We start from the raw sequence: 216,677 nt of genomic DNA, 5'->3' as shown, positions 1-216,677 counted from the left end.
ACTAGAGATGAAAAACTGATCAACGAGGTTGGAAAGCGGGAGTTATTTTGAGGCCCAGCCTCCCAACAGCTCCGTTCCACCTTAAGAAGCTTTAGCCCCTCCCCCAGCCGGGTACTCAGCTCCTCCCACTCCCGTGTCAGCTCCGACCCGGGAACGTGGGGAAGGGAGGAGAGACGCACTGAATGGAAAGATTGGCGCCCGAGGCCGCAGGGTCAGTCCTTCCCCTATTCTACCCGCACGAGAGGAACGTGTAAAGCACCGGCTATTGGGTTTGGTTCTTTTCCGGAGGATTCAGGATGGCGGCGTGCCCGTCTGAAATTGGAGGGCGGGGGGGATATATGTGAGGGGTGGGGCTCATCTTGGGGTGGGGTCGAAGAGAACAGAACTGGGGCATTTCAGATACACAGTATGCAGTGATTGTCGGTCGAAAACTGTAAGTTAACGAAATCTGGACGCGCCTCTTCAAACCATTTCCAAAAGAGGGGGCAAGTTTTCCATTCTCCGCCCCAATTCCCCGTCTTCGTTTTAATTGATTGGGTTTAAGGTAGGCTGGGCCCAAGGTTGCTTGTTGATTGGCTACATCAGTAATCCATCAGGATGACGCAGGCGAGGGGGTGGCTATTTGGGGGAGGAAGTGAAGATTATTTTGGTACCTCCTACCGCAACTGCTGATTGGTTGAGGTTTGCAGTGAGGTAAAACAAGGCATAAAAATGTCCACTAAAGGGAAGGGCCTATTGGCCATTCTCTCAGGGACGATGTCTAGGGTGGGACTGGGAAGAGCCAGCTGGACTCTGTTATTGTACTGAAGGACCAAATTGATTAAAACCCGGAAATGAGTTTAGAAGGGAACTGAAGGAAAGAGGGAAATCCGCGGCACCTTCGTTGCCCTCAAACAAGGTCATTTCCTGCATAGGATCGATAATTTCCTGTTTACTCAACGAAGTCAGAGCGTACCCTGGCTTTCTGGAATACACATGGTAATTAAATTCTTGTGAGCCTTTGGTCCCAGGCTTCCCATTTACTTAACATTACCTAAAAGAATGAGACAGAGGAAAGGAAAAACATGGGGTTTAACGCGCCCTAGGGAAGGATAGGGAAACTGAGGCTCTAATAGAGAAAGCTAAGGATGGACCCTGGACCATAGTGTCCAAGCAGGTGGGTTCCTAAAGAAATCATTCATAAAATAATTGAAGAGAGTGGGCGGAGGTGTACGATTTGGTGAAACGATTTGTCTGAAGTAAAAGCATTAATCGTATACAGAAACCTTAGGTAGGGAATATATCTTGTTCATCGTTGTACCTCTGATGCCTGGTAGTGTCAGATACATGGTCCGAGATCTGAACCAAACAAGAATAGAAGACTTTTTTATAGTATAAAGGACAAATTCTAAAGATGCCAGACCTTTAGAATATGTTTTTTAAAGTATCTATATCAAAATAGTGGCTCAGTCCGTTGAGTCTGCATTTGGCTCCTTGAGCCTGTTTGCCTCAGGTCATGATCCGCAGTCTTGGGATGGAGCCCTGTGGGGTGCCCCCTGCTCAGGGGAGCCTGCTTCTCCCTCTCCCTCTGCCCCACCCCTACCCCCGTTGTGCTCTCTCGCAAATAAATAAATAAAATCTTTTTTAAAAAATAAAGTATCTATAAATAAATATTTTAAAAATAAAGTATCTATGTCAACTTCATAATCCTGGAAAATGTTTCACACCTACTTACCACCTGGGTTAATCCAGCCATAAAATGAGAGGTAGATCTTCTTCCCAAACCTACCATTTTCCCCTTAACACCCTGAGGCCTTTAAAATTTGCAAGCAGATTTCCCCTTAACCTATATTCCTAGAAAAAAATGAAAAGTTAGATGGAATTAGTAAAAAAGATGGCCTCTACATCCAATGAATGGAAAATAAGTTGTTTAACCTACAATCTGAGAGTCAAGGGTAGGAAGAACTTAACTATTTGAGAGTATTGAGAGATAATCAGCTATACCAGAAATTACTGAATCACTTGCCTTCCAGCAAGATTTCACCAATGCTTTAACATGGTCTAAAAACTGCTCTGAAATTGAGGAAACAGTGCAAAAACTTCCCAGAAGTGTTGTAACTATTCCCACTGCAGGACACTGCACGGGCTGTTGGTCAAGATTCAAGTACCTTTTATTTATCCAGAATGATTCCCCCTTTATAATTTTCTAGAATCTTCTAGGCCAGATAGTTTATGAGAGAGTATATCATACTGGCTCTTCAGTATAATTATGACAATAGTTTGAAATAAGGGGAGGAGCAGGGGGCAGCTATATATGCAATAATAAAAGTACCATAGGAAAGTTATTTCTAAGCTACAAATAATTCTAGCATAATAAGGTATACATTGTCAGGCACCTGGGTGGCTCAGTCGCAAGCGTCTGCCTTCAGCTCAGGTCATGATCCCAGGGTCCTGGGATCGAGCCCTGCATCGGGCTCCCTGCTCTGCGGGGAGCCTGCTTCTCCCTCTCCCACTCCCCCTACTTGTGTTCCCTCTCTCGCTGTGTCTCTCTCTGTCAAATAAATTTTAAAAATCTTAAAAAAAAAAAAAAAAAAAACACAAGACTGCTAAACTCACCCACCAGGGGAAGCTGCAGAAAGGGGAGGAATAAAGACTGTTGCTGAAACTGTTGAGTTCACGAACATAGTGCCTTCCTTAAGATCCGGGTATCAGGAAGCTACTGTTGCTAACACTGCCTCAGCAGCCTTCAGTGGCCATGAAGCTTGTAAATGGTTGCTGGGACAAGGCTGCTGAAAACCCCGACATCCCATGACCATGCCGGCCAGCAGCAGCTACCAAAGCAGCCAGGAGAGGGCTCCTGCCTCACTTCCACTTCTCAGGTCTCTTGGATGTGCAAATTATTGATAAATCGAAACTCACAACTAGAATCCTAGCTACAAGAAAATCTAGGAAATTGAGGTTTTGGTTTTCCAGCCTCTCTAAGGAGAGGAAAGTATATAAAAAGGAGGGAGGGGTACCTGGGTGGCTCAGTGGGTTAAGTGGCTGCCTTTGGCTGAGGGCATGACCCTGGGGTCTTGGGATGGAGCCCTATGTCAGGCTCCCTGCTCAGAGGGGAGCCTGCTTCTCCCTCTCCCTCTGCCCTTCCCCTGCCTCATGCTCTGCCCACTCCCCACCCCCCCAGGGATCAGTCAGTGGAGCAGTGACTCTGGATCACAGAGTTGTGAGTTCAAGCCCCACATTGGGTATAGAGATTACTTAAAAATAAAATCTTCATTTTTATTTTTTTTAAGATTTTATTTATTTGAGAGAGAGAAAGCATGAGTGGGGGGAACAGCAGAGGGAGGGGGAGAAGCAGACCCCCCGCTGGGCAGGGAGCCTGGCTGGGGGCTCCATCCCAGGACCCTAGGATCACAACCTGAGTGGAAGGCAGACGCTTAACCAGCTGAGCCACCCAGGAGCTCCAAAAATAAAATCTTTAAAAGTAATAATAAAAAGGGGCCCCTGGGTGGCTCAGTTGGTTAAGCATCTGTCTTCAGCTCAGAGCATGATCTTGGGGTCCTGGGATCAAGTCCTGCATTGGGCTACACTCATCAAGGAGTCTGCTTGTCTCTCTGCCCTTCTCCCTGCTCATGTGTGTGCACTCTCTCTGTCTCAAATAAATTAAAAATCTTAAAAAAAAAAAAAAAATAGGGGCGCCTGGGTGGCTCAGTCAGTCGTTAAGCATCTGCCTTCGGCTCAGGTCATGATCCCAGGGTCCTGGGATGGAGGCCCGCATCGGGCTCCCTGCTCCTCGGGAAGCCTGCTTCTCCCTCTCCCACTCCCCCCTGCTTGTGTTCCCTCTCTCGCTGTGTCTCTCTCCGTCAAATAAATAAAAATCTTAAAAAAAAATCTTAAAGAAAAAATAATAAAAAATAAGGGCGCTTGGATGGCTCAGTCGTTAGGCATCTGCCTTTGGCTCAGGTCATGATCCCAGGGTCCTGGGATTGAGCCCCGCATCGGGCTCCCCGCTCAGCGGGAAGCCTGCTTCTCCCTCTCCCACTCCCCTTTCTATATTCCCTCTCTCGCTGTGTCTCTCTTTGTCAAATAAATAAATAAATCTTTTTTAAAAATAATAAAAATAAAATAAAATGTCCTTGGTAATAAGTAGAATGAAAGGATTCTGAGCCAGAAGCAGCACAAGAATGAAGCAAAAGTCTGTTTCACACTTTTTAATTTTATAAACCAATAGAGATATAGTGGGGAGCAGAGAATTTTTTATATAGTCACATAAAGACATTACCAACTACCATCTACCATAACCATCATTTCATTAGAGAATTAACATTTTTTAAAGGAATTTTTTTTAAAGATTTTACTTATTTATTTGACAGAGAGAGAGCATGAGCAGGGGGAGCGGCAGGCAGAGAGAAGCAGGCTCCCAGCTGAGCGGAGAGCCTACGTAGGACTTGATCCCAGGACCCTGGGATCATGACCTAAGCCGAAGGCAGACGCTTAACTGACTGAGCCGCCCAAGCGCCCCGAGAACTAACATTTTTAATACCAAAACGATGGGAAGGTTATACTCTCAGAATTTAAGAACTGGATACATTTCACCTCAAAAAAAAAAAAAAAAAACAGGGCGCCTGGGTGGCTCAGTTGGTTAAGCGACTGCCTTCGGCTCAGGTCATGATCCTGGAGTCCCCGGATCGAGTCCCACATCGGGCTCCCTGCTCAGCGGGGAGTCTGCTTCTCCCTCTGGCCCTCCCCCTCTCATTCTCTCTCTCTCTCTCTCAAATAAATAAATAAAATCTTTAAAAAAAAAAAAACAAAAAACTACCTTGTTCTTTCCTTTCCCGAGGAAACACTGTTCCAGTGTGGCATCACTATGAAACCACGGAAGTAGTATGAGGTCACAGCCGTAGCAGGGAAGAAACTCAGCTTCTTGTCTAGTCTGTTTCAGACTTGCCAAATAGCCTTGAACAGGTCACTTTACCACTGGGCCTTCATCTACTGCTAACTAAAATTAATATTACAAACAAATATTAACATTTAAGAAAGGAGAAGAGAAGGTGTGGAAGAAACAGTTTCTAAAAGGAACATAGACTAGAAAAAAAAACTTATTTAAAAAGGCATTAGACTAATGGAACTCTTAGTTCTCTTACAGTTCTAAAAGTCTATTATTCAACTTTTTTTCTGGACTCCTAATAACCCTCGACCTGGACTTTGGCTTGTAGAGTCTACTTATGTCAACTCATCCCCTTCAGTGGCCCAGATTTAATAAAGCACAGATTTTTTTTTCATGTCACTCTTTTTGTTCAAAAGCATTCCATGACTACCAATTGTCAATAAAATATAATCCAAACTATTCAGCGTGGCATTCAAGGTCCTCCTCAGTCCTAATCCCTACCTGACCTGCAATTTCTTGCCATTCAAAAAACAACTGGTATCACCTGACCTATCAGGTTTTATTTGTTACCATTTCCCCTCCATTTTATTTCAACAAATATTCATTGAGCTTATTGAGCATCTTCTACGTGCCAGACTCTGTGTTAGAAACTTCAGGTTCAAAGATGAATCAGGGGGCTACTGGGTGGTTCAGTCAGTTAAACATTCAACTCTTGACTTTGGATCAGGTCATGATCTCAGGGTAATGAAATCAAGCCCTGGTGGGGCTCCAAGCTCAGTGGGGAGTTTTCTTGAAGATTCTCTCTCTCCCTCTCCTTCTGCTCCTCCTCCCTTCTCAAGAAACAAAACAAAATAGGGGCATCTGGGTGGCTCAGTCTGTTGAGTGTCTGCCTTCAGCTCAGGTCATGATCCTGGGATCCTGAGATGGAGCCCTACGTCGGGCTCCCTGCTCATCAGGGAGTCTGCTTCTCCCTCTCCCTCTGCCTGCCACTTACCCTGCTTGTGCTCTCTCTCTCTCTAATAAATGGATAAAATCTTTAAAAAAAAAAAAAAGAAGAAGAAGAAGAAACAAAATAAAACAAAAAAACAAAGATGAATCAGGCTCAGCCCCTGTTAGAGTGACTACCCATCCCAGGTTGCCCAGGACTATCCCAGGGAAACCCCTTAGTCCTGGGATAACTGAGATAGTTGATCACCCTAGCACCTGTTGACAAGAAATTATAAGGATCTTAAGATCCCTTCTAACTCAGAAACTCTGCCTAGATGCATATTCTTTTCCCCAACTTTCTTCCAGAGTAATTATTTTGGATTTCCCTAACAATTAGCATAGTATCAAAGACTATTCCCCAGCAATGACTTTTATGTTTGTACCACTGCCTAGATTATAAAATCCTGAAAGGCAGATACATCTTTTCAGGACATCACAGTGACTACTAGAGCCTTATAATGATAGTAAAAGGGATGCAGGTTGAATTGAGCAGAGAAGTTGGACAAACTAATATGTCAGGCTTTTTTGTTCTTTTCTTTTTTTTTTTTTAAAGATTTTATTTATTTATTTGAGACAGAGAGAATGAGAGAGACAGAGAGCACATGAGAGGGGGGAGGGTCAGAGGGAGAAGTAGGCTCCCTGCCAAGCAGGGAGCCTGATGCGGGACTCGATCCCGGGACTCCAGGATCATGACCTGAGCCGAAGGCAGTCGCTTAACCAACTGAGCCACCCAGGCGCCCCAGGCTTTTTTGTTCTTAATTGAAAACTTTTTAAAGTAAAACGCATCAGGAAAAATGTTTTATTGGGTGGTTGTTTTTATAAAGTTAACAGCACCCAGACCAAGTGACAGAACAGACCCCAGAAGCCCTGCTGTCCCTTCCAGTCACAATCCCCCAACGGGTAACCACAATCTGGATTTATGACACCATAGATTAGTTTTGCTGTTTTTGACCTTTACATAAATAGAATCTTTCAATACATTCTCTTTTGCACCCTGGTTTCTTTCACTAAACTTTGCGAGATTCATCCATATCATTGCATATCACCTTAATACATCTGCTCTCATTGCTGTATCCTATTTCTTTGAGTGAATATACCACCATGTATTCATCCATTCTTCTTTCAATGAACATTGGATTATTTCCAGTTTTGGAGCTATTATGACTACTGCTGAGATGAACATTCTAGTACCTATGTTTTGGCGAACATGTATATGCATTTCTGTTGAAATACCTTGAAATAAAATTGTTGGGTCACAGAGTAGGCCTATGTTCTGTTTTAATAAATATTGCTAGTTTTCCTAAGTGATTGCACCAATTTATCAATGTATACCCCCAATTAACAGTGTATGAGAGTTCTGGATGCCTCATATCCCCTCCCACGTTTGGCATTCCTTCTTTCTTTCCTTTTCCTCCTCCATTTTAACCACTCTGGTGGGCCTGCTGTGGAATCCCATGTGGTTTTAATTTGGAGTTCCCTGATGACCAATTCAATTGCATACCTTTTCATGTGTTTATAGTTCACTGGGACGATCTCTTTTGAGAAGTTCAGTGTAGACCTTTAAAAAAAAAAACCAAACAACAACAACAACAAAAAACTGTCACTATTGCCTATAAGCCATCATGGTGAGGTTCCAAATAATTCCAAGTTAGGTTCGGAGAAGAGCAATCTCTCCAAAACATTTTTGTGTTCTCTTAGGCCCTCCCCTCCCCTGGAGAGCACCAACAGGGCAGCAGGGGATGACTTTTTTTTTTTTCTTTAAAGATTTTATTTATTTATTTGACAGAGAGAGACACAGCGAGGGAGGGAACACAAGCAGGGGGAGTGGGAGAGGGAGAAGCAGGCCTCCCGCCGAGCAGGGAGCCCGACGCGGGGCTCGATCCCAGGACCCCGGGACCATGACCCGAGCCGAAGGCAGACGCCCAACGACTGAGCCACCCAGGCGCCCCAAGGGGGCGACTTTTATTAGAAACCCGAAAGAGTCCTTCCTGGGGGGTGGAAAGACAGACAGTTGCGTTTTTCATCAGAAAACAGCCACAGGGGCCAAAAGAACTACCAGGAATTGCCCCCGCCCCCGCACCCCCGTCCGCCTTCTCGGCACCCACTCCCGCCCGCCCCGCGGGGCTATCTGGGGGCACCATCTCGGGGGCGAGGGGGCGGTGAGGGGGACGGGTATCTCTTAAAGCAGAAATGTTAACACCCTCCTAACGGCGACTTTGAGGATGGTGGGGCCCAGCACTGTTTCCCCGTAAAGGGTTCCCAGCCCCCCGGGTCCGGAGACGCCGGAGGGGTAGTGCGGCGGCCGCCCGCGCGGGTCAGTTTGGGGCGAAGGTGAGACGTGGGGCTGGGGCCGCCGCGGTCGCGACTCGCGAGCCGGACCCCCGCGCAGCCCGCGGGTGGGAGCGCGCGTCCTCCTCCCGGAGGGAGCCTGATAAACGAGTCACGGTTTACTACCACATCAACGGATCCGTGCCCAAAGAATCCTTGGCATTTGGCAGCAGCGCGGGGGTCCTAACGGCTGCTCGGCGAGCCCCGCGTAAGCGCAGCGGCGCCGTCACTGCCGCCCCCGGACGCAGCGGCCTGGGACGGCGGAGAAGCCTGGGGGGCCCCGGAGATGGGCTGTTGAGCGGAGCCGCAGGGCCCAGCTGCAGTTGCCGGTCCGGGTGGTGGGCGCGCCGCGCTGTCCAGTGGCCGGCAGGTGGGAGGACCAGCCCGCGAGCTGGGATCGGGTCAAGGTGGGTGGAGGCCCAGAGCTGGGCTGGGCGGAGGGGAGCGGGTCCTGCGGCTCTGGAGAAACCAGCACGTCGCCTCCGAGTATTGGAGAGAATATTGGTTATTTCCCGAGCACCTACTGTGTCTCAGTCCCTGCTCTAAATGCTGGGGGTCGCACTGTGTACCAGACAATGGCCCTGCCCTCCCGGAGCTTATATTCTAGCGAAGGGACAGACAAGAAAAACACACAGATGTATACTAAAATGCCAGACGGTGATAAATCTTATGAAGAAAATACACAATAAGATGGGGAGGGGACTGGTGTATTAACCTGGGCGAGGGAGAAGGGACGGTATATTAAATCGGGGGAGGGGGGCGGGGGGGATAGGGTGGGTCTGAGAAGTCCTTTCCCAGGAAGTGTCTTTTGACAAGAGACCTGAAGGAAGTGAGGAAGCCGTGAAGAATGGTCCAGGCAGAGGGAACTTGAAAGATGTCTACCAGGGGTTTAACTGTTAAGCGGATGAGATTAGTTTTGTAGGTTTTTGCGAGATGAAAACTGGAATTTTCTTAGAAAATTATGGATCATCCATTCATTTAATGCTATATTCCTGAAGTGTAAGAGAAGGGGAGTAAGGCCATGTGTCCTTGACAAAATACTGTTATTAATTTTGTCCCAGTTTAATACATAGACTAAATTTAGAATTTCCGTTTGTTTTCAAGAAGAACTTATCTGAATCAATTTCATAAATAACCAAGTAGCATCTCCCTTTTTAACAAAAGTATATTTACTCGAGTTTAAAGAGTTATGGGCTGTTTTTGTTTGTTTCTGGATTTGTCCCCTCCCCCCACCTCCCTAAATGAGGATGACCTAGAAGACAAGAAGTAGCAGACAGGAAAGGAGAGAGATGAGACTGGGGTGAGAAGTTTGAAGAGAGAAATGGAAAGGAGAAGTCACAAGGAGGCTGTGGAATAGTCAGAGGAATGGTCTGTCCTAATTCTCTAATTGCTCCTGATAACCTCAGGAAATAATACTGGTGCTTCAACATACAACATCTCAACTGATCCCCACAACTGTGCATCCACTTCAGGAGAGGAGGGAACAGATTCAAGACTTGATAACTGGTTAAGCAGAACCATGATTTCTGACTCCACTACAGCTCGCTGAAGCACTTTAGGCCAAAGGTGGCTTATTTCCAATATTTTAAATTTTATATGGCAAAATAAGCCACATTAAGTCCCAGAATTTTGTAACAGCAAGATTACCTAACCCCTGCTTATTTTGCTAATGGGGAAACTACTAGTTGATGACAGACCAATGACTCAAAATATAAGGGTTCCCTTTTCACCATATCCAGCTCTGTCCCTTTTCTCTCCCCAGAACCCTTAACTTGATAAAATTCTTCCTACTGGCCACTGAACAAGTGGAAAGAGCTTTGTTGAAGACCCCAGAATTGAGTTAATCTAAGACATCATTAGAATTCTGTGAAGGTTTCACGTTCTTCCACAAGTATTTATTGGTGTGCCCACTAGTGGGCTAAGTCATACTTAATAAGCTCTCAAGGAGTTTAAGTAGATAGAGCGAATAAATAACTAGCCAATTACAATTTACAGGAAGCAGTACCTTGAAGAGGAGTTGGAGGGAGAGTCAATTCTTAGTATAGCAGAGAGATGGAGCGCAACAAACGGGATGTGAGTATTAAGAATTTATGTCAGATTGCTATCAAACTGTTTGTCATGGTTGTGTTAATAACCATAATACCTATCATCTTCCTAAACTTTCGTTGTCTTGATCATGTATGACATACATAAGTGGTGGTGGGAGAGACTGTTGCAGCCAATGGACTTGGTACATTCTCACATTCTCTTTTCACAATTAACCAGTATTTGCCCCTTGTGGTGTTTTGTGCTTTCATATTATCAAGAGTAATAAGAATGGTAAAATATCCATGTTCAGCATTGCAATTGCAAACAGGTCTTGGTAAAATTATACATAACTGGTCTTGGGGGAACATCCTCAAAAAGACTCATGGCTGTGTAGGTGTAAAGAGTAATACAGAGTAATATATGAATGCACGATAGAACTCTTCTTATAGAGCAGACTCTAGAGTGTAATTGAGTCCCTATTACCTTCGAAGTATTGTGATAAGAATCTCCAAAAAGGCATTAACACTTTGGAATGAGATGGGGTAGGGTAGACATCATTGGGTGGCTAAAATCACATATTGCATCAAGTCAGTGGTTTACCACATGTGATCACATCTAGAAAGACTTTAAATAAGGTTGTTTCTGGGAAATCATTGGTATCTTGAATGGCCGCCATCCTTTCCTGTCTGCTACTTCTTGTCTTCTAGGTCATCCTCATTTAGGGAGGGGGGGGGAGGGGACAAATCCAGAAACAAACAAAAACAGCCCATAACTCTTTAAACTCGAGTAAATATACTTTTGTTAAAAAGGGAGATGCTACTTGGTTATTTATGAAATTGATTCAGATAAGTTCTTCTTGAAAACAAACGGAAATTCTAAATTTAGTCTATGTATTAAACTGGGACTGCCTGATTTTTTTCCTGAACTTTTTAATAGTCATACTAAGGGAAGAAAAGCTGGGGGAGCAATTGCTCTTCCTTAACATATTTTCCAAAAGATGTACGTTTTGGAAAAATTTAAAAGCCAACACATTTTAAAAGATGATACATTTACATGACAGTTGTTAAGACTATTTTGGAAAGATGTTAGAGGAAGCACTATAAGAGCAAGATATGAAACACAAAGCCACTGTGCCCCTGCCATCCCAGACCCCTATCTAGTCCCGCCTGCTGTATACTTATTTAATAATTAGATTAGACCCTTTACTTTGTTTTCCATTTCAAAAATCACAGAATTGTCTATCTCTGTTGTTTGTGAGCTTCTAATTATGCCAACCTTATCGTTATTAAGATATCATATATTATTGTTGTTTTTATTTTAAAAGAAGTCTGTATCTATGAAACATCCCAATAATACAGAAATTACAGGACAAAGTCTCCTGAATCTTGGTAGTAATTAAGGATAAATAAAGGTTTAAGATGGTTGTTGCTGTTGTTACTTTGGACAAGGTCGTTTTGACATAGCCAGATACAAATGGCTATGAAAGTTTGTCCTATTTCATATCTATTAGCCACACTATAATTAGCTTTTTGCATGACATCTCTCTTTGCCTATTATTGTAACAACTAAATTAGATCATATATTCTAAGCACTTGGCAGAGTCTTTGGCTATGTAGGGAAAAATCCAGTTCTTCCCTACTGTGATTCTTTCCTTTGGGTCTTGTTACTACTCACACAAAACACTTCAGTTCTAGTCACCAAATGTGTGGAGGTTTTTCCTCACACCAAGCAATTTTCTGTAACACCACTTAGTTGTCCTACAATTTTGTTCAATTAGGACACTATCTACCTGGAGATAGTACCAGATTCCACAGGTTAGGGGCCCAGTCCTACTAGACTGACCCTCCCCCCAACACACTCACACACTTCAGATACCAGTTGCAAGCCCTGATTATACCCATACTTCTGACCAACTGGCCCTAGATCAGGGGTTCCAACAACCCCTCCTTTGGGTTTGACTAATTTGCTGGAGCGACTCACAGAACTCAGGAACACTTACTTATATTTACCAGTTTATTAAAGACTATGATAAAGGGTACAGATGAACAGTCAGATGAAGAGATACATAGGGCAAGTCTAGGGGGTTCCCAAGTTCAGGAGCTTCTATCCTCCTGGACTTGGGGTGAGTCACCCTGCCAGTATGCATGTGTTCACCAGCCTGAAAGCTCTCTGAAACCCCTACTATTGGGATTTTATGGAGCTTCCTCATGTAGGTATGATCAATTTCTAGCCCCCCTCCCTGCTCTGGAGGATGAGGAGGTGGGGCTGAAACTTCAAGCTTCTGACCATGGCTTGGTCTTTCTGGTGACCAGCCCCCATCCAGGAGTCCTCTCATTAATGTAATGAGTCACCTCATTACAACAAAAGATGCTCCTAGTGCTCTCATCACTTAGGAATTTATAAGGGTCTTAGGATCTCTGTGTCAGGGATGGGGTCAAAGACAAATAATAGAACAAGAGATGCTCCTAGTATTCTTATCACTTAGAAAATCACAAGGGTTTTAAGAGCTTTGTGCCAGAAGCTAGGCATATAGAAAATATTAAATAATTGGGAACTTCCAATTATTTACATACATTGATTTGTGAGGCAGATGTTATTATCTGAATTCAAGGTTTAAGATCTTGAGATAAATTTTCAAGGTCACACAGCTAGAGCATGCTAGAGCTGGCCTGTGATCAATGTCTTTATACCAAAGCCCTCTTTCTTTTCTTTTGTTTTTCATTTTTCTTCTAGTAGACAGATCAAGAGGTTCAGAATTCAAAAACAATTGGGAGAAAGCAATCACAGTGTGAAGAAGGTAACCTACATTAGTATTCACCTGTTAGATTTTAGTTTAGGTTCAAGAGGAGATCAGGAAGGAATATAGAGTTAGAAGACTAAATCTAGGGGCACCTGAGTGGCTCAGTGGGATCATGACCTTAGGCTCAGGTCATGATCCCAGGGTCTTGAGATTGAGCCCAGCATCAGGCTCTCTGCTCAGTGGGGAGCCTGCTTCTACCTCTGTCTGCCGCTCCCCCTGCTCATGCTCTCTTTCTCTCTCTGACAAATAAATAAATAAAATCTTAAAAAAGAAAAAGAAAACTAAATCTAAAGACATCCAAACATCCTTGCCCTCTAGCCCTCCGTAACTCCTTAGCTTGCTATGTTAGGGAATACCACAGAGGTAAAATGACACATAAACATCATTTATACAAATTATGATGGGAATCAGATATATAGTTCTTTGATTCAAGTATTGCTCCCCTAATAAAATAATTTATGGAGTAACAGGATTGTTTTTCTCAAAAATGGGTAGTTCTCTGTGATTCGGTTGTTCATTCAAATATTTCAAATAGTACCTATGGTAGGTACTGTTGGTGCCAAGGACTAACCTCAAGTAGCTTATATTCTGGCAAAGGAAGTGATACATTCTATTAAGAAAAATAGGGCGCCTGGGTGGCTCAGTTGGTTAAGCGACTGCCTTCGGCTCAGGTCATGATCCTGGAGTCCCTGGATCAAGTCCCGCATCGGGCTCCCTGCTTGGCGGGGAGTGTGCTTCTCCCTCTGACCCTCCCCCCTCTCATGTACTCGCTCTCTCTCATTCTCTCTCTCTCAAATAAATAAATAAAATCTTAAAAAAAAAAAAAAAGAAAAATAAAGCAAGGTAAAGGCATAGATGTTGGGATGGGAAGGTAGAATTGCATAAATAATGTGGTCAGAGAAGGCCTGTCCAACATGAATTTGAGCAGGAACCTGAGTGACAATAAAGAGCCAGCCATGAGAAGATCTGAAGGAAGTGTTTCAGATAGAGGGAAGAGTAGATGTAAAGGTGCTAGGGTAGAAAGGCTTAGCAGATTAGAGCAAAGAGTCCACAAAGTTTTCTGTGAAGAACCAGGTAGTATTTTAGGCTTTGTAGGCCCTATGTCTCTGTTAACAACTATTCAACTCTGCTGTCATATGTTAAAGCAGGCACAGACATTATGTAAACAAATGAGCATGGGTGTGTTATAATGAAACTTTATTTATAAACACAGGAAGAGGCCTGACATCAAAAGCATAAACCATAAAAAAAAAAAAAAAAGGATAATTTTGGCCTCACCAAAATTAAAAGCTTTTGTTCTACAAAACACCCAGTGAAGACGGTAAAGAGACAGGCTACAGAGAAAATATTTGCAAACCACATATTGACAAAAAGCCCTCTCAAAACTCAACAGTAACTATAGTCAAAACAGGGTGGTATTAGCATAACATTAGACATAGATCAATAAAATAGAATTGAGAGTCCTGAAACAAACTCCCATATGCCTATGTTCAACTTTCAACAAGGATGCCAGGACCATTCAGTGAGGAGAGAATAGCCTTTTCAACAAATGGTGCAGGGACAACTGGATAGGCACATGCAAAAGAGTGAAGTTAGACCCTTACCTCACACCATTTACAAAAATTAACTTAAAAATCTTTAAAATAAAAAAAAGAAAAGAAAATACAGATACTGAAAAGTGTTGGCAAGGATATGAAGAAATTGAAACCCTTTATACATTGCTGGTAGGAATATAAAATGGTATAGCTGCTTTGGAAAATAGGCTAGCAGTTCCTCAAAACATTAAACATAGAATCACCATATGACCCAGCAATGCTGCTCCTAGATATATACCCAAGAGAAATGAAAATGTATGTTTACACAAAAACTTAAACTTGAGTGTTCATAGTAGCATTATTCATGATAGTGGAAACAACCCAAATGTCCATCAACTGATGATTGGATAAATAAAATGTGGTATATCCATACAATGGAATATTATTTAATAATAAAAGGAAACCGTGCTGATACATGCTACAATATGGATAAAACTTGAAAACACCGTACTGAGTTTATGAAGCCAGTGACAAAAGTCCACATATTATATAATTCCATTTATATGAAATGTCTAGAATATACAAATCTATGAAGGCAAAAACAACTCTATGAATATACTAGAAACCACTGAATTGTACACTTTGATGGTGAATTGTATAGTATGTGAGTTTTATGTCAATAAAACTGTTATTTAAAAAACCTCAACAGTTTTTTATTTTTTTTTTAATTTTTTTTTTTTATTTATTTATTCATGAGAGACAGAGAGAGAGAGAGAGGCAGAGGGAGAAGCAGGCTCCCAAGGAGCAGGGAGCCCGATGCGGGACTCGATCCCAGGACGCTGGGACCATGACCTGAGCTGAAGGCAGACGCTTAACCATCTGAGCCACCCAGGCGCCCAAAACCTCAACAGTTTTTTAAAGAATGAGCAAAAGGGGTACCTGGCTGGCTCTGTTGATAGAGCATGAAACTCTTGATCTCGGGATTGTGAGTTCGAGCCCCATGTTGGGCGTATAGAGATTACTTTAAAAAAAAAAAAAAGGAATAAACTATTGCTACATACAACAACTTGGATGGATCTCAAGGGAATTATACTGAGTGAAAAGAGGCAATTTTAAAAGGTTATATATGATATGATCTTGTTGTGGACTGAATATTTGTATTCCTCCCCACCCCAAATTCATTATGTTGAAATCTAATCCCCAGTGTGATGGTACTTGGAGGTGGGGCCTATGAGAGGCTATATCCCTCATGAATGGGATTTGTGCCTTTGTAAGAAGAGGCCAGAGAGCTACTTATGTGCTTTCTCTCTGCCATGTGAGGATACAACAAGAAGGCGACTATCTGTAAACGAGGAAGAAGACCTTCACCAGAACCCAACCATGCTGGCACCCTAATCTTAGACTTCCAGCATTCAGAACTGAGAAATAAATTGTTGTTTAAGGCACCCGGTCTATGGTACTCTGTTATAGCAGTCCAAACTAAAATAGGTCCCATTTATATAACATTTTTTTAAATGATAAAAATATAGGGCGCCTGGTTGGCTCAGATGGTTAAGCGTCTGCCTTCGGCTCAGGTCATGATCCCAGGGTCCTGGGATCAAGTCCCGCAACAGGCTCCCTGCTCCTTGGGGAGCCTGCTTCTCCCTCTGCCTCTCTCTCTCTCTGCCTCTCTCTGTCTCTCATGAATAAATAAATAAAATCTTTAAAAAAAATAAATGATTAAAAATATAGAGGTGGAGGACAGACTAATAATGGTTGCTACTGGTTGGGATCAGGAGAGTGATAACTGGCCATAGGGTGAGTAGATTTATCAATATCAATTCCCTGGTCGTGATACTGCACTATGTTATGCAAGATGTTGCCATTAGGGGAAACTGGGTAAAGAATATATGGGATCTGTGTATTATTTCTTACAACTAGATGTGAATCTATAATTACCTCAAAAAGTTAAGAAAACAAACTACAAAAACAAAACACAAAAAACAGGTGGTAGGCTGCGTTTGGCCCAAAGACCATTGTAAGAACAGCAAGGAAGGAGGGTAGTGCCTCAAGGAGAAGAGTAGGAAATAAGATTGGGGAGGCAGCCCAGGGCCGGATCACCTAGGGCCTAGCAGACCATGGTGAGATGTTTTATTTATTTATTTATTTTTTAATATGATAAAAGGCCACTGGTAGGGTTTTGACCAGGGGAGAAATAAGAGCAGATTTATGTTTCTTTGTTTTTTTAAAGATTTTATTTATTTATTTGAGAGAGAGAGAATGAGAGACAGAGAGCATAAGAGGGAGGAGGGTCAGAGGCAGAAGCAGACTCCCCGCTGAGCAGGGAGCCTGATGCGGGACTCGATCCCGGGACTCCAGGATCATGACCTGGGCCGAAGGCAGTCGCTTAACCAACTGAGCCACCCAGGCGCCCCAGATTTATGTTTTTAAGAGGTCACTAAAACCTGTTGGTTGGAGAATAAACTGTATAGAAGCAGACAGATCTGTTATTGACATATTGGTAGAGATCACGTTGGCTTGAGTAAAGGTGGTAGTAACGGGTAGTAAAAGCAGTCAGTTCAGCAGGCAGGACTTGCTGATGAATTGGGCAGAGGGTGAGAATGTAATACAGAACTCAGTACTAGTTCCTTTGTTTTTTAACTTAAGCGATTGAGGTAGGAAAACTGGAGGAAGCACAAGTTAGTGGAGGAGTGAGCAGGAGCCTGGAGCACTTCTGGGTTTGAGATTCCCATTAGCCCTTCTTGTGGAGACATCCAATTCTGTAGCTTAGAGACGGGGTCCAAACTGGAGATTGAGATTTGATATAAATGGTATTTAAAGCCATGGGTCTGGAGGTGACAAGCCAGGGCATGAGTGTATGTAGAAAAGAGTTTTAAGGATTGGACACTGGGGACAGTCCAGCATTTAGAAATGGTGAGAAAAGGCAGGAACTAGAAACCAGGACAGACTGATGTATCAAAAGTCAAGGGAAGAAACTTATTTGAGTGATTAGGGTTTTGTCAGAGGTTTTTGAGTAGTTGGGTAGGAAAGAGAGAATTGGCCGTTGGATTTGATAAGATTGAGTTTGTTGATGACCTTGACAGAAGTTGTTCAGATAGAGCAGGAGGGACAAAAGCCTACTGGAGTAGGTTTAATAGAGATGACTTAAGGAATGGGAGGACTTTTACTTTAAAGGGAGCCCAGATATGGGGCGCTCATCTTGAGAGGGACTTCCTTCCTATAGAGACAGAAGAATTATTTCCTTTCTATAAAGGAGTATATGTGTTTTAAGAATTTTTTATGGTAGGGGCGCCTGGATGTCTCAGTCGTTGGGTGTCTGCTTTCAGCTGCGATCATGATCTCAGGGTCCTGGGATGGAGCCCCACATCAGGCTCCCTGCTCCGCGGGAGGCCTGCTTCTCCCTCTCCCACTCCCCCTGCTTGTGTTCCCTCTCTCGCTGTGTCTCACTCTGTCAAATAAATAAATAAAATCTTTTAAAATAATAATAATAATAAAATGGGATGCTTGGGTGTCTCAGTCGGTTAAGCTTCTGCCTTCGGCTCAGGTCATGATCCCAGGGTCCTGGGATCGAGTCCCGCATCGGGCTCCCTGCTCGGCGGGAAGCCTGCTTCTCCCTCTCCCGCTCCCCCTGCTTGTGTTCCCTCTCTCACTTTGTCTCTCTCTGTCAAATAAATAAATGAAAATCTTAAAAAAAAAAAAAATTATGGTTAAAAAAATATATTTAGAATTAGCCAGCTGGACTCAGTTTAGATGATCCCATTTTCTTTGGCAACATCCAAAGCATCACAGTCAAGAGGCAGGTGAACATGTACCTTCTCTCCATCAGGCCTGATCAAGGCATTGGCTTTGGCTGTGTCAGTGTCACAGAGCTTCCTCACAGCCCATTTGGTCTGGTGCTTGGTGGCTTTGACATACACAGTGAATGCAAGAACACTGTGGTCTTCTTTCTTCATGGCTGAGTCAGTGGTCGGGGAGAATTGATGATGGCATAGTGGTCAAGCTTGTTTCTCCTGGGGATGCTCTTCTGAGGATGTTTGGGCTGCCTTTGGAGCCGTGGTGTGTGGCACCTTTTAGCACTGCTTTTTGGCCTTTAAAATATTTGCTTTTGGCTTCAGCTTTGGGAGGATCAGGGGCTTCCTTCTTTACTTTCAGCATCATCATTGTGAAAAAGGCAAGAATTTTTTTTTTTTTTTAATTTGACAGAGAGAGGCCAGCGAGAGAGGGAACACAGTGGGGAGAGAGGGGAGAGGGAGAAGCAGGCTTCCCATGGAGCAGGGAGCCCAATGCGGGGCTCGATCCCAGGACCCTGGGATCATGACCTGAGCTGAAGGCAGACACTTAACGACTGAGCCACCCAGGTGCCCCAAAAAAGCAAGAATTTTTTAAATGAACATCTAACCCCCATTTCCCTGCTTAAGAAATAGAGTCTTATAGGTAGTATAAGATTCTCCTCTAGCTTCTCACCATGTCTGAAGTCTCCACTTTTCTGAAATTTGTCTTTATCTAAGGAAAGTCTTGGTATGGGGGCGCCTGGGTGGCTCAGTCAGTTAAGCATCTGCCTTTGGCTCAGGTCATAATTCCTGGAATCCTGGAATCAAGCCCTGCATCATCAGGCTCCCTGTTTAGTGGGGAGTCTGCTTCTCCCTCTCCCTCTGACCCTTACCCCCCCCCCCGTTTGTGCCTCCCTTGTATGCTCTCTCTCTTTCAAATGAGTAAGTAAAAAATCTTTAAAAAAAAAAATTCTTGAGACAAGAAGGAAAGGAATCCAGTTTTCTAGTGGAGGGGCTGGCCTTAACAGATGGGAACAAGAGGCACATCATTCATTTTAACAGGAGGGAAGCTGAGTGTGTGGATACTGACAATAGTCAAACTAGTAGATTTTGTAGTGAAGTAAGAAAATGAGGAATTTGTCTTCTCTAGGTTTCCAATAAAGTTATAAATGAGATTATCAATTGAGACTGAAAAAGGAAGAAGAGATCTTAGAAATTTCAAGAGTGAGGAAAAGGTGTGAAATTGTTTTCTTGGAGAATAGAGAGTTAATTAATTTTGGAAAATAAAGCTTTGCAGAGCAGTGCTGAGAGCCCACTTGAGATTATCATCTAAATTTAATGTGAGACCAGTTAACACGGTAGTGGATTTTTCCCCACCTGTGTTTGCTTATTGAGTGCAAGCAAGCAGAGTAAGTAGAGTTGGAATTCACCAAGGGTTGGGATTTCACCAAGGAATACAAGAGGAGGGGAGGAAGTGCCAGGGAATTGCAAATTTGTGCAGAGGAGTGTGTAGAGTGATGAGTGAAATAATTTAAGTTGGGTGATGTGGGAAGTTAAAATAGAAGAAGAGTGATCAGCAGTGAAAACTTGATAGGGTTGATGGCTTAGAGATCCAACATGTATTAAGAAATTGTTGCAGGGTGCCTGGGTGGCTCAGTTGGTTAAGCGACTGCCTCCGGCTCAGGTCATGATCCTGGAGTCCCGGGATCGAGTCCCGCATCGGGCTCCCTGCTCGGCAGGGAGTCTGCTTTTCCCTCTGACCCTCCTCCCTCTCATGCTCTCTGTCTCTCATTCTCTCTCTCACAAATAAATAAAACCTTAAAAAAAAAAAAAAAGAAATTGTTGCAGAGGAGGTGATGGTCAGCGTGAGATGCAAGAAACAGAGGTTTTAGAAGGAATGCATTTATTAATGACCCAGACTGGGGTGGTTCCCATGGGATTAAGTGACTGAGGTGGGCTGAAAACAAGATGACTGGAAATGAGTGGACAAGGGGAGTTGAGAGGCCAGCACACTGTTTCCATGGATGACAAAGTCACTAGGAATGATGATGATAGGAGTGGCGTAACCAAGAGAATGAATCAGGTCCTAAAATTTCCAAGGAAAGAGGGGAAGTAACCCAGGATATCAGCAGATGATTACAGTATCCTGATGGCATGTACCTCAAAGGATCTGAGTTTTTGAGAAATCGTTTGGAATAGGCAATGTGGAGCTCGGTAAGAATTACAAATGAGATGCCAAATCAGTCGGTAGTACTTCAACAGCAGTGAGATACTCTAACTTGAAGTTCAGAAGGGGGATCATGGAAAAAGTGGCATTTACGCTGGACTTTGAAAGGTGAGAGAATTTTGAGAGAAATTTTTGGAAAGATCTTTCCAGGCAGAGAAAATGTTATGACGGAAGAAGAGGGAGTTTTCGCTGTCTATTCTGCTGTCTATTCGGCCCACGACTGGTGCTTCTGCGCATCCGCCTTCAGCCCCGTTGCCCGGTTGTTAACGGCGCCCTGGCGTCGCCCGAGCTCTTTCATAGTAGGCCACCAGGTGGCAGTGTATATCCGTGAGCACCCTCCCATAGCTGAGGTGAGGCAAAGGAGGTGTGGATTGGTGTATTTAGTAAGGCTCGAGATGTTGTCATGGTCCTAGCAATGAAGTGGCAAAGCCCTCAAGAGAAGAGAATAAACCTGAGAACGTTTAGGCAACAGATCAGGAAGAAGATGAAAGGAAGCTGTCTCAACATAAGGGTACGATGTGTAAAAAGTAAGGGCCACGCTTTCTTATATCTCACACAAAAATAAACTCAATGGATTTAAAGCCCTAAATGTGAGACTTGAAGCCATAAAACTCCTGGAGGACGACATAGGCAATAATCTTTTAGCCACATTTTCCTAGGCCAGGGAAACAAAAGCAAAAATAAACTATTGGGACTACACCAAAATAACAAGATTCACACAGAGAAGAAAATCATCAACAAAACAAGAAGGCGACCTACTGAATGGGAGAAGATATTTGCAAATGAAGATGTGGTGTGTGTATATATAATGAAATGTTAGCCATAAAAAAGAATAAAATCTTGCCATGTGTGACAACATGGAGGGACCGAGAGGGTATTATACTAAGTGAAATAAGTCAGGACAAACACCGTATGATTTCACTTATATATGGAATCTAACATACAAATGAACAAACACATGAGCCAAAAAAAAGCAGAAACGGACCCATAAATATACAGAACACACTTTTGGTTGTCAGAAGGGAGGAGAGTATGAGAATGGGCAAAATGGGTGAAGGAGAGTGGGAGATACAGGCTTCCCAGCATGGAATGAATAAGTCATGGGGATGCAAGGCACAGCATAGGGAATATAGTTGATGGTATTATAATAGTGTTGTACTGGGGCACCTGGGTGGCTCAGTCGGTTAAGCGACTGCCTTCGGCTCGGGTCATGATCCTGGAGTCCCGGGATCGAGTCCCGCATCGGGCTCCCTGCTCGGCGGGGAGTCTGCTTCTCCCTCTGACCCTCCCAACCCTCCCCCCTCTCATGCTCTCTCTCTCAGTCTCTCTCTCTCAAATAAATAAATAAATAAAAATCTAAAAAAAAAAAAATAGTGTTGTATGGTGACAGATGGTAACTACACTTACTGTGAGTGTAGCATGCCATCCAGACTTGTGGAATCACTGTGTTGTACACCCTGAAGCTAATGTCAAATTGTGTGTCAAGTATACATAAGAAGAAGAAGTAAAGGCCAAAAGAAGGAACCGCAGAGAAAGGAAGAGCCTTGCAGACCTGCGGTATTACAGTGGGAAGTGGGCACCAGAGCAATACTGAAAGAAAGACAGAAGCAGTGATCTTCTCCTTCTTCTTCTTTTCTTTCGTTCTTTTTTTGTTGTTGTTGTTTTTTTACTTATTTACTCACAATTTTGAATAATTTTGAAAAACTATATACCGTACCTCACGCATTTTTGAATTAACGTCTAAAATAAAAATTTTTCATGTTTAAATAGCTTCTAGGGATTAGTTTTCTGCAGTCTAATATGTTAAGTATGTGCTTTGAGGGCCTTTGCTAGACTTTCCAGTGCCTTTGTGCAAATTTGGAAAAGATGTCCCTCTGGGAAAAAGCAGAAAGAACAGGTTTTCTAGGTATGGTGCCCTTGTGCAAAGAAAAAGATGCCCCTCCTTTTGGCAGAAGATCAGGGCCTGGCCAGTGGACTGCAGACTATTGTTCAGCCTTTACTCACCCTAGGGAGCTGCACAGTCGGGTTTCGGCCTCCACTTCCCCCCTCAATAGCACAGCCATACACATAGGCTTTGTAAGTTTTTGTGTCTGGAAGCCTTTAGATATAGACATAGCTCACGAGTTTGTAGAAATACAAACCAAATGGCAAACCAGTAAGCTCATTCACACTTTCTGTAAAAAAAAGTCTGAGGTTTTTTTATTTCAAGTAAAAATGTTAATTTATATCCCTGTGTCAACCATCTTCCTTCTTAATTCTAAGACAGACAAGAGCTATGGAACTTTGCATAGGGTTTCTTTACTAGTTGATGCTCCTAAAACTTTAGCACACTGGGGCGCCTGGGTGGCTCAGTCAAGTTAAGTGTCTGCCTTTGGCTTGGGCCATGATCCCAGGGTCCTGGGATGGAGCTCCCTGCTCAGCGAAGAGTCTGCTTCTCCCTCTCCCTCTACTTCTCCACCCTGGTCACACACTCTCTCTCTCTCAAATAAATAAATAAAATCTTTAAAAAAATAACTAAATTGGGGGCGCCTGGGTGACTCAGTTGGTTGGGCGACTGCCTTCGGCTCAGGTCATGATCCTGGAGTCCCGGGATCGAGTCCCGCATCGGGCTCCAGTCCCGCATCGGGCTCCCTGCTCGGCAGGGAGTCTGCTTCTCCCTCTGACCCTCCCCTCTCTCATGCTTTCTCTCTCTCAAATAAATAAATAAAATCTTTATAAATAAATAAATAAATAAATAAATAAATAAATAAATAAATAAATTGTATTTATAAATAAATAAATAAAACTTTAGCACACGTAAGAGTCACTTGGAAGGCTTGTTAGTACAGATTTCTTGGTCCCACCCTGCAGGCGTTCTGACTCTGCAGGTCTAGGGTGGAGCTGAAAATTTGCTTGTCTTCCGAGCTCCCAGGAGATGCTGATCTTGTCCATCCATGGATGATCACACTCTGAGTAACACTGGATGAAATAAGGCATTGCCTGCTTTAATATTTCCCGTCAATGCCATAATGACTGCCACAGCTCTGTCCCTCAGGAGCTATGCACTCTCGGATTTTGCCTATTGCACCACAGTAACAATTTAAGATGGGTTAGAGATATGTTTTTCTTTTGCAAATGAGGAGAAAGCAGTGAAAAGTGGGAAAGAAAAAAGAGCATACCCGGCACATTCTTTTTTTTTTTTTTAAGATTTTATTTATTTATTTGAGAGAGAGAGGACAGAGGGAGAGTGAGAGGGAGAAGCAGACTCCCCACTGAGCAAGGAGCCAGAGAGATGCGGGACTTGACTTGATCCCAGGACCCTGAAATCATGACCCGAGCTGAAGGCAGACACTTAACCGACTGAGCCACCCAGGCGCCCAAACCCAGCACATTCTGAAGAAAAGCTGCTTCATGAAAGGAAACACACGAAAGTTGAAGATCTGGAAAATTATTTCATTAAAAGTGGGTTGGAGGGGAAGGAAGGGATGAGTAGGTGGAACATAGACGATTTTTAAGGCACTGAAACTACACTGCATGATACTGTAATGGGCGATACAAGTCATTATAGGTTTGTCCAGACACATAGAATGTATAACACCAAGAGTAAACCCTAACATACACTATGGATGTTGAGTGATAATGATGTGCCAGTGTAGGTTCATCAACTATAACAAATGTAACATTCTGGTGAGGGATGTTGACAATGGATCTTCAGATAAACAAACAAAACCCCAAAGCCCTGTCATCAGAAAATAGGAACTGCAATTGGCATGGAACTGCAATTGGCATGAAACTGCAGTTGACATACTATCTTAAGAGGAGGTAAAGATGGGTTGCCTAATGTCCAGAGTGGGAGTTAAGGAGATACCCCGGGAAGCGAAGAAGTCATTTTGCTGTGCAAATGACACTCTGATTTCCGAAGCTACATATGAAAAGAAATGCCTCGGAGGAATGACTGCCTGTGGGGTGAGCTATTTCCTGACCTCTGGTTCAAGGAATCCTCACTTTCAGTGCTTTATGGGACTCAGCGCCCACAGCTCAGAGCTTTACAATTTCCAAAGGACTTTAACATACTCAGTCCTCCCATAATTCAGTGCCTAGCACTGATGTTATGGATCTAAACCTCAAAGCAGAACTTAGCCAAGGTATACTGTTTGTAATAGGCTTTTGCACTTAATACCATATATTCTTTCTAACGCCTGAAGCTGCATAGTATAAAGCTGATCGTTTGTGCTATTGGAAGCTATTGTATCCTTAAACCACAGTATTTATGACCACTATCCAGTAGCAGATTTCCTTTTATTTATTTATTTTTAAAGATTTTATTTATTTATTTGGGGGGGGGAAGCACAGGCAGGGGGGAGGGGCAGAGGGAGAGGGAGAAGCAGACTCCCAGCAGGGAGCCCAATGGAGGGCCTGATCCCAGGACCTGAGCCTAAAGCAGACGCTTAACTGAGCCACCCAGGCGCCCCTCAGATTTCCTTTTATAATTGTGTTTCACTCAATATTAAGTATTTTTTCATATGTTTCATTTCTGTAGCTGAGATAAATGGATGGGGGGGGCAGAAATGAACCAGAAGTATGCTGGGTGACTGGACAATCTACACATGAATAATTGAAAATTATTAGTATCATATTCCTCAGCATAAGGAGAGGCAAGAAGAACTTTTATTTATTGACATTATATTAGGTACTTTGCCACTTTATCTGATTTAATCCTCCTGACAACCTATGAGATGGAACTTTAGCTACCTGGTTTGGGTTGCTAGATAAAATAGTTTTTTGGTATCAGTATGTCTCAAACATTGCATGGATGTATTAATAGTATAAAAAGTGTTCATCATTCATTTGAAATTCAATTTTAATGGCGTTCTGTTTGGTTTTTGCTAAATCTGGCAACTCACCTGTTTCTTTTTCATCCCTCAAGTTAAGAATGAATTCTCTTCAAAACCCATTTCACTTCTTAAACAAATTGCCTAGCTAATACAGACATATGTCAGAGATAGTGCAGGTTCAGTTCCAGACAAGCACAATAAAACATATCACAATAAAGCAAGTCAAATGAATTTTATGGCTTCCCAGTGCATACAAAAGTTATGTGTATACTATACCATAGTCTATTAAGTATGCACTGGCATCATGCTAAATTTAAGAACAATGTACATATCTTTTTTTTATATAAGATTTTATTTATTTGTCAGAGAGAGCGCACAAACGGGGAGCAACAGGCAGAGGCAGAGGGAGAAGCAGACTCCCTGCTGAGCAAGGAGCCCAATGCAGAACTTGATCCCAGGACCCCGAGATCATGACCTGAGCCAAAGGCAGGTGCTTAACCGACTGAGCCATCCAGGTGTCCACAATGTACATATCTTAATTTAAAAATACTTTATTGCTTAAAAATGCTAACCATCATCTGAGCTTTCAACCAGTGGTAATCTTTTTGCTAGTGGAGGGTCTTGCCTTGAGATTAATGACTGATGACTGATCAGGGTGGTGGTTGCTAAAGACTGGGGTGGTTGTGACAGTTTCTTTCTTTCTTTTTTTTTTAAGTAAGCTCTAGGCCCAACATGGGGCTTGAATCCAAGACCCCAGATCAAGAGTCCCATGCTCTACCAACTGTGCCAGCCAGGCACCCCAAGACAATTTCTTAAAATAAGAAAACAGTGAAGTCTGCCCCCCCCATTGATTGATTCTTCCTTTCACAAATGATTTCTCTGTAGTGCACGATGCTGTTCGATAGCATTTCACTCACAGTAGAACTTCTTTCAAAATTGGAGTCAATCCTCTCAAACCCTGCTGCTGTCTTATCAACTAAGATTATGTGATATTCTAAATCCTTTGTTGTCATTTCTACAATCTTCACAGCATCTTCAACAGGAGTAGATTCCATCTCAAGAAACCACTTTCTTTGCTCCTCCATAAGAAGCAAGTCCTCATCTGTTCAAGTTTGATCATGTGATTGGAGCAATTCAGTCACATCTTCAGGCTCCACTTCTGACTGCAATTCTCTTGCTGTTTCCATCCCATCTGCAGTTCCTTCTCCACAGAGATCATGAACTTCTCAAAGTCATCAGTGAGAGCTGAAATCACCTTCTTCCAAACTCCTGTTCATGTTGATACTGTGACCTCTTCCCATGAATCACAAATGTTCTTTTTTTTTTTTAAGATGTTATTTATTTGACAGAGAGAAAGCACAAGCAGGCGAAGTGGCAGGCAGAGGGAGAGGGCAGACGCTTAACCGACTGAGCCGCCCAGGCACCCTGAATCATGAATGTTCTTAATGGCATCTGAAATGGTGAATCCCTGGGACACCTGCGTGGTTCAGTTGGTTAAGCGTCCAACTCTTGATTTCGGCTCAAGTCATGATCTCAGGGTCGTGGGATCAAGCCCTGCATCAGGCTCTGTGCTCAGCAGGGAGTCTGCTTAAGGATTCTCTCCCTCTCCCTCTGCCCTTCCCCCTGCTCACACACACGCTCATGGTCTCTCTCTTTTCCCCCCACCAAAATAAATAAATAAATCTTAAAATGGTAAATCCCTTCCACAAAATTTTTTATTTGCTTTGCCCAGGTCCATCAGAGGAATCACTACCTGTGTTAGCTATAGCTATGTTAGCCTCACAAAATGTACTTCTTAAATAATAAGACTTGAGGAGTGCATGGGTGGCTCAGTTGGCTAAGCGTCCAACTCCTGATTTTGGCTTAGGTCATGATCTCAGGGTCCTGGAATTAAGCCCCACATTAGGCTCTGTGCTCAGCAAGGAGTCTGCTTGAGATTCTCTCTTTTGCTCTCCCTCTGCCCCTCCCCCTGTATGTGCATGCACTCTCTTTCTCAAATAAATAAATATTAAATAATAATAATAAGACTTGAAGTAGACTTATTCTTTGATCCACAGGCTACAGAATGGATGGTGTATTAGCAGTAATGAAAACAGTGTGAATCTCATTGGACATCTCCATCAGAGCTCTTGGGTGATCAGATGCACTCTCAATGAGCAGTCATATTTGAAAGGAATATTTTCTTCTGGGCAATAGGTCTCAACAGTGGGCTTAAAATACTCAGTAAACTGGGCGCCTGGGTGGCTCAGTTGGTTAAGCGACTGCCTTCGGCTCAGGTCATGATCCTGGAGTCCCTGGATCAAGTCCCGCATCGGGCTCCCTGCTCGGCGGGGAGCCTGCTTCTCCCTCTGACCCTCCCCCCTCTCATGTACTCGCTCTCTCTCATTCTCTCTCTCTCAAATAAAAAAAAAAAAAAAAAAACAACTCAGTAAACCATGTTGTAAACAGATGTGCTGTCATCCAGGCTGTGCAGTTCCATTTAGAGAGCACAGGCAGAGTAGACTTAGCAAAATTCTTGAGCATAGTTTGTTCAGATGGTGAATGAGCATTGGCTTCAGCTTACTCACCAGCTGCATTAGCCGTTACAAGAGAGTCAGCCTGTCCTCTGAAACTTTGAAGCCAGGCACTGACTTCTTTCTAGCTATGAAAGCTAGATGACATCTTCTTTCTTTCTCTTTCTTTCCTTGTTTCTCTCCTTCCTTCTTTCTTTCTAAGCTTGTTTGTATTTTTTTTTTTTTCAGATTTTATTTATTTGACAGAGAAAGCACAAGCAGAGGGAGAGAGAGGGAGAAGCAGGCTCCCTGCTGAGCAAGGAGCCCGATGCGGGACTCGATCCCAGGACCCTGGGATCACGACCCAGGCCGAAGGCAGCCGCTCAACCAACTGAGCCACCCAGGCGTCCCTTTATTTATTTATTTATTTATATTTATTTATTTGACAGAGAGAGAGAGAGCACAAGCAGGGGGAGCGGCAGGCAGAGGGAGAAGCAGGGTCCCTGCTGCGCAGGGAGCCTGATGTGGGACTCGATCCCAGGACCCCAGGATCATGACCTGAGCCAAAGGCAGACGCTTGGCAGACGCTTAGCCGACTGAGCCACCCAGGCGTCCCCATACCTTCTTTCAATAAAAGGCAGTCTGTCTACATTTAACATCTGTTGCTTAGTGTAGCCACCTTCATTAATGATCTGAGCTAGATCTTCTGGAGAACTTGCTGTAGCTTCTACATCAGCACTTGCTGCTTCACCTTCACTTGTATGTTACAGAGACGGCTTCTTTCCTTGAACCCCATGAACCAACCTCTGCTAGCTTCAAACTCTTCTTCTGCAGCTTCCTCATCTCTCTTAGTCTTCCTAGAATTGAAGAGACTTAGGGCGTTGCTCTGGATTAGGCTTTGGCTCAAGGGACTGTTGTGGCTGGTTTGATCTTCTATCCAGACCACTGAAACTTTTTCCATATCAGCAATGAGGCTGTTGCATTTCCTTATCTTTCCGTGTTCACTGGAATAACACTTTTTACTTCCTTCAAGAACTTTTCCTTTGTATTTACAACTTGGCTAACTGTTTGGTGCAAGAGGCCTGTCTCAGCTTTCAACATGCCTTCCTCACTAAGCTTAATCATTTCTAGCTTTGATTTAAAGTGAGAGATTTACAACTCTTCCTTTCACTTGAACACTTAGAGACTATCATAGGGTTATTAAGTGATCTAATTTCAATATTGTTGTGTCTCAGGAAATAGGGAGGCCTGAGGGGAGGGAGAGAGTCAGGGGAATGGCCAGTTAGTGGGGCACTTAGGACACACTAACATTTATCCATTAAGGTCATCATCTTATATGGGCACATTCGGGGGCACCCCAAAACAGTTACAGTAGTAACATCAAAGACCACTGATCATAGATTGCCATAACAAATATAATAATAATGAAAATGAAATATTGTGAGAATTACCAAATGTGACAGGGATACCAAGTGAGCAAATGCTGTTGGAAAAACGTTGCTGATAGACTTGCTCAACACAGGGTTGCCACAAACCTTAAATTTATAAAAAATGCGATATCTGCAAAGCACAGTAAAGCAAGCAAAGCAAAGTGCAGTAAAACAAGGTATGCCTGTAATTTTGTCTCACTGGTGATTGGATTCTAAGAGGGGCTGAAAGTTAGAGGCAAAAGGTTGTTAAATGTTTTGGATAACTTTTACAGGAATCTACTGAAGGAACTGTAGGAAATCCCAGAAATTTAATTAATATTATTCCCAGATTTTTCAGAGTCTCAAGTCCTCAATCCTAATTTCAGTGAAGAATGATTTTTTTCTCCTTACCTACCAGCCTTATGAATAGATATGTTGGTGAAATCTCACATTGAGAATTGTAAAATTTTTAAATGGGAAGAGACCTTAGAGATTGTCTAATTTTTTGAGTTTTCAGAACCTGACTCTGACCCATAAGCAAGAACCATTGTCTCCAGGCCTTTGCAGGTGGAGATTCCCCTACCTACTGCCAGGGGGTGTCAGCGTGCCTCACCTTTCCCCTTCTCTTGCCTAGGCTCCCTCCCACACACCTCTCCCTGAGTACCCAACATTCCAAATAGTTTTTGTTCTGAGGTTATAAAGTGTTATCTATGGCTCCAAAGTGGCAATGATAAAAGCCAAGCAGGAGAAAGAAAGTGATATGGAACAATTAGAGATGAAAATAAACATGCCCCAGACGTGGGGAAATCCCCGTGGTGAAAGTGTGGCGCGCCTGAGGGAGAATAGCTCTTTCCAACATGAGAGAGAGAGAGGGAGAGGTCAGTCCGCACAGGCTCTTTATAGTGCATAAATGAGAGGTTATTCTTCCCAAACCAATAGAACTCAAGGTCATGAATGCTAAAGGGGAGTAAATGCCAAGTTAGTCAGCACCTGATCTTCTAATGAATATGTAATCTTGTCTCTGTTCTGGAGAAACAAACTGAGATTAGCTGAAATATTTTCTAAAAGACTTTCTTCTGCAAGGAGGGCCACCAGCTCTCAGAAAGGCTCTCCTCCATGATCAGCTAGCACATATCTAGAAGCTTACCAGTGGCTTTAAGTCATAAGACTATCTGTCTATGGGTATACAGAGAACTGTGCCAAAGACTCAATATAAAATAGTTGATCAGTAAATGTTTGACTGAATACCCCCAGGTCAGGTTCTGTATTATTTTTCCTGCTTTGTCACAACTATTTCTATATCTTATTTTTGCCATCTGAAGTTTAAGAAAAACCAAATCAAACAAGAAATCATAAGATCTGCCTCTCAAGGAAATTTACTTGAAAACAGAGGTTTGCATGAGGTTTATATTTTGAGTCTTTTCGATACGTGGTATTCTGAGCCCGCCTGCCGGGACCTCAGTTCAAGTCATTGTCATCTTTTGTATAAAAGCCCCTAAAGAGTTTTAGTAAGCTTAGTCAGTAATCTTTCTAAAATTCATGCTCATGTTATTAGTGTGCTAATCTGTGGTACTCAGAATAAAGTCCAAACTCCTTAACCTAGCATATTAGGTTTTTTGTGTTATGAACCCTTCTTGCTTCCCAGCCTCTTCTCATCCCTTGGCCCTCTATACTTCCATGCAGAAATTTCTGCAGGATCACAAACATACCATACTCTATCCTTCAAGCTCCTTCTTACACTGTACCCTCAACCCAGAACACTATTTTCTCCTATCTCCCTCCCTCCTATATTGTCCGGGCAACTAGCAGCAAGCCTTCAGGTCTTTCTCAACTTACCTTCTCGAAGAGGAAGCCTTTCTGGACACTGCCACACCCTTCCTTCTGCCTCAATTTTGTATCTCTACCCCAAGTCCCTATGCGAGACGGGAAGCCATGCACGGCTGGGGTGTGGGGGAAGCATTCACATAAACTCCCATGCACATGGTAATCTGGGGGTGCACAGTCTTCTGTGGGGTCACCATGGGATTTATGAGTCTCATAGGTCTCTTATGCTTCTATCTCTCTTAAGACTGATAATTCTGTAGTGACTTGGGCTATTGCCATTCTGCCCCACATAACTGCTCCTTTATAATACTAGGCCCTTTACTCAGTGCTGGAAGAAAATGAAGGGAAACTAAAGAAATTACTGTGTGCATTCAAGTTCATACATATTATGGCTAGGCCTATAATAGAACTGTAAAAAAAAAAAAAAAGTACTGTGTAAGTCCTCAGAAGAGCATAATTAATTGTTTCTGAGCATTGAAAAGAGCACAAGCGGAGGGACATTTGAGCTGGGCTTTAAAGGTATGGCAACTGGCAGAAACAGTAAATAACTATATTACAGAGAGAGAAAATATGACACAAAGAGTACAGAGGTGGGACGCCTGGGTGGCTCAGTCAGTTAAGTGTCTGACTCTTCATTTTGGCTCAGGTCATGATCTTGGGGTCCTGGGATTGAGCCCCGCATGAGGCTCCTCACTCGACAGGGAGTCTGCTTGTCTCCCTCTCCCTCTGCCCCTCCCCCTACACCCTCTTTTTCTCTCTCTCAAACAAATAATTTTTTTTTAAAAAAAGAGTACAGAGGTAGTCTGTGTGATCAGATTAAGTAGGAGGGAATGAGGAGGATGGAAAGGTCAGTTGTGTAAGGTTTGGAGTGCTCCATTAATCACTATGAATTTTATACTGCAGAAAGCAGTCATTGAAGAATTTTGAACACAACAGTGATATAATTAGATCAGTGTTTAAAAATGTTTTTCACTATTATTTGTTACTCCCAAACAGAGCATGCTTAATTCTTTTTTTTTCCTTCTTCATTTATTCCAGAAAAATATATCTCAGATAAAGTGCTGAAAAGTTTTTATAATCCCACTCATTAGAGTTAACCATTTGGTATAATGCTCCATATTTTTTCCTGTGCACATGTACATGTGTGTAATGTGTTTATATATAACTCATTCATTTGTAAGAATGAGATCATTCTAACCATACTTTGCCCTTTTTGAAGTAATAGTATCTTCTTTTTTTTAAGATCTTAATTTATTTATTTGAGAGAGAGCGCATGCATGCACACGGGGTGGGGGGTTGGAGAGGGGAGAAGGAGCAGAGGGAGAGGGAAAAGCAGACTCCTGCTAAGCAGGGAGCCAGACGTAGGGCTGGACGTGGGGCTCAACATGGGGCTCAATCTGAGGACCCTGAGATCATTACCTGAGCTGAAGGTAGACGCTTAACCGACTGAGCCACCCAGGTGCCCCATAGTGAGTATCTCCTGTGAGGGGGCAGATCACATAAACATAATCAACTACAACAAAAACATGAGCATATTAAATATAGTCTACTTCATTAATAATAATCAGTATAGAGGGCGCCTGGGTGGCTCAGATGGTTAAGCGTCTGCCTTCGGCTCAGGTCATGATCCCAGGGTCCTGGGATCGAGTCCCGCATCCGGCTCCCTGCTCCTTGGGAGCCTGCTAAAAAAAAAAAAAAGAAAATAATAATCAGTATAGAAATGATATCCTATTTTTGCCTATGAGACTGGACAAGTTTAAAAGAATGATCAAGGGGCATATCTGGGTAGCTCAGTCAGTTAAGTGTCCAACTCTTGATTTTGGCTCAGGTCATGATCTCAGAGTCATGAGATTGAGCCTCATGTTGTATCGGGTTCTGTGGAGAACCTGTTTAAGATTCTCTCTCTCCCTCTGCTCCTCCCGCCTTTGTATGTGTGCTAGCTCTTGGGGGTGGGGGGGAGGGGGTGAAGAATGATCAATATTTAGTTTGGGTGGAAATATAATAAGATACTCTACACACTTGGTGGGAATAAAAATTAGTACTTTAGGAAAGGGAAATCTACCAATTCTTTTCAAAATTTAAAATATAACTACCTTTGAAGTAGCAGTTTTCTATCTATAAATTTTTCCTACAAAATTCTCTCAGAAGTTCACAAGGATAAATGCACAAAGATGTTTATTGCAGCATTATTTGCAATAGCAATGCATCCTAAATGGAAAATAAATTATGGTGTCCACTACCATATTATGGGCCACTGTGTAGCATATGGAAATGTACTGATATAAAAGAATGTTCATGATACATTGTTGAGTGAAAAAATATCAGAATGGTAAAATGATATATGTATTTATATAACACCATTTTTTAAATTATACATATAGGGGCGCCTGGGTGGCTCAGTCATTAAGCGTCTGCCTTTGGCTCAGGTCATGATCCCAGGGTCCTGGGATCGAGCCCCGCATCGGGCTCCCTGCTCCGCGGGAAGCCTGCTTCTTCCTCTCCCACTCCCCCTGCTTGTGTTCCCTCTCTCACTGTGTCTTTCTCTGTCAAATAAATTTTTAAAATCTTTAAAAAAAAATAAATAAATAAATTATACATATATACAGAGAGCATGTGTATGTATTCATCTATAATGTGTGTACATATATGTGTGTCATGTATTGTGTATACACACCCCCAGAGTTTAACCAGTTAATCTTGAAATTGAATAGGAATGCAGTGGATGTCTTTAACTTTTTACTTTTTATATTTGTGTACTTTTTACTTTTTTTTTTTACAATGAACATATATTATTTTAAATATATATTTTAGGGGCACCTGGGTGGTTCAGTCGTTAAGCGCCTGCTTCGGCTCAGGTCATGGTCCCAGGGTCCTGGGATCAAGCCCCGCATCGGGCTCCCTGCTCAGCGGGAAGCCTGCTTCTCCCTCTCCCACTCCCCTGCTTGTGTTCCCTCTCTCACTGTGTCTCTCTCTGTCAAATAAATAAATAAAATCTTAAAAATAAATAAATATATATATTTTAACATATATATATTTTTTACAATGAACATATATTCTATACAGTGAAGAGGGGCGCCTGGCTGGCTCAGCCAGTATAGCACGAGGCTCTTGATCGCAGGGTCTTAAGTTCGAGCCCCACGTTGGGTATAGCACTTACTTGAAAAAAAGGAGTAAAATAGACAGTGAAGAAACATATACCTAGACATGTTTTCAAGTCAATATATATAGTTTACATTTTATTCTTTTTAATAATGACATAGTATTTTATTGATAGCTGTACCATTTATTCATTCTATAGTTATTGAAAGCCCACTCTACAGGAGATACCAAGCGGGGCATTGAAGGAAGCAACAAGCACTTAAAACAGAAATTAATGGAGAAGGATCTTCTTTAAGGAAGAGTGAGCAGGGAAGGCCTTTCTTAGTAGTGACATTGAAGCTGGGACCTAAAAGAATATGCTAGCTGTGGAAGAAAAGAGCATTCTTGGCAGAGGGAACATATTTAGAGGGCCCTAAGCAACAGAGTATTTCCTGGGAAACTGAAAAAATATCAATGTTGTAACTGGTAAGTAAGGGGGAGTAATAGTGCAAGGTGAGATTATAGGCAACATTTTTAATTTTAATTTTTTTTTTTTAAGATTTTTATTTATTTATTTGGCAGAAAGGGAGAGCGCACAAGCAGGGGGAGGGGCAGAGGCAGAGGGAGTCCCAGGCCTCTGGGACCATGACCTGAGCAGAAGGCAGATGCTTAACCTACTGAGCCACCCAGGCGCCCGACATTTAAAAATAAATAAATAAATAAATAAATTTCCTACGTGCACCTGGGTGGCTCAGTCGTTAAGCGTCTGCCTTTGGCTCGGGTCATGATCCCAGGGTCCTGGCGGGGAGCCTGCTTCTCCCTCTCCCACTCCCCCTGCTTGTGTTCCCTCTTTTGCTATTGTCTCTGTCAAATAAATAAATAAAATCTTTAAAAAAAAAGTAAATTAAACCTATAGCAAGTTTCAAAACTAAAGGTCTGTGAATTGCACCTTATACTCCCAGGAAGCAGCCCATTGGCCATGAAGCTAATAAAGCTTCAGTTTCAAGGCCCTTCCTTTGCAGAGGCCCCTTTTAAGGCCCTGGGGGCGGGGGTAGAGGTGGGAGCTAACCTGTTCCCAGTTGTTAAGCATCTGCCTTCGGCTCAGGTCATGGTCCCAGGGTCCTGGGATCGAGCCCTACATCAGGGATCCCTGCTGTGCGGGAAGCCTGCTTCTCCCTCTCCCACTCCCCCTGCTTGTGTTCCCTCTCTCGCTGTCTCTCTCTCTGTCAAATAAATAAAATAAAATCTTAAAAAATAAATAAATAAAAATAAACTTCCTTAGACATTTGTCTTGTTTCCAGACTTTTCCTCCAACTCCATGCTACAGTGATCATCTTTATACTTTAATCTGCATATACTGTGGCAGTATCTTGTAGGATCCCTGCACGGTAAAAATCATGGCTCAAAAAGTATAAATATTCAAATTTTAGTAGATATTGTCAAGCTGTTATCTAAAAAGGTTTACAAATTTTACATTTACTTCCAAGTGTCTATTTTCTAAAACTTGAGCCAGGCCTTGGTATTGTCGGTCATCAACTTGTCATAATTTTTACCAATAGGCCCTGTAGGAGAAACAAAACAAAACAAAACAAAAACCCTTTTTATTTTTGTTTGTTTTGTTACTAAATTTGGATGTCTTTTTGTTTTGGCCATTACTGATTCTTCCCGTACGAATGCTTGTTCCTGTGCTTGGCCTATTATTGTCTTTTATTGTTCGCTTTTTTTTATTGCTCTGAAAGATTTCTTTGTATATTATGAAAATTAAGCCTTTGTCCTATGAGTTGCACGCTTCTTTGCCAATTTTTTTAATTTGATGGTGTTTTATTACAATAGAAAGTTTTAACTTTATGTGGTCATATTTATAAGGTTTATCCTTTATAATTTGCATGTTACATGTTTTGCTTAGAACAGATTTGTATTTTATTTTTATTTTTTCAAAGATTTTATTTATTTGACAGAGAGAGACACAGTGAGAGCAGGAACACAAGCAGGGGGAGTGGGAGAGGGAGAAGCAGGCTTCCCGCTGAGCAGGGAGCCCGATGTGGGGCTTGATCCCAGGACCCTGGGATCATGACCTGAGCTGAAGGCAGATGCTTAACAACTGAGCCACCCAGGTGCCCCAACAGATTTGTATTTTAAAAAGCAGCTATAGGGGCGCCTGGCTGGCTCAATGGGTTAAGTGTCTGACTCTTGATTTTGGCTCAGGTCATGATCTCGGGATCATGGGATCAAGCCCCGAGTCAGGCTCTGCGCTCAGCTCAGTCTGCTTGTCCCTCTCCCTCTGCTCCTCGCCAGCCCCCCGTCCCGCAAAGCTCTCTCTCTCTCAAATAAATAAATACATAAATAAAATATTTTTAAAAAGACAACTATAGTGTTGTGAAGTTTACGATTATACCTGGGGAAATTGAAGAAAATGAGACTAGTTAGTATTCACTGCAAATTAAGGCAGTGACTATGAGCATGGGGCATAGAACTCACCTAAAGTGTTACAATTCAAGGGTTTTTAATATACTCACAGAGATTTGCAACCATTAATCAATTTTAGAACATTTTATCACCCCAGAAGAAGCCCCATAATCATTAACAGTCTTTCTGCATTCCTCCTTAACCTCTCCCAGCCCTTGGCAACTGCTAAACTACTTTCTGTCCCTGTGGATTTGCCTATTCTGGACATTTCATGAAGGGAATCATAAAATACATGACCTTTTGTGACTGGCCTCTTTTACTTAGCATGATGTTTGAAGGTTCATCCATGTTGTAACATGTACTTCATCCCTTTCTATGAGTAATATTTAATTATGTGATGATTATACTGCATTTATTTATCCATTGATCACTTAATGAACATTTGGGTTTCTTCCTTTTTTTTTTTTTAAAGACTTTATTTATTTATTTGACACAGGGAGAGAGACAGCGAGAGAGGGAACACAAGCAGGGGGAGGGGGAGAGGGAGAAGCAGGCTCTTGGCCGAGCAGGGAGCCTAATGTGGGGCTTGATCCCAGGACCCTGGGATCATGACCTGAGCCGAAGGCAGATGCTTAACGATTGAGCCACTCAGGTGCCCAAGGTTTCTTCCATTTTTGACTATAATGAATAATGCCTCTCCCTCTGCCTGCCGCTCCCCCTGCTTGTGCTCTCTCTCTCTCTCTGCCAAATAAATGAACAAAATCTTTTTAAAAAATTAAAAAATAAAATTTGATCTTGTCAATAACTAGTCTAGTATTTTTTTCTTAAATATTTTATTTATTTATTTGACAGAGAGATAGAGAGCACAAATAGGCAGAGAGGCAGGCAGAGGGAGAGCGAGAAGGTGAGCGGAGAACCCGACGCGGGGCTTGATCCCAGGACCCCAGGACCATGACCTAAGCCGAAGGCAGACGCTTAACGACTGAGCCACCCAGGTGCCCCTAACTAGTCCAGTATTAAGGGACATTTTCTGAAAGCAGATTTGAAAGTACTTATGGCTTGAAAGTGAGGGAGATAGAAGTATCAGAAATTTTAGTTTAGGAACTAGATAATTAGTAATGTGATTAACCCAAGTGGAGAAATCAATTAGGGGAGGTAAAGCACAAGCAGATTTGGAAGATCAGTTTTGAGCATGTTGAGCTTGAGGTACTTATAGGATATCCAGATAGAGATTCATAGCAGGCAATTATAAATTTGGTCTGGAATTCAAAAGTTTGTTTAGGGTGCCTGAGTGGCTCAGTCCGTTAAACATCTGCCTTTGGCTCAGGTCATGATCCCAGAGTCCCAGGATCAAGCCCTGTGTCGGGCTCCCTGCACAGTGGGACAGTGGGGAGTCTGCTTCTCTCTCTGACCCTCCCCCGTCTTGTGCTCTCTTTCTCTCTCTCTCAAATAAATAAATAAATAAAATCTTAAAAAAAAAAAAAAAGAATGTTTGGAGTGAAAACCAAATTTAGAAGTCCCTTCTTCTCTGAGAGAGGTTGAGAACACAAGAAGCTGTTCAAAGATGAACCTGGTGTTTAAGAGTCATTGAGGAAGAAGAACCAAGGGAAAAAAAAGTAGAACTAAGAATTAGAAGAGTTGAAGACTACCTAGAAAATGGTGTGGGAACTGAGAGAGATTGGGGGGCTCATAACAGTTTAAATATGAAGAAAGTTTCCATTGGACAATAGCTAAGAAGGTCACTGGTTTTACAGTTAGGTTATTCATGTCTTTATTGAACCTGAAGCTTCAGCAGAGAGGTTGCAATGGAATGTGTGGAAGAATGCTTGCACCTTCAAGCAAAAACATTTTTTCTTCGGAAATTATTGCTAAAGACTGTACCTACCATCTTGGTAACCTCAAGGAAGGAGCACAAGGAGGGCAGGGTGCTTTTCTTTTCCTCTAGTTCTGTCTCTACCCTCCAATACTCAATACAACTGAGATAAGCCTGGAATGTTATAGCAAGACTTTCCAAAGACAACGAGATAGAAGAAGAAAAAAGAACATTACAAAACTGATGATTAATAGATACTTGATACTTCTCTTTCAGTGAACTGGTTCATGGAAGCCCTATCTTGCTGAGAAGCTCTTGGCCTAGTTCCATTTATCAGAGGCCAACCTTGTACCTCTTGGGAGGGTCCTCAACACATCAAAGTCTAAGGGAACGAGGTCCAGTTTCCTTATACATATGTGTAAGAGTTCTGGTTTCCTTTTCATGGACCTACCTCTTTTCTCCAGATGAAAGGAAGTCTGCTTTTTTTGAGGGAAACCATACCTTCTCACAAGCATGTAGCCATAGGTATAGGTGGTAGCCTTAGTTCATAAGATAAATAAAACTCTAGTCATACCAAAGGTAGTGCTGGTGAAAGGTATGTAATTTCATAGAGAGGTCTGAACTTCTATGCAGACCACTAGCTATTCTGAAATATGTTGGTGCTGAATAGGAGGGAAAGAAATAGAAACAGGGAGTATAAATCACTCTTTGGAGGAAGTCAACAGAGAGGAGTACCTTGACAGAGTACTTTAGAGAAGCTGAGGTATAGGAAGAATGAAAGTATTTCAGGATGGAGGTACTTTAGAATTTCATTGGCAGCAGGAAAAGACAAGCAGAAAGTGAGAAATTTGAGGCAGACCTGGGAATAAGAGATGGAACAGTGTCCTGGACCATAGATAGGATAAGATATGGAAGATAAAAATTTCTAAAATAAGCAGGATTTTAGAATGAATGGATTAAGGGTGAGGTGAGGGTAAGGAATGAAAATTAACAAAATCGTTTTCTAAAACAGCATGAGGTCTGGTCATCTGGGTAAATGGGGAAAACAGGGATGAGATTGGAGTTTGAAAAGGCTGGCAAAGGGGGGTGCCTGGTTGGCTCAGTCGTTCAGCGTCTGCCTTCGGCTCAGGTCATGATCCCAGGGTCCTGGGATCGAGCCCCGCATCAGGCTCCCTGCTCCGCAGGAGGCCTGCTTCTTCCTCTCCCACTCCCCCTGCCTGTGTTCCCTCTCTCGCTGTGTCTCTCTCTGTCAAATAAATAAATAAAATCTTTAAAAAAAAAAAAAAAGAAAAGGCTGGCAAAGGTTTGTTTCTCTGATGAAGTATTTTCTCCATACCTTAGAATCTTGAGCAATACTGTAGAGAGATGTCATTTCCTGTACGTTAACCCTCTGAAAATAACTGGTTGGTTGTCTGAATCTTTTTTCTGTCCCTCTATTATATAAATTTCATTTCTGCCGCAGGGCCAGCCTGGAGATGCCTTCAAATGCCAGATTCCTGAGCCTCTTGTCCAGTAGGACTGTTTCACCCACCTGATGAAAAACTCCCAGGATTGGTTTAGGCTTCTTTGCTACTACACCCTGCATGCGGAAAAAAGTGAACAAACTAGAAAGAGGATTGATACTGTTATAAATGCACAGTCATTGGGGCACCTGGGTGGCTCAGTTGGTTACGCGTCTGACTCCTGATTCCTGCTCAGGTTGTAATGGGGTCGTGGGATTGAGCCCCATGTCAGGCTCTGCGCTCCGTGCACAGTCTGCTTGAGTTCTCTTGCTCCCTCTCACTCCCCCATCAGTCGTGTTCTCAATCTCTCAAATAAATAAATAAATAAAATCTTAAAAAAAAATTTTTTTAAAGGGGCACCTGGGTGGCTCAGTCAGTTGGGCGTCTGCCTTCGGCTCAAGTCACGGTCCTGGAGTCCTGGAATTGAGCCCTGCATCGGGCTACTTGCTCAGCGGAGATCCTGCTCCTCCCCCTGCCCCTCACCCCCCTCATGCTCTCTCTCTCTCTCACTCTCTCTCTCACTGTCTCACTCAAATAAATAAAATCTTTTTTTAAAAAAATTTAAAAATAATAAATAAATAAATTCACAGTCCTCAGTCTCACTGAGTTATTAATAATGCTCAGCAATCTGTAATTATCCAATGCAATTTTCTACCAAATGTAAGAAATTAATTCAGTTCATCTATATTATTATTTGATTATCCATTTATTCAACAAATATTAATTGAGCATCAAGTATGTATCAAGTTCCTTCTAGACATTAAAAGTATGGGTCAAATAATGTTGATAGACAAGGTCCCTGTTGAAATGGGGACAGACAATAACCAAAGAAATAATTTCAGATAATGATAAGAGCTATGAGAGAAATTAAAACAGGAAGGTATGATAAATGATGGGTGGGGAGAAGGGCAACATAGACAGCCTGCTCGAAGGAAGCCTTTCTGAAGAACAGGCTTTGAGCTCAGACCTGAATGACAAGAAGGAATCTGGCATTTGAAGACATCTCCAGGCAGGCCCTGCAACAGAAATGAAACTAATATAATAGAGGGACAGAAAAATGACCTAATATGGCTGGAGCTTAGTGAACCAGGGGGATAGTGGTAGAAAGAAGGCAGGAAAGAGAGAGAGATAGGTGCCAGATATAGTTTTGATACCTCTGTGAAGAATGAATTGTAGAATAAGAATGAATCAGTAAGACCGATTAAAAGACAATAAGCTGGGGTACCAGGCTGACTCAGTCAGTAAAGCATGTGACCCTTGATCTTGGGGTTGTGAGTTTGAGCCCCATGTTGGGTGGAGAGATCACTTTAAAAAAGTAAATAAAATCTTTTATTATTATTATTATTTTTTAAGATTTTATTTATTATTGACAGAGAAAGACACAGCGAGAGAAGGAACACAAGCAGGGGGAGTGGGAGAGGGAGAAGCGGGCTCCTCACTCCAGAAGGAACACAAGCAGGGTAAGCAGGCTTCCCGCTGAGCAGGGAGCCCAATTCGGGGCTCGATCCCAGGACCCTGGGATCATGACCTGAGCCGAAGGCAGACGCTTAACGACTGAGCCACCCAGGTGCCCCTAAGATATTTTTTTAAAGATTTATTTATTTATTTATTTATTTATTTATTTGAGAGAGAGAGAGAGAGAGAGCATGAGAAGGGGGGAAGGTCAGAGGAAGAGGCAGGCTTCCCGCTGAGCAGGGAGCCGGACATGGGACTCGATCCCAGGACTCCAGGATCATGACCTGAGCCAAAGGCAGTCGCTTAACCGACTGAGCCACCCAGGCGCCCAAGTAAATAATTTTTAAAAAAGAGAGAGACATATTGCAATAGATGAAGTGACAAATTATGATGGTTTTGACAAGGGTGAGGCCGTAGAGAGCAGAAGAAATCTGGGTATATTTTGGAGGTAAACCTGACAATACTTCTGCTGTGTTAAATGTGGAAGGTAGGAGAAAGAAATCCTGAAGAGCTCCTAGCATTTTGGCTTTTGCAAAAGGGTGAATGGTGATAATGTTTACAAAGATGGAGAAGACTAAGGAAGGAAGGAATCGATCTGAGGCTTTGGAAGAGGAATCAGTGCTTCTCTTTTGGCTACACTTAGTTTGAGATGCCTTTTAGCCACTGAAGTAGAGCGAGCAGACAGGCAATAGATGGATGACTCTGGAAATCCGATCAGCAGTGAGAAATTCATTACCTTACAAGGCAGCCCGTTTTTGGATAGCTTTAATTACTAGGAACTTCTTTCTGTGACATTGAGATTATTAAAAATATAATATAGGGCGCCTGGGTGGCTCAGTTGGTTAAGCGACTGCCTTCGGCTCAGGTCATGATCCTAGAGTCCCGGGATCGAGTCCCGCATTGGGCTCCCTGCTCGGCGGGGAGTCTGCTTCTCCCTCTGACCCTCCCACCCTCATGCTCTCTCTCTCATTCTCTCTCTCTCTCTCAAATAAATAAATACAATCTTTAAAAAAATGTAATATAAATATGATATCTACTTCCCATTTGGGATGACTGAAAAATGCGTATTTTGGGAAGCACAACAAATATTTGAAGAAAGTTATCATGTCATCCGCTATACTCTGATTCTCTAAGCTAAATAACACTAGTTCCCTCAGCTGCTCTTCATTACCTTGTTTCAAGATACTTCATCATCCTAGTCATGTCTTTTGTAAAGTAGGATGCCAAGGACTAAAGTGATCTGGATAACATATCCCGAACATAGGACTAATATTCCTCTGATTTGTTATTCTTTCAAAAACATGTTTGTTCACTCTTTTTTAAAAGATGCTATTTATTTATTTGAGAGAGAGAGAGAAAACAAGCGTAAGGGGGAGGCGCAGAGGGAGAGGGAGAAGCAGACTCCCCGCTGAGCAGGGAGCCCAATGCGGGGCTCAATCCTAGGACCCTGAGATCATGACCTGAGCCAAAGGCAGACACTTAACCAACTGAGCCACCCAGGCGCCCCTATGTTTGTTCACTTTTTATAATTTGTCTGTTTCCTTTCTTGCTGTCATTAGTATGTTAGGGCCCCTGCATGTGGCATAAGACATCTCTTCTAATTTTCTATTAATATAGTGTTGCTGATTTGGAAATCAGATAACGAATTTATGCTCTGTATCAGTTATTAACATTTTATATTGTATGTTGTGAATATTTTATAGTAATTTAGAAAGAGAGAAAGAGTATGGTTTCTTAGAGGGGCCAACAGAGCCCTCCTATGAAGAAGGCTTTGCACTCTAGTGAAAAAAATCTTTTTTCTTTTGTTTTTCATAACTTACATTCAAAATAGGTTAGTTTGGGACGCCTGGGCGACTCAGATGGTTAAGTATCGGCCTCTGGCTCAGGTCATGATCCCAGGGTCCTGGGATGGAGTCCTACAGAGGCTTCTCCCTCTGCCTGCTCCTCCCCCTGTGCGTGCACTCCTGCGCGTGCAGGCGCACACTCTCTCTCTCTGATAAATCAAACCTTTAAAAACAAAAACAAAATAAGTTCATTTTCCAAATAGTTGAGTTGTAAATGGGTGAGGTATTGCAGTCTTTTACACAAGGATCTCATTAGAGATTTCCTAAGGGAATGGTTCTCACTCAGCAGTGATTTTGCTCCCCAGGGACACTTGGTATTTTTCTACAGACCTATTTGGTTGCTGTGGCTGTGGCCAAGAAAATGCTACTGGCATCTAGTGGGTAGAGACCAAGAATGCTGCTAAACATCTCACAAGGCACAGGACTAACCCCAATCACAGAGAATTATCTGGCCCAGAATAGTACCTAGATTTTTTTTTATTATTATGTTAATCCCCATACATTACATCATTAGTTTTTGATGTAGTGTTCCATGACTCATTATTTGCGTATAACACCCTAGATTTTAAAACCTTGGTCTGTGGTATTTCTCTGATTTTTTTTTTTGGCTAACCTTATTGGAAAAAAGGGTAGTAAAACCTTAGGTGAAAAATTGACACGATGTGAACTTAATGAGTTAATTCTGCGTCCAATTAATCACTCCTCTTTCCTTTTATTGCATGCCAACCATCTGTTAGTAATCTTTCTAGAATTCAGTGGGAAAATAATGAAGCACTACTTTTTCTCACTTTGAAAAATTTTCATAGCTCCCAGGTTTTTTTTGTTTGTTTTGCTTTTTAAGTTTATTTATTTGCCTTTTTAGTAATCTCTACAGCCAACATGGAGCTCAAACTCATGACCCCAAGACCAAGAGTCACATGCTCTTCCAAGTGAGCTAGCCACGTGCTCCAATAATCTTTTGTCTCCCAGTCTCCATAATTTTTAGAATATTAACAAATGTAAAAAAAAAAAAAAAACAATATTAAGTAGTGTTCAGTGATCAAATTTGGGCATTTTTTATGCTTTTTATTTTTAAAATTTTTATTGTTATGTTAATCCCCATACATTACATCATTAGTTTTAGATGTAGTGTTCCATGATTCATTGTTTGTGCATAACACCCAGTGCTCCATGCAGAATGTGCCCTCCTCAATACCCATCACCAGGCTAACCCATCCTCCCGCCCCCCAGAACCCTCAGTTTGTTTTTCAGAGTCCATCGTCGCTCATGGTTTGTCTACCCCTCCGATTTCCCCCCTTCATTCTTCCCCTCCTGCTATCTTCTTTTTTTTTCTTAACATATATTGCATTATTTGTTTCATAGGTAAAGATCTGAGATTCAACAGTCTTGTACAATTCACAGTGCTTACCAGAGCACATATCCTCCCCAGTGTCTATCACCCAGTCAGCCAATCCCTCCCACCCCACCCCCCCACTCCAGCAACCCTCAGTTTGTTTCCTGAGATTAAGAATTCCTCATATCAGTGAGGTCATATGATACATGTCTTTCTCTGATTGACTTATTTCGCTCAGCATAATACCCTCCAGTTCCATCCACGTCGTTGCAAATGGCAAGATCTCATTCCTTTTGATGGCTGCGTAATATTCCATTATATATAGACCACATCTTCTTTATCCATTCATCTGTTGATGGACATCTTGGCTCTTTCCACAGTTTGGCTATTGTGGACATTGCTGCTATAAACATCGGGGTGCATGTACCCCTTCGGATCCCTACTTTTGTATCTTTGGGGTAAATACCCAGTAGTGCAATCGTATGGTAGCTCTATTTTCAACTTTTTGAGGAACCTCCATACTGTTTTCCAGAGTGGCTGCACCAGCTTGCATTCCCACCAACAGTGTAGGAGGGTTCCCCTTTCTCCTCATCCCTGCCAACATCTGTCATTTCCTGACTTGTTAATTTTAGGCATTCTGACTGGTGTGAGGTGGTATCTCATTGAGGTTTGGATTTGGATTTCCCTGATGCCGAGCGATGTTGAGCACTTTCTCATGTGTCTGTTGGCCATTTGGATGTCTTCTTTGGAAAAATGTCTGTTCATGTCTTCTGCCCATTTCTTGATTGGATTCTTTGTTCTTTGGGTGTTGAGTTTGATAGGTTCTTTATAGATTTTGGATACTAGCCCTTTATCTGATATGTCATTTGCAAATATCTTCTCCCATTCTGTCGGTTTCTTTTGGTTTTGTTGACTGTTTCTTTTGCTGTGCAAAAGCTTTTTATCTTGATGAAGTCCCAATAGTTCATTTTTGCCCTTGCTTCCCTTGCCTTTGGCGATGTTTCTAGGAAGAAGTTGCTGCGGCTGAGGTCAAAGAGGTTGCTGCCTGTGTTCTCCTTTAGGATTTTGATGGACTCCTGTCTCAAATTGAGGTCTTTCAACCATTTGGAGTCTATTTTTGTGTGTGGTGTAAGGAAATGGTCCAGTTTCATTCTTCTGCATGTGGCTATCCAGTTTTCCCAACACCATTTGTCGAAGAGACTGTCTTTTTTCCATTGGACATTCTTTCCTGCTTTGTCGAAGATTAGTTGACCATAGAGTTGAGGGTCCATTTCTGGGCTCTCTATTCTGTTCCACTGATCTATGTGTCAGTTTTTGTGCCAGTACCATGCTGTCTTGATGATGACAGCTTTGTAATAGAGCTGTAAGTCCGGAATTGTGATGCCGCCAGCTTTGCTTTTCTTTTTCAACATTCCTCTGGCTATACGGGGTCTTTTCTGGTTCCATACAAATTTTAGGATTATTTGTTCCATTTCTTTGAAAAAAGTGGATGGTATTTTGATGGGGATTGCATTGAATGTGTAGATTGCTCTAGGTAGCATTGACATCTTCACAATATTTGTTCTTCCAATCCATGAGCATGGAACGTTTTTCCATTTCTTTGTGTCTTCCTCAATTTCTTTCATGAGTATTTTATAGTTTTCTGAGTACAGATCCTTTGCCTCTTTGGTTAGATTTATTCCTAGGTATCTTATGGTTTTGGGTGCCATTGTAAATGGGATTGACTCCTTAATTTCTCTTTCTTCTGTCTTGTTGTTGGTGTATAGGAATGCCACTGACTTCTGTGCATTGATTTTCTATCCTGCCACTTTACTGAATTCCTGTATGAGTTCTAGCAGTTTGGGGGTGGAGTCTTTGGGGTTTTCCACATAAAGTATCATATCATCTGCAAAGAGGGAGAGTTTGACTTCTTCTTTGCTGATTTGGATGCCTTTTATTTTTTGTTGTTGTTGTCTGATTGCTGTGGCTAGGACTTCCAATACTATGTTGAATAGCAGTGGTGAGAGTGGACATCCCTGCCGCGTTCCTGGCCTTAGGGGGAAAGCTCTCAGTTTTTCCCCATTGAGAATGATATTCGCTGTGGGTTTTTCATAGATGGCTTTTATGATATTGAGGTATGTACCCTCTATGCCTGTACGCTGAAGAGTTTTGATCAAGAAAGGATGCTGTACTTTGTCAAATGCTTTTTCTGCATCTATTGAGAGGATCATATGGTTCTTGTTCTTTCTTTTGTTAATGTATTGTATCACGTTGATTGATTTGCGGATGTTGAACCAACCCTGCAGCCCAGGGATAAATCCCACTTGGTCGTGGTGAATAATCCTTTTAATGTACTGTTGGATCCTATTGACTAGTATTTTGGTGAGAATTTTTGCATCCATGTTCATCAGGGATATTGGTCTGTAATTCTCCTTTTTGATGGGGTCTTTGTCTGGTTTTGGAATCAAGGTAATGGTGGCCTCATAAAATGAGTTTGGAAGTTTTCCTTCCATTTCTATTTTTTGGAACAGTTTCAGAAGAATAGGTATTAATTCTTCTTTAAATGTTTGGTAGAATTCCCCTGGGAAGCCATCTGGCCCTGGGCTTTTGTTATACTTTTTACTTAAAGGAAAATTATACTCTCACTTTTCTCATTGCCCTTCCTGGCCTTTAGTTTCTCTTCCCCATATTTCATTCATTTTTTCCAGTAGAAAGGTCATGTTTCTTGAGAAGAGGATAATCCTGCTTTTCTTCTGTCACCTCTCAATATTAGATAAATACAATACAACTTAAACTGGAAGCTTTGTTCGCCTTATCTTTCAGGGGCTCCAGTGAGGCATGCAGCTATTTTGGGATGTGGCTATGCTCATAAAGTTCACTAGTGTGTTACTGGTGAAACAGGCGGGGCAGAAGTCACCTTCCTGTCACTGTTTGTACTTCGAGGTAGAGGTGTGGGAGACAAAAGAATGCTCTTCACTGCACGTCCTCTACGGTGGGAACGTGCCAGTCTTTTCCTGGGAATGTTTCATTTCTTGGTATGGACTGCAGGTGTCAAGATCAAAGAGGAAATAATGAGACAGGCAGGAGTAAAGAGCTTCATTCTCTGCGTACCTGAAAGGAGTGGGGGCTAATGGAAACTAAAAAGTAAAAGGGAAGAAATAAATTCTTTCCTCAGCCATGCCCAAAAAGAACAACCAGGTAGCTCTCTTCAGATGCTTCTAATTTTTCAAATTACAACTGTGTTACCACTCAGAATCTGGTGGTAAAAATAATCCTTCCCCTTATACCTTTATGTTTAGAGCTGGAAATTCATTCATTCATTCTTTCATTCAGATATTCATTGAATGTATCTATATATACCAGGCACATAAATGAACCAGGGAAGCTTCTAAAAACCTGGAAATTTCAAGTGTATTTTTGAAAGAGGAATGATAAGTGAATACCTAATTAATAGTCAAAATATTTCTATAATTTATCACCTTTCTTCCTTGGGGTAACAAATCACTAAGTATTTCTATAGGTGGTATATTTGTGGAACTCTTGAGATTGCAGAGAATAAAACAGCTAGGTCCTTCTCCTTCAGCCTTAAGACCACCTTTTAGGGATGCGTGGGTGGCTCAGTTGGTTAAGTGTCTGCCTTGAGCTCAGGTCCTGATCACAGGGTTCTGGGATCGAGCCCCACATCGGGCTCCCTGCTCAGCATGGAGTCGGCTTCTCCCTCTCCCTGTGTCCATCTCCCCGCTCGTGCTCTCTCTCTCTCTGACAAGTAAATAAATAAAATCTTTAAAAATAAATTTAAAAAGACCACCTTTTAGAATGAGCGGACCGAGACTTAACTAATCACTAGCTAGTTTGTAGCAGAGCAGGTCGGGACCATAGTCTGAGCTTCAGTTACCTGGGTTTTCTAATTTTCAACCTTGTCTTTGTTCTAAAAATAGAAGTGAGAGAAGATGGATTGCAGAAAGTGCTTTCCACCACCACCGCACCAGGTTGGTTTCTATCCAGAAAGCCTTCTGACTGAAACAGTGGACAGGATAGTGAAATGAAACAACAGAGTTTGGGGTTCAGGGGTAGGGTTGAGAGAAGCAATGGAAGGAGGAGATTAGAAAAAGCTCAGAACGAAGAGAACATATTTTAGTTGGGACAAAGTGTATAAGATAAAAGTGACATGTCTGGTACCTCTGGAGGATAAATAGTCCTGTAAAAAAAGGAAAAAATGCATTAAGATTTTACTTCATTACCCACCTAAGGGCATAGAGTCAAAGTAGCATGTCTGGTATTTAAAGACTGCAGCAGCATCGCCTGAACTTGCTTTCCCAGCATTATCTCTCACTAGACTCCTATAGGCACCCTGCTCTTCAGCTAAATTGGTCAAAGCCCTATTTCCCGACCTTCTGCCCAAACTTCCTACCACCATACCTTTGCCAGGGCCATTCCATTTTCCTGAAATTCCCTTCTGTAATCTCTGCCTCTCTTCTCTCTTCTCTCAGTCATCTGTCAAGACCTATTCCAAATTCTAAACTTCATGAAGGCTCTCTGGATTCTTCCCACAGGAACAGAATCTCTTAACACTTTGGCTTCCTTCAGAACTTTTTTATCTTGTCCCCTCAATGGCCAGATTGTAACCAACTTGAGGGGAGGGACTTTGGGTCTTCTGCATTATTTAGTAGAATGCTGTGCATTTTGTAGGCTTTCTGAATACATATTTATGTATATATCTTCATTTTTCTCAACATTACCTTTTTAAAAACTCATTAAAATTTTTCTTTGTTCAGGGGCACCTGGGTGGCTCAGTTGTTAAGCATCTACCTTCGGCTCAGGTCATGATCCCAGGGTCCTGGAATCGAGCCCCTGACTTTAGGAAAAGGGAGATATTGGAAAAGAGAATGGGATAGACAAAAGGAGCATTAAGATGGTGGCTTGTAACCTGAGAGAAATGGAAAGAAAAGAAGAAAGAGCAAGAAAGACAAAGAACTGTAGAAATTTTGAGATACAAATATTGAAAAGAGGGAAGGAGGAATAGTGGAGAGACCAAAAGGGTTATGTCTAAGGGAAAGATCTGACTTAGCCTTTGTTGTCTTTGGGATGTGCCTCTCAGAAGACCACAAGCAAGAAAAGGAAGTGAAAAACAATACAGAAGTAAGGTTACCATCTGTATAACCTCCCACTGGACCCTTCCTTGGAATACTTCCTTAGACCTGCCGCTCTTCTCAGTGAGGTTCTGTGTGAGGCTGTTTTCACCAGGATCCGGTGTGATCTGGTTCAGCCCCTGACTCTGTGTGTCCCCTCCTGCGTCTCCACATGTATTTCAGGTCCCTGGCTTTGTTTATGGCTGTGCACCTCTAACTGTGGGCAGTATGTCCCCATCCATCTCTGTAAGTAAGTGGTTGATGGCATCTTATTACCTATGCCTCAAGTCTCATCTGTGTCTGTGTCTTTTTCTTTTGTCTTAATCTTGTATTTTTCTCTCTGCCCTCTCTCCCATTCTGCTTCTGTCACAGTTTTTCTTACCAGCTGGCTTACTATGATTTCATCTCCATAGCAACCCCTCCCTGGGGAAGAGTGAAGGGAAGGAAGAGAGAGCCTAGAATAGATGGACAATGAGAAACTGGATTGGAGTTGAGGACAACTGTCCTGGAACAGAGTAGAAACAAACTATGTGGGTGGATTCCAGCGAAGTCACACAAAAACCTAAGGGAACACAAATTGGGGGGCCAAACCCAGCCCTTGCTAGCATACTCATTCAGCAGATTCCTTCTATTTATGCTAACCTGTCATCTGTTTATCCCTCCCCAGTGATTCAAATTAACTAGTCTTTCTTTCTCTGTTTCTAGGCTTCGTAATTCTTTTTTTTTTTTTTAAGATTTTATTTATTTATTTGACACAGAGAGAGAGAGGAATCACAAGTAGGCAGAGTGGCAGGGAGCAGCAGAGGGAGAAGCTGGCTTCCTGCCGAGCAGGGAGCCCGATGTGGGGCTCGATCCCAGGACCCTGGGATCATGACCTGAGCCGAAGGCAGACGCTTAACGACTGAGCCACCCAGGCGCCCCTCTAGGCTTCATAATTCTTACACATGTATAGTTTCTGATAATGTTAAACTTGAAAAGTGATTTTCTTAAAGATTCATAAATATTCAAATTGGAACCACAGGTCTTTATTTATTTATTATTTTATTTTTATTTTTTAAAGATTTTATTTAGGAGCACCTGTGTGGTTCAGTCAGTTAAGCGTCTGCTTTCGGCTCAGATCATGATCAAACCCCGCATCAGGTTCCTGCTCAGCGGGGAGCCTGCTTCTCCCTCTCCCTCTGCCATTCCCCCTGCTTGTGCTCTTTCTCTCTCTGTCAAATAAATAAATAAAATCTTCTCAAACTTTTAAGCTCCCTTTTCCTACAGCTTCCCTTGACCCTAACCCGGAGAGCTTGTTAAACACAAATTCCTGAGCCCTACCCATAGAGACTGGGATAGTCCTGGGGTTGCGGGGAGGGCTGGGGAAGGTGTATGAATCTGTATTTCTAACAGGCTCCCTGGAGATGATGCTGCTGATCCATGGACCACATTTGAGTAGCACTAGTCTAGGTGATTTCCAAAGTCAAGGAATACAGTTGACATACGTAGGACATAAATGTGTGGAAATTGCATTACTCTTGGATTAAAAATATCTTTTCTTTGGGACTGGAAGAGGACACATGAGCTGACTCAGACAGGTTTTGTTTTTTCCTTTGCAAGCTGTGTGTGATATCCGTTTGACAACTTTCTTTGTTCTGTAGAGTGACCAACCATCCCCCATTTGCCCAGGCCCTTTTGGAGCTAAAATTGGGACAGTCCAGGGTAGAGTGGGCATTTGGGTGACCTCTCCATTCACATGAGGCCAGTGAAGTAAGAGGAATATAAAAAGAAAAATGAATTTGACTAGGAATCAGAAAATGTTGTTTCTTGTCCTAATTCAGAATGTGTTAATTTTATGACTTTAAATGGGACATTTAAATTGTCCTTGTTTCAGTTTCTACACCTGTAAAATGGAGATAATATTACCTATTCCACTTACTTCACAAAAATGTTTTGAAGATCAACTGAAACAATGTGTATAAAAATTGTTTATTAAAATACCGTACACATATTAAGACACAGATGTAGCTCACTTGTTTTTATTTAGAATTGATTACTTATTGACCAAAAATAGCAACCCAGCAATCCTGTTCCTAAGTATATAACCAAGAGAAAAGAATTCATACGTATGGCAAATGTCAAGAATGTTTGTGATAGCTCAAAACTAGAAACAGTAATGTGTTCATCAAAAGGTGAATGGATAGGGGCGCCTGAGTGGATCAGTCATTAAGCTTCTGCCTTTGGCTCAGGTCATGATCCCAGGGTCCTGGGATAGAGCCCCATGTCAGGCTCTCTGCTCAGCGGGAAGCCTGCTTCTCCCTCTCCCACTCCCCCTGCTTGTGTTCCCTCTCTCGCTGTGTCTCTCTCTGTCAAATAAATAAATAATTATCTTTAAAAAAAAAAAAAAGGAGAATGGATAAATAAATTCTGGCATATCCACAAATGTAATACTACTCAGCAGTAGCAAGGAATGAGCTACTAATACACTATATAATACAGACACTATGTTAAGTGAAAAAAAACTTCTAGCACAAAAGAGTACATACTATATGACATGACTCCATTTATATATACAAAATTAATCGATGATGACATAAGTATAGTGGTTACCTCTGGGAAGGGAGGCTATATACTGGAATAGACACGAGGAAACCTGGGGAGCAACAAGTGGTCTAGAATCTAGATCTTGATCTGGGCAGTGGTTATATAGGTGCATACAAATGTAGATCTTCACCTTTGTGCATTTTTACCTGCTTTATTATATATAAAAAAGGAAAAGAAGGCATAAAGAAAGAACTCACCCTCAATTCTGAGCCCACTAGAAAACACATTCTTTTTGTTGAAATGTTTCTAACAGCCTATCAAATAGGCTTGGTTTTGTGACTTGAATATCTCATATGTGGATCCAGAAGTCATCCCCTCATTCGGCTCTCTTGGTTTCTAGACTTGAGTAATATGTGCCTATAAAGGGAAGTGGAAACCCTGTGTCACTGGTGAGGAAGAGGGCCAGGTTTACATCAACGTTGCAACAAGTCTTTGCTTTTATTGTTCCTTTTCTTATTTTTTATCTTGGTGCCCCTAAGCGTGCTTTTCTTAGATTGATTTTTCACCCTCCCCCATACATCATACTTTTTTGGGGGGGTGGCCTTCACATTTTCTTTATGTCTTGTCAGTTCCCTACTTTTCCATCTTTTCTAATATGACTCATTAAACTCAGTTGTTCCTGCTGACTCTTCTTTCATGAGTCCATTCCAGAGATTCACTTCCCATCCCCCTGCCAAGGAGCCTTCCAGTAGCCTTTACTGCTGTATTTCCAGACTTGACTTGTTTTTGAAACAGTGCCTGGGATATTCCCACAAGGCTAGGGCAAGACCCCTCCTAGCCCCCTAGGGAATTCTCCCTAACGTGGTACCCTTCTCACCTTGCTTTCTACTCAGCAGCGATTCTGTGTCTGGTGTGTTGCATTCACCCTCGGCCTTCCTTAGGTAAAAAAGAAAATTGAGGGAAAAAAATCATTTATTTCTTAGGAAGGTTTAGTCAGGTGACCAAGTTGTCAGGGGGTCTAAAAAGGAGGGATTATTAGAAATATATACTAAGTGGAGGGAGAGCAGAAAGCATGAGTCACATTGTATGTGCTTCCCCTTTTAAAAGGTGCTGCTCTAGTTTCTTATTTATTTCTGTAACATCAGTGTTTGTTTCATAGAAGGTACTTAATAAATATAATGCTTAAAAATATATATATAATGCTTGGGAATAAATACAAGGTGCAACTGAAGAAAGAGTAACTGCAGCAAGGAACAGGGTGTTAAGGGAACTTTCTGAGATGCAAATCTACAGGGCTACAGTGTTTGCCTGGGAGTGCATATCTGTCAGAAGTCATGATTCCTGCACCTAAAACGTATTAATTGTATCTATTTTATACATGAAATTGACTTTAATAAAAAACAGAATCAAGGTGCTGCAGGGGCATGAAGAAGATTTTGTAAAGATCCGAGGCCAGGTGACATGTGAAATGTGGACCGTACATAGAAAAGAGAAGAGGGGGGATAAAAGGTGAGAAAATAAGAGACAAAGGAAGAAAAGACCAGATGGGACACGAGGGTAAACAGGCATGATTGTCGGGGCAAAATGGAGGAGTAGGGGCTTGCGACTGACACGAATGAGTGATGCTAAAAGGGATATTTGGGGGGATTAGTTGTGCAGAACAAGAACGTCTGCCCTTGAGGCAAAACCTTTGTATAACTTTTTGCATCTCTCTAGAGATGCCTCCGATTCCTGGAAATTGTAACTTTCTCTGGCCAATGAGGTGGGGGTTCCTGCAAGCCCTCGGCCGCTGAGCGGAAGGGCGGGCGCGGCGGGTGGGAGGGTGGCCGGGTGGCCAGCTCAGAGCTCAGCGTCACCTTCCCGTCACTGTCCGGGACGTGCGGGGTGGCATGGCGCCCGCGGCGCGCAGGCATCCGGCCCCCCCCGCCCCCCCCGGCCCCCCCCCCCCCGTCTCGGGAATCCGGGCGGAGGGGCTGGGTCCCACAGAGTCACCTGCGCGCAGTCTTTTCCTCCGTGCCTGCTCTTGGGCCAGTTTTGGCCAAGGAGGGTATGCAGTGAAAAGAATGAACGTGGAAAGGGGCATGGAGACCTTAGGAGAAAAAGACTGAGCAGAATGCAAGGCTGGGGAAAGAGGGGACATGGAAGCTGGGTAGCAGAATGTGTGTGAAAACGAAGGAGAACGCGCAATTAGGAGAAGAGACAGAAAAGCAATGATTTTGAATTAATCAAGACGCTGAGAAACGTGTGGCAAGGTTGGGAGTGGAAGAGTAGTAAGGATGGAGGCATCAAAGAAGAGAATAAACTTGTGTAGGGAAATGGAGAAAAAGCAGGTTGCAGGTGTAGGGGCCAAGGGCAGGCTGCCCCCAAATGTGCCACTTTGGGATATTGATTAATTTAAATAAAAGTTTGTGTTTTTTTTAAAGATTTTATTTATTCATTTGAGACTGAAAGAGAGCATGAGCAGGGGGAGAGGCAGAGGGAGAAGCCAACTCCCGCTAAGCCGGGAGCCCTATGTGGGGCTGGACCTTAGGACCCCAGGATCATGACCTGAGCAGAAGGCAGTCGCTTAACCATTGAGCCACCAGGCGCCCCCAAATAAAAGTTACTTAAGAGGGGCACCTGGGTGGCGCAGTCAGTTAAGCCTCTACGACTGGGTTTGGGTTCAGGTCCTGATCTCAGGATCCTAGGATATAGCCTCCCCTCCGCCCCCAGCATTGAGCTCTGCTCAGCAGGGAGTCTGCTTTTCTGCCTCTCACCCTCTCCCTCTGCCCTTCCCCTGCTTGTGTGTGCACGTGGGCTCTCTCTCTCTCAAATAAATAAATAAATCTTTTTAAAAAAATTTATTTAGGGGAGCCTGGGTGGCTCAGTCGTTAAGCATCTGCTTTCGGCTCAGGTCATGATCCCAGGGTCCTGGAATCGAGCCCCACATTGGGCTCCTTGTTCGGCGGAAAGCCTGCTTCTCCCTCTCCCTCACTTGTGTTCCCTCTCTCGCTGTGTCTCTTTCTGTCAAATAAATAAATAAAATCTTTAAAAAAAAATATTTACTTAAGAGACAGCCTATGCAAAAAGGACACTCAGACATTCCTCTGTCACCCTGCAAGCAGAAAATAAATCTCCTATGTGAAAGGTAGCCTCCCTGTACCAAGAGTGAGGAGACATCCTTATCACCAGAGATTGGAAATGTAAAGCCCAGAAGGCGGTAGAAGTAACAAAGGTAGAAACAACCTTTGTTACTTTGTACTAATTTACCACCCCAGCCCAAATTCTGTTTAGAATTTCTTACTGATTGAAGCTCCCAAAGCTAAGTTTTCTTTGTATTGTCAATTCCTCAGATTTATTGTCTCTGTCTAAACAGTATAAAAACTACCTACCTTGGTTATTTTTTTAATTCTCAATTTCATTATTGGGCCTCTCTGTGCACATAATAAAACATTGGGGTTTGTGGACACGTGGGTGGCTCAGTCGGTTAGGTGGCTGCCTTCGGCTCAGGTCATGATCCTGGGGTCCAGGGTCCTGGGCTCGAGCCCTGCATCGGGCTCTCTGCTCAGCTGGGAGTCAGCTTCTCTCTCTACCCTTCCCCCTGCTCATGATCTCTCTCTCTCTCAAATAAATAAATCTTAAAAAAATAAAAATAAAACTTTGGGGTTTGTGTGCTCCTGTTAATCTGTCTCATGTAAATTTGTTTTTAAGATTTTATCTTTTGGGGCGCCTGGGTGGCTCAGTCGTTAATCGTCTGCCTTCCACTCAGGTCATGATCCCAGGGTCCTGGGATTGAGCCCCACATCGGGCTCCCTGCTCCGCGGGAAGCCTGCTTCTCCCTCTCTCACTCTCCCTGCTTGTGTTTCCTCTCTCTCTGTGTCTCTCTGTCAAATAAATAAAATCTTAAAAAAAAAAAAAAAAGATTTTATCTATTTATTTGTCAAAGAGAGAGAGAGCACACAAGCAGGGGGAGCAGCAGACAGAGGGAGAAAAAGGCTCCCCGCTGAGCAAGGAGCCCCCCAGTGCGGGACTGGATCCCAAGATCCGGGGATCATAACCTGAGCCAAAGGTAGACACTTAACTGACTGAGCCCCCAGGTATCCCTGTCTCATGTAAATTTAATTCTTAGTCCAGCTGGAAGACCCTGAAGGATACAAGAAGAATCTTTCCTACCATTCACAGGCAAATGGGTTTGCACACTGCTTGCCATGGCTGAAGAGAGTGCCTGAGAGGAGAACTAGTAGAAACCAGGAAAGGGGGAAAAGTCTAAATCAAGAACTCCCCTTTTCCTGCCTCAGTTCCCTTACTGTTGAGGTGTAAATTCCTCTGTTGGTGTTTATCTTTCTTTCCCTTCTTGTGCTATGGAGAAAAACAAGCACCATGTTTAAAAAACAAGGTGACTTATGTATCATGACATTCTATTTGTATATTATATTTTAGTTATGCACTTGGTAGTATCCCTTCGTGCCAGTTAATGTAAATTTTTACGACTTTGGGTAGACATATTCAGCATATACGTGTCTTCAAAGCAGTATCTGTCATATTGCAGAAAGTCAATCATTAGAAAATTCAATTATGTTCTACTTTAAACACACCAACTGTGCCACATTAAAATCTGAATTTGCAGAGAAATTAGAAGAGTCATTTATATTACAGAATTATGCAGGGCTTCAAAAATTATTAGTTTTACTTTTTTTTTAATAACAGGTTCCATAGTATATTTAAAAATATGACTCAGTGGGGCACTTGGGTGGTTCAGTTGGTTAGGCATTTGCCTTCAGCTCAGGTCATGATCCTGGGGTCCCAGGATTGAGTCTTGCATCAGGCTCCCTGCTCTGCAGGGAGTCTGCTTCTCCTTCTGTCCCCCCCACCCACCCCCACCCTGCTTGTGCCCTCTCTTGCTCACTCTCCCAAATAAATAAATAAAATCTTTAAAAAATAAAAATAAAAATAGGGGCGCCTGGGTGGCTCAGTTGTTAAGCGTTTGCCTTTGGCTTAGGTCATGATCCCAGGGTCCTGAGATAGAGCCCCACATCAGGCTCCCTGCTCTGCGGGAAGCCTGCTTCTCCCTCTCTCTCTCCCCCTGCTTGTGTTCCCTCTCTCACCGTGTCTCTCTCTGTCAAATAAATTAATTAAATAAATAAAAATAAATAAAAAGGCTTTAAAAAAAGGTCAGATGCTATGAGTGCCTGGATGGCTCAGTCAGTTAAGCGTCTGCCTTCAGCTCAGGTCATGATCCCAGGGTCCTGGAATCGAGTCCTGTATTGGGCTCCTTGCTCAGCAAGGAGCCTGCTTCTCCCTCTGCCTGCCGCTCCCCTACTTGTGCACGCTCGCTCTCTCTCTGTATATAAATAAAGTCTTTAAAACAAAACAAAAGGTCAGATACTAAATATTTAGTCTTGGTAGGGCCCTATAGTCTCTTGACATAACTATTCACCTCTGACATTATAGCAGCCATTGACAAAAGCAGCCATTGACAATATATAAATGAATGAGTGTGGCTGTATACCAGCAAAATTTTACTTATGGACACTGAGATTTGAATTTCATATAATTTTTTTGAAGTAATCTCTGTGCCCAACACGGGGCTCGAACTCACGACCCTGAGATCAGGAGTCGCATGCTCCACTGACTGAGCCAGCCAGGTGCCCCAGAATTTAATATAATTTTTACAAGTCACAAAATACTATTCTTTTACATTTGTTTGCAACCACTTAAAAATGTAAAAACTATTCTTACTTTACGGGTGGTACAAAAACAGTCTCTCCAAATCCATTATTCCTGAAGTAAGTGCGGCCTTTTTCCCCTTTGGTATATTTGTAGGCAGAGACAGCACTGAGAAGAAGCAAGAGCTTTCTTTCCCTCACAGAGCCTCCCTCCCTGCTCTCCTCATCTCCCCTCCACCTATGAGGATCTTCTCGCCAAAGCCTGAAAATAAGGATCTTTACTGCAGCAGTAGGGGAGGTTGGCTCCCTTTCCCACAACTCTTGAACAGCCACCTATCATCAGCCTCCAGATTTATTGCACCCCAGCCATGCTTTCTGTTTATGAACAGGGGCTTCAAAAGGGAGCAAAAACAGGCTCCGTTTCTAGGAGGAAAGAGGTGGGGGGTTGGGATGGGGAAACACTGGCTATCCCAGATACTTCTTCCTAAACCGACATTGACTATATCTTTCTCAGAATATACAGCAACATAGTGTAAAAGTACATTCGGACAACTAGTTCTGCCCCAAACTGTGGTCTGTAAGCAAATTACTTACAGATTTCTCTTGGGAAATCAGAATGGTAATACTAAATTTAAAGTACTGTTGTGAATTGTAAATGAGGTAACATGATACGAACCTAGCACTTAATAAATACAGCTTCAGTTACTACAGAGAAGAATATTTATTTGAGTTTCTCACATGCAACTGGAGAATCTTTGGAAGGTCTTTAGGTTCTTATAAAGAATGAGAATCTAGGGGCGCCTGGGTGGCTCAGTTGGTTAAGCGTCTGCCTTCGGCTCAGGTCATGATCCTGGAGTCCCGGGATCGAGTCCCGCATCGGGCTCCCTGCTCAGCGGGGAGTCTGCTTCTCCCTCTGACTCTCCTCTCTCTCATGCTCTCTGTCTCTCATTCTCTCTCTCAAATAAATAAATAAAATCTTAAAAAAAAAAAAAGTTTAAAAAAAAAAAAGAATGAGAATCTAGACTTTTTTTTTTTTTTAAGTGATGACAGGGCACTTCAGTGGCACAGTTGGTTAAGCATCCAACTCTTTTTTTTTTTTTTTTTTAGATTTTATTTATTTATTTGACAGAGACACAGCGAGAGAGGGAACACAAACAGGGGGAGTGGGAGAGGGAGAAGCAGGCTTCCCGCGGAGCAGAGAGCCCGACATGGGGCTCGATCCCAGGACCCTGGGATCATGACCTGAGCCCAAGGCAGACGCTTAACGACTGAGCCACTCAGGCACCCCGAATCTAGACTTTTTAAAAAAAAAAAGATTTTATTTGTTTATGTGAGAAAGAGTGTGTGCAAACACAGCTGGCTAGAAGCGGCAGGGGGAAAAGCAGACTCCCTGCTGAGTGGGGACCTGGGGGGGCTCAGTGTGGAGACTCAGTCCCAGGACCCTGAGATCATAGCCCTAGCTGAAGTCAGACACTTAACCCACTCAGCCACCCAGGCACCCCAGGGATCTAGACTTTAACCCAAGACCTACAGTAATTTATCTCTGAGCATATATATTCAACTGTGAAATTAGGTAGATGTGTCTGTTTCTTTTTTCTTTTTAGACAGACATATGACAATACTGGGAACTGTTCTAAGTGCTTTACACATATTAACTGATTTAACTGAATCCTCATAACAAATCTTATGAGGTAGACTCTATTATTACCTTCATTTTATGTATAAGGAAATAGAAGCACAGTGACACTAAATGACTTTCCCAAGATCACACAGTGTAAGTAGCAAGCAGAGCGAGGATTCAAACCCAGGATGTGTGGGTCCAGGATCTGTGGTCTTAGCTATGCTTGCTTTAAAATAATTTTTTAGGGATGCCTGGCTGACTCAGTCTGTGGAGCATGTGACTCTTGATCTTGGGGTTATGGGTTGGAGCCCCATGTTGGATGTAGAGATTACTTAAGAATAAAGTATTAAAAAAGGAAAGAAAGAAGATAATATTTTAAAGCATAGACATAAAAAGTAAAAAATATGTGCATAACCCCAATACACTTGAATTTAAGCTCCTTGCAAGCAGAAAATGGAGTTCTCCTACCACCTTCACCACAGTATCCCCAAAACCGGGCCTGGCAACATAGTAGATCTGTATGAATGAATAAGTTAATTAATCCAGACCCATATCCCATTGTAGATTTTCCCGGCATTTGTCTTTCTTCTTCACTCTTGCTGTCAGTGTGTTTATCTGTTGTTGCTTATTAATAGTATTAGGGGGGAGAAAGCCAGAGAATATCAAGTTAAGGCCCAAAGCCCTTAAAGGGCCACAAGTCAAGAGGATGAGATTTAATGGACTACCTCTTTTCCTTTAATTTTGTAAAAAATGTGTGTAAAGTTGTTTATTTCCAATTATCTTAAAATAGCCATCTACATGTAATTGGAATTAAGTTGGGTTAAAAAGTCCCCTGGAACCTAATATTTAAAAACTTTAGATTGTGATTTTAATCAGAGTACCTCTCCCACATTTGAACATAAACAGTTACAGGATTATAGGGACAGACTATCAAAGTCAACATTCCTTCCACACATTTTTTAAATAGGTACAAATTCGTTCAGTAAATCTGCATCCAGCCATTCAAGAAGAACTCGGGGTCTTACACACCCATGAGATTGTACAGATTCACGTCAAATAGAGGAGAACCAAAAAGGAGGAAAAAACAGGACAGTAAGGGAGATACAGATATTGCCTGCATCCCTGGGTAGCATCAGCATGAAAATAAATTACGCAGGAGGAGGGGAGAAGCAGAAGAGTACAAAAGAGGAACCTTTGGTCAGCCTTGAGTGATGGAACTAGTCACTTAGGAGATTTGGCAGACGGTCTACAAAGCACGTCCTCACTCGCTGACGTAGCCTCCTAAAAACGCAGGCAGGCGGGGCTTAACCTACAGGGTAGCACAGAAGAGAGGAGATTCTTGGGTTTCTGGGCCCGCCTCATCCAAATATTCCAGTGACTTCCTGATTCAATTTGAGGCTGAAAACAAGAAGGCAATGGCCTCGACTATTGTAAAAAAAAAAAAACGTAAGTTAGAGAAGCTGATTTTTCACTACACAGAAAGATTACAATGCACTTGTAAATGAAGCATGTATAGGAGACATAAAATGATTATTAAGTACAGTAGCTAGAAGACTGTATAGCACATAATAGACACGGGATAAAATTTGTTGAGTGCGCATAGTACATGGACAGTTTTAATAAGGAGAATTACACGGTTCTGTTTAGCTCCAGAGAGTTTTACCTGCGCTGCTTCACATCTCTTCCCTTTTGAGTTGCTAAAGGCAAAAAGCTAAAATATCACAGTGGTCATTTGGATGAGTTAGGGTGAAGAATTTTAGTCTCTTCCAACTCTGTCCTGTGATGAGGGTTGGCTGTACTTCTCACTAAAGTCCCCTACTAATAAATGGCTCTGTGAATGCTGCCTCTTAACCTCCCCCCTGCTGGGAGGGAATTAGAGCCTCTGGCTTGAAAAGGGCTGGTTCTTTGTGATGCCACCTGGAGCTCAGACCCTCGCTAAGAGTGGGTGGAGAACTAACTTGAAAGCAGACCATTCCTGCAGTTTCCGTACTATAATTCCACTGATGACCCGGGAGAGGTCAGATTCTTTTTCCTCCCCCTTCCTACCACACCCAAGCTTTGGCAGCCCCTTTGGCTGTTTTCTGGGTCCTGTGCTCCTTTCTGAGACTGTGGTAAGAGCTTGTGGTCCCCCTGCCCCCGCAGAATAGCACACTGAAAGACAACATTTGCATTCACTTTCAGGGCATCTGCGTCCTGTCTAGTCCATTAGAACCCCATATTAGTAAACACCACCCTAGAGCTTCAACAGCCTTTTCCTAGAGAATTTGATGGGTTTTTTTTTCTGAGAACGTGGCTTGTTATGGGCGGGAGGGTCGCCAAAGTTGCGGAAGTGCCCGACTAAAAGAATGCAAACCTCTAAATATGAAACATTGTATTGAACGGTAGTGGCATTGCCCATTACGTCATCCAGAGATTGGCACTTGCTTATGGTTTTTTTAAAGGGTGGATATGAGTCAGTTCAGTTATCAGTATTCTGTAGCTGTCTTCCTGTAAATGAGCCAGGCAGGGGTATCCTGGTGATAGTGTCAAACTAATAGCCACAAAAACAGAACGAAGGACATTTATGGTCTTAGAGCACTGCCAGAGTAAACTTAAGGAACTTAAAGAAAACTCTGTGCTTCTTGCAAACAAAAGTCTATGTTCTCTATCAACAATTGATTAGAAGTTGGCATTTAAAAATACTTGTTTATGATCCAGCAGTCACACTCCTTGTTATTTACCCAAATGAATTGAAAGTTGACATCCACAGACACACCTGTGCATGAATGTTTATAGTGGCTTTATTCACAATTGTCCAGACTTGGAAGCAACCAAGATGTCCTTAAGTAGGTAAATAGATAACAAGATGTGGTACGTCCAATGGAGTATTATACAGTGCTAAAAAGAAATGAGCTATTGGGGCGCCTGGGTGGCTCAGTCGTTAAAGGTCTGCCTTCGGCTCGGGTCATGATCCCAGGGTCCTGGGATTGAGTCCTGCATCAGGCTCCCTGCTCGGCGGGGAGCCTGCTTCTCCCTTTTCTACTCCCCCTGCTTGTGTTCCCTCTCTCACTGTGTCTCTCTCTCTCTCTCTCTGTCAAATAAATAAATAAAATCTTAAAAAAAAAAAAAAAGAAAGAAAGAAGCTATTAAAAAGAAAAGAAAAGAAAAAGAAATGATGTATCAAGCCACGAAAAGACATGGAGGAACTTTAAATGCATATTACTAAGTAAAAGTAGCCAATCTGAAAAGGCTGCATACTCTATGACTCCAATGGCAGGCATACTTTATTTTCTTGATCTTCCCTTCATTGCTCTTCACAAATACTGCATTTTTTTTTACAAATTGTAGCAATCTTGGGTCAGTCAAGTCTATTGGCAGCCATTTGCTCATTTGGTGTCTCTATGTCACATTTCGGTAATTCTCACAGTACTTCAAACTTATTCATTGATGGTACATTTGTTATGGTGGTCTGTGATCAGTGATCTCTGCTGTTACTATTTTTTTTTTCTTTTTCTTTTTCTTATTATCATTATTATATTAGAGTCAGAGAGCACAAGTGGGAGTGAGGAGGGGCAGAGTGAGAGGGAGAGAGAATCTTAAGCAGGCTCCACACCTCCATGCCCAGCACAGAGCCCGACAGGGGGCCTGAGATCATGACCTGAGCCGAAATGAAGAGTTGGACGTTTAACCAACTGAGGCACCCAATTGCCCGCCCCTGATATTACTATCGTAATTGTTTTCAGGTGCCACAAACCACACCTACACCAGATGGCAAACTTGATAAATGTGTGTGTTCTGATTGCTCTACCAGCCGGCCATTCATTCGGCTTGCCCTCTCCGCAGACCTCCCTTTTCCAGGCGACCAACAATGTTGAAATTAGGCCACTTAATAACCTTGCAGTGACCTTTAAGTGTTCAAGTGAAAGGAAGAGTCATATGTCCCTCACTTCAGATTGAAAGCTGGAAATGAATACGTTTAGCTAGGAAGGCATGTTGAAAACCAAACTGGTCTGAAAGCCAGGTCTCTTGCACTGGTTACCCAAATTATGAGTACAAAGGAAAGGTTCTTGAAGGAAATACAAGTAGTATTCCAGTGAACACGGAAATGATAAGAAAGTGAAATAGGGGGCGCCTGGGTGGCTCAGTTGGTTAAGCGTCTGCCTTCGGCTCAGGTCATGATCCCAGGGTTCTGGGATTGAGGCCCGCATCGGGCTCCCTGCTCAGGGGGGAGTATGCTTCTCCCTCTCCCTCCACTGCTCTGCCTGCTTGTTCTCTCTCTCAAGTAAATAAAAATCTTAAAAAAAAAAAAAAAAAGGAAGAAGAAAGAAAGGATATAAATTACTGATTTATTATTACTTATTACTGATATAAAAAAGTTTCAGTGATCTGGATAGAAGATCAAACCAGCTACAACATTCCCTTGCGCCAAAGCCTAATCCAGAACGAGACCACAACTCTCCTTAATTCTATGGAGGCTGAGAGACGAGAAAGCTGCAGAAGAAAAGTTTGAAGCTAAATGGATGTTGGTTCATGGGGTTCAAGCAAAGAAGCTGTCTCTATAACATACAAGTGCAAGGTGAAGAGCAAGTGCTGATGTAGAAGCTACAGCAAGCCATGAAGGTCAAAAAAAGGCTGCAGCAAGTTCTCCAGATCGAGCTCAGATCATTAATGAAAGTGGCCACACTAAACAACAGATGTTCAATGTAGACAGACAGCTTTCTGTTGAAAGAAGGTGTCATCTAGGACTTTCATAGCTAGAAAGGAGAAGTCAGTGCCTGGCTTCAAAGTTTCGGAGGACAGGCTGACTCTCTTGTAAGGGATAATGCAGCTGGTGAGTAAGCTGAAGCCAATGCTCATTCACCATCTGAACAAACTATGCTCAAGAATTTTGCTAAGTCTACTCTGCCTGTGCTCTCTAAATGGAACAGCAAAGCCTGGATGACAGCACATCTGTTTACAACATGGTTTACTGAGGTTTTTAAGCCCACTGTTGAGACCTATTGCCCAGAAGAAAATATTCCTTTCAAATATGACTGCTCATTGAGAGTGCATCTGATCACCCAAGAGCTCTGATGGAGATGTCCAATGAGATTCACACTGTTTTCATTACTGCTAATACACCTTGCATTCTGTAGCCTGTGGATCAAAGAATAAGTCTACTTCAAGTCTTATTATTTAAAAAATATATTTTGTGAGTCTGTAGCTAACATAGATAGTGATTTCTCTGATGCATCTGGGCAAAGTAAATTGAAAACCTTCTGGAAGGGATTCACCATTTTAGTTATTTATTTATTTATTTATTTATTTAAGATTTTATTTATTTATTTATTTATTTATTTATTTATTTATTTATTTATTTATTTATTTGACAGAGAGAGACACAGCGAGAGAGCGAACACGAGCAGGGGGAGTGGGAGAGGGAGAAGCAGGCTTCCCGCTGAGCAGAGAGCCCGATGTGGGGCTTGATCCCAGGACCCTGGGCCCACGACCCGAGCCGAAGGCTGATGCTAACGACTGAGCCAGCCAGGCGCCCCGGGATTCACCATTTTAGATGCCATTAAGAACATTCATGATTTATGGGAAGAGGTCACAGTATCAACATGAACAGGAGTTTGGAAGAAGGTAATTTCAGCTCTCATTGATGACTTTGAGAAGTTCACGATCTCCGTGGAGAAGGAACTGCAGATGGGATGGAAACAGCAAGAGAATTGCAGTCGGAAGTGGAGCCTGAAGATGTGACTGAATTGCTCCAATCACATGATCAAACTTGAAAAGATGAGGACTTGCTTCTTATGGAGGAGCAAAGAAAGTGGTTTCTTGAAGTGGAATCTACTCCTGTTGAAGATGCTGTGAAGACTGTAGAAATGACAACAAAGGATTTCGAATATTACATAATCTTAGCTGATAAGACAGCAGCAGGGTTTGAGAGGATTGACTCCAATATTTTGTTTTTTAAAGATTTTATTTATTGGGGCGCCTGGGTGGCTCAGTCGTTAAGCGTCTGCCTTCGGCTCAGGTCGTGATCCCAGGGTCCTGGGATCGAGCCCCGCATCGGGCTCCCTGCTCTGCGGGAGGCCTGCTTCTCCCTCTCGCACTCCCCCTGTTTGTGTTCCCTCTCTCGCTGTGTATCTATCTGTCAAATAAATAAATAAAATCTTACAAAAAAAGATTTTATTTATTTATTTGACAGAGAGAGAGAGAGAGAGAACAAGTAGGCAGAGAGGCAGGCAGAGGGAGAGGGAGAAGCTGGTTCCCCGCCGAGCAGGGAGCCCGATGCGGAGCTTGATCCCGGGGACCCTGTGATCATGACCTGAGCCGAAGGCAGCTGCTTAACCAACTGAGCCACCCAGGTGCCCCGATTGACTCCCAATTTTGAAAGAAGTTCTACTGTGAGTGAAATGCTATCGAACAGCATCGCGCACTACAGAGAAATCATTTGTGAAAGGAAGAGTCAGTCAATGGGGGGCAGACTTCACTGTTTTCTTATTTTAAGAAATTGTCCTGGGGTGCCTGGCTGGCACAGTTGGTAGAGCATAGGACTCTTGATCTGAGGTCTTGGGTTCAAGCCCCCATGTTGGGCCTGGAGCTTACTGAAGAAAGAGAGAGAGAGAGGAAAGAAAGGAAGAAAGAAAGAGAGAGAGAGAGAGAGAAAGAAAGAAAGAAAGAAAGTTGCCACAACCACCCCAGTCTTTAGCAACCACCACCCTAATCAGTCATCAGCCATCAAAATCAAGGCAAGACCCTCCACCAGCAAAAAGAGTACCACTCACTGAAAGCTCAGATAATGGTTAGCATTTTTAAGCAATATTTTTTTAATTAAAGGATGTACATTATTTTTTAGGCATAGGGTTATTGCACATTTAAAGATTTATTTATTTATTTTAGAGAGAGAGTGTGAGCGGGAGGAGGGGCAGTGAGGGAGAAAGGAGAGGGAGAGAATCTCAAGTAGACAGACACCATGCTGAGTGTGGAACTGGACAGGGGACTTGATCCCAGGACCCTGAAATCATGACCTAAGCCAAAATCAAGAGTCCAATGCTTAACGGACTGAGCCACCCAAGGCACCCCTATTGAACATTTAATAGACTACAGTATAGTGTACACATAACTTTATGTGTACCAGGAAACCAAAAAAAATTCATTTGAGTTGATTTATTATGATAATTGCTTTATTGCAGTTGTCTGGAACCAAACCTGCAGTATCACTGAGATATGCCTATATATGGCATTCTGCAAAAGGCAAAACTATGGAAACAGTAAAAACACTGGTTGCCAGGGGTTGGGGTGTTGCAGGGAGGATGGATGAATAGGCAGAGCACAGAGGTTTTTTAGGACAGTGAAATTATTCATTATGCTACTGCAATGATGGACACATGTCATTATACCTTTGTCCAAACCCATAAAATTTACAATACCACGAGTGAACCTTAATGTAAAGTATGGACTTTGGGTAACTCTGAGGTGTCAGTGTAGGTTTATCAGTCGTACAAATGTACTACACTCATGCAAAATGTTAATAATAGTAAAGCTGCTATGGTATATGGGAACACTGAACTTTTTCTTCCCCCAAAGATTTTATTTATTTATTTATTTATTTGAGAGACAGAGACAGAGACAGAGAGCATGGGTGGGGGGGAGGGGCAGAGGGAGAGGGAGAATCAGGCTTCCCACTGAGCAGGGAGCCCAATGCAGTGCTCCATCCCAGGACCCTGGGATCATGACCTGAGCTGAAGGCAGACGCTTAACTGGCTGAGCCACCAGGTGCCCCTGTATGTACTTTCTTTTCTGTTTATCTGTAAATTTAAAATTGCTCTCCCTATAATAAAGTCTATAAATAATAACATTAATAATAAAAACCCAAAACACTGGTTTATATGTTCCTCTCCATCCCCTTCCATGGGACCTTAAAGACAGAAACCATGTCTTTTGTGTCCTCATAATCCCAGCATTTTAGGATGAGAGGAGAGTGCCCTATTGTTAGATATTTTTAACAATATCTCAGACTTCAGGGATGCCTGGGTGGCTCAGTAGATTAGGTGTCTACCTTTGTCTCGGGTCGTGATCCAGGGGTTCTGGGATCGAGCCCCACGTTGGGCTCCTTGCTCAGCAGGGAGCCTGCTTCTCCCTCTGCCTGCCGCTCCCCCTGCATGTGTGCTCTCTCTCTCTGACAAATAAATAAAATCTTTAAATATATATATATATATATATCTCGGACTTCACATGTCTAAAACAAACTCTTGATTTGACTCCTCAAACCTGCTCCTCTCTGTGCCTTCTTAATTGAGTAAATGGCAACCCCAGTTCCCCAGTTGATCAGGCCAAAACCCTGAAGATCATTTTTTACTCCTTTTTTTTTCTCTCATACCCAACATGTAGACTATCAGTTAACCCTGTTGGTTCTAGATTTTTTTTTTTTTTAAGATTTTATTTATTTATTTGACAGACAGAGACACAGCGAGAGAAGGAACACAAGCGGGGGGAGTGGGAGAGGGAGAAGCAGGCTTCTCGCGGAGCAGGGAGCCCGATGCGGGGCTCGATCCCAGGACCCTGGAATCACGACCTGAGCCGAACGCAGACACTTAACGACTGAGTCACCCCGGCGCTCCTCGATTTTTTTTTTTTTAAGATTTTTATTTATTTATTTGAGTGAGGGAGAAAGAAAGAGAGAGAGCATGAGTGGGGTGGGGGCAGAAAGGCAAGCAGACTCCCCGCTGAGCACAGAGCCCAATGCTGGGCTCTGATACCAGGCTCGATTCCAGGACCCTGAGATCATGACCTGAGCTGACATCATATGCTTAACCAACTGAACCACCCAGGCGCCCCCTTGTTGGCCCTATCTTGAAAATACCTTTCAAATCCAACAACTTACTGCTTCCACTACTACTACTACTACCCTCTTTCAAGTCCTACCAACTTCAAGTCCTCATCATTTCTCACCTGGCCCAGTAGCTTCCTAATGGGTTTCCCCTCTTGCTCTCCGCTGGCATCTCCTCTATTCAACGGCAAACACTTTTTTGAAAACATAAATACATTCATCCTAAGGCAGAATTTCTCTCCAGATATGAACCTGTGAAACCAAGCAAGTTATGTGCTTCCAAAATACAATAGTGGGACAGGTGTAAGACAGACATTCTCTTTCCAAGGGAGAAATTGGAAAGAAGAAAGGGATGACGAGTACCAAACACATCTAAAACATAGCAAGGTAAATCCCATTAGTTTTTTTCATTCTTTCTTATTGTGGTTTAAAGCACATGATATAAAATTTACCATCTTAACCATTTTTAAAAACATTCTGTTTATTTGAGAGAGAGCACGAGAGGTGGGGAGGATAGAGGGAGAAGCAGACTCCCTGCTGAGCAAGGAGCTCAGTGCAGGACTCGATGCTGGAACTCTGGGATCATGACCTGAGCTGAAGGCAGTCGCTTAACGACTGAGCCACCCAGGTGCCCCATCTTAACTACTTTTAAGTGTATAGTTCAGTAGTGTTAGGCATATTCATAGTTATGAAACAAATATCCAGAATTTTTTCATCTTGCAAAACTGAAACTTTATACCCATTAAAGAGCTACTCCCCTTTTCTCCTTCCCTCCAGCTCCAGATTACTAATCTAGTGTCTATTTCTATGAATGAGGCTACTTTAGATACCTTCTGTAAACGGAATCATATAGTATTTATCTCGTTATGATGGGCTTATTTCACTTAGCATAATGGCTTCAAGGTCAATCCATGTTGTAAGATGTGACAGGATTTCCTTCCTTTTTTAAGGCTGAATAATATTCCCATGGATATTTATTTATTCATCTCTTTATGGCCACCTGGATTGCATCGACCTTTGGCTATTGTGAAGAGTACTAGGTGTGCTACACGAGTGTGCATATATTTCTGTTTAAGACCTTGCTTTCAGGGTACCTGAGTGGCTTAGTCATTAAGTGTCTGCCTTTAGCTCAGGTCATGATCCTGGAGTCCTGGATCGAGTCCTGCATCGGGCTCCCTGCTCCTCGGGGAGTCTGCTTTTCCATCTGCCCCTCCCCCCATGTGGTTTCTCCCTCCCTCTCTCTCTGATGAATAAATAAAATCCTTAATAATAAAAAAAAAAGACCTTGCTTTCAGTTCTTTTGTATATATACCTAGAAGGGAGATTCCTGGATTATAGGGTAGTTCTATTTTTAATTTTTTGAGGAACGACCATACTGTTTTCCATGACAATTGCACTACTTTACAATCCCACCAACAATATACAAGAGTATCAATTTCTCCACATCTTCACCAACACTTGTTATTTTCTGTTGTTGTTTTTGATAGTGGCCATTATCATGGATGTGAAGAGATTTCTCATTGTAGTTTTGATTTGAATTTCTTAATGATCAATGATGTTGAGCGTCTTTTCATATGCTCATATGCTGTTGGCCATTTGTGTATCATATTTGGAGAAATATCTGTTCAAACCCTTTGCCCATTTTTCATCAGGTTATTTGAGTTATTTTGTTGTTGAGCTCTTTATATATTCCGGATATTAACCCCTCATCAGATATATGATTTGCAAAATTTTCTTCCATTTCACAGGTAGCCTTTTCACCTTGTTGATTGTATCCTTTGAAGAACAAAAGTTTGTAAGGTTAATGTAGTCTCATTTGTCTATTTTTGCTTTTGTTGCCTGTGCTTTTGGTGTCAAATCCAAAAAATCCATGTTTCATTAGATTGAAGTCTCAAGATAACCCTCAGTGGCTCACTGCTCTGTCCTCGAGCCCCACTGAGGTGACAGGGTTGTCCCTTCAGTTGTGGAGGCCAGCCTGGCCCACTGAAATGGAGGAGGAGATGGCCTCCTTGAGGGCCCTTGTGCTCTGGGCCTGTGGTGGGAGTAGCAACTCTGCTGATCTCTGAATCAGCTTCAGTGACATCCTTACCTCTTATTGAAAGATAGGAAATGTTGATAGCTCTATTGTCCCAGCCTGTAGAATCCTAGCAGACTTAGCCTTCCTTCATTTTGTCTTCTCTCTGTGCCCTTAGTCCAAGCTGGCCGTGTGTCTGGGGGCATAACACCATCTCCATCCCCAGGTTCTGCTAGGATGTCTGATGAAAGCCATGAGTTGTGTTCATGATCTCTTTATCAAATGATTTAACAATCACACACTTGGTGTCTTCTCCAGAGAAAGCATTCTTGTTTTTGTAATATAGATAGGCTAAGAATTTTCCAAATCTTCAGCTTCTGGTTCCTTTTTGCTTGACAATTCCTCTTTCAATTTATCTCACTCCTCTCATTTATTACTATAAGCAGCAAGGAGAGACCAAGTCATACCTTTAACACTGTGCTTTGAAATCTCAGCTAAATAGCCTATTTCATAGCAAACAAGTTCTAATTTCCACAGAACACTGGAACACAATTCCACCAAGTTCTTTATCACTTTATAAGATCAGCTTTCCTCCAGTTTCCAATTGAGACCTCACCAGAATCACCTCTTTTTTTTTTTAAGATTTTTATTTATTTATTTGAGAGAGAGAGAGCACAAGCAGGGGGAGGGGTAAAGGGAGAGGGAGAAGCAGACCCCCTGTCGAGCAAAGAGCCCAATGTGGGGCTCAATTCCAGGAGTCCAGGATCATGATCTGAGCCGAAGGCAGACGCTTAACCAACTGAGCCACCCAGGTGCCCCCAGAATCACCTTCCATATTCATATTCCCAACAACAATTTCTTCAAGGCAATCTAGGCTTTTTCTAGCATGTACCTCAAAATTCTCCCAGCCTCTACCCATTACTCAGTTCCAAAGGCACTTCCACATTTTTAGGTATCTGTTATAGCAGCACCTGATTTCTTGGTACCAAAATTTGCCAGGGTTCTCCAGAGAAACAGAACAAATAGGATGTGTATATATGGAGAAAGATTTTTGTTTTAAGGAATTTGCTTACATAATTACTGAGGCTGGCAAGTCCATGCAGGGTGGGCCAGCAGGCTAGAAACTCTCTAAAGGCCATCTCCTGCAGAATTCTTGCTTGCTTGAAGGTGGGGCAGTGGAGGTTAGTTTTTTGTTTTTTGTTTTTTTGTTTTTTTTGTTTTTCTTTTTTTTTTTAATTTTATTTATTTATTCATGAGAGACAGAGAGAGAGAGAGGCAGAGGGAGAAGCAGGCTCCCAAGGAGCAGGGAGCCCGATGCGGGACTCGATCCCAGGACCCTGAGATCATGACCTGAGCCGAAGGCAGACGCTTAACCATCTGAGCCATCCAGGCGCCCTAGTTTTTTGTTTTATTCAGGCCTTCAACAGATTGAATGAGGTCCACCAACATTATGGAGGGCAATCTGCTTTATTCAAATTCCCTCAATTTAAATGTAAATCTCACTTGAAAACACCCCCCACAGAAACATCTAGAATAATAATTGACCAACTATCTAGGCACTGTGGCCCAGCCAAGTTGACATATAAAATTAACCATCACAGGGCACCTGGCTGGCTCAGTTGGTAGAGCATAAAATTCTTGATCTCAGGGTTGTGAGTTTCAGCCCCATGTTGGGTGTAGAGATTACTTGAAAATAAAATCTTAAAAAAAAAAAAATCACATATGCTTTCCATATTAAAATTTAAGGTTAGGGTATGGACTATGAGCGTCACTTGTTTTTAGTGACATTTGTATTACCTGCACCTAGAGCTGTACCTAGCATATAATGGGTAACAAATTGACTGACTAAATGAACAAATGTATGTATTTGCCAGGCCTTTAGAGTTTATCAGTTTTTTTCTTTTTTCCCTTTTCTTTCTTTTTTTATATTATCTCATTTCTCCCAATAATTCCATGAACTGAATATTATAGCCTCCAACTAAAATACTGAAGTTGAGACATAGAAAAGTTAAGTGACCTGTTCAAATGTCTAAATTCTAGTTCATGTTCCAGAGCTGGAACTCAGATTCTGTTCTTTTGACTTCCAAGCCTCTGCTTAGTCAATTACACTAAACTGTAATTATTCTCTCTCTCCTACCTATTCTTCCTAGTGTTGATAATAAGAGGAAGTAGATAATGTAATAACCGCCAAGTCTCTGCTGGGTGTTGAGAAGGGTGTATAATGAGTGAGGAGAATATTTATGCCCCACCCAAGGCAGCTGTAATCAGTAAGGGGAGGTGTCAGAGAAGGAGCTTCAGCTTTAGTGGTAAATGATCATTTCAGGGGGGCACCTGGGGGGCTCAGTTGTTAAGCGGCTGCCTTTGGCTCAGGTCATGATCCCAGGGTCCTGGGATCGAGTCCCACATCGGGCTCCCTGCTCAGCGGGGCACCTGCTTCTCCCTCTCCCACTCCCCCTTCTTGTGATCCCTCTCTCGCTTTGTCTCTCTCTGTCAAATAAATAAAATCTTTAAAAAAAAAAAAAAAGATCATTTCAGGGAAGCACTAAGATGCTCTGCAAGGGAAGAGTGCTTCTCTAATCCTGAAAGACCAGTTAAGAAAACACTAGAGAGTGTCTGTAAATATAAACCCAGACATTTTTTTTCTGTGTTGCTTATCTTTCAGAATTAGGTTGGCATATGGGGGAGGGCAGAGTATGGGGCTACTTGTGGGCAGCTATTGTATAAGGTAGTGGTATTTTTTAGTTTGAATTGTGACATAGATACTCACTTCCTTCTGTTAGTAACCTGGTTCTTCCTTTTTCTTCAGATCTTACTTTGTCAACTATAGTGACCTACTTATCTATCTAGATATTGTTTTGAGCATATTCTATCAATATTATTATTGATTACGAACAATAAGCATAATACACATGATGTTTTGGCATGGTAAAATCAATTTAATCTCTGCCAAGTATTAAAAAATACTTGATTCAAAAATATAATAATTAGGGGCACCTGGGTGGCTTAGTTGTTAGCGTCTGCCTTCAGCTCAGGTCATGATCCCGGGGTTCTGGGATCGAGCCCTGCATTGGGCTCCCTGCTCAGCGGGAGGCCTGCTTCTCCCTCTCCCGCTCCCCCTGCTTGTGTTCCCTCTCTCATTGTCTCTCTCTGTCAAATAAATAAATAAAACTTTAAAAAAACAAAAAAACGGGGCCCCTGGGTGGCTCAGTCGTTAAGCATCTGCCTTCGGCTCAGGGCATGATCCTGGGGTCCTGGGATCGAGCCCTGCATTGGGCTTCCTGCTCAGCGGGAGGCCTGCTTCTCCCTCTCCCGCTTCCCCTGCTTGTGTTCCCTCTCTCGCTATCTCTCTCTGTCAAATAATTAAAATCCTAAAAACTAATAATAATAATAATTACTTGGTATTGGCAAACAGACTTAAAAGCATGAAGTGAAGTTTTTAAGGAAATGAGTACCAAGTAAAAGTTTATATTCGAAGAAGTTTAGAGTATTGGTGTTCACTGGTTTTTCATGGGACATTCTTATCAACTGATTAATTGTTCAATAGAAATTAATCATTTGAGGGGCGCCTGGGTAGCCGGTCAGTTGAGCCTCTGCCTCTTGGTTTCAGTTCAGGTCGTGATCTCAGGGTGGTGAGATCGAGCCCGGAGTCAGGCTCCATGCTCAGCATGCAGTCTGCTTAAGACTCTTTCTCCCTCCCCCCCCACCCCCACCGCCCTACCGTGATCTCTCTAAAATAAAATAAATAAATTTTTTTTAAAATCTTGAAAAAAAATTAATCACTTAATTTCATTCAAGATTTAACAAGGAACAAGCCTAGTTGACTGATTAGGCAGGGCTTAAAGGCAAGTTGTGCTAGTGAAACTGAAAAGAGATTATAAAATTTTAATTGGCATTCTCGTTTACCAATAAGAGTGAAGAGTTTATGTTCAGTCAATATATTCTCTCCCATAGAGAACTGTCTGCCTCCAAAATGAAACTATTTAATTCCCCCCCAATATTTATCAAATGTCTACTGTACCAAGTATTGAGAGGATGATGGAAAAGATGTTGGAGGAAGAGACACAGAAATGAAATGAGTACAGCCTCAGCTTTTAAGATTGGATAAGATTGGGGGCGCCTGGGTGGCTCAGTTGTTAGGCATCTGCCTTTGGCTTGGGTCATGATCCCAGGGTCCTGGGATCGAGCCCCGCATCGAGCCCCGCATCGGGCTCCCTGCTCCGTGGGAAGCCTGCTTCTCCCTCTCCCACTCCCCTGCTTGTGTTCCCTCTCTTGCTGTGTCTCTCTCTGTCAAATAAATAAATAAAAATCTTTTTTAAATAAATAAATAAATAAATAAAACAAAGACTTTAAAAAAAAGATTGGATAAGATTGTGTAGGAAATCGTTCATCTTTTCTTTTTTTTTTTTAGATTCTTTTTTTATTTAAAGATTTTATTTATTAATTTGACAGAGAGAGAGATAGCGAGAGCAGGAACACAAGCAGGGGGAGTGGGAGAGGGAGAAGCAGGCTTCCCGCAGAGCAGGGAGCCCGATGTGGGACTCGATCCCAGCACCCTGGGATCATGACCTGAGCCGAAGGCAGACGCTTAACGACTGAACCACCCAGGCGCCCTAGATTTTTTTTTTTTTTAGAACAGTTTTGGTTCACAGCAAAATTAATAAGAAGGTACAGAGATTTCCCATACACCTGTTACCCCCACACATGCATAGCATTCCCCATTATAAACATCTCCCACCAGAGTGGCACACTTGTTAAATTGATGAAGGTACGTTGACACATCATAATCACCCAAATCACATACTTTTACAGTAGGATTCACTCTTGACTTTGTACATTTTATGAATTTGGACACATGTATAAGGACATGTATCCATCATTTCAGCATTATATGGAATAGTTTCATTGCCCTAATAATCCTGTGTGCTCTACCTATTTATCTCTCCTCCCTCCCCCACCCCAAGTTCCTGGCAACCAGTGATCTTTGCACTATCTGCATAGTTTTGCCTTTTGCAGAATGTGACATAGTTGGAACCATACAGGATGTAGTCTTTTCAGATTGGTTTCTGTCACTTAGTAATATGCATTTAAGGGTCCTCTGTGTCTTTTCATAGCTCAACAGCTCATTTCTTTTTAGCACTGAATACTATTCCATTGTTTGATTGTACCACAGTTTGTTTATACATTCCCTTATTCAAAGATATCTTGGTTACTTCCAAGTTTTGGCAATTATGAATAAACTTATAAATATCTTTACGTAAGTTTTTGTGTGGGCATAAATTTTCAACTCCTTTGAGTAAATACCAAGGAGCGGGATTGCTGGATTGTATGGTAGGTGTATGTTTAGTTTCGTAAGAAACCACCAACCAGGGGCGCCTGGGTGGCTCAGTCGGTTAAGCGGCTGCCTTCGGCTCAGGTCATGATCCTGGGGTCTTGGGCTCGAACCCCACGTCCGGCTCCCTGCTCAGCGGAGAGCCTGCTTCTCCCTCTCCCTCTGCCTGCCACTCTGCCTACTTGTGCTCTCTCTCTCTCTGTCAAATAAATAAATAAAATCTTTAAAAAAAAAAAAAGAAAGAAAGAAACCACCAACTGTCTTCCAAAGTGGCTGTACCATTTTTGCAAAACCACTAGCAACGTATGAGATTTCTTGTTGCACCACATCCTCATCAGCATTTGGTATTGTCAGTGTTCCAGATTTTAGCCATTCTAATAGGTGTGAACTGGTATCTCGTTGTTTTTTGTTTTTTAAAGATTTTGAGAGAGAGTGAGAGTGAGTGTACAAGGGTGGGGGAGGGGCAGAGAGAGAAGGAGAAGCAGACTCCCTGCTGAGCAGGGAGCCAGATGTGGGGCTCAATATCAGGACCCCAAGATCATCACCTGAGCCAAAGGTAGATCCTCAACCAACTGAGCCACCCAGGTGCCCCTTGTTGTTGTTTTAATTTGCATTTCTCTTATGACATTTGATGTGGAGCACCTTTTCATATGCTTATTTGTCATCTGTAGATCTTATTTGGGGCAGTGTTTCTGCTGAGGTCCTTGGCCTATTTTTTAATCAGGTTCGTTTTTTTTTTATTGTTCAATTTTACCAGCTCTTTGTATATTTTGGATAATGGTCCTTTATCAGATATTTTCTTCCAGTCTGTGGTTTGTCATCTTATTCTCTTGAAAGTGTCTTTTGCAGAGCAGAAATTTTAATTTAATTTTATTTTTTTAGAAGATTTTATTTATTTGACAGAGAGAGAGTACAAGCAGGGGGAGGGGCAGAGGGAGAAGCAGGCTCCCCACTGAGCAGGGAGCCCGATGCGGGGCTTGATCCCAGGACCCTGAAATCATGACCTGAGCTGAAGGCAGACGCTTAACCGACTGAGCCACCCAGGCATTCCAGAAGTTTTAATAAAGTTCAACTTACCAAATATTGTTTTCATGGGTGGTGCCTTTGGTGTTCCATCTAAAAAAGTCATTGCCATACCCAAGGTAGTCTAGTTTTTCTTCTAGGAGTTTATTATCTTTGTGTTTTACATTTAGATCTATGATCCATTTTGAGTTAATTTTTATGAAAGATATAAGATCTGTTACTGGATTCTTTTTCCTTCTTTCTTTCTTTCATTTGTTCATTCATTCGTTCTTTTTTTTTCTGCATGCAGACATCCTGTTGTTCTGGCACCATTTGTTGAGAAGGAGACTATCTCTACTCCACTGTGTTGCCTTTGTTTCTTTGTAAAAACGCAGTCAGCTGTATTCATGTGGGTCTTTCTGGGCTCTCGATTCTGTCCCATTGATCTATTTGTCTATTGTTTTCATCAATACCACGTCTTGATTACTGAGACTTTATAGTAAGTCTCAAAGTCAGGTAGGTAATATCAGTTCTACAACTTTGTTGTTCTCCTTCAGTATTGTGTTGGCTATTCTGGGTCTTATGCCACTTCATATAAACTTTAGAATCAGTTTTTGGGTTTTTTTAAAGATTTTATTTATTTATTTGATAGAGAGAGCACAAGCAGGGGGAGCGGGAGAGGGAGAAGCAGGCTCCCCTCTGAGCAGGGAGCCCAACACAGGGCTCGATCCCAGGACCCTGGGATCATGACCTGAGCTGAAGGCAGATGCTCAACCGACTGAGCCACCCAGGTGCCCCGAGAATCAGTTTTTTGATATCCACAAAGTAACTTACTGGGACATTGATTGGGATTGCATTGAATCTATATTTCAAGTTGGAAAGACTAACATCTTAACAATATTGAGTCTTTCTATCCATAAGCATAGACTATCTCTCCATTTATTTAGTTCTACTGATTTTATTCATCAGAATTTTGTAATTTTCTATGATGCCTGGGTGGCTCAGTTGGTTAAATGGCTGTCTTCAGCTCAGGTCATGATCCCAGGGTCCTGGGATTGAGCCCCACATCGGGCTCCCTGCTCAGCAGGGAGCCTGCTTCTCCCTCTGCCTGCAGGTTTTTGGGGTTTTTTTTAAGATTTTATTTATTTATTTGACAGAGTTAGCAAGAGCAGGAACACAAGCGGGGGAGTGGGAGAGGGAGAAGCAGGCTTCCTGCAGAGCAGGGAGCCCGATGTGGGACTCAATACCAGGACCCTGGGATCATGACCTGAGCTGAAAGCAGACGCCCAACGACTGAGGCACCGAGGCGCCCCTACTAGAGGTTTTTTTGTTTTGTTTTGTTTTAACGTCAAACAGAGGGCTTAGCTGACCGATTAGACAGAGCTTCAGAGATGGCTGGTGCCAATGAAACAGACATAAGACTGATGGTACATTTCTTTAAATTGGCTTTATGTTTTACCAATGAAAAATAAAGCTTCAGGAATGCTAGTATACTTATAATCTTTGAATACATTAAAGAATGATTATTGGGAAATAAAAGAAACTGTATCACCTTCATCAAGTTATCAAGCCACATCCATGTATATCCCTAAAAGAAGTTCATTTTCTAAGGAACCTTTTTTCAGACCTGTACAAATCACTACCTTTATTAACAAATCATTTCTATCAACATGTTGTACAATTTACTAATTAGGAAGGTGCCTGGCTGACTCAGTCAGTGGAAAATTCGATTCTTGATCTCAGGGTTGTCAGTTTGAGCCCCATGTTGGGTGTAGAGATTATTAAAAAAAAAAAAAAAAAACTTACACAAATTACTAATTAGGTTATAGATTGTTTAGATATTCAACAGCCCCAAGGATATGCTTTGGACATGTTTTATTCTGCTAATTTTTTTTTTAAAAGATTTTATTTATTTATTTAATTGACAGAGAGAGAGACAGCGTGAGAGGGAACACAAGCAGGGGGAGTGGAGAGGGAGAAGCAGGCTTCCCGCAGAGCAGGGAGCCTGATGCGGGGCTCTATCCCAGGACCCTGGGATCATGGCCTGAGCTGAAGGCAGTCCCTTAACCATCTGAGCCACCCAGGTGCCCTTATTCAGCTAATTTAACCAACATTTTTTGTTCACCTATTTGTTGGGCACTGTGGATATGATAAAATCTCTGACCTCAGAGTACTCAGAATTTAGAAAGGTATGCATATATGTTAACAAATAATTGCTATTGGGGCGCCTGGGTGGCTCAGATGGTTAAGCGTCTGCCTTCGGCTCAGGTCATGATCCCAGGGTCCTGGAATCGAGCCCCACATCGGGCTCCCTGCTCAGCGAGAAGCCTGCTTCTCCCTCTCCCTCTGCCCACTGCTCTGCCCACTTGTCCGCTCTCTCTGTCAAATAAATAAATAAATAATCTTAAAAACAAAACAAGTAATTGCTATGGGATTTAGTAAGTACCTATAATATAGGTATGTTTGAGATAGATTGTGGCCCAAAGGAAACCATATCTTCTTATAGGTTTATCTGGGAATGTTTCACAAAGGGGAAGAGATACTGGTTATTGTATGTATGACTAGGAGTTAGTCAGTTGGGAAGGATATTCAAGATGAAAGAGTACAAAAGAGTGAGTCTTTAATAACATGGTATTATGGGCTGACTTGTGTTCCCCCAAAATTCATATGGGAGGCTTAATCCCCAGTTCCTCAAAATGTGATTGTATTAGGAGACAGGGCCTTTAAAGAAGTGATTAAGTTAAAATGAGGCCTTTAGGTGGGCCCTAATCCAATCCTACTGACGTCCTTATTCAAGAGACACAGGGATGCATGCACACAGAGAAAAGACCATCTACAAGTCAAGGAGAAAATCCTTAGGAGAAACCAAGCCTGACAACACCTTGATCTTTGACGCCCAGACTCCAGCATTGTTAAGAAAATAAATTTCTGTTGTTTAAGCCATCCAGTCTGTGGTGTATTGTTAATGGCAGCCTTCAGTGTGTGTTTTTTCACACCACCAAGCAATTCCTCAATTCTCAGCTGATGATAACGGAATACCCTCCCAATTCAACTCAATTCTATCTACCCTGAGATAGCATCAGGTGTCTCAGGTTAAGGGCCCAGCCCCACAAGACTGCCTCCCTCTCCCTCCACTTCAGAGTCCAGTGGCAAGCCCAGGTTATCAACTGCTGGAGATTAGAGGTTCCAACAACCCCCTCCTGGGGTTTGATTAATCTGCTAGAGCAGCTGACAGAACTCAAAGAAACACTACTCACATTTATGAGTTTATTATAAAGGATATAATAAAGGATACAGATGTAGAGGTACATAGGGCTGTTTGAGCACAGTGTTTGAACACTGACAATTGTTTTAGTTTGGCTTGGGCAAAGGAGAGAGATATACCTAAAATGTGACTAGTGTGACTGAGGAGTTTAGTTATTAATTGCACTCCATTTTAATTCATTTAGTTTGTTTTAATTCGTTCACTTTAAAAACTGAAGCAGTGTTGGGGCACCTGGCTGGCTCCGTCGGTAGAGCATGCGACTCTTGATCTTGGGGTGTTAAATTCGAGTCCCATGTTGGGCATAGAGATTACATAAAAAAGAAGAAAGGAAGGAAGGAAGAGAGGGAGAGAGAGGAAGGAAGGGAAAGAGGAAGGGAGGGAGGAAGTGGGGGAAGGAGGAAAGGAAAGAAAGAAAAGGAAGGAAGGAGGAAAGAGAAAATGACAGAAGCGATTAAAAAAATTGAAACAGTGTAAAAAAATTAGAAGTACTATAAAGTGTTTTTGTTAAACACAACTTCATTGTTTTAATCAGACTACATTTCACCTTAAATGCTGTGCTGTAAGTATAAAATACAGATTGGATTTTTAAGGTCTAGTACCAAAAAAAAAAGAGAGAGAGAGAAATCTCTCATTAATAACTTTTATATTATGTACAGGTTGAAAGGACAATATTTGGTATATATTAGTTCAAATAAAATATAATATTGAAATGAACTCATTTCTTTTCACTCTTTTTAAATGTGACTACTGGAAAATTTTAAATTTCTTATGTGGCTCACATTATGTTTCTGTTGGACAGCACTGATCTAGACTTTATTCAATAACCATGGAAGATATATGAGTAGGAGAATGATATGATAGTGATTTTGATGTGGTGTAATTCATCTAGCACTGGTACGTGATAGATTGATTTTTGAAGGAAATTGGAGGAGGGGAGAGCCCCTTAGAAAGTGATATGGGTCTGAGAGCTCGGATTAGGTGCTTCAGGATCAACTGGAGTGATGAATGGTTGAAACCCAGTTTAGACAGGAAAATCAACATTTCTCAAATTTTTTCTTTCTTTACCTTGGTGTTTTCACATTCAAGATGAATTTTGACTACACCTAACCCAGTAGAGGAAGATTAGTAAATAACATGCAACAAAAGTTGTTCTTTATGAGAAAAATTACAAATGCAAGCAAAGAGTAGAATTAACTCTGGCAATCTTTAAAGTAGGCATGAGCTTTTTTGTGTGTGTGCCTTGAAATGCCATTACAATGTTCTATGAAAGAGGCAGTTTTCTCTGTCTTTAACTCTCCGTGTTTAAAGTCCTGTATTCCTTGATTTGGGGATTTTTTGGTTTGTTTGTTTTCCTACTCAGTTACCACAGTAGCAAACATCCTCCCACAGAGCAGCAAGAAGCTAGGATTGAGATGTATGGTCTGCAGATATCTGTTTGGACCTAAGAGATTTCAGACCATTATTCATTCATTACTTTTCTTCTTAGCAAACCTACATTAAACTATTAGGTGGGAATTTCATAACATTTCTTCCCAATCTATTCCATTTTTAAATGTATCCACCACATTTCTTCTTTTGTTTTCAGTAAAGATGGAAGAACACCTCACAGGACTCAAATGATACAGGACCCTCATGTTGTAGGACCTTTACCTTGCTGGCCTTCCCTTAGCATAATCACCAGATTAATCACCAGAGTTGTAACTCCGGGCTGACTGGAGCTGGGATTCTAGTGAGACCTGCTCTCAAAGTGCATCGAAGACCCCAATCAACCAACTGATCTCCCTAAAACATCATTTGTATTGCACAACTGTTATCTATTGCCCAGGGTGAGGATTGCTTAACTTGGGCGTCTCTTACTCTGGGGATAAGCACAGCCCTGACTGGTTTCTGGTCAGCACTTTATCAGATCCCTCTTACTCAAGAAGCATTTACCGCAACACATTCAGCATGCTTTTAGATGCTTGAGATTCAGTTGAATTCCAGTTGTAACCTTTAAAAGTACATATATTGCTAGAAGTAGAATGCTGTCCCTATTAACTTGCTTAACTTTTTGAAAGGTAATTTTCTCAGGCTGAGTTGGCCAGACAAAATATATTTCAGATCTGTCTCCCTTTCACCCTCCCTCCTTTTTCACCAAGAAGAAAATATTCTACAGAATTCACACATCTAAAACTTAACCCTCAGTGTTGTCTTTCTCCATAGCTGTTTTACACAAATTAATTTGGGACACATAAATTCTGCGCCTTCACAATTACATTTATTCTTTCATTAACCATTGGGCAAATAATTACTGGGGCAGATACTGTGTTCTGAAATTATATTGGAGCCCGCTCTGAGTAAATGAAGGGGGTACTACAGACCAACTTTGTACTTTTACTCGTTTAATTTGCTCTTGCAAAACATAAAGACTAATTATACTAAACCTAGGAAGAGGGAGGAAGAAAAGATAAAGTGATTTAGAGCCAAGAGTGACACTGTGAGACAAGTAATAAAGAAAAGCAAAGATAAGAAAGGACCTAGAAAAGACCGGAGGCAAACAGAGCATCATGGTCTTCTTACTCTAAGCAAGGTCCAGCCACAAGCCTCATGTGGTTGCTGAGTACTTACATGTGGCTAGTACAACTGAGAAACTGAATTGTTGGTTTTTATTAATTTAAAATCAGAGCAATTTAAAATATGTTCCCATCAAACAACTTTGTTGTTTTGATAGATGCCATATTTAACTGTAGAAAACTTAGAGTCTAAAAATGGAGATGTGTTAATAAATGTGAAATATACACTGAATTTCAAAGACTTAGTGGGGCGGGGAATAAACTACCTTAGTAATAGTTGTTATATTGATGTCATACTGAAATGATATTATTTGGGCTATAGTGGGTCAAATAAAATAATTATTTAAATTAACCTCTGTTGTTTCTTTTAAAATTTTTAATGTGGCTACTAGCAAATTTTATATTACATAAAGAGCTTGGATTATATTTCTATTGGACTTCACAGCCATACAGGATATTCTTTGTCCTTTGGCAGCTAAATTCAGTTGCTGTGGTAACTAAGGGGCCTCTAGGCTCAGTGTTTCCTGGAAGGACAGGAATGAGGTGGGGGAGGGGAGGTGTGACCTCAGGGAAGGTTTTCTTGGATGTCACGTTTCACTCATACTTGGTTCTCTCAGCTAACAGATTTAGAAAATATCCTCTTTTTTTTTTTTTTAAAGATTTTATTTATTTATTTGACAGAGAGAGACACAGCGAGAGAGGGAACACAAGCAGGGGGAGTGCGAGAGGGAGAAGCAGGCTTCCTGCGGAGCAGGGAGCCCGATGCGGGGCTCGATCCCAGGACCCTGGGACCATGACCTGAGCCGAAGGCAGACGCTTAACGACTGAGCCACCCAGGCGCCCCGAAAATATCCTCATTTTTAAAAAAAAAAGAGAGACAACATAATCTGGTTTGTTTCAGGTCCAGTAGCATCAGTTTGAATTCTAGGCGTGCAACCAAAACCCAAAAGATGCACTTCCACCAGTTTACCAACTAGGAAAATTAGGTCCCATTACTGTGCTCCGTCGCTGCTCATCCTCTTCCCGCATAGTGAAGTTGTTGCTAGGCTACAAATTAACGGCGTTAGGAAATTGACCATTGATATTCCCGCCCTGCCTCCACTCCCCCAACCCTCCCCCCTCCGCCCCCCGCCAGCAAAGCCTTGATACGATCTCTCACTTCCAAATCTTTAATCAGAACTAAATTGTTTTCTTCATTTACTCTCTCACCCTGGGGCCTTCTCCCTCTCTCTCCTTTCATTATCCTTCATCTTCCTCAGTTCACATGTTTCTTACCTGTTTTTCCTACTCATCTTGCTCAATCTCCTTGTATGGCTGAGTAATCAAATACTTATCTCACACTTCTTTCAAGAAATTCACAGTCCGTAATTAATAGGCTATTGATCATTCTCTCCAGCTGTGTAAGAATCAGTTGGGCTTGTCCCTTTTTTATTTTGTAAGTAGTAGAAGTGTTACAGGATTTTTGTCCCCTTAGTGCCTGAGGTCCTAGGTCATGCAGCTTCGAAGACGAAGACTGGTGGGCAGCAAAGAAAAGTTTATTGAGTAAGAGAAACCTCCCGGGGTGGGAGGGGGATAGGCCCTGAATGGGTTGCCCCCAGAGTTTCTAAGTTTAGGGGTTTTTGTGAGCTCTTTTGAGGAATTATCTTAAGCAATCAGGGTGTGCTGAGTTGTGCCAGTTAGGGCTATGGTCAGGAAATCTGTCTATTAGGTCAATGTCTCTATGCTGATAGTCTTTTTTGATGTCTGGGGGCTTATGTCTTAACTATCCCTTGCCCGTGATAGGGACAAGTGCTTTGTGGTTAATTGTCTTATTTTAGGACGTTTTGCAGAAGTCATTTCTGCAAAGGCTGCAAAGCAAAATAGTGTAGTCCTGTCTAAGCTGCAGAACAGGATGTCAGTGCAATTTTATTTTAGCTGCCCTGACTCCCTATTTTCTTGTTGGGGACCCTGACCACCTAACTGTCCAACTAACTCCTAACAGAATAAGAAGGGAAATGCTATAAATTCCTTAAAAGCCAGGACATTTTTTGTCCTACATACTGATGAATCCCCAACTTCTTGGAGAGTAACTGACATGTAGTGTGCACGCAGCAAACACCTATTTAACTGAATTTGGTCATGGTTCCATCTCTAGATGCTATAAACCTGAGACTAGAGGCAAAACATTGCAGAATGGGTAGGATTCAGAATAGGTGGTAGGGTGAATGCCACATTAAGGAGTTTGAATTGTATCCCATAAGCAGTTGGTTGATTCTCTCCTTCCTGCAGCCCAGGAGAGTTGGTCTGGCTCCCAGATACTGAGGTTTTCTTCCTCCCAGGAGAGATTGTGCTAATCAGAGGAGAAGGAGAGCCAAAAACTGGCCCAATTCTTCCCTTGCTAGCTTTTCTTCTCCAGACTGCCCTTCCTTTCCCTTCAAGATTGTAGACCCAGCCTATAATCAAAAAGCAGCTGATAAATTCATAGCATTGTGAATCTTTCTGCTTACACTCCTTCAAACAACCTTAACTCTCAGAGAGTAGCACCCAGTCGACTTTATCTTATATAAATAGCATTTAGTCTCATCTCTTTATAGATTGGCTTAATTCCCAGCAGATGCGAGAGCAAAAACTGACGTGAATTTGCCCTCCCTCCAGGCTTTTCTGGTAGCATTTTGTCTGTGAAACTAAGAGGCTATTGCAGCTATTACAAGAGGGAAGGAGGACGAGCTTAAAAAAAAACAACAAAAAAAACCAGTGGGCAGGGTATAGGATGTGGTTTTAAAATGGGGGAGGGGGGAAGGGGAGGGAATTGTTGCCTAGGGCGGGGACAGAGTTTGAGGTCACAAAATTCCGAGAGGTCACGGGATCCTTCGAGCCGGTGTGGGGTGGGGCTGGGCCGGTGGGTGGCTAGTCTCCCTTGCAGGCTCCACCCTTTGCAGAGATTATAAATGCGTGGCTGGAACTCACTAACGGTGAGTGAGGGTGAGATGTGCATTGGTGCTGGGCGCCGGGAATAAAACTTGTTGCCGAGAAGGACATTTTGGAGACTTTGTTGACTGGAAGAGGTGTCTCTGGGATTCCCACTCCTAGATCTTTGTTGAAGATTGGAAAAGAATTGAATTAGGGCCATGGGGACACAGAAGGTAAGACTAATACAATTACAGTTATTTTTGCTTGTTTGGGGTACACTCAGAAAGGCCGACATTAATGGAGATTGCTGCGCTCTGTTTTATTCTAAGTCATCTAGCCACCTTCAGGCCTTTTCATTTCTTCTCCAGCCTGTGATGCCATGGTTCCTCCAGTTTTCTTTGGATGTCACAGCCTGTAAAGGACTTATCCTAGTCCCACTCACCTTGCTGTCACAGGGAGAGTCACCTGGAGAAGTTTTGTATGTTTCTCAGGGTTGGTGGTGGTTTTGTTTTGTTTTGTTTTTTAACATAATCACATGCTGCTGAGGATCTGGGGGTGAGATGGTTGAGTGTTCCAGGCTGCTTGGCTGTGTTGATTACAAGTGTGGGTCTCATGAGCCAGCAGGAAGATTCCTCTGGAAGCATTAAACCTTGAAAGGACCTGGGATTTGTTTGAGGGAATGGGCCAATGTCCAGCCATCTATTCTATAACGTATACAAGTCTGTGGATGCTAAGAATCCCAGTTGTACCAATTGTGGTTGTGATTGTGAATGCACGATACATTAATGTGTTACTGTATGTTACGTATGCAGTATATTTGCTGGGAGAAAATCATTGTCACCAAGGTAAACTGACTTGAAAACGAAGGAAGGTAAGAGAAGGGATGAAAAAACAGGGAGGAGAAAAAGGCCCTCAGGAATAGTAAATGATGAGGCGAGGCACAAAGGAAGAGGTCATTACTGATGAGAAATGGATTAAACAGAAAGAGCTGTGTGCAGGAGGGGGCCACTCGGGTACTTAACGCCAGGTTGTCTGGGGTGGGAGGTCAACTTGGAGAACTGAAACTTCTGGCTGGCCAGTCCGTCTAACCTAAAAGGGGACGGAGTTTAAGGTAGGGAAGGATGTCCTCAGCCATAAAAATTGAGCTTACCTTGAGCTGGAAATCTAAGATAAACACACGCTTGAATTACTCCCAGCAAGGTGAGAGATGACTCCCTCCTCCCCACCACATCTCTGGTCTGTTAGGTTGGGAGTGAGCTTGTGCTCTCCCCCTGCTGGGTGGGGGTGGTGGTACAAAACGAAGTAAACGGGGACCAGGATACCCTGGGTAGATGTTGTAGTTTCCATTATCCAGAGCGCTAAGAACAGCCCAGTGGTGAAGATACCACCACCACCACTCTGGGCTTCAGTGGGATCTGGGGTACAGGAGGAGACAGCACTGGATCTAGCTGTTTCCAAAAGAATCCATTTTTAGGAATCCCAAGGCTTTCTTGCCCTGCAGTTCTATGCTTGCTTTTTTTAATAGTTTGAAGCCAGTTAACCCAGTTCCTCTTAACTTTCTTCCCAAAATTTCTTGCCACTTTTCCCAAGTTTACGTGGTTGTCTGTATATCTCCGGAGAAGTTCTTCAGTATAACTTGTTCTTTTGTGTTCCCCCATTCGTTACCTAAATTTCGTTAAGTTTTTGTTCTTTTCATACCACTCATAGGCCGAGTGCTCCTAATATCTCTCCTTCATTAATAAGAGACAATCATCAGTCGAGAGCTTTAAGGACTGTTTCTTCCCTTCTCCCCCCTCAACCCCAGGTCACAGCGCCTCTGATCTTTGCCATCTCCATTGCTACAATAGGCTCTTTCCAGTTTGGCTACAACACCGGAGTCATCAATGCTCCTGAGATGGTGAGTGCCAGGTGACCAGAGTTAGAATTTGGAATAGGGAAATTATTCCTTTAAGTAGGGTTTCAAGAACGAAGAATTTCAGACAAACTTGGTATCTAGCTTGGTGAAGGCTGAAGAGGCAGAATAACATTGGTGGGGAAGTCTAACTGAATCATAAAAGCAAAAAGCTCAGTTGCGCCCCATACCCTTGACTGGACTGTATCCATTCTTCCCCTCACGCTATTGTGATACACTTCCTTTATTATGCCTCAGGGGTTAGTTACAAGGAGGGTGGGAGGGTCTTAGGGGAGGACTGGGGTAGGCACTGAACATCAGTGCCAACTACCTACTGGGATTTTCAGGACAAATCAAAATTGTTCTTTTCAGAGCTACCATGAACCTCCAATAGGTTCTCTATCTCTTCCATCCCCACCCATTCATTTACTTGATTCTCTACCAGTAATTGTAATGCTGTTTTCTTAGGGAGGGGAAGATCCCCGATATTTGCCCCTTCTCATTCAGCTGTAACAATCTGTCTGCCCACCAATCATTTTAATTGGCAGATCATAAAGGACTTTCTCAATTATACCCTGGAGGAGAGGTTGGAAGACCCTCCCAGTGAGGTGTTACTCACTTCGCTCTGGTCCTTGTCTGTGGCTATCTTCTCTGTTGGTGGTATGATCGGCTCCTTCTCCGTTGGACTCTTTGTCAACCGCTTTGGCAGGTATTGACCAGAAACTGGGCAAGGACGGGGGCTATACTGGTTGCACTGAGAACAGGTATTGAGAATTAGGATGGGGAGGTGATGATGCATTTGAATGAGAGCATCCCAAATTCCTGCAGAGGCAAATTTAGGCCAACTGGTACTGAATAGGGCTGCTTGGAGCTCGGCTGCCCATCAAGAGATTAGCCTTTGAGTCCAGCTGAAGCTAATTCGGTACTCTGTAAAAGTGCACCATGGAATTTCCCAGAAACCTACTTGATTTACAAGGTCAGAAGTTGTTTGCTTTTCTTGAAAATTTTGGGATTTCATGCTTGTGTTTACAAAGCAGGATTGGGAGGAAACATTTTATAATCCTTGGCCTGTGGCAAATGTGGATAATGGCCAAATAACTGACATTTTTGTCCCCCAAAAGAAAATTGAATCTTCTTATTCTTGCTGACTTAATAAAATGTCTTAGCAGAATACTCTCAGTAATGCCTGGTGAAGAAACCATTTCATTTGCTAATTTAGACGTTCTGGAAACACAAATGAAATTCAACTTCTAAATTTAAAAGCAACCCATGTTATTTGATAATGTTTGGTGTTTGTTGTGTTTGCATTTTTTTTTCTTAAGGATTTTATTTATTTATTTGAGAGAGAGAATGAGAGACAGAGAGCGAGCACATGAGAGAGAGCGAGCACGTGAGAGACAGAGAGCGAGCACATGAGAGGGGGGAGGGTCAGAGGGAGAAGCAGACCCCCTGCCGAGCAGGGAGCCCGACGCGGGACTCGATCCCGGGACTCCAGGATCATGACCTGAGCCGAAGGCAGTCGCTTAACCAACTGAGCCACCCAGGCGCCCTGAGTAACATGTTCTTTTTTTTTTTTTTTTTAAAGAATTTATTTATTTATTTGAGACAGAGAGAATGAGATACAGAGAGCATGAGAGGGAGAAGCAGACTCCCCGCCGAGCAGGGAGCCCGACGCGGGACTCGATCCCGGGACTCCAGGATCACGACCTGAGCCGAAGGCAGTGGCTTAACCGACTGAGCCACCCGGGCGCCCTGTTGTGTTTGCGTTTTTGAAGCCACCTTGTGTCTACTAAAGTCATTGAAATTTTAATGTGGCCCTCCCATAATTCAGTGACTTTCTTCCTATCGTTATTTTATTAGCAAAAGAACCTGATAGAGGAAGTAGGGAGACCGGGAAAGGAATGCAGAGAAAGGTAAAAGTGAGAATGAAGGGTGAAATTTTTCTCTTAACAGCAGGTTCTCTCCTTTGGCTGCGCATTTAGGATCTCCCAGGGAGCTTTTAAAAGCACCAGCGTTTCACAAATAATACATTATATGTTAAAAAAGAAGATAGGGCGCCTGGGTGGCTCAGTTGGTTAGGCGGCTGCCTTCGGCTCAGGTCATGATCCTGGAGTCCCTGGATCGAGTCCCGCATCGGGCTCCCTGCTCGGCAGGGAGTGTGCTTCTCCCTCTGACCCTCCCCCCTCTCATGTGCTCTCTCTCTCTCTCATTCTCTCTGTCTCAAAAAAAAAAAAAAAAAATCTTTAAAAAAAAAGAAGAAGATAAAAGGAGGGGAAGAATAAAGGGGGGGAATAGGAAGGGGAGATGAACCATGAGAGATGATGGACTCTTGAGAAACTGAGGGTTCTAGAGGGGGAGGGAGGTGGGAGGATGGGTTAGCCTGGGGATGGGTATTAAAGAGGGCACGTTCTGCATGGAGCACTGGGTGTTATATGCAAATAATGAATCATGGAATACCACATCAAAAACTAATGATATAATGTACGGTGATTAACATAACATAATTAAAAAAAAAAAAGTACCAGCGTTTCAGAACTCCCCGGGTAATTCCAGCAGGCCACCCAAGGGCAGAGTCCCAGAAGTATCTTCCAAACATCTGCAGTAATTTTTCACTGTTAATCTCTTACTTCCGTCTTCCTCTAGTTGTTTCCGTGGCTTTGCCTCCCACGTTTAACACATAGATGCGGTAATTTATTATTTTATACTGGCTATCAATACTTACTGTAAATGGCCTTCACCACAGGCTAGCTGAGAGCCGGAGAGCTGAAGCTGTCTACCTTTTTGGGCGTAGAAAACTTTTGTCTGAAATCTGTTCTCATTAGTATGTTGGTGCCATCTAAGCAACTATATTACAACAAAATGCAGTAAGAAGCATAAAAATTTCAGCACGGGTCCAGAAATTTCTCTTGAGTGTGTTCGTGGACCAGCTGTATGAGAATTGCCCAGGGCGGTGGTTCTCGGACCTTAGCTAGAATCAGATCACCCGGACGGCTTTTGGGAACAGATTGCTGGGCTCCATCCCAAAGTCAAACCTAATGATTTAGTAAATTGGGGTGGGGTGGGACAGTTTTAATTTCTTGCCGATTTCTAGCTGATGCTGTTAGTTTGTGGACAACTTTGAGAACCACTGGCCTTTGTGCTTGCTACAATCCTGGCTACTGCTGGGAATTAAAAGAATCTTAAACAAGTTCTCTAGGTGAGTTTTATGCCTACAGAGGTGTGAGAACCATTGATCTTACCCCAACTAGAAATGTTCTGATAACAGAAAGAGGAAAACTTAAAACCGGAAGAGTAGATAATATGAGCCTGGAGAAGGGTAGAGAGATAAGGAAAGAGAGAAGTCCCGGCCTGGCCTATTTTGCTAACTTCTCTTGTCTTTTAACCTTTTCAGGCGCAATTCAATGCTCATTGTCAACCTCTTGGCTGTCGCTGGTGGCTGCCTTATGGGGTTCTGCAAAATAGCCGAGTCAGTTGAAATGCTGATCCTGGGCCGGTTGGTTATTGGCCTCTTCTGCGGCCTCTGCACAGGTTTTGTGCCCATGTACATTGGAGAGGTCTCTCCCACTGACCTACGGGGGGCCTTTGGCACTCTCAACCAGCTGGGCATCGTCATCGGGATCCTGGTGGCTCAGGTACTCTAGAACTCATACTTAATGCTTGTTAGTTTCTTGGCTCATTAAATAAGTTAACAACATAGATAAAGCTCTCAGGAATATCTGACGTATGTTCAACTATATGTAAGTTTCAGGTATTATTATTACTATAGCGCACAGGTGGCTAAAGAAGCAGGCAGGGTAGAGAAAGGAGAAGAAACAGAATTTATCTTTTCCTGTGGTAAAAGAGTGGATGATTTTCTGAAATTTTTTTCTGATTTATTTTTGCAAGAGAGAGAGCGTGCGCATAAGGGGAGGAGGGCTGGGGCGGAGGGAGAAGCAGACTCCCTGCTGAGCAGAGAGCCCAGTGTGGACTGGATCCTAGGACCCTGGGATCATAACCTGAGCCAACGGCAGATGCATAACCGACTGAGCCACCCAGGCACCCTGAATTTTTTTTTAACTGACTTGTGGCTTATATAAAGTATGGGCTTTATAAAGTATCATCTTTATCTGGTTTCTAGATCTTTGGTTTGAAAGTCATCATGGGGACTGAAGAGCTTTGGCCCCTGCTTTTGGGCTTCACCATCATTCCAGCTGTCCTGCAAAGTGCAGCCCTTCCGTTTTGCCCCGAGAGTCCTAGATTTTTGCTCATCAACAGAAAGGAGGAGGAAAATGCTAGGGAGAGTGAGTATCCTTCACACCTTCGCTGTAGGAATTTTGGGATTGTGGCTTGTTTCAGGATGAGGGCTTTGGATCTGTGTTTTGTCCGTTCCTTTTCTGGCCCCTCTGGACCCAAGCTGGAGATTTTCCTGATTGCTCTGGAGTCAGAAACTTTCCACCCCTAAAGAGTGGAGTGAGAAGCAGGTTAAGGCACAGATGCTAATTGATGAGCCATATCCAGGGCTCATCTGCGTGTGGCTTCTTCCCAGCTGTGTTATAGGGAAAATGAAGTTGGGACAGCTCCTTATCTTTATCCTTTGTTTGTATGTCTGTTTGACCAGTCCTCCAGCGATTGTGGGGCACCCAGGACGTGACTCAGGACATCCAGGAGATGAAAGATGAGAGCACGAGGATGGCACAAGAGAAGCAAGCCACGGTAGTGGAGCTCTTCAGATCACGCAGCTACCAGCAGCCCATTATGATTTCCATCATGCTCCAGCTGTCCCAGCAGCTGTCTGGAATCAATGCTGTGAGTAGCTACTCTGTGTCCCAGGGGGTCCCGCACACACTTCACACACCTCCCCGAGGGTCTGAGTGAGGACGCCTGCTCACCTCCTTAAACCTGCAGAGTCCCCATGATGCTTGCCACGCAGCAGCCACTCCAGAAATACTGATTATCCAGGTTTTGACTTGGTTTTGTATTTTAAGTTTATTTACATAATCTCTACACTGCAATCTGGGGCTTGGACTCACAACCCCGAGATCAAAAGTCGCATGCTCTTCCTACTGAGCCAAGCGGGTACGCCTGTTTTTATTTATTTCTTTAAAATTTTGTCTGCAGTACGTGTTTCCCATGTGGGAAAATAAGAAAATAAATAATAAAACGAAAAATTCATCACCTTTTGTCTTGGAACTTAGGGTTAACATTGTCCTCTTTCAAACTTCTTTCAGTATGTAGGACATGACACATTTATCTACTTTTCATTAATCCTCTTTCTGACCACTCATTTTTTATTTCCAGTTGTCTTTTACAAATCTGATCAGTGTTATCTGATGTCATCAGTGATAAGGCAGGCCATACAACTAAAGTAGATCCAAGAATTTACATGCTGTGGCTTTTTTCCAGGACTTCACAGTCTAAAAAATATCATTGTAAAGCCCTGGGGAATAAGTAGGAAATGAATTCAAAAGGTCTGGGGGATACACTGGGAACTTCAGATAGACCGGGCCTTACTATTCTGTCTGTGTAGTTACAACCAGAATAGTGACTCTGATAGTTGAAAGTGGGGAGCAAAATGGAAGGTGACATTTGGCAGGTAGCTTGAATTCTATTATCTAAGGCAGATACTACCTTCCAGCTTTTGGATCCTAGTGGTAGTAAGAGAGGATATTTCTATACCTTCTGTCCATTTGAAGATAAAATTTTTGGATGTGAAGCACTCTTGTTCCGATTCATGCCCAGAGGGTCTCTCCTCAGTCTTGATCAATATGATTAGATCATTCTGTAGCAAAGCATTTGCCAAACACACTTACTTGATGCTCAAAATAGTAAGTTGGTCCTTGGCCATTTCTCTCTAACACACAAGAAGGTTATTTGTATTTGAAAATAGCAGTGCTTTTCATAAAGGGTTAGAAGCTGTGATATCAGAAATTGGGAGGAAAAATAACCGCTGAGATGATTTTGATGGATCCCAGTTTCAAATTTTGTCATTTTAAAAATCACTGTGGGGGACGCCTGGGTGGCTCAGTCTGTTAAGCGGCTGCCTTCGGCTCAGGTCATGATCCCAGAGTCCTGGGATCGAGCCCCACATTGGACTTCTGCTCAGCAGGGAGTCTGCTTCTCCCTCTCCCTCTGCCCCCCCCTTGTGTGCTCTCTCTCTGACAAATAAATAAAGTAAAATAAAAATTTATAAAAAAATAAAATTAAAAAAAAAAATCACTGGGGTGCCTAGCTGACTTAGTCAATAGAGCATGTGACTCTTGATCTTGAGGTTGTGAGTTCAATCCCCACATTGGGTGTAGGGATTACTTAAAAATAAAAAATCTTATTTATTCATTTGAGACAGAACATGAGCGGGGGTGGGGGCAGAAGGAGAGGGAGAAGCAGACTCCTCATTAAACAGGGAGCCCAATGTGGGGCTCTATCCCAGGACCCCGGGATCATGACCTGAGCCAAAGGCAGATGCTTAACCAACTGAGCAGCACAGGCACCCCAAAAATAATCTTTAAAAAAAAAAAGTACAGGGCGCCTGGGTGGCTCAGTTGGTTAAGCGACTGCCTTCGGCTCAGGTCATAATCCCAGTGTCCTGGGATCGAGTCCCACATCGGGCTCCCGGCTCAGCAGGAAGCCTGCTTCTCCCTCTCCCACTCCCCCTGCTTGTGTTCCTGCTCTCGCTGTCTCTGTCTCTGTCAAATAAATAAGTAAAATCTTAAAAAAAAAAAAAAAAATTTACAATAAAAAAATTAAAAAAAAAAAAAAAGTACAGCCTTATTAGTCCTATTTTAGAAAACACAAATATACATCGTTTCTGTCTGAGGTTGTAGGTATTTGGAGAGCTGTTTCTTGAGAACGTAACCCAGAGTAGACACGTATATTCATCAAAAAGTCTGATGAATACAACTCTAGAGGCAAACACTCTGGATGAAATAATAAACTCTTGACCCAAACCTGATCTAGGTTGGGTCATGATGATCTAGATCCTGTTCTCTTGTTACCTTGAGGTCTGAGTTCAGTATTTTGACATCTCTTTAACTGTGGTAGCTGTAGCAACCCTACATTTCAGCATGCTGACCAGCAAATAATAAAAAATAGTATAAACAGTAGCTTACTTAATAGTACATATTAAATTAAAATGATAGCCAGTGTCATTTCCTGAAACACTTGGAAAGGACCAAGGGCTAGGGATTCCAGCCCAAGTTCTGTTTCTAATAACGAGAGCAAGCTGAGGTTACTCCTCAGTTGGCTTCACTGTCAAATTAGGATATCAGTGTGTGCCTATCACTGTTTTAAGGGTTAGAGGAATTGTCCATTGAAGAAGCTTAATTGAGGAACCTACTACTGGCTGGCTTTGTTGGAAGATCATGTGACTCTTGATCTTGGGGTCTTGAGTTCCAGCCCCATGTTGGGTGTAGAGATTACTTAAAAAAAAAAACCACCACCAAACTTTAAAACAAACCAAAAAAGCTTAATCATTATATCTAAGTTAATAGAATAAATATAAGGAGGAGACTTCAATGAACAGGAGGAATAAACATTGAAGGAGAAATGGAAACAAGTAGCTAGAATTGAGAACTAAGAAAGAGATAAGATAGAGAAGATGATTTCTTTGCAGAAAAGACACTGATTGAACCAAAAAACCCCGAAAGGACTCCTTAACCTCCTGGGACTTTGAGTGTATTTTTCTGAGGGTTCTCTTTAACTGCGGTGCATAGCTGCTGTTTCAGAATTGCAACATCTTTTGTTTCCTATTAGGTGTTCTATTATTCAACAGGAATCTTCAAAGATGCAGGTGTTCAGGAGCCAATCTATGCCACCATCGGCGCGGGTGTTGTTAATACCATCTTCACTGTTGTCTCTGTAAGTTGGATGGTGTGATAGTTTGGGGGCAGGGGGAGGGGCATTCTTCCTACACATGTTCAAAGATCAGTTTTGTGTCCTTCCATCTCCCCCCCTACCATCATTTAAATCTTTGTGGTTGTTTCGTTCTTCTTTGGGGAAGAAGAGCTATTGAATGATGGGTATAAGTAGTCTTCACTCTCTCCAAGCAAATACGAAGTGGGTGAGAAAGAGGGAGGTATAAAAGATTTGTAGGATGCTTGAAACTCAACTAAAAGGGGATGTGTGACTATACCAAGTATCCTGCTATTGGTAAGGCAGATTCAGGTAGTTCATACAGTGTTTTCATGAAAGGGAAAGCAGAAATTTTATGTTATATTATTCTTCTTTTAGCTGTTTCTGGTGGAAAGGGTAGGGAGGAGGACTCTACATATGACTGGCCTTGGAGGGATGGCTGTTTGTTCCATCTTTATGACCATCTCATTGTTACTAAAGGTGAGTGCTCTTTAAGTGAAGGAAAGAGAGGGGAAGGAGAGAGAAGAGGTTACAGGTGACTCTGACATGGGTGGGAAAGGTGAGATGGAGATCCATAAAGTCACATGCCCAGAGTTTTAAGAAAAGTGAATCCTCAGAGATAAGTAATTAAACTGATGTAATTCTTACATCTATATAACATACAGCTTGTAAAATACCTTATGTAATTTAATTCTTCAAGTAATCTTGAGGTAATTATTCCCATTTTACGGGTGATGAAATGATCTTAGTGCAAAATGACACGTGTGAGCACAAGGCTAGAATTCAAAAACCCAGGGCTTTTGACTCTAAGTCAAAGAACTCCATTGTACCCCAGACAGGGAGCTTTTCATTATCAGTCAGTCCTCATAGCTGGGAGGCTAGATCTATCCAGGTCGAGATGTCTTGACTACTAACTTTCCTTTGTTCCTTCCTAATTTAGGATGACTATAAGTGGATGAGCTTTGTTTGTATCGGGGCTGTCTTGGTCTTTGTGGCCTTCTTTGAAATTGGCCCAGGCCCCATTCCCTGGTTTATTGTGGCCGAACTCTTCAGCCAAGGACCCCGCCCAGCTGCAATGGCAGTAGCTGGTTGTTCCAACTGGACCTCCAACTTCCTGGTTGGGCTCCTCTTCCCTTCAGCTGCAGTAAGTAAATTCAAACAAAACTCAACCGAGCCCATCTCGAAACCAGCTCACTTAAGCCGACAGGTTTAAAATTTGGTAACTAACACCACAGAGGATTAGATATCAAGTGGGGTTTGTTTTTGTGGGTTTTTTTTTTTTTAAGATTTTACTTATTTTAGAGAGATTGAATGTGGGAGGGGGAGGAGCAGAGGAAGAGGGAGAGAGGGAATCTCAAGCAGACATTGCGCTAAGCATGGAATCTGACCCAGGGCTTGATCTCCTGAGCCGAAACCAAGAGTTGGATGCTCAACCAACTAAGCCACTCAGGCGCCCCAGATATCAAGTGTTTTAAACCAGATTTTTTTTCTCATTTTCAATGGCATATAGAAAAAGAAGGAATGGTAGCAAAAAAAAGATTGAAGCAGGAGGGCAAAACTGGCAACTTTTATTTTTTTAAAGTAAACTCTACCCCCAACATGGGGCTCAAACTCAAGACCTGGAGGAGATCAGGAGTCACATGTTCTACTGACTGAGGCAGCCAGGTACCCCACAACTGGGAACTTTTAAAAGACCACTGGTCTGAGGTGATTACAGGCATAGTTTTGCCTAGATACAATGATCGAGATGAATCCCAAAGGATTCCAGACCAACATATAAAATCCACAATTTGAATTAGTGACTTCATGACCTTAAAGGCTCACGAATAATTATAGGATGTTAATGAATGAGTGAGGTGTAGGTCCTATTATAAAATGACCTGGAGCTGGTTCCTTAAATAAAGGTACTTGCAGTGAACTTCTAGAATGCATTTCCTATTTCTATGAGTCTTTCAGAAACCTGGATTTTAAAAATAATCATCAAAAGTCCTAGGGGCGCCCGGGTGGCTCAGTCGGTTAAGCGTCTGCCTTCAGCTCAAGTCTTGATCCCAGGGTCCTGGGATCAAGCCCCACGTGTGGCTCCTTGTTCAGCGGGGAGCCTGCTTCTCCCCCTGCTTGTGCTCTATCTCTGACAAATAAATAAAATAAAGGAAAAAAAAAAGTCCTAAAATACTCAATAGGTATTTGGAAGCAGGGATCTTTAATGAATAGGGAAAGGAATGACGCAGAATTGCAGGGAAATATAGTAAGTGAGCAATGGCATCATAAACATCCGAGGAAGAGGCGCCTGGGTGCTCAGTCGTTAGGTGTCTGCTTTTGGCTCAGGTCATGTCATGATCCAGGGTCCCGGGATCGAGCCCTACATCGGGCTCCCTGCTCCACAGGAGGCCTGTTTCTCCCTCTCCCGCTCCCCCTGCTTGTGTTCCCTCTCTCACTGTGTCTCTGTCAAATAAATAAATAAAATCTTTTAAAAAAAAATACCGAGGAAGACTACATGTTCTTGTTAAATGTGGAAGGGTTGTGTCCCGAAGCCTCCTAGAAATGGATGGGAAGGGAAGGGGTTTGGCAATGACCGGAATTTACACTGACACTCCTTTTTCTGTATCTTTTCACTAGTTCTATTTAGGAGCCTATGTTTTTATCATCTTCACCGGCTTCCTCATTGTCTTCTTGGTCTTCACCTTCTTCAAAGTCCCTGAGACTCGTGGCAGGACTTTTGAGGAAATCACACAAGCCTTCGAAGCACAGGCTCGGGAGGGTAACAGAGCTGAGAAAGGCCCCATCGTGGAGATGAACAGCATCCAGCCCGTGAAGGAAACCGCCACCGTCTAAGCCATGCCTCCTTCCCGCCTCCCTCCCAACACGGAAAAGCAACCTCTCCCCAGATGAGGGAGAGACCTCATCAGCTTATAACCCAGGACTGTTTCTGAATGCTGCTACTTGATTCCTTTCTCTTCCCACACACTCCATGAGCACTCAGAGGAACCCAGTGCAGGAGTTAGTTGTATCTTCAATGGCTTTCGAAACATTTCATTTCTTGGACATTCTCTTCTGTTTAGGAGAGACCAAGCCAACCTACCTTCATTTCAGGAGGAATTGGCCACTTGCCATCTGACAGCATTGTCGTCTCTTCCTCCCTTGGGTTCTAATAGGGCCTCATCAGGGCCAATAGGGGAGGGGAGTAAGAGTGAGGTGCAGTTTCCCCGACCCCAGACTTACCAGGAAGCAGATCTATATGAGTGTGGACGGCAGAGAGGGATTAAATAAGACCACCTTCCTCGCTTCCATACAGCTCTGCAGAGCAAATTAACTTGAGTTTTATTTATTTTATCTTCTGGTTTTATTGCATAAATATTTATTTTTTTAAGCGTAAAATAATTTTACCAAATGAAAACAGAAGGAAATTGAGGATAGAGGGAGGCGCTTGAAGAGAGGTTCTAGGGTAGAAGATTTGATACTGGAGAGGTCGAGGTGCAATAAGGGGAAGTTTCAGGGAGAAGTATAACGTGTTCTCAGAGGGTACGTGATGGGGTGTGTGAAGTTTGCACGTTGCCTCTTAACCTTCAGGTGGAAACTCTCAAGTTTAATTTCTCAGAAAAGTGATGTGCCTGTATTAAGAAGCTACTGGTTACTTTTAGAACTTTTTTCTTTGTTTAACATTATATGTAGTGTTACTTGAAATCTAGGGTTATTAGGATGGGCATTATAGCTAATGGTGGTTGATGGGTTCTAATTTTGGCTGGAGTCCAGAGAAGGGAAGGTTATTTCTAGATATTCTTTCTCCCCTCACTGGACAAAACAACTTCTTCCCCTTATGGTGGACTCATTGTGAGGGGTGGGGGTTAAAGTATTCCTAATACCTGCCTGGTGGGAGAACCTTCCAAATGAGCAAGCCAAAACAGTGGTTCTTGGTAGAGGTTCTGTATTTCTCCATTTGTTCTTTAGGAGATTTTAGTTGTTGATATTTTAAGCCATAGCTTTAAAAGAATTCAGAGAAGAATGTTCATAAACTAACTTGGAATTTGTAACCTCAGCTCTGGGAGAGGATTTTTCCTGAACGATTATCTAGTTGAAGTATGTTGTTGCTAAGGGTCATCGCATGCTTGTTCTGTTACCATATTTGCATAGTGTGACGTCAAGTGCCCTTAGGGGACCATACGTTTGGGATAATGAGTAAATGTGCAGTGTAGCCCACACTTGAGAGAGTATGAATGTATGTGCACTGTCACTTTGCTCTGGGTGGAAGTAGATGACTGGTAACTTGTGTCCTTTATGTACCTACAGCCCCTTTTTGAATAGAATGTGTTCCAACTCATCTCTATGTATATAAATAACACTGTATCCGCTGGGTGGAATTTGCATCTACGGTTTTATTCCAGACTTCAGAGTTCAGACGCATCTGGCTACCTTTCCTTGTTGGACAGTTGGGGGGAGAACTCCTTAAATCTTGAGATTGATGGTGAGGGTGGAGGACTCTGCCTCCCTCTAGACCCAGACAATGGCAGTATGAAAGGAAAATGTGAGATCAGAACATGTGGCCTCTTGGAGGGGAGTCGTAGGGGAGAAGGAGCCTTTCTTTTAAGGGGTAAGAAACAAACTGAAGACTTCTAATTCTGGAGCATTTGAGAGAGCCAGATGAGGTGGAGGGATGTACACTTGCCCCAGGTCTTGGACACCCGTACAATCATCTAGTTTCCCAGTATTTTTATAAATGGAGATTGGGCCCCATGACACCTACTCTGTCTTCCTTCTTCCATATGTTGCTTGATCACCCTTTCCTTGGTGCTTACATACTTCAGACCCTTTAGCCAAACCCTTGCCTATGACAGTATTTTAGTCACCAGTTCTCACTGTTCCCCCTGGTCACTGAGCGTTTTGGGGAAAAAAACAGCTTATATGAAATGGGGCTTGGTTCAACAGGTGACTTTAACTGCACCTCGACTTCTGGCTCCTCAAAACCAGTGGGTTGGCAGTAATGCTGTGTGGAAGTTTTCCCATTTCTCAGTGACCAGATTGTGAATATTTCCAAATGGATTTTCTATTAATGTTACTGTGGTTCTTTGTTTTGAAATAAAATTCTGAATGTACATATGACATCATGGGCTTGCTGTTTTTGGTTTGGGGTTTTTGGTTTTTTTTTTTTTTGTCCTTCCTGTAACAACAAAATCAGCTTTTAAATCCTGGTTTGGCCACTCTGTACCTGTTACCTGGAGTAAGCTTCCTAAGAGTCTAATGCATACAAAAACAGTGGTACTTGTTCATGATGCAGATGAGATGAACAGCCTTAGTGTGTTGCTTTCTTTCCCCAGTGAGAATTCTTTTCTCTTCCTTTCCCCTCTGGTCTTTGCTCTCTGAAATTCATCCTGTGCTGATGTCAGGATATCCATATTACATGTATTTAAGATTTTATTTTTGAGTAATCTCTACACCCAATGTAGGGCTGGAACCTACAACCCCAAGGTCGAGTTGCACGTCCCTCCAACTGAGCCAGCTAGGTGCCCCCATAATACATTTATATCACCATCCTACTTAAGATCCTTCAGTAGCTGGGTGCCTGGGTAGCTCAGATGGTTGAGCATCTGCCTTTGGCTCAGGTCATGATCCCAGCATCCTGGGATAGAGTCCCACATCGGGCTCCCTGCTCCTTGGGAGCCTGCTTCTCCCTCTGCCTCTCTCTCTCTGTCTCTCATGAATAAATAAATAAAATCTTTAAAAAAAAAAAAAAAAAAGATCCTTCAGTAGCTTCCAGTCAACTACAGAAAATAAAACTTAAGCCCCCTACCGATCACACAAACACCCCACCCCAGGACAAGGTCCCTGTTATCTTTTTAGTTTATCATTTCTTAGCTCCCATATAGACAAGAAAACACCCACACCCACTTCATCACTTGTTAACACCTTCATGCCTTCATTTATGGACTTTACATTTATGGACTTCTTTTATTCCCTCCCCTACGTTTCCCTATCCCTACTAAAGCTATTTGAATGGCTACTTTTTTTTTTTTTTTTGGTTGTCAAATGATCTTTTATTGAAACATTTTCCTTTGTAGTTAACTAGTGGGGCATTCCACCGCACCACCGTTGATGTCATCTATGATGTCATGAGGGTGGCGGCCATCAATATTGCAGCCCACAGACTGGGCAGGCCCCAGGATTTCTTTAATGGTTCCAGAGAGTTCTCTGGCTAAAGATCGGTGTCGCATCTGTCGGGCAATATTGACAATCTCATCAAAAGTGATATTTCCATTATGCTTAATGTTTTCTGCTTCTTTCTGTCTCTTGTGGTTCCTTGAGGGCTTTGATCATCAGGGCAGAGGCAGAAGGTACCACTTCTATCTGGGCCTGTCTGTTCTGAATGGTCAGTTTCACTGTAATCCTTAGACCCTTTCCAATCACCAGTTGCCATGGCGACGTCATCACCAACCTTTTTTGGAGACAGACCCAGGGGGCCGATCTTCGGGGCCAGGGCAGTCATGGCACCGACTTCGCCACCGGTGCACCTCAGGTACACGACTTTGATCTCGTTAGGGTCGAACTTAGGTGGCGTGGCGGAGGCGGCTGATGTCGGATGAACCTGGATTCGGGATGACCGAAGAAAGTTGCACCTTTTCCTCCCCGAGCTGAAAGCCAAAAGCGGCTACTTTTTATTTCTATTTAGCCCAGGCATGAGCTCCATAAAGCCTTCCTTACGGGCAAACAATCTTCACACTGGTACTCTTATGTTAGGAATGACAATGAAACCCTGAACGTCCTGAAAGAGCTTGGTGACTGCACCATATTCTCCACAATTCTGGGGATATTAGATCCCTTTTTCCATCTTTGCTTTCTTTTAATCCATTCTCCAATAACCAGAGTAGTCAAAAAGATCATGTCACTCCCCTGCTTAAAGCCTCCCGATTACATCTTGTCACACTTAAAATAGCATCCAGACTCCTTTACTGTGGCCTGTAAATTCGGTGACCATACATCCCAGCTGACATCCTATTACCCTGGTGTAACTTAGAGTACACTGCTTTCATTCATTATCAAAACCCCTCTAAAAATATCTTCTGGTTACTTTACCTAAAAGGTTTGCATCTTCAACTTCATCTTTCATTACTCTTTGCTCACAGAAGTCTAGCCCCAATGGGCCTTCTGTTTCTCAAATATATCAAGTTCATTATCAATAGGTTCTTTGCACTTGTCCCCTTGTGTTTAGAATATTCTGCCTCAAAATTTTGTATGGCTCAGTCTATCTTGTGAGTTAGGTCTTAAGTTAACAACCTCTGTAGAATATAAGCTCAAAAGCAAGTACCTTGGGGGCGCCTGGGTGGCTCAGTTGGTTAAGCGACTGCCTTCGGCTCAGGTCATGATCCTGGAGTCCCAGGATTGAGTCCCGCATCGGGCTCCCTGCACGGCGGGAAATCTGCTTCTCCCTCTGACCCTCCCCCTCTCATGCTCTCTCTCTCTCTCTCTCATTCTTGCTCTCAAATAAATAAATCTTAAAAAAAAAAAAAAAAGCAAGTACCTTGTCTGTCTCACTCCTGCCTCGAACACTGCTGGACATACAATTGATGTCTGTCCTGGTTCCTATCAGAAGACAGAAACTACACAATGGTTTAAACAGAGAAAGTGAAACATAAAGAATGTCAAGCTGGGGTGCTGGCTGGCTCAGTCAGAAGAGCTTGTGACTCTTGATCTTGGGGTTGTGAGTTTGAGCCCCACATTGGATGTAGAGATTACTTTAAAAAAAAAAAAAAAGATCAAGCTATAATAAGAGTAAGTAAAAAATAATAGGAGGGGCACCTGGCTGACCCAGTCAGTGGAACAAGCGATTCTTGATCTTGGGGTTATGGTTTCGAGCCCTACATTGGGCATGGAGCCTACTTTAAAAAAATTGTGTTTAATTTTTAAAAAAAGGAAAATAAATAATAGATAGGAGAACTCAATATGGTATCCTAGAGCTGAGGGAGATTATCCAAGGAGAGACACACTTGGAAGAGAGGCCATCTCCCCAAAGATGAGGCTCAGTTCTTTTTCTTCTCTTTTTTTTTTTTTTAAGATTTTATTTATTTGAGGGCGCCTGGGTGGCTCAGTTGGTTAAGTGACTGCCTTCGGCTCAGGTCATGATCCCGGAGTCCCGGGATCGAGTCCCACATCGGGCTCCCTGCTCGGCAGGGAGTCTGCTTCTCCCTCTAACCCTACCCCCTCTTGTGCTCTCTCTCTCACTCTCTCTCTCTCAAATAAATAAATAAAATCTTAAAAAAAAAGATTTTATTTATTTGAGAGGGAGAGAGAGTGAGAGAGAGTGCAAGCAGCAGAAGGAGAGGGAGAGGCAGGCTCCTCCTGAGCAGGGGGCCCAATGCAGGGCTTAATCCCAGGACCCCAAGATCATGACCCCAGCCGAAGGCAGACGCTTTACCGACTGAGCCACCCAGGTGCCCCTGAGGTTCAGATCTTATTGGAAAAGGCATAGTTGCAGTCTACCGGACAGCAGAGAAATTTGCTGGATTGCACAAGCCAGAGCTGGTGTGGCCTGAGGAGCAGGAGACAAGTGCAGGTGAGCCACAGCTGGTGGCCAGCTATGTGAGTGTACAGAGGCAGTCGGGGCACCAATATTGGGGGGAGAGGGGCACAGTACTTGGGGCCTTGTGGGAGGTGATTGCCAAACATGGGCTGGGGCTGTGAGGTGACTGATGGAGCATGCATTCTGGGTGCATGACCGGGGCAGGGTGCCACCAGATGCTTTGTCATCTATGGTGTGGCCGTTGGAAACAGCAGGACACGCCCCCTTCTTCCTACAGTATCCTGACAGCACCATCTACTGAGAAAACTTCACTGTGCTTAACACTCTTCAGAAGAAATGATTTAGGGGTGCCTGGGTGGCTCAGATGGTTGGGCGTCTGCCTTCGGCTCGGGTCATGATCCTGGGGTCCTGGGATCGAGCCCCACATCGGGCTCCTGGCTCAGCGGGAAGCCTGCTTCTCCCTCTCCCACTGCTCATGCTCTCTCTCTCTCTCTGTGTCGCAAATGAATAAATAAAATCTTAAAAAAAAAAAAAAGAAGAAGAAGAAGAAATGATTTAAAGGAATTCCATCCATTACCAAAAGGTACTGAAGGATGAATTTGGAGCCGAGAGGCAAAAAATCAGTAACTGGCACAATAAATGTTAGGTAGGTGGCTGGCTGGCTGAAGTGGTCCCGGGCTGGGAGAATTTACTCTTTCCACACCTCCCAAAGCCTACCTGTGCTTTCGATAAAATTCAAGTTGAAACGTACCACTTTTTTTTTTTTTTTTTTGGAGCGTAAAGTGTTTGTTGCCGAACCTTCGGCCAAGGTTCCAACTGGATGGCTGCAGCTTAAGTTGGGCTAGTGGCCGCCGCCCAGGGCTGGGAAAGGGAGGAGGAGAGAGGTAGAAGGAGTGCCCCTGGGCCTGGAGCCTGGCGCTGCGAGATGCTGAGGACCAGGCCGCAGGTGGGGACCAGGCCGCAGGTGAGCCCCAGTCCTCCAGCTCTGGCTCTCCGTTCCGGGGCTTCCCTACGCCATCCTATCACCATGGAGAACTCCTTGAGTGTCGACTACCAGAGTGACCCCAACGAATCACCTCGTATCAAGTCTGTGTCCTGGATCCGGGCCCTGGTTGTGGTGGCACAGCTGCGACCACGGTCGCGCCAAGCGCCCACCTTCCTCCTTCGTGTCGCCGCCCCGCTCCCTCCGTGACAGCTGCCCGCAGCGGGCACCGAGCACGCAGGTTTCCGGCCTGAGCCTCTCCAGCCCCAGGCGTGGCCCTACGGACGCCCCGCCCACTTCCTCCGCCCTTCCGCCCCGCCCTCCCCTGCGGCGCAGCTGGAGGCCCGCCTGGCGTCGGGGAAACCGCAGACCCGGCGGGAGGCGGGGCTTCGGCCGCGCGTTCACTGCGCAGGCGTGGACGGCCGCAAACCGGTCATCTGTGTTGCGTTTTGTTCAAGATCCTCAAAATGATTTCTGGTTCTAACCAGGTCATAACCCAGAACTGTAAACCTGGTTCTAGTCCAGGTCATAACCCAGCAAACCTTCCAATGCAGGTATTTCTCACCTGTCTTATTATGAAGTGAATTTAACTACCTTTCCTGGATTACTCTCGGCTTAGTGACTCAATTGATAAACCTGAGTCATGTGAGTTACATGAGATATATTTCAGAAATTAAATCCAAATCTCATTTTTTTTTAATGAGGAAATTGAGACCAATGAATGAATTGGCAAAACTGGAGCTGGCATGGTACCTCTGTCTCTTTATACTCAAGAACTGGAATAAAGTAGCCAATAAGGTGTAAGGGTGCCAGTTTCTACATATATTTACCAAAATATTTTATTAAAAGGTGTTTAATCTTTTTTTTAAAAAGATTTTATGTATTTATTAAGGAGAGGCAGAGAAAGCACAAACAGGGGGAGTGGCAGGCAGAGGGAGAAGCAGGCTTCCCGCCGAGCAGGGAGCCCGATGTGGGGCTCGATCCCAGGACCCCGGGATCCTGACCTGAGCTGAAGGCAGACGCTTAACCGGCTGAGCCACCCAGGCGTCCCAAAGGTGTTTAATTTTTTTTTTTTTTAAGATTTTATTTATTTGCGAGAGAGAGAATGAGAGACAGAGAGCATGAGAGGGAAGAGGGTCAGAGGGAGAAGCAGACTCCCTGCCGAGCAGGGAGCCCGATGCGGGACTCGATCCCAGGACTCCGGGATCATGACCTGAGCCGAAGGCAGTCGCTTAACCAACTGAGCCACCCAGGCGCCCTAATTTTTTTTTTTTTTAAGATTTTATTTATTTATTTGAGAAGAGAGAGCATGGGCGGGGAGAGAGGCAGAGGTAGAGGGAGAAGCAGGCTCCTGCTGGGGGGTGGGCGGCGGCAGGGCCACGGCTGCTCCATCCCCGGACCCTGAGATCATGACCTGGGCTGAAGGCAGACCCCTGACTCACTTAGCCACTCAGGCACCCCAACAAGTATTTAATCTTTATCAATCTGAAGTGAGAAAGGGATCCTATACTTTTTTTTTTTTTTAAGATTTTATTTATTTATTTGACAGAGAGAGAGATAGCTAGAGCAGGAACACAAGCAGGGGGAGTGGGAGAGGGAGAGGCAGGCTTCCTGCCGAGCAGGGAGCCCGATGCGGGACTCGATCCCAGGATCCCAGGATCATGACCTGAGCCGAAGGCAGACGCTTAACGACTGAGCCACCCAGGCGCCCCGGGATCCTATACTTCTAAGTTTACATTGTATTATGACATTGAGCATTTTTTTGCATGTTAGGAGCTCTTTGCATTTCCTTATCTGTGAACCGTTTGTATGTATCAGAGGAAAACTATTTTGAAAAGAACATGTTTTGATGAAGAAACAAGACAAAATAAATAAAAGTAGAGTTTATAAGTAAAATAGTTACCATATGTGGCGCCTGGATAGCTCAGTTGTTAAGGGTCTGCCTTCGGCTTGGGTCCTGGGATCGAGCCCGGTCTGGCTCCCTGCTCCGCGGGGAAGCCTGCTTCTCCCTCTCCCGCTCCCTCTGCTTGTGTTCCCTCTCTTGCTGTGTCTCTCTCTGTCAAATAAATAAATAAAGTTTAAAAAAAAAGAAAAGAAAGAAAAGAGTCAGATGCTTAACCCACTGAGCCGCCCAGGCACCCTGTATTCTATTACTTTAGATACCTCATACAAGTAGAATCATACAGTATTTGTCTTTTTGTGCCTGGCTTATGTCACTTAGCATAATGTCCTCACAGTTCATCCATGATGTAGGATATGATAGAATTCCCTTCCTTTTTAAGGCTGAATAATATTCTCTCGGATATATATACCACATTCTGTTTATCTATTGATCCATTGATGGATATTTGGGTTACTTCCACTTACTGGCTTTTGTGAATAGTGCTGCTAATGAACGTGGGTATGCAAAAATCTCTTCAAGAACCTGTTTTCAATTCTTTTGGATATATATCATAACTGGGGTTGCTGGATCATACACTGTTGTATTTTAAAACTTTGGGGGCACCTCCATACTATTTTCCATAGTGGTTATACTATTTTACAAGCCCACAAACAAAATTAAAAACTTTTGTGCTTCAAAGCACATTATCAAGAAAGGGAAAAAACAACCTACAGAATGGGTTTTGCAAATCATAAATCTGGTAAGAGATTCCTATCTGGACTGTTTAAAGAACTTTTATAATGCAATAAAAGTGATAAAAAATTAAAACTCAAGTGATCCAATTAAAACACAGGCAAAGACTTCAATAAACATTTCACTAAAGAAGGTATACAAATGGCCAATAAGCACATAAAAAGAAATTCAGCATCATTAATCCTTAGGGAAATACAAATAAAATATCTACCTATTGAATTATGTTGGATATCTGCCTAATAATCCATTAAGGATGTTTCAAATTTATTTAACTTTTTTAAAAGATTTATTTATTTTAGAGAGAGAGAATGTGCCTCTGAGGGTGGGATGGGGTAGGGAGAGGTAGAGGGAGATGGAGAGGGAGAAAAGCAGACACCCTACTGAGTGAAGAGCCCAACCTGGGGTTATATCTCATGACCCTGAGATCATGAACTGAGCCAAAGTCACGAGTCTGATTGAGCCACCCAGGTACCCCTCATTTTTGTTTTATTAAACAGTTTTTTAAGCCAGTTTCTTAAAACATAATTTATATATTATAAAGTTCACCCATTGAAAAGGTACAATTCGGGGCGCCAGGGTGGCTCAGTCGTTGAGCGTCTGCCTTCGGCTCAGGTCATGATCCCAGGGTCCTGGGATGGAGCACTGCATCAGGCTCCCTGCTCCGTGGGAGGCCTGCTTCTCCCTCTCCCACTCCCCCTGCTTGTGTTCCTTCTCTCACCGTCTCTTTCTCTGTCAAATAAATAAATAAAATCTTTAAAAAAAAAAAAAGGATACAATTCAGTGATTTTCACAGATTTGTTCAACCACTACTGAAATCACCTTAGAAAGAAACTTGTACCCCTTAGAAGTCAGTCCCCTTTCGTGTCCCCACCCTCTTTGATTTTCCTCCTCTTAGTTCTAGGCAACCATTTATCTACTTTCTTCTTCTCTATAGATTTGCCTATATTTAAAATTTCATATAAATTGAATCATATAATATGTGATCTTTTGAGACTGGCTTCATACAAATTAGAATGTTTTCAAGGTTCATTCATATTATAGCATTTATTTAGTACTCGACTCCTTTTTTATGGCCAAATATTGCCTGGTGTGGACATACCACATTTTGTTTATCCGTTCAGCTGTTTATGGCTATATGGGTTGTTGCCAATTTGGGATTATTGTGAATAATGCTGCTTATGAACATTTGTGAACAAATGTTTTTGTGTGAACGTATGTTTTCATTTTTCTTGGGTAATGTATCTAGGAGAGGACGTGCTGGGTCATATGGTAACTTCTTTTTTTTTTTAAGATTTTATTTATTTATTTGACAGAGAGAGACACAGTGAGAGAGGGAACACAAGCAGGGGGAGTGGGAGAGGGAGAAGCAGGCTTCCCGCAGAGTGGGGAGCCCGATGCAGGGCTCGATCCCAGGACCCTGGGATCATAACCTGAGCCGAAGGCAGATGCTTAATGACTGAGCCACCCAGGCACCCCATTGGACTCCTTTTATAAGAGCATTAATCTCATTCATGAGGGCTCTGCCCTCAAGACTTTATCATCTCCCAAAGACCCGACAACTAATAACTGTCACATTTGGTGTTAGGATTTTAACATGTAAATATAGGGGGACACAAACACTCACAGTATAGCAGTTAAGATGGTTTTAATTTGACTCAGTTTAAGTCATCTATTTTTTGTTGTTCATGCCTACTAGACTGGCAAAACTTTATATATCTGTAAACACCAACTGTGGGTGAGAATGCAAAAATGGGAACTGTCTTAACTGCTAGGAAGAGTATAAAACTGTACCACCACTTTAGATAGCAGTGGCTTTCTAGGAAAGGTGAATGTGCATAGCCCCAGTTCTTCATCCACCCCACCCTGCCCCCAATTCCATGCTGTCTGCCAAGTGGTTTTGTAGTTTTGTTATGGTCTGAGTGTTTGTGTCCCCCCACCCCAAATTCATATGTTGAACTCCTAACCCCCACAGTGATGGCATCAGGAGCTGTGGCCTTTGGGAAAAGATTCAGTCATGAGGGTGGAGCTCTCCTGAATGGGATTAGTGCCCTTACAGAGGCTCCTCACCTCCAAAGCTTTCTTGCTCCTTCCCTTATGTGAGATTACAGCAAAAAGGTGGCAGTCCATGCACCAGGAAGCTGGCTCTCATCAGATACTGACGCTGCTGGTGGCTTGATCTTGGACCTCCCAGCCTCCAGAACGGTGAGAAATAAAGTCCTATTGTTTATAAGTCACCTAGTATGGTATTTTTGTTATAGCAACCCAAACAGACTAAGATAAGTTCCTTATACTAACAGAGAGGGGTCTGCTTCCATTTATTTGTTTGTTTGTTTATATTCTCTACACCCAACTTGGGGCCTGAGCTTGAGATCAAGAGTTGCAGGTACTTCCACTGAGCCAGCCAGGCACCCATTTTTTCTTTCTTTCTTTCTTTTTCTTTCTTTCTTTCTTTCTTTCTTTCTTTCTTTCTTTCTTTCTTTCTTTCTTTCTTTCTTTCTTTCTTTCTCTCTTTCCTTCCTTCCTTCCTTTTATAAAAGATTTTTATTTATTTATTTGACAGAGATAGGCACAGTGAGAGAGGGAACACAAGCAGGGGGAGTGGGAGAGGGAGAAGCAGGCTTCCTGCCAAGCAGGGAGCCCGACGTGGGGCTCAATCCCAGGACCCTGGGATCATGACCTGAGCCGAAGGCAGACGCTTAACGACTGAGCCACCCGGGTGCCCCTATTTATTTATTTTTTATTTTTTTATGCTTCCCTTTAGCTTTAGATTCAGCCATATGATATGACTTGGCCAATAAAATAAGGCAGAAGAAGTACTGTGTCAGTTCTGAGCCCAGGCCTTAAGAGATCATGCCATTACCATTTGCCCTCTGGCATATCTGCCATTGCCAGGAAAGAACTTCCCTGGGTAACGGCTGCAACCTTAGACAGGCCTCCAAAATAAACAGGCAGAGATATCTTAGTCCAAACCTCAGAGAGAAGCCTCAGTCAGCTCGATCTGTAGCTTGAGGCTTAGCCAAACCCAGCCTGGATCTACTGGGCCCTCCTAGCCTATTCACAGATACAGGAGTGATAATAAATAATTGTTATTTTAGGGGCACCTGGGTGGCTCAGTCGTTAAGCGTCTGCCTTTGGCTCGGGTCATGATCCAGGATCCTGGGATCGAGCCCCTCATAAGGCTCCCCGCTCCTCGGGAAGCCTGCTTCTCCCTCTCCCACTCCCCCTGTTTGTGTTCCCTCTCTCGCTGTGTCTCTCTCTGTCAAATAAATAAATCTTTTAATAATAATAATAATAATTGTTATTTTAAGCTACTGAAGTTGGGGGCTGTATGAGCAAAAGGTAACTGGTAAGATACAACTACTTAATGTCCCAATAATTCCATCCTTAGTCATATACCTAAAAGAAATTCTGCCCTAAATTTAGGCAAGGATAGATGTAGAGGTACAGTTAGAAGCTGCTGCAGTTATCCAGGTAAGAGGTGACTACAGCTTGGCACCAGTGGGGCTGGAAGAATGTGCAAACAGCCATGCGGCTTTAATGAGAGATGTACCTCAAGTCTAAAATCTGGAAACCCACAAGAAAAAGAATCAAAAAATATATGCCAGGCAAACTTTAATTAAAAGAGAGTTATTTAGGGGCACCAGGCTGGCTCAGTCCGTGGAGCATGGGACCCTTGATCTTGGGGTTGTGAGTTTAAGCCCCACGTTGGGTACAGAGATACTTAAAAATAAAATCTTAAAAAAAAAAAAAAAAAAAAGAGGGAGTTATTTAACCTATCTTGATAATCAAAATAGACCTTAAGACCAAAATCATAATGAAGATTAGAGGAAGATCACTTCATTAAGACAAAAGACCCAATTCACATGAACATATAAGTTTTAAATATGTATAAACCAAATAAAATGATATCAAAATATATAAAGCAGGGACACCTGGGTGGCTCACTCAGTTAAGCATCTGCTCAGGAGGCTCAGGTCATGATCCCAGGGTCCTGGGATCGAGCCCCACATCGGGCTCCTTGCTCAGGGGGGAGCCTGCTTCTCCCTCACAATCTGCCTGCCGCTCCCCCTGCTTGTACTGTCTCTCTGACAAATAAATAAACTCTTTAAAAAAAAATATATATATATATATATATATATAAAGCAAAACTGATAAAATTAGCAAATCAACCGTAACAGTTGGAGAATTCAACATGTCAATTTTTTTTTTTTTAAGGTTTTGGAACTTTTTTTTTTTTTTAAAGATTTTATTTATTTGACAGAGATAGACACAGCGAGAGAGGGAACACAAGCAGGGGGAGAGGGAGAGGGAGAAGCAGGCTTCCCGCTGAGCAAGGAGCCTGACGTGGGGCTCCATCCCAGGACCCTGGGATCATGACCTGAGCCGAAGACAGACGCTTAACGACTGAGCCACCCAGGCACCCATCAACATGTCAATTTCAATTAACCATAGGTTAAGCAGATAAAAAACCTGCATACTCAAATTCTTTACCATGGACTCTCCTTCTCTGTATATGAAAGAAATTAACATTTTGTTTGTCATATATATATATATTTTTTAAAGATTTTATTTATTTGACAGAGAGAGACACAGCGAGAGAGGGAACACAAGCAGGGGGAGTGGGAGAGGGAGAAGCAGGCTTCCTACCGAGCAGTGAGCCCGATGCTGGGCTCAATCCCAGGACCCTGGGATCATGACCTGAGCTGAAGGCAGACACCTAGCCGACTGAGCCACCCCGGCGCCCCTGTTTGTCATATATTTTTAAATCTATATATTTTTTAAAATTATTAATCAAATTTAAAAATCTTTTCCTTTATAAACTTTGTGTATTAATTCCTTCTTTAAAAAAGACTTTTTCATCCCAGTATTGTAAGTATTAAATATTAAAAATATTTATCAATGTTTCTTCTAGTAATTTTATAGCTTTCATTTATGTTCAAATCTTTGATTTCTATGGGTTTATTTGTGGGTATGCTGTGAAATAAGGATTCATCTTTGTGTTTTTTTCCTCAATACCTAGCCAATATCATTTATTCAACAATCCACCTTTTCTTCTTTGATTTGAAATACCAAATTTACTGTATATTAAATTTTCATATGTACTTGGGGCTATTTTGGGCCATCTTTGTCCCATTGATCTATTTTTTCTGCAGCACCAAATTGCTTACATATTTCAAAAATATCTGCTGGGCTACTCCCTTCTCATTTTCCATTTTTGGAATTTTCCAGATTAATTTTTTCAACTTCCAAAAAGAAACCCATCCTTCTAGTATTTTAATTGGGATAACATTGAATATAAATTCATTTGAGGGGCACTAACATTTTTACAATATTAAGTTTTCCTACCTGTATATTCCTCAGAAGAGTTTTGGGTTTTGTTTTGTTTTTTAAGATTTTATTTATTTGAGAAAGAGAGTGCAAACAAGGGGAGGGGCAGAGGGGGAGAGAGAGAATCTGAAGCAGACTCTACACGGAGCAAGGAGCAGGGAGCCCAACTTGGGGCTTGATCCCAGGACCCTGAGATGATGACCTGAGCCTAAATCGAGTCAGATGCTTAACCAACTGAGCCACCCAGGCTGCCCCCTCAGAAGAGTTTTATAGTTTTATTCATAGAACTTCTCAAATAAAATACTTAGCAGATATTTCATATCATTTTTTATTGGTGCTTATTGCAAATGGCATCTTTAGTATTGAAAAATAGGTTTAATAGAACCTGGAAATTAAAACACTGGAATAAATGCCATCACTGCAAGAGTATCTCAGCAATATTTTATGTAAGGAACTCTTTAAAATACTATTTTAGGGGCCCCTGGGTGGCTCAGTCGTTAAGTGTCTGCCTTCAGCTCAGGTCATGATCCCAGCGTCCTGGGATCGAGCCCCGCATCGGGCTCCCTGCTCGGCGGGAAGCCTGCTTCTCCCTCTCCCACTCCCCCTACTTGTGTTCCCTCTCTCGCTGTGTCTCTCTCTGTCAAATAAATAAAATCTTTAAAAATAAATAAAATAAAATTCTATTTTAAGCTACCCTACAACCCAGCAATTGCACTACTGGGTATTTACCCCAAAGATACAAATGTAGTGATCTGAAGGGGCACCTGCACCCCAATGTTTATAGCAGCAATGTCTACAATAGCCAAACTATGGAAAGAGCCTAAATGTCCATCAACAGATGAATGGATAAAGAAGATGTGATACACACACACACACACACACACACTGGAATATTATGCAGCCATCAAAAAGTGAAATGTTGCCATTTGCAATGACATGGATGGAACTAGAGGGTATTAGCTAGGCAAAATAAGTCAATCAGAGAAAGACAATTATCATATGATCTCACTGATATGAGGAATTTGAGAAACAAGACAGAGGATCATAGGGAAAGAGAGGGAAAAATGAAACAAGACGAAACCAGAGAGGGAGACAAACCATGAGAGACTCTTCATCTCAGGAAACAAACTGATGGTTGCTGGAGTGGAGGTGGGTGGGAGGGTTGGGGTGGCTGGGTGATGGACATTGGGGAGGGTATGAGCGCTGTGAATTGTATAAGACTGATGAATCACAGACCTGTACCCCTGAGACAAATAGTACATTATATGTTAACAAATAAAAATAAATAAATAAATAAAATACTATTTTAGGGGTGCCTGGGTAGCTCAGCTGGTTAAGCTTCTGCCTTCAGCTCAGGTCATGACCTTGGTCCTGGGATCGAGCCCCACATTGGACTCTCTGCTTAGTGGGGAGTCTGCTCCCTCTGCCTCTCCCTCTGTGCTCTCATTCTCTCTCTCAAAAAAAATAAATTAAAAACCTTAAAAAAAAACAAACCTAAAATACTATTTTAGGAGTGCCTGGGTGGCACAGTAACTTAAGCATCAGAATCTTGCTTTATGCCCAGGTCCTGAGATTGGGGTCATGAGATCAAGTCCTGAGATGGACTCCACGCTCAGCACAGAGTCTGCTTGAGATTTTCTTTCCCTCTTACTCTGCCCCTTCCACTCATGCTCCTCTCTATCTCTCTCTCAAAAATCAATCAATCTGGGGCGCCTGGGTGGCTCAGTCGTTAAGCGTCTGCCTTCGGCTCAGGTCATGATCCCAGGGTCCTGGGATCGAGCCCCGCATCGGGCTCCCTGTTCGGCAGGAAGCCTGCTTCTCCTTCTCCCTCTCCCACTCCCCCTGCTTGTGTTCCCTCTCTCGCTGTGTCTCTCTCTGTCAAATAAATCAATAAAATCTTAAAAAAAAAAAAATCAATCAATCATTCAATCTTTATTTAAAAAGTACTATTTTAGGGGCACCTGGGTGGCTCAGTCATTAAGCGTCTGCCTTCGGCTCAGGTTATGATCTCAGTGTCCTGGGATCGAGCCCCGCGTAAAGCTCCCTGCTTGGCAGGAAGCCTGCTTCTCCCTCTCATACACCCCCTGTTTGTGCCCTCTTCTGCTGTGCCTCTGTCTGTCAAATAAATAAAAAATAAAATCTCTAAAAAGTACTATTTTAGTCCACTCGTGTATCCAATCAATATGGGTGGAAGGGTGGATTTGTATGCCTTCTGTTTTACAATGCTAAGTAGGGGAAACATTTCCCAGTCAGATGCAATATCCATTCCTATAAATATATTCAGGTAAAGGAGACACAACCATTTCACATAAAGCCTCTTCAAACGTACCAATTTCTTTCCAAATTTTCACCTTACTCTCATCCCTTGAATTCTTATATCCTCCCAACTGAACCGTAGCCCCCATTAGGACTTCACCAGCATATTTTAGAACCACAGTGCTTGGGGCTGCCATGTCAAGGATCCTAGAAATGTTACTTCTCCACTCAATGACTATTTTACCTACTCATGTGCATATGCCTTTTGGTCCCTAGCTGGGGTCATGCCAAAGAACCTAGGCCCCCTCATCATTTCTTATTTTGATTGATTGTAGGAACATCACCCCAGGTAATTGGAGGTCAAGTTTCTTGAATTCCTCCAAACTAAGACAAATAAAGCAAGTTTGTTTAGGACCCCTCAATTTTGAAGGACCAATAGTGGTCTCATATACTGGTCTTACAGTCCAGATCCTTCCAGTAATATGCCAGTTTTCTGTAGAAAAAGACCACAGAAACAAATTAGAAATAAAACATTGTAATTTATGAGAATTATAGTGTAGAAAGTAAGCAAAATACTTATTAAACAGGACCAAGGTACCAGCACCCCAGCCTTTAAAATTAGAATTATAGGGTCTCCTTTATGTATATTAATATACCAAAGCCCCACTTCAAGATTTGCCTGGGGGTAAGTAGAGAAGGAAGGGCTTCATGACACCTGTATGGAAGATTAGACTTTTGATACTTAGTAGGTAAGGAAAATGTGGACCTTACTGTAAATTAGCAATCTCCAAAAAGGTTACTGAAAAGGTTTACTGATAACATACATGTGAAAGAGGTACTGATCACATATATTTGAAAACACTATTTAGAATAACAAAAAGAGTATAATATTTAATATCTATAAATGTACTATAATGTTTGTCCAAGGGAGTTAAACATTAACCATCTTTTCTGTTAGTTGCTTATTTTTTTTTTTTAAGATTTCATTTATTTGACAGAGAGTGAGAAAGAGAGAGAGAGAGAGAGCAAGGACAAGCAGGGGGAACTGCAGGCAGGGGAGAAGCAGGCTCCCTGCTGAGCAAGGAGCCCAATGCGGGACTCGATCCCAGGACGCTGGGATCGCGACCTGAGCCGAAGGCAGCCACTTAACCGACTGAGCCACCCAGGCGCCCCTGAATGCTTATCTTAGTATGTGACTTAGAGTTCTTTTTTATTATGGAACGGCTGATTGCCTCCTTATAGTCTAGTAAGACAAGGGCTGAGAATTGACATTGTGTTTAGCAATATGGAGATCATTAGTGTCTTGAGAGGAACAATTTTGGTGGAGTGATGGTGTTGAAAATTTGATTGTCGTGTGTTCAAAATAGAATGGGAGGATTTCAGACGAAATATACTTCAAGGAAACAGAGTATTAAAAGAGAATAATAGAGGGGCGCCTGGGTGTCTCAGTCGGTTGAGAGGCTGGTTGCCTTTGGCTAAGGTCACGATATCTGGGTCTTGCCATTCAGCCATGTGTCAGGCTTCCTGCTCAGCAGAGAGTCTGCTTCTCTCTTTCTCTCCCTCTGTCCCTCACCACTGTTCCTGTCTCTCTCTCTCAAATAAACAATAAAATCTTTAAAAATATATAGATAGATATATTTTATTTGATAGAGAGAGCACAAGTAGGCAGAGCGGCAGGCAGAGGGAGAGGGAGAAGCAGTCTCCCCACTGAGCAGGGAGCCCAACGTGGGGCTCGATCCCAGGACCCCGGGATCATGACCTGAGCCAAAGGCAGACACACCCCAAATAAAATCTTTAAAAGAAAATGAATAATAGGATGATAAAAGTGATTTTTAAGAAACAACAAAATAAATCAACATATCAGGAAGGCTTAATGCCTTAGTCTTGGACCAAATGTACTTGGATCAAAAATTTAAGAACATATGAAGTAGGGCACCTGGTGGCTCAGTTGTTAAGTGTCTGCCTTCGGCTCAGGTCATGATCCCAGTGTCCTGGGATCAAGCCCCGCATTGGGCTCCCTGCTCCGTGGGGACTCTGCTTCTCCCTTTCCCTCTATGCTCTCTCTTGCTCTTTCTCAAATAAATAAATAAAATCTAAAAAAAAAAAAAGTCTCTACCTAGGAAATATTTTTGTCTCTTCTTTCCAGTTTTTGTTTGAGAGGGGGATGGGAAGGATCCTGATCATAAAACTTACTTTTCGGGCTCCTGGGTGGCTCAGTGTGTTGAATGTCTGCCTTCAGCTCAGGTCATGATCGCAGGGTCCTGGAATTGAGTTCTGTGTCGGGCTCCTGGCGCAGCTGGGAGTCTGCTTGTCCCTCTCCCTCTGCCCTGCTTGTGCTCTCTCTCTACCTCTCTCTGAGAGTCTGTCTCTCAAATAAATAAATAAATAAAAATCCCCCCCTTTTTTTTAAAGATTTTATTTATTTGTTTGACAGAGAGAGAGATAGCCAGAGCAGGAACACAAACAGGGGGGGTGGGAGAGGGAGAAACAGGCTTCCCGCTGAGTAGGGAGCCCCATGCGGGGCTTGATCCCAGAACCCTGGGACCACAACCAGAGCCGAAGGCAGAAGCTTAGTGACTGAGCCACCCAGGTGCCCCGATAAATAAAATATTAAAAAAAAAAATTGTGGGATGCAGCTAAATCCGTGCTTTGAGGGAAATTTACAGCTGTAAATGGTTATATTAAAAAATATATAAAATCAAAATATCATTTTGTCCTTATGAAGCTAAAAAAGAGACAAGCATGTTAAACCCAAAGTTAGTAGAAGAAAGAAAATAATAATGAAAACGGTGGAAATCCATGTAATAGAAAGCAGATAGGCTAGAGAAAGAAATTAACAAAGTCAAAAATTAGTTCTTTGAAGATTAATGTAATTGATAAATCAATAACAAAGGGACACTAAGAAACAAAGGGGGAAAATACAATTTACCAACATCAGAAAAAAATTTTAATGCTTTATTTATTTAAGTAATCTCTACACCCAACATGGGGCAAGACCCTGAGATCAAGAGTTGCATGCTCTTCCGACTGAGCCAGCCAGGTGCCCCTTTTTGCTTTTCATGGCTGCATAAATATTCCAACATATGGCTGTATCAGGGCATATTTAAGCAAAGTCCTATTGATGGACATTTAGACTTTTTTTTTTTTTTTTTGCTATTCCCAAGAGTGCTGCAATGAGTATCTTTGTGTAGTTCTCTGAATAATGACTTAGCATAAAGTCCTAGGAGTGGATCAAAGGGTTTTCATATTTTATATTTCCATGCCTTATTTATTGCATACATTTTATGAGCTAAAAAAAATCACATTAGATGATATTCTCATTAAATCCTCACAGGAACCTTTTGAAATAGGTTCAAATATTACATAAAAGAAAATTGAAACCCAAAAGATTGCAAGGTAACTTGTCCAAGGTCACAAATGGTAGGGCTAGGATTTTAATTTGGGTGTTTTCTAATTCAGAGAACCTGGTTTGGGCCCTTTTATCTGACTGCATTTCAGAAGGCCATACCAAATTACTCTCCCTTTAGTCTTTTTTTTTTTTTTTTTAAGATTTTATTTATTTATTTCTCAGAGAGAGAGAGAGAAAGAGATACAGAGCACAAGCAGGGGGAGGGGCAGGCAGAGAGAGAAGCAGTCCCCCCTGCTGAGCAGGCAGCCCGATGCGGGACTTGATCCCAGGATCCTGGGATCATGACCTGAGCTGAAGGCAGACACTTAACCGACTGAGCCACCCAGGCATCCTGCCCCCCTTCTTTTTTGAATCACATCAATTTTTTGAAAAGATTTATGTATGTTTGTATGTATTTATTTATTTGAAAGAGAATGCTGCGTACACATGCATGCATGAACAGGGGGAAGGGCAGAGGGAGAGGGAGAGAATTTCATGCGGACTCCCAACTGAGCAGGGAGCCTGAAATGGGACTTGATCTCATGTCCCAGAGATCATGACCTGAACCAGAATCCCGAATCCGGTGCTCAACCCACAGAGCCACCCACGCACCCCCAGTACTAAACATTTTTCAATCTTCGCTATTATTTTGAGACTGAGGTGCTCGCTTCGGCAGCACATATGCTATTATTTTGAGACTCAGAATATGTGCCTTCTGTATTACACGTTTCCTTGCTGCACAGAACATCCAAATTTGAACTAATTGTTCATTATATTCTTCTAGTTTCTTAATGATTAATTTTTTATTTTGCATTTTTATTTGCATTTTATTTATTTACTTATTTATTTAAACATTTTATTTATTTATTGTCAGAGAGGGAACACAAGCAGGGGGAGTGGGAGAGGGAGAAGCAGGCTTCCTGCTGAGCAGGGAGCCCGATGCGGGGCTCGATCCCAGGACCCTGAGATCATGACCTGAGCCGAAGGCAGACATGATTAATGACTGAACTACCCAGGTGCCCCTATTAATACATTTTAAATTTATTTTGGTTTCACATGTAGTTTATCAGGGGTTTAGAGTGCTCTAATTCCAAAAATCTCAGCATTATTTATAAAGGAATCAGTTTATGATAAAGAAAGGCAGTATATGGAGTATATAATGTGAAGACTTGTAGGAGTCTTGATATCAAGTATTTGCTGTCCCTGCAAGTTGCTCTGTCCCTCTTTGGGAATCAGGCTTGCTCACCCAGGATATGCAAGTTGATAAAGTTAAACTTTTTCACATAGTACAATAAAAGCTGATGTTACAAGTTTTCTTTTTCTTTGCAAAATGGTTTCATAATCTGAATAATATAACCAAAGCTTCAACAATTGAGACAGAATTACTAATAAACATGAGAGGGCGCACACACACACACACAAACACTTACGTATTTGTGAAGAGGGATCTGTGAATACAGTACACATAAATTCTAAAGTGACTTGTGGCTGAGGGTTAGAGAGGGGTGGTGGATAGCAGTGATGAAGAAATGGCCTTTTATTTATTTATTTCTTAAGTAATCTCAACACCCAATGTGGAGCCCGAACTCACAACTCCAAGATCAAGCCTTGCATGCTCCTCCCACTGAACCAGCCAGGTGCCCGAAAGAAATGGCCTTTAAAAAAATACTATACAGGGGGGGACAACTGTGTGGCTCAGTTGATTAAGTGTCTGCCTTCCACTTGGGTCATGATCCCAGGGTCCTGGGATCCAGTCCCTCATCGGGCTCCCTGCTCAGCAGGGAGCCTGCCGTTCCCCCTGCTTGTGCGCTTTCTCTCCAACAAATAAATAAATCTTTTTTAAAAATAAAAATGCATATTTTGGGGTCCTGAACCCAGAGATTCTGATTCTGTGCATTTGTGATGATTTCCCAGAATCTGCATTTTTAAAAAAACTCCAAAGATCCTTTCAATTAGGATGGTATACTAACAAAACACAATAGAATAGGCAAATGGAGCCATTAAAAGGTTTTGAGGAGTAACAGGTTCACATTTTAGATTATTCTCCCTGTATTATGGGGAAAGAATTGGAAGTGGGCAAGAGCAGAAATAGAGATTTTAATGATTAGATCTACCAATATGGGCCTAGATTAGGATCCACTGGAAAAGAGCAGAGCAGAACATCTGGGGCTTTGGAGTCAGGCAATTCAGGGGTTGAATATAGATTTTTCTGCATACAGTCAGTATCACCCTTGACATTAAGCCTGTGACTTCTTTTTTTTAGAGGGTCCTGACAAATATAAATATATTTGAAATTATATTACCTGGCAAAACAATACATTAACATCTATGAGTTATTATCCCTCTCAGTTGGGTTAGGTTATTACAGAAAGGGATGTGAACAGGTACTTTTCTTGGATGACTTATTTAAATGAGAAACTACAATGGAGAAAGCCTGGGGGACACCAGAACTAGGTGGAAAGCCCTCTGGGGCTGTTCTTCTAGGCCATTGTCTCAAAAGATGGTGCTGGACTGTTGGTGGGAATGCAAGCTGGTGCAACCACTCTGGAAAACAGTATGGAGGTTCCTCAAAAAGTTGCAAATAGAGCTACCATACGATCTAGCAATTGCACTACTGGGTATTTACCCTAAAGATACAAATGTAGGGATCCGAAGGGGTACGTGCACCCCAGTGTTTATAGCAACAATGTCCACAATAGCCAAGCTGTGGAAAGAGCCAAGATGTCCATCGACAGATGAATGGATAAAGAAGATGTGGTATATATATACAATGGAATATTATGCAGCCATCAAAAGGAATGAGATCTTGCCATTTGCAACGACGTGGATGGAACTGGAGGGTATTATGTTGAGTGAAATAAGTCAAACAGAGAAAGACATGTATCATATGATCTCACTGCTATGAGGAATTCTTAATCACAGGAAACAAACAGGGTTGCTGGAGTGGGGGGTGGGGTGGGAGGGATGGGGTGACTGGGTGATAGACACTGGGGAGGGTATGTCCTATGGTGAGCGCTGTGAATTGTGTGAGACTGTTGAATCACAGATCTGTACCTCTGAAACAAATAATGCAATATATGTTAAGAAAAAAAAAAGAAGAAGAAGGTAGTGGGAGGGGAAGAATGAAGCGGGGGAAATCGGAGGGGTAGACGAACCATGAGAGACGATGGACCCTGAAAAACAAATTGAGGGTTCTAGAGGGGAGGGGGGTGGGAGGATGGGTTAGCCTGGTGGTGGGTATTGAGGAGGGCACATTCTGCATGGAGCACTGGGTGTTATGCACAAACAATGAATCATGGAACACTTCATCTAAAATTAATGATGTATTGTATGGGGATTAACATAAGAATAAAAAAAAACTTAAAAAAATTGAAAATAAATAAATAAATAAATAAATAAAATCTTTAAAAAAGAAAAAATAAATAAAATCTTTAAAAAAAAAAGAATAGAGAATTGTTTTTTAAAAAAAAGGTGTAGTGCCTTTAGAAATAAATCTATACTGGGGGGTGGGAGGATGGGTTGGCCTGGTGGTGGGTATTGAGGAGGGCACATTCTGCATGGAGCACTGGGTGTTATGCACAAACAATGAATCATGGAACACTTCATCTAAAACTAATGATGTAATGTATGGGGATTAACATAAGAATAAAAAAAAATAAAAATAAATAAATCTATACTAAAAGTGGAGGTGTTGTCAATGTAGGGGCTGAGGGCAGGCTGCCCCAACATGGGTCATTTTGGCATGAAGATTATTCTAGACAGAAGGCAGTGGAGACCCTACAGGCTCAGGAGAAAATTTTGCCCATCCCTTAACCACATAGAGGAATCTAAATTGGGGGTCTTTCCCAGAATAAGGGTTATTAGCAGAGATAAATTTAATTTTTATTGCCCTATCTGTACGGCAGGGCAAACATCTAATTAGCAAACATCCGTCCTTCTTATTGCCCTACGAATTGCATTCCTTCCTTTCAAAGTCCCCTATCACCAGCTCCTTAGTTCACTTTGGCATATAAACCTCATTTTGCTTGACTGTCTTTGGAATTTCCATGGAGGGGTGGATTCCCCATACAAATGCTATTAAATTTGGTTTTCTCCTGTTAATCTGTCTTATGTCAATTTGATTCTTAGTCCAGCTAGAAGGACCCTTGAAGGGGACAGAATTCTTGCTCCCAGATATCAGCATTCTGAAATGGAAATAAATGTGTGTAGAAGTATAGCTAAGGTTATGGGTTCTAGACTCAGCTCTGCTTCCATGTGTGTCCATTGGGAAGTTATTACCCTCATCATCTGTAATAAGATCATAATGCCTCATCTTGGTTTATGAAAATGAGAGATACATTTAGAGTAGTTATCACACACACAAAATAAAGCATTTATCACAGTACTGGGCACAGAGTTGCTATAAACGTTAGTTTAGAAAGAGTCAGGTAAGGTAATATCTAAGGTCAAAGCACTTAACCATCTATGTGACTTCCAAGAAGACAGGCACCATGTCTATTTTGCTCACCTCCAACATCTTGCACATACCTGATACCTAGGAAGTATTAACAAATATTCCTTGAGGGACACCTGGGTGGCTCAGTCGGTTGAGTGTCTACCTTTGGCCCAGGTCCTGATCCCAGAGTCTTGGGATGGAGTCAAGCTCCCTGCTCAGTGGGGAGCCTGCTTCTCCCTCTCCACCCCCCGCCCCGTGCTTGCTCTCTCAAATAAATAAAATCTTAAAACACACACTCACACAAAACCCCACAAATATTCCTTGAATGAGCTAATGAAGAATGAATTTTGAGGTGATTTTTACATTTTAGCTTGATTTATTACAATGGCTCATGAAGGACAGAAAATTAATTACAGTGGATTGGTAGTTTTGTTTTGTTTTGTTTTAAAGATTTTATTTATGTATTTATTTATTTGAGAGAGTGAGCAAGAGAGAGCACAAGCTGGGGGAGGGGTAGAGGAAGAGGGAAGAGCTGGCTCCCCAACGAGCAGGGAGCCCAAAGAGGGACTGGATCCCAGGACCCGGGATCATGACCTGAGTTGAAGGCAGATGCTTAGCTGACTGAGCCACCCAGTGCCCCTAATTACAGTGGATTGAAGAGGGATGGGGGACAGTTTCTCAGTGGAGACGGGTTATAATCAACTCCAACTGTGAAGAGAAGGCAATACACCTTTGGATGGGTAATTTAAACTTGCAGAATTTTAGTTTCTTTACATATAAATGATAATTAACCTCAAAGTGCAGCTTAAGGATCATGTGAAATAAAATTTATATTTTCCCATGTAAAAGGAGTGCTATATAAATGCACTCATAGTTCTTTTCCTCCAAGTTGAAACTGGCTTCTTTATCTTTTTTAAGATTTTATTTATTTATTTGACAGCTAGAGAGAGAGCACAAGCAGGAAGAATGGCAGAGGGAAGGGGAGAAGCAGGCTTCCCGCTGAGCAGGGAGCCCAATGCCTGGGCTGGATCCCAGGACCCTGGGATCATGACCTGAGCTGAAGGCAGATGCTTAACTGACTGAGCCACCCAGGTGCCCCCAAACTGGCTTATTTTTCACTGTTCTTTTGGAAAATGCAAGTGGCATAAGGAATGACACAGTAAAGAGCCATAGATGGAGTTAAGAATAATAATCAGGGGCGCCTGGGTGGCTCAGTCATTAAGCATCTGCCTTCGGCTCAGGTCATGATCCCAGGGTCCTGGGATTGAGCCCCGCATTGGTCTCCATGCTCCGCAGGAAGCCTGCTCCTCCCTCTCCCACTCCTCCTGCTTGTGTTCCCTCTCTCCCTGTCAATCTCTCTGTCAAATAAATAAATAAATAACATCTTTAAAAAAAAAAGAATAATAATCATATTTCTTTTATCCTGATGAAGACTGCATAGTGCAGAGTCTCAATAGATAAAAAGAACCCTTTTTCTTGACCTAATGAATAAGAATTAATCAGGGAACCTGTGGAAATTAGCGTATTTGTGCTGAACGGTTCATCGGGCAGCACCCGAGGGCAGGCAAAGCCTACACAGTTCGGGGAATGTTAAGTATGATGGTGGGATTAAGTGGCTGAGGAAGGATTTGAGATTTAGGAAATGAGATCTGGCATCTAGGGGAGGCTGAGAATCAGGGAAGATCTAGGGTTGCAAAACGAAAAGGAACTGTGTGGCTAATCCGGTTTAATGTGCACTTACTATTTTGTCTGAGAATGTTCACTTCAACTGTGGAAAACAATTGGAATTTATGTTACACAGGAGGTACATTAATTATAGGTAAGTCAGGGGCTCCTCCCTGGCTCAGTCGGTGAAGCATGTGACTCTTGATCTCGTGGTTGTGAATGATCCCTGCATTGGGTGTGAAGATGACTTTAAAAAAATCTTTAAAAACATTATAGATAATTTAGTAACCAGTAAGGCATATTAGATTTACATAAAGTACACATGCAGAAAGGAGTGGAAAGGGGCACCAGATACTCTTCTTTAGCCTAACGCTAAATATCCTTACTTAGCTGAGGCACTCAGTCAACTCTGAACTTAACACGGCCTCCCATCGTTGACACCCATTCCAGCCCCACAAGTATTCTGCTCAGGTAGTGAAAATAAATTCCAGGGGCGCCTGAGTGGCTCAGTCGTTAAACATCTGCCCTCGGCTCAGGTCATGATCCCAGGGTGCTGGGATCGAGCCCCACATCGGGCTCCCTGCTCGGCGGGCAGCCTGCTTCTCCCTCTTCCACTCCCCCTGCTTGTGTTCCTTCTCTCGCTGTGTCTCTCTGTCAAATAAATAAATAAAATATTTTTAAAAAATTAAGAAGGGGCGCCTGGGTGGCTCAGTTGGTTAAGCGACTGCCTTCGGCTCAGGTCATGATCCTGGAGTCCCGGGATCGAGTCCCGCATCGGGCTCCCCGCTCGGCAGGGAGTCTGCTTCTCCCTCTGACCCTCCCCACTCTCATGTGCTCTCTCTCAAATAAATAAATAAAATCTTTAAAAAAAAAAAATTTAAGAAAAGAAATTCCATAGCTGCTCATCAAGCCGAGGAGAGCTGCTTCTGCGGCCAGAAGTACTTGCCCCAGTGTCTGGGAAAGAAGAAGCCTGTGGGATTGTGTCCAGGTACCTTCCTTCTGCAGAACCCCCGCCCTTCAATCTCAAGTTCTCGTCCCCCGTCCTTGCACCCGCATCACGCACCAGAGACCTATCATAGGAACATCACTTGCACCCTGTCCTAAGTACAAGAGCGTGCCCATCTCATTCCCCATACTTTGCACCATGAGAGTTTGGTGAGATGGATTTCATACGAGTCTAGTGTCTATTTGATCCACGATCTTTTCTGATAGCTTGCTTGGTAGTGTGCGTGGAGGTAGCACGCCGTGCATTCAAGTCACTTCTCAGCTTAACCTTCTAAGATCCTCAAGAACACTTTCTTCTAGGACCACAGAGTTGTCCATCAACCACCCAGTAACCAAGAATCTTTTAAGGAGAGACTGGCCACCAGCCGCTGCGTCTTTTCAATCGGGTTTCACTTCAACCTCACACAGAGGAACCTATTCAAATGCCTACCTTTCAGCATCCTTAGTCGAACTAATTTCCTGTGCCTTAAGCTTTTGTCTGCCCCAACTGGCTTCTTTATTTAACAAATTCCCTTTATCTGCCGCTTGAGGCAAAGCTCACTTGGCCCCAGGAGGCATGCAATATTTACTAAAGTTCCACCCCCACTTTCCTGCCCCCGTCTGGCGGTTGTCTGCCTTTACCTTTAGGTTTGCAGTCATGGCCTGTTTTTTCCCTGTAGACACCGGCTTTTCTGAATAGTAGGATTATTCAGAAACGAATGAAACGTGTCCTTTACCCCGAGAACCGGGTGCTTGAAATTCAGTAAGCAAGGCTTCTAATCCTCCCACTTTAGAGCTTTGAATCCAGACTGTGAAATTCAGAAAAGCTTGGCAAATCAACCCAGTGTGCTTCTTCCTTTCAGGTACAAACTGAGAGGGAAATGCAAGGCGAACATGAAGAAAACGTGAGCTTTAAAAACTAAAACATGATAAACTAACTAAAATAGGACACCGGAAGTAACAACCGCCTCCTTTTGGAAGATGGAGAGAGAAAGATTTTCAAAAGAAAGGGATGTGAAAAGATGAAGGGGCTGGCTGGCAGGTGAATTTATCATTAATTTCCTTTCTGCCCTATCTCTATTTTACTAGGATACCGTCTTGGTGAGTCTGTGACCAAAAGGATAAGTGAACGGCTTTAAATTGAGTTTGCACCTCTCCTAATTCGTCTTGGCAACTTTTTCAAGCTTTTATGTGGCTTACTTATGAAGATAGTGAATTTTGCTTTTATTTTTTTTTTAAGATTTTATTTATTTATTTGACAGAGAGCGAGAGAGCGCGAGAGCGCAAGCAGGGGGAGCGGTAGAGGGAGAAGAAGCAGGCCTCCCGATGAGCAGGGAGCCCAACATGGGGCTCGATCCCAGGACCCCGAGATCACTACCCGAGCCAAAGGCAGACGCTCAACCATCTGAGCCACCCAGGTGCCCCGAATTTTGCTTTTATTGACTTTATTCTCAAACAGCAATCTTATACCTTCCTAGGTACTTATTTATATATACATACATATATATGTTTTACATATATATTTCTGCTTATATATTTAAATGTGTGTTATATATATTGTTATATATATTATGTTTATATATATGTTATATATATTATATATGTTATATATAAAATATATATACATATGTATGTATATATGTTAATAGCAACATAATTTATAGTGGCAAATAACCAAAACAGAAGCAATTTTTAAAAAGTTGTAGTGCATCTGTAATATGTAATATTATATAACAGTTGAGTCAGATCTTAATTTACTCGTGTGGAAAGATCTCTATGATATATATATATTTTTTAAAGATTTTATTTATTTATCCATAAGAGATAGAGAGAGAGGCAGTGGGAGAAGCAGGCTCCCCACTGAGCAGGGAGCCCGATGCGGAACTCGATCCCAGGACCCTGGGATCATGACCCGAGCCGAAGGCAGAAGCTCAACCATCTGAGCCACCCAGGCGCCCTATGATATGTTTTTTAAAAGAAAAAAACAAACAAAAAACACCTGGCTGGCTCAGTTGGAAGAGTGTGCTATTCTTTATCTCCGGGTCAGTGGGTTTGAGCCCCATGTTGGGTATAAAGATTACTAAAAATAACAACACAACAACAAAAAACCCCATAAAACAAAAAACAAAACCCACTCATGTTTCTGTGTTCATGTGCACCATCCATTTGATCTCATTTATTTATTTATTTTTAAGTAAGCTCTTTGCCCAATGTGGGGCTCAAACTCACAACCTTGGAGATCAAGAGTCACTTGCTCTCCTGACTGAGCCAGCTGGGCACTCCTTCTATGACATATAGATAGTTTCTTTCTGATATATTCTTAAGTAGAAAAAGCAGGTTGCAGAACAAAATGCATGATGAAATTCCATATTTGGATAGGAAAAATGTGTTATAATTCTGTTGTGTGTCATGCGTACACATAGAAATGTCTGGAAACATAATTTCAAAGTTAACAGTGATGTTAAAAAAGTTAACTTTAGGGTCGTCTGGGTGGCTCACTGGGTTAAACATCTGCCTTTGGCTTAGGTCATCCTGGGATCTGAGCTCCGTGTTGGCTCCCTTGCTTAGCAGGGAGCCTGCTTCTCCCTCTCCTCCCCACTTGTGTTCTCTCTAGATATCTCTGTGTCTTTCTCTCTCTCAAATAACTAAATAAATAAAATCTTTAAAGAAAAAAGTTAACTTTATGTAATAGTCTTGTTTTAATATTGTACAAGTAGTTTTCTTTTTTTTTTAAAGGGAATGACAAAGTCACACTGAGATCTTAGGAAGAGTCCCAAGACCTAATCTTTCCCTTAGTTCAACTACCTCAACTTCACCTTTATGTTCTTCATATCAGAAATGTTTTGATAGAGAATACTCAAGAAAGAAACCATCTCAACCTTGGCTGATACATTTAGGAAAATAAGAAGTCCTTTTTAAAAACATAATTATCAGGGTGCCTGCCTGGCTTCATCGGAAGAGCATGTAACTCTTGATCTCGGGGTTGTGAGTTTTGGCTTCACGTTGGGTATAGAGATTCCTTAAATAAATAAACAAGCAAAAAAAAGTAATTATCAATTTTTAAGATTCTTCCAAATAGATATACACCTCTAAATTCTGACTTGCAAAGAGGTTGAAGATATAATGCTAAGTGGAAAAAATACACAAACTTTTAGAAGAGGATGTATAAAAATTCACATAAAACCACCCATATTATATATACTGAAATATCTGTAGAAATTAAACTGTGCTTACTAGATTCACTTTATGATTCATTTCTCTATTGCTTAAATTTGTTCTCAATAGCAAGTTTTAATTTTGCAATCAAAAAAGCCCAGGCATCTTCTTTCTGCCTGTGGGTTCTGTCCCTGTGCTTTCATAAAAACACCTTTTTTAATGGGGGGGGGGGGAATAGAGGTCCAACCGTGTATTAATTTATTATATCTTTTAAAGATTTTAGGGGCGGGGCGCCTGGGTGGCTCAGTCGTTAAGCATCTGCCTTCGGCTCAGGTCATGATCCCAGGGTCCTGGGATCGAGCCCCGCATCGGGCTCCCTGCTCGGCGGGAAGCCTGCTTCTCCCTCTCCTGCTCCCCCTGCTTGTGTTCCCTCTCTCGCTGTATCTCTCTCTGTCAAATAAATAAATAAAATCTTTAAAAAAAAAAATAAAGATTTTAGGGGCGCCTGGGTGGCTCAGTCGTTAGGCCTCTGCTTTTGGCTCAGGTCATGATCCCAGTGTCCTGGGATCTAGCCCTGCATCGGGCTCCCTGCTCGGCGGGAAGCCTGCTTCTCTCTCTCCCATTTACCCTGCTTGTGTTCTCTCTCTGGCTGTCTCTCCCTGTCAAATAAATAAATAAAATCTTTAAAAATAAATAAATAAAGATTTTATTTATTTATTTGAGAGACAGCACAAGTAAGGGGGAGGGGAGGGGCAAAGGGAGAGGGAGAAGCAGGCTCCCTGAGCTCAATCCCAGGACCCTGAGATCGTGACCTGAGCCCGAAGGCAGATGCTTAACCACCTGAACCACCCAGGCGCCCCTATCTATTTATTTTTAATATTGTATTCATTTATGAGAGAGAGTGCGCACAGGAGCGGGGGAGGGACGGTGGTTGTGGAGCTGCCGGCCAAAAGAGAAGCAGGCTCTCCGCTGGGCAGGGAACCTGATAGGGGGCTTGATTTCAGGACCCTGAGATCATGACCAGAGCGGAAGACAGACGTTTAACCCAGAGCCACCCGGTTACCCCAAGAGGTCCCATCTTTTGAAAAGATAAATCCAGACTCTCTCTGGTTCCCTGATGATCGTGGGTTTCACTGTCCTCTGCCTTTGGGGTTTTGTCTTTACCCTAACATTCACCTGTCGGGAAGAAGAGTAGGTGAATGGCATTTCCAGAATGGCTTATCTCCAAAAGACAAGGTGGAACACCAGAAATCTTTCTTCTTCCCTTTCAATCTTTATTTTTCCCTTCTTTTCCTTTCCAGTATCGAGCATGTTGTAAATAGGTGTTGGGGCGCCTGGGTGGCTTAGTTGGTTAAGCATCTACCTTTGGCTCAGGTCATGATCTTGGGCTCCCTGCTCCATGGGGAGTCTGCTTCTCCCTCTACCTCCACCCCTCCCACAGCTTGTGCGCTCTCTCTCTCACTCACTCTCTCTCTCAAATAAATTCTTTTTTTTTAAGATTTTTTTTTAAATTTATTCATTTGAGACAGAGAGATACAGAGAGAGAGAGAGAGAGCATGAGGAGGGGGAGAGGCAGAGGAAGAGGGAGAAGCAGGCTCCCCGCTGAGCCAGGAGCCTGATGCGGGGCTCGATCCCAGGACCCTGGGATCATGATCTGAGCTGAAGGCAGACGCTTAACCATCTGGGCCACCCAAGCGCCCCTCAAATAAATAAATTCTTAAAAAAAATACAATAGATGTTCTTTTTGCCACTCTAAATCTTTAATTCTTAGCCATTTCCTTGCATATTCCCAACGTCTTATAGTTGAACTTAATCCAAAGCAGAAACAAGCAGTAATCAAGTGTGTAAAAACATCGGTTACACAGGAAGGTTCAGTGCTGGAGAGCTAACTTTGAAGTTTCCCTAAGACTATCACTTTATAATAGCTATTTTCCCATTTCTAGGCTCTGGGTCACCATTTAGTATTTCCTCAGATGTGTTGGTGATTCATTATGTGCAAAGAATTTTGTAAAAATGTGACATATTACTTTTTCTTTTTAAATTTTTTTAAAGTAAGCATTATGCCCAGTGTGGGGTCTTAACTCATGACTCTTGAGATCAAGGGTCAGGGCTCCACCGACTGAGCTAAGCCAGGCGCCCCAGTGACATACAATTGAAAAAACAAAACAAAGCAGGGGTGCCTGGGTGGCTCAGCCATTAAGCATCTGCCTTCCGCTCAGGTCATGATCCCAGGGTCCTGGGATCAAGCCCTGCATCAAGCTCCCTGCTTGGCAGGAAGCCTGCTTCTTCCTCTCCCACTCCCCCCTGCTTGTGTTCCCTCTCCCGCTGTGTCTCTCTGTCAAATAAATAAATAAAATCTTTATAAAAAAATAAATAAAACCCTCTAATCTCTTAAAGGAATTTTTCCTTCACTCGATACATTTAAAACATAATGAAAAAGCCAGGTGGCAGAACAGTGAGATGTTACGTTTTGTTTTTTTTTTTAAGATTTTATTTATTTATTTGACAGAGAGAGAATGAGAGAGAACACATGAGAGGGGATAGGGTCAGAGGCAGAAGCAGGCTCCCTGCCGAGCAGGGAGCCCGATGCGGGACTCGATCCAGGGACTCCAGGATCATGACCTGAGCCGAAGGCAGTCGCTTAACCAACTGAGCCACCCAGGCGCCCCGAGATGCTACGTTTTTAAAATGTCACACTCAAATCTGGTTGAATTATAAAACTAAAATGTGGGGATTTAGAAGTGATTTCATGTACTATTTTAATTGTTGGATCAATGCTTTCTGTTTTTATTATCTATCTGTTCATAATATAGTGCTTGGCACAAAACTCAAATACCTGACAGTTGAAAAGGATTTTGTGTTGTCCTTAGGTCTTGGCAGAAATTATCCCCAATTTCTTCTGTCAAATGTCTAGATAATTTGATTGGGTGAGGTTTCACAACATTGGAAAATTGGGGGAACCATGAGGGAAAGGGCCAGAAAAACTGCCTGGTTGGTTACCCTCTGCTGCTTCGGAAAGTGGACGTTCCTGTGGAGCAGGAAGGCAGAGTGACTGAAAGTGCGCTCAACCAGATCAATTTGGGGGCAAGCCAGGATGGGAAGATAGTAAAAAAAAGTATTCGTATCTTTGACAGATGCCTGCCTCGCCAGCTTCTTCTAAGGTGAGAACATAACGCACCTGGACAAAAAAGCCTATTTCAAACTTGCGCCAGAACTTAAAGGTCTTAAATAAAAAATGTCGGGCGCCTGGGTGGCTCAGTCGTTGGGCGTCTGCCTTCGGCTCAGGTCATGATCCCAGGGTCCTGGGATCGAGCCCCGCATCGGGCTCCCTGCTCCGCGGGAAGCCTGCTTCTCCCTCTCCCACTCCCCCTGCTTGTGTTCCCTCTCGCTGTCTGTCAAATAGTCTTCAAAATAATAATAATAAGTGTCTTAAAATAATCTTATTTCTTTTTTTTTCTTTTTCTTTCAAAGATTTTATTTATTTATTCATGAGAGACAGAGAGAGAGAGGCAGAGGGAGAAGCAGGCTCCCAAGGAGCAGGGAGCCCGATGTGGGGCTCGATCGCAGGACCCCGGGATCACGACCTGAGCCGAAGGCAGACGCTTAACCATCTGAGCCACCCAGGTGCCCCAAATAATCTTATTTCAACATAGTTCTTTCAGGGAGAGTGTAATTGTACAGATGGGTGGACACATAACCTTCCCCTCCCCCCTCCTTCTTTAGCGCCCTCTACCTTCGGTTATTTGCCTCATCCCTGGCTGCCCTACATTTAAGACTTACAAACCTAAGTGGTCTGTTTATCACTTCCTTGCCCCAACTTTTAACTGCAAATAACCCCAAATTTTGTTGTTTCAATACTATTACACACATAAGGGAAATAAATTAGTTCAGATTTAATTGATCAGTCACCTAGCAACTAAGTATACTTACCTTTCCTTTCCTCATTTCTAAGATAGCAGCCTCCCCAACGGCTAGAGAAATTTGTTAATTGTCCTTCCCACACATTAAAAGGGTATAAAGACCCATGTTGGGTGCCTGGGTGGCTCAGTCAGTTAAGCGTCTTCATAATCCCAGGGTCCTGGGATCGAGCCCCGCTTCAGGCTCCCTGCTCAGCGGGGAGTCTGTTTCTCCCTCTCCCCGCTCGTGCGCTTTTACTAGCTCTGTCACTCTCAAGTAAATAAAATCTTTGACTTTTTAAAAAAATCTGTCAGATAATTTTAACATTTCTTTTATCTTGATATTGGCATGTATTTTTCTTTTTTAAAAAATTTTGAGAACTTGTAATTCATAGTATGATGATGGGTGATTTTCCATTGAAACCTAGGTATTTTTGTGTAATAGCTAAGAGTCTAGATCTTCTTTAAGCCCTGTTTTAGGTGGCTTTTTCTTTTAAGATTTTATTTATTTATTAGAGAGAGCATGAGAGGGAGGGTCAGAGGGAGAAGCAGACTCCCCGCTGAGCAGGGAGCCCGATGCGGGATTCAATCCTGGGACTCCAGGATCATAACCTGAGCCGAAGGTAGCCGCCCAACCAACTGAGCCACCCAGGCGCCCTTAGCTGCCTTTTTCTGACACCACTCTGGCAAGGGAGAGGGGACCCTGCCTTGTTACTGTTACTGCCTGATATGGGTAGATTTGAGGGCTCCTTGCTCAGCAGGGAAACTGCTTCTCCTTCTACCTCTGCCTGACCCTCTCTCTGCTTGTACTCTGTCTCTTCAAGTAAATAAAATCTTTAAAAACAAAATAACCCACGTTTAATCCAGTTTTTACTCACTGAACTCCTGGTGAAATCAGGGTAGAGACAACAAAGGGTAAAGTGTGTATTTTATTTATTTGTACTTAAACCTATAAACCAATCAGCCAAACTGGTACTATTATCATGACACATTAAAATACAAACATCTTTCTACAAATACTAGAATAATGAACAAATTAACAGTTCTAGTAAAACATCACAAGGGACAGAGGAAATCAATGAAGCACATTATAGCTTAACCCTTCACCGTTAGAGGTTATTAACAAGAAAAGCCTCACAATCTCAGAAAATACAAATTATCCCTCATCACACATCTTTGTATCTTCACTTCCTATTCTTGAGGTTAGATTCTAGAGCCTAAAGATATCCACATTAGTATTGTATCTAGTTATCTATAGCGAGAAACACCTTTTATCATGTTGTCCATAGAGCCAACGCTACTGAAACCTCTTTGACTCCCATCGTACCCCCTCAATGGACACAGTAAGAATAATGAAAAACAGAATATCGAGGCAGAGATATATAGGATCTAAAAGACAAAGCCTAGGAGATAACAGCCACCACCCAAACTGAGATCGAATAATATACTCATCGTCACACATCTTCAGGCTGTATGTTCACAGAGTAATTTGGGAACAAATCCATTATTTGCTGGGTACTAAAATACTTAGCAGATTGTTGTATTACACTATGGCTTTCCCCAGAAGTTTCTAAGATGGACTCCAAATCACTGATGGAATTTTGCTGGAACTGGATCTGGGGCTGCAGAGATTCCTCTCCACAGTTCTGGAGCTGATTGTTCCAGGCTTGGGGGCACCAGGTCTGACTGGCCCAGGAGTGGTTGCTCCACGACTGGCTGTTCCAGGTCTGGTTGCTCCAATTCGGGTTATTCCAGGTCTGGTTGCTCCATATTGGAAGGTTTCCGGAAGTGTTCCTCAGGTATCCCTGGTGGTAGGAATAGAAGCCTGGGTATTCTGTGGTTGGTGTGCTGTTCTGAAAGGGAACGGCAGATTAACTGAAAAGCTCGGAGGAAAATCAGAATTGTGTGCAGTTGGGGTTAGATGGTTTAGCAATGAACGAAACTAAGAAGTCAGTGAAAAGAAAGCAGAAAGTTAAAAGCTTCCCGTCACCTGACTCACACTCTTGCTCTCCTTTGGCCAGTGGTTTTTCTGCCACCTCTTACATTTCATTCTCTGATTCTGGAACCAGGTCTTCACCTACAAAAAAAAAAGTGACAGGAAAACATAAAATACCAGTAGTGTGGATGCACCAGGGATCAAAGAATATTGTTAACATTTTTTCCCCTGACAGTATCTAAAGCTCAGGAACAAGATGGAAACTTCTAGAGTCCTTTCTGCAATCTGGAAACGTTCTGTGAATGAATCTCAAAGCCCCTCAAGTCAGCTGGCTGCTTTAATAAAGCTAACCAGTTAGGAAGATACACTACTTATCTACTCACTAGAAAGTTCACATTTAGATGTCTACCCATACCCCTAGTCACAGTTAAAAGGTACTTTGCAGTAAAAAAAAACCTCCTCCCATAAGCGCACTTTTTTTTTTAAGATTTTATTTGTGAGAGAGAGAATGAGAGACAGAGAGCATGAGAGGGAGGAGGGTCAGAGGGAGAAGCAGACTCCCCGCTGAGCAGGGAGCCCGATGCGGGACTCGATCCCGGGACTCCAGGATCATGACCTGAGCCGAAGGCAGTCGCTTAACCAACTGAGCCACCCAGGCGCCCAGCGCACTCCTTTTTTTAAAAATTTTATTTATTTGAGTGAGAGAGAGCACAAGAGGGGTAGGGTCAGAGGGAGAAGCAGACTCCCCGCTGAGCAGGAAGCCCGATGTGGGACTTGATCCTAGGACCCTGGGACCATGACCTAAGCCGAAAGCAGAAGCTTAACCAACTGAGCCACCCGGGTGCCCCATAAGCACACTTCTATATTTAATAGGATAATGGTGGTAATTTTAACTCACGAATTATAAAATATACCACTAGCACTATTTAGAAATTATCAAGTTATATAACAGCACACAAAACTTCAATTTCCAGATGATTTATAAACTGTAAAAAATGAGATTAGGGAGGACCAGAAGTATGTACATACAGGTGTACACACCCACACGCTATAAAATTATGGAATGGAGGTCTTTCTCTAAGTATTGCACCAGTGATAGAACACCATAAAATATCTACTAGGCAAGAATATGAAAAATTATTAACCTCATTAGTAATCAACTGCACACAGACAAACAAGATTCCACTTTTTATTTTAATGAAAAGCAGTGTTGGTTAAGGACTCTCCTAACCTGGAAGGTGGAAATATATAGAATTCCTCTGATCAAGGAGAAATCGAAAACATTTTTACCATTTTAGCTTGTGCAACAGGGAGAAGTGGTTAAATAAATTATGGCATAATTAAAGAGAACATTTAAAGATGGTCATGAGGGGCGCCTGTGTGGCTCAGTCGTTAAGTGTCTGCCTCGGGCTCAGGTCATGATCCCGGGGTCCTGGATGGAGCCTGCCTCATCCTCTCCCCCTCTGCCTGCCACTCCCCCTTGCTTGTGCCCTCTGTCAAATGAATAAAAATCTTAGGAAAAAAAAAAAAAGATGGTCATGAAATGTTACAAAGAACCCACTTTCATATTAAAATTATTTGTAGGGGGTACACAAACACAGAGCACACAGATGTTAGTAATGCTCATCTGCAAAAGAGCCTTTTTATTTGTCACTACAAGGAGTACAAAACACACCCTACCTGCTTATAGCTAAGGTTCAGAATGTTGGAAAGTTCTTGCATCTGCTGGAGACTGAGGTATTTCTGTCTCTGAAATCGATCATTGAGGACATAGAGTTGGGTCTGAGAGAACACGGTCCTGATCTTCTGTTTCTTGCCCTGGGCCGTATCTTCCTTCCTCACTGTTCTCTCCTCTCCAGAAGTGGGTGGTGGTTTGACCCTGGGACTGGTGGAGGAGTCGGGGCTGTCCTGAACAAGCAGATCCATGGACGAAGGAAGAGGAGAGACTGTGGGGCATAAAACAACACTTTTCTCTAAAACTTTGCAGATACTAAATCATATTTGCAAATTTATTGTTTTCATAGCATTTTTAAAGTCCTCACAACCTCAGAATTAGGTAGTAAAAACTCTTACGTGACCCTGAACACTTTGCTCATCTTCGTGTGATGCCAACCCACTAAGTGAACTAGTTGTCTCCATTTCACATCCAATGGACATGGCCAACAACTTACCCGCTGGGAAGCAGAGGGGATTCAAACCTTTTTTTTTTATGATTTTATTTTTAAGTCTCTCCACCCAACATGGGGCTCTAATTTACATTGTCGAGATCAAGGGTCACATGCTCCACCGACTGAGCCAGCCAGGTGCCCCTCGAACCTCTTTGGCAAAAGATTTTTACTGCAAATTGATGCTCAAGAGCCTACACTGTGACTGCTCAGAAAGGTGGGAATGATCACTGGACTCCTTTTTGTAAAATTAATCATCACCTACATCAGATTCTGGGGACCCTTTAAAATCCACAGCTTACTACTGCCCAGTTCCAAATACCAGGACTAGCACAAACTGGGAATTCTGATAGGCTTTTGTTTCAGGCTGCCTTTACTAGCTCTGGGACCCCGTTTCCAAAAGTATTTCTCTCCCTCACAGAGGGAGATCCTTCACTGATTAAAGCAAAGTGACAGAGAAAGTTGTCTAGCACGGGACCTGGCGTGTATTGACTTTCTAACTAAAAATTAATTTCCTACAAAAAAAAAAAAATCATTTTCTGTATATTGCCTAGATTTGGTAGCCACTTAAACTCTTAATTGCACTGAGGTATTTATTTCCCGTGCTCAACCTCAGTTCTCCCCTAGTCTCTTATTCCGTGGCAAAAATTCACAATCTTATGCTTCTTGTGAGTAGACCTAGAAGGAAAGAAAATGGGGCTAGGCCAAGGACTACAGTGAGGCCTCTCCTAAAAAACGATCTCTACAAAACTTGCACTTGGCTTGTAAGGAGGGCGTGCCCACTTGCTTATGCCTACTTGCTCATACTCAAGCTACTTCTCATGATCCAGCGCTGTATTTTCAACGTTTGAATTAAGAAAGGACATCAACATGAAGTTTAGGAAAACAGGGTAACATAAAAAATCTAACATTCCAATAAAGTAGTTGCTTACTTATTGGAGTAAGCATCATGTAAACAATTTTTAAGTCTTTATCTTTACCATAAATCTTAAAAAAATGACAGTTACCACAAATCTTAAGAAATGGTAGAAGTTTACATTTTCATTTTTAACAACTGCTGCCCGGCTGATTTACAAAAATGTACTGCCTTTACAGTGTCCTGAGCACCCACCCCACCCCCCACCTGTGGTTACCATTTAGAAGCCAAACCGGGTTTCACAAATCTGGGCTCTGGCCACTTTGACTGTCAGCAGATTCAACCCTCTAGAATTATCTACCATAAAATGGGACGAACATTTCCCCAGGATGTAGGAGAGACGTGGGCATAGGAGGCCCCAGAAACTCAGAACTGCCCCTGTTAGTAACACCCACAGAGAACCAAGGAGTGGGAGAAGAGCCGGTTACTACTGTCGTGCAAAGGCAAAACGTTTCAATAAGGTGAGATTCATCATTAGCCACGCCGTTTCTGGCACTCCGTGAAAAGACTAATCAAAAAGGGGAGGCTCACCGCATCCCCCCGTCCCCAGTTGTGATGCTAGGACTTCTGGCTTAGCAGTTACTGTTACTGTGTCCTCAGCACCGCGTGAAGATTTAGACGTCAGCTCACTTATCACAACACATTTGTGTTTCCACAGTGTCTGTGCACATAAGCCCTCAAATACCCAGTGAACAGTCGAAATGCCCGCATCCTGGGGCCCTTGGCTCTTAACTGACACCTGGGACAGGTGAACGGGCACCCGCCAAGTTACAACCGAGACAGGTGCTGAGAGGGTTTATTGAGGACACCTGCTTGTATTAATGGACTATAATTGTTCACGAGGGAAACGAAGGACCCTGACCCTCCTTCTCCTTTCACTTTCCCTCAAGGAAAGCAGCTTTTCGAGGTTTCATTTTCCCCTTACCGGTCTCCGCGTGGGGTGTCTCAGCAGATGACATTTGCAGGGATGCATAATTTTCTTCGGGCCCGTAAATCTCAGGCATTGGAGAAGAGTCCCTAGAACTGGGTGCTTCGGGGCCAGGCGGGCATAGGGGCAGAGCTGGATCTGCACTCATGTTGGTGAGTTAAGGGTAGACGGAAAAAAAAAAAAGAGCGAGATTGTAAGAAAGGCCCAGGCTTATGGATCTAGGTGGAAGAGCTAAGAAAAGTAGAAAGACCTCCAGATGTTAAGAGTCTGAGAAAGACAGGATGAAGTGCGTCACCACTGCAACAAGTAAGAGCCAACCAGCCCAATGGAGCCGAAGGTGAAAATTTTGGAGGCTCTAGATTTATAAGGAAGGCTCGACCATCCTCAGACCCGCCCCTCCTGGCAGCCCCACGCCCACACACACCCTTGCGAATTCTCAGTTAATCCTGTCTGCCAGTCTCACCAAGGCCATTGTAATGTAAAAGGTAGCTGCCGGGTAGTCCAGACTGGGTGGGGAATGGGAAAACGGGGGCCACAGAACCTCAAGAAAAAGTAAACCCAACAATTACATATTTCTGAGTTCACCGCGTTTCCATCTTTTCAAATCAAAGATGCACCTGAGGCTACCTCAGGTGATTGAACCTTCCACTTAGAACAATTAATTTCTTGATTTAAGACCTCTTAGGGTCTCAAAATCGAGCTGGTGCTGGCGGAAACTTCAACCTGGTAGCTCTGTTTTCCTCTTCAAGTCCCCCTAAGGTCACAATAAGACACATATTGTATGTCGCTAAGGTGTCAGTTGATATTAAAACTAGTACTTGTTTTCAAGGCCCTCTTACCGTTTTTTAGCTTTCAGAGAGACAGACAAGTCTTTCCCCCAGGACTGTTGTCTCCTTTTTAACAAAAGCCAGAGGAAAGGAGCGGCAGCCTGCTGACCTGCTGACTTTATGCCCTGCAGGTAACTATGCTTCTGCCATCAGTATGGGAAATTTGTAAGTAGTTTCTATATACACCTTGCTGGATAGACTCTTGGCTCAGTTTCCTCGTCTGTACCTCTTCCTGTGTGGCTGTAAAAGGTAAAGAAAATAAAGAGCTAAATCTTCATAATAGCTGACAACATCAGTGATCTACAAATGGGGGCTGTTAAGAGAAATTCTATCTTTATCCTACGTTCACGATCTCCAAGTTTGAAATTGCCTTTCGTTGTGATTATTATTTTAATCCAGTGAACAACATGATAGATTGAGAGCACCCCCTTCTAATTTTGTCTCGGACATTCCTAGATGTAAAATAACGAAATTTCTTGACTTGTAAACCAACCCAGTTGAAAAGGGGGAGGTCAAGAAGAACATCCCCTAAGCAAATGATATTCCTGTAAATGGTCTTGCCAAAGCGTTTGTGACAAGTTCCTTTTAGAATCTGTGTTGGGCCCTCCTCTCTCTTCTTCCTAAGCAAACCTCTTCTTCTGGCCTTTCTCCCTGCCCCCTCCCCCCCCGCCCCCACTCTTTTTTAAATCAACTTTTCTTTCTCTGGCCTGGCATTTCTGTCTTGTCCTGCAACCCCACTCCGTCCCTGCTCTCAAATTTGTTTTTTTTGGTTTTTGTTTTTGTTTTTTTCTGTATGTTTTCCAAAGAACCAGTTTTTATGGTTGGGTTTCAGCATGAACATATTTATAGACAAAGATAACAGTCTGCAGCTTTCAATTTTCCTCCCCACTCTTAAATTCAATATCCGAGAAACCTAAGATTTCTTCCTCTTTTCCAGTCTCCCACTCCTCCAAATAAACCCTTAGCAAATTCCAATTGTATATTTTCCGGAGATGCAAGCCTGACTAATCCTCGCATGCACTCTCCTCCTTGGGTCTCCACCTAGAACTGCTTGCTTTGCTTCCACGAAAAGAGATATTCGTTCTTAAGGATGCCAATTCGTGAGCATAGGAGGATTGCCGGGACCAAAGCACAGAGATCAATTCTTTGTAATCTTTCCTTTGTCTTCTCAGACCATCATTCTGGAAGGGAAAAGAGTAGGAACACGAGTGTCAAGGAAGAGGTGGGTGGAAATACATTGCGTTCAGGCAGACAGTCTGTCTCATTACAGAGTATGATTCCTTTAAAGAGGGAACGTGAGTGATGGATGGAGTGAACTAAACTTATTGTGGTAATCCTTTTGCAACATCTACGTCTATCAGTCCATTGTGTTGGCTCCCCTTAAACTAATACAATGCCATATGTCAATTACTTCTCAATAAAAGTGGGGGAAAAGTAAATTAAAAAACAGAAAACTTGACTTCCTGGCTTTCAATTAGTACGGCTGGTAAATGAGTGCAGTCAAGGCCACCAAACACCTTAGTTTGCCCGCAGCTCTCTAAACCGCAGGTACCAGAAGCTTTGTTCTTTGCTGACGGGGGTCTTGGCCTGAAAACCTGGGCCAAATGCTCCCCCATCCCCCCACCTGTGTCTCATTGTATCTAGGGTCAGAGCCTCTGGAGTGAAAGACCAAAGGGAAGGGGGCTGGTAGCTAAAAGGCAAACTTACTACATTCTTTGCCCTGGAAAGCAATTTGAATAAGGTTGAGAGAATGCTTAGGAAGGTGTCGGAGACCTTGGATTTGTTGGGGTGTGGGCTGGGTGGGTGGAGGAGGGGTGTGTTACAAGGTGCTTAGAGTCCAGGGCTCAAATGCAAAAGTGATTTTAGATTTTGTTTTCCTAGGAGCATCAGCCAGAAGGGAGAAGAAAAAAAGAGCTAAATATTAAAAATGAAAAATATTTTTCAGAAACGATTTATCCCTCACTTAAAGGTAAGAAATGCACATTAGGCAACATAATCTTTTAAGAGCACAGGTGTCCTAACTTTGCATCAGATTTTGCTGACCTGTCAGGATAAGGAGGAAGCGACAATCATCATGAATATTAATATAGGCTTCACTGCCCCTCGATTTTCAGGCATAGTGTACATATCAAATGTGGAATTATCAAATTTATTATTAATTTATCACTGGTGGGATCATCAGATTGGTTATTGATTTATCATTGTTTTTACCCTTCACCCATTGTCCATTTGCGTTTACTCGAGTGTATCCAAACTGAGAGGCATTCACCTGTTTTCACTTCATTCTCCTGTAAGTTTCTGCTCCTGCTTGTCTGTTCTTTACATTGTTTCGCTCTACCTGATAAACCCAATCTTTAAGTCACTGTTTCTTGTCCCTATGCGTACAAACATGTGTGTGTTTATAGATATATTTAGTGATTTTTAACATTTATTGGCTAGGAACTATTTATTTATTGCTTATTCAACTAATAGTTCATGAGTGCCTATCATGTGCTGGAGAGAAAAGAAATAATTAAACAACATCTCCACTTTTGAGGAGCTAGCAGCTTAGTAAAGTAGATCAAAATAAACCAAAAAGACAGTTACAGTGTCATGTGATGAGTACCGAATATTAAAAAAAAAACCAAAAAACGACGTATGTACTAGATGCTAAGGGAGAACAAACAAGGGAAGGTATGGCCAGGGAGGGGAATCAGAAAAGACTTCTTGGAGGATTTTCGACTGAGCCAAGATGGAAAAAATGTTGAGAGCGTAGGGAAGGGAATTCCAGCGAATGAACACTTTTGTCAAAGGCGGTGTCAGTGTCTTAGAGAAAATAATGGGTCATTAGAAAATAGGGTTGAGAGACCTGAAAGGTAATGAAGTGACCACAAATAGTATAACAAAAACAAAAACAAAAGAAACTGCACATTGAGAATTAAATCTCCTTTCCTTAATTTATACTCTATTGATGTTCCACCTAATCTGTCTCTCTGTCTCCTTTATGGTTCTTCTCAACCGCGCCCCCCCCCCCCCGCCCGACATCTAAAAGTTAAGAGTGTACCAAAGCTTCGTTCTCAAACCTCTTTTCTTTCTCTCTCTCTCTTTCTTCCTTTTTTAAAAGATTTTATTTATTTGAGAGAGAGCGAGTGCGCACAAGTGGAGGGAGGGGCAGAGGGAGAAGCAGACTCCCCGCTGAGCAGGGAGCCCCGATGCGGGTCGGATCCCAGGACCCTGAGATAAGTCAGATGCTTAACCAACTGAGCCACCCAGGCGGCCCCGCAACTATATGCTTTTGACCTTTAAATGTACGTCTTTACCCCAGACCTATTCCCCAAACTCAATCTCATATATTCAACTGCCTACCTAACATCCCCATTTGGATATCTAAAAGGCATCACAAAATTAATATTTCAAATGAATATTGAAATATTAGATGTGTGCTTCCTATAGTGTTCTCCATCTTAGTGTATGACAATTCCATCTTTTTAGTTGTTCAGGTCAAAACCTTAATTCCAACTTTGTTGCCTGTGCCTTCAAAATGTCTAGAATTCAGTTGCTTCTTTCTTTTAATCTTTTGTGTCCTCCAGTGTTTCTTTTTTCAATTCTTGGAGTGAGTTTTGATCCCATGAACTAGGGCTTGGAGAACCAGCAGAGTAGCAAGAAATGGTTATTTTTTGGGGGGGGAATTTCTCATAGAGGTTTTTATTCACGGATTTATTTATGTTAGTAAGAAATGGTTATTTCTTTTAAAGAACATTTATATATTTTATTATTGCCTGCATCACAGGAGAGCTAGGGGCTTGAAATTACCTGTGATCTCTGGCAAGTGTGCCAACCCAAGCTGCATTTGACCTTTTCTGACATCTCCAAGATTACCACTCTTTCCACATCACCATCTATCTATCCCTTGGATTATTCCAATAGCCTCCCAACAGGTCTCCCTGTTTGCACGCTAGCCTTGCTATAATCTAGTCTCAAAGTACTGGCCAGAATGAATTTTGTGAAGACAAGTCCTATCAAGCTATTCCTTTGCTCAAAATCCTCTTTCGGTGTTCTCACATTTAGAGTAACAAGGCGAAGCTGGATTACCTGAACCCTTTTGTGGCCTTGTACTTAACTTCCATCCTGTCACCTTGTGTTCTCCTCCACCCTCATGAAACTGCCTCCTTGCTGATCCTGGAACACGCCAGAAAATCTCCTGAATCAGGGCTTTTGCTATCACTCTTATCTCTCGCTGATCTGTTCTCCCCCAGAAATATATCTGGGTTGATCTCTCACCTCCTTTACATCTTTTCTTTTTTTTTTTTTTAAGGTTTTATTTATTTATTCGAGAGAGAAAGAGAGCGTGAGAGCGTGCGTGAGAGAGAGCAGGGGTGAGAGAGGGAGCGCATGAGAGAGCGAGCACAAGTGGGGGAGGGGCAGAGGGAGAGAGAGAAGCAGGCTCTCCAATGAGCAAGGAGCCCCAAGTGGGGCTTGATCCCAGGACACTGGGATCATGACCTGAGCCAAAGGCAGATGCTTAACCGACTGAGCCACCCAGGCACCCTCCTTTCCATCTTTAATATTACCTTCTCAATAATGTCTCCCACTCCCTATCATTTTCCTCTTGATTTTTTTTTATAACTCTTGTCACCATCTTGCACAATATATATTATCTATCATCTATCTATATCTTCTATCATCTGTCTATCATCTTCTATTTCCCTACAACCAAAATATAAGCTAAGGGGTGCCTGGCTGGCTCAGTGGGAAGTGTGTGTGACTCTTGATCTCAGGGTCGTGAGTTTGAGCCCCATGTTGGGTCTACGTAGAGATTGCTAAAATAAATAAACTTTAAAAAAATTGTTAAAATATAAGCTATGTGATGGGGCTCTGGCTGGCTCAGTCATCAGAGCATGTGACTCTTGATCTCGGGTTGTGAGTTCAAGCCCCATGTTGGGTGTAGAGTTTACTGAAATAAATAATAAAAACTTAAAAAAATAAAAATCATATATATATATATAAGCTATGTGAGGGCAATTATTTTCATTTTTGCCAGTTTTGTTCAGTGTAGTATTCCTACCCCTAGAAGAGTGTGGACCGTAGGCCGCCATCATCAGCATCACCTGTGAGCTTGTTCGGGACATAAATGGGTGGGCTTTACCACAGAACTACTGAATAGTAACCTCTGGTGGGGGTGACTGGGGATCTGTTTAAAAAGTTCTCCAGGGGCACCTGAGTGGCTCAGTCAGTTAAGCGTCTGCCTTCAGCTCAGGTCGTGATCCCAGAGGCCTGGGATCGAGCCCCATGTCAGGCTCCATGCTCAGCGGGGAGCCTGCTTCTCCCTCTGCCTGCCACTCCCCCTGCTTGTGTTCTCTCTCGCTCTCTCCCTTTCTATCTCAAACAAATAAAATCTTTTAAAAAATTTTTTTAAAAAATAAAATAAAAAGTTCTCCAAGTGGAGCACCTGGTGGCTCAGTCGGTTGAGTGTCCGACTCTTGATTTGGGCTCTAGGTCATGATCTCAGGGTAGTGGGATTGAGCCCCAGGTCCACTCTGCACTGAGTGTGGAGTCCACTTGTCCCTCTCCCTCAGCAGCACCCCCCTTTCTCCCTCTCAAGTAAATAAATAAAATCTTAAAAAAAAAAAAGTTCTCCAGGTGATTCTTTAGCATGCCTTTGTTTAAAAACTGTCTAGAAAGGCACTAGGAAGATAGTAGATATTTGATCATTATTTGTTGATGAAGGAATGGGTTTAAATGAGACCTAGGACTTTGTAAGCAAATAGAGTGTAGGAGCCATTTCCTTACATTTAAATATTAAATTGCATTTCAAATGTAATATACAAAATAATCTTTAAAAAGCAACAATGCTCTTTGCCTCAAGTCCACTAAATTAATTCAGTGAGCCTGAAGCTCTTCTAATCTTTCTGGCCCCTCTGGGAGATAGATTACTCTCAATTTACCTGTGTTATCAAGATGAACCACACAACCATCAAAGCTGCTGCGATAGAGATTACAAATGGAATTACAAAAGCATATTCTCCGCTTACTTTGCCTGTTACAGCTATAAGAGCAAAACCACACCTTTTTTCCCCTAAAAGAAACTTATAAAAATCTTCACACATGGGGCGCCTGGGTGGCTCAGTCGTTAAGCATCTGCCTTCGGCTCAGGTCATGATCCCAGGGTCCTGGGATCAAGTCCCGCGTCGGGCTCCCTGCTCGGCGGGAGGCCTGCTTCTCCCTCTCCCACTCTCCCTGCTTGTGTTCCCTCTCTCGCTGTTTCTCTCTCTGTTAAAAAATAAATAAAAATCTTAAAAAAAAAAAAAAACTTCACACTTACATAGTGGTCAATATGCTAAACCCTCCTAATGTATCTGTCATCCAGTTCAAATAACTTATTCATGGCCACTCTTGGTTCATCAATGACTTTACCATGAGCACAAGTTTTGAAGTTCAGTAAAAAATCCACCCAACAAAATATGTGAGACATCATTGACCCCTTTTTCCACCATCCAAACTTCTATTCAGCTCTGTCTATAATAGCTCTGTCACAATAATCTTACTTTCCAACACTTCTCCAGGCTGCCATCTGAATGCTGAACACCACTCCCTTGATCCTCGTTCAGGTAGCATCTCTTGCCCAGACCTCTCTACACTTCCAGTAAGCCTTCCACAGACTGAACCAACTGTGTACCAGAGTGATCTTTCTTTCTTTCTTTCTTTTTTTTTTTTTAAGATTTATTTATTTATTTGAGAGAGCGAGAATGAGAGAGAGTACATGAGAGGGGGGAGAGTCAGAGGGAGAAGCAGACTCCTCGCTGAGCAGGGAGCCCGATGCGGGACTCGATCCCGGGACTCCAGGATCATGACCTGAGCCAAAGGCAGTTGCTTAATGAACTGAGCCACCCAGGCGCCCCTCTTTCTTTCTTTTTTTTTTTTAGATTTTATTTATTAGAGCGAGAGAGCGCACAAGCAGGGGGAGGGGCAGGGGAGAGGGAGAGGCAGACTCCCTGCTGAGCAGGGAGCCCGCACACGAGCCTGATGCAAGCCTGATCTGACTGACGCGAGCCCGATGCTCCATGCCAGGATCATGACCTGAGCGGAAGGCAGACACTCAACCAACTGAGCCACGCAGGAGCGCCTGGAGTGATCTGCTTTCAGTTCAGCCCCACCATCCCTCTGCTTAAGTATTGTCGAAGGAAGCGCACTCTGCCTGCCTTTCAAGGCTGCCCTGAGCTTTGGCAAATTGCTGTACCCAAACAATCCTCTCTTTCCTGAATGCTTTGCCCCCCCTTTCTTTGGTTCATTTTTAGTTATCTTTTTTTTTTTTTTTTTTTAAGATTTCTCCCCCCTCCTTAGTTATCTTTTAAGACATGGATCAGGTGTCACCTTCCACAGTCCCCTTATCCCAGTGAATTAAGTGTTTCCCTTCTGTGTCTAAATCTTCCCACAGCAGTGGTCACTGTGCATTTTAGTTATAAGTATTTGTGTTTGGAATAATAACTCCTTCAAGGCCTGGTTTGTTACTATAACCTAATGCCATGTTATTCGAAGTATAGTCCTTTCTGGCAACCTCAGCATCACCTGAGAGCTCGTTAGAAATCGAAATCATGGGCTCGGTGTTAACCCCAGACCTAGTGAATCAGAATCTCTGGGAGTGGGACCCAAGAATCTATCTTTTAGGAATCTGTAATTCTTGTGCATCCTGAAGTTTGAGAACTATTGCTCTTAGAATACAGTGCTTAGCTGTAGCAAAAAAAAAAAAAAAAAACCTCAATACATATTTATTGAATTAATGAATTGGCTCTTGTGTTTAAAACACTGATATTCAGAAAATTGGGGAATTACAAGAATTCTCAAAAAGAAAAAAATCCCTAAAGAACAACTTCCCTGTGATCCTGTTTTGTATTTGTCAAAGTTTAACTAAAGGCTTTTACTATTTAAGAACTAAATTATTATGTGTAGCAAATTCTAAGGTCTCCCTGTGGAGACTTTCAAGGGTAAACTGAATTGTCAAAGAGCCCTTGACCCTGAGCAACACTATTGATATCAAGGCGTTACTCCCTCTTTCCCACCCTACCCTCAGGGGATCTTTGACCCAATGTAAAAAGGGATTCCTTTTTCACCCCTATTTGGACAAGCCTCCAGGGAGGGGAGGAGCACCTAGGAACGTCTACCAAAATTTAGCAAAGTATAATATTGCCCTGGAACAATGTGATATAATTGGCCCCGAAGAGAACAGGCTCCATGGTTTCTCAGTAGGTGCGAGAGCAGGAGAAAGAACTTGGAAAAAGTAGGTGGTGGGAGGGGCTAAGGCAAGTGGGGGAGTGTTTGGGGGGGTGGATAAGGGAAAAATCTAGCACCTTAGTTGTTGCTCTAATTAGCTGGTAGTGGGATGAAATAAAGCTGTTAACCCTCGAAATACCACACCTAAATATTTTACTTCACATCCGAGTATTCTAATATTATAAAAGGAATAGAGGAAGAGGGAACAAGAGGGTCCTGCCTTCCAGGAGTAAATACTTTTTTTTTTTTTTAAAGATTATTTATTTATTTATTTGAGAGAGAGAGCACATGAGAGGGGGGAGGGTCGGGAGGGTCAGAGGGAGAAGCAGACTCCCTGCCGAGCAGGGAGCCCGATGCGGGACTCGATCCAGGGACTCCAGGATCATGACCTGAGCCGAAGGCAGTCGCTTAACCAACTGAGCCACCCAGGCGCCCCTACTTTTTTTTTTTTAAAGATTTTATTTATTTGTCAGAGAGAGAGAGAGAGCACAAGCAGAGGGGAACAGCTGGCAGAGGGAGAAGCAGATTCCCTGCTGAGCAAGAAGCCCTATGCGGAGCTCGATCCCAGGGCCCTGGGATCATGACCTGAGCTGAAGGCAGACACTTAACCCACTGAGCCACCCAGGCGCCCCCAGGAATAAATAAATTTAATTGTGTAAGAGTTAAAAGCTAAGGCAAATAGTGTGATGTTGAAAAAGGAATTCTTTTCTTTTGTTAAGATTTTATTTATTTTTTTAAGTAATATCTATGCCCAACATGGGGCTCGAACTCACAACCCCAAGAGTTGCATGCCCTTCCGACTGAGCCAGTCAGGCGCCATAGGAATTCAAATTTAAGGAAGCATTTGTTGAATGTACTATTGAGGGTTACAGCCAGAAGATGAGGCAAAGCTATTTTTTAAAATTAAAATTGAGAAATAATTTGCATATAATGAACAAATCTCAAGTTGTACAGCTTGACGAATTCTTTACTTATGTACACAAATCAAATAACAGTCACCCAAATGAAGAGAGAAGCCACTTCCAACACCCAGGGAGGCCAGATTGCATTTTTGTTAAATGCTCAGAATCTCAAAACCCAATGTTCCTTAGACCATTGTCAATTTCTTTTATGTTTCAGACATGAAGTAAGACAGCCTGAATTTTTATTAAAAAAAAAATTTTTTTTTTTAAGTAGCTCCATGCCCAACATTGGGCTTGAACTCAGGATCCGGACAACAGGAGTTGCATGCTGTGGGGACTGAGCCAGCCAGGTGCTCCCGCCAGCCTGATTCTACCCAGTTGCTATGTGACAAGTGGTTTCACATTTCTATGCCTCAGTTTCCTTCATATGAGTAAGAAGAAGTGAGAATTATCATACATACAAACTGATCAGATGTGGACATGGCATATTGGAAACACTCCATAAATGCCACTTTATTTTCTCTATGCAAGTTATATTTTAGGGAATCCATTAATTCATTCACTCAACACATATCTATTAAGCATGTCTGAAATGTCAAGTGCTAGGAGAAAGAAACGAATTATGCATGCTTCCTGTACCAAAACATTTTATAATGTAGTATAGAAAAGAAGCCATGTGAACGGATGAGTGCCTTAAGATATTACGGAACTGTGGTGTGAGTGTGTGCAAGATACAGCGGGAGTAGAAAGGAGGGACTCCTATCTTGGAGGGAAATCAGTTAAGAGTATCAAATATCATCATACCCTGCAGCTGTCAGCTCCCTCAGGGTCTGGCCCAGAAGCGGTGTAAGCTGAACCGCTACGGCTGCAGGCTGCTGCATGCCCTGGGCCATATCCCCTTGCCGACCTCTGCGCTCTTCCTCTGTCCTCACCGCCTCTGAAACCGCTGGTGGTGTTCGTCCTCCGTGGTCTCCGCGCCGGCATGAGGACCCAGTGTGCCCGCATCAGCGAGAAATACGGCCACACACACCCTTCTGCAGAACTTCGTGATGAAAAGGAAGAACCCAGATTCACAGGGCGGTGAACTCATTGAAAAGTACATTACAGAGGCTCCTGGGTGGCTCAGTCGTTAATCGTCTGCCTTCGGCTCAGGTCATGATCCTGGGGTCCTGGGATCGAGCCCCATGGTCCTGGGATCGAGCCCCGCACAGGACTCCCTGCTCAGCGGGAAGCCTGCTTCTCCCCCTCCCACTCCCCCTACTTGTGTTCCTTCTCTCACTGCCTCTCTCTGTCAAATAAATAAATAAATAATCTTAAAAAAATAAAAAAGTACATTAAAGATGGAAAGATTGTGCCAGTTGAAAGAACCATCCGTTTGTTACAGAGGGAAAGGGATCCGATGCTGGCTGCCCATGCTCAGAATAGATTCCTGATTGAGGGGTTTCCAAGAAATCAAAGACCACCTTAGGGTTGGGACAAGACCATGGGTGGGAAGGTAGGTTGTAGCTTTTGTTCTGTGTTTTGGCTGTAATAATGAGATCTGTATTGAACGATGTCTTGGGAGGAGAAAGAAAAGTGGTAGAAGTGATGACAACAGAGAGAGTTTGGAAAAGAGAATTCAGAACTATATTCAGTCAACAAAGCCAATTATTGACTTACATGAAGAAATGGGGAAAGTCAAGCAAATGCATGCCTTTAAGTCTGTTAAGTTGTTGTTGTATTAATATTTATTTATTTAAGTAATCTCTACACCCAGCATGGGACTCAAGCTCCGGAACAAGAGTCCCATGGTCTTCCCACTGAGCCAGCCAGGTGCCCCATAGGAGTGTCTTTTTTTCTATTTTTTTCTTTGTTTTTTAAGATTTTTATTTATTTGAGAGAGAGCCAGAGAGAGCACAAGCAGGGGGAGCAGCAGAGAGAGAGGGAGAAGCAGACTCCATGCTGAGCAGGAAGCCTGATGTGGGGCTCGATCCTAGGACTCTGGGATCAGGACCTGAGCCAAAGGCAGACACTCAACTGACTGAGCCAGCCAGGTGCCCCTTTATTCTATTTTTTTTTTTTTTTTTTAAGATTTTATTTTTAAGTAATCTCTACAAACAAGGTGGGACTCGAACTTACAGCTCTGAGATCAAGAGTTGCAGGCTCTGGGACCCCTGGGTGGCTCAGTCAGTTAAACGTCTGCCTTCTGCTCAGGTCACAATCCCAGAGTCCTGGGATCAAGCCCCACACTGGACTCCCTGCTCAGCATTGGGTCTGCTTCTCCCTCTCTCTCAACTCTGACAAATAAATAAAATTAAAAAAAAAGAGTTGCGTGCTCTACGTACTGAGCCAGCCAGGCACTCCTATTGATGAAGTTTTTGATGAAGTTATGAAGATTTTTGTTTGACAAAAAAGGCTAGCTCTAAAGCTGAAAGCATCCTTGAAATCATGCTTGAATATTGCTTTGATGGCTGCTATTTCAACCCCCCATTTTTAAAAATTTTTTTTAAAGATTTTATTTGTTTATTTGACAGAGAGCGTGCGAGCACAAGCAGGGGGAGCAACAGAGAGAGAGAGGGAGAAGCAGAATCTATGCTCAGTGGGGAGCCCAATGCGGGGCTCGATCCCAGGACCTTGGGATCATGACCTGAGCCGAAGGAAGACGCTTAACCGACTGAGCCACCCAGGCACCCCTTTCAACTCCCTTTTAAGGCGCTTTTAATCTTTCATAATTACATCTCCATTAATGGCTGGAAAAATATGTAATAAGACAAATTGAGTTTTTTATCTTCAATTTTTTTTGGTCACAGGAGTAGACAGCAAATTCAGGTCTCGCTTCATCTGAGCTATGGTGCTCACAAAACAAAGGATATAGCTAGTTCTTTGTTTTTACTCAAAGCATATCCCTTTTATACTTTGTACCTTGTATAAGCAAAACTTTTTGGTATATTTGTATATCCCTTTAGTAATTACATGTTAGGATTAGGGATTCTCCACATCCTCCTTTACTTAAAGGTTTTAAATTTCCAACCTGTTAAGTGAATTTGTGGACCAAATTCCGAAGGGACTTTTTGTATAGTCAGTTCTTACAAAATGTGTTTGATAAACAAACTCGTAAAAATTCCTAGAAGTGTTTTAGTATTTATCACAAGACTGGCCGTTTTCTATAAAAAGGTAAGAAAACTTAGGCTTTATTTTATTGCAACTCATAGAAAGTTGTGTGACAGGGCATCTTTTTTACTTCCAGGGATTGGGATGGGGTCACTGGGGTTTCAGGGCCCGGAGGAGTTGCAAGATTTATTCTGACATTTATTGGAGGATAAGGGGCAAGGATCACATCTAATGACATGTGTTCTTATACTCTATTATAGTGTGCTATTTATGATTAAACTGATCTGAACAGAATTCCTGGCAGTGGAACCTTGAAATGCACATACTAATTTTATGGTAGACTGATTTGGTTAGCGTTTTAGTAACACTTCATTCAAAGTTTTTTTGTTTATTTCTAGATTAAATGGAGGGTTGGTATGAAGTAAAAAAAAAAAAAATCTGGTTAAAAAAATATATCATCATAAAAAGATAGTACTTGAATTCAGTTTTGAAAAATGGTCAGGCAGTAAGAAAAAAAGGCAGCAAGCTTGAAAAATCCTGATGTCTGCTGGGGACTATGCATAGATTGGTGCAGGGACGGATAGAGATGATGCTACAAGGCAGGTAGGAGCAGGATTATACAGGTCTCCGTCCTGCTAAAGAGTTTGGATTTTATACTAAAGGCAGTGGAGCCACTGAAGAGTTTTAAAGTGGGGAATGACAGGCAGCAACCTCTGCGACCTGGGCCACAGCAACTTCTTGCTAGACATGTCTCCAGAGGCAAGGGAAACAAAGGTAGAAATGAACTAGTGGGACGTCATCAAAATAAAAAGCTTTTGCACAGCAAAGGAAACAGTCGACAAAACCAAAAGACAACTGACAGAATGGGAGAAGATATTTGCAAATGGCATGTCAGATAAAGGGCTAGTATCCAAAATCTATAAAGAATTATCAAACTCAACACCCTAAAATAAATAATCCAGTCAAGAAATGGGCAGAAGATGTGAACACACATTTCTGCAAAGAAGACATCCGAACGGCCAACAGACACATGAAAAAATGCTCAACATCATTCAGCATCAGGGAAATGCCAATCAAAACCACAATGAGATACCACCTTACACCAGTCAGAATGGCTAAAATTAACAAGTCAAGAAATGACAGATGTTGGTGAGGATGCGAAGAAAGGGGAACCCTCCTACACTGTTGGTGGGAATGCCAGCTGGTGCAGCCACTCTGGAAAACAGTATGGAGGTTCCTCAAAAAGTTGAAACCCTACAACCTAGCAATTGCACTACTGGGTATGTACCCCAAAGATACAAATGGAGTGATCCGAAGGGGCACATGCACCCCGATGTTTATAGCAGCGATGTCCACAATAGCCAAACTGTGGAAAGAGCCAAGGGCGCCTGGGTGGCTCAGTTGGTTAAGCGACTGCCTTCGGCTCAGTTCATGAACCTGGAGTCCCTGGATCGAGTCCCGCATCGGGCTCCCTGCTCCGCAGGGAGTCTGCTTCTCCCTCTGACCCTTCCGACCCTCCCCCCTCTCATGGTCTGTCTCTCTCTCAAATAAATAAATAAATAAAAATCTTTAAAAAATAATAAAAAAAAATTAAATTAAAAAAAAAAAAGAAAGAGCCAGGATGTCCATCGAGCGATGAACGGATAAAGAAGATGTGGTAGGGCGCCTGGGTGGCTCAGATGGTTAAGCATCTGCCTTCGGCTCAGGTCATGATCTCAGGGTCCTGGGATCGAGTTCCGCATCGGGCTCCCTGCTCCTTGGGAGCCTGCTTCTCCCTCTGCCTTTCTCTCTCGCTCTGTCTCTCATGAATAAAAAAAAAAAAAAAAAAAAAGATGTGGTATACACACACACACACACACAATGGAATATTACTCAGCCATCAGAAAATGAAATCTTGACATTTGCAACGTAGAGGGTATTATGCTAAGCAAAATAAGTCAATCAGAGGAAGATCATATGATCTCACTGATATGTGGAATTTAAGAAACAAAACAGAGGATCATAGGGGAAGAGAGGAAAAAACAAAACAAGATGAAACCAGAGAGGGAGACAAACCATAAGAGACTCTTAATCATAGGAAACAAACTGAGGGTTGCTGGAGGTGGGGGGAGGGATGGTCTAACTGAGTGATGGACATTAAGGAGGGCACGTATGTAATGAGCACTGGGTATTATATATGACTGATGAATTACAGACCTGTACCTCTGAAATCAATAATACAGTATATATTAATTAATTGAATTTAAATAAAAAAATTAAGTAGGGAATGATATAATCAGTCTCAGGAACATCTAAAGAGGATTTGAGGAAGAGGATGCAGCAGGACCCATTAAGAGACCGATGTGATCACCTAGACCAGGGATTGGCAAACTAGTTGGCTACCTGTTTGTTTAGTCCATGAATGTAAGAATAACTTCTACATTTTATTTTATTTATTTATTTATTTTTTAAGATTTTACTTATTTATTTGACAGAGAGAGACACAGCGGGAGAGGGAACAGAGCAGGGGGGTGGGAGAGGGAGAAGCAGGCTTCCCTCTGAGCAGGGAGCCTGATGCGGGGCTCGATCCCAGGACCCTGGGATCATGACCCGAGCCGAAGGCAGACGCTTAACTACTGAGCCACCCAGGTGCCCTAATTTCTACATTTTAAATAAATTAATTTTTAAAAGTTTATTTATAATCTCTACACCCAAAGTGGGGCAAAAACTCATGACCCTGAGATCAAGAGTCACATGCTCTACCCACAGCCAGACAGGCACCCATTTTCTACATTTTTAAATGGTTGGGGGAAAAAGGCAAACAATATTTTGTGACTTGTGGGGCACCTGGGTGGCTCAGTCGTTAAGCGCCTGCCTTCGGCTCAGGTCTGATCCCGGGGTCCTGGGATCGAGCCCCGCATCGGGCTCCCTGCTCAGCGGGAAGCCTGCTTCTCCCTCTCCCACTCCCCCTGCTTGTGTTCCCTCTCTGGCTATCTCTCTCTCTGTCAAATAAATAAATAAAATCTTTAAAAAATATATATATTTTGTGACTTGTGAACAGTATCTGAAATTCAAATTTCAGTGTCCTCAAATACAATTGTATTGGAACACAGCCGCGCTCATTTATTTACGTACTGTTCATGGCTGCTTTCATGTTACAACAGCAGAATTGAGTAGTTGTCACAGAGACCCTACAGTTTGCAAATCCTAAAATACGTACTACTTGACCCTCTGCAGACAAAGTTTGCCGACTCTGGATGTGGGCAAAAGTGATCAGAGTCTCTGTGAAAGTGGGAGCCATGCAGAAAGAAGCGGGAGTGAATGTATTCAAACCACATTTATACAAACTACATTAATAGGTAGAATTGATAGGGGCTGGCAACTAATTTGATGTTGGTGGCAAGAAGAATGGGAATCAGTACGACACTTTTTCTGGCTCAAGTGACTTAGTAGACAGAGCTGCCAGTCACTTGATTTTATTTTATTTTTTCAGGCACTCAATTTTAAATTATAAGCAGAGAAATATAATTAATTAGAGTTCAGGTGTTTTTAGAAGTCCAATGCACTATCCATTGCGCCATGGAGCCACCTTAGAGTTCAGGTGTTTTTAGATTGATGTATCTGAGAGGCATCCAGATATTGTTGGAATAAAGGATGAAACTCTTTAGAGAGATCTCATCTTACAGAGGTTAGTGCATTCACGGTCTATAGCTGGTAACAGAAGCTGTCAAGTCAACCAGAGTGGACAGGCAGAGCAAGGTTGCAAACTTAAGCATTTTAGGGACCAGGTAGACAGGATGTAAGAAAAAAAGTGGATAGACATGGTTGTAAAAACTAACTCACTTTCCCCTTAATTTTTATATAAGGGTGAAATAAACATTTCAATAGGAAAGATATTTGGCAGATCTCACTCAGGTTAGAGTGCAGCAGGGAGTCCAGGAGACAACAGGGCATGGTAGGGACTAAAATGATGACAGGGATGGAGGTTAGGTAAAGACACAGCAACAGGGACTTTCACTCACCAGCCAATGATGATTGCCTCGCCTGCCAGCATCCCCAACATGGCGCCATTCCCCAGGGTGGGTCATCAGCTGTCTACCTAGTGACAGGTGGATTACACTGGATCATTTCCATCTTGGAAGAGGGAACACTTTGTTCTTATTGAAATCGACACTCACTGTGTATATGAATTTGCCTTTCCTGAATGCAGTGCTTCTGCCAAAACTACCATCTGTGGACCTACAGAGCGCATTATCCACACAGCATTGCCTCAGATTGAGGAGCTCACTCCACTGCAAAGGGAGTGCGACAATGAGCTCATGCTTATGGAATTCACTAGTCTCACAGTTTCCCATCATTCTAGAGCAGCTGGGTTGGGAGCGCCTGGGTGGCTCATTCGGTTAAGCATCTGCCTTTGGCTCAGGTCATGATCCTGGAGTCCTGAGATCGAGCCTGGAGTTGGGCTCCCTGCCCAGTGGGGAGTCTGCTTCTCCCTCTCCCTCTGCTGCTACTCCTGCTTGTGCTCTTGCTCTTTCTCTCTCAAATAAATAAATAAAATCTTAAAAAAAATAAATAGTTGGGTTGATAAAATGAAGGAACAGACTTTGGGAGACTCAGTTGTAGTGCCAGCTGGGTAGCAATACGTTTCGGGTCTAGGGCAGTGCCCTCCAGTAGGCTGTGTGTGCTCTAAGTCATCATCCAATCCATGGCGTTGTCTTCCCATAGCCAGAATTTACAAGTCGAGGAATCCAAAGTGTAGAAATAGGAGTGGTATCCCTACTATTATGTCTAGTGATCCACTAGCAAAATTTTTGCTTCCAGTCCCAATGATGTTATGCTCTGCTGGTCTAGAGATCATGCTCATCATTAAGGTCAATAGAAAATTACAATAACCCAATCTAGGAAGGACCGCTAATGGCCTAAACCCCTGAAAAATATAGGTTTAAGTCACTACCAGGAAGAAAATTACTATCAGCTGAAGTGCTTGTTGAGGACAAACGGAATATGTGCTAGTCTCTTAACAAGATTGATGATGATAATACAATATTGTTGTCCATATTCACTATACTTGCATTAGATCTCCAGCGCTTATTTGCTACGCACTAGATTCAAAGGGAATATGGAATGAGTAATGAAAGAAAGTAGATACAGATACCACCTATGACCAGTGACCAGTTGCAGAAACAAAGACTGTGATTGTTACAAGTGTTTCTGCCCTTTTTTGTTACTGTATAAGTCTACTCAGGCTGCCGTAACAGAATACCACAGACTTGGTCTGTTAAACAACAGAAATTCATTTTCTTACATTTTTGGAGGCTGGAAGTCCTAGATTACAGTGCTTGTATGGTTATGAAAGGGAGGAAGAAATTACCTTTGTCCACATTTCATTTAGCTGGACTAAGAATTAAAATTTACATAAGACAGATTAATAGGAGAGGGCGCCTGGGTGGCTCAGTTGGTTGGGCGACTGCCTTCGGCTCAGGTCATGATCCTGGAGTCCCGGGATCGAGTCCCGCATTGGGCCCCCTGCTCGGCAGGGAGTCTGCTTCTCCCTCTGACCCTCCCCCCTCTCATGTGCTTGCTCTCTCTCATTCTCTGTCTCTCAAATAAATAAATAAAATCTTTAAAAAAAAAAAAAAAGACAGATTAATAGGAGAAAAACCCAAAGCTTTATTATGTGCACAGAATGCTTGCTTCGGCAGCCCATATACTAAAATTGGAGCAACATTACGTGCACAGAGAGGCCCAATGATAGGATTGAGACCTAAAGAAATAAATAAGACAGGTAGTTTTTATACTGATTAGACAGACAATAAATCTGTGAGGAAATGATAGGATAAAGAAAACTTAACTTTGGGGGGCACCTGGGTGGCTCAGATGGTTAAGCGTCTGCCTTCAGCTCAGGTCATGATCCCAGGTTCTGGGATCAAGCCCCATGTCTGGCTCCCCAGCCCAATGAAGAGTCTGCTTCTCCCTCTGCCTCTCCCCTTCCTTGTGCTCTCTCTGTCTCTCCCACAAATGAATAAATAAAATAAAATAAAAAAGAAAACTTAACTTTGGGAGCTTCAATCAGTAAGGAATTCTTTCTTTTTTTTTTTTTTTTAAGATTTATATATTTAGGGTGCCTGGGTGGCTCAGTCGGTTAAGCGACTGCCTTCGGCTCAGGTCATGATCCTGGAGTCCCGGGATCGAGTCCCTCATCGGGCTCCCTGCTCGGCAGGGAGCCTGCTTCTCCCTCTGACCCTCCCCCCTCTCATGTGCTCTCGCTCTCTCATTCTCTCTGTCTCAAATAAATAAATAAAATCTTAAAAAAAAAAAAGATTTATATATTTATTTGACAGAGACCCATTGAGAGAGGGAACACAAGCAGGGGGAGCGAGAGAGGGAGAAGCAGGCCTCCCGCCAAGCAGGGAGCCCGATGCGGGGCTCGATCCCAGGACCCTGAGATCATGACCCGAGCCGAAGGCAGACGCCCAACGACTGAGCCACCCAGGTGCCCCTCTTAAGTAACTTTTGTTCAAAATAATCAATACGCCAAAGTGGCACATTTTGAGGCAGGCTGCCTTTGGCCCCTGCAGTTGGGTTCTGGTGAGAATTCTCTTCTGGGATTGCAGATGGTGGCCTTCTTGGTGTGTCCTCAAATGGCCTTTCCTCTGTGTGTGTGTGTGTGTGTGTGTACTCCTGGTTTCTCTTCCTCCTCTTTTTTTTTAAATAAGATTTTACTCATTTGGTTATTTAGAACATGAGCAAGGGGAGGGTCAGAGGAGGAGGGAGAGAGAGAACCCCAAGCAGACTGCACTGAGCACAGAGCCAAGGTGGGGCTTGATCCCATGACCCTGAGATCACGATCTGAGCCAAAATCAAGTCTGTCGCTTAACTGACTCAGTCACCCAGGTGCCCCCTGTCTCTTATTCTTCTTACAAGGACATCAGTCGTGTTGGATTAGGGCCCTACCCTTATAATCTCATTTAACTTTACCTCTTGAAAGGTCTTTTCTGCAAATATAGTGTATTGGGAGTTAGGGCTTCAACATATTAATTTGAGGAGGACAACAGTTCAGTCCATAAGAACTATAAATGTGTGTGTGTGTGGCAAATATTTCTATTTACTTCTCTTTTTTTAAAGATTTATTTATTTATTTGAGAGAGAGAGGGATCAGCAGACTGCCCGCTGAGCAGGGAGCCCGATGTGGGACTCGATCCCAGGACCCTGAGATCATGACCTGAGCCGAAGGCAGATGCTTAACCAACTGAGCCACCCAGGCATCCAATAATCATTAACTTTATAGCAGAGTATTTAAGTTACAGGATATCAAGGAGAAGCGTGAACATCACCCAAAGACTTTGCATCATCTTATCAGGAGACAGCATGTTTTTGGTTGTATGCAGGATAGTTGTATTATGTTAGGCAGAAGTATGACTTGCTATTTGCCTTATTTGGAGATTAAATGTGGTTCAAGATGTATTTGGGTGCCAAGGTGACAAACATTGTTTCCAGGTTAGGGCTATAGCTAACCATGTTGTGACATTGTTGTATATTTTTCCTGGTGCATGTAAGTATTTTTAAGGACATAGTGGAATTGCTGATTTATAGGGTATGAATATTTTTCGCTTCAAAATATACTGTAAAGCATTTTGTTTCAAAATGGTTTTTCAGGGGCGCCTGGGTGGCTCAGTCGTTAAGCATCTGCCTTCGGCTCAGGTCATGATCCCAGGGTCCTGGGATCGAGCCCCGCATCTGGCTCCCTGCTCGGCAGGAAGCCTGCTTCTCCCTCTCCCACTCCCCCTGCTTGTGTTCCCTCTCTCGCTGTGTCTCTCTCTGTGAAATAAATAAATTAAATCTTTAAAAAAACAAAACCAAAAACAAAACCAAAAAAAACCCAAAATAGTTTTTCAAATTTATATTCCTATTAACAGTTGATATGAGGTAGTTATTACAACCTTGTCTATACTTGGCACTATCAAGTTTTTAAATTTAGCTATTCTTGTGAGTATATAATTATATTTCATAGTGTTTGCAACTGGCATTTCTTTGTTGGTGTCAATAAAATTGGGCATTTGCATTTCTTTTGTGAAATGTCTGCTTAGCTCTTTTGCCCATTTTTCTATTGGATTGTTTGACTTCTTATTGATTTGTATTAGTTCTTTATGTCTTCATGAACAGAAGATCTTAATGCAGTCTAATTTATCAATCTTTTCCTTTTCTTTCTGTCTTTTTTTTTTTTTAAGATTTTATTTATTTATTTGACAGAGAGAGACACAGCGAGAGAGGGAACTCAGGCAGGGGGAGTGGGAGAGGGAGAAGCAGGCTTTCCTAGGAGCAGGGAGCCTGGTAAGGGGCTCGATCCCAGGACCCTGGGATCATGACCTGAGCCGAAGGCAGACGCTTAACGACTGAGCCACCCAGGCGCCCCTATCAATCTTTTTCTTACTGCTTTTTGTGTCTTGTTTGAGAACTCCCTCTCTGTCCTGAGGTCATTATATTTTTCCATATTGTTTTTTTTCCCCCAATTTTTTTTATTGTGGTAAAATATACATAACATAAAATTTACTATCTAATAATTTTTCAGTGTACAGTTCAGTGGCAATAAATACATTCATAATGTTGTGCAGCCATCACCACCATCCTTCTCGGTAACTTTTATGTCGTAAAACTGAAACATTACACTCATTGAACAGTAACTCTGCATTCTGCCCTCAGTCCAGCCCCAGGCAATCACCATTCTACTTTCTATGATTTTACTACTCTATCTCATATAACTGAACTCATACAATATTTGTCTTTCTTTTTTTAAGATGTTATTTATTTATTTATTTATTTGACAGAGATAGAGAGAGAGAGAACACAAGCAGGGGGAGCAGCAGGCAGAGGGAGAAGCAGGCTTCCCGCTGAGCAGGGAGCCCAACGCAGGACTTGATCCCAGAACCCTGGGATCATGACCTGAGCTGAAGGCAGATGCTTAACCGACTAAGCCACCCAGGTGCCCCAATATTTGTCTTTTTGTGATTGGGCATTTCACTTAATATAATGTCCTCAGGGGTCACCCCCGTTGTAGCATATATCAGAATTTCCTTACTTTTGGAAGTAATTTCCTTACTCTTCGTTGTGTCTCCTTCTGCCAAATAAATAAATAAAATCTTAAAAAAAAAAAAAGAATTTCCTTACTTTTTAAGGCTGACTAATGTTCCATTGTACATATATATCACATTTTGCTTATCCATTCATCTGTCAGTAGACATTTGGGTTGATTTCATGTTTCAGCTATTTTGAATACTGCTGCTATGAACACGAGTGTACAAATATCTCTGAGATTTTTTTGGAGTATATATGCAGAAGTGAAATTATTAGTCAGATAGCAATTCTATTTTTAATATTTTGAGGAGCTATCATACTGCTTTCCATAGAGGTTGTACCATTTTACATTCTTACCAAGAATGCACAAGGGTTCCAGTTCCTCTACAAGCTTGCCAACACTTGGGGGTTTGGGGGTCTTTTTTTTGTTTTGTTTTGAAAGATAGTCATTCTAATGGGTGTGAGGTGTTATCTTATTATCGTTTTGATTACATTTCCCTAATGACTAGTGATATTGAGCATCTTTTCATGTGCTTTTTGGTCATTTGTATATCTTTTTTGAAGAAATGTCTATTCAAGTCTTTTGCTCCTTTTTCTCCCCAGGATTCCCCTGTCACAATCCCATTTTTTAATTAAAAAAATTAATTGAAGTATAGTTAACACACAATGTTAATCCTTTGCCTATATTTTTATTTTTTCATTTATTTTTTTTTTAAAGGTTTTATTTATTTATTTGACAGAGAGAGACACAGCGAGAGAGGGAACACAAGCAGGGGGAGTGGGAGAGGGAGAAGCAGGCTTCCCATGGAGCAGGGAGCCCGATGCGGGACTCAATCCCAGGACCCCAGGACCATGACCTGAGCCGAAGGCAGACGCCTAACGACTGAGCCACCCAGGCGCCCCCCTTTGCCTATATTTTTAAAGATTTTTTTAAAAAATAATCTCTACACCCAACATGGGGCTCGAAATTACAACCCTGTGATCAACAGTCGTGCTCCACTGACTGAGCCAGCCAGACACCCCTCCTTTGTCTATTTTTGAACTGTTTTCTTGTAGTTGAGTTTTAGGAGTTCCCTATATATTCTGAATCCCTTAGATATGATTTGTAAGTATTTTCTCCCATTCTGTGGGTTGCCTTTTTACTCTGTTGATACTGTCTTCTGGTGTACAAATTTTTAAATTTTTACAATTTTAGAATTTTATTTTTTAAGCATTTCTTTATTTGAGAGAGAGAGCAAGAGCGAGAGAGAGAGCACACATGAGCAGGGGGGAGGGGTAGAGGAAGAGGGAGAAGCAGACTTCCCTCCGAGCAGGGAGCCCTATGTGAAACTTGATCCCAGGATCATGACCTAAACTGAAGGCAGACACTTAACTGACTGAGCCACCCAAGCTCCCCTCAATTTTATTATTATTTTTTTAAAGATTTTATTTATTTATTTGACAGAGAGAGAGTGAGAGCAGGAACACAAGCAGGGGGAGTGGGAGAGGGAGAAGCAGGCTTCCCGCCGAGTGGGAAGCCCAATGTGGGGCTCGATCCAGGACCCTGGGATCATGACCTGAGCCGAAGGCAGACGCTCAACGACTGAGCCACCCAGGCGCCCAAGCTCCCCTCAATTTTAGAATTTTGAATTGAAGTCCAATTTGTTGATATATATATATATTTTTAATTTTTTAATTTTAATTTTTTTTTTTTGACAGAGTGCAGGGATAGCGAGAGAGATCACAAGCGGGGAGGAGAGGGAGAAGCAGGCTCCCGCCGAGCAGGGAGCCCAACGCGGGGCTCGGTCCCAGGACCCTGGTATCATGACCTGAGCCGAAGGCAGATGCTTAAACTATTGAGCCACCCAGGTACCCCTCAATTTGTTTATATTTTGTTGCTGTCGTCTGTGACTTTGGTGTCATATCCAAGAAATCACTACCCAATTGCAATGTCATGAAACATTTGCCCTATGTTTTCTTCTAGGAGTTTTATGGTTTTAGGTCTTCCATTTAGGTCTTTGATTCATTTGCAGTTAATTTTCATATTTGGCATTAGGTACGCATCCAACTTCATTCAATTATATTGTTTTTTTAAAGTTTTATTGTTTTGCTTTCTCCATTTAGATCTATGAAATACCTAGAATTGATTTTTGTGTATGGTGTGAGGTAGAAGTCTAATTTTATTATTTTTCATATGGATGATTATATGGATAAACAAATGTCCTAGTACTGGCTAATGAGATTATTTTCCCATTTTTCTTCAGTGCTACCTTTATTGAGTCTCCGTATGTATATAGTTTATACAGTTTCACTGGTCTACTTACCTACTTGTGTGCAGGGCTACTCTATATTAATTGTTAGAACTATAATAAATATTGATATCTAATAGAATAAGTTCACATATTTTATTCTTTTAAACCAGTATCTAGGCTAGTTTTTGGCTCATGTTATTGACTCAAAGTCCATCACATAAATATGGAGTCAATTTGTCAAATTTTTAAAAAATATTTTAAGTATATATTTGGAATTACAGTGAATGCGTAGAAATTTGGAGGATGTTTACATATTTAAAATATTGAATTTTGTAATACAGCAAAGATTTACCTCTCTCTTGTCTTCTTAAATTGTTTTAATTAAAATATAGTTTTCTCTGTAGACACGTTATTTATCTTTTGTTACATCTACTTCTAGGTCCTTGAGATTTTTGCCTTTTTTTTTTTTTTTAAGAATTTATTTATTTATTTGATAGAGAGAGAGAGACAGCGAGAGAGGGAACACAAGCAGGGGGAGTGGGAGAGGGAGAAGCAGGCTTCCTGTGGAGCAGGGAGCCCGACGCGGGGCTCGACGCGGGGCTCGACGCGGGGCTCGATCCCAGGACACCGGGATCATGACCTGAGCCGAAGGCAGACGCTTAACGACTGAGCCACCCGGGCGCCCCTAGGTCCTTGAGATTTTTTTGATGCTAGTGTAAATTTTATTTTCTTCTCTTGTAAGTTGAAATATGATAGAATTTTATATATTGATTTTTGATCTAGCAACCTTGCTAATTTTTAAAATTCTAATAATTTATCTGTAGACTTAATTATTTATGTACATAATTATGCAAATAATCATATTTTTTTTCCTTTTTCAAATTCGTATACCTTGTAATTTTGTGTGCGTGTGTCATTATTGTACTTGCTAGGATTTCCAATACAATACTAAACAGGAGTGGGAATCATGGGCAGCTACAAATTATTCTCAGTCTAAAAGGGAAAGCTTTTATTTTTTTTATTAAATTTTTTTTTTTAATGTTTTATTTATTTATTCATGAAAGTCAGAGAGAGAGAGAGAGGCAGAGGCAGAGGGAGAAGCAGACTCCCCGCCGAGCAGGGAGCCCGATGCGGGCCTCAATCCCAGGACCCTGGGATCATGACTGAGCCGAAGGCAGACGCTTAACCATCTAAGCCGCCCAGGCGCCCCTAAAAGGGAAAGCTTTTAATGTTTTACCATTAAGTATTATATTTTCCATGGCTCAAACTTACATTATGATTAAGAGGCATGCCTATTTGTAGCAGAAGAACGCCCTGTTCTCAGCCCACTCGGTCTAGAAATGCAGCGCAAGCAGGCCATGTAAATCCATGAGAATCCTTCAAATGCCCCACCCCTATTCTTGCCGTGGCCCTGTGGCCTGTAGAGAGGGAGGGGGAAGGGAGGAATTCCCGCTAATGCTTTGTTTACGGATGGATCTAGTGGGGCAATCTGCCTTTGGGGACCGCAGTGGCTCTTCAGCCCAACACTGACACCATCTGGATGGAACAGGAATGAACCGTAGCAGCCAATGGGTTGGGCTTGGAGCAGTTTGGTTGGTGATTACTCACAAGCCCTGGCCGTTAACCCTTTGTGCTGAGAACTGGACTGCTCTAAAGGGATCTACCCTATGGCTTGGACAATGAGAACCCAAGGGGGTGGATATTTAGCAATAAGCCCTTGTGGGGTCGGAATATGTGGAAAGAGAGGTGCCTGGCTGACTCACTTGGTGGATCATGAGACTCTTGTCCTCAGGGTGGAGAGTTTGAGCCCCATGTTGGGTGTAGTGGAGATTACTTAAAACATATTTAAAAATTAAAAAAATATGTGTGGAAAGACTTTTGGGTTCACTTGCAAGAGCCTGAAGCAGTCGTCACTGTCTTCCCATGTGTAAGGCCCTGACACCCCCTGGCAATCAGGAAGCTACTGCCCCAGTTCTGGTACAAGTCCTAGCAGCTGACCCTTCAGTAGATATAGAATATCGGGTGCATAGAAAGAGTGGCCACTGAGGTGTTTGAGTGGGATGGCATTTTGCCAAGGATGCTGGCTTGCTCTTGAAATACAGTGACTTGGTTAATGAAGTAACAGTACGCTCTGTGGGTTTGGAACAACACCCAAGGCAATTGCCAAAGGAGTGTGGGTCCATCCGCCACAGTTCCCAACCAGTGAGTGGTTGGCAAATTGATTATAGGGGCCCCCTCCGTCTGAGATTTCATTTATTTATTTGACAGGGAGTGGAAGAAAGAGCAAAAGAAAGTACAAAGGGGAGAGCAGCAGAGGGAGCGGGAGAAGCATGCTCCCCACTGAGCAGGGAGCCTGATGCAGGGCTAGATCTCGACCCCAGGATCGAGACCCAAACCGAAGGCAGACCCTCAATCAACTGAGCCACCCAGGCACCCCCTGAATGAAGGTTCTAAATCTGCCCTGGTTTGTGTAGACACTGCATCTGGTTGAACCCAAGCTTTTTCCTGTCACTGTGCAAACCAGGTTGCCACCGTTAGGGAATTAGAGAAGCTGGGTACCAAGTTCTCCCACTCAATAGAGTTTGGGAGGTCATGTTTCAAAGGTCATGATACGAAAGACTGGGCAAAAGAACATGGCATTGAATGGAGGCTTCATCTCCCCTATACCCTGCAAACAGCAGGACTGGTAGAAAGGAAAAATAGAACATTAAAGCATCAGGTTGCGTTATTAACAAGGAAAACCACTTTGGCTGGGTGGACTAAGGCACTGCCCCAGGCTTTAATACTTTTGAATGATCATAGGGCCTATTGCTCTATATGCCAGACTGGGGACTCCTGCTGAGACACTCAGTGTCATAAAAGTAAAAAAGTCCTGGGAAACAGCCAATGCCCCAACTCTTACTGTGGATCAATGTGCTATGCTGCTGAGAACACCAAGCCCCATTGTGCCTGAAAAAGGAATTATCTACTAGGATTTGCAATGGGATGTCCCACCAGGGTGGGTGAGTTACTTTTCACCCCTGGGTGAGGGGAACTGCTCGATCTCACTGGGATCCTGCTGTCTTGCTACGAGCTGCACCTGCTGAAACGCACTCTACCTGGAATGGAACATGCAGGGGATGAAGAGGGGAGGAGTGAGGGTGGGGCGTCCTCATCTGGCACATCTCACCCCTAGTCCATCTCCTCACACCTAACAGTGCTGTCTCCCCCAGGTAACAAGTATGGTATGAACAACCAGGTCAAGTTCCTAAAGCTGCCAGCCTCCTTCTCCTCAAGGTCAGGTGGGCACATTCTGTTTTCACTGGTACAATTATTATTATTATTATTTTTAAAGATTTTATTTATTTATTTGAGACAGAGAGAATGAGAGACAGAGAGCATGAGAGGGAGGAGGGTCAGAGGGAGAAGCAGACTCCCTGACGAGCAGGGAGCCGGATGCGGGACTCGATCCCAGGACTCCAGGATCATGACCCGAGCCGAAGGCAGTCGCTTAACCAACTGAGCCACCCAGGCGCCCCTCACTGGTACAATTATTTGACTGCCATCTTTGTCCCTCTCTATGGGCCTGGAGAAAAATGTAGCACACATAGAAGTCCTTAGTATATTTACCCAACAAGCCTTAAATGATAGCTGGCAAAGCCTGTATTTACTGAATACTGAAATGTCTCTAATGAGAAGAACTGTCCCCCAGAATAGGATGGCCTTGGACACTACTACTGCCTTGCAAGGATTATCCAAAGAGAATGTTGTGTGGTCATACTCTGCTAATGTATTATTTTTATTAAATCACATGAGGGGGCACCTGGGTAGCTCAGTCAGTTAAGCATCTGCCTTTGGCTCAGCTCATGATCCCAGGGTCCTGGGATTGAGCCCCATGTCTGGGCTCCCTGCCAAGGGGAGCCTGCTTCTCCCTCTCTCTCTGCCTGCTCCCCCCCCCCCCCCCCGCCGCTTCTGCTCTCTCTCCCTGTCAAATAAATAACTAAAATTTTTCTAAAAAAAAATTTTTTTAAGAGCCTGTCACACAAGAAGTAGAGTGTTGGAGGAAATCACGCAAGAGGATGTGATCGCAGGTTAACCTGTGAGCCAGCCCTGGGCAATTGGAGGCTCCTCATTCCCTCCCATATCCTTGGAATGTAAGTTCTGTCCACTGTTCCCACAGTGGGAGCCATTTTCAAGGACACAGCCTTGAGAGAGCGAGGTTTCGTTGAGACCATCTGGACGGCATACGTGCCTGAATCCACTTAAGGCTCTACATAACTTTGAAGATTCTGGCAGGCAGATTCAGAGATCCATTCATCTTGTGGCTGCCCAAAGCAAGGCTCATAAATAAGTTCCCATGCTTATTAAATCTGCCACCTACTAATCTGGGGTGGTCGGCCTCTTTCTTCTGTCTTTCATTGCCCTCAGTGTGGGGGCCAATTTCAGATTTCACTGGGGAAAGTCATGAGGTTACAACCAACAGTTAGGGTAGAAGGCAAGGGAGGTTTTTTGTTTTTTTCCCCCATGAACTTCAAGTATTTATTTAGAAGATCCTGGTTCATACCTGGAATATTTTTGGAGCTCTTATTTACTGCTGCTAAATAAGAATAATGCCTTATTCAATAGAGTGCACAGCAGGGTGCAAGGTACTTTCAGGAATAGTATCTCATTTGATTTTTGCAATCACCTTTAATTTAGAATGTGGTAACCATTGCTTTCAGGATCAGAAAGACTTGAACATGTTCATAGTCTGAGAGGAAAGAATGAGTAGAAAGGGTTTAGTGGATTTTGATTGATGAAATCTGAGTTGAAGGGGATGAGCTCATAAAAGGAGCGAAGATGAGATTAAAAAAACAAGGGATAGAAGCATAACATATTTATAACCTCCATATATCTTTTTTATGTAAAGTACAAGAAGCCAGACACAAAGAGTCACATATTTATGTAAAATGTCCAGAATCAGTAAATCCAAGGAGACAGAAAGACTGGGTTGCCAGTGGCTGGGAAGGGGAAGGGAGAATGTTGCCTAATGGGAACCTGGTATCTTTTAGGGGTGATGGAAATATTTTGGAACTAGATAGAGGTGGTGGTTGCACAGCATAACGAATATACTAAATGCTGCTGAACTTTTATTTATCTTACAAATTGTATTATTTTTAATTTTTTTTTTTAGATTTTATTTGTAAGTAATCTCTACACCCAACAAGGGGCTTGAACTCACAACCCTGAGATCAAGAGTCACATGCTGTACTGACAGGGCCAGCCAGGCACCCCTATTCACTTTTAAATGGTTAATTTTATGTGAATTTCACCTCGATAAATTATTTTTAAGGAGTGGGGGCTAACAAGCAGGTCCCAATTACCTATCAAAAAAAAAAAAAGGTCCCAGGGCAGGGAGGATCAAAGGTTCCCCACTGCCATCCACCCCCTTACACCAAGAGTCTAAATGCAGGGAACCTGATCCTGTGCTTCCCGGTCTTCATTTCCTGAGCGTACCCACCCGCTGCACCCCTCCCCACCCCATGCCCTTCTCTGTGCTGAGCATACCTCCCAGACCTATGCTTCTCTCTCTTTCTTTCTCTCTCTCTCTCTCTCTCACACGCACACTCACTCACTCACTCACTCACTCACTCACTGCCCAGGCCTGAGGCCAGCGCAGGGCGGAGCCCCAGGGTAGGTCTGGGCCAGATCAGAGGGTGCAGGCAGCTGTGGGCAGAGCCCTTAGGCAGGGTTCCTGAGCACAGAAGTAGGCGGCAGGCCCAGGCCCCATCCCTGGGGAGAAGACGGCCGGGAAGGGAGGAGTGGTCAGTCCTCCTGAAGCAGCCAGAGGCCGGGGGAGGGCTGGAAGGGGTGTTATATTCGATGGATGGGTGAAGCTAGGCCAGCGGGCTGGGGGGACGGGGCAGGACAAGGGGTGGGGCCATAGCCCACCCTGAAAGAGGCATGGGGGCCAGGCTGCAGCCTTCCCCAGCCTGGAGGGGAGCGCCCAGAGCACTGCTGAGAGGCAGGGCCCATGACCTTCACTGTCTTTGGGGGAATACTGATCATGGCGGTGGTCGGTAGTGGAAATGCGGCTGCCGAGTTCGGAACACTGTTCTGAGCCAGTGCTCCTGCCCAGAGCAAGGGTCCGGGGATGAACGCCATCTAGTAGATATAACCTGGATAAAGCTTTTCTTTTTTTTTTTTTTTTAAGATTTTATGTATTTATTTGACAGAGAGAGACACAGCGAGAGAGGGAATACAAGCAGGGGGAGTAGGAGAGGGAGAAGCAGGCTTCCTGTGGAGCAGGGAGCCGGATGCGGGGCTCGATCCCAGGATCCCGGGACCATGACCTGAGGGGAAGGCAGAGGCTTAATGACTGAGCCACCCAGGTGCTCCCCCTGGATAAAGCTTTTAATAAAACAAAACTATTCTGAATTATATTAGGTACAAAAGGAATCCTGTCCTCACCTATGAACTCTATCCCACCCCTGAGGCCTTAATATTGACAACCAAAAAGCCCTATTTTGTGGGTGCCTGGGTGGCTCAGTCCGTTAAGCATCTGACTCTTGATTTCCACTCAGATCATGATTTCAGGGTTGTGAGATCGAGCCCCACATCAGGCTCTGCCCTGGGAGTCGAACCTGCTTAAGATTTTCTCTCTCCCTCTTCCTCTGCCCCTTCCTCCCGCACTCTCTCTCTCTCTAAAACAAACAAACAAAGAGCCCTATTTTGTTTTACTCTTCTGTGATTTTTTTAAAAACTGATTTTTGCCAACCGTATTCAACTACGGTGGTATAGAGCATTTTGAGACTCATTTTGAGATTTTGCCAGGCATGTGGAAGGACAGCAGGACAAGACAACCAAGGTAAAACGGCGATCCAGGTTCTTAACTACATAATCCAGACTGTAAAGAACTGAATGAGAACAGCCGAGTACTACTAGGTCAGAAGTAAATTGAGGTATCAAATCACAAGTTCCCTATGAGGTTGCATTGAAGCTGGGGAAGGGCAGTATGAAACAGCTAGAACAGAAAAAGAGTTAGAGAAAGGGGTTTGCAGTTTGAGATTTCCGGTGTGAAATACCCCATATAACAGGGTCAGATGTTGGCCATAAGTGGGTGAAGGTCAGTGAGTTTCAAGAAGGTTCAGAAACTATAAGGTTTAGGTGTTACATGGTTCATCCACATGAAAGGTGAAAATCACACCAATGTCAAAATCTGATGAGATCTGGGTAGAGATCAGAGCAGTGGTAGATAAGGATCTATACTTTATTGATGACTTTCCACACTCCCACTCAGGCTCCAACTTCCTGTCTCTTGTCCTTATGTCGATTGGTGTCATCTTCTTGCCTTCACTTCCTTCCTTATCCATGGCTCACGTGTCTGTTCCCTCTGGCAAAAAACCTAAATAACCCTGCTTCTTTCAGTCACACCCACCAGACAGAAACCACCCCTCCAGGAGCATGATCAGGTTTGTAGAGAAAAGTCAAAAGGGGCTGGTTAGAGATATACTGACAGATTGCAGGACGCACCAAACCCATTAGATTCTACATTCTCTGGACATTTCCACAAAGGCTAGTCATTTCTTCATTGTTTTTTCTTAAATAAAGTCAATGAATGTACGTTATATATAAAAACTTCAAATCCATAGTAGGGTAAAAATAGAATGTTTAGAAACTCCTTTACACTCCCCTCATCCAGTTTTACTCCATAGAATTAACAATTGTTCATATTTTCTTGTTTATCCTTCCAAAACTCCTCTATACATGAGAATGGTGTCATACAAAATATTTCACAAGACAGTCCATGTATTTAACATATATCAAAATATGTTAGGGACGCCTGGGTGGCTCAGTCAGTTAAGCATCTGCCTTCGGCTCAGGTCATGATCTCAGGGTCCTAGGATTGAGCCCCACATCGGGCTCCCTGCTCCACGGGGAGTCTGCTTCTCCCTCTCCCTCTGTCTGCCACTCCCCCTGCTTGTGCTCTCTCTCTCTTTCTGACAAATAAATAAATAAAATCTTTAAAAAATATGTTAAATCTGGAAAACAATTTCCACTGAAGAACCAGGGGATCTTCCTAAAACACATTTAAAAATTTCAAAGAGGTGAAGAGGTAAAGTTATGGAGATGGAGAAGGCACAAGAAATTTGAAATACTCTTACATTGGAATTTTAATAGAGAGCATTAGGAGTATATAAGCACTACATATAAAACACAAATTGATACAGCCTAGAATATTTCCCAGGTTATAACTGAAAGACAGCATTTGCAGCTGAAGATGCAAGCACAAATTGAGGCTTAGTGGGGCACCTGGGTGGCTCAGTCGGTTAAACGTCTGCCTTCGGCTCAGGTCATGATCCTGGGGTCCTGGGACTGAGCCCTATCTCAGGCTCCCTGCTCAGGATTCTGCTTCTCCCTCTTCATCTGCCCCTTCCCCTGCACATGCTCTCGCTCTCTCTCTTAAATAAATAAAATCTTTTTTTTTTTAAGATTTTATTTATTTGAGAGAGAGAGAGAGAGAATGAGAGAGAGAGCATGAGGGGGGAAGGGTCAGAGGGAGAAGCAGAGTCCCCGCCGAGCAGGGATCCTGATGTGGGACTCGATCCCGGGACTCCAGGATCATGACCCGAGCCGAAGGCAGTCGCTTAACCAACTGAGCCACCCAGGCGCCCCTAAATAAATAAAATCTTAAAAAAAAATTTTTTTTAAAGATTATTTGACAGAGACACAGCGAGAGAGGGAACACAAGCAAGGGGAGCGGGAGAGGGAGAAGCAGGCTTCCCACGGAGCGGGGAGCCCGATGCGGGGCTCGATCCCAGGACCCTGGAATCACGACCTGAGTTGAAGGCAGATGCTTAACGATGGAGCCACCCAGGCTCCCCAGTAAATAAAATCTTAAAAAAAATTAAGGCTTAGACATTTAGGAACTGGTACTTATTGTTTTTATTATTATTATTATTATTATTATTATTATTATTATTTGCAAGAAGTAGGATTTATTGGCTGGCGTGAATAAGGAGGAGGCAGTGCCGAGGTTCGCATGAGCGCAGAGCCCACCATCTGTCCAGCGGGGGCAACGATTAGGGACGTTTTTGACCCACAGCCATCTGGGATCAGCTGCTTTTCAGCCACTATGTCTTCAAATTCATCCGCATTAAACTTAGTAAAGCCCCACTTCTTAGAAATGTGGATCTTCTGGCGGCCAGGGAACTTGACCTTGGCCCTGTGTAGGGCCTCAATCACATACTCCTTGTTCTGCAGCTTCCTACAGATGGAGGTGATGACTTGGCCAATGTGGACCATGGCCACTGTGCCCTGGGGCTTTCCAAAGGCACCCTGCATACCTGTCTGGAGCCAGTCAGCCCCAGCACAGGACAACATCTTGTTGATATGGATGCCGTGGAAGGGGTAGAGCCATACTTGGATGTGAAAAATATCTTTGCCACAGTTTTTCACCATGTACTTGTTGGCACAAACTCGGGCAGTTTCCGTGGCTTCAGAGGAAGGCTGCTCATATTCACCTGACACCATGTGGCCACATGGTGGGAACTCATCCACTTTTGCCTTCTTCTGCCCCAGGTCAAAGATGTGGATCTTGGCGTCAGGGGCACCTCTGCAGAAGGGAGACTTTGGATACAACTTGTTCTTACATACTGGTAACACCTGGTGGGGACGTGGCCCATGGAGACACCAGGATCTTCAGTGGCAGGAAGGAAAAGAGAAGAACTGGTACCATTTGATAAAATCACATTATTTCTAAATATTTTATTTATTTATTTGAGAGAGAGCAAGAGAGCACAAGAGAGCAGGGTGAGGGGAAGAGGGAGAAGCAGACTCCCCGCTGAGCAGGGATCCAGACTTGGGGCTTGATCCCAGGACCCTGGAGTCATGACCTGAGCTGAAGGCAGACACTTAAATGACTGAGCCGCCCAGGCACCCTCAAAATCACATTATTTCCCAGCAGTTCAGTTTCCTCACTTATGGTTAGAGTGATGATCGGGTGAGGTAATACACAAAAAATTGTATATAAATATACATAAATAATATATAAAAATTCTATATACAGTCTAGTACTTCTCAAAATGTTGATGTTCTTCATTCTTTCCATCAACATGAGGTTCTGCCAATAGGTAACACAGAAAAGACAAGCCTCACAAATATTCAGCATCTAAGGAACAAAAAACCCCAAAATTATTAATTCCATACTGCAATCAATAAACATCTAAGGGCTGTAGTAGTATATTTGGTAATATGACTACATGGTGAATGGTGTCATATATGTGTATGCACATGCATTTTTGTATGTTGAGCAGAATAACAAATAGGGCAGTCAGCGGTTCTTTGTATCACTGGCTGGAACATGAAAAGTTGTGTGGTTTTTTTGTTTTTTTAACATGTATTCTCACTTTATTAAATCTTACTATCAGCCCCTATAGCTACCACAAAGGCAGCAAATCCATATTTGAATTGTTTTAATAATGCACCAAAGGAAACACTGTTCGCAAAACCACCAATGCATCTCCAAGCTTCATGGCAGCCCCATGGATCCCTTAGGCCTCGGGCAGCCAACTTCTCCTGGACAGATTCTAATGGTTTTCCTTTTATCTTCCACTGTTTATAATCTGGAAGTTCAGGTTTAATATAACCATGTTCACATCCATGTCCATGGGCCATGTCTAATAGCAACCTGAGCTCTCAAGATGCTCAGTATTCAACCCTCCAGCCAGAGCCTAATGGAAATGGTGGAATGTGAAAAGTTTATGGGATATCCAAGAACTATGGGACACAATCTGTCTCTTACAGTCAATATGTTCCTTTTTTACTTCCTTACAACTTAGTGTTCTACATATAAAACATTCTTACCTCTTGGGTCTTTTCTTAGGTTTCTGCTTGTACATAGCTTTATTGTATTTCTTCCTCCTTTTACAAAACCATTGCTTTATCTGTAAAAAAACGAGGTGGGGGAGATGATGAATCAAGGAATAAGGATATTGGGGGTGCCTAGGTGTCTCAGTCGTTAAGCGTCTGCCTTTGGCTCAGGTAATGATCCCAGGGTCCTGGGATCAAGCCCCGCATCGGGCTCCCTGCTTGGCATCGGGCTCCCTGCTTGGCTGGGAGCCTGCTTCTCCCTCTCCCATGCCCCCTGCTTGTGTTCCCTCTCTTGCTGTGTCTCTCTCTGTCAAATAAATAAATAAAATCTTAAAAAAAAAAAAGGAATAAGGATATTGGTTTATATGGGTAATAGTACTACGCAGGTGACTCTGTTGGTAAAGAAATATGTTTCATACCTGTTTTGCTGTCATATTAAATTCAAATGCAAGTGATTGACTATCTCCTTTTGTGGGGCATTTATTTAACTTAAAGGTTGCCCAGAGAGTGTCCATGAGGGGTTTGCTGACTAATCTTTTCTGGGGATATTGTTCTTCATTTTTCTCTTCCTTTTCCTGTTCCTCTTCCAGTCTCTCTTCTACTTCCACTTCTTTTTCTTCTCCTTCTCTTTCTTTCCATTTTTTCTTTCCCCTTCTTTCATCTTCACTATGATTCCTCTTTGATTGCTCTGGATTTTGATCACAAAGCATAGCTGGTTCTTTCTGTATAGCAAAATCTGTGGGATAAAATCAAACTGCAGCTAAATTTGACTTTTAGATCATAGTCAACATTCTTCAGTGTGAGAATATATTTGATTTTCATAAAGTAGTAGTGTTGTACATTGTTGGAAAAAGAGAGGAAAGAAAAAGTAAGGTTATCAAAATCAATGAAGATTTTCATAAAAAGATCAGTTTATTTTTAAAGATTTTATTTATTTGAGAGAGTGAGTGAGAGAGAAAGAAAGAACAAGAGGGAGAGGTAGAGGCAGGCTCCCTGCTCCACAGGGAGCCCAACATAGGGCTCGATCTCAGGACCCCAAGATCATGACCCGAGCTGAAGGCAGACTCCCAACCCACTGAGCCACCCAGGCACCCCAAAAGATCAGTTTAAAAATAATTTACTTCTGGATTTAAATACAGACTGAGTAAGGAAAGGGGCTGTGTATTGAAATTAATATGTCTCCTTGTGATGTTATTCAAAAATAAGTTATCTTGCGGTGCCTGGGTAGCTTAGTCAGTTAAGCGTCTGCCTCTTGATTTTGGCTCAGGTCATGACCACAGGGTTGTGAGATCAAGCCCATGTTGAGACCACATCGGGCTCCATGCTCAGCACAGAGTCTGCTTGAGGTTCTCTCTCTCCCTCTCTCTCTGCCCCTCCCCCCTCTTGTACTCTATAAATTAAATAAATAAATAAATAAAATCTTAAAAAAAATAAGTTACCTTGAAAAAATTAAGTTATGAGTGACCTTACTTAAAGGACTATTCAGGCTTTTTATTTCCTCTCGAGAGAGTTTTGGTAAGATATACACTTTTTAGAAATTTGTTCATATGTTTCACTTTTCCCAGGATTGTTCTGGCATATGCCCATAAACTGACATTATTATTATTATTATTATTATTTTAAGCAAGCTTTACACTCAATGTGGGGCTTGAACTCATGACCCCAAGATCAAGAGTTGCATGTTCTACTGACTGAGCCAGCCAGGCACCCCCATAATTATTAATATTAATAAACTACTTTTTACTCTAAAGTACTCTGGTTTAAACTACATATGATCCCTCTACTTATACTACTAAAGAGATCAAATCAGTAATTTAAAATAACCAAGACAGGCACTTGGGTGGCTCAGTCGGTTAGGCATCTGACTCTTGGTTTCAGCTTAGGTCATGATCTCAGGGTTGTGAGATCCAGGCCTTTGTGAGGTTCCATGCTCAGCACGGAAGTCTGCTCAAGATTCTCTCTCCCTCTTCCTCCCCCTCTGCCCCTCCCCCCGTGCACTCTCTCTCTAAATAAATAAAATCTTTAGAAGCTCAAAGACCAAATAATATTATTGAAGGGTGCATAAATATGTGATAAAAACTATAAAACTAAGGCAATAATAAAATTCAGGAAGATGGTTGGAAAAACAGGATAGGATAGAGGAAGCATACAGATAAGTAGATGAAATGTATGTAATGCTATACTTATATTGGTAATGTTATGTTACTATGTTATTTAATATATAGTATATATTAATGTAGTTTTATATTTTTTAAAAGAAATACATTGTTTTTTGAGTTGGTTGGTTGGTCCTTGCATGTTCATGTGATTGATTTGCTTATAAATTAAATATATATCAAATATGTTTTTGCATATCTCAAATATTACATATAATTTTTTAAAAAAGTAATCTCTATATCCAACATGGGGCTCGAACTTATAACCCCAAGATCAAGAGTCACATGCTTTAGGGGCGCCTGGGTGGCTCAGTCGTTAAGCGTCTGCCTTTGGCTCGGGTCATGATCCCAGGGGCCTGGGATTGAGCCCCACGTTGAGCTCCCTGCTCGGTGGGAAGCCTGCTTCTCCCTCTCCCACTCCCCTGGTTTGTGTTCCCTCCCTCACTGTCTCTCTCTCTGTGTCAAATAAATAAATAAATTCTAAAAAAAAAAAGAGTCACATGCTTTACTGACTGAGCCAGCCAGGCACGCTGAGAAGTGTTCTTTTTTTAAACAAAATTTTGATTGCATGGCCAATATTTTAAAAAACTGAAAGAGTTGGGGCACTTGGCTGGCTCACTTGATAGAGCATGCAGCTCTTGATCTCAGGGTTGTGAATTCGAGCCTCATGTCAGGGGTAGAGATTACCTGGGTGGCTCAGTCAGTTAAGCAGCTGCCTTCAGCTCAGGTCATGATCCTGGGGTCCTGGAATCAAGCCCAGCGTTGGGGCCCTTGCTCAGCAAAGAGCCTGCTAATCTCTCTCCCTGCTGCTCCCCCCTGCTTGTGCTCTCTCTCTCTCTGTCAAATAAATAAATAAATAAAATCTTTAAAAAAATCAAGAGGTTTAACATCAAAATTCAATTTCCAGATTAAAAAAAAATCTGAAATTGGTGGTACTAAATTCTCATGTAATCAAAAATTGGCCGGATCTTGTCCTCTCTCTTTAGATGGAATCTGCTTTCTCTAACTAGCTAGAGTCCACACAGCCAGCTTAATTTCACCTGCCAACCACTGGCAGGCAGAAAAAAATAACACGCATACACCCTCATTCTCCATTTCTGACTCAGAAGATTATATATCCTTTATATTCTTTATATAATAAAACCTCAATTCCCATTTAACTGTTCAGCTCTGCTGTGGTCAGACTTATACTCTGTTATTACTAAAATCCATAACTATTAGAAGGGCACTTGGGTGGTTCAGTCGGTTAAGCGTCTGCCTTTGGCTCGGGTCATGATCCCAGGGTTCTGGGATCGAGCCCCACATGGGGCTCCCTGCTCAGCGGGGAGCCTGCTTCTCCCTCTCCCTCTGCTTGCTGCCCCCTCTGCTTGTGCTCTCTTTCTCTGTGTCTTTCAAAAAAAATAAAACAAAATCCATAACTATTAGACAAAACTTACTTTTCACTGAGGATCCCTGACTACAAATGACTGCTATAGGGAATACTATGTTCAGGCGAATAAAATCATGGAGATTTGTGTTTTGTTTTCACTTACTTTTCCTCAATAAAATTCTAAAATCAAGGTTTATCTTTGGGGAGACAGAACAGAGAAAACAAGACAAAACAGAAGACTTGAGAGCAGGGGGATGTGGATCAGATAGATGTCAGAGAATAGGGAGCATCACTGAAAGAACACAAGCACATAAATCCCAGCTTTTTTCCACAGTTCTATCCTAGTCCCTCAGATAGGTAGATAGATGGATGGATAGATAGATAGATAGGTAGATAGATAGATAGATAGATAGATAGATAGATAGATAGATAGATAGATAGATAGGAGCAGCCCGAACTTGCACTGCTAGTAAGATTTGTAGTTAGGATTTAAACTCAGAGGCGCTTGGGTGGCTCAGCCAGTTAAGCATCTGCCTTTGGCTCAGGTCCTGATCCCTGGGGTCCTGAGATTGAGCCCCAAGTTGGGCTCCCTGCTCAGCGGGGAGTCTGCTTCTCCCTCTCCCTCTGCTCCTCCCCTCTGCTCATGCTTGCTCTCTCTCTCTCAAATAAATAAATAACATCCTTAAAAAAAATAAACTCCAATCTGCCTAGCTAAAAAAACCAAAAACCAAAAACCAAAAAAACAACACTTCATGTATTATACTATGGAATATAATACAGCAATAAAAAAATAAGTACATCAATGAATACTAACATGGAAAGATGGATGCCCCAGATTTTTTTGAAATAAAAGAACCACTTCAAATTAGCACATACAGTAGAACAAATTTCTTGGACAGAAAAACAAATCTTATAAATGTTCACATAGTCAGATGGCTTCACCGGGGAAATCTACCAACATTTAAATAATAATTAAACACTTCACAAACTCTTCCCAAAAAATGGAAGAGAAAGGAACACTTCCCAACTCATTCTCTGAGGCCAGTATTAATTATCCTGTGTTATCAGTCAGGGTTCAACTAGAGAAACAGAACCAGGAGGAGATAGATACTAAGAGATTTATTGCAATTGGCACATGCGATTGTGGGAACTGTCCAGGCAAGTCCGAATCGTAGGGCAGCCGTGAGAAGAGGAAGGCTGGTGTTCTTGGGCAACTGGTGAAGCTGCTCTCCACAGGCAGAATTTGTTCTCTTCAGAGAAGTCTCAGCTCTACTCTTCAAGCCTTAATTGATTGAATTAGGCTTACTGAGGCTATCTAGGATAATCTCCCCTACTTCAAGTCAACTGATAAGGATTTTACTTGTGTCTAAAAGATACCTTAAAAATATCAGCAATACCTCTATTAGTGGTTGAGTAACTGAGTCTCTAGCCTAGGCAAGCTGCACATAAGACTGACCATCACACCCTGATGCCCAAACCAGACAGATAGTTCAAGAAAAGAAAACTATTTTTTTTTTTTTAAGATTTATTTGCTTATTTGAGAGAGAGAGACTGAGGAGGAGACGGTCAACCGACTGAGCCACCCAGCTGCCCCCTAATAGGCTTCTTTTTAAAGGTGACGAAAATGTTCTGGAATGAAATAGTGGTGATGGTTGTACAACATTGTGAATGTATTTTAAAAAATTGGATTTTACCTTTTTTTTAATTTTACATTTTAAAAAAGTGAATTCTATGGTTTATAATTTATATCTCAATTTTTTAAAGCACTCACATGACCTAGGATTTCACACCCCACTACGGTGAAATTGCATAGATGTATTAAAAAATAATTGAAATTTAAGTTCAAGTTGTTAACTCTATTTTAAAATTTGCAATTTCAAATTTGTGGAATTCAAATCATTAGTTACATCATTTTCCCCTCTCTATCATTTCTGCACATGATATAAACATACTATAATTATTATCAGGTTAGGAAAACAAAAACACATCTCTCTTGAATCACACATCCCTCTACTGCTTCCACCCCACGTCTGTATTTTTTTTCATAGCAAAACTCTTTGAAAGATATCTCTGGGGGCGCCTGGGTGGCTCGGTCGTTGGGCGTCTGCCTTCGGCTCGGGTCGTGAGTCCGGGGGTCCTGGGATTGAGCCTCGCGTCGGGCTCCCGGCTCGGCCAGGAGCCTGCTTCTCCCTCTCCCACTCCCCTGCTTGTGTTCCCTCTCTAGCTGCCTCTCTCTCTCTGTCAAATAAATAAATAAAATCTTAAAAAAAAAAAAAAGATATCTCTGTATTTGCTGTTTGCACACTGGTGATTTTTCCCTCCTCTTTCTCTCTTGAATACTCCAATCAGACTTTCACATCCAACCTCCACAGATACTCCTCTTGTCAAGGTCACAAGTTAATGATACTAATATTGCAAAAATATAACGATCAATTCCCTATCCCTGTCTTTTTCTTTTTTTTTTTTTTTTTAAGATTATTTATTTGAGAGAGAGGGAGTGCGTGTGCACGAGCGGGAGGGGCAGAGGGAGAGGGAGAGAATGCCAAGCGGACTCCCTACTGAGCTCAGAGCTGGAAGCAAGGTTCCATCTCACAACCCTGAGACCAGGACCTGAGCCTAAACCAAGAGTCAGACGCCCAACCGACTGTGTCACCCTGGTGCCCCCGCCCCCTCCCCAATCCCCATCTTAACTTGAATTATCAGGAGCTTTTGAAGTGTCAGGAGTCCTCTCCACCTTGAAAAGCTTTCTTCTCATGGCTTCCAGGATACCATCCTTTCCTGAGTTTCCTTCTATATCAATGGCTGCTCCTTCAAAGTTTTCTTTGGAGCACCTGGCTGGCTCAGTCGGTAGAACAAGTGACTCTTGGTCTCGGGATGGTGAGTTTGAGCTCTGCATTGGCTTTAGAGATTATACATAAACAAACTTTAAAATAAAAGGAACAAGGTTTTCTTTGTTCCTTCTCTTTCCTCCCACCTTTCCCCAGCCTTGGTCCTGCCCAGTTTCTCAAGGCGAAATCCCTACATCTCTTCTCTCCTATATATACATGGTCCTAGCCTTGGTAATCCAATCTGAAGGATTTAATACCACCCAAATGGTGACTACTTGCAGATTTTTATCTCTAGGCTCATATATCCAACTCCTAATTCAGTATCTCTGCCTGGACATCCTCTAGGTAACTTAAGTCAAGCTTAGAACTCCCAGACTCAGGGGTACCTGGGTGGTGCAGTCAGTTAAGCATCTGACTCTTGGTTTCGGCTCAGGTTGTGATCTCAGTCATGCGATCAAGCCCTGCTCGGGCTCTGTGCTGAGCATGGAGTCTGCTTGGGTCTCTTGCTTGTTCTGCCCCTCCCCCCTGCGGGTTCTCTTTCTCTCTCTCTCAAATAATTAAATCTAAAAAAAAAAAAATTCCCAGACTCAGTCACGATCCCTTTCGCTGAACCCTGATCCACTCTCAGTGACCCCACCTGAGCAATGCCAACTCCGTTCATCCAGCTGATTGAGTTAAAAACCTTGGTAGCATCTTTGACTCTTCTCTTTTTCTCATAGTTCAAACTCAATCTGTCAGATAATCTTGCTTTTCTTCCTTCAAAATTCTCAGAGTACTACCACTTTTTTTTTTTTTTTAAAGATTTTATTTATTTATTTGGCAGAGAGAGAGGCAGGGAGAGAGGAAATACAAGCAAGGGGAGCAGCAGAGGGAGAAGCAGGCCTCCCGCGGAGCAGGGAGCCTGATGCGGGGCTCGATCCCAGGACCCTGGGATCATGACCTGAGCTGAAGGCAGACGCTTAACGACTGAGCCACCCAGGCGCCACCACTTTTTTTTTTTTTTAAGAATTTATTTATTTGACAGAGAGACACACAGCAAGAGAGGGAACACAAGCAGGGGGAGCAGGAGAAGCAGGCTCCCCACGGAGCAGGGAGCCCGATGTGGGGCTCCATCCCAGGACCCTGGGATCATGACCTGAGCCGAAGGCAGACGCCTAACGACTGAGCCACCCAGGCGCCCAGAATACTACCACTTCTTAACCACCATTATCTCTAAACTAGATATATTTCATGGGGCACCTCGGTGGCTCAGTCAGTTAAGAAGTGGTAGATTCTCAGGGTACCTGGATGGCTCAGTCATTAAGCGTCTGCCTTCGGCTCAGGTCATGATCCCAGGGTCCAGGGATCGAGCCCCGCATCTGGCTCCCTGCTCCGCGGGAAGCCTGCTTCTCCCTCTCCCACTCCCCCTGCTTGTGTTCCCTCTCTCACTGTCTCTCTCTGTGTCAAATAAATAAATAAAATCTTAAAAAAAATAAATAAGTCTTTTAAAACAATGACTTCCATTCACATCTGCCAGAAAAAAACCTATTTTAACATTTTGGCACATATTTTAGATTGTCCATACACATATTTGCCATATACATGGTTGGTGGTCAATAAACATTTATTTTAATATAAATTTTTTATAAAAATTGCATCAAGCTGAAAATAATATTTTTCATATCTATATACATACATCCCATTATTTAAGATTTAGTTTCTTTGCATCTTGATTAAATTGAACATTTTTCATATACCTCCTGGAAATGCATTCATTTTTGAACTTGTATATGTACTTTACCCACTCTATCACTAGCTGTTCATTTTTGTGACCCATTGACATCCAAGATACAGATGACACCTACCTTAATTCTGGTCACCATTATCAGTGTAATCTCTACTGCCAGGGAATAGTCTCTAATTGTCCTTAATCCAATCTATTCTTTACTCCATAGTTTATCTCTCATCCCTTAACGCTTCAATGGTGTTCAGTAGTTTTAAATATTTAGCACAAAATCCTTAGCCTGAGTTGGAAAAACCTTCAGCCTCCTGACTGACATCCAGATTAGAACACCTCTAATTAATTTTCCAATTTAAATTTTACCTGATCACAACCCAGATTAAAACTCCCTGTAGTTTCCATTTACCCTTGGACCCTAATCCAAAAACCCTAATCTCATCAAATACTGACTCAAATCTCAGTGCTGGTCACTGCCTCACCAATAAACGTGCTTGGAGACTTGGAGAGTAAACTGAAGGTAAGAGAACAAGTCGTGCTTTTATCTGGAGAAATAACTTTCTAGACAGAGGAAACAGCACAGGCAAAGTCCCTAAACTGTGACGGTGCTTGGCTTGTTTACTAAAAAGCCTGGCAACCAGAGGCAATGGAGCAAAGAGAGTGAAGGGAAGTGTTAGCAGAAATCCAAAAGGTAGCAAGAGATCAAATCCGACAGGATTTTGTAAGCCATTGTAAAGTCTTCGGGTTTTACTCTGAAAAGAATAGATATTGTCAACTTTTGAGTAATGGAATGTTATTATCTAATTTATATTTCAAAGGGCTACTCTGCTATGTTGGAAGCAGACTATGGGGTGGGAAGGGCAAAGACAAAAGGAGAGAGTTATGAAATATATCTAGCTTTTTTTAAAAAGATTTTATTTATTTATTATACAGAGAGAGAGGGAGAGTGAGTACAAGCAGGGGGAGCAGCAGAGGCAGAGGGAGAAGCAGGCTCCCCACTGAGCAGAGAGCCCGACGCAGGGCTTGATCCCAGGACCCATGAGATCACGACCTGAGCCAAAACCAAGAGTCAGATGCTTAACAGACTGAGCCACCCAGGTGCCCCTGGAAGTGATTCTTTTAATTTTTTTTTGTTTTGCTTGTTTCTAGTTATTAAAATTTCTGTAATGTGCAGGACCACTGGTATAATAAAAATAAATAGAATATACTGCACATTTAGGCCACCCAGCATACACACTTATCCAATTCTTGGAGAATTTTAATGGAAGGAATGAAAATAGTATCTAGGATTAGATTTTTTTTTTTAAAGATTTTATTTGGTCATTTGACAGAGAGAGCGAGAGAGGGAACACAAGCAGGGGGGAGTGAGAGAGAGAGAAGCAGGCTTCCTGCGGAACAGGGAGCCCGATGTGGGGCTCGATCCCAGGACCCTGGGACCATGACCTGAGCCGAAGGCAGATGCCTAATGACTGTGTCACTCAGGCACCCCTAGATTTTTCTTTAGCTAAGTTAGATTCCCAGCAAACAAAGGATATAATTAAGTTGTTTTGTGTGGTATGGAAATCTCAGAAGCTTATTAAAGTGTATTAATTGGAGATGCAGCCATTGTACAAATTATCCAGTGAACATTAGTGCAGATTATCTAGTGACTTTCTACATAATGCAAGCAACAGACAATCCCTCATATCCACCCTAGACGCCCACCTATAGCAACAAACCATTTTTACGCCAGTGGTTCTCAACCCCTGCTGCACATTAGAATCACCTGGGAGAGCCTGGGCTACACCTTAGAGCAATCTAGTCAGAGCAGGGCTCAGGCATTAGTTTATAAAGTACTTCAGGTGATCCCAATATGCAATCAAGAATGACCACAGCCTTCCACTCATCTATCTTTTGATTAAATCACAGACAGGTGTTGAGAATGATGATTTTATCAGCACACAATTCTTGGTAGGTATAAATCTGGTTCTCATAAAGGATCTATGCCTGTTTGATATATTTAAAAAATAGGAAGTGTGAACTGTTTGGTATGCTCTGCCCAGGTTAAGTAAACATTGGAAATTAATGTCATCCTCTCTTTTCTTGAGCAAATGAAAAGAAAAAAATAGTGTTGGGACTATAGTACTTATGGAAGAAGTTCCAGACAAGGAAGGAGAGTGAGTGTCTGATGTATAGATTATTTGACAGTGGAAAGACAGTTGAAAGTTTTACACTTTGGACGATGGGATGATAAAGGCTCATGTGAAATCATGAGACATTTTTTGCTCGTGTTTATGTTATTTGCCGCTACAGTGCATTTAAAAAAAATGGTACATAATCTATACTGATATATATTCTGTGAATTCTTTTTTTAAAATTAATTGATCAATTTATTTATTTATTTTTAAGTAATCTCTACACTCAACCTGGGGCTCGAACTCATGATCCTGAGAGCAAGAGTCGCATGCTCTACTGACTGAGTCAGCCAGGCACCCCTATTCTGGTGAATTCTTAAAATTCAAGAAAATGGGCAGAATTAGTAATACATCTTTGATGGGAAAAAAGATATAAATTAAATTTAAATTAATTTTTAAAAGGCGCTAAATTCATGATAATTCCAGACTTCCCCACAACATGAATTATTATCAAAAGAAGAAGATACTGGTGTTGAGTGCCTAAATTTAGAGATTCTTATTCAGTAAATCCGGGGTAAGAATTGGAATTCTGTATTTTTAAACCTTCCTACAACAGAGCAAATCCAAAAACATCAAGAGGAAGTATCTGACACAGATGCTGTGTTTAAATAATTAAGAAGATTTTCTTAGGTCTATATTTCTGAGAAAATTTGAAACTCAAGATACAATAAAAGAAAAAGAGGAAGTTTATTCTATGAAGAATAGGTATCGAGAATTGGAACTATCCAGAAGGAACTGGTTATAGTGATAGAATTGAGTTCACACGGGTCATTGGCTTGAAGAAACAATCTTCCAGAAGTTCACCCAATCTCACACTGTAAAGACTGTAGGAATTAAATGACTTTTACTGTTTCTGAATTCTCTCAGACAAATTTGGAAACTCTAAACTTTCTGATCTCTGGGAAATGATTCAAAGGTAAGTTTGAAATAATCATATTAATAATATTATCACATTTAGTCATTAGTAGGCACCAGCATCATAGTTAATAGAGTTTGGATTTAATATACCCCTTGGTGACATTATCCCCATTGTGCTGACATTATCCCCAGTGGGCTGATATTATACCCATTTTACACATGAGTAAACTAGGGTTTAGAAAAATTGAGTAACTTATCACAGACCTGTACCCCTGAAACAAATAATACATTGTATGTTAATTAATTGAATTTAAATTTAAAAAAAAGAAAAATTGAGTAACTTGCTCAAAGTCACATAGCTAGCAAGTGATGGAGTTGGGCTCAGGACAAGCTGTCTAATTTCAGTGCCTATGCTTTTAAGATTACACTGTATTTTCTCTCACTAAAGGCAACAGTTATTTCCAGCTTCGGAAAAGGGCAGAAGTGGGAAGTTTGATAATCATATGAGATTTCCAGTAAAAGGAATTTATTTATTGAGAGGAATAAAAATGTGAAGAGCAGGATTACAATTTAGACATTAAAGAAATATTGATAAAAAAATAAAAAATAAAATAAATAAATATATATATATTAAAGATTTTATTTACTTATTTGACAGAGAGAGACACAGTGAGAGAAGGAACACAAGCAGGGGGAGTGGGAGAGGGAGAAGCAGGCTTCCCGCAGAGCAGGGAACCCGATGTGGGGCTCGATCCCAGGACCCTGGGACCATGACCTGAGCCGAAGGCAGATGCTTAATGACTGAGCCACCCAGGCACCCCAAAATAAAGAAATATTGATGTCAAGGGGCCTGGGTGGCTCAATTGGTTGAGAGTCTGCCCCATAGCATAGGTCACTTTATTTTTATTTTATTATTATTATTTTTAAAGATTTTATTTATTTGACAGAGAGATAGAGCACAAGTAGACAGAGCGGCAGGCAGAGGCAGAGGGTGGGAGCCTGATGCAGGACTCCATCCCAGGACCCTGGGATCATGACCTGAGCCGAAGGTAGATGCTTAATGACTGAGCCACCCAGGCACCCCAGCATAGTTCACTTTTTAAAAAATGGGGGGGCACCTGAGTGACACAGTTGAGTGATCGACTCTTGATTTTGACTCAGATCATGATCTCAAGGTCCTGGGATTGAGCCCCGAGACTGGCTCCATGCTTAGCAGGGAGTCTGCTTGAGGATTTCTCTCCCTCTCCCTCTGCCCCTCCCCACTATGTGTTCTCTCTCTCTCTAAAATAAATAAATAAATCTTTAAAAAAATAAAAGTCAAATATGCTCAAATTAATATCATTTAAAAAATTTTATTTATTTGAGAGAGAGAGAGAGTGAGAAAGAGAGCACAAGAGGGGGTAGGGTTAGAGGGAGAAGTAGACTCCCTGCCAAGCAGGGAGCCCGATGTGGGACTCGATCCCAGGACTCCAGGATCATGACCTGAGCCAAATGCAGTCGCTTAACCAACTGAGCCACCCAGGTGCCCTCAACTTAAAACATTCAAAAAATAACTTTCAGTTTGTTATTTTAGATGGTAAGTATTTGGTTCAATTATCAATGGTCAATGATGTGATGAGGCATCCATAAAAACCCTAAAAGACAGGGTTTGGCGAGCTTCCAGGTTGGTGAACCAGCACATACCACATGCCACTGTATTGGCCTCCAAACCCATTGGACAGAAGCTCCTTTGTCTGGGGACTTGCCATCTGTATTTCCTCTTCTGGCTGTTGATTTGTATCCTTTAATATCCTTTGTAATAAACCAGTAATCTAATAAATAAACCGGTTTTCTGAGTTTTATGAGCTACTCTAGCAAATTAATCGAACCCAAAAAGGAAGTCATGGGAGCCTCTTTTTGCAGCCAGTTCGTCAGAAGCATAAGTAACCTGGATTTGTGATTGACATTAGCAAGAGGGGCAGACTTATGGGACTGAGGCCTTAACTTGTGGAATCAGATGCTACACCTGGGTAGATGGTGTCAGAATTGAGTTGAATTATAGACAACCATCTGGTGTTCAGAGAATTGCTCGGTGTGGGGGAAAAATCCCACCCATCAGAACTGGTGTCAGAATTGTACTATGTATGCATTTTTAGTGTTTAATGTTAATTCTATGTACTCATTTGCATACATGATATCAAAGGGAATCTAAACTTGTCTGGAATGTGTGACAGATTTTGTGAGAACATTTTCAGGTGGCAAGTCTAAAGGTATACTGCTAAATACATTGTAATCAGATGCAAATCTGATTTTTCTTTTTCTTTCTTTCTTTTTTTTTTTTGGAGTTTTATTAGAGCCCCCAAAACTATGAACAGGATGCTCTGTGTAAAACATGCTAAGAGATTATGAAACAGATTTTGCTATTAGTAGCTTATCACTCACTGAAGTGTATCTGAGGCAAAGAGAATGATCAAGAAAGGTAATCAAATTTCTCTAAAGAGAGTGGGTGGTGGGCCGTGCTAGCCTTCCCCATCCCACACACCAGTCTCACACTCTGCTGGAAGAAAGGTTTGCCACTTTGTCAGTCCCAGTCACGTGAAGAGATTAGCTCATATAGTCACTCATAAAGCTGACTTTTGTGTTTGGAAATACACAGGGACTAGCACCTGACTTAAGCTTGAGAATGTCTATGTATGAGAGGCACAGTTGGGAGCTGTCCATGGTGGTGAGAAGGTCTTGTTAGTACTGGCTTGACTAACAAGCTGATCAGGAGTAGGTAAGCCATACATATAATCAAATGACAGGGTTTGGATTTGGCCTGTCATGACAGTGTTGCTTTCTAGGGCTCCCAGGTCATCTATCCTAGCAGTCCCTCTTGAAAGGGACACTGACTACCAGAAGACTGATGCTAAGGAGGGAGTCCCACAATACAGGTGTAAGAGGTACAGCCCTCATATAGAAAATTCATGAAAAAACACCTAGGGCAGAGATACCTTAAAAGACAATATAAAGTGACTTAAGTATACGGTCCAGAAGCATGATCTCAGCCATGCCTGAGGGGCACACTTAGCAGATTACAATCACACCAGTAATGTAGGACTTTGTCCTTTTACTTTAATCTGCCTATCATCTACCTGAGTCAGACCCTGTTAGGCTGGGGAAGTGCAAGCTCTCTCATAATTTTTTAAGAATTTCCAGTGATGGGCGCCTGGGTGGCTCAGATGGTTAAGCGTCTGCCTTCGGCTCAGGTCATGATCCCAGCGTCCTGGGATCGAGTCCCGCATCGGGCTCCCTGCTCCTTGGGAGCCTGCTTCTCCTTCTGCCTCTCTCTCTCTCTCTGTCTCTCATGAATAAATAAGTAAAATCTTTAAAAAAAAAAAAAAAGAATTTCCAGTGATATATTTGAAATTGTTTTGGGGGCGCCTGGATGGTTCAGTCAGTTAAGCGTCTGCCTTCAGCTCAGGTCTTCATCTCAGGGTCCTGGGATCGAGCCCTGCATCTGGCTCCCTGCTCAGCAGGGAGTCTTTCTCCCTCTCCCTCTGCCCCTTCTCCCTGCTCATGCTCTCTCTCTCTCAAATAAATAAATAAAATCTTAAAAAACAAAAAGAAATAGTTTTTTATTAGAAAAGGAGTTTCAAAAAAAAAAAGAAAAGGAGTTTCAGGGGTGCCTGGGTGACTCAGTCATCAAGCATCTGCCTTCGGCTCAGGTCATGGTCCTGGGGTCCTGGGATCGAGCCCCACATCAGGCTCCCTGCTCCTTGGGAAGCCTGCTTCTCCCTCTCCCACTCCCCCTGCTTGTGTTCCCTCTCTCACCGTCTCTCTCTCTCTCTGTCAAATAAATAAAATCTTTTTTTTTAATTTATTTATTTGACAGAGAAAGAGATAGCAAGAGAGGGAACACAAGCAGGGGGAGTGGAGAGGGAGAAGCAGGCTTCCCGCTGAGCAGGAGCCCGATGTAGGGCTTGATCCCAGGACCCTGAGATCATGACCTGAGCCGAAGGCAGATGCTTAACAACTGAGCCACCCAGGTGCCACTAAATAAATAAAATCTTAAAAAAAAAAAGAAAAGAAAAGGAGTTTCACCCCATGGCTGACCAGTCCATTATCTGAAGAACATGTTAAATCCTAGACAGAAAACTCTTTTGACAATCTTAAGCCACTGATTTAAATGGTAGTTCCTTAAAAGTCCAAAGTTTGAGGTCCAAAATCTTTGGGAACACAACTGGACGACATATTCAGCACTGTTTCCTTCTCCAGTCCTGTCCATATGCTTGCGATCTTCCAACAGCCATCTATGCTACGTGGTAAGATTAATGAATCAACTAACTTCACGTATTTAACCTTCGTTAATTAAGCTGAAACTTAATTGTGTACTGACAAACCCTGTAAAAGCCAATAGAAATTCTGGATTTTCAGGAGTTACTTCATGGGGGGAAAAAGTAATGAATCATCACCATCTCTACCTCAACTAGCCAATGGCAGCGGCTTCTTCTTTTTCCTAGCTAGGCAGTTATTTTTTTCAAATTATATTTTCTTTTCTTTTTAACTAATTCTTTTTTAAAAAAAGATTATATTTGTTTATTTGTCAGAGAGAAAGAGAGAACACAAGCAGGGGGAGCAGCAGGCAGAGGGAGAAGCAGGTTCCCCACTGAGCAAGGAGCCCCACGCGGGACTTGATTCCAGGACCCTGGGACCATGACCTGAGCTGAAGGCAGATGCTTAATCAACTGAGCCACCCAGGCACCCCTCTTTATTATGCATTTAATTTAAAATATCTATTATTATCCTCTAGGGAAACTTTGGGGACTATCTTAGCCCTCTCAGGTACAGACACTGAATAAACCCAGTTCTACTTAATGGTTTGCCATATTGGAGAACTTACTTAGAAAGTGGGACATGGGGTTGTCTCTATTCTCAGATCTCTTAAAAAGGGGTATTCTCTCATATTACCAAGTCTTGGACTTTGTTTAAGGCAGAGTCTAGATGCAGGGTCTCCTTCATTCACATTATCTTGATGTGGTTCAGGAGATGCTACTCCAAAATATGGCACTTTGGTATATTGACTATTCTAAGCTGAAGGAGTTTGAGAAAACGGCAGGAGCAGGAATGTCACTCTGACTTCCCCCACTCCCCTTGTTCCCAGAAATAGGCCATAAAACCCTCATGTGAAGGTGCCCTCCCTATACCCAGAGGAAAAGAAAACATCCTTATCTCTGAAGACAAAGAGACGCCAAGAAGAATCCTAACAAACAGGCCTGGCTGGGTTTCTCCTAGTTTACTACAATTATCGCATACTCTGTGACATATCATATTTCTTCTCAACCGTCTGCTCTTCATCACACAAGTAGCATAAAAATACTCAGGTTTAACCATTTCTTTGGGTCTTCATTTTCTTACGAAGTCTCCAGGGTCATGTCAAACTTATCTTAAATAAATTTGTATCCTCTTCCCCCCCCATTAATCTGTCTTTGTTACTTTAATTTTCAGACCCAGCCAGGGACCCTAAACGAGTTAAGGAAAACTTTTTCCTCCCTTATACTCTATAACTTAGATCGCAAACTCCTTCCGGTATATGAAAGGATCTTTGATCTACACGTAGTAAAGAAGGAGAGGGGAGCAAAGCTAGTTCTGTTTAATTTTTTTTCTTTTCTTTTTTTTTTTTTTTAAAGATTTTATTTATTTATTTGAGACAGAGAGAATGAGAGAGAGAGAGCACATGAGAGGGGGGAGGGTTAGAGGGAGAAGCAGGCTCCCTGCCGAGCAGGGAGCCTGATGCGGGACTCGATCCAGGGACTCCAGGATCACGACCCGAGCCGAAAGCAGTCGCTTAACCAACTGAGCCACCCAGGCGCCCTAATTTTTTTTCTTGAAAATCTTTTGTATCTTAAACCAGACTGCACATTGTGGACTTGAACCCAAGAACTTGGGTACTTTTGTCGTCTCATTTTGCCATGCCTGAGTAGAAGCAAATGAATTGGTGCTGAAGGAATCCACAGGAGAAAGGACCCATCTGTTAATTCTTTGCAGAATTATCCTACCTCAGTGGAGTTAAGGATTATCCTCCTATTTACCTACCTCAGTGGAGTGAAGAATGGCATTCTTTGGTTTCTAGCTTGATGAGTGATGATTCCAACAGCAGAAACAGAACATTTTAGAGAGAAATAGGTGGGTGTGTGAGTTAGTTTCAGACATTATTAGTTTGCAGATTCAAATGAAGACATATCCAGCACCCCCCACCCTGCCCGGTTGAAGATATGACTTTAAAGACACCAGGAAAGGTCAGAGTTAGACAGTGAACTTGGGAGCCATCAGCATGGTGCTGAAATGATTAATTTGGGATGAGATGCATCCAGAGATTGCTTAAAACAGCAAATGGTTTTTCAGAAGTTACTTCAGAGTGGAAAAAAGTGATGAATCACCACCGTCTCTGCCTCAACTAGCCAATGACGTCCTTTTTTATTTTTTCCTATCTAGGCAGTTGTTTTCTTCAAATTATATTTTCAAGGCCAAAATTTGTCCCTCCAACCCCCTATGAAAACCTGATTGTTCAGAAGATGAATATTTTGGGAACAGCAAAATTAAAGGGGAAAAAATCAATCAACTGTATGATGATAACCACTGACAATCTTTTTTTTAAATTATTATTTATTTAAGTAATCTCTATACCCAACGTGGGCCTCGAGCTCACAATCCCAAGATGCTCTTCTTACTGAGGCAGCCAGGTGCCCCTCTGACAGTCTTAATGTAAACATTTTCTGTGGCATTGGGGGAAAATGGACAAGGAAATATGGATAACCCTTGTCAGAAGTTTGAATGGGAAAAGGAGAGAGATGGGTGAAGCTATTGTTAGACCAAGTTTGAAGGACAGAGGAAAAGGCAGAAAATGTCTCTGGATCAGGCAAAAGGGTAAGAGTTAAGTGTTCAGGTGAGTGGTTGGCTTGAATAGCAGGAAGAAAAGGAGGAGTCCCTCAGCCTTTATTCTTAGATTCCAGAAGTGACAGTGACAGATACCAGGTAATGTTGTGAAATGCTGGCGGGGGAGGGTTGGAAGAGCAGGGAGGAGACTGAAGAAGTCACATTTTTTTTTTTTAAAGATTTTATTTATTTATTCATGAGAGACAGAGAGAGAGAGAGACAGAGGCAGAGGGAGAAGCAGGCTCCCCGCGGAGCAGGGAGCCCGATGTGGGACTTGATCCAGGGACTCCAGGATCATGACCTGAGCTGAAGGCAGTCGCTTAACCAACCAACCAACCAACCAGCCACCCAGGCGCCCCAAGAAGTCACATTTAATGGCCTTAGTTTTTGAGGGTGAGTTAGGAGAGAGGATATCTGCCTATAGAAAGGGGGGCAGGGTTCCATGGGTGATATGAAGATTAATAAATAACAATAATATGAACTGTTTAGTGAATGCTTTCTATTTAATAACATGCTATTAAGATAAGAATATTAAATAATTTTATTTAACACTTAAAACAACCCTATGAGATAGAAACTACTATAGTCCTCATTTTATGAATGAGGAAGTTGCCAGTTAGAGCAGGTCAGTAGCTGGTCTTAAGTCACAGTTTAGTAAGTGGTGGGGCCTGGAGAGAAAGAAGGGCTGTCTGACTCCAAATCGCAAAAGTCAGGATGCCATCCAGGAAAGCTAAAGGGATCATCCCTAGGGGATCTGAGAATAATGACGTGAGGTATTTCTGTTCTGATCTACCTAGCTGCTTGAAATAATAACCATCTGTAGTTAAAACACGAACAGAAGGCTTGAGTTTCCAGAGTGAAAAAGAACAACAGTGCAGGTAAGTGATAAAAAGAGACATGTCAGAACCTTTCCCGCCAAAGTGCAGATCAGCAAATCTTCTGAAATCTCTGTAGGGCACGTTTATCCAAAGGACAGATCTGCTTAACAACAACCTGGTTAGAAGGTGGTATGGTGCAGAGGTTTTGAATAGAGGTTCTAGTATATTTTCCTTCTTACAAATGCTCCTTGTAGCTATTCTACTGGAGAAGAACAGACATACGAAATGAGCAAAACCCCTTTGGCAACATTCCCTAGCCCCTCCACGCCCACCCTCCACCTCTACCCAGCCAGTGGTTCTCAAACTTTTGCAGGCATAATAATCCCCAGGAGGCCTTGCTAAAACAGAGGCTCCTAGGATTCACCCCCAGAGTTCCTGATTCTGTAGCTCAAAGGTGAAGCTCAAAAATGTGTATGTTTGACAAGCTGCTCATCCGGGGAGCACACTTTGAGAATCACCACACTGGCTTGCTTCACATCACATGCTTATCCAGAGTATTATGAAGGGTAGACCCTTGGGTTAGATTGGAAGTCTTAGCACACAAGCTAATGCCTGAAGGAGAGCGGACCCTCCCGCTCACCACAAGGGACTACCTATAGTTTGCTTGACAAAGAGCAAAAAATTATAACTTTCGGAGTAATAGCAGCTAAAACATAATAGGGATTACACAGACAGCAGAGAATTGAGCTCATTTAAATTTTAACCAACTGAAAGCAGCAGGTTTCTACTACAGTATTCTCTTGCATCAGGGCAATAATGTCTGTAAGAATCATAAAGAGCTGCTGTTTAGGTATTCTGTACAAAACAAGTTTTAGGAAAACTCGGTATTTTATGCAATAAGACAATCAGAGTAAAACACTTAAGCGGTCTGCCCCGGATCCTTCTGATGGAAATTTTTTTCAAGCATTCTGTCAGCAACTCCAGTTCTGGTAAAAGTATTGTTGTTTTTTTAAAAAATTCAAGTAACAGTGATAATATATCTGGACTTGAAAAAATGTCCTCGTATTTTAGATGCTGGCAGTTTTAAAATATGAAGTATAAATTCCTAGAGATCCATTCGTAAAGAGGCACTCACAGTATCTTTATATCAGACTTTTAAAATATTTTTTAAGAGGGATAATAGTATTATTTATTTTCAAAGTATGATAAAAACAGTAATAGGTTAAGACCTGAGACATATTTTTCACCTCTTTTCAGTAGTTAAACTTGGTTTGTGTATGAATCAGGTAGGGATGCTGTAACAAAGTATCACAAACTGGGTGTAGACAACATTTACAACTCATAGTTCTGGAGGCTAGGAGAATAAAATCAAGGAGTTGGAAAGGTTGGCTTTTTCTGAGGGCCGTGAGGGAAGGATCTATAATATTGTTTTTTAATGGAGATGTAAACTTTGCTATAGAGGATAATCTAATATCTGAGATTAATTTAAAAAAAAAAGGAGGGGGGAGTGGGTGGGGCAAAATGTTGTCAACCTGTTCCTTGAGAAAAATCCTCTGTTGTTAGGTAGAAGGCACTGGCCTATCATCTGAATGCCAAATACACTGTTCTTTTCAAATCCCCAGGGACAAATATAATGTTCTTTTCCATCTTGGGACCCACCTGCTAGAGAAGCTTTTAATTTCTGTTTCTGTCTCGGGTACAAATGGATTATCCAGTCTGGACTGTGGCCCTACAGATGTGCCTGGGGCAGGCTCATTTCTAACTGCATGCCTCCCTTGAAAGCTCTAAGAAGTACGTGATGATATAAACATTACATCGTATATTTACGGTTAGTAAGACTGGGGAGAAACAAAAAAAATGTTCAGGCTGGTTCTCTCTGAGTAATTCAATTGCAGGTGATTTTTCTTTTTTCTTTTTACCTTATGTATTATTTAAATTTTCCGTGATGAAAATGTAATATTTTCAAAGTTAAGAGAAAATACTGTTTTGTTTTTTTTTTTAATTTTAAGGCTATGGCTTATTGATTGATATTAGTGCTACTGCTTCTGATAAATATGTATTGCAGTTTGGAAGGACCGTTTGGACAAAATATAAACACTGGCACATCCTTGGCATATCTCAGTGCAGTAAAAAAGCCCATATCACTGTCACTTGATTGTTAAGTCATCCCCCCCCACACACTTATGCACACGACCGTGTGCATGTACCGTGTCCGTCTACCGTACCATATACTACGGTGTGATTGCTCTGAACCCATAACCATCCAGATATAAGTACCAGAAATAGCCTGAGAAATATCAAAACAACAGCAAACAAGCAAACAAACAGCAAACTATTGACCACAAATAACATTTATACAATTCAAGGGGCTTCCATTAAACAGCAGCCAAATGGGGCAGGTACTTTGGAGTAGTTGCTGAGTTTCTTTCTGCATCTGGAGCGAGCTGTCATGGAGCCAACCCCCATCCCCAGCAGCAGATGGGGCAACTGAGGCCGGGAGAGCTGCCAGAAGAGAAAGGAAAGCTGCCTCCACCCAGGCCAGTTAGAGATTTTCCAGGACAGGTTAAAACTACGGAGAAATCTGACCTGATGGGACTTCTCACTCTGTGTACTTCCTCTGTACACATGAACTAGAAGTCTATCAGAAAACGGGGCCCAGGGGCGCCTGGCTGGCTCTGTCAGAAGAGCATGCGACTCTTGATCTTGGGGTTGTAAGTTCAAGCCCCCACATTGGTTGTAGAGATTACTTAAAAATAAAATCTTAAAAAAAAAAAAAAAAGTGGGGCCCAGAGAGGAAGGAAGCAAGGAAGTCTACTGTTTCCTAACCCACGTGACTGCAGGCTGCTTTTTATCCACTCACCAAAAAAATAGAAACTTTTTTTTAAGTTTATTTTTAAAGATTTTATTTATTTATTTGACAGAGACACAGCAAGAGAGGGAATACAAGCAGGGGGAGTGGGAGAGGGAGAAGCAGGCTTCCTGCCGAGCAGGGAGCCCGATGCGGGGCTCGATCCCAGGACCTGGAATCATGACCTGAGCCGAAGGCAGACGCTTAACGACTGAGCCACCCAGGCGCCCCAGATTTTATTTTTAAGTAATCTCTACACCCAGTATGGGGCTTGAACCCACAACTCCGAGATCAGAGATCAAGAGTCACACGCTCCACAGTCTGAGTCGGCGAGGCGCCCCTCCCTTTTTTCTTAGTCTTGCTAAAGTTCTGTCAATTTTATTTATCTTTTTTTTTTAAAAATAGCTCTTAATTTTGTTAATCATTTTTGTTTTTCTGCTCTCTATTTCATTTATTTCTGCTCTGGTTCTTGTGATTTTCATAGCCTTTTTATGTAAGTAAATCCGATGGGCTTATGATATTGAGTTCTAATCTGGAGAAAAAGGAATCAGATGACCACTCAAGATAAAAAGCTTGTGATGGATCATATTATGATCACTGTTGTACGGATGTGGAAACTGTGTTGCTAAGGTCACAGCCAGTGGAAGAGCCGAACCTTGATCTAACCATTACACTCTACTGCCACCTCCTGGTCCAGTCTTCAGAAATAGTCTTTGGAAGTTAGGACTATGTCTTTTCCAGCCAAAGCATGTGCCTTATAAGATATCAGCGTTCCAGAAGAAGTCTGTTTTTCCTGGAGTTATCATGACTTCAGTCATCTTTTTGTATAAAGAGATTACACCAATAGTCAAACACCCAGGGAAAGAAAAAATTTCACTCCAGTGGCTCAAACTTGACTACATACTGGGGTCACTGGAAGAAGCTTTAAAAAAACAGAGCCCTGGGGCGCCTGGGTGGCTCAGTTGGTTAAACGACTGCCTTTGGCTCGGGTCATGATCCTGGAGTCCCGGGATCGAGTCCCGCATCGGGCTCCCTGCTCAGCGAGGAGCCTACTTCTCCCTCTGACCCTACCCCCTCTCATGCTCTCTGTCTCTCATTCTCTCTCTCTCAAATAAATAAATAAAATCTTAAAAAAGAAAAAATACAGAGCCCTGGACTCCATCCTCAGAGATTTTGATTTAATTGGTTTGGGGTACGTCTTAGACATTGGATTTCTTAGAGCGTTTCCGTGATTCCAGCATTGAGAGCCACTGGCCTAGTTTGGTGCTTTTCAAACTTTTATGTAGCACCTAGGGATCTTGTTAAGATGCAGATGCCGATTCAGCAGGTGTTGGGTAGGACCCAAGAATCTGCATTTCTCATGAGCTCCCATGTGCTGCAATTGCAGCTAGTTCACCTTTTCAGTGTAATGGAGTCTATGCAAGGTGACAAAATGATTTTCCCGTAACCTAACTAGAGGGGATGGGCAGGAAGCAAGTTGTGTGAAAAGCTCAACTGAAACAAACAAAAGGGGGTAGGGGAACTCCTGAGGGAAACAGACTATCAGAGAGGACAAAAGTGTAGGGGATTAGGAGGTAATTGGCTGCCATTAGGGGAATGAAGTTCTGGGGATTTCAAAAGCTGAGAAAGGGCCCCTGTTAAAGACTCTGTATCAATCCTCACCATCCTTCCTGGAGGTGCAGGCCAGGAAAGCACCAAGAATTCAAGCTACCATTCTGAAATGGGGGTGGGGGGGGATTTTCTATTAGAGAACATTTGGTAATGTGGGGCAGGGGAGTCTCTCTGGGTGGTCAGGTTCACTGTCCTAAGAAATCACTGAGTAGGGCCCCTGGGTGGCTCAGCTGGTTAAGTGTCTGCCTTTGACTCAGGTCATGATCCCAGGGTCCTGGGATCGAGTTCCGTGTCAGGCTTCTTGCTCAGTGGGGAGTCTGCTTCTCCCTCTCCTTCTACCCTTACCCCTTGCTCGTGCTCTCTCCTCTTTCTCTAAGATAAATAAATAAATCTTAAAAAAAAAAAAAAAGAAATCACTGAGTGGGAGAGGGACACAGCAGAAACTGAGCAGAAGAATGAACATGTGTGTGAAGGGGGCATTGGGCCTCCACAACACACGTGGAGGACTTTGCTGGGAAGCTCACTGATTTTTCAATGCGTCTACCTGCTAGTCCAAGTGCAGTTCAGCCTTGGGGAACCTGGGGTGAAAAGGAGAAGTAAAAGGAAAAAGAGAGCTTTTATGTAAGTCCATCATGTTGACACTAAAAAGTGAAGGAAAGTCCCAGGAAAAACCTAGTGGTTGATGGTGCCACTTTTGCAAATGTCCAAATTTAGCAAGAAGCCAAGAGTGCATTACAGGTCATTATTGACGAATTCACTCACTGAGTCCTAACGGAAGGCCTGTTACGTGCTCAGGGTTTTTCTAGGTCTTTGGCATACATGAATGAACAAAGTAGACTGGGAACAGAACTGGTAGAGCTTACACTGTAGTGAGAAAAGGGAGGTGTTTGTAAGACTAGAAGATTTTCTCCAGGAAATGAGAAGCATAGGAGCACAGTTAACCTTTAGAAATTGGTGAGAAATTTCTAAGTAATTTTTAAACTAATAGGTGGGATTTTTTCCTAGAAAAGTGTCAGCATTTTGAATGTGAAGCCATGAAAACTTTTTTCTCTCTTCTCTGTTTTTCCTGCTTATTTCTTGTGTATAGCCATCACAAGTCTTCACTGTGATCTTGTGTGAGTAACAGAGGTAGATTTGTTTTAAGACTTGAGCCTTGGGAAGAATTTTGTTTGGGAAGTGCTATTTTCAAGAAATTGGTGTTTTCGGGGTGCCTGGGTGGCTCAGTCTGTTAAATGTCTGCTTTTGGCTCAGGTCATGATCTCAGGGTCCTGGGATTGAGCCCCTCATCGGGCTCCCTGCTCAGTAGGGAGTCTGCTTCTCCCTCTCCCTGTGCTGCTCCCCCTTCTTGTGCTCTCTTGCGCCCTCTCTCTGTCAAATAAATAAATAAAATCTTAAAAAAAAAAGAAATTGGTGTTTTGATTTTAGATGCTCTAGTGCTGAAATACTTCTGAAAAATTTCCTTCTTCCCTCCTCCCTTTCTTTCTTTTGTTTGTTCCTTTTTAAAATAATCTCTACGTGCAACATGGGGCCCGAACTCACGTCCAGAGATCAAGAGTTGCATGCTCTACCAACTGAGCCAGTCAGGCGCCCCTCCTTTGTTCTAATATAGCCATTAGGGTTGGGTTGGGGTTGTGATAGTCTGTGGAACTAATAAGGAAATGCAACATATGAAAATTTATTTCACTGTACACTGAATTTAGGCAACTTGCAACAATGTTGGGTTATTGCTGGAAGTATTTAAACATGCTCAAAATTCTCCTATCTGAAAAGAGCAATTCTCTCTTAAACATACATCTCACTCTAAGCACCTACCATCTTATCCTTGTAACCTGCAAAGTTCTTCAAAGAGCGGGTTACATTTAGTCCCCCTTTTTCATCCTCCATCATATGTCCTCCATTCATTTGTTCAATGAATATAAGTGAAGAGTAAAATAACAATAAAATTTAAACAATAAACAGGAAAATTTAACAATAGTTAAAACATCTCTAGAAAGACAAGTGTCAGTTCAGTTAGAATATCAAGGCCAGGTTGAGAAACAGGTACAGATATTATTAGAATTAGGAGATACCATTCAAGTTAGAAAGGTGACTTAGAGATTTGGGTTAAAAGTCAAGAAATTTCTGGGGCGCCTGGCTGGCTCAGTCAGTAGAGCATGCGACTCTTGATCATGAGTTCAAGCTCCATGTTGGGTGTGGAGCCTACTTTAAAAATAATAATAGTGGTGCCTGGGTGTCTCAGTTGGTTGAACGTCTGCCTTCGGCTAGGTCATGATCTCTCAGGGTCCTGGGATCGAGCCCCGCATTGGGCTCCCAGCTCAGCAGGGAGTCTGCTTCTCCCTCTCTGTCCTTCTGCCTCTCCCTCTGCCTCTCCCCCCGCTTGTGTATTCTCTCTCTCTCTCAAACAAATAAATTACTAAATTACTAAAAGAAATAACTGCCTGAGGGTTGACATGACCAGGTAGGTTGTGGTTGCAGAGTGGGGTGTGTTCAGTTATGGAATTATTTTGGGTAGAGACCAGGTCTAGCTCAGACAAGAGCTCTAAAAAAAAGGAGTAACATATTTCTGGCTAATAAAATAATAAGTGGGTACTAAAGGAAATGGGGTTTGGAATTGGGAGAACAAAAGGAAAAGAAAATTATATAATCACCTTTACCCTACCAGTCAGATAAAAAATAATAATTTAGAAGTTCCTTTCTTTTCATTATTTTTAATATATATACACTTGCTTGTATGACATATAAAGAAAGTTGTGAAAGCCGTATACATGCTGATTTATAAACTGCTTTTGGGAAAATTTTAATTCATTTTTTGGGAATACTAGTGCTTACTTCTTTACCTTCTTAAACCCTCTGGCAATTTCCTCTGACTTTTTTTTCACATATTACATCAATTATATTTCCCTCTATTAAACATTTTTAAAAACATGTGTTTTTTTTAAGATTTTATTTATTTTTTTTGACAGACACGGCGAGAGAGGGAACACAAGCAGGGGGAGTCGGAGAGGGAGAACAGGCTTCCTGTGGAGTGGGGAGCCCGACGCGGGGCTCGATCCCAGGACCCCGGAACCATGACCTGAGCCACCCAGACACCCCTAAAATATATGAGTTTTAATGGACGTATAATAATTTATTCTATGGATCTCCAGCATCATCCATTAATTCCTTATGATGACATTTGTGTTATCCACAATGTTTTGTTTTTATAAGTAATACAATTACCTATCACATACATTGCTATCTATATTATGTGAATTTATCATTCATTTTTTATAAAGATTTTATTTTTTTAAAGATTTTATTTATTTATTTGAGAAAAAGAGCAAGAGCGGTGGGGGGGGCGGGCAGAAGGAGAGGGAGAAATAGACTCCCTGCTGAGCGTGGAGCCAGAAGCCGAAGCAGAAGCTAAGCCGGGCTCAATGCGAGGCTCAACTCAGGGCTCAATTGGGGTTCATTGTGGGGCTCAATCCCAGGACCCTGAGATCGTGACCTGAGCCGAAGTCAGCCGCTCAACCGACTGAGCCACCCAGGGGCCCCGGTACTAGAACATTTTTTGCAGTGTTTTTGTTGTCTAGATTCTCATTCCTGGTAGTTTGGGCAGTGTGAATTATAATGAACACTTGCCCAAGCAGTGAGGATCTTGCATTTCATTTATAGGAAGGTCTTGACTGGTCCTGGTAGGTTGGCACTGGGGACACAATCGTGTGGGCTCTACAGGAAGGAGGGCTTGTTCTGTGAAAGTTAAGAATGGCAGATAAGAGTTGACAGCATGAGATACTATCCCTGGTTACTCATACTGTAATTTGATGAAACTCATGGGGCACGAGTACGCCATTTCATGTCTATAATTTTTTTTTTAAAGATTTTATTTATTTACTTGAGAGAGAATGAGAGCACATGAGAGGGGGGAGGGTCAGAGGGAGAAGCAGACTCCCCGCTGAGCAGGGAGCCCGATGCGGGACTCCAAGATCATGACCTGAGCCGAAGGCAGTCGCTTAACCAACTGAGCCACCCAGGCGCCCCTAGATTCTCATTCTTTATAAGAACCTAAAGACCTTCCAAAGATTCTCCAGTTGCATGTGAGAAACTCAAATAAATATTCTTCTCTGTAGTAACTGAAGCTGTATTTATTAAGTGCTAGGTTCTTTTTTTTTTTTTTAAAGATTTTATTTATTCATTTGAGACAGAGAGAATGAGAGAGACAGAGAGCATGAGAGGGAGGAGGGTCAGAGGGAGAAGCAGACTCCCTGCCGAGCAGGGAGCCCGATGCGGGACTCGATCCCGGGACTCCAGGATCATGACCTGAGCCGAAAGCAGTCGCTTAACCAACTGAGCCACCCAGGCGCCCTCATGTCTATAATTTTTAAATAAATCTTAATCCAGTTTTCATTTTTGGTGTGGCTCTCAAAATCATGAGTACAAAAGTTAAGCCTTAGGGCCTTAATAACATTAGTGTTTATTAAGAGATTTTAGCTATTATGTTCTTTAAAATCCTTTTGTTGGGCGCCTGGGTGGCTCAGTCGGTTAAGCGACTGCCTTCGGCTCAGGTCATGATCCTGGAGTCCTGGGATCGAGTCCCACATCGGGCTCCCTGCTCAGCGGGGGGTCTGCTTCTCCCTCTGCCCTCTTCCCTCTCATGCTCTCTGTCTCTCATTCTCTCTCTCTCAAATAAATAAATAAAATCTTAAATAAATAAATAAATAAATAAATAAAATCCTTTTGTTGTTCTCAAATGTGTCTTTACACCAATATAAAAACAATAGTGCAAAAATTATTGTACCCTACAATTTACTGAGTTTATTACTCTGAGACATTTTCTTCGGCTTTAAGTATGAAAATAAGCAGTCTCCAATGAGAAATTATTAAGCTTTTTAAATTTTTTTGTTTTTTTAAAGATTTATTTATTTATTTGAGAGAGAGAGAGCATGAGAGGGGGAGAGTCAGAGGGAGAAGCAGACCCCCCGCTGAGCAGGGAGCCCGATGTGGGACTCGATCCCAGGACTCCAGGATCATGACCTGAGCTGAAGGCCGTCGCTTAACCAACTGAGCCACCCAGGCGCCCAAGCTTTTTTTTTTTTAAAAAAAACAATAACTAGATCTTCTGCAAGAACAGACTTAAAAAAGAATTTTTTTTTTAAACTAAGCTCCATGCCCAATGTGGGGTTGAACTCACGGCCTGAGATTGAGTCACATGCTCTACCTACCGACTGAGCCAGCCAGGCGCCCCAAGAGTAGACTTTTCTGTCCACAAAATAAACACCTATTTACTGGACAATATGAATGGATCCATGTGGATTTTAATTTGAATGAAATTCATTTAAAAAGTGTGGGAAAGGGGCGCCTGGGTGACTCAGTTGGTTGGGTGTCTGCCTTTGGCTCAGATCATGATCTCAGGGTCCTGGGATTGAGCCCTGCATCGGGCTCCCTGCTCACTGGGGAGCCTGCTTCTCCCTCTTCCTCTGCCCTTCACCCTGGCTCATGCTCTCTCTCTCTCTATCATTCTCTCTCAAATAAATAAATTAAATCTTTAAAAAAAAAAAAAGTGTGGGAAAGGACCCACGAGGTTGACCTCATTGCTGTTAACTACCATACCAAGTTTCCTAGAGTGTCCCTTCCTAGAGTGTGACTTTAACACTAAGGCATCCCAAATTGTGTAAGATTTTGGGCAAACCTGACTTATCAACCTTTACTCATATACACAAAGGACATGTATAAAATGGGGAGCAATAATCGAGGGCCACCAAAGTATTGTATAATTTTCACTACAATTATCTCATTGCAAAAGTCAGGAGTTTTTGTCCATTTTTTTTTCTGAGTCTAGGTTTGATCTAATATATTTTCTACATCCTGAGGAAAGACATTGGGAAAAAGGTTTTTCTTCTAATGAGAAAACAGACTCAGTTGGAAGAGAGGCATTAAAGAGTAAAACATTGCTGTTTTGGCTTACAGATAAGCCAATGTCTTTCCTTTCAGGCCACATCATGAATTCCGTTTTTAAAATATTGTAATCTAAATATTTTGGAATTAAGTTTTTATGACATAGACCCCGATGAAACTTTTCAGTATGCATGGTATCATTTATCGTAAAGAGAAGAGCCAGGGGCTTCCTGGGTGGCTTAGTCATTTAAGCGTCTGAATCTTGATTTAAGCTCAGCTCAGGATCTCTGGGTCCTGGGATCAAGGCCCGCATCAGGCTCCCTGCTCTGCTTGTCTCTCTCTCCTTCTGCCCCTCCCCCTGCTCTCTCTCAAATAAATAAATAAATCTTTAAAAAACGAGAGACAATTTTATCTCTCCCCAACTGATACCAAAAAAATACAAAAGAAATAGATCTCACAATGTCTTAGAATTGTATACCAGTAATAAACAATAGCAAAAATGAAAGAGTAAAACAATAACAACATTTTGAGATTTTGCCTATATCTCTCATTTAGCTCTATTTTCATAGGCATTACTATCAATATATATCTTTTTTTTTTTTAAGATTTTATTTATTTGACAGAGAGAGAGACAGCAAGAGAGGGAAGACAGGTGGGGGGCGAGTAGGAGAGGGAGAAGCAGGCTCCCCGCTGAGCAGGGAACCCAATGTGGGGCTCCATCCCAGGACCCTGGGATCCTCACCTGAGCAGAAGTCAGATGCTTAACTGACTGAGCCACCCAGGTGCCCCACCCTATCCCTACTTTTTTTTTTTTAAAGATTTTATTTATTTATTTGACAGAGAGAGACACAGCGAGAGAGGGAACACAAGCAGGGGGAGTGGGAGAGGGAGAAGCAGGCTTCCCGCCAAGCAGGGAGCCCAATGCGGGGCTTGATCCCAGGACCCTGGGATCATGACCCGAGCCGAACACAGACGCTTAATGACTGAGCCACCCAGGCACCCCAACCCTATCCCTACTTTTTTTTTTTTAATTTTTTTTTTTTAAGATTTTATTTATTTGCGAGAGAGAGAATGAGAGACAGCATGAGAGGGAGGAGGGTCAGAGGGAGAAGCAGACTCCCTGCTGAGCAGGGAGCCTGATGTGGGACTCGATCCCAGGACTCTAGGATCATGACCTGAGCCGAAGGCAGTCGCTTAACCAACTGAGCCACCCAGGCGCCCTGGGTCCAGTTTTTCACAGACATCTCTGACTTTCTCCCCATCTCTCTAGTCGTTGTTTCAGATGTGACGGCTTCTGAGCTGTGCACTACAGAGATATGGGCACTTGCCATCTGACTGGGTTTGTGCACCTGACTTTGTCAGTTTCCAGGCACCTGCTCCTCAGTGACTGAGCCCCTGACACCTAGTTGATTTTGATAGTAGATTTCCTCCCTTTGTTTAACATTCTCTTTACTTTTACTTAAAAAAAGGGACTGGGGAGCTATCTCCCCTGTCTTTCCCAGCTTTGAAGTCACAGAAGACATGACCAGAGCCTAGATCCCAAACTGACCTAATCCCACTACACCCCATCCTCAACTCCCCTTCCCCCACCATGATTTGAAACCTTGGCAAAATCTAAATGTAAGACCATATTCTTTCAATCACATCTATGAAGGCTAACCTTACTTAAACCATATTTAAAGTAAAAGAGCTACTGGGGCGCCTGGGTGGCTCAGTCGGTCGAGCATGACTCTTGGTTTTGGCTCAGGTCGTGATCTCAGGTTGTGGGACTGAGCCCCATGTCAGACTCCAGGTTCAGCGGGAAGTTGGCTTTTTTTCTCCCTCTACCCCTCCCCTCCATCACTCGCTGTCTCTCTCTCAAATAAATAAATAAATCTTTAAAGTAAAAGAGTTACTTATTAAGCACATTATTTATATATTTCAGTGATATTTTTATTTGTTGCCTTAGATATAGTTAGGATTTAGAATATATTTTTATTTAGTATAAAAATGTTAAAAACTTATGACTTTTTAAAGACACATACATTTGATCAAAAAAAGTCTATATTTTTTGCTTATACACAAAAGTATACCGTTTTGTTTATTTTATCTGGCCAGGTAAAGCATGTAAAAGCTGACTACTTGGGGCACCTGGGTGGCTCAGATGGTTGAGCGTCTGCCTTCGGCTCAGGTCATGATCTCAGGGTCCTGGGATCGAGTCCCACATTGGGCTCCCTGCTCCTTGGGAACCTGCTTCTCCCTCTGCCTCTCTCTCTCTCTCTCTGTCTCTCATGAATAAATAAATAAAATCTTAAAAAAAAAAAGCTGACTACTTAATGGCTTATATTCTTTTTAGTGCAAAACTTCTCAGACATATTGCATTTGTGCACCTGTCAAAGTTTATTTACTCCTTTACGAGGAATCTCACAAGGCGATAACGGGCTGTGCCCATTCACAGTGACTTGGGAAATAAGGTTTATACACGTTAAGTAAGCTTCTCTACTATGTTCAGATTATTATTGACTGCTGCTGTTTTTTTTAAATTTTATTTTATTATGTTATGTTAATCACCATACATTACATCATTAGTTTTTATAGTCATAAAAATGTCATATTTTTATTACTCGACGTGAATTAAATTTAGGACACAAGTTGGAGCTATCTTCCCAGAAATGCCATTAACAGAAATAATAAGTAATGTATCTGTGACGCGAACTGTAAGCAAATTAATCTGTGGATTTTTGTCAGTTCCAAGCAGCGAGGCTTGATCCCCTGTCCAGAAACGCACCAACAGTGTCAAGGAGAATTCTGTTCGCAGAGGTGCAGGATCGTCCTTTTTTCTCAAACAATTATTTATACTCTCCACATTCAGTATAAAATGCAGAACCACCCTTTGCCCATTTCTCAGTTGAAAGACTAGCATTTTCTTTCTCAATTCCAGTTGTTCAGAAACTCTCTAAGAGTTTAATTTTTTCCCCATTGTCAGAACTGCTTCTTTTCCTATGTTCAGCTTTTTTTTTTTTTAAAGATTTTATTTATTTATTTGAGAGAGCGAGAATGAGAGAGAGAGAGCACATGAGAAGGGGGAGGGTCAGAGGAAGAAGCAGACTCCTTGCCGAGCAGGGAGCCCGATGCGGGACTCGATGCGGTACTCGATTCCGGGACTCCAGGATCATGACCTGAGCCGAAGGCAGTCGCTTAACCAACTGAGCCACCCAGGCGCCCCCTATGTTCAGCTTTGAGAACGCAGCTCTTCCTAACAAAAAGTTGTTAGTCGAAAGAACCTTGGAAATGGAAGAAAATATCTTCTTCCCCTGAAACTTCAAGCAAAGGCGCTTCAGTTCTGCAGCATAAAACTGTCCTTGCATGAAATATCTGTGCTCCTTTCTAAGGCCTGTACCACCTGCTTTGTGCTTGATCTCATCCTCTCTGATGGCTCCCGGCTGTGACGCTGGAAATTCTTGCTGCTCTCTGTTGCATCATCACTATTTCCCTCAGTACTTGATCTTTCCCGTCAGCTTACAAACATACTACTAATGCAGAATTCTAGAGCCATCTGGGGACATCTGATGGTAGACCATTAAAACTCCTTAATCTATTTTTTTTTATTTTTTTAAAGATTTTATTTCTTTATTTGAGACAGAGAGAATGAGAGAGAGAGAGCACATGAGAGGGGGGAGGGTCAGAGGAAGAAGCAGACTCCCTGCTGAGCAGGGAGCCCGATGCGGGACTCGATCCTGGGACTCCAGGATCGTGACCTGAGCCAAAGGCAGTCGCTTAACCAACTGAGCCACCCAGGCGCCCCTCCTTAATCTATTTTTGAAGAATTTCTCAGTTGGCTCTAGAAAACAAAAGAATTGAAATTCTTTTTTTTAAATGTTTTATTTATTTATTTATTTAAAATTTTATTATGTTATGTTAGTCACCATACAGTACATCATTGGGTTTTGATGCACGATCCATTGTATTCATATAACACCCAGTGCTCCATGCAGTACGTGCCCTCCTTAATACCCATCACCGGGCTAACCAATCCCCCCTCTCATCCTCCCCTCTAAAACCCTGTTTGTTTCTCAGAGTCCATAGTCTCTCATGGTTCATCTCTCCCTCCAATTTCCCGCCCCCATTTTTCCCTTCCTTCTCCTAATGTCCTCCATGCTATTCCTTATGTTCCACAAATAAGTGAAACCATACGATAATTGACTTTCTCTGCTTGACTTATTTCACTTAGCATAATCTCCTCCAGTCCCATCCATGTTGATGTAAAAGCTGGGTATTCATCTTTTCTGATGGCTCAGTAATATTCCATTGTATATATGGACCACATCCTCTTTATTCATTCATCTGTTGAAGGGCATCTCGGCTCTTTCCACAGTTTGGCTATTGCGGACATTGCTGCTATGAACATTGGGGTGCATATGGCCCTTCTTTTCACTACATCTGTGTCTTTGGGGTAAATACCCAGGAGTGCAATTGCTGGGTCATTGGGTAGCTCTATTTTTAAATTTTTGAGGAACCTCCACACTATTTTCCAAAGTGTCTGTACCAACTTGCATTCCCACCAACAGTGTAAGAGGGTTCCCCTTTCTCCACAACCTCTCCAACATTTGTTGTTTCTTTCCCTGTCCATTTTTGCCATTCTAACTTGTGTAAGGTGGTATCTCACTGTGGTTTTGATTTGGATTTCCCTGATGGCTAATGATGATGAACATTTTTTCATGTGTCTGTTAGCCATTTGTATGTCTTCTTCAGAGAAGTGTCTTTTCATATCTTCTGCCCACTTTTTGACTTATTTGTTTTTTGGGTGTTGAGTTTGAGAAGTTCTTTATAGATTTTGGATACCAGCCCTTTATCTGTAGTGTCATTTGCAAATATCTTCTCCCATTCTGTGGGTTGCCTCTTTGTTTTGTTGACTGTTTCCTTTGCTGTGCAGAAGCTTTTTATCTTGATGAAGTCCCAAAAGTTCATTTTTGCTTTTGTTTCACTAGCTTTTGGAAATGTATCTTGAAAGAAGCTGCTGTGGGTGATGTCAAAGAGTTACTGCCTATGTTCTCTTCTAGGATTTGGATGGATTCCTGTGTCACATTGAGGTCTTTCATCCACTTTGAGTTTATCTTTGTGAATGGTGTTAGAGAATGGTTGAGTTTCATTCTTCTGCATGTGGCTGTCCAATTTTCCCAGCACCATTTATTGAAGAAACTGTCTTTTTTCCATTGCATGTTTTTTCCTGCTTTGTCAAAGATTATTTGACCATAGAGTTGAGGGTCCATATCTGGGTTCTCTCTTCTGTTCCATTTGTCTATATGTCTGTTTTTGTGCCAGTACCATGCTGTCTTGGTGATCACAGCTTTGTAATATAGCTTTAAGTCGGGCAACGTGATGTCCCCGGCTTTGTTTTTCTTTTTCAACATTTCCTTGGTGATTTGGGGTCTTTTCTGATTCCATACAAATTTTAGGATTTTAGGATTCCATACAAACAAAGTTTGTTCCAGTACTTTGAAAAATGTCATAGGAATTTTGATCGGGATGGTATTGAAGGTATAGATTGCTCTGGGTAGCATAGACATTTTAACAGTGTTTATTCCTCTGATCCATGAGCATGGAATATTTTTCCATTTTTTGTGTCTTCTTCAATTTCTTTCATGAGTGTTTTGTAGTTCCTAGAGTATAGATCCTTTACCTCTTTGGCTAGGTTTATTCCGAGGTATCTTATGGTTTTTGGTGATATTGTAAATGGAATCAGTTCTCTAATTTCTCTTTCTACAGTTGTGTTGTTAGTGCATAAGAAAGCAACTGATTTCTGTGCATTGATTTTGTATCCTGCTACATTACTGAATTGCTGGATGAGTTCTAGTAATTTGGGGGTGGAGTCTTTTGGGTTTTCCACATAAAGTATCATGTCGTCTGCGAAAAGAGAGAGTTTGACTTCTTCTTTGCCAATTTGAATACCTTTTATTTCTTTTTGTTGTCTGATTGCTGTTGCTAGGACTTCTAGTACTATGTTGAACAATAGTGGCGAGAGTGGGCATCCTTGACGTGTTCCTGATCTTAAGGGAAAGGCTCTCAGCTTTTCCCCATTGAGGATGATATTCGCTGTGGGTTTTTCATAGATGGATTTTATGAACTTGAGGAATGTTCCCTCTATCCCTATACTCTGGAGAGTTTTAATCAGGAAAGAATGTTGTATTTTGTCAAATGCTTTTTCTGCATCAATTGAGAGGACCATATGGTTCTTCTCCCTCCTCTTATTAATGTGTTCTATCACATTGATTGATTTGCAAATGTTGAACCACCCTTGCATCCTGTGGATAAATCCCACTTGGTCGTGGTGGATGATCCTTTTAATGTATTGTTGGATCCTATTAGCTAGGATTTTGTTGAGGATTTTGGAATCCATATTCTTCAGGGATATCAGTCTGAAATTCTCCTTTTTGATGGGGTCTTTGCCTGGTTTGGGGATTAAGGTAATGCTGGCCTCATAGAATGAGTTTGGAAGTTTTCCTTCTGTTTCTATTTTTTGAAACAGCTTCAGTAGAATAAGTATTATTTCTTCTTTGAATGTTTGGTAGAATTCCCCAGGGAATCCATCAGGCCCTGGACTCTTGTTTTTGGGGAGGTTTTTGATCACTGCTCCAATCTCGTTACTGGTTATTGGCCTATTCAGGTTGTCAATTTCTTCCTGTTTCAGTCTTCGCAGCTTATAGGTTTCCAGGAAGGCCTCCATTTCATCCAGATCGCTCAGTTTATTGGCATATAATTGTTGATAATAATTTCTAATAATTGTTTCTATTTCCTTGGTGTTAGTCGTGATCTCTCCCCTTTCATTCATAATTTTATTAATTTGGGTCCTTTCTCTTTTCTTTTGGATAAGTCTGGCCAGTGGTTTATCAATCTTATTAATTCTTTCAAAGAACCAACTTCTAGTTTTGTTGATCTGATCTACTGTGTTTCTGGTTTCTAATTCATTGATTTCTGCTCTAATTTTAATTATTTCTCTTCTAATGCGTGGCTTAGGCGTCATTTGTTGCTTTTTCTCTAGTTCTTTAAGGTGTAGAGTTAGTTGGTGAATTCGGGATTTTTCTATTTTTTTGAGTGAGGCTTGGATGGCTATGTATTTCCCCCTTAGGACCGACCGCCTTTGCAGTATCCCATAGGTTTTGGACCGATGTGTTTTCGTTCTCATTGATTTCCATGAATTGTTTAAGTTCTTCTTTGATTTCTTGGTTGACCCAAACGTTCTTGAGCAGAGTGGTCTTTAGCTTCCAAGTGTTTGAATTTCTGCCAAATTTTTTCTTGTGATTGAGTTCCAGTTTTAGAGCACTGTGGTCTGAGAATATGCAGGGAATAATCTCAATCTTTTGGTATCGGTTGAGACCTGATTTGTGACCCAGTATATGGTCTATTCTGGAGAAAGTTCCATGTGCGCTCGAGAAGAAGGAGTATTCTGTTGTTTTAGGGTGGAATGTTCTGTAAATATCTATGAGGTCCATCTGGTCCAATGTATTATTCAAAGCTCTTGTTTCCTTGTTGATTTTCTGCTTAGATGATCTGTCCATTGCTGAGAGTGGAGTATTGAGGTCTCCTACAATTAACGTATTGTTATCAATATGACTCTTTATTTTGGTTAACAGTTGGCTTATATGGCTGCTCCCATGTTGGGGGCATAGATATTTACAACTGTTAGATCTTCTTGTTGGATAGACCCGTTAAGAATGATAGAGTGTCCTTCTGTGTCTCTTATTACAGACTTTAGTTTAAAATCTAATTTGTCTGATATAAGAATTGCTACCCCAGCATTCTTTTGAGGTCCTCTGGCATGGAAGATGGATCTCTATCCCTTCACTTTCAGTCTGGATGTATCTTTAGGTTCAAAATGAGTCTCTTGTAGACAGCATATGGATGGGTCCTGTCTTTTTATCCAATCTGCAACCATGTGCCGTTTTATGGGAGCATTAGGCCATTCACATTGAGAGTGATTATTGAAAGATATGAATTAATTGTCATCATGTTGCCCGTGAAGACGTTGTTTTTATAGATTGTCCTGTAAATTTCTGTTGTAGATCACTCTTGGGGTCTTTCTCCTTTTATAGAACCCCCCTTAATATTTCTTGCAGGGCCAGCTTAGTGGTCACATATTCTTTCAGTTTCTGCCGGTCATGGAAGCTCTGCATCTCGCCATCCATTCTAAATGAAAGCCTTGCTGGATAAAGTATTCTTGGCTGCAGGTTCTTCTCATTTAGTATCCTGAATATGTCTTGCCAGGCCTTTCTGGCTTGCCAGGTCTCCGTGGATAGGTCTGACGTTATTCTGATGTTCCTCCCTCTGTACGTAAGGAATCTCTTCCCCCTAACTGCCCTTAAGATGGTTTCCTTGGTTCTAAGATTTGCAAGTTTTACTATTACATGCCAGGGTGTTGGCCTGTTTTTCTTGATCTTAGGAGGGGTCCTCTCTGCCTCTAGGACTCAAATGTTTGTTTCATTCCCCAGATTAGGGAAGTTCTCAGCTACGATTTGCTCAAATACATCTTCTAGTCCTCTCTCTCTCTCCACTCCCTCCGGGATTCCAATTATTCTGACACTGGAACGCTTCATGGTGTCACTTATTTCTCTGATTCTATTTTCATGGACTCTGAGTTGTTTTTCCCTGGCCTCCTCTTTTCCCTTTTTATCTATTATATTGTCTTCCAGGTCGCTTATTCTCTCTTCTGCCTCAGTTACCCTAGCTTTTAGATTATCTAGATTGGATTGGATCTCATTGATAGCATTTTTAAGTTCTGCCAATTCACCTTTTATTTCTGCCCTTAGAGACTCTATGTTGCCATTAATTGATTTCTCCATTCTAGCCATTGTCTTCACAATTGCTAGCCTGAATTCCATCTCCGACATCTTGGTTATATGTGCATCCATTTGTAAATCTGCAGCATAAGTCATAATCTCTGAGTCTTTTCATTTGGGGGGCTCCTCCTCCTAGTCATTCTGTTGATGGGTGTTTGAGGGAATGTATAGAGTCCAAATTATTGACCAGAACCCAAGCAAGATGCACCTGTTTTCTTGGGACCTTAGGGCTGCTGCCTCTTGTTTTCCCAGCTTGTCTTCTGCGGGAGGGGCCTGCCGCGCTGTTACTCAGGCAACCCTGTTAGGGTGGAGTTGCCTTGCGCCCCTGTGGCGGGGGATGGGCTCAGTGGGAATCAGTCTTTGGGGCTTTTGTTCTCTGGCGCCTTTCCCTGGTGGCTTTCCATGTCTTTTCCACGAGTCAGAGCAGAAGAGACTGTTTCCAACCCTCTGTCTCAGAGCAGAGAGACCTCAGTCTGTTCTTCAGTGAGCTCTCCAGGCCACACTGTCTCCGTTTCTGTCCGTGCTGCCATAAACTGCAGCGTCCTGGGTTGTGCGCCCCTCCACAGCGCCCCCAGTCCTGCCTCCAGGTCGGGGCACGTCTCTGCCCTTTGTGCTTCTAAAACCGCCAGCCGCTCCCAGTTCCCGCGCTCGGGACTCCGCTGCTTCGGTTTCCACCCTGGGAGCTGCAGTTCGCAGCATTTATGTGTAGCTTAGGACACCCAGAAATACAAATATGAATATCCCCAGTTAGTCCTGGAAAGTCTAACTCATTTCTACAAGGTCAGAAGGTAATTTCCTAACATAAAGATACTTTTATTTGTTTTTTTTTTTTTTAAAGATTTTATTTATTTATCTGACAGAGAGACAGTGAGAGAGGGAACACAAGCAGGGGAGTGGGAGAGGGAGAAGCAGGCTTCCCGCTGAGCAGGGAGCCCGATGCGGGGCTCCATCCCATGACCCTGGGATCATGACCAGAGCCGAAGGCAGACACTTAACGACTGAGCCATCCAGGTGCCCCGAGTGCTGATTACTCTTAAAACAAAATTATTTTGGAGGACAACTGTACCTCTCAAAATGTAAAACATATGTGCCATTTGAGGAAGCAGGGTTACTTCCAGAAAGCTATTTTATTTTATTTTTTAATTTATTTTTTATTTTTTATTTTTTTAAAGATTTTATTTATTTATTCATGAGAGACAGAGAGAGAGACAGAGGCAGAGGGAGAAGCAGGCTCCCCGCGGAGCAGGGAGCCCGACGCGGGACTCGATCCCAGGACCCTGAGATCATGACCTGAGCCGAAGGCAGACGCTTAACCGACTGAGCCACCCAGGCGCCCCAACCCTTTATTTTTTTAAAGATTTTATTTTTTAAGGAATCTCTACAACCAACATGGGGCTCACACTCACAACCCCTAGATCGAGAGTCACCAGCTCTACTGACTGAGCCAGCCAGGTGCCCCTAAAAATTACCCTTTAAACATTTATCTGGAATACTGAGGTGTGGTGGGTTTTTTTGTTTTTTGGATTACTGAGTTTTTAAGTGCCCTCTCCATATGCCTTGGCCTTGCTTGTCCCATCCTAGTCCCCATCCTGTCCCTCCTACTGCCAGTAACACCCACTTTCATATGTACCCCAAATGTCTGCAGACATTACCAAATGACCCTGGGGGGGGGAACTGCCCCTCCTTGAGAACCACTGCTCAAATGGTATTAAATACCACTTTCCTGGCTCCCAGTGCTCCCGAGTCTCTGTCTGGAATTCTGATTCCCTCAACAACCCCCTCTACGACTCACTTTCATCCAGATCAACCAGGTTTTTATCACTATAAACTGCTTCTGTGTTTGGTCCCAGGATTAGAAAAGGTGAATACATCTTCAGCTGCTGGAAGATGGCATCTGAAAAATGGACAAACCCTTTTAAATTCTAAGAAAGAGAATTCCTGGCAGAGCCTACTAATCACAGAAGCAGTTGAGATGAGATCATGTGGTATTGTGTCCCTAATCTAGACAAGATAGTGCCCACACCACCCATTTCCTGACTTCCAAACACACATTTTAGAGGTTGTCTCAGAGAACGAATTTGTATAGTATAATTTTTAACAGTCAGATCTGGCTTTAGTTTCTCTACTTCCTAGCTTGTGACTTAAGTCAAACGTTCAGGTTTTCTGGGGCACCTGGGTGGCTCAGTCATTGGGTGTCTGCCTTCAGCTCAGATCATGATCCCAGGGTCATGGGATCGAGCCCCGCATCGGGCTCCCTGCTCCGCGGGAAGCCTGCTTCTCCCTCTCCCACTCCCCCTGCTTGTGTTCCCTCTCTCGCTGTCTCTCTGTCAAATAAATAAATAAAATCTTAAAAAAAAAAGTTCAGGTTTTCTAAGACTTTATCTTACGGATGCTCATCTGTATAATGGGCATCATGATGTTCACTTCACAAAGTGTTACAGATGAAAAGATGATCTAATTTTTTAAAACTTTTCTGGACTCACCACTAGAAAGTGTTCAATATCAATAACTTTACTGCTTTAAAAAAAATACTATGGATATCGTGTTTCTAGTCAGTGCCAGAGAACTATGATTACCACCCGTGGTCATAAAGTAATGTTTAATTTTTACCAATACTGTGTGTGTGTGTGTTGGGTAAGGGTGTTCTTAAAATCAGGTCACATACCACTATTCTGTTAATAATGAATGAAGTGACAAAATGGATTATAAAAAGGAAAACAACAAAACAAAATAAAACCTGAATGTGACCTTTAGATACGTAGATCTTGAATTCTAACCAGCACAGACACAGGTGTTTTGATCAGAAGATGATTTTTCCTCTGTTAAAGCAGATATTTTCACTCTCTTCTGCATAATTTTTCCCTCATCCCAAGGATGGTTTGAAGCACCGCTGGGTGTGTGTGGTGGGAACATTTCTCTTTAATTAAAAAGTTACAGAGGCAGGGCTCCTGGTGGCTCAGTCTGCGTTCTGCTCAGGTCATGATCTCAGGGTCCTGGGATTGAGCTCCGCCTCGGGCTCCCTGCTCAGTGGGGAGCCTGCTTCTCCCTCTGCCCTTGCCCCCCCCACCCCCTTGTGCTCTCTTTCTCTCTCTGTCCCTCTCAAAAAAAAAAAAGTTGTATTTTCACCTGGCCATTTGAGCCTCTCTGCTGACTTTTTCCTGCCTGCGGACAGGCTCCCTGGTGAACCTCATGTTCATGTCTCTCCTGGATAGGAGTGAGAGATGATCTCTACTCACAGATGTCACAGGCATGAAGGTAGCTTCTACTTTTAAGTTCTCTTCCGGTGCAGATCCTGAAACCTAAGCAAAACCCCTCCTTCTCAGCAGGATGTACAATGTACCCCAGCTTTCAGGTGCCTGGGAGCTGGACCTACCAGGATTGAAAATTCCTACCAGGTCTGGCACATTAGAGTCAGGAACTCTGCCAGTTTCCATCACAGAAACCCCTTGCATTCGACTGTTAAATCATCATAGAAGAATGTCTAAGATGCCTTTAGCTTTTTGCGGTTGGCACGTTGTACATGTCTCAATGGCTCTATCTGCTGTCAGAAAGAGGAACATGACTTCATCCTTCACATTTTAGACTTGGTGACAGCGCGAAGTCAGAGGCGATTGGGGGGGTGCCTTCTTCTGCTACTGTTTTATCAGAATCCTCCTGGACTGAGGACTGAGTGAGTAGAATTATGGCTCAGTGTTTGTTTATATTTTAAGTCTGCAGCTGCTGTTATATTAATAGTAATCCAATCTCTGTTTTATCCTTTGTGACAAGGTCTTACTTAGAGTTGATTAAAAATACGTATATAACTCTTCAGATTTTTTCCTTCCTCAGATATTATTGAAATGCTGTGATTTTGTAGGAAATTTTTCATTTTTATATAAGTTTCAAATTTATCAGGGTAAGGATTTACATAATCTCTTGTTTTTTTTAGATTTATTGAGCTATAATTGACATATAATATCATGTAAGTTTAAGGTGTACAATGTGATGATTTGAATCATATATATATTGCAAAATGTTTAGTTACATCCTTCACCTCGCATAATTACCATTTCATTTTGTTGTTGTTGTTGCTATGGTGGGAACGTTAAAGTTCTACTCTTTTTTTTTTTTTTTAGATTTTATTTTTTTGAGAGAGAGCATGAGCAAGCAAGAGAGACATGAGCAGGGGGAGGGGCAGAGGCAGAAGGAGAGGGAGAAGCCAACTCCCCGCTGAGCAGGGAGCCGGATGAAGGCTCGATCTCAGGACTCTGGGATCATGACCTGAGCCTAAGGCAGACGCTTAACTGACTGAGTCCCCCAGGCGCCCCTAAATTTCCACTCTTAAAGCAACTTTCAAGGATACAACACAGTATTGTTAACCATAGTCACCATGTTGCACATTAGATCCCTGGAACTTATTCATCTTATGACTGAAAGTTTGTACCCTTTGACCAACATCTCCCCATTTCACTCCCCACCCGTAACCCCTGGCAAACACCATTCTACTCCATTTCTCTAAGTTTGACTTTTTTAGATTACACATGTAAGATCATACAGTGTTTTGTCTTTCTTTGACTTATTTCACTTAGCATAATGCCTTCAAGGTCCATCTATGTTGTTGCAAATGACAGGATTTCTTTCTTTTCTTTCTTTTTTTTTTTTTTAAAGATTTTATTTATTTCACAGAGAGAGACATAGCGAGAGAGGGAACACAAGCAGGAGGAGTGGGAGAGGGAGAAGCAGGCCTCCCGCTGAGCAGGGAGCCCGATGTGGGGCTCGAGCCCAGGACCCTGGGATCATGACCTGAGCCGAAGGCAGACACTTAACGACTGAGCCACCCAGGTGCCCCTCTTTCTTTTCTTATGGCTGAATATTATGCCATTTTATACATATATACATATCACATTTTCTTTATCCATTCATCGGTGGTTGTTTCCATGTCTTGGCTATCATGAATAATGCTGCAATGAACATAAGGATGCAGATATTTCTCGGAGATAGTGATTTTGTTTCCTTCAGATATATACCTAGAAGTGGAATTGCTGCAACATACGGTAGTTCTATTTGCTAATTTTTGAGGAACCTTCATACTGTTTTCACAGCACCTGCACCAATTTACATTCCCGCCAACAGTGCTTAAGGGTTCCCTTTGCTCCACATTCTCGTCAATGCTTGTTATGTCTTGTCTTTTTGGGTTTTTTTAAATTATTTTTTTAAGAGTATTTATTTATTTGACAGAGAGAGAGAGAGTGAGAGCACAAGCTGGGAGACAGTGTGAGGGAGAAGCAGGCTCCCCACTGAGCAGGGAGCCCAATGCAGGACTCGATCCCAGCACCCCAGGAACATGACCTGAGTTGAAAGCAGCTGCTTAACCAACTGAGCCACCCAGGTGCCCCTGTCTTGTCTTTTTGATAA

The 216,677-nt window shown here is 42.5% G+C and overlaps 4 protein-coding genes and 2 pseudogenes across 9 annotated transcripts; 2 read left to right on the top strand and 4 right to left on the bottom strand.

Moving 5' to 3' along the window:
- Positions 1–8,568: 8,568 nt before the first annotated feature.
- On the top strand, positions 8,569–100,063 carry LOC123843994 (solute carrier family 2, facilitated glucose transporter member 3). 5 transcript variants are annotated; one of them, XM_064591611.1, is made up of 11 exons: positions 8,569–8,586; positions 10,175–10,252; positions 87,056–87,148; positions 87,691–87,851; positions 90,534–90,774; positions 91,260–91,422; positions 91,740–91,927; positions 94,871–94,975; positions 95,348–95,449; positions 95,910–96,113; positions 97,586–100,063. In XM_064591611.1, the coding sequence occupies exons 2-11, from the start codon at positions 10,232–10,234 to the stop codon at positions 97,799–97,801; spliced, it is 1,494 nt and encodes a 497-aa protein (XP_064447681.1). In that variant the 5' UTR covers positions 8,569–8,586; positions 10,175–10,231; the 3' UTR covers positions 97,802–100,063. The 5 variants fall into 5 exon arrangements, with proteins under 5 accessions (XP_064447681.1, XP_064447684.1, XP_064447683.1 ...); XM_045873909.3 differs by lacking the exons at positions 8,569–8,586; positions 10,175–10,252 and adding an exon at positions 85,296–85,484; XM_064591612.1 differs by lacking the exons at positions 8,569–8,586; positions 10,175–10,252 and adding an exon at positions 85,296–85,484 and having other exon boundaries at positions 86,959–87,148.
- Positions 100,064–100,968: 905 nt separating this feature from the next.
- LOC123840134 (large ribosomal subunit protein uL11-like) lies at positions 100,969–114,873 on the bottom strand (annotated as a pseudogene).
- Positions 114,874–133,654: 18,781 nt separating this feature from the next.
- Positions 133,655–138,359, bottom strand: NANOG (Nanog homeobox). 2 transcript variants are annotated; one of them, XM_064590355.1, is made up of 4 exons: positions 138,143–138,359; positions 135,817–136,082; positions 134,191–134,277; positions 133,655–134,053 (listed from the first exon to the last, which is right to left on the bottom strand). In XM_064590355.1, the coding sequence occupies exons 1-4, from the start codon at positions 138,291–138,293 to the stop codon at positions 133,655–133,657; spliced, it is 903 nt and encodes a 300-aa protein (XP_064446425.1). In that variant the 5' UTR covers positions 138,294–138,359. The 2 variants fall into 2 exon arrangements, with proteins under 2 accessions (XP_064446425.1, XP_064446426.1); XM_064590356.1 differs by having other exon boundaries at positions 133,655–134,005.
- Positions 138,360–146,543: 8,184 nt separating this feature from the next.
- Positions 146,544–150,507, top strand: LOC123840117 (UMP-CMP kinase-like; annotated as a pseudogene).
- A 20,923-nt stretch (positions 150,508–171,430) lies between these two features.
- LOC123840101 (large ribosomal subunit protein uL16-like) lies at positions 171,431–173,128 on the bottom strand. The gene is made up of 3 exons (XM_045869794.2): positions 172,876–173,128; positions 172,529–172,574; positions 171,431–172,151 (listed from the first exon to the last, which is right to left on the bottom strand). Exons 1-3 carry the CDS (start codon positions 173,126–173,128, stop codon positions 171,431–171,433), a joined length of 1,020 nt encoding a protein of 339 aa, XP_045725750.2.
- Positions 173,129–173,165: 37 nt separating this feature from the next.
- Positions 173,166–214,735, bottom strand: NANOGNB (NANOG neighbor homeobox). The gene is made up of 5 exons (XM_064590289.1): positions 214,657–214,735; positions 213,076–213,177; positions 173,743–174,059; positions 173,318–173,397; positions 173,166–173,184 (listed from the first exon to the last, which is right to left on the bottom strand). Exons 1-5 carry the CDS (start codon positions 214,733–214,735, stop codon positions 173,166–173,168), a joined length of 597 nt encoding a protein of 198 aa, XP_064446359.1.
- Positions 214,736–216,677: the final 1,942 nt, after the last annotated feature.

The sequence above is a fragment of the Mirounga angustirostris genome, unplaced genomic scaffold (genome assembly GCF_029215605.1).
Source record: "Mirounga angustirostris isolate CCGP_5_RB_7025 unplaced genomic scaffold, mMirAng1.0.hap1 SCAF_5, whole genome shotgun sequence".
Classification (NCBI taxonomy): domain Eukaryota; kingdom Metazoa; phylum Chordata; class Mammalia; order Carnivora; family Phocidae; genus Mirounga; species Mirounga angustirostris.
This window is presented reverse-complemented; position numbering and strand designations above follow the sequence as displayed.

Coding starts and splice junctions, on each gene's coding strand:
- LOC123843994 (XM_064591611.1), top strand. CDS start 10,232: ATGGAGCGCAACAAACGGGAT. Junction 90,775..91,259: donor TCGGGATCCTGGTGGCTCAG/GTACTCTAGAAC, acceptor TCTGGTTTCTAG/ATCTTTGGTTTGAAAGTCAT. Junction 91,423..91,739: donor GGAGGAAAATGCTAGGGAGA/GTGAGTATCCTT, acceptor CTGTTTGACCAG/TCCTCCAGCGATTGTGGGGC.
- NANOGNB (XM_064590289.1), bottom strand. CDS start 214,735: ATGCAAGGGGTTTCTGTGATGGAAACTGGCAGAGTTCCTGACTCTAAT. Junction 213,178..214,656: donor GGTAGGAATTTTCAATCCTG/GTAGGTCCAGCT, acceptor TCCATTTTTCAG/ATGCCATCTTCCAGCAGCTG. Junction 173,398..173,742: donor TTAATATGACAGCAAAACAG/GTATGAAACATA, acceptor GTTTTTTTACAG/ATAAAGCAATGGTTTTGTAA.
- LOC123840101 (XM_045869794.2), bottom strand. CDS start 173,128: ATGGCCCATGGACATGGATGTGAACATGGTTATATTAAACCTGAACTT. Junction 172,575..172,875: donor GGTAGCTATAGGGGCTGATA/GTAAGATTTAAT, acceptor ACCTATTGGCAG/AACCTCATGTTGATGGAAAG. Junction 172,152..172,528: donor GAACATCAACATTTTGAGAA/GTACTAGACTGT, acceptor CTGCCACTGAAG/ATCCTGGTGTCTCCATGGGC.
- NANOG (XM_064590355.1), bottom strand. CDS start 138,293: ATGAGTGCAGATCCAGCTCTGCCCCTATGCCCGCCTGGCCCCGAAGCA. Junction 136,083..138,142: donor GACACCCCACGCGGAGACCG/GTAAGGGGAAAA, acceptor TATGCCCCACAG/TCTCTCCTCTTCCTTCGTCC. Junction 134,054..134,190: donor AGAGCAAGAGTGTGAGTCAG/GTGACGGGAAGC, acceptor GTTCCCTTTCAG/AACAGCACACCAACCACAGA.